Here is a 255,838-nt window from a genome sequence, read left to right as displayed (position 1 = left end):
AGGTCAGCATCTTCGCTCTCCCCATTTTACAGATGGAGGAACTAAGGCTCCGAGACCGCTGGGTGGTGCCCGGGGTCGCACGTCTGGTGGCGGCGCATCAGGGACCCCAGCGTCCTTTTTGAGCACGTCCTCTCCACCTGGCAGAGGTTCTTGTATCTCGTTCACCCTCCCCAGACCCTCTGGGAGGCAGGTCTCATCCATCTCATTTTCCCCCTGGGGCCCCTGGGTGGTTGGGTGGAACCAAGACTCAAACCCAGGTCCACGCTGCCCCCTGGGGTCAGCATGCTGAAGCGCAGACACGATGGAACCCGGCACGCGGCACTGGTGCACGTGCACGCACGCATGCACGCACACACGCAACCTCACAGGCACACACGGGCACACGCTGATGCACACACAGGCACACACACTCACCGACCCCTCACAGACACGCTGCTGGTCACTCGCACTCTGGGGCCTCTGCCCCCACCCCCGCCCCGCCCGCCGAGCGCCAGGGCTCTGCATCCCCGGGCACGCTCCCGAGCCCTCCCGGGGTTGCTGGATCCACGTCCAGCCAGCACCAGGGTGACTAACGGTTTCCCTTGGGAGGGACCCTACAGCCAGCTGACGCAAACACCCCAGCGCCTCCTCTTAGCTCAACGGGACAGTGCCTGGGAGGCGGGCTGCCACCCCCAGCTCTGGGACCTTTAGCAGGTGTGTGACCTGGGCGGGCCACACGTCCACCCTCACCCCACCCTCTACCTCCAGAAGCCGACTGGGGCTCCCCCACCCTGAAGGACTCCAGCGAGCCCCCAGACTCCAGACCCGCAGGGAGCTGTGACCACTGCTTGGTCCACTGGTGGTCTGGGGATTTCGGAGGGAGACATCAGGGGTCAAGGAAGGCTCCAGGGCCCCTGAAGACCCTAGGAATTGCAGGGGGTGGCTGGTGATAAAGAATCAAGCACAGGCAGGAGGTGCTTCTGAAGGCCTCGTCAAGTGCCAAGCGCGGAGCCACTGTCAGTTCTGGAGAACTGGTCAGTCTGGGCCTCCTGGCGGGGCCTTAGATGCCCTCGGGACCCACCTCATGGGGTCGCAGCCAGGCCTGGACGGCAGAACCCAGAGTATCTAAGAAGCCTCTAACCAGCAGCACAGTGGGTGACCGGAAGAGCATCCCAGGCTCAGAAGAGGCCATGCCTGGGGTCCACGCTCTGCCGTCACCGTGTTGAAGGTTTAATCGTGTTATCTTACAATTCGTGTTCTCGGAGCGACACTGGATCGGGTGATGGGGTGATGGAGAGACAGAGCTTCAGCTGGGGGACCTCCTACCCCCTGCACCTCTCAGGACTGCCCTCTGCCCTCTGGGGAGCCAGGATCAGACGGAGTCTCCGGTGGGGTCCCAGGCACTCACTCCACGAGCTCCCCATGCCCAAAGGAGCACGACATTAACAGCAAATAAAAACACTCCTATTGTTCGGGAGAGGCCCTTGGAGGAATGAGCAAGTTTTGTCCTGCTTGGTGAACAAGGGGCTCCCCGTTTTGCACAGGTCACCCAGCGGCCCTCGGAATTTCTGCCTCCCAGTTCTGATGATGCCCGGGGCTCCCTGGAGAGTCACTGAAAGAAATGGCTCGGAGCCCCCATCTTGGTTCCCGCTGTCCCCTCTCTGGAGCCCTTCTTTCACACCCATCTGGACGTGCTTGGCCCTCCAGATGATTTTCTGAGGACACCTCCTCCAGGAAGCCCACCAGGTGGCCCAGCACTTTGATCTGGCTTCTCGCACTGAACGGGATCTTCCCTGGGCTGTGGCTGTGACCCCACAGAGCGGGGGCTCCTCCTGGTTCACACTGTATCTTAGCACCTGCCAGGGCCCAGCATCTCTAGCCAGGTGCTCAGTGCATGGAAGGGTGGATTTGTCTGGCAGTCCTTCGGGGTGACGGTGAGGTGTCCCCGCCACTCTCTGTGTGACCCTGGCTAGAGATGCTGTGGACACCTGTTTTTTCAGAAGGAGATTATCTTTCCACCAGAGCTTTCTGGATGTCTGAAGAGCTTGCAGACAGGAAATTGGGCACATTTCTGAGGCGAAGCGAGGGGAAGCGTAGGAAAACAAGGCGGAAGGGGAGAGCCCACTTGGGGAAGGGACGGGACGGGGTGGGGGAGGGGTGCAGTGGGCCGTGGGATGACCAGTTTGGGAAGTCCCAGTGGTTGACAGTCACACCTGGAGCTGGGCCCTGTCCCGTACAGCCAAGTGTCTGAAACAGAGCTCAGAAAGACGGGGACCAGAGCCAGGGCCCCTGTGAAGTGGGTCCTCAACCCTGGCACCCAGAGGCCGGCCAGCACGGCCTGGAGGGTGACGACCTCTACCCTGTCCCCTGATGTCCTGCTGCCCACCCAGAGCCTGGGGCAACCCTGGGCACCTTCTGACAGCAGAGCTCTTGTACCCAACAGGGACTGGGCCACTGAGGGACCATGTGGCCAGTTTGGAGGTGGTTGGCCAGGACTGGAAGAGGACCAGGCTCCAGAGGGAGGCCCAGCAGCCAGTCCCTCCCCGTGAGCTCCCCGGGCTGGCCATCAGGGAGGACCCACCCCCACAGACCACTGGAGGTCAGCAGGCCAGACCACAAAACAGAGTTCTCCCCCTCCCTCTTTCTCAGCACTGGCATTTTCTATTAGGCCAAGTCTTGAGGTTCAAGTGGGGGGACTTGTGGTGTTTAGAAAGAGGCTCCTTTGTCCCCAAATCTGGAGCAAGATTTGGAGCAAGGCCCTGGGAGGCCCTGTCAGGGCTGGGAAGTAAGCCTGCTGCAGGAGCTCCAGGGACAGACCACCGCCGGGCAAGGGACAGTGGGGCTGGAGGGAGCTGCGTCCTTGAGCTCCTGAATTTCACAGCCTTCCTAGGCGCGCAGGCCTAGCCCGGCTGTGCGGGGATCACCTCCTGCGGGACAGCCCCTCAGCTGCCACAGGGCCTGTCCCTATGCCTTCCGTGACACTATGAGACAGAGACGGGGTGCTCCATTTTGCCGATGAGGAGACTGAGGCTCACCGGACAGAGGGTACACCAAGGCCCCAGAGCTAGGAAGGGGCGGGGCCCTCGCCCGGCTCACCTGGCTGGTGTTCAGGGGCCCAGAGGCAGCTGGAGCTGCTCATTTTCAGTCATTAGCTGAGGACAACAGGAATGTTGTCGCAACCCCAGTTGCAGAGGCCCCGGATGGTACTCCAGCCTGGGGACCCCAAGGGAGGAATCAGGAGCATCAATACCCAGACCCCCTCCCACCAGGGGCAGGAGGGCCTCAGTGGGTCCCTACACAGAGAGCCAAGGGCTGCTGTGCTGTGATCTGGAGCTGCGGGTCGGGTGTTCAAAACGTGGAGGATGCAAATGCAGCAGCTGGCCCTGCTCTGCTGGGCCGGCTGAGCAGACAGACAGCTGTCCGGGAGGTGGGAGCCGTGTGGCATTCCGGGCATTTCAGCACCTCTATAAAACCGGCCTGCTCCATGCCGAGGGGCCCGAGGGAGGGGAGGGTGGGCGGGTCGGCTCCCACTCCCTGTTCCCCAGGCTGTGGCTGCCCCGCCAGCGGCCCCCACCCTGCCCGGGACAGGCCCTGCCAGGTCCCATGGGGACCAGCGCCACCTACTGGGGAGAGGAGGGATGCTCCTGGGGGCCTTGGCTAGGAGCACACGCCAGGGGCCAGTCTCCCCTCCTCTCCTGGCCTCAGTCTCCTCCTCTGTAAAATGGGGAGAGAGAGACGTCCACCCCCACCCCCGCCCCCCACCTCCAGCTGCTGACACGGCCCAAAGGGACAAAGTAGGAAGAGGGCTCGGCACGTGCCGGCCCTGAATGAACGTCTGTGTGTGTAAATGGTTTTCAAGACACACACAGGGGTTCGGATGGAGAGCCCTCCCGCACCAGGGGTCAGGAGAGGCCCAGGTCTACAATATTAACGCGGAGGCAAGCCCGGCAAGGGCATCCTGGCAGAAGGAGGGCGCGCCGCCTGTGGCATCCGCTTTGGCCCAAGCACCAGCAGGTGAGGGTGGTGGGGGGTGTACCGGAGGCCAGCCAGTCGGCGGGCGGGACCACCGGAGCCCGGAAGACGGGGAGGCCAGAGCACGTCTCTGCTGTCTCCCAGCCCAGCCCGATCCGGCTCCCCCCTACCCTGTGCCTGGGGGCACAACACCCCCAAAGCAACCGGCCTGCTTCTTCCACTCTGCCCCACCCAGCTCCCCAGGCCAATCGCTTCCCTGGCCCCAGTGAGAACCGAGGGTCCTTTCAGTCCTGTTCAGAGCTGGACACCTTCCCCCCGAGCCAGCTGGCCTGTCTCCAGGCGGCCGGGTCTCCGACGGGAGCCACACACAGGCTGCACCCCGACCCCCATTCTATGCTCCGCCCCCCTCAAAGGGCTGCTCAAGTCCCAGCCTTTCTGCAGGGGGGTCCTTGGGCCACCCCCGCCCCCAGGCTGGCCACCTGTCTCCCTGCTTTGCGGCAGCCCCTCTCGGCCCCCTTGGTCCTTAATCGTTACAGCACATGTGCGGCTCCTCTCCTGCTTCCTCCATCACCTCCTCCTTCTCTTTTTCCCCTCCCCAAGCTTGCAGCCCCGGCCCTGGAGTTTACAGCTGCAACACACACACACACACACACACACACACACACACACACAGACACACACACACACAGACACACACAGTCATGCACAAAACCAACTGTGGAATGTGTTCCTGCTTCTGAGTGGGGCTTACGGCTCCGGAGAGTTCTCTCCTCGCACCTGGCCTCTAATCCATCTCCTCACCACACGATTTCTACTCCTCCTGGAAGCTGGGGCTGGGGGCTGGCTCTGGGCAGAAGCGGGGTGTGGAGAGGCAGGCCGGGATGATCAGGGCTCCCATGACCAGCTTGCAGGGGGTCGCCTGCCTCTCACCCAGAGCTGCACACACGGCACGATCTGGTTTTCCCATTTGGAGAGGGAACGGGGCTCCGAAGTGCCAGACTGAAATGCCCTGCGGCCCCGCCTCCCTGGCCTTTCATTCATTCTTTTCACAGAGTCATTCATTCAGCCAGTGTCTGCTGACCACCCACTACGTGCCAGGCCTGGCCCCAGGCTTGGGTGGTGAGCTGGCCAGTTGAGCAGTGGGCACACACCCCAAGCAGCCCCGCACCAACCGCACGGCACAGAGGGCTGGAGTCCTGGACAGGAACGAGTGGCGTGCTGGGGGCCAGCACAGAGCACCCCAGCTTGCCTGAGCCGGGTGGGGACCCGTCCCCACAGATGTCAGAGGAGGGGGAAGTGTGTGTGCAGGGGAGGGGGGGGCCGGGAGGAGGGTCGGGGTCCGAGTGTACCGTGGAGGCTGGGGTGTGCTGTGGGGGACAGGGCTGGGCGGGGGTGGTCCCACGATCCCCCAGAGAACTTGGACTTCACGCTGAGGGCTGCGGGTGCCTTGGAAGGCGCTTGAGCAGAAGAATGACGTGACCACATGTACTGAATAGGACTTTTCATGGCAAACGGCAGAAATGGCCCCCAGCCAACGTATGATAAAATAAAAGACTTCTGGAAAGGTGTGAGGGAGCTCCCAGATGGAAGGAAAGGTGGGTCAAGCGGGCCCAGGGGGCGTGGGACAAGCCGGCAGCCTCTCCTTGAGGCGCTGACATGCATGGGCACCTCCTGGCCTCGCCCCCGCTGTTCCCATACTCCAGATTCCAATTCCCAGGAGAACAAAATCCGGCGTAGCCACCCAGCGACCACAGGAACAAGCCACTGGACACAACGTGGGTGAATCTCAGGGACATTCCGGAGCAGTGAAAGAAGCCAGCCCGAAAGAGTGCACACCGCATGAGTCCATTTATACAGGCAAAGTCAAGTGTGTGGCAGAAACCAGAACAGTGGCTGCCTCTGCTGGGGACTCGAGGGCTGTCCTGGAGTCACGGGGACGCAGGGGTGGTCACACACAGCACATGTCAAAACTCATCAAACTGTACATTATAAACCTGTGCATTTTGTTGTAGGCGACACCATTATATCATGATGAAAAATAAAACGGAATAAAAGCTGTTCTTTTGCTGGCAACAGATAAACAAAAGAATTAATCAGTCAAGCAATTAATCAAGCAGTCCCTCCAGGGAGAGAGAATTGGCCCGGGTAGCTCACACACTCCCATGTTCCTTGGCCAGAGGATAATGGGGCGGTGTAGGGGGGACCCTGCTGGGCAGTTCCCCCAGGCCTCTTCAACAAAGGAAGGTTATTTCCCGAAGGCCAAGGAATGCTGAGAGGGTTAGCATCAGCCTTGCGCTGGGGACACTGGTAGAGATCCTCCCGTTCTATGTACTTCAGGTTTGAAACTATGTAACCAAATAGAAAAGAATGTTAGTTTCATTTGTTTAGTTACCAGGGAAGCCTGTTTGGGGCAAGAGCAGGGGAGTCAGACATGCCTGTGGGCTGGTAAATTGTGAAACTTATCTACAGGGTCCTTTTAGTGATTAGAATCGGCTGAACCTGGGGTTCTCTAACCTCTTGCCCCCTGTGGACGCGTGACTCAAGCAGCAGAGTCTGCTCTTTTCTTATTCTGGACTCCTGAGCACCTCGGGGAGGGGCCGGGGGCCAGGATGGAAAGTGGCTGGACATCGGCGATTGTGCTCATGGGGACTCTTCTCCGAAGTTTCTGCCTCAGAGAAAAGAAGTACCGTCTCCTTGAATCAACAACTCTGACCTATCCAAAAAAAAAAAAAAATCAGAGACAAGTGCTGATCACATGGTACATCAGCTGTTGAACCCTCTCCATGTGCTACTGGACATGTGTGCGCACACCCCTGCCTCTCTTCAGGGCATTTAAACCACAGCTGCCACCGGAGCCCCTGGTGGAAGGAGCGGGCCTTCTCCCTTTCGCTTCTCTGCCCTGGAGACCCGGGAGGCCGGCACCTACCTCTCCCCACCAGCCCATGGGGACTCTGGTGGCCAAACTGCTCCTGCCCACGCTCAGCAGCCTGGCCTTCCTCCCCACGGTCAGCGTTGCTGCCAAAAGGCAGTTCCACATGGAGGCCATGGTCTACCTCTTCACCATGTTCTTCGTGGCGGTAAGTCCGGGAGCCTGGGGATAGGACCCACCCAGGGCCCCCTCCCAGAGACGGAAGACAGGGGCTGTCTTTCCACCACTTTGCCGTATTGGGTGATGAAGAAAAGCGATGATGGGGAGATGAAAGAAAGAGCCCAGAGTCCAGGAGAGAGGGCTCTGGGCCCCCCTTCACCTTCTTGGACCTCAGTTTCCCCAACTGTGGCAGGAAGTCACTCTGGGATTGGTGTGAGTGAGGCCAAGCCCACAGTGGGTCAGGCACAAGCCCCTCCAGGGTCCCCCTTTTCTTGCCAACCACCCAAGGCTTCTCCTGGCTCCAGCTCCCCCTCTTCACCCCCGCGCCCCCGCCCCCACTCTCCCTGGTACTCCAGGCCCAGGAGGGGGCTAGCAGGGCTCAGGGACCGTGTAGGGCCAGGGGAATCTGGTTCCAGGATTCTGCAGCTGGCCTCGGTTCAGGAGGGCCTGCTCACGTCGGCTTGTCTCTCCTTCTTGGGGCCTACGTCTCTCTCTGAGTCCTTCTTTCTCTTTCTATTTATATGTCTGGCTGTCTGTCTCTCTCCCTCTCTCTCTCTCTGCCCCTCCCCCATCTCCCTGTGGGTCTCTTTCCCTCTGTGTTTCTCATATTGGCTCGCTCTGTGTCTGGTTCTCTCTTGATTTCTGGAGCCATATCCCCACAGAATTTACTCTCTTTCTAAATTTCTTGGTGTCCCTCCCTAGCTTTGCTGCCCTCATGTGTCTCTCTGGCCCTATCCATCCATCCTCTAGCTTCTGTCTGTCTGTCTGTCTGTCTACTTATCTATGTACTATCTCTCTAATCAGTCATCTATACATGTATCTAATCAATCACCTCTCTACCTGCCTGATCAACCATCCATCCATCCATCCCCCCACCCATCCATCCATCATCTCTCTACATCTTAGTGCCTTCCTGCCTCCCTGTCTGTGAGCCTCTGAGGCTCCTTCCACCCACCCTCACCGCTGGACCCCCAGAGGGGCCCCCCTCTCTTTTCCCCCATCATCTTCCATCAGACCCAGCCTTGATTTAAACCCAACTCCCTGATGAAGCATGCTCGGGGGAGGTGAGGGTTCCCAGATTCTGTGTGGCAGTGCCAGCCCTGCGTGGCCCCCCCAACCCCGGGCAGCCCCCCTCCCCAGGCAGCAGGGCCTCCTGGCTCATTCAAGGAATCTTGTCGAAAGCCATTTCATTTGCTCCTCGCGGGACCCCAGCTTGGGTGAGGGCCAGGAGGTCTGCCCGGCAGATGAGAAACCAGAGCCAGGCAGACAGGGGGCTTCTCTGTGGGTACAAGGGCCCAGAGCCGGGGAGAGGAGCCGGGGTCTTGTCCTCCAGGCCTATGTTCGACCCCACCCCCGAAACCACAGTCACCGCCAGGCCACCCCTCCCCACCGGGGCTGAGCTGACCCCACAGCTGCCTCTGCGGCTGGCCTCAGAGGCCCACCCAGCCCTGCCCCGCCCAGCCAGAGTGGCAGGGACAGCTGCGTCTGGTGACAAGTGTCCCCGGTCTAAAGACACACTCAGGCCCCTTCTCCCAGAGCCCCCAGCGGCACCATCGCCACTTCTGCCTCCTGTGTGGAGTCTTCTGTGTTCCCACCGGGACCGTCCTGTGACAGCTGCTGGACCCGGGCTGTGTGTTGTGTCACGTGGAGTCCCCTGGCCCACTCCACGGAACAGGGGCTCTCGTCCCCATTTGACAGGAGCCCTCCACCCCAGCCCTAGGGGCAGTCAGCCGCTTGTCAGAGCTCATGGCCGGGACCTGCCAGGCTGGCCTCTGGAAGCCATGCCCTCTCCTGCCAGGCGCCCAGCCACCTGCCACCCATGCCCCCGACCAGCACCGCGCAGAGCCAGGTCTGCTCGGTCGGAAGAGGGAGGGAGGCCTCGCAGGCACAGGGGCCGAGGGCCCACTGCTGCTTCGCCCTGCTCCTTGGCAGGTGGTTCCCCCCTGAGTCTCACCTGCCCCACCTCTCCAGCAGGGGTGAACCGAGGGCCTGGGGGGAAAGGCCCCTCCTGGGCCAGCTCTCCTTCAAACCGCTCCAAAGCCTCCCCGACACTGCGTTCATAGGCAAACGCTTGGCCGATGGTGAGCCAGCTCTAGGCTGGGACGAGGCGGGTGACAGGGCACAGCCCGCGTCCAGAATCTCACAGTGATTAAGCCTTTAATCGTACATCGTGGTCTGTGCTACGTAAGAGAGACAGTGGGTTCAGAGATAGCAGGGCTCAGCTGGGCGTGGGGGAGAAGTAGTCCTGGAAGGAGCAGGAGGGCAGGAGAAGAGAATCCCTGTCACTCACAGGGCCTGGCTGCCTGCCAGAGCCCTGGGGAACAAGTGTCCTTCTCCCTCCTCTATCCTGGAGATGTGAGCACCTTGATCGTGCCCCACCTGAAGCTTCACTTTGCCGAGCTAAACAGTCATATCCACTGCCTGATTCCTTTCCTCCAACCTGTTCTTTGCCAGTGGCACTTCAAAGGGTGCAGCATCCAAAGCTCAACTCAGCTCTCCAGCGGGGTCTGACCAGACAGAGAGGAGCAGTACCATCTCCTCCCCTGTTCTGGACACTACATCTCTGTTAGTGCCTCCTAGGTGCACCTTAGCTTTAGTTCACGTGAAGTTGCAGCCAAGTGGAAGCTCTAAATCGACCTCAACTTGCTCAACTCACCAGATGACCCAGGGCTCTCACCCCCCCACACCCGTAGCATCCCTGGCACCTCCAGATGTGGGTTGCTCTCCTGCACGCCTCTCCATCCAGCTGAGCTGGGCTAACCAAGAGTCGACTGTGCTGGTCTCCAAGCTTGTTTATGCCCTTGAGCTTGTCAAAGTAATTATATCATGTCATTAAATATTACTTAAAATGATGAAATGTGTAAGCGAAAGGAGACGGTTGTCCAGAAATAAGTTGACAGCTTTGAAAATACAGACATTTTGCTTTAAAATTACTATTAAATTAGGTATCTGGCAGACAGCTCTAGGAGTGTGGGGGAGGAAGGGGGCAAAGAGGAGGCTGCATTCAGCACCTGCCCAGTGAGGGGGGCGCGGGGGTGTCTCTGCGATCTGTTCTCACTTTAGAGAAACAAACTGAGGGCTGCAGGCAGGTGATTCTCAAAGCGGGCTCCCTTCTGGCGGCATCCCGAGATCAGCCCAAGATCCTCTTAAAGAAGCAAGTCTCTGACCCCCAACGCCGACCTGCTGACGGGGCAACTCACAGGGCAGGCTCAGCACCTGAGTCTTCGCAAGCCCCCCAGGGCTTCAGATGCCCGGGGGTCAGAGGGGTAAATTGTGGGAGAGAAGGCCCCACTGGCCTGTGCAGGGCAGACCGGTACCCAAGGAAAAAGGCTCTGGTCTCAGCAGACCTGGGTGTTGAGGGATATGTAGATCACATGGGAGGGTCCTCACCGCGGCGGGCTTCATCCGCAAGACCCTATGGGGGAGTAGTCCGCTGCGCCCCCGTGTTTCAGATGGGGAAAAGAGCCATGGGGCCATTCAGTGACTTGCCCGAGGTCCCAGCTCACGGGGCCGTGGCTCAGGGCCCAGGTCTGGCCCCAGGGCTCCAGAGCTCTCCTCTCCCTGCTGACCGACCATCTGTGGGTCTCCCGGCAGCTCTACCACGCCTGCAATGGGCCCGGCCTGTCGGTTCTCTGTTTCCTGCGCCACGACATCCTGGAGTACTTCAGCGTCTACGGGACGGCCCTGAGCATGTGGGTGTCGCTGATGGGTGAGTGGCCGCCCCCGGTAGCCCAGCCCTGCGCCCAGGACCCGGGTCCCCCGCCACCCACCATGCACTCAGCCAGCCGAGCCCGCTGACGGCCTCCCCGCCCCCTCTCATCTCTGAGAGCCCCCTTCCTCACCCTGAGGTTCAGAGTGGTGCTCAGTCTGTGAAAAAGTAGGCGCAGCACTTAAGTGCCTTGACTCCCATTTTCCGTAACCTTTTAAAATTGCACATTTAGTAAAGGCTTGTTTTGACAGACTGAGCAGAGGCGTACAGAGGAAAAAAGGAAGCGCCCGGCCCACTCCTTTTCCCCCGGAGAACCGCCGCTCGCGGTTCAGAGTTTGCGCACCCAAGACTGTTCCTGAGGCTCACACCCAATTTTTAGCTCGGGTTTTTATGAAGATGGGATCATTCAAAGCCACATGGTTCTGTGACTGTTTTTCACTTACTGTGGACTCGTGGCGAAGTCAGGACGCACGGTCCCCATGAGACGGGGGGACTCCCTGCTACGGGCGCAGGCCTGTGAAGGACCCAGATCTTTCTCATATCTCAGCTGTGGTCTTTGTGTCTTCGTCCTAGTGGTCCCATGGGAGAGACTCCTTCCCGGACACCCGCACATTGATCTCTGTGTTAGAGCAGCTTCCTGCCAGCCTCACCCAGGCTGCTCTGTCCACGGGAAAGCAGCAGCTGGCTTGTCCTTTAAAACCAGCTGCAATTCAGACCTTGGGGGGCCCAGGCTGGGCCACGGGGTCTCCCTGGCTGAGGGGACACCACACCCGGACCCCGAAGGGAGGGCCCGTGGGGGAGCAGCGGCCAGGAGGGGCACGGGAGGCCCCTCACCTCACCCGGCTCTCTCCCTGGCAGCACTGGCTGACTTCGATGAGCCCAAGCGGTCCACTTTAGTGATGTTTGGCGTCCTGACCATCGCTGTGCGGATCTACCATGACCGCTGGGGCTACGGGGTGTACTCGGGCCCCATCGGCACAGCCGTGCTCATCATCGCGGCCAAGTGGGTGCGTACTGTGCGAGCCGACTGTCAGGGGCACCCTCCCCTGACGGTGACTCCTCCACCTTGGGGTCTCCATCTACCTCCCGCTGCGTGGGTTGGCAGGCTGGACACAGGGCCTCAGCTAACACGTAGAAAATGACCGTCGGGTGCCCCAGCCATGCAAACCGGGTTTGTTTTACGTCTGTACTCACTAGCTCTGGACCTGACCCCAGTTACTTAACCTCTCTGCCTCAGTTTCCATATCTGTAAAGTGGGTGTTACAGTCCAGTACCTACCTCATAGGGTTGGTTCTCAGATTAATTGGGATAATGCATCGTAAGGACTGGCACAGAACCTGGTTTCTAATGTGCTGAACTATTTATTCTGGTCATTATTATTATTATTGAAGAGAATGGCTGGTTTAGAGATGCAACATCAATCGGAAGTGGCCTGGGTTAATCTGGGAAGACGTCCTGGAGGGGCTGAGGCTTGAGCCTGGTTCAGATGAAGAGGGAGGCTGTGTTGTGAGGTCGACCGGAAGATGGAACTGCTCGTGGGCATGGAAGCAGCCTGAGTCAGGCTGATGGCCCTTCGCTGGGCACCCAGGGGCCTGGCACCTCAAGGCCTTCTACACGTGGTCCCCAGGCCTCCCCGCACCCTCTGTCATAACAAGGCCCTCCTGGCTGCAAGGACTGAAACCCACTCAGACTAGCCCAAGTGAAAGAGGGATGCTCGGGCAGGGTGCACCCAGGCCTACTTGCTGGGCCCCCCAGGGCAGGGAAGGAACTGAGCCTTGCAGGGACCAGAACAAAGCCCTGGGAAGCAGGAGGGCAGTTCTCAGGGGAAAGAGGTCGGGCTGGGCAGCTGGTGCAGAAGGTGCAGACTGGGGAGGGAACATAAAGTTCTGGTGGTGAGCTTTCCAAACTCGCCCCACTCCTCTCTCCGCCCAGAGAGCGGAGGATTTAGCTTGCCAGTTGGTTGGTGAAGAAACCAAGGCTCAGAGGTCAGCAATTTAACAAGAAGTCACGGCAGGACAAGCGTGAGGCCAGGTCCTGACTCCAAGCAGAAGGGAAGGAGCCTCTTTCTCACCACATCTTGGGGAAGCCAAGCTGGCCCCGCGCTGACCCAGGAGGCCCCTCGGAGAGGGGCGGAAGTGTGCTGGGGTCTGACTTGTCTGGACCAGGAAGGACCACGTTAATTAACATTCTGGAATGCGTAAACACAGAGCGCTCTCGGTGCTGATAATTCGCTCCCTCCCTGGCAGGAAGTGGGATAAAGGCTCCGAGTTGTGCCCTGGAAGGCCGATCCTCCAGCAGACCTTGGCCAGGGCTGAATCTGGGCTGGATTCTAATTAGCCAGAAGAGCGGTCACTCGCCAGTGTCCCCACGAAGCACCACGGGAACCGAGAGGGCTTCCTGGCTCCCTGCATCTGGGGCTCAAATTGTGTTTTCTAGACCATTAAATGTGGAGTTTATTTTGGCTTTTCAAGGGCAGTTGCTTCCTGGAATGAGGGCTGATTTTTCTCCCGGAGGCTTGTCCCTTCTTGAGCAACTCTCAGGGACAGGAAGTGGAGAGAGATGGGTGAAGGGGCTGCGGAGCGGGGCCCGGGTGCCACCTGGGGCAGGGTTGGCTGGAGGACAGCTTCCGGGCCTCAGCCGGCTGCCCCCAGAGTCACGCTCCCTTAGCTGCACCCACACACCACCACGACATTGCAGGTCCTGATTCCTCATCAGCAATGGAAAATTTCAGAAAACTGAAACAGCAGGCATCGTTTCAGAACTCATTTGGTGACGAAACCTGCCCTGACCCGGCATGAAGCTACTCATGGTCTCTGTGTGATCCGCTGGTGGTGGTGGGGGGGGTGCGATTATGGGGAGCAGCCCTACCTGCCGGGGCATCCACCATCTACGATGTGTGCAACCGTTTACCTTGCTGAAATCCAAAACATCCTGTGCGCTGAAAGGCCTTGGCCCCAAAGGTTTGGATTTTCAGGATGTGGACCCGCACTTACTTCATCTTTTTAGTGTATGTGAACCCACGTATTTAAACTCCTACTTGAGCCTTACTCTAGGTATCAGCATCTGAGGAATGGCAGGTTTCACACGCTGGTCGGGTGTGTCTAATAAATGCTACGATGAGTCTGTCGACTCTGAAAGTGACTGGAGGTCTCGCAGGGATGGCCACACTCATCTCCCACCCACCACGGCCATGCTGGCGGGCAGGTTCCACACCGCCAACCCTTTGCTGTAGATAACCACGTGTCTGGTCCCCTCGGGTTCTCCTCTGGCTGGAAAGGGTGGCCTTCTTTCACCCCAAGAGGCAGACGGGGCTGGGGGTCCCTGTGGGGTCAAAATGCCCAGGGCATCCACAGCCCATCACCCAGGTGGGGTCTCCCTTGGGTCCTGCAGCCGTTGGGCCAGATGCATCCAGGCCTCTCCCTGAGCCCCATCTCCCACCTGAGGATGCCCAGGGTGCAAGTGCCCAAGGCTGCAAACTGAGAGCGTTCCCCTGGCCCCTCTCCCCACAGCTGCAGCAGATGAAGGAGACGAGGCGCCTGTATCCTGACAAGAGCGTGTACACCCAGCAGATAGGCCCCGGCCTCTGCTTTGGGGCGCTGGCCCTCATGCTGCGCTTCTTCTTTGAGGTACCTGGCGGGGGACTGGGAAGCAGCCCACCCACAAGGGCTCCGGTCAGCAGGTCAGCACCAGCCTGCAGTGGCCGGGTGCTGAACGGGGACACGCCCCTCCTGGGGGCTCCAGCAGCACCCCACTCCGGGGCATCCCTCCAGTCACGGTCTGGTCCTACCCTGGCACCCCTGGCATCGCAGGGTTGTGTCGGGGGGGCAGTACAGAGGACTTGCATCTGATGAGGTGCACAGCCCGGAAGGGGCCTGGGCCAGGAGGCACGCCTGGAGGAAGGAGGGAGAGGGGAGACGGGGAGAAGGGATGTGCTGGGGGAGGGGGGAGGGAGGAGCCCCAGCCGCATCATGAAAGGCCCAGTGAATTGGCACAGACCTTCGGTGATCTAGGGCTTTGGTGGAGGGAAAGACCACCACGGGCTGGACAGTGAGGGGAGGCTTCTTGGAGGAGAGGACTTGGCCAGACTCCCGAGGACAAGCCAGGGGGTCGGGGAGGAGCCCCTGTTACTGGCAGGTGCCATGTCATGCCAGGCCCGCAGCCGAGGCACAGAGCCGAGGACCCAGGGCAGGGCAGGGGCCGTTGGAGGGAAGATGGGCTTCAGGGTGAGGGCTGAGGCCGCAGGCTGGTCCTCCTTCTCCCCTGCAGGACTGGGATTACACCTACGTCCACAGCTTCTACCACTGTGCCCTGGCCATGGCCTTCGTCCTGCTGCTGCCCAAGGTCAACAAGAAGGCTGGAAGCGCGGGGCCCCCCGCCAAGCTGCACTGCTCCACCCTCTGCTGTGCTTGTATCTAACTGTGCATCCCCGGCTCCAGGCCCCTGCCCTGCCCCATCCCAGGCCTGGCGAGAGTCCTCCGTCCTTCCCGACCTGGAGAAACGCCCCTCCTCAGATCCTGAGAGGTCTCCAGGGCTGTGGGAAGCACCCCGCTGAGGCTTCTTGAGAATCCACTTACTAGGTTTCTACTGGGTTCTAAGCACCATGCTGGAAAGAAAAGAACTTTCTCCCTTCTCCTAGGCCAAGGTCCTGACGAGTGGGTATGTCTGCAGAACCCTGGAGCCAGCGTCTCCCCCAGCCCCTTCCCTCTTCGCCCAGTCCCAGCCACAAAAGGGCTCTGCCGCCACCCCAGTCCCGTGTGCTCCCCACGCCACCTGTCTTCCCTTGGAAACAGGTATTCCCACTCCTGACCTCTGCCCTCAGGCTCAGTGCGCCAGGGCCAGCGGGGCCACTCTGTCCCCGCCCCAGGCCTGCCTGCCCCTTGGCGTCCCTCCAGCCGGGTCCCTGAATCAAGCCATTTCCATGTACTGAATGCGCAAGCTCTTCACACTCGTCATTTCAGCTAATGCTCAAAACAAGTCGGGGATGATGGCATATTCGAGGCCCAGAGCCAGACCCCAGCCCCCTGCCCCTGCTCTGACACCACACCAGTCACTTTGCTCTGGAGCTACCCAAGCAAGAGGTGGGAGCGCCCTCAGGGCCTTTGAGCTCCGGCCCAGCGTGGGAAGGTGGGCCTGGGTGCCAGGACCTTGAGCGGAGGCCAGCGGGCCCCCCGGGCTGGCCTCACGGGGCAGGGCTCGCCTTCCGCCGAGGGCAGAGGTCAGCCTGCTCCCAGCCGGGGCCTGTCTGCACCGGCCCAGGGGTGCGGGCGGGAGCAGGCCTCCCAGACATCACCTCACAGGCACTAGCCTCCTGCTTGCAGAGCGATCCGGGCACATCTGTCAGGCAGGAAGTTCCCTACACCTGTCTGGGGCCTCTTCGTGTTTCCAGACGGTGCAGTTACCCACATCCGCACCCACCGCGTGGGACGGCCCAGGATTTGTCCTGAAGTCACCTCCTCCACACGTTGGGGCCCGGAAGGGAGCTGGCTCCAGCACCGAGGGCTGGGGACAAGGCGGACCCGTTGACCGGGGCGGCGTCTGTCAGCCTCCTTGAGTGCCCAGCTGTCCCATGTCTTAGGGCCCTGGACACTGGCAGCCTCGCCCCGGCTCAGCCCCTTTCTGTCCCCACAGCCTGTTAATGACAGAGCAGCCCACCAGCAATCAGGGTCCTCAACAAGCCATGGGGCGGGCGGGGGGCGGGAGCTGAGACTTCACAGCTTCAGGGCCATCACCCAGACCTGTCCCCACGGGAGGGCACGGGGCACCGAGGGGCCTCTCCACCAAGCAGCTCTGTGCCCGGCGAAGGGGGTGCAAGTGCTGCCTCGATTGGCTTCTGGTCTTCTTGTTGGGGTGTGAGCACACACATGCTCACACAGACGCACATGTACACGCCACGCACACATACACATGAAGAGACCTGGGCCCTGTACCAGGGACTTCCCCTCTGGTCCCGTCTCCCATACCCACAAGAGGAGACTCCTGTCTCAGCACCAGGTGGTAAGGCAAGGGGCAGACTCTGGGGCCACGGTGGGATGGTGGGAGCCAGGGGGCATTACTCCAGAAACGGCATCTGCGAGGTGGCTGGTCTCCTCCCACCACCTCCCTCCCCCAACCCCACCACCACCACCTCCCTCCCCCACCCCACCCCCTCCCACCACCTCCCTCCCCCAACCACCCCACCACCACCACCACCACCTCCCTCCCCCAACCCTCTCCCACCACCTCCCTCCCCCAACCCCCTCCTCACCCACCACCTCCCTCTTGCCCCCCTCCCATCCCCCGCAGCGAGTACCCCACCTCCAGCTCTGCGGCACATGGAAAGTTGGAGGCCGCAGATGCTCCCGAGCAGGGAGAGGCAAGGGGCCCGCCAAGCCGTAAGGGCTGCACCAACAGGCTGCTCACTGTGGCCGCGCTGATTTATGCGGCTGTCTGGGAGCCTGGCCAAGTCTGTAAGTCATGGACAATTAGGAGGCGCACTGCAGCCCTCAGCCCTGTCTGCCTCTCGGGCTCCGGGCCCGACTGCACCCCTCCTGAACAGGGTGGGCCCCCACGGAGACCCCTTGGCGGGTCCAGGTACAGGTCCTGAGCCCACTTTGCAGATGAGGACACTGAAGGCCAGGGGTGTTGGCAGCTGGCCTTCATCCCTTGGACACTGACCACTGAGTTGGTGGCCATGCCCAGGGTCTTGCCAGTCACCCCAGAGGCATCTTCCTCTGGCTCAAAGGCCCACTTGGCATCTTGGGGGCTCTGCCCAAGGGCAAGGAGGGGAGTGCCCAGGAAAGGGAACGGAAAGGGAGGCAGCCACCCCGAAAGGTCACCCCGACACCTCAAGACTAACAAGGGCCAAGGGTCACGGTCTTCAGACTCAAACACCTCCGAATCCCAGTGTCATCAAGCCCTGGGGTCTTCCTGTCCCTGGAAGCTGAGACTCAGGCACCTGGTGCCGGGAAGCACCTCTGAGGCCATCCTGGGCTCCAGACAGGACTGCCCTCCCCACCGAGCCCTGATGGGGGAAGGACCAGGGGCCCCTGAGTCCCGAGATCTCTGCGGCTGAGACCCTGAAAACGTAGTCCTAGATGTTACTGGAAGCCTACAGCAGTGCTGTGCAACAGAGCTTGCTTTAATAGTGGAGAGGCTTACGCGTCCTGTACGGCGGTCGCCTGACACACAGGCTGGTGAGCACTTGAAATGTGGCTGGCGGAGCTGAGTCTTTAAATGTCAGTTGAGTTTAATGAACTGAAATGTAAATAGCCACATGTGGAGGGTTGTAGATGAAATACAGGATGCCTGGTTATATTTGAATTTCAGATAAACAATAGATCATTATTTTGCCTCAGTACGTCTTAAATTTGGGATATACTTAAGGAGACATACTAAAATATGACTCACTATTCCTCAGAAGTTCAAATGTAACCCAGCGTCTGGTATTTCATGGGGCATCTAGCCCCTGTGGCTAGCAGCTGCCCATGGGGCAGCACATCTACAGAACACAAAAGGATGGGCAGCTCCCTGGACACGCGGGTCTGGGCATCCTGGGTGAAACCAAGCGACACAGGCAGAGGGGCTGCAGCGCCCAGCTGAGGCTGTGGCCTCGGCGTGGTTGGTGGGGGACGGGGGCGGGGGGCGCGCTGGAGCCCTGCAATAGCCTCCCTGGGCCTGGGCCTGGCTTCCAGACCCTGCAGGGCAAGAAGAAGAAGCAGCTGATGCCCTGGTCCGAGCACACACGAGCCCCAGGCGCAGGCACACGCCCCCTCCCGGCGCCCACACACTCCGAGCCCCAAGGGGGAGGGGGGGCCCACACCTCCAGCAGCCCCGGTGGAGAAGTATTATAAACATTTACAACAAGTAGACAAAACAGTCTATTGTAGCGACCCCTCCGCCTCCCCTAGGAGCTGGGGTGGGTGAGGTTGGCATGGCGGGGGGAGCGCTTGGGCCCCCGCCAGGACGTCCTCTGTTTGCACAAGCGGAGGTGTTTTCATCTGAGGGCAGTCTGCGTGCTGTGGCCTTTGTCGTGTCTGCTACTGAAATTTCCTCTCTCTGTTATTCTCTTCCCCAGTAAGACCATCTGAAACCCAAAACTTTTATTGCCCCTTTAAAAAAGGCTTTACAGCTCCCCATCTGCCTCATCCTGGTCCGCTCTCGGAGCCGCTGTGATTGTAATTAGGGAGGCACGCTGGGCGCTGGGCACCGTGGTAGGAATTCGTCCTGGTCTCAGCCGCAGGGTCTTGGCGGGAGGAGCGGCAGGGAGGAGGGCCAGGTATGTGGGCAAGCCCGATTCTGCAGAGTCAGCTGGAAGCCCCGGGGTTGGCTGCTTCGCTGGCGAGCAGAGCAAGCTGAGCACCCTGGTTAGCAGCGACCCAGGGCACGTGCCACCTGGGGACCTGGCTGCTGTCCCGCCCACCTCCCCGAGGCTCTGTGCCCTGGGGCCTGGCCCTTCCCATCTCTGCACCCGGATCCCCCACCTTTGACTGGGAGCGGCTGCCTCTCCCCGCCAGGCACTCAGGCCCGTTAGGGTGAATTAAGTCAGAGGCTGGCTGGACTGGAAAGATCCTGGGAAAGTGAAAAAGGCAGAAGCAGGAGGCAAGAGGCGGGGCCGGGAGGAGTGGAGGCGGGGCCGGGAGGAGTTGGGGGTGTCAGGGCCTGGGCTGTAGTTCTCCCGCTCCGGCCCCAGGCAAGTTCGCTGCGTTCTCCCAACTCCTCTATGCGTCAGTTTGTCCGTTTGTAGTAGAGCCACTTCACATGGGTTTTGCCAAGATTAAATGAGATAATTGAATACAGAACACTAGCAGAGTATTTTTTCTTTTAAAGATTTGATTTTATTTTTGGTTGCGTTGCGTCTTCGTTGCCTAGAGAAAGCCCGTGCGCGCGGGCTTTCTCTAGTTGCCGTGAGCGAGGGATACTCTTCGTTGCGGTGCGTGGGCTTCTTGCAGGGCTTCTCTTGTTGCAGAGCACGGGCTCTAGGCACACAGACTCAGTAGTTGTGGCTCGTTGACTTAGTTGCTCAGCGGCATGTGGGATCTTCCCGGACCAGGGCTCGAACCCGTGTCCCCTGCATTAGCAGGCGGATTATTATCCACTGCACCACCAGGGAAGTCCCTAGCAGAGTATTTTTTAAATGGCCTTTTTTTTTTTTTTTTTTTTGTGGTACGCGGGCCTTTCACTGCTGTGGCCTCTCCCGTTGCAGAGCACAGGCTCCGGACGCGCAGGCTCAGTGGCCATGGCTCACGGGCCCAGCTGCTCCGCGGCATGTGGGATCTTCCCGGACCGGGGCACGAACCTGTATCCCCTGCATCGGCAGGCGGACTCTCAGCCACTGTGCCACCAGGGAAGCCCTAAATGGCATTTTTTTTAATGGCATCAGTGTTACTTTCATTATCAGTGGTCATGGGCAAGCAAGGGAGTCTCTAGAATGTAGTAGAGGGACCCTTACCCTCAGGGGACATTCACCCTCAAACACCCCCATTTGAGAGGAAACAAAATGCTTCCAACCAAGTGCTTATTATGGGTGAAGGAATTAAGCAAGGCAGGCTGCCTGGAAGAGGCAGGTTTGAGACTGAAACTAGAAAAGCCAAGTGGACGGAACTGTGTGAGCCTGCAAACACGTGGCTGTCTGTCCTCGCCTGTGAGGCATGCTCTGAGTCTGACCGTCCCCTGTGTACTGACCATCTCCCTGAGCTCCTGCACCTTTCCCGACAGCAGCAAGAAAACCACCGCTGACCCGATGGAGAGATGATGCCAACGGCTGGGCTGTCCCTGCTTCCACTGCTGGCATGAGTGCCTCTAAAACGGCTGAAATGCATCTCAGGGGGCTCCAAGGAGCTCCGGTTCTCTAAGTCTCAGTGCAGAAAGAATTCAGTGACAGGCAAAGTGATAGATAAGAAGTGATTTATTAGAATAGGACACTTGTGAGGCTTACAAGTGGGCAGGCAAGAGGGTGCTACCCCCGAGAATTTAGTGGGCTACTGTTTTATAATCAAAGGAAAAATGGGGAGCGGGAGAGGACCACCTGCTTCCTCACTGTTGAGTAGACGTCAAGCTTCCATGATCACCTCCTCTTCCATGTCAGGCAGAGAAGTTTTCTTGTCCCTACGTGGTCAAGCCGGGACTGTCATGGCGCAATGGAAATGAGCAAAAAGGCAGGAACACATACTAAAAATGGTAAATCATCTCAGGTTTCAGTATAATGTCACCCTTTCCTTATACTTTTGTTTTTCGTGTGGGCAGAGGAGCGTGTCCTAGGAATCAGTAACTTACTGACCTCACTGCACAGGATGTGGGTCTCATTCCACCACTGTTTTATTGTTTTGGAGTTTGTCTCATGCTTCTATTGCATGGTTTTGTTACTAAGCAAGTCTGCTTGGCTTTGTGGTTAAGCAAACCTGCTTTCTTGAGTGATCATTAACTTACAGGGGTCTCCTGAACTTTTCTTCTTTACGTAAAATCCCCTAGTGGGATTACCTATTTAATCACCTGCTTTGTCCCTTTACCATGTCTCTCGCACCAGGACAAGAGAGACGATTTGGCCTGGTGACTTCAAGGTCCAGAGGTGGAGGAAGAAGCCGGCTGCCCTGGGCCCAGGTTAAATGTCACCTCCTTCCTGGCTGGTCACCAAGCAGGCTTCTCAGCCCCTCAGATTCACCTGGGACCAGCCAGACCTTCCAGCTCCCACAGTCTAGCGGGGGCCACAGAGACAGGGATGAGGAGTGAGGGATGGAGGTCAGGAAAGTCTCTGCAAAGGGGGTACCATTCACTGACCTGAAGGAGAAAGGGGCGGCAGTCCAGGGGGAGGGTGAAAGGTCAAACAGGGTCCATCTGGGAACTGCAGGGCCCAAGTGCCCGTGGACGGCTTCGGGCGGGGCTAAGTGGCAAGTGGGTGGGCTGGGTGCCCACGGTCCAGAAGGCTGTCGCTGCTGTGGGAGAATTTGGGGAGGGGGCCGCCTCACCATTGGGTCCCACTGCTGTGAGAAGGTGGGCAAAGTTTGGGAAGCAGACCAGAGGAGGCAGCGTGGGTCCTGGCGAGGGCGGAGGAAGGGAGTATGGGGGACAGGGTGGCCCTGAACAAGGGCCGGCGCCCCTGGCTGCCCTCAGGCTGCAGGAGGTGTGTCTGCATGCTCAGGGGCTGGAGGGGGCTGCCCTCATCTGGGAGGGTTGTCAAGGTAAGTTGTCCAAAGCTTTCGAACAGCCCACTGGTTCTGTAAAGTTGCGTAGAGTCGAGGTCACCCCCAGTGTCCTCCGTCCCTTGTACCCCTGCATCCTTTGTGGGGTGGAGACAGAGAGGTGAGGCACCCAGAGGGCAGCGGGCACCACACACGCCGACATCCTGGCCAGAGGGGCCAGGAGGCGTCTGAGACCTCCGGAAGTCTGGGAGCTCCGTGCTGGCCAGAGCACTCCGTTGGCACCCAGCTCCCCGCGCTTGCCTAACAAATGTAGGTCAGGGCTTCCCTGGTGGCGCAGTGGTTGAGAGTCCGCCTGCCGATGCAGGGGACACGGGTTCGTGCCCCGGTCCGGGAGGATCCCACATGCCGCGGAGCAGCTGGGCCTGTGAGCAATGGCCGCTGAGCCTGCGCGTCCGGAGCCTGTGCTCCGCAACGGGAGAGGCCACAACAGTGAGAGGTCCGCGTACCGCAAAAAAAAAAAAAAAATGTAGGTCAGAGCAATAAATGGGTGGGTTTTTCTGTGTCTGCCTTGGCACGGGCAGGCTCACGGCTCCTGGAAGAGCCCACACGTGATAAATGGCTAGCCTGTGACCTCCGAGGCTTTAGCTTGACCCCTTGCGGACCTGTCCCCCATGAGCAGGATGATGGAGCCCAGGGGCCAGGAAAGGGGCTGGCTCTGCAGTGCCCACTCCCCAGGGGCCATGTGACCTTGGGTGACCTTCAGCTCCCAGCACCTCTAGAGGCAGGGACCCCTGCTTATCCTGCTGGGGCCACCCAATGGGATGCTGGAGGAAACGGCACCTCCCTCACGGGACCCCACTGCAGACCACCCATCTTGGCTCAGGAAGGCCTGCAGAGGCGCACAGGACCTTCCATCCACCAGCAAACAGGCGCCATACTGTCGAGCACCACCCACCCACGTGCACTGTGGAGAAGCAGAGGATGACAGCTCCATCCAGCCCTCAAGGGAGCCCCTTTAGCCAGGGAGACTGAGGTCCCCAGCCAGCAGATGGCTGTGACCACCCCAGGGCCAGACTGAGCGGGCCGCAGGGAAGGAAAAAGCTAGCGCGTATCTGGAACTGTGCCTCTAGCCTAACTACCCGCTTCTCTCCATTCAGGGAAGCTGGGCCCCTGGTGCCTTCACTGGGGTTGTTTTCCTAAAAGCTCGGCTAACAGGGCTGCTGGCCTAGAGCCCCAGCCGGAGGCAGGCTAGCGGGTAGCCGTGGCCACATCTGGAAGAGGTGTGGCAGAGCCTTGGGCCCCCCACACCGAAGCCACCAGCCTCAAAGCAACAACTGATAAGCTCCCGCCACCGGCTGCGGCTCCGGGAAGCTGCCGGCCTCACACCGACAGCCCTGACTGCCAGGGGTGGGCGAAGAGGGGCAGAGGGCACGGGGGCACTCTCTGGCCTCAGGCCTCTAGCCGGTTCCAGACATCACCTCGCAGCAGGGCCCAAAAGGTGAACTCAGAGGCCGCCAAGGGCTGGCTTATCTCCCCCGCAAACGCCCGCTCTTCTACAATGGGCTCCGAGATGCCCACGTCCTATGGACGGTCGTCATCACCCCCGCACTGGGCTCCACAGCCTGGACGGGGCTCGCACACCTGTGATCACCTCCTCGTCCTTATGCCTCCTGGCCATCACCGTGCACAGACTGGAAGACGGAGGATGGATGAGTGTGGGTGTATCTGAGATCTCGCACTGATAGATTTGAGACGTGACCCCGTCTGGTGTGGGGTTTCCCAGTCCTGCCTGCTGCCCACTGCACTTCACGGCCCCCCTTGTCCTGCTTCCTGATGGCACGGAAACTTCACTGCAGACCAGCTGAGCCACTGGGTGCTGCATCCTGCTGTGAGAGCTCGGGGAACTTGGCTGTTGGGTTCATGGCCCCAGTTGCGCACGGGTGACTCCCCCGCTGGCTGGGGGTTCTGGGCCGTCTCCCTCATGTCTGGTGCAGGACTGATTATGCAGGCGGCACCCGTCAGACAGTGCGTGAGCCAGAGAGGAAGCACGAAGGAGAGTAGGCAGAGGGAACAAAAGGCCAAGCACTGGCTCTCACCGCGCCTTCCGGAAACTTCCACGTGCTGCTGTGCATATATTGACTCTTGGGCCGCTCAACCCTCTGAGACAAGCTCTGTGCTCGCCCTTGTTTTGATTTCCACAATGATGTGTTCTTGCTTAGTTGCAGATAAGGGGATTCTCAAGCTATTTTACCGTTGTTATTATTACAGATTTCTGACTGGTCCTGAGTTCAGCCAATGCTTCAAAGTGGGCTACAGTCACTTTATGGCCCAGTGTGTGGTCAGTTGCCCTGTGGGAGCCTGCAAAGCATATTTGCTGGTCACATTCTAGAGGAGTCCATCAGATCCAGCGTGCTGGTTGTTTTATTTAAATCTTCTATATCCTTACTAAGTAGTAGCTGTCAATTATTGAGAGAGGGGTAATAAAGCTCCTGTTCTGGAAAGGACAGCCTTTAAAACAAATGATGCTGGAACAAATGAATGTCCACAGCAAAAAAAGGAACCTCAACCCTTATCTCACACCCTATCCCAAAAATTAACCCCCAAAACCAGAAAGCTTCTAGCAGAAAACATAAGAGAAAATCTTTGTGACCTTGGGTGAGGCAGAGATTTCTAAGATATGACACCAAACATGTGATCCATCCGAAGGAAAAAAAACAATAAATTAGACTTCATCAAAATTAAAAACTTCTGCCCTTCAAAAGACATCATTAAGAAAATTAGAAAGACAAGAAACAGACTGGGAGGAAATATTTGCAGAACGTATACATGATAAAGGACTTGCATCCAGAATATATAAATAAAATTTCAAAGCTCAATGATAAGAAGATAGACAGCTCAAGAAAAAATGGGCAAAAGATTTCAACAGACACTTCACCAAAGATTTATGAATGGCCGATAAGCACATGAAAAGATGCTCAACCTCATTAGCCATCAGGGAAATGCAAAGCAAACCACACGAGATACCACTTCACACCATCTAGCATGGCTGTAATCATAGTGACAACATTTCTTTTTCCTTTTTTAATTTATTTTTAGCTGCGCTGGGTCTTCGTTGCTGCGCACGGGCTTTCTCTAGCTGGTGAGCGGGGGCTACTCTTCGTCGCGGTGCGCAGGCTTCTCATTGCGGTGGCTTCTCTTGTAGCGTGGAGCACGGGTTCTAGGAGCGCGGGCTTCAGTAGCTGTGGCACGCGGGCTCAGTAGTTGTGACTCGCGAGCTCTAGAGCGCAGGCTCAGTAGTTGCGGCGCACGGGCTTAGTTGCTCCGCGGCATGTGGGATCTTCCCAGACCAGGGCTCGAACCCGTGTCCCCTGCATTGGCAGGCGGATTGTCAACCACTGCGCCACCAGGGAAGCCCATAACGACAACATTTCAGACAGATAGAATCCTCCAATTTCTAGAAGAGGTAAAACTAGAGAAACGGAAACAGATTGGTGGCTGCCTAAGACTGGGGGTGAGGAAGAAAGACTTGGCTACAAATGGGCACAGGAGAATTTAGAGAAGGAGCTTAAAACTAGATTGTAGTGAGGGTTACATACCAATGTACATTTACAAAAACTGACTGAATTTAATACTGGTAGATTTATGGTGTGTAAATTATATATCTGAACCTGTTTTTCAAAAAAATCTCCCACCCCAATGGTGGATTTGTTAGTTCTCCTTGTAGTTCTGCCAAGTTTTGCATTATAATATATCTTGAGGTTTTGTTATTAGGTACATTCAAGGGAAGAACAGTTATATCTTCCCAATAAATCGATTTTTGTTTATTATTAAGCAAAGAATGAACTACTATTTCTAGTAGTTCTTTTTGACGATAGTCTTTCCAGGGCTCTCTGGCTTAGTATTTGCATAAATGTTTCCTTTCTATCGTTTTGTATCTTTATGTTTAGATATATTTCTTATAAATATCAGCTGGAGTTTGTCCTTTTTATCTGGCCCGAAATCGTTGTCTTTCACTATAACTTTTAACTATTCTATTAGGTTCTATGTATTGTAGTTACCGATATAGTTGGACTGATTTCTACCATCTTCTTTTGTCTTTTTTTTTTTTTGTCTTTTTTTTTTTTTTTTCCTCATCTACAGGGTGGGTAGAGTAACAACCCTGGTTTGTCCAAAGGACTTAACAACCCACTCATCAAGCCCTGGCATCAGGTTCAAACAGTGTTAGCTATTATTAATTATTATTTAATCTTTATAAACACCCCGGGGAAGTAGGGAACATCCCCCTGCAGAAAAGGAAATTGAGGCCCAGAGTGGCGAAGCCATTTGCCCAAGGTCACAGAGCAAGCCAACCACAGGAGGCAGGATTTGAACCTAGGGTTTTATCTGCTTAAATGTCCAGAGCTGGTGCTGGGATTTTTTTTCAGGGGGACAACCCCTGAGATCTTGGGGAGACTTTTTTTAGAGCCCAAGGGAAAAATAACTGAATCTTTACCAGGGCTCCCCACCTCCAGTTGTCCCTTCTCCTAAGGGGAGCCACCCAGAAACCCCAAGGCTTTCCTTCCATACACTGAACCTAATACCACCGCCCCCAACACCAGGGACCGTGACCCAAGTCATTCCTTGGGAGCCTTTTCTCCTCTCCTCAGGCCTTCTTACCACCTTCTCAAAGTAGCCTCCTTTGAGGAGGAGTGGTCGAGACCCCCACGGCTTCTTCCTTGGACCATCAAGAACTGTCCGCCTCCCCCAGGCCCCAAGCTCTGGCGGTGGTAGAGCCGTCATTCTAACCCACAGCATCCCCTCCCTAACCTTCACCTGCCTGCTCCTTCCGGGCTCGGGTCCCATTTTCTGAGACCCTCCCAGCCCCCACCCTCACCATCTCCTGCGCTCGCATAAATAGCCCTCCCCCCACCCCAAGCACCGACCCCAGCCCGGGCCAGCTTCCCCCACAGCTGGCCTGTCGCCCCCAAACACCTTGATACCCCCAGACGCCTCCCCTATCCCATAATACCTCACGCTCTCCAGACGCCCCCTGCACCGGCCTGGCCTACCGTCGACCTCCCACCCAAGTTCCCAACGCCCTACGCCTGTTTGACGCCACCAGTCTGGGGCTCCCGACCCCCTGCAACCCTCGGGCGCCCCCGGCCCTGCACGTCTCTGCCGGCAGCGCCTCCACCCGCTGCCCTTGACCTTCCGTGGCCCCCACCCCCAGCTGCCCTCACCAGGCCGCGCCCTCTCTGGCACTCAGACCCTCCGCGCCCCCCGGCTCGCTTCCCCCCGCGGCCCTTCACTCCGCCTAGCAGCCGCAGCCCCCGCCGCGCCGGTCCCCGGCTAGCCCAGGTCCGGGCAGCGCTCCGGGCCGGCGCTACCCCGCCGGCGCCCCGGGACACGTGCCTCCGGCTCCGGGACCCGGCCTGGGGTCCTGCGCCCCCCTCCCCGCCCCCAGCCGCGGCCGCCGCGCCTCGGGAACCAGGCTCTCTTCTTTTGTCTTTTTATGTGTTGTTTTCTCTCCTTTCTTGCCTTCTTTTGGATTCTTGAGTTTTCTCATTCTATGTTCCTCTCCATTGGTTTAGAATTTACACACTCTATTTCTATTCTTTTAGTAGTTGCTTATCAAAGTCGATCCTAAATTAATACTTTTTCTTTCTTTTTTAGAACGTTTTCATTCCACTTACCTCCCCCCACACCTTTAAGGCCAGTATTACCTTGTGTTTTCACACTGTCTTCATCTAAATCCAACATGCCATTTTTACCATCCACATTTCTTTTTCTTTTTCTTTAAACTTATTTGGTTGCACCAGGTCTTGGTTGCAGCAGGCATGCTCCTTAGCTGCAGCAGGTGTGTTCCTTAGTTGCGGCCGATGGGCTTCCTAGTTGCGGCTCACCAGCTCCTTAGTTGTGGCACGAGGACTCTAAGTTGCAACATGCATGTGGGATCTAGTTCCCTGACCAGGGATTGAACCCGGGCCCCCTGCATTGGGAGAGCAGAATCTTAACCACTCTGCCACCAGGGAGGTCCCCATCCACATTTATTTCGATTTGCCCACATGTATAACAATGTCTTTGATTTCCATCCTTTCTAACATTCCTGCCATCTACCTGGGGTTACTTTCCTTCTGCCTCAAATATGTCCTTTAAAACTTCCTCAAGTGCAAATTGTGGAACATTTTATTGATTCTTATTTGCCTATCACTGTCTTTATTTTGCCACTTTTCACTGGATGTTGACTTCTAGGTTGGGAGCCTTTTGCTCTTGGCATTTTGACCACATCACTTCTCTATTTTCGAGCTCCCATTGTTGCTACTGAGAAGTAGGCTCTCAGCGTAAGCGTCCCTGAAGGTGATCTGTGTTTCCTCTCTGACTCTTTCTCGGGTCTTCTTTTGGCCTTTGGTGTTCTGCATTTTCACTCTGCAGTGAAGAGGTGTGGATCCCTTGTTCTTATCTTGCTTGAGATTCCTTGGGCTCCTTATATTGGGGGGGGCGGGGCTGTCTCTCATTAGATCTGGCACAGTTTCAGCCTTAATCCTCTTTAAATACTGCCTCTGTCCCTATTCTCTCTCTCTCTTCCTTTTCTGGAGCTCCAGTTAGCAAGATGCTTACCTTCTCACTCCAACCTCTATGTTTTTTTCACATTTCCCAGGTGCAATTTTCCTAATTTCTTTGACCTTGTCCTTCAGGTTACTAATTCCTCTTCAGCTGTGTCTAAGCCGTTGTTAAACCATCCTTTGGTTTTTAATTTCAAGTATTATGTATTTTTTTTGCTTCTAGGAGTCGGCTTGCTCTTTCCTAATGTATTCAAGTCCCTTTGGTTTCTTCTATAAAACACACTCACTTCGTTTTCTGGCTCTGATAGTTCTAATACCCGAATTCTTGCCCATCTGACTCTACTGTCCATTGTTTCTGTCTGCTCTCACTCATGGTGACTTATTTTCTTGGGTATGTAGTGAATCTTCACTCTGAACTGCTCATTGGCTGTGGGCCTTTGTGAAATGTTTCTAAAGCTTGAGACGAAGGTAGGTTCCTTTAGAGAGTGCTGGCAGTCTGAGAAGGCTTTAAAGGAAAATCCCTTGTTTGAGGTTTGGGGACAATTGAGGGAATATGGATTCAGGCTGCACATGCACCTGAGGGCCGGATGGTGGTTATGAATTCTTAGAGACCTGTTCCTCCTCTCCTCAGCACCAAGGCTTGCGGTAGAAGGGCCGAAGCCGTACTTAGAGGGCAGGTGGGTCTTCTAGTTTACCTGGACGCTGAGGTTGAGCCCTTGGGAACCCTGGATGCGTGGAGGTCATCTTCTATTGGGTCCCCAACATGCTCCCTGTCTGCTCTGTCCTCTGTCCCTTAGAACAAAGGAAGCCACACAAACAAACAAAAACAAAAACCATGATGCTCTGGTTTACCTATGAGGATAGAAGGACCTCAATTCTCCAAATTCAAAATGAGAAGACAGTCTGTTCTTTGGCTATCATAACCAGCAAACAGCTGCAAAACCAGCTGCAAACCTATCCCAGCCTACTGGTGACCACCAGCTTCAGTCAGCCAGTCAGCGGTGGCCACACCTCTCGCTGAGGACCACCCAGTTCCTAAACGCTTCCTCTGAGAGTCCTCCTGGCCTGACGCCACACTTAACTTCCGTGCCAGGCCCGCAGTTAGCTTCGATTTGGGGTTTCTGGCCTCAAAACTGTGGCTCTCCCCAGCTTAGTAAACAATACATTCAGCTTTTTTGGTGTCAGATGGTGTGCAGTGAACTCACGCCTTCACACCTCGAAGCAAAGCCAGCTTTAGTGTATGATGCTGCTCTCTGGGTCCCCACTTTCCCCATCCTGGCTTGAGGATTCCACACCTCCTAGCCAGTTCAAGGTAGCATTCTAGGAGAAGTCCCTGGCCATCCAGTGGTTAGGACTCTGCACTTTCACTGCTGAGGGCGCAGGTTCGATCCCTGGTCGGGGAACTAAGATTCCCACAAGCCTCAGGGCGCAGCCAAAAAAAAAGAAAAGACAGCATTCAAGATGAACATCTTTTATTCTACCCAGAATGTGTAGCTGCTTTCAGTGGGAGAGTTTGTACAGGCTCTTGACTGGCCATATTGGTAGGGACAGAAATCTTTTACAGATGGGGAAACTGAGGCTCTGGGGTGCTCATAACTCACTAAAGGTCACACAGCTACTAAGTAACGGACTCTAACCTCAGAACCCGGACAGCCTGCCTGCTGGGTCTATGCCCTTAACCTCTGTGCTTCTCAACAAATGAGTCAGTAATTGGTGAATCTCTTCATTCATTCATCAAATATTCATTGAGCTTTTCCTCTATTCGCCGGGCACCGTCTGAGGCACTAAAGACACAGCAGTAAATGAGACGGGTGACATTGCTTCACTCAGAGAGCTTACGTTCCAGTGGGAGCCGGCCCGGGAGCGAGTGGAGGCTGTTTGCAGAACCTCCTTCGCAGAGGCCAACAGCCATGGTCAGAGGCTCTGCATCTCCAAGGACACCTCGGCCCACACTGGCCATTCAGGCTGGGTCTCAAGGCTGGGACCCCTCCTCTAAAGTGCCCAAGCCTCTAAGAGGCAGCTGCAGCGGTGACGTCACAGACCCATGGGAACCCCAAGGCCCAGGCAAGCTCTGTGACTTCCCAAGATTTGGGGCTGAGCTGGTCTTGAACACAAGCTCGTATTTTTCCCCCGTTCGGTGAAGGTGAATGTTCCAACGAGGACTCAGGTGGGAGATTCTGGGCCGAGTACCTCTGGGTCCAGGGAGGGCAGAGGTCACAGTGGCAGGCCGGCCTCCCTCTGCTGGTGACCCCGGTGGTTCCGATGGGGGATTTACCAGCTGTTCCTTCAGAAGCTGGGGCCAACCCCAATTTATAAGCTTGAGCACCTTTGCCTACAAACAAAAGGCACCCCATGGACTGGGCTGTAGACAAAACTTCTCAGCCCCAATGTCCCTGGGAGAGCTCAGGGCGTCAGCACTTGTCCACAACTCAGTAAGCCAAGTAGGTCTTGGCCTCTGTCCTGTTGTCCCCCAGGGTCTTGGGTCCCCAAAAGGGTTCCAACACCTGTGTCCCTTGGTCAGCCGAGCCACTGGGGAGGGGGTGGAAGATGTCGCTCAGGGAACAGCTGGGCACAGCTGCATCCTGAGGACACTGTCCCAGCCTCGCCTGGAACACAAGGTCAGACGCCATTCATTCCCAGCATGGGCTCCACTCCAGAAGGCGAGGCCAAGGGACAGCGTGTCCTGGGGGCTGGCTGGCCCCCGTCCCAGCCTGACAAAGCAGCGGTGGGAGGACAGAGCCCCGAACTGGAGGAATGTGCAAGCTTCCTCTCTGGAGCCCCCGCCCCAAGCTGGGTGCTGTCTGTGGGGTAGGGCGGCGTGCTGGCCCCAGAGTGGCCAGGGGGCAGCGACAGGGGGCTCCAAGCTTCTAGAACCCTGTGCTGTGGTTCCCATCTACCTGCTCAGGAGCCACCACTGGGATCTGAGGACTTGGTAAAGCCTGTCCCGGGATCCTGCACATGGGCCACTGTAGGCTAAGACTTGCCTCAGCTGAGAAGCGCTGCTTTCCTAGTCCCCGCCCAGCAAGATGCGGGGACGAAGTCACCATCCACCCCCAGCTTGAGTTCCCGCTTCAAAACCTCCCGTGGCACCGTGGCACCGTGCCACCCGCCGCGTCTAACTGCAGCCTCCAGTGGGGGCGGGTGTTGGGGGAGTGGATGGGCGTGGAGGCGGGGGGAGGGGGTGGGCGTGGGTGTTGGGGCGTGAGTGGGGTATGCAGGAGGTGAGTGGGCGGGCGGGGGGAGGGGGGGACGTGGGCGTGGAGGGGCCGGGCGCTCACAGGCTTCCCGGCACCTGGACACCTCCGCACTTTCCTCTGCTCCCTGCCTGTTAAAACCCTGCTCATCCTCCAGCACCAGACGAAAACCCTGGCCTCCCAACCTGCCCCTTCCACGACCCCCTCCCTGCGTTCACCGCTCATTGCTGAGGGGCGACTTGCATCCACGTGTGTGTCTCCCCCCCGCGCCCCTCCCCCCCGACCCCATCCCACCGACTCGGAGCCCCGAGAGCAGCTGCACCCCATCAGCCTGTGATGGATGAGGAGCTTTCTGGTGTTTTTATTCATTTTTATTCTACTTTTTTACCACATAAGCAACACACAGGTAGGCAACAATTCTAGGTTTGTTCAAAGCAACCCTTTAACTCTTAAAAAATGACCCGTCACTCGGCCACGTTGTAGAAAAGTTCAAACATGCAGGTGAACAAAACGACCGCCCAAAGCACCTGCGATCACTGACGGGGCTGCTGTGCCAGGTGTGCTCAGATGTGAGCTCACTGAATCCCCAGGCGGCCCTAACGGGGAGGGCCCACGACAGAAGTGCGAGGTCAAGGGCGCCAATGCGACGGGCAGGCCTGGGCCTCAGAGCCCGTGGGAGCGCCGCCTTCCCTCTCTCCTGTGTCACCACCCCCCCCATCTCTCTCAAACACCTTCTAGGTCGGGTGCTGGGTCCTCTCTCACATCTGTCACGTCGCAGGGTGGACGGGAGCTCGGGAGCGTGCCCTGTGGGGATGGCCCGGCCCCAGGAACCCTTCCCGGAGGCCAGGCCGGCTGCCCCACCCCCAGCCTGCTGGCCTCGGAGGATTTCAGCTCCCGACAGAGGGGAGGCCAAGCCTGCTGCAGCTCAGCCTCCTGCAGGCCAGGGGCCGGTTCCAGGTCGTCGAGGCTGCAGTCCAGGCCGGCCAGCTTCGGGGGACGATGGGGGGGCCCTGGCGGTGAGAGTCCTGCCCCGACCTCATGCCAAGACCTTAGGGCAGGGGGCCCCAATCACCAGAAACCCCCTCTGCCCTCCCTAGGAGGGGCGTAGGCGAGCTGAAGCACAAGGCACTCAGGACACACGGGAGGAAGCTCTGGGGCCTGGGATTCTCAGGTGTCGACAGCCTCCCTCACTTCTACAGGGCTGCCAGGGACGGGGTGCCTTCCCACCGTTAAGGGGGTCCCCAGCCGTCATCTGGGAGCTGCCCAGAGAAAGACCTGGGGCTGGCTCTACCCAGAGCTGGGGGTCCTTCACGTGCCAAGTGCATCTGGGGCGAGTCTGTACTGAAAACCACCACCCAGGCTTTCAGGGGCCAGGCCCCGTGCTTGGAGCTCCCGACTCAGAGGCACTGTGTCTGGACTTTTGGGAAACAAGGAAGGGAAGAGCCAAGCCTGGAGGGGGCGTCCGGGGAGGGGCCCAATTCTGAGCAACGGCCGAGGGCCCAACAGGCGCTCCGCTTTCATCCTGACAAATGAAACATCTACGGAAGAGGGAAAGCCCAGGCAGCCGAGGGCGCCCTTGCCGTCCCAAAGTCCCAGGGTGCAGCGCGGGGCTCTGTGGATGCGGGCAGCAGCTCGATGGGCTTCCACGGGCTCCAGCCTCACCCTCAGATGGAGCGCAGAGCCCGGCAGCCACGGGGGCCCAGGCTCAGGGTCCCCAGCCGTGGGGTTTTGGGGCTGCACGCACACGCACACCAGCCCTTGCACTGGGGAACTTCTCACTTGGCAAGTCCCGTCCAGCAGACAGTACAAGTGTCACAAGATTGTTGCCTCAGGAGAGTCCAGGCGAAGGGGGACCTGTGTGCTCAGGACCCAGAGAAAGCCAGGGCGGCGTCCTTGAACTGAGGATGCACTGGACCCAGAAGAGCATCATGTCCACAGGCAATGAGGGAGTCATGGGGCAACAGAGGATGTGCCCAGACCACCAGGGAACTGCAGCTCATCTGAGTCTCCTGCCTTGCTGGGTGGGGCCAGACCTCCATCCAGGAGGGGCGGGGCAGCACTCAAGCCTGTAGGCCGCCCGCCTGGTGGACGCAGGGAAGGCCTAGGAAGGCCCAGGCCTGGCCAGGATCCTGGGCCGTTCAGCCCACTCTCAGCCCCACCCACAGCCGCTGCCCCTGGGGACTGTTCCAGAGAGAGGGGGGTCCGACCCGGACAGCCAGCGGCCCCTTCCCCCTACGCTGCTCCCAGAATGTCCAAACCCTCCACTGCATCCAGACCTGCCAGCCAGTCCCTTTAAGGACCGCAGGGCCCTGGTCTCCATCCTTCGGGCCCGAGAACGCAAATCCTGCTCCGTTCCCGCGAGAATGAGCCAGGCAGGCTTCTGAGATGAGCCCTTTCCTTGGGCAGCTAATCTGTGAGCTCTGGAACCTCAGTTTTTCCACCACAGACAGCCCCTGAGACCCTGGCCTCTACTGGCCTCCTGGGTCACGGAGTTTCTCTGGGCTGCACTCCCCAGACAGACATTCTGCGTATTCTGAGACGAAGCAAAGGTCGGGGACGGCTGAGGACAGGCACCCCATCTGCTTCTTCCCCTGAAATTGCAACCATAATTCCAAACACATGGGGCCAATCCAGGGCTACAGACAGCTGGAAGCCAGGCCCAGTCCGGGGAGACACGGGGACATAAGAGGCACACACGGCACACACGTGGCATCTACGAGGGTCGTCCCACACCCAGGCCAGCCCCAAGTGTCCAAGGCTGCCCCCTCCCCACAGGCTGACTGCAGCCCCCAGCCACCCAGTACCAAGCCACTTCCCACCCTGGGGCCTCGGAACCACCGTCCCCCTCCCCAGAGCCCCCCCACACTGGTCGGTCCCACCAGGTGCCCCCCGTCAGCACCAGGAAGCCTGCGTGGTCCCCACTCCAGGCTGGGCCCGGAGCCCTTTCCTGTGTGCCCTCCCGCCGAGTTTCTGTCTCACCCCACTAGACCCGGAGCCCCTCGGGGCAGGGCCGGTCCGATCCCACTGCCCGGCCAGGAGCTGGGCACCGAGCAGCATTTGAGGACAGTGTAGACCTGTAACAAAGCTCAGGGGACCAGGCCAGCCTGTCCAACAGGACGGGGGGGCACTTTGTTAAAGCATGCACACACACATACACACATGCATACATATACGTGCATGTGTGTCCACACACCTGTGCACGTAGAATGGGCTCGGCCTCCTGGCCTCCCTCCCGGGGCAGCGAGCGTTCTGCACCCTGAGAAGAAGGGTTGGTGGGAAAACGGGGTCGGGCACCGTCTCCACGCAGGGCAGGGAGCCCTCACCCCCCGGGGGGGTGCCATCCGAGGCGCGCAAAGAACCCAGGTCCCGAGAGGTCGGGTGCTCACACCCCCAGACACGGCTCAACTCCCAGCCCGAGTTCTTCTCCCTGGAGACTCCCATCTCCACGCTCCCTTCTGGAAACCCCTGTGGTGGACGCTGAGGCTGGCAGAGAGGACGGGGTTCCCCCCCGCCCCCCAGGCAGTGGCCCCCACCCCTGTCTCCTCCCAGACCAGGATTAGGAGCCCCCCAGGGCTGGGGCTGCGGCCCCGACCGACCGCCTTCCAGCCGATCTCTGCTTGTGGCCGGTGGACATTCCCGAGGGCGGGGGAGGAAGCGGAGGGCGGCCTGGGCCCTGGACAAAGCCCACCAGGCAGAGTCCAGCCTGCCCGGCAGGCACGGCCCAAGGTCTTTCCCCGGATGGCGTGGTGCTCCCGGCAGAGGCGCTGGAGTCGAAGGGCCAGGGTGCAGACCCCAGGGCCGCGCAACAGGGACACTTGAAAGGAGATGGCCAGGCCTGGTCTGTCCTCCTGGCCTGTTGTCAGTGGCTCTGAGCACAGCCCCGGGAGGAGGGGGAGACCCCTGGGCGCAGACCCTGCCTGTTCCTCTTGCCCCCCAGCCCCCAGCCCTGCCCACCCCAGAACGGGGTGAGCCCACGGCCCACAGACAGGGGGCAGAGTCCCCCCTCAGCCACCTCCCAGGACAGGGACGTTGCCGGGTCTCAGAACAGCTCTGAGCCTCGGAAGAGAGGAATCCCCCCCGCGCCGCAAGGAGAGGGGTGAGTCTCAGTGTCTGCACGCAGATTGTGCTCCAGAAGCACCATCAGATAACAGCTGTAATAAACAGCCCTCACTGGCCCCCATCCTCCCCCGACTCGCCAGGAACCCCAAAGGTCTAGTCCTGGGGGGCCAGGCCCCTGCTGGGCTCCCAAGCACCCCCTCCTCACCCCCACCCCAAAGCGCCCTCGGGTCTCCCAGCAGAACATTTTTGACATATTCTAAGCTGTCAGCAAAACAAGATGAAAATTCAGTAATTGCTTTTGGCAGGGAGTCCACGGGCCAGCACAGGGGCCAGAAATAACCGAGGAGAGGTTTCCTGGGCCACCTGCAGCCCGGGGGCCCCTGTGTGGGCTCTGAGCCGGGGGCCGAGTGGTCCTGGCCTGACCCTGCCGCCACCGCTGCCTGCCGGCCCAGACAGTGGGGACGGGGGTGGAGGGATGCTGGAGGGACGCGGGGGAGCAGCCAGGACAGAGCCAGGCTGTCGCTTACACGCTGCAAACCGGGAACTTCCGGAACAAGTTCCCGGTTTTCGGTCCAGCCATCTGAAGAAATGTAATGTCATACTTGAGCAAGAGAAGCAGCTGCTGTGCTGCTTAGCAGCCCACAAATAGTTGGCTGAGTCCCGGGAGAGGGTGTTGGCTAAGGCGGTTAAAAGGCAGAAACGCCAGGCTGGCCGGGCGGAGCTCACCCCCAGCCCCACCCCGTGCAGGCCCGGCCAGTCCCGGCAGCAGGGGAGGGGTGTGAACCCAGAGTGGTTAGAACCAGGGTCACTGCGCATCTGGCCGGGGCGGGGGGACCTGGGTCTGACCCTTCCCAGCACAGAGGCCAGAGCGGGGAGGAACCCACTTCACCCCGTCAGATCAGACCCCAGTCCACATCACGGGACCTAAGGAGGGGCTGACGGCTGGCACGGGGACTGACTGGTCAGCCTCACCCTGCCCTTTTTCTGTTGCCTTTGTGTGCCCCAAGCAGGACCCACCTGTACATGTGGCGTGCATGGCCAAGACCCCGAGAAGGTCCCCAGAAGTGCCCGCTGGGGGGAGTCTGGCCAGGTCTTTGGTGAGAAGGAGACCAGAGGGGTTCAGCCAGGGCTGGGATCTCGGCACTGGCTGCCCCACATCCTAAAGAAGGCCGGCTATGCCCTCCCTCTGCCCACCTGTCCCCTGCTGTCTGTGCCGGTCCCGTCTCCTTGGGAGGGGGAGGGGGCTTCCACCCGTCACCTCCTTCCCGTCTCTTTATCCATCACCTTGCGGAGGACACAGGGCAGGAGCAGGCCCCATGGTGCCAAAGCTGCACTTGGTCTCGGACGAGGGCCCTGGAGGTGCCCGCCTCCCACTGGGAAGTTAGGCCAGGCTGTCCTTGTCTTCTTGTCCTTCTCCTCCCAAGAGGCACCTGAATGCCTCTGAGGACTATTCCCCGGTGGCCCTCTCAGGGCAGAGGGAGGAGGATGCCTAGCTCTGAAGCGCACCCACGAGCCCCCCCGTTCAGTCTCCAGGCCCCTTAATCCCCAGGGGAGGGGGGGTTGATGGCCTGTATCAGTTAGGAGTGCATGAGGCCGCAACACACAGAAATCCAGCTCTCACAACAAGGCGTCCAGGCTCCCGCTTCACCCCTGCCCACCATCCTAGCCTGGGCTCCCACCTCCCGGGTGCAAGAGGGCTGCTGCATCACCAGGCAACATGACTGAATTCCAGGCAGGAAGAAGGGGGTAGGACCCCAAACCTCGCTAATCAGGAAGGTGGCCCTCCCTGGACACTCCTGTCTACACCCTTGGCCAGAACGGACTCACATGGGCACCCAGCTGCAGGGCGTCTGGAGGACCCGTGTGTTTAGGTAAGCACGTTGCCACCCCAAACACAGTCGGGGCCCTTTTAGGAAGGAACCAGAAAGGCGTAGAGGTGGCAGTGTGGCCCCCCCACCCCCCGCAGACTGATGAGGAAATGGCTCAGGCCGTGGGACTCTCCCAAGGCCACACAGCTGGACAGACCCGGAAAGGGAGGAAACAACGGGAAAACCTCTTTCCCCAAGGAGAAGCCTCCCTGCCCCCGGGGCCACTTGAACCCTGCCTTGTAAACACCCACGAGCCCATGCCCAGGCTGGGAGGAAAGAGGCCAGTTTCACTCCATCCTCAGGCTCCTATAGGGAGGCCACATGGATTAAACACACGTGCACACATGTGCACGCACACACACCTGCATGTATACACACACGTACATGCACGCATGCAAATACAGATGTTCACAGTGTACGTGGAGTCGCACGCACACACAGGCACACGGGGGCACACACATACACACAGGCGCGTGTACGGAGACACCCACACGTGCATGTGTGTTATGTGCACGTACACATGCGGTGCACGTGTCTGTAGCACGGGGGCACACGTGTGCATGCAGACGTGCATGTACACATACACACCAACACGTATACACACTCGCACACGAGCTGCCGGCTCCCAGCCACTCCCTGCCAAGGGGCTCAAGGAGGAGGCTGCCAGCCCCACGCCAGGACTCTCTCTGGCTTGCCCACCCCAGGCCCAGCCCATCCTGTCACCCTTGGCGACGTCCAGCCCACCAAAAGCCCAGACTTTCCTAACCTCAGGCATCTGGCTGCCCCGGCACCCCTGGAAGAGGGGGGAGACGGGGCAGGAAAAACCCCAAATGGAACCACAGTGTTCATAAAACAGGTCACTGAATTACACAGAACAATATTTCCCTCGCCGGTGCAATTCCTTCCTGGACCAGCTTCACACAGATGCCCGTGCTGGCCTCAGGCGCTACAGAGGGGGCTCGGCAGCCTGGGAGAACCACAGGGGCTGGGCCGGATGCAGTGAGGGGCTGCTGGAACCGCGACGGAAGCCACACGCATTTTCTTGGGCGCTGGACAGAGACTCAAACAAGGGGCCGCACACGTCTGCCCTCACCCCGTGTCGGGCAGCGGGCAAGGCTGAGGGCTCGGGCGAGGTCCAGAGGGGCTTCTCCTCCCTTCCCTGCTCCCCGGAGGACAGAGGATACCCCCTCGGGAGGGCTCTTGATAAGTATTTGTTCAGTGAGAGACAGGAGGATCCTGGGGCCTCCAGCCCTGACCTGAAGGTCTCCACGACCCTCCCAGCCTCAGAAATGCACATCTTCCTTTGTCAAGGTCCAAGAAGGGGCCACTGTGGGGCAGGAAGGCACCGGTGACCCTGGGCAGACCACCCCCGCCCCGCCCCCCGCCTTTGCTCACAGTTTTCCCCCACCCCCTCTGCCTTCTGCCTGATGCTTTTTGGGTAAGGAGATTATAGATATGGAAATAGAGGGAAAGAAGATAAACAGCAAATGGTAAAAGAAGTTTTCTCCAGGTAATCAGATTTGTGCTTATCCACAATCTCAAAATTTAAAAAAATAAAACAAACACCTTCACTTCCTCTGCCCTGATGGGAACGCCAAAGGCATGGTGTAGTTCTGACTTCAGCCACCAGGTAGCGGCCAAGACCAGCGCATCCCGTCTCTGAGTGGCCTCAGCCCTGGGGAGGGTGCGGGGCTTCCTCCAAGGGTTTTCTGAGTCCCAGGAGGAGGGAGAGGGACGGACACAAAGGGAGACTGTGTGCTGCGGAGGTGACCACAGAACGCCTACCTACTGGTGGGCCCCCCCAACGATGCCCCGAGGTAGGTAGTGCCATCCTCATTTGACGACTGGGAAACCGAAGTTTGGAATGGAGAAGGGCCTTGTCCACCATCACGTGGCCCAGCGTGGGCAGAGCCTGGGCTGGAGCTCTCGTCCCGACGCGTTCTGACTCATTCCACCAATACCCAGGGGGCACCCGGCTTTATTTGCAACACTCAGGATGGCGGTACAAGGATGGGGACCCAGCCACACCCTGCAGCCAGCCAGGACGGAATGGCTTTGAGGCCCATCTGCCTGAGCACTCTCGGCTGCCCCAGGTCCTTAGCCCACCTTCTGTGGCCGTCCCCAGATGTGAGGCTCCAGCAGTGGCGTTCTGCTGCAGAGTCCAGGGCCCATCGAGGTTCCTGCCCTCCAGTGGGGGGGAGCTGGGGGCCTCCTGGGGTCCCACTGGGGCTGCCACGGGCAAGGGCTGAGCGGCTGGCCACAGGATTTGGCCCAGGGTGCGGCTGGGGGGGCCAGTGCCACTCCCGACCCAGGGATACCCACACCCCCTGCTGGGGAGCCCACATTAGCAAAAGCCTCGGAGGGGCCTGTCCCATACCAGCCAGGCCGAGAGCAGGAGGAACAACAGAATCAGAGCTGCAGCCAGGGTCAGGGAGGGCACCAGGTCCGAGTCCTCGGGGCCAGGGATGGCATCAGCCGCGGCATGGTGGGGGGTGGCAGGAGCACCGGACAGCTGGGTGTCAGAGACCTTCTCACCGGGGGGCCCTGGCTGGCCCATCTGTGAGAAGGAAGTGAGGGACAGGACTCCGTCTGGGAAGGGCCCCACCACCCACCCACTGCCTGTCCCATCCCTCTCCCTTAGGAAGCCCCCCAGACACAGCAGGAGCCAGGGGCCAAGAGGTGCCCCATAGGTGACCCTGGGCAGTGACTCCCTGAGCCTTGGTTTTTTCCTCTGTGAAATGGGGATGCCGAAGACCACCCTGGGAGGATAAGGACCAGTTGAGACAGCCCCTGGGCCGCTGGCGTTCCCTCCAACCTCCTCACCTTCTCCCTTGAGATGATGGGGGCTGGAAGTCAGGTTCAGCCCCACTGCCCTCCTCGGAGACCTTTTCCCCTGTGCCAGGGCGTCTGGAATGCAGCTAGGCTAGTTTCCAGGGCAGTTGGAAGCCAGCAGACTCGTCTGGAGGGACCAGAACTGCAGGAGGATTTGTATCAAGGCTACCAGCTGCTCTCTGCCCACACGGCAGCGAAGGAAGTAGGCACCAGGTTACATCCATCTTACAGATGAGAAAAATGAGGCTCAGTAAAGGAAGTGGCTCCCAAGAAGCCCCAGAGTTTGGCAGAGAGGGTCCTGGCAGCCTGAGACCCTATCCTCAGGCTCCTCTTCCGTACAGGGACAGAGTTTGGACTAGGTCACTTGAGCTGCAATGGCCTAGATCAGCCAGCAAGGTCCAGGAGACGTGGAGTGGTCTCTGTCCAGCCCCTTCCCAACCCCAACCCAGGCAGTCCTGCAGGACATTTACCTTCCAGCCATGGGGGCTCCCGTGTCCTGGGAGAGGGCTGCCCCGGAGCTGCCAGATTCCCCAGGGACAGACACCAGTGAGTGGCGGCCTGAATGGATCAACTAGGGGCCCTTTCCTCTAAAGAAACCACCCCCTCTGGGGCTTCCCCCAGGGAGTGGCTGGAGCCTCGAGGCGGGGAAGTGAGGGCCCCAGCCCCAGCGTGGGTGTGTCCAGGGCTTTCCCAGGCCCAGCAGAAACAGGTGCCTCAACTCCCAGACCAGCGCTTCCTGCTGTCGCTAAGTTGAGACTTGCGCATGGGGCCTGGGGGAGGCTAAGGAAGAAGGGCAGGCTCTAAATTCAAGCCAGCAAGGGGTTTCCTGGCACTGGATGTGTGCCCATGCTGTGCCAGGCGCAGGGTGGGCGGGAGAGGGGGGATAGTCCCACCCCACCCCCAGAGGCCAGGTTCCAGAGCAGCCCATCTAGAGTGGGCAGGAGAGAAGATAGGAGGGTTCAGAGGCCTGAGGACCACAGAAATGATCTTTGTTGAAGGAAATTATCCCTTAAGGGCAAAGATGTTCATCACATTGCTAATTTTAAAAGCAAAAAGGTGTGAAATAACCTTAATGCCCATGACAGAAGACTCAAGAGCAAATCCAGGGTTGTCCACTCAAGAACCTTAAAAAGCCGGTAAGACAGGATTTTAAACAAGGAGAGTCATACCAGCTTTATTCTTTTAGCCCAAAACTGAAAATAGCCTGTCCAGGAGGGAGAACTTTCCCCTTACCCTTCTTGGTTATTTTGGCTGGTCTAACAGTTAAATTGACACAAGACAGATTCACAGAAGGAAAAAAAACAAATTGAACTTCTTACATACAGAGGTCTCATAGATATGGAACCCAAAGAAATGACCAAAGCAGGCAGCTTTTATGCTTTTAAGGCAAAGAAACAACAAATTTGTGGAGAACTGACAAGACAAAGAAACTTAGGCTTGGGTACTCATTAGGGAAGAAACTAGGCAGAGTTTGTTACACAGCCGTCTTGCCCGGAATTCCCCATCTCTGGTGATAAGGATGCCTCTCTACCTCCTGGTGCAGGAAGGGTATATTCCACATGGGAGATTTATTTCCTGCTTTCAGGGGGACAGAGAGGAGGGTCAGAGTACTCTTCTTGCATCCACCGTTTCTCAAGTAACTTTAATTCAGCATAATCAATCTGCCACTTCGGCATATTTGGGGGTGGCTTGCCCCGAGCTTCGTGAAACCCAACCACCCATCAAAGGATGGAACTTCACACACACACAGCAACAAAAAGAGAACAAAGCACTAGAAAACACAGCACGGATGAACCTCATAGATGTACTGAGTAAAAGAAGCCAGAAAAAAGCACTTAATATATGGTTCTCTTTCTATGAAGCTCTAGGAAAGATTAATCTACAGTCACAGAAAGATGATTAGTGGTTTCTCAGGGATGGGGGAGGAGTATTGACTGGGAAGGGGCACCAGTATCCTTCTTGGAGGATGGAAATGTTCTATATCTTGACTGGGGGGTCACTGGATGACACAGTTGTCAACACTCATCAATTTACACATTAAAATGGGTTCATTTTACTGTGTGTAGATTGTCCCTCAATAAAGCTGACTTTAAAGGAAAAAAAGTTGGAAAAAAAAAAAAAGAGCCAGAAACAAGAGCAGGAAAATCTAATCCACAACGACAGAAATCAGAGTGACGGGACCTCAGGAGGGTGGGCATGACTGGCAAGGAATACTTGGGACTTTCTGGAGGTGATCAGAAGCTTCTTTCTTGATCTGAGCTGTGATTCCTGGGTGCACACAGAATTTTATTCATTGAGCTGCACCTTTAAGATGTTACTGAGCTCAGGTCTGGCTGCTCGAAGCTTGAAAGCCAATAGTCAAGAAACAAGTGTTGGTAGGAAAGGAAAGGTTGCTTCATACAGGAGGCCAGCAGCCTGGGGGAGAAGGCGGACTTGTGTCCAAAAGCCAACTCCCCCTGCCAATCAGAGCCTTTAAAGGGGAGTTTCAGGGGTGTACAGGCAAAGGGAAGGGTCTACATGCAGGAACAGCACAGTCAGCTCCGACAATCATCTTGAAATTGGTCTTGCGGTGGTCTCATCAGTGTCATCTTGTTTTAAGGACAGTTTAATCTTCAGTTCCAGGGTTGGTTTGTGCCCATTTCTTTGAGGCCAATTCTTGGAACTGAGATGGAGCAGCTGATGTCATGGCTACAGTGTGGTCATCATAGAGTTAACTCTTTCTACCTAGTGGGGGTTTCAGTATTGGCAGAACAGCTCAAAGGGTGTGAGTCAGAATATTATCCATAGCCTTTGAGGAGGAACTAGAGGTCCTTGACTTTGTTTAATGACTAAACTTTATAATTTTGTCCTGTTTGCTTTTCTTTGCTTCTGCATTTTTTCACTTCTCTGATTAAATTTATTCTATGGATAAAGTTTTCCTATAGACAAAAGGCAGGCGGAGGACATGGAGGGGGCAGTCTGTCCTGGGAAGACCCCATGGGATCCTGCTCAGTTTTTTTTGTTTTTGTTTTTGTTTTGCGGTACGCGGGCCTCTCACTGCTGTGGCCTCTCTCGTTGCGGAGCACAGGCTCCAGACACGCAGGTTCAGCGGCCATGGCTCACGGGCCCAGCTGCTCCGCGGCATGTGGGATCTTCCCGGACTGGGGCACGAACCCGTGTCCCCTGCATCGGCAGGCGGACTCTCAACCACTGGGCCACCAGGGAAGCCCCTGCTCAGTTCTGATGTGTTACATCTCAATTTTCAAAATATGGTCATGAAGGCTATGCAACATTACAGCAAGAGTCACCACTTGTTGGGTGCGCCTGAGTCCAAAGACTATGCCCTTGACGGCAAGAAAATGCTTAAAACACAGTGTGAGGTGGTCACACAATCAGATACACACTCAGCGGGCAAATACACAAAACAGACACATGGGGAAAAGAGAGGAAGGAAAGACACTAAGATTCCAGCAGGGTGAGGCTGTTGGCAATGGATGTGGCTTTCCCACATCTCTGTTTTCTCTATTCCAATATACATGGTTATATTTTGATGATTATAAAAGAGAACTATAACAACTTTTAAAAACACTTTGCTATTTTGATAGCTAAAATTTGGAAATAACCCAAATGTTCAACAACAAAGAATCGGTTGTAAAATATATGTGGCACATCCATTCAGCAGCATAGGGTGTGATTCAGCCTCCTCCATCTGAAAAAGTCCAAAGGGAGAGCTGGAACTAGTAATTCAGTTTTGTTTTGTTTTGTTTTTTTTGCGGTACGCGGGCCTCTCACTGTTGTGGCCTCTCCCATTGCGGAGCACAGGCTCCGGACACGCAGGCTCAGCGGCCATGGCTCACGGGCCCAGCAGCTCCACAGCATGTGGGATCTTCCCGGACCGGGGCACGAACCCGTGTCCCCTGCATCGGCAGGCGGACTCTCAACCCCTGCGCCACACGGGAAGCCCCAGTTTTGTTGTTTTTGTTGTGTGGTGTGTGGGTGTGGTTTGCGTGTGTGGTTTGCGTTTTTGTTTGGTTGGGTTTTTTGTTGGTGGCGGTGGTGGTTTTTTTGTTTTAAGAATGGGCTTCCAAGGCTTCCCTGGTGGCGCAGTGGTTAAGAATCTGCCTGCCAATGCAGGGGACACGGATTCGAGCCCTGGTCCGGGAAGATCCCACATGCCGCAGAGCAACTAGGCCCGTGAGCCACAACTACTGAGCTTGAGCGTCTGGATACTGTGCTCCACAACGGGAGAGGCCGTGACAGTGAGAGGCCTGCGCACCGCGATGAAGAGTGGCCCCCGCTTGCCGCAACTAGAGAAAGCCCTCGCACAGGAAAAAAAAAAAAAAAAAAAAGAACGGGCTTCCAGGGAATTTTCGGGTTCTGCTTTTCTTATTTTTAAATGCTATCTTATTACCTGGATGATTCGCTACAAGCCCAAGTCACTTCTGCAATCAGAAATGGGGAAAATATGTCTCGTCCACTGGAGTCGCCACCCCCTCTTCCCTCTGCCTTCACTCCACACACCCTCGGCTGCGGCTGTCCCAGATACTCGCGAACCTGATTTCACCGCGTCAAGGGGACAGCGGTGACTCCGAGACGCGATGTGGCAGGGAGAGAGGCCTTCGAGCGCAAGGCGGAGCACACAACCTTCCTCTCCACAAGTGTTCTCTGTGTGACCTTTGCGCGTCACGGCCCCTCTCTGGGCTTCAGCTTCCTCCTGCCTATAGCAACTGGGCCCCAGGGGTGGGACGCAGTCTGCGCCCCGGGGATGGTACCCAGCTTGGACCCAGACGCGGACACAGACGAATGGGGAAGGGCTCTGCCTCCAGGCCCTGCACGACTTTCAAGCGGCTCCCTCCGTGCGGGTTCCCGTCCCCTAAGCGAGCCCCGGGGCCTCCAGGGGCGCACGAGGGGCCTGCCGCGTCCAGGGAAAACCCTCCCGCCCCGTCGGGGCTCCTCCGCCCTACACCCGAGTCGGTGCCAGGGTAAAGCCCGGCCGCCCCACCCCAGCGCCGCACCCCGCATCCTCAGCATCCGCACCACTCGTGGCCGCCTCATTGGCCGGCGCCCGCTCTGCAGGGCCGCCCCGCAGCCAATCGCGGTCGTGGGGGCGGAGCTGCGGGCTCAGCCGGATGCTCCCAGCAGCTGCGGCCGGACGCGCCTCTGGCCGGAGCTGCCCCGGACCCTCGGCGGCGCACCCTGACAGGAGAAGCCGGCCATGCAGGAGCCGCTGCTGGGAGCCGAGGGCCCGGACTATGACACCTTCGCCGAGAAGCCGCCCCCGTCACCAGGGGAGAGGACGCGGGTCGGGTGAGAGCCTCTAGGCATAGGGTCTGCGGGTGGAGGCTAGGGATGGCCCCGGTACCCTCTAGTGGGCAGCTGGCTCCCATCTTGGGCCTCCACTGACTGTCGGTGAGTGGCCACCAAGGGGCCATCTGGTTCCCTCCTGCCCCAGACACACTAGTCCTATTTAAGGAGCCGGTCCTCCTGAGTACAGGGCCCAGCCCCCAACTGGCAGAGACAGGGCGACTGAGAGCCAGAGGGGGCGAGCGGTTCGCCTGAAGTCACACAGCAAGCCTTGAATGGCAAAGCTGGGGGCAGACACCAAGCCTCCTCTTGTGGGAATAGTGCTGTGCACCTGCGTCTCAGCCACAGCAGTGGGCTGCAAGGGCTGTCCTCATGCCCTGGGGGCTTCCCAAGGGAGCTGGTGCTCAGGCCTGGGAGGTGCCAGTCCGACCAGCTCTTGACCCAGCCGTCCCCAGCACTGCCCTCTGAGCGGGTAGCCACCGTGCTCAGGATAGGCAGCAGTTAGGCGAGGAGGGACTCCGAGATTCTGACTGCCCTGCACCCCCCGTGCACCAGGGCCCTGCAGAACAGGAGGGTGTTCCTAGCTACCTTCGCTGCTGTGCTGGGCAATTTCAGCTTCGGGTATGCCCTGGTCTACACGTCCCCTGTCATCCCAGCCCTGGAGCGCTCCTTGGATCCAAAGCTGAGTCTGACCAAAACCCAGGCATCCTGGTTCGGGGTAAGAGCCACGCTCTGAGCTGGAGAGGGGCAGGGCAGCGGGGGGCAGGGACGCACTGAGCTCCGTCCCAAGCTAGGAACCCCCCGAAGGTCAGCCTTGAGACCCCCTCCAGGGCCCTGGTCTGCCCCCTCCCCCACCCACTTCAGGCTGGGGTGGGGGGTGGAGGGGTGGGGTGAGGCCAGATAATGGCTCTGAAATAAAAGGAGGAAGTGAAAGCTGATGGAGAAGGCGTGGGAAGGAGCAGGTGGGGAGGTGTCCCTTAAGGTCTCCACCCAGTGGGGCTGAGGGCTCCCCAGATCCCCCCACCCAGAGCCGGGCTGTCACAGCAGAGAGGACACCTCCCTGGACGAGGGGTGGCAGGAGAATCAGCTACTAATGGAAAAAGCACCGCTGGGGCACGAGGGTCCCAGGATAGCTGGTGGGCATGTAAGTAGGAAGAGCACAGGCCCCGAGAGTCCCAAGATTCTAGAATGGCAATCTTAGTGGCCTCAGATTTACAACCACGGCACGTTAGCTAAGATAATAATACCCAACGCAGACTGCGCACCTAGTGTGTGCTGGGCCTATGCTAGGCACTTGCCATGAGAGCCGGTTTACTCCAGGGCCAACCCTATGAGGTGGGTGCTACCGCTGTCCCCATAATGCAGCTGAAGAAACTGAGGCTCAGACAGGCTGAGCACCGTGCCCAGGTCACTGACCGGATCCAACCTGGTACACTCGACAGGGAATCCGAGAACCCCCAAATCTTAAAATCCCAAGGGCTTCAAGTCACAGAGTTCTCCTGCCTGCTCTATCACAGTGCTAGACATTTAAACATCAGGCTGGACAGAACCACCGCAGACAGCTGTTGTGGCATCCCTAACAAAACAGCTGTCCACGTGCTGCTTGTACCCCTCTGGAGACAGGAGGCTCACTACCATCCAGGGCCCTAGTCCGGCAGCCCAGGCTCCTGGGACAGCCTGGGAAAGCAGCTGTCTCTAGGCTCTGACGGGGCCCTGCACCCTTTCCCTGCAGTCCGTGTTCACCTTGGGTGCGGCGGCCGGGGGCCTCAGTGCCATGGTGCTCAACGACCTCCTGGGCCGGAAGCTCAGCATCATGTTCTCGGCTGTACCCTCGGCCGCCGGCTATGCGCTCATGGCAGGTGCCCACGGCCTCTGGATGTTGCTCTTGGGGAGGACGCTGACGGGCTTCGCTGGGGGACTCACAGCTGCCTGCATCCCGGTAAGGCCAGGACTGCCCACCCCGGTCCTCTCACTGCCTCAGTATTTGCACTGACCACCATCAGCTGAGGTCTCCTGGCCTCGGATCCCCCTGGTCAACAGGGATAGGTTTGCCACGGAGCCTCAGCTCAGCCCCACCAGGGCAGCCAATCTGGGGGGAATCTGACACCAGTCCCAAGCCGCCCCCAACTCTGGACTCCCCCAACTTCCCGTCCTGAGTCCTGACACACCCATTGCTTAATCAGAGAAAATCCACATTGAGCAACGCAACGGGAAAGGGAAGGGAAGTCCCTGCCCTGCACCCTTCCTGGGACCCCCCTCGTCTTACCCACCATTCCACACACCCCCTCGGGGGCTGGGCAAGCCCGGCACGGGACGAAGGCCCCTGGAAGGAGCAGAGGCCAGAGTCTGGTGCCCTCGGGCCTCCCAATTCCCAGCCTCACGTCCCCCCGTCAGAGCTGAGTGCTTCTGCCCACTTGACAGGGCACCTGAGGCCCGAGGGAGGTCATGCCGTGAGTCATGATGAGGACGAGAACCCCACCAGAAGCCCCCACTCCCTGCTCCCCACGGCTCACCGGGCCACCCCTGCTACCTCAGCCGGGCCCAGGCCCCTGTGTTCTCAGCAGAGGCCGGGGGTGGGGATGTGTCTTGCAGGTGTACGTGTCTGAGATTGCTCCCGCAGGCGTCCGTGGGGCCCTGGGCGCCACACCCCAGCTCATGGCCGTGTTTGGATCACTGTCCCTCTATGCCCTTGGCAAGTATCATCCAAATGCGCACTAGGCACCTCCCCCGTGTGCAGGCTGGGGGGTGGTGGGGTGCTGCTGAGCAGCCGGGGTGGAAAGGGATGAACGTGCCCCCAAACGAATTCCACGCTGGGAGGCCAAAGGCATAGCTACCATCATGCTGTGTGCCTCCAGGCAGTTCCCTGCGCCTCTCTGGTCATGAGGTCCCACCCCTAACTGGGCAGTGAGGGCTTCTCTTGGGCTGGCAGTCTTTAAACTGTCTTTTAACAGCAGGATGTTTTCTGTCAAATAGTCTTAGGTGGGAGGACCATAGAGAAGAGTGATCAGAGTGCAGCCAGCTGAGGTGGGGTGGGGGTTTGGTGGTAGAGGCCCCAGGACCTGGCTGCTCAGGCTACTCCTCCATCACCTTGCCGTGGCCCTTGAGGCCCTCCAAGGACCTGGGCCCTGTGCCAGGGACCAGGCAGTCCCTGTGGCCCCTCTTGATTTAGACCACAGAGGCCTGGAGCAACCAGGGTAGGCTTCCTGTAGGAGGTGGCCCTGGGACTCACACCTGAGGGCAAATGAGGCTGCTCAGAGGCCCCGGTGGGAGGGGTTCTGTGTCCAGCCCAGCCCCAGCTCCTCACCCACTCCTTGTGCCCAGGCCTGCTGCTGCCGTGGCGCTGGCTGGCCGTGGCCGGGGAGGGGCCTGTGCTTGTCATGATCCTGCTGCTCAGCTTCATGCCCAACTCACCTCGCTTCCTGCTCTCGAGGGGCAGGGACTCGGAGGCGCTGCAGGCACTGGCCTGGCTGCGAGGGGCTGACGCTGACATCCGCTGGGAGTTCGAGCAGATCCAGGACAACGTCCGGAGACAGGTGTGGGAGGGGTGGGCGCCCGCAGCACTGTGGGGCTGTGGCCATTCACTAGGCTGTCACGAGCCTCAGTTGCTTTTCCTAGAGAACAGGGATAAGAGCAGTTCCCACCTCTAGGAACAAAGGGTGGGGAGGTGGGATGTCGTGGCCCCTGGCCCAGGGCGCATGCGCCGTGCGGTGGATGCCTGGGGGCCCGGCGATACTGACAAGCAGGGGTCTGCCTTGGCCCACCTACTGATCCAAGAGCCTGGGTCCACGCAGGGGTGTCCGGGCCTGTCCCCAGAGCCAGGGTTGCCTCAGTGCTGGGGATCTTTCCTGGAGGAGGGAAGAGGGGAGCCTCCTACCCAGCTCCATGCAGCCCAGGGCGGGTTGGTGCCAGCCGGAGGGGCGGGCACAGCCCCCTCAGCGTCAGCCTCGCGTCTCCAGAGCAGCCACCTGTCGTGGGCCGAGGCCCGGGACCCCCACATGTACCGCCCCATCGTCATCGCCTTGCTGATGCGCTTCCTGCAGCAACTGACGGGCATCACGCCCATCCTCGTCTACCTGCAGTCCATCTTCGACAGCACTGCCGTCCTGCTGGTAAGAGCCCGGCCCCACACCACCCGCTCTGCCCCCAGATCCGGGGAGGGCATCCCTGCGGAGGATCTGCTCTGTGCCGGGGTCTGGGATGCACGCACACGCGCAGACACCAGCATCTCTTAACTGTTTCTGGGCCAACCACCTGTTCTCAGAGGAATGTTTGTAAACAAAGCTTGCATGTTTTAAAATAAGATAGGCAGAATTACAAGGGAAACCAGTTTTGTAGAAGCATAGGCCCCCTGGGAGCCACAGATCCCGGGTTCAGAGCATCTGCCACCTGCTGAGGATGTCACCTCCCCTCCAAACCTCAGCTTCCTCCTATGCGAAGCCAGCATGGCTTCATCCACCCTTCCTGGGGCTCAGAGGGAGATGAGATCTGAAGATGAGCGACAGCACGGTTCCACAAGTTGCTGTTATGCCTGGATCCGGTGCCAGCCCTGGGCTTAGTGGTGGGCACAGCAGTTGTGCCCCTGCCTGCAAGGGCCCCATGGGCCGGGCTGGGCGACCAGCGAAACAGCCTGGCACAAAGCAGCTGAGCCTGGGGCCTGACCCTGCAGAGCCTCGGCGGGGGCGGGGGCCGGGTGGAGGAACAGCAGGCTGGGGTCCCTCAGCCCCGGGGGCTTCCTCCTTGCAGCCCCCTGAGGACGACGCCGCCATCGTGGGAGCCGTGCGGCTCCTGTCCGTGCTGATCGCCGCCCTCACCATGGACCTGGCCGGACGCAAGGCTCTGCTCTTTGTCTCAGGTGAGCACAGGCTGCTCACATACACTCATTGACTCCTTCAGCAGCTGCCACGTGTCTTGTCAGCCCTCGCGGTGGGAGCGCCAGGGAGCCTGGGTCAGACCTGCCCTGGTGGCCTGCGTCTCCCCAGCATCTCCCCAGCAACCGGCGAGGGCCCAGGCATCCAGAAAGGTCTGCTGGGGCTCATGGGAGCAAACGAGCCCACGATGACACACACGCTGGGTGTGACGGGAGCCCAAAGGCGGTCTGGGTGGGAGCTGGCTGCCCTGCAGGAGGAAGCCTCCAGTCACAGGCGGCCTGAAGGGGACTGGGCCACACGGGGTACAGCGCACTGAGGGGTGCTGGCTGAGAGGGTCCCGGCCCCCCGAGGGCCACCTGTCTGTCCACAGCGGCCAGCATGTTTGCTGCCAACCTGACACTAGGGCTGTACGTCCATTTCGGTCCAAAGCCTCTGACCCCCAACGGCACCATGGGCCTGGAGAGTGTGCCCCTGGGAGGCACAGAGCAGCCCCTGGCCACGCCCACCAACTACCTCACCCTGGTGCCCCTGCTGGCCACCATGCTCTTCATCATGGGTAGGTGTGGCCGTGCTCTACGGGGTCTGGGGACGGGGCTGTCTTGGGTGTGAGTTGCGGGGACGCGCTGGTGTTGTGGGCTGTCACTGCTGTCCTGGAGGCCGGGGAGCCGTCTCTCAGCAGCTCCAGGGAGACACGAGAGGCCTTCTTCCCCGCCACACCCCCGCCCCCCCACCCCCGCCCGACAAATGGGCTCTGAGCCCGCCCCTCCCCGCTTCCGGCAGGCTACGCCATGGGCTGGGGGCCCATCACCTGGCTCCTCATGTCCGAGATCCTGCCGCTGCGAGCGCGCGGCGTGGCCTCGGGGCTCTGCGTGCTGGTCAGCTGGCTCACCGCCTTTGCCCTAACCAAGTCCTTCCTGCTGGTGGTGGTGAGTGCTCCGCCGCCGGGGGCCGGGGGCCTCTCTGGCCGGTGACAGGGCTGTGCTGAGGCTTCTCCGCGTGTCCCCTCGGCCTTAGCACACACCCCCTTCACGCCGAGGCCACGGGCCGTCAAGTGACGACGTTCATTTCAGCAAACAGACTCGGCTCAGGGAACTGTGGGGAGAAGTCAGGTGATTGACCTCCCAGGCCAAGGTGGGACCCAAGTCCAGAGAGCCACACCCGCCTGCCCTGCCTGTCACCCTCCGGGGTATCTGGGCCTTCTGTCTGGGTGGGCATTTTGGGTCTCTCCGCCAAATGCTTCCCCATCTTGGCTTCACCCAGCCTCTCAGTTCAAACCCCCAGCAGGCCCTGAAGCCAACCACAACCTCCAAGTTCCAGCTCCCAACTCCCAAGTGGGAGAATCTGGTGGGGACAGCTTGGATGGGGCCTAGCCTGGTGCAGTCAGTGGGTCAGGGCAGGGTTGGGGGCGCCCAGAGCAGGTCAGCCAGCTGTGGTGGCAGGCCTGCTGCAAGTGGGCCTGTGGGACAGCTGAAAATGAGAGGTGGGCACTGGGACCAAGGAGAGAGGCCGGTGTCTGGGGCAGGGTGGGCTCTGGCTGGGAGAAGTCAGTCCTGGGCCCAGCACAGAGGAAGGCTGTCTGCACCCCTCAAGGACTCGAATGCCCTGCTGAGGCACTTGGATTTCACGCTGGAGACAGTGGGGAACCCAGGGGTGGTCCAAGCAGGGGAACGAGATGAAGGCCTGCCCCCCAGGCTGGCTGATGCTCGCAGGGCCAAGAAGCTGGTGCTGGGGTGGAAGGACCTTTGGGGTTTCCCCTGTGACCCGGAGCCCTTCTTCTCCCCCAGAATGCCTTCGGCCTGCAGGTGCCTTTCTTCTTCTTTGCTGCCGTGTGCTCCGTGAACCTGGCCTTCACCGGCTGCTGTGTGCCCGAGACCAAGGGCCGGTCTCTGGAGCAGATCGAGTCCTTCTTCCGCAGCGGGAGGAGGTCCTTCCTACGCTAGGGCGGGGCCTCCGCCGCTGAGGGCCAAACCACTGGGTGGTGGAGCGTGTCGGGGCCCCAAACCTGCACCCCGCGTCCAGGAGGCGGTGTCAGCCCGCCGCCAGCCAGGGCACAGGAGGACCGGCCAGAGGCCTCACGGCACAGCACACGCACCGGCTCTGGGCAGGCAGCACCCTGTCCAGCCTCGGCCCTGGCTCAGGTGGCCCCAGTGTCACCCACTCATCGGCCAGACCCACCGACGGAGGGGGCAGCCACATGGCCCCGGGGCCAAGGCCTTGTTGGGCGACCTCGGGCCTGGTGCTCGCTCACGCGTAGAGGGCCACGCCGAGGACACACAGGGCTGCCTGCGGTGCAGCGGCTCCGCACAGGGACGTCGGCCCTCCTCCTGCTCTGATCACCTGGCGGCCATTGAGCCTCTTGGCTTTGGGGACCAAGACAGGAAACTGGGCCTGTGAGGCCTATGGACACCACAGGGACCGTCCTGGACCCCCAGAGGCCAGGACCCAGTGTGGACACTCCCTCCTACACCCACCCGCCTTCTGGGAACAGGAAACGCTCGAGTTCAAGCCGCGTTCACCCTATTTATACAAATAAATCGGGCCACGGCCCAGGAGAGGAAGGAGTGGGGTTTACTCCAGGTGGGGGAGCCCCCCCAGCAGCCAGGCTGGACCCAAATTCTCAGCCGAGGTCGCCAGGGCGTGCTGCCCCAGGCCACCTCTCTATGGCCACCCCAAGCTGCCCACAGCCAGGCAGAAGGAAGAGGCGACGGCCGTGGGGTTCCAGCCCCTCCTAGCTGTGTGAGCTCAGCCCAGCCACCGTCCTTGTCTGAGATGCTGGGAGCAGGCCGGCACAGGGCCAGCAGCATAGGGGACCTCGATACCGTGGCAGTTGCTCCCGGGGCTGGCCCCTGCTCAGCCGGCATCCCTACCGCTTATTTAGTGCCCCGGAGGGAGACGGTAACAGGCGGACCGCGCGAGCGACCATACAAACCGCTACCAGGCTTTATTGCTCAAAATGCAAGCCAAACACAGAGTAAACAAGGACCACGAGAGGACAGAGGCCAGGGCTGCAGAGGTGGGAGAGGGCCCTGGCGGCCCCGCCCTTCCGCCACCCAGCAAGGTGGGACCCCCCCCCCACCGCCCCCCGACTGGCAGGCAGGATCGCAGCTCCAGGGCTGCTCGGCTACACTTGTTTGGAGCCTCGGCAAGTGACCTGCCCACTCTGGCCTGTGACCGAGGGGCTGGAGGGCCCACCCAACTTCCTCACAGGGCAGAAGCACGAGCTTCCTCAACACACAGCCAGCCCTTCTCCTCCTGCAGCAAGAAGACCCCCATCAGCAAGGCCCCGGAGGCAGGGGTAGGAGGGACCCCAGAGTCCCGCTTCCTGGGTACGAATGAGCCAAGAGGGGCGCAGGGCCCTGGCTCCTCCTGGGAGGTAGACAGGTCTCATTCACAGCACACGCAGGAGAGACACACACACACCCACACACCCTGCCGGCCCGGAGAGACCTACGGCCCACAGCCCTTTGAACCCAGCGCTGGCCTGAGGAAATTGGTCCCAGAGGACCCCTGAAGGCACGTGTCGGGCTCCCTGGAGAGCTGTTGGGGGACCCTGCTGTGCCCGGGACAGTGCCTGCCCTCCCAGCCTCAAACACTAACAAACCCCAGAGGTGAAAAGTCCCTCTGGGAAGCAAAGACCGGGGCGCAGCCCTGGGGCTGGTTCCACAGAGCAGGAGAGGGCCCCTGAGCTCTGGGCGCCCAGAGCAAGCCCAGCCTGGGGTCCTGGGAGGGGCAGGAGCTGAGCCCCAGGCCACCCGGGCGGGCCAGGCCTGTCACACACGCCAATGGCTGAAACCAGTCCCAACAACCAGAGCGGCCAGTGGACAGGGCAGAAGGAAGGGACGGCACACGGAGGGAGGCTGGGGAGACGACGTGCACGTCCAAACAGGCCCCGCTCCCTGGTGGCCTGGCACCCAGCGCAGTGGGGACAGCTCACGGTGGGAGCAGGGGCGGCTCTAGCCCTGCCCAGCTCTCAAAAGGCAGGAAGCTCCCCGAGGACAGGGGAGGGGGTGGGGTCGGCAGGTCCACACCAGAGAGGTGGACGGGCAGCCCCGTGGGGCAGGGGAGAGCCTGCCCTCTGCACGTCCTTAGCACCGGGGCCTGGGGGATGGGGAGAACCTAGGGGCTGGCCAGGCCCATGGGAAGTGTCCTGGTTCTGTGCTAGTCCAAGGTTCCCGGAAACCGGGGGAGGGAGCACACCCCTATAGCAGTTGGGTCACCACCCGGGCTGCCGTCACGGGTCGGGAGCACTGTGGGCTCCCATGGAGAACAGAGTGGCAGGGGGTACGGGCAGCAGGACACCGCTCCACCTTGATGACAGGAGGACAGAGGCAGCCCAGGTGGCTCAGCTTACGGGATGCTCTCCTGCCTGGAGGGCGGAGAGGAGGCCACTGTGGCCAATGCCCAGGCCTGGGTTGATGTACCTCCCACCCCGAGACGGGACCAAAGTCTCCAAAAGCAGCTCTTCGCGGGCCTTCAGCAGGTCTCGGGGGTCCTGCCAGCTGTGTAAGTCTGGAAACCCACCCAGGGGCCTGTTGCCGGCAGGCCACGCGAGCTGGGAAGAGTAGGGTCAGGCGGGCTGTCTGCAGAGCTCTGCAGGCTCCGCGCGGCCTCACACCCCGAGGCCTGGATCACCCCGAGGCCCCCGCTGCCTGCCGCCACTTCCCATCCCCTCGGCGCTGGCCAAGGCCCTCAGAGCCCTCACCCCGGCCCCTCGGCACCTGGATTGGGGCGATGCCTATCTGGGGGAGGGGCAGACAGAGGAGGACTCCAGGTGCGGGGACAGGTGAGAGGGACCGAGGGAGCTGGACACAGGCTCCTCGTCCAGGCTGACCCTCAGGGTCAGTGCGCCTCGGGGACGTGCTCACACAGACCAGAGGGCCGACGGGGCGGGGGGCGGGAGGGTCCCCCGACCCCATCACAGCTCCCCCTCCAGGGTGTCCGTGAGCTTCTCCTCGTCCGCCTGCTGCTTCTGCTGCTGGATCCTGGCGTAGGAGATCGCGTCGCCCCTGGGGAGAGAGCCAGTCAGCGCCACACAGGGGACGGACCCCAGACACACAGCCCTCCCAGCCTCCGCCCCATTCCGACCTGCGACCCAGGTGTGGCCTGCAGACAGAGTCTAACGGGCCCTCCAGTTTCCCCAGGCAGAGACCCTATTGCTAGGATGGCGAAGACACGTCTTGTCACCTCTAAGAGTGGCACAGGCTGCCTGGGATGCTGGGCTGAGGATCCGGATTCTCAGTCTGGGCTCCGCGAGAGAGGGTGAATGCTGGCCGCGGAGCCAGGTGCGGGCCCCGCTGGGAAGAGGCTCTCAGTCGCCATGCTCTGCCACCCCTGCTACAGGCTGTGACGAGGCACGACGGGGCCACCAGGGAGTCCCATGAGTTCTCCTGCTCTCACCCCCTAGGGCTCGGACACCCTGGAGACACGGATGGGGGTCACGGACAGCCTCTGTGCCTCCGTTTCCACAACAGAATAACAGGGGCCACTCCCAACCCTCTCCTCCCTGCGAGACTTCAGGAGGCAGGAAGTGAAGATCCCCCACCCCCGGGGGCTGGGACCAGCAGACGCACTTCTTGCCCAGAGCAGACAGTCCGTACAGCACTCCGGTGGCGAAGGCGATGGCGTTGCCCAGCAGTGTGGTCAGGGTCAGGCTGATGACGATAGGAACGACGGCCATCCTAGAGGAGAAGCAGAGGTCAAAGGGCACTCCCACCCCACGGCCACGACACCACTTCCAGCTTCCCAGGTTCACCCAGCCCCCTTCCCAGACAGCCAGGTACAGGAAGGGTCCCCAGAAATCAGCTGGAGCACAGGTGCACAGCCGGGCTTCGTAAAGTCCTCAAACACCCGTGAGTGAACTTGTCTGTAAAATTCTGTGCATTTTCTGGGGAGAGAACCCAAAGCTTTCATCAGATTTTTGAAAGGATCTGTGATCCAAATACGGTTAAACAGCATCAAAATGGCCCAAACCCCTGTGCATAAAAACAGGCAGACCAGAAAATCCAGTGTGAGTTTAGTCCCTTAGCGGCTTTGTGACTGGGGGCAAGTTACTCAACTGAGGCTCAGCCTCTCTACGGTAAGGTGGGGATCAAACCTCAGAGGTTTTGAGGCTGAATGAGACGAGGCATGTTAAGGACTTAACACGATGCCTGGAATAGCATAAGCACTAAATAAATGTTGGCTCTTATCAGCGCAGTGAAACCAGCCGTATCTCAACAAGGAAGATCCCAAAGGTTAAAGTGCACAGGACACGAGGCTTCCTTATTGCAAGGTGCATGCCAAGAATGGCTAACTGGCTGGTGAGGCAGCTCTGTCTGGTCCAGGTTGGCACCACCCGGAGACAGGTGTCCACTCTGGCTTAAGTATCCATGGGGCCAATGCCTGGTCCTGGTTGGGATTTCCAGACCGGTGGCAGTGATTTGGGTTAACACACACACCCTGTACACAGGGAAGACAAGACTCTTCTTAGACTCTTCTCGGACTCAACCAAATGAATTCTACCTGAATTTCCATTCTGGCGGGACGTGTGATCATGAGATTTTACTGAAGTTATCAACTTTCTAAGTAAAAAAATAATAATAGAAATTGCAAAGGAAAAGAAAAGACCATGGGGAAAAATCTTCTGTCAAAACAAAACTAAAGGCAAACAACAGGCTAGAAATACATTTGCAAGAAATATAACAAAAAATTAAGAAATCTTTAATATAGAAACACATGTAACTTACTAAGTAAAATGTTACCATGTCAAAAGGTGAAAAGGAAACTAGACCATTAACTACCAAAAATGAAAATGCAATTAGTAAAAAACACACAGAAAAAGATTTTACCTTAGATAACAGACAGAAATGTGAAAAGGGCACACGGCCCTGGGCCGGGGGAAAGAAAGAAGAAACTCAGGTACTCTCTTTGGAAAGCACTTTAGCCACATATTGAAATCTTTTAAATGATTGTAATCTTTGACCTAATAACTCCACACCTGGAAATAGATCCTAAGGAAATCATCATCAACACAGAAATTTTTAGCACCGAGATGTTCATCACAGCCTGATTTGCACTACAGGTTACAAATGAAGAAAAGCATGATACATTCAGCGGAATAAATATTCCTATCGTTAAAATTTATCTTATGGGGACTTCCCTGGTGGCACAGTGGTTAAGAATCCGCCTACGAATGCAGGGGACGTGGGTTCGACCCCTGGTTCGATCCCTGGTTCAATCCCTGGAAGATCCCACATGCTGCAGAGCAACTAAGCCCATGTGCCACAACGACTGAGCCCGCACGCCTAGAGCCCGTGCTCCGGAACAAGGGAAGCCACCGCCGCAATGAGAAGCCCGCGCACCACAACCAAGAGTAGCCCCTGCTCGCCACAACTAGAGAAAGCCCACGTGCAGCAACGAAGACCCAACGCAGCCAAACATTAATTAATATTAATTAATTAATTTTTTAAAAAGTCATCTTATGAAGCCTTTGTGGTAATACTGAAAATAGTTCTACCATGATTTTAAGGGGGAAAAAAACAGGATACAAATGTACTTGTAATGGTTAAAACTGTGAGAAAACAGGTTTTAGAAAATGCCTGAAGACAGAGTGAAACGACACATCAAAATGTTAACGAGTAGTGGGGCTTTGGGTAACAACTTTTTATTTCCACATTATTTTTAATGAATATATCTTACTGTTAGCATTTTTAAATAATTTAAAAAAAATAGAAACGCCAGCAAAGGAGGTGCCAACACATGGTATTTCGTATTCCTCTGTGCTTTAGACACAGTGGGAAGCGGCTCTAGAGCTGAGCTCGTATCCTGTGCTCTGACACAACGACTGGCCTCCAGGAATGGAAGAAACCCTTGAAATAAAAACCTCCATATTTACTTCTAAAGATAATCTAGACAACCACTACCGCTGCTGTTGCCAAAAGCTGCTGAGGGCCTCCCAGACACCAGGCACTGTTCCGGAAGCTGCATTAAACACCTCCACAAATTAGTTCAACCTCATGGCTCAGATGGGAGGTACGACATACTGAACTTGTTGTTAGATGTGGGAAAATAAGAGAAAAGCATGTTTGGAAGGCGCTATTTTTTGTTCTACAACTTGCTTCTTTCCCCTTTCATGTCAGGACATCTAGATCGGCCGCACTCCTGAAAGGCTGCACAGAGGCACATACGGATCTACCAGAATCTGCTCTACAACTCCCGACTAATGGGCCCACAGTCCAGGCATTTCTCGCGTTCTCTATACACGTACTGCTGCAAGGCGTACGTATCTCACGTCTGAATACTGTGTGGCTGGACCTGTAGGCCCGACGCAGAGCCCTGGACGCTGGGTCACGTCGCGTAGCAGGTCCCTCACGGGACTCTGCACAAACGCCATCCCTGGTTAAACCTCTACCGAGAGTACACTAAGCAGCCGTCCGCCCAGCCCGGCCAACACTGTCACCTGCGGAAGCAGGGTCTGGGGGAGCCGAGTCAGGCCCGGCCCGCGGCCCCTCACCCGCAGTAGAAGACGGCCTTCTGCCAGGAGCGCAGCTGGTCCACCTTGGCCGCCACCGTGTTCGCAAACTCGATGAACTGGCAGCAGAAGGGCGCCTCACACAGCAGTAGGACGAACGCGTTCATGCTGCAGAGAGACGAGCAGGCTGGCGCCCAGGCCGGCGGGTCCCAGCGCCCCGCGATGCCGCCCCTCCGCCCGCTCCCGGCTGCTCCCCACACCCTGGGCTCCGGGAGGAGCCGGAGCAGGGCAGCCAGCCCACTGCCGCGGCCCGCCCTCGGGATGCCCTCACCGGAGGAGGGAACTCGGCGAGCCCTGAGCGCAGCACGTGTCTGGGCTGGGGACGGCTGAGCCCCAGGTGGCACGCCAAGGGTGTCTGCTCCTGCCTTTGGGCTCTCCGTGTCCGGGTCACAGTCACCGTGACCAGACACTGGGCCCTCACAGCGGGCCGGGCCCTTCCATCCGCCCCCACCTTGGAGGGAAAGCACCCTCGCTATCCCCGTTGGCCCCCAAGAACCCCCTGAGCCCCAGAGCAGGAATTCACACAACTAATACCACCCCAGGTCTCCCACACACCACTGGTGCCCAGTAACCCTCACAGCCCGGTCCACCCAATTCAACTCACTCGTGTTCCACCTGGGAGGTGCCCCAAAATCCACACGCCCCAACACCCCCCGGCAGGACGGTCACACGGCTACTCACATCATCCACACGCCGGCCGCAATGTTCAGAGGGTGGATGGTGATGCAGTTGAAGAGGCCGGAGATGGCGCAAGCTTGAAAGCGAGAGACACGGGCAGGAATCAGCAGGGAGGAAGGCACAGAGCCTGCGGGCAGGCCACCTGGGGAGATGGCTCGTGAAAGCACGAGACCCCTTCCAACCCCAGCACCTGGCTCTTCTCACAGCACCCAGACGTCTCCCCACCGCCACCAGAGACAAGGCCAACACAGCAACTCCATGAACAGGTGAGGACGCAGCCTCAGACAGGCGAAGCGGCTTGCCCAGACCTCACGGCCAGGGTGCGGCCGGACCCCAGAGCTGGCTCGCTCTCGGGGCTCAGCGAGGCGGCGTAGACACCCCGCCCTCTCTCTGTTCTGGGGTTGGAGAAGCCCGCCCTCTGAACCCCAGCTGTCCCAAAACCCATCCCGCAAGGTGCGTAGCATGAAAAAGAGAACGTCTCTCAAGGGCTCAGGCCAGGGCAGGCGGCACCATGCCCAGGGCAGGCCGCGAGAGAAGTCCTCTGGATCTGGGTTGGGACAGGGCTGCCCCTCTTGGAAGAGAAATCAGGACCAGGTCGACCTGGATCACAACTCCAGCTCTGACTGACCCAGCAGCCCAGTGACTTTGGGTATGTTCTTTTCACCTTTCCAGGCCTGTTTTCTCTCCTGCACACAGGACAGCCCCACAGCCCAGCCCACCCACCCTGATATACCAAGGGTGTGCAGCGGGGAGGGTGCATCCTCTCCTACCCCGAAGATCGGTTTCTCTGACGCCCCAGATGCGGAGCCTCGCTCACGCCTCCCGAGAGCATTCCACTGAGGGGTCTGCACAATCGCCTCCCTCCTCTCTCACAGCCCCCAGCCCACTCCACCAAGGACTCCGGGAGTCTGCCGGGCAGTGCCTGGCTGCTGGGCAGCAAGCTGGGCCTTCTGAGGCAGCAATGAGCAATCAGTTCATTAAATTTGCAGCAGCTCCCTCTGCACCTGAGCCCTGACAAGGACCTGGAATTCTCCTATTTTCCCATGTAACCCTATGCAGACAGCAGACGATGGAAGAGGAAACCAGATGGAGTGAACCCAAACTGCAACGGAACTGCCCTGTATGTCCCCTGCCAAGGTCTCCTCCAGCGACAGATGTACTTCCCGCCTACTAAAGGCGGCACCTGTCCTGGGACAGGTCACACACACATTCGGGCAGCAAGGCTCCCCAGGGCCACAGACATAAGCGCCCATGATACAGTACTGCTCCAGCCTGACGTCAGCCGTGCCTGGTCTCACCTGACAGCGCCCCGTACTTCCTGCCGCAGTCAGCATGTCACCTCTACCCCACTATCTACCAACAGCCAACCTTGGGGTAGGACCAGGTTTCAACCCAGACAGACGGGCTCCAGCCAGGAGTCCTTTAACAATCAAGGGCTGTAAGATGTCCCCTCGGGGTGTCCAGCACTCTTGCCAAGTGAGGGAGGTGTCCTGTGCCAGCCTATCTCCTCCCAAGCTTTGGCCTCCAGCTGATGATCAGGACCCTGAGGAAACGCCTCTCCCGAGACCCCCCACAGCAGAGGAAGGTGACGCTACCCAACAGCCACCAGCCGCAAACACGAGGCTTAGCTGAATTCCAGTTTCATCTCTAAAACTCCTCCGTGCTTTGCATTCTACTCTGTATTATATACTATTGGGGATTCATATAACAAGCACTTGCCCCAAATCTGCAGGTGAAACTGACATTTCAGAGCGACGTCACAGGTTTCTCCTGAAGCGTCATCTGTAGCCCCAACACCATGAACTCCTGGGGTGGCCCAAGAATCCCACTTTGAAAAGCGCAGAACTGGATGCAACGCCAGGGCTAACGAGGGAGTTGGCAGGGCAGCTGACCCCAAGATGGAGGGAGGAGGGTGACAGCCCGCAGGCCACGCTCAGGCCCCTTCCCTTCTCCCCCCCACCCCGCCCCATCACTTTCACTCCCACAGCAGCCTCACTCTGATCTGCCAGGGAAACAGCCACCCAGACTCCAGATGATCATCTAAGACCTGACCAGTCTCTCCTACGAAGTCAAAAACATGCTCCCTCTGAAGAGGGACTCAGAGGCCTTTTTGTGACTGGAAGGGAGGGCCTGTCCCATTATCACCCCTGAAGTTTCTTCCAGCCTCCATCCACCTGGGAGGGCCACGAGACTGGAAGGTGAGCCTAAGAAGGTGCTCCTTCGACATATCTGGTCAGGGTCTGCTTGCCTCTGGAACACCTGCCATATGATCCTCATTTTACTGCTGTAGCAGATCTGCCTTCCTACGTATGTTCTTTGGGGGACTGTGCTAAAACAGCCCAGCTTTCCAGGAAACCTGAGGTCGGGGTGTGCGTGTCCGCCATGCGGGGTGGGGAGTAGAAGTAGGGGAGATGAGAGACGGTGGAGGCAGCGTTGACAGCAGGAGGGAGAGCTGACATCAGGGGAAGCGCACTGCCTCCAAGTGGACAGTGAGGACCCAGAGGAGAGGCCACCTCCCTCAGCTCACTGCCGGGCCCTCCCGTGGGGACCGCCTGTCCCTCAGGAAATCTGGCCAGCACCCGCCCCATTTATAAACAACCTTCGCCCAAAGGTTAAGGCGCCTGCCGCCCGCACCCACATCCGAGTCAACAGGTGAGGCGGCCTCCGGACCAGACTGAGCTCCAAGAGCCGCGCGTGGCCCGGAGACCCCGGCCCCAAGCCGGCCTCTTCCCGGGAGAAGGGGGGCCGCGGGGGGACGCCACGGGGGCGGGGCCGAGCGCGCATGCGCAGCGTGCGGCAGCGCCGGCCCCTCCCCCGGGCCGGGTACTCACAGACGGCCCCTAACACCCCCGACAGGCGACACAGCCAGCGGTACCACCACGTCATGCCCTCCTCCTGCGCGGGCGGCGCCGAGCTCACGGACGCCACAGCCGCTCCACCCGCACCGTTCATGGTGCCGCCGTCCGGCGCTCCCGCAGCCCTCACAAAGGGCTCCGGAGCCGGCCGCGTCGTCCCGGCGCGCTGCCTTGTGGGAGAGGCGGCCGCTTATTAGCATAGGGGGCGGGGCTCTCTGGGGCGGGCGAGGGGCGCCCCAGAGGCTCGCGCTCATTAGCATAGAGGTGGGGCCGTGGGTAGGTGCGCCCGAGCGGGCCCGTGTTCATTAGCATAGGGGGCGGGGCCCGAAGGGACCTGGATGAGGAGGGCCCTAAGGGCTTGCGCTTATTAGCATAGGGGGCGGGTCCTGGCGCCGCAGGGCTCCCAGGCGGTCAAACATTCCCACCCAGACTAGTATAGGGGCGGGGCTTCGATGAGAATTATCAGGTGCGCCAGCCTCAGGGCCCCATCGGGACTCCCAACTCCCTCGCCTCTCCTCCCTGGGTAGGAAGACGACCGCTAGGGGTGGCCAGCGGGTTGCTCAGATCTGGTGTGGATCTGGAGCCCGACCGCGGCCAGGGAATCCCTGCCGTGTGGGGAGGTGGGTTTTCAAGCCATATTTGGACAGGTTATGTAAAGAAAACGCCACTCAGACCTCACGTTCCGTTTATTGGTACCCGAGGGGCTGGGAGCTGCTTTTCCGGAGAGTCTCCCCTCCCACCCTCTAACGTTTTGCACGTTGGAGGAAGCCCTAAAGGCGATACTTAAGATTGGAGGGAATTCGAATTGGAAAGCCAGGCACCTAACGGGTGCTCATAAATGTCAGGTTCCTTCTTTTCCCTTCCCGGACCGGGAGGAGGCATGCCACTGTGCCCGCTGGTCAACTGAGGGATGTGCTTGGAGATGCGGGGGGCATCGTCAGGCTAATGAGCTCTAGCCTGGAGGGTCCAGTACTGGCCCCGAAGGCTGGTGTGCGCCTCCAGGAAGCCCTGGCTAAACTCCATCTCTGCCTGGCTGCCCTCTGACTCCCAGTAGAGCGTCTGTTGCCCACGAAATGTCGTTGTCCTCAGGCTGTGGATATCCCGGATCTGGGAGGAAAGGGGCAGCCCCAAGGGACCGACCACAAATGATAATTAGCTAGCATTCACGAGCCCTTAATATACAAGGTATCATACACCCGGGGTCACATTTAATCCTCACACAACAGCCGTATCAGGAAGACACCATTATTCTACCTAGGAAACTGAGGCTCAGAGAAGTTGTGCTCCTTCCCCAGGGACACACAGCCAGGATGCCAGAGCTGAGCCCAGATTAGTTTGATTACAGAGGCCAGGCTGCCTCCTCCAGGGAGCTGATACCTTACAGGTGCCAGTTCTCCCAGAACACATGAAAAGCTCATCGGGGAGGGCTCGGCCCACTCTTCTGGTAAAATTATATCAGGGTCTAAAATCATGCTTCGGTCCTGGGTGAACTGGCAGTCTACATTAGAAAAGGTCTCTTCTATTTCATTCTTGTAGGGAACTCAATAAGCATTTGTTGGTGAATAAGTGGAGGAAACTTTTCTCCCATTCTCTCACTAATGATTTTGAGGGTTTTGATCAGAAGTAAACTCAGTGGGTCCTATAGCCCAGCAACCCCCAGTCCCTGTCTCCAGAGATGGATGTCCAGAATTAGAGCAGAAGTCATCCTGGTAGCCTCACCAAGATGTAGCTGGAATCAGTTTCCTCGGTTCTGGTGCCCATGTCCATGGCCAGGGCATGGATGGCGATCCGGGCCTGTGGAGCCACGTTGATGAAGATTCGGCAGCCCCCCATGTTCCTCCCATCCGGACTCAATGATGGACTCACGATTTCCCCCCGGGGTCCAAAGAGCTGCATGTCACATCCTGCAGGGGGAGAGCAGGCGTACAGACTGGGTGTGGACCACCTCCGGAACATAGGAGTCCCCCAGAGTGACCACTCTTGCCAGAGGCCAGGGCATCAGGGCAGCCGGGGAGCAGTGGGGGATCAGTGTGGCACTGCGGTCAAGATCGGGGCTCCAGGCAGAAGTCTCCACTGAACCCCATCTCTACCACTTCCCGGCTGTGTGACCCTAGGTGAAGGCTTTAAACGCTCTGCGCTTCAGTTCCTTCGTCCGTAAAGCGAAGGGAACAACAGCACACCCTGGGCAGGGCAGTCTTTAAGAGGAATCAGCAAAGTCACACGTGCAAAAGTGCTTCAGGCTGCACCCGCCCCAACCGGGGCAGCCCCTCCTGCCTGCGCCTCTGGGCCTCCCTCAAAGCAGGTGCCTGCATGTGGGGAGGCTGGGAAGTGAGGAGTGATGACCAGGTAGGAGCTGGTGCCTGTGCGCTGCGCACTGAGGGCAGAGGAAGAAGCCCCCCAGGGTCGCACTTGTCACCTGCGGCCTGGGGGGACCCCTGGGGAAGCCACCTTCAGCAAGCTTGGGCTGTGGAAGAGGGCAAGCCCCCTTAAGCAACCTAGACGGCTCTCCGTGGGTACGGATGGGGCCACGGGCTAGCAGGGCTCTCGGGGACGCCATCCTCCACACGAGGTGTGCACGTGCACCCACGCCCTGCTGAGTGGAGGATGAGCCAGGAGGACAGTGCACTCAACAGGACTGGGGAAGGAGGCTCGCAGAAGGACCTTAAAGGATCCTGAAGGACCTGAGTGCCGGGGCCGGGGTGTGGGGCCCGTGATGGCCTGAGGGAGGGAGTGAGGATGTCCGCCCATCTCGCGCAGGGCCCCAGAGAGGAAGGAACACCATGCACCTCCTGGGACCTCGTCCTGACCGCACACACAGGGATGGGGGTGTCGGGGGGTGTCCGGGAAGGCGCTGTTTTTCATTCTCAGTCAGCTCAGCTCCCCGTCTGCCTTGCCCGCTGGCCCGTCGGGACTGGTCCCGTTGGCAGCAGCACCCAGCCAGCCAGCCTCTGGGGAGGCGGGTAGGCTCCATGTCCTCGCCATACCTCGGTGGGAGGCTCCCGGGGCAGGCTGGCTCGAATACCGAAGCAGCACTCCGCCTCGCAGCTGCACAAGACGCTGCCTCACCACCAGCGTGTTGGCTTTGGAGATGAAAGTCATGCCGGGCAGCTTCCTGCACATCTTCCTCCACGTGAGCCTGCCCCAAAGCAGCAGCATCTCCCCTGGGAAGTGGCAGTGAGGTGAGGACCCAGCACCCCGAGTCCAGGTTGGCAGCCCAGTGGCCTGGGGTAGACTGAGCCGAGTTCAGGTCCTGACTCTCCCACTTACTGGTGATGCGACTCTAAGGAACTGGACGTGTGATAATCGCTCCTAGCCTCAGTTTCCTCATCTGTGACATGGGGACAACCACACCCCAGTGATGAGCTGGCTGCGGTGGTTACATATGGGGATGCACCTGGAGAATCCCCTCGGGAATGGGGCACCCTGGAGTCGCACTCGCTGGCACCTAACAGATCCTGTCACTGGCCACAGCTGCTCACGCGGCCCTAGACATACCAGCAGTGCAGTTGAGGGAGCTGTCGAGGACTCGGAGGGTCACCACCTCGCCCAGGGGCCGCCCGATGGCCACTGCACAGTCCGCCCGCGCTGGGCCTCGCATGTCGATGGTTCCTGTGGGCTCAAGGTGCTGCCGGCCACAGGCGCCTGGAAAGGGGGCGGGAGCTTCCAGGTGGGGTATCCCCAGCAGGGCAGGGCCGGGGGCTTTCCGTGCTGGGGAAGGAGACGGGAGCTGGGGCGGCTGGTGTCCTCCTAGGCCCCGCCGGAAGCTTTCTCAGGCAAGGAGGGGGCTGCGTGGGCCAGAGCATCGCCACCCAAGGCAGACAGCCACCACTGATGTGCCAGCAAGAGGGAGGCAGTGTGTACAGTGGGTCACGCGGGCGGGGATTCTGACTCTGTGAAACCTTCAGGTTACGTTCCCTTGATGATAATAAAAGTGAGCTGGCACTTTACCAGTGAGGAAGAGGGCCCCCCTGAACCCGGCCTCCAAGCCCATCCCTTCAGCCCGACCGCACTCATCCCAGCGCCCCGGGCGCTGCAGCCACAGGACCACCCCCAGGAAGTCCCCACAAGGAGCACGGCCTGGCCCTCCCAGGTGAACATGCCTTTGCCCACCCCTCTTGCAGCCAGTCAGCCGCCCAGACAGAAAGGGGGAAGGAACATAACTGGACTCTGCTGGGCTTTCCTGGGGCCCGGGCGGGAGTCCTTGCGGCCGGGGAGCTGGGGAGAGGAGGCGGGCCTGGGGCTGGGGCCACTCCGGGGAAGCAGTGGCAGCTGTGGTCTGGCCAGGAGCAGTGGATTCCTCGTGGGGCACTGGGCTGGGTGTCCCCTGCCCTGCACAGGGCCCAGCCCAGCAGCCCCGCACGGTCACCGGCTTGGGCAAATGCTGGCAGAAGTCGGCTGGCACGGGCACCCGGGCCTGGGGTCCAAGGCAGGCGTCGTGCCGGCGCTGGATGCCATCCCCACACGAGACGGAGCACTGCCAGGAAAGAGAGGAAGGAGTTGGGACTGACCCTGCTGGAGGGTGACAAGGACAGCGGTGACCACAGGCCAGGCAGGATCTGATATAATCTTTGCACAACACGGGAGGCGGGCATGGGTGTCCATGCTCCAGCTGAGGAGACTGCGGCTCAGAGAAGTCACCTTGCAAGGATCACATAGGGAGGAGGGGCAGGGGTTCAAGCCCAGGTCTCTCCCTGTCGCCCTCGAGGTCTCTCTGCCCTGCAGCCCCTAGAGCGGGGAGCAGGCAGTGTGGCTTCGTCCTTCCGCCCTCCGTCACTTATCGCAGCCCGGTGTCCCCCCTCTCCTCCCACCCCGCACTGCCCCATCCAAGTGATCAGCTCCCCCGATCCAGATGCCCAGGGTCCTCCTGACTCAGGCAGCTGTGGCTGTCTGCTTTGCCTCTTCTCCCTCCGCACCGTAAGCGAGCCCCTCTGCCGGGGACCTGGCCCTGTTTGCCTTTGTCTCTCCAGTGCCTTGCGAGGTACTGGGCACGGGGCGGCATTTGCTCACCTGTGGGTAGTTATCAGCCCTTCATCTTCTGGAGTCTCCAGACCTCAGGGCCTCTTAAGGCTTACCTGTCCCCCACGTCTCTAGGCCTTGCTATGTCTTCCATCCCTAGGTGCCCCGGCTGCCCTCTCCCCAAGAGACCCAGCTCTCCCCCTGCTTTCAGGGGATCACAATGAATCAAAGCCCCCAAAGGTCCCCATGCGTGAGGATCCTCGGCCCGTGCACTCGCCAGCCCCAGCTGCAGCACTTACCTGCATCCAGGCGCTGACGTGCCACCGGTAGGTGCAGTCGGCGATGATGCAGGGGATGCTGGCCTGCGGCCGCACCAGACCTACACAGGCCGCCCCGTCCACCTCTGTGTCCTGGCCTTGGTCCAGCTGCACACAGGCCACCAAGCGCGTGGCAGTGCCGAGACCACAGCTGGCTGAACATGGGCCAAGGGACATGACCTTCCATCTGCAGGAAGAGAAGACCCCAGAGAGAGGCTAGGTTTCCCTGAAGATGGCGCTGCCCCGGTGGACTCCATGGATGGCCAGCCAGGACAGGTTCCAAGGCCACTGGGATCCAGCAGTACAGCCCCTGAACCCCTCCTGGCTGGTCACAGGGCTGAGTGGCAAGGGAAAGGCTCTGTGGGAAAGAGAGCTCTTTTCCCTTAACAAGGTGCCCCCTTTCTTCCCCTGTATCACAGGACACCCGTGGACACCCAGCTGCTTGCTAGTCCAAGTAGCAGGGACGGGGGAGCAGTGGCCCAGGATGAAGGAGAACAGATCTCCACATCAGTCAGTCCTGCCCATGTTAACTTATCATGTTTCAACAAATGATAACAACCGACAGTTTTCAGAGCCGGGACAGAAGCCAGGCAGGCCGCACTGGGGCCTGGAGTCCTGGTCCCCGCACCATGCTGCCCTCCCGGCCCCGTGATGCCCCCTCTCAAAAACATGCCTCTGTGGGCCTGGCGCTGTTCTACACGCCGGGATACGGCCGTGAACCAGACCAAGTCGCCCCCCCCCCACCCCGCCCACCGTGGAGCATATATGGGTCTCTGCCTCGTGACATTTGGGGCCATATGGGTCTTTCTCGTGCAGGCCATCTGCACAGTGTAGGACATTTAGCAGTACCCCTGGCCTCCACCAACTAGATGCCAGCGGCAGCGCTCCCCACCCCTGCCACCCCCAGTTGTGACAATTAGAATGTCACAGGGGGGACTTCCCTGGCGGTCCAGTGGTTAAGACCGCACACTTCCAATGTAGGGGATACGGGTTCGAGCCCTGGTTGGGGAACTAAGATCTCACAGGCCGTGGGGCACAGCCAAAAAAAAACCCCAAAAAAACCCAAGTCACAGGAAGGACTCCCCACCTCTCTGTTATGGCACTCTGAGCAGAGCCTGGGAAGGGATATCCAGAGCAGACACATTCAGGCAGCGGGAAAGGAGGTGCAAATGCCCTGAGTCAGAAGCACTCCCTGGAATGTTCCAGAACATCAAGGAGGCCAGGGTGGCCACAGTGACATGCCAGGGGTAACCAGAGCTCCTGTGCGTGTGAAATTCCCATTTTAAAAAATCCCAGACCATTTCAAATATGATGTGGGAAAATAAACGGGGTGCACATTTAAGCATAGGCAAGGAAATCGAGCGACACAGGTATGGATGGTAAGTGGACCATAAAGCTACAGCGATGAAAACCATTTGACTTGGGGGTGGGAATGGGTGGGGGAAATAGAACAACAGAGCCTGGTAGAAGCCTTGACACAGATCCAACCCACACGAGAATTTAAGATGTGATGAAGGGGGCACCTGGGGGGATGCAGCAAATGCTGTTGCTAGTCAGTGATTTGGAAAAATAGAGTTTGCTCCCCGACTTTGTGACTGACCCCAGATAAATCACAGATGAGTTAAAGGTTTTAATGTAAATAAAGTCTTATCTGTAGTGGTGTATTTCTTTAAAACCAAGGATACATATGAAGGAAACATGGAGATATGCTGGCATCTATTAAATCTGGTGGTGGGACAGGGGTGACTGTTACATTCTTTTCTGGATGTTTCTGTATGATACAGAAGAGCACGGCATTATTTAAAATGCAAAATTACAAAGAAGAAACCACGGGAGAACTGTGAACAAGGCAGGTGAATATTTGCCCTGCCCTCTCCGGCTCCAGCCTGTCTCCGGACCCTACTGGTGTGAGCTGTCTGTCCCCGCAGCTTTGGCGATGCTGTGCCCCAGCTGGACCACCCTCAGGCTCCACTCAGATGCTGCCTCTTCCACTGGGAAGCGCCCCTGCCCTCCCCACCCCGTCACCCCCATTAGAACCGACAGTACTGCCTGAGTTTGCTAGAGTGTCTCCTCTGACACCCACTGCAGCCTGTCGGGTGGTCCTGTTTCCTGTGCCCCCGAGCTGCCCTTTAACCCCCAAGGGCCTGGCCCGGCGTCGGCACCGGCCAGGAGTTCAGGCTGCCTACTGCACACCCTGGGGCTGCTGACCTGGGCGGGCAGGGCTCCGGGCTGCAGGCCTGCTGCTGCTCTGGGCGAGGCAGCCCCTGGCACTGGGTGTCCGGCAGGATCTCCTCGGCCTTGTCCTCCCCGTGGGCCCGGGCGCAGTACAGGATCCTCTGCGCGACTCCGCCCCCACAGGTCACGCTGCAGGCTGCCAGCTGGTACCGCCACCTGGAGCAAACCGGAGTCAGGGGGGACCCCGAGGAGTAGGGGGCTTCCCCTCACTTCCCCAGACTGGAAAGGGCCTGGAAAGGTTCTCTCTCCGGGGGTCACTTTTACGTCTCCACTGAGAGGCTCAGCACGGTGGACAGAGAATATTCAGAAGACCCCATTTTACAGAAGGGGAAGCTGACGTCGAAGCTAGAGAAAGCCCGCGCGCAGCCACGCAGACCCAACGCAGCCAAAAATAAATAAATAATTTTTTTTAAAAAAAAAGAAGGGGAAGCTGAGGGCGGACGTGTCCAAAAAGCAGTGGGGGGAGGGGCAGGGCACCCAAGGGGCCCTGCCGAGATGTCTGTCTCCAGTGGGAGTCCTAGCCCCACCATCACCTGGACCCCGCCCCTGCCGGCACTCCCAACCTTCCTTCCCACTGTGTTTGCCACGTCGCACCGACACCATCCAGCATGAACTATATGTCTCCCCCATCAATCTTATTTATCATCTGTCTCTCCCTTGCCCCCAGCGTCTACTCCAGGAGGGCAGGGATGCCTGTCTGTCTTGTTCACTGCTGTGTCCCCTTGTGCCAGAACAGCACCTGGACATACTTAGTAGATGCTCAGTAAAGAGCAAGTGATGAAAAAATGACGCATCAACCACATGCGCCCTCAGCGTCCCAGATCCTGTGTGATGCACGTCACACACTTTAAAAGCCCCACAGTCTTCCGGGCACCAATATGATCCACTCCTGCAGGTGACGACGCCAAGGGTCACGAGCTTAACGGGAGGTGATGACGCCACCTCCAAGAATGCCCGCCTAGGACCACCTGTCTCCTTGGGAAGGGGCCCACCTGGCAGGGCAGGGCTCCAGGCTGCAGTCCTGGAGGGGCCTGGGCCGGGGCATCGGCCAGCACTTGGAATGAGGCAGGGAGACAAAGCGGCCTTGGTCCATCCTCACACAGCGAACAGCCAGAGGCACCTGCCCCCCTCCACAGGTCACGGGGCACGGTGCCAAGGCTCGGGTCTCCCACCTGCAGGAAGGAAAGGCCAGTGCTCCGTAGGAAGCCACAGCCAGGGTAAGACTCCTTCCTCCCTGGGGGACCCAGACTGCTGCCCCTCTGCATAGTCTCCCTCCCCCGGACTCACCAAGCCGGGCACGGGGCAGCCTGGCAGACCTCCTGCCGGCTCCCAGGCTTGCTTGCCAGGTCACACAGCTCTTCCCGGACGGGTGTCCTGAGGGCAGAGTCCATACACACGAAACGCAGCTCCATCAGGCCTGCTGGGAGGAAGGAGGGACCCCGCACCCCAAGAAGGGGGCTCAGCAAGGACCATGGGTGCCCCACTCTCTGAAGAGCTCTAGCAGACGAGGCCCACGTGCATCTGAGTCTCAGCTCTGCCACTTAGCAGCTGTGTGACCTTGGACAAGTGACTTAACCTCTCTGAGCCTCAGGTTTTTCATCTAATGGTGCCTGACTTGGAGAGCTATTTATAAAGATTTTTCAAGGGGAGCTATACAGTGCCTGGTGCATAGTAGGTGCTCAAAAGTGGTAACTGCTCTTATAAATTGAGGGGCGTTATAACAGTTGCTATATGAAAATCTCTTACTGTGTTTATCACCAAGATGTTATTAGGACCGTGTCCTTGCATCTCTCTGCAAAAGTATCCGCAAAAGAAATATCTGGCCTCAATTCTAAACATGCTGGAGTTTACCTGAGCAAGTGATTAGGGTTTTAGTTTGCTTGCTTGCTTATATATGTATGTATGTATGTATGTATGTATGACACACAGCTTGTGGGATTTTAGTTCCCTGACCAGGGATTGAATCCGGGCCATGGCAGTGAAAGTGCTGAGTCCTAAACCCTGGACCGCCAGGGAATTCCCAGGGTTTTAGTTTAAAACACTGTGTATCTTAAAATTAATTTTGTTTCTCTGGGTTGGCCTCCAGGAAGCTCAGAGCTAAGTTTGGGGCCCATCTTAGACCTTAAGAATATGCTCTTCGGTGCCAATATGGCCAGGTTTTATCATCATTTCCTACCTTCCAGCCAGTCAGTGAGCATATTCATGTGGCTGTCCGTACTTGGCCCCAATCTCCTTGCTTATAATGTCACGTTCTTGTGTAGCTGGATTTTTTGTAAGCCGCCTCAAATGCTTTTTTTAGAATTAGCTGACCCTCAGGGGCATTGGGGTCCTCACCTTGACCACAGGAGACGGAGCACGGCCCCGCCAAGGGAGTCCACACGTGTGCAGCATGAGCCTCTGGCCTGGCACTGCCCGCTGGGGATGCAGCCTTCTCTCCTGGAGACTGGGTATCTGGCTGCAGAGGGCAAGCAGCAAGCTGGTGGGTCTGGGCTTCCCATCTCCACACCTCTGGGCACCTGGCCCTCCACTCCCACCTACCCCAGTCTCTTCAGGAGAGAACAGAAGTGGTTACCAGCAACCCAAAGGCCTCCCCTGCCCACTGCTCCTTTCCCGGGAAGCCTGCTCCCTGGCCTCCAGGGGATGCCCTCACCACACGCCCCACCTTGGCCTCTGCGTCAGCATCAGTAGTCAGTGTGGGGCACAACCGCGCTGGGGCTCTGGAGCCAGATTTGCAGGCACACTTGGCCCTGCAGTCCCCACAGCCAGGGGCGGGGCACGGGGATAGGACTGGCTGACACCCTTGTCTGAAAGTAACACAACCCAGCCCGAGCCCGTGGATGCAGGCAGGAGCGTGGCAGCGTCTCTGCGTAGCAGACAACTGACAGTGTTCCATCAGGGTCGGGATTCCTCAGCCTGCTTGCCAGCGAGAAAGGGGCTTCCCAGCAGCTCTGAGATCTGTTTCTAGGGTTGTCCTCTGCCCAGGGCCGCCCGAGGACAGCAGCCCTACACAGGGCAGTCTTCTAGCTCCGGCAGGAGGCCAGTGGTAAACAGTGCTCCCCATTCCCCAGTGCCCAGGATACTCACATGGCCCCAGCCCGGAGGACACGCCACGTCGATACAGGGCTCACGGGCAGGCGGCTTCTCATCTGCAGAGCAGGGCCGAGCAGTTGCTGGCGCCCCCACGCCATCTGCCCCCTGCACACACGTCGTGTTCTGCGCGGCCAGGTCTGTTCCACAGGCCGACGGGCACGCGTCTGGCATCTCCCTGAGGACGCGGCACAAGACAGCCATCAGGCCCTGCCTCTGCTCCCGGGGCAGAGAGGCAGTGAACCTGCTCCCCCATATCCAAGAGCCCAAAGGGGGATCCCCGCCAAAAGGCAGAAGCCAGGGGCCTTTCCCTGCAGCCTGGATGAACGGCTGCTGGCCCTCCACTCGGCACCCAGGGTGCAGTGACACCGGCCCTGACCCTCCTCCTTCCAGAGGCAAAGGTGGGCCTCCAACCAGACACCCTAGCAGGTGCTGGGAAACAGGTGCCAGATGCAGTCGATCACCAGTTCAGGGACAGCAAATGCATCTCCTGTGGCAGCCCTGAGAGGTGGCAGCTGCTTGGAGTGCTGTGTTGAGGAGGATTCTGAGGCACGATTGGCCCCCAGGAGGAAAGAGTGGTGACTGCTACGTCTGCCACAGATGCGGGGCGTGTGGGGGAAGCCGCCCAGAGCCACGTGTGCACCACGAGTGACCTAGGCCACCTCCCGCCCCACTGGACAAAGCTGGGGCCCAGAGAGGGAGGGGACTTGCCCGGGTCACCCAGGCAGTTAGTGGCAAATCAGAATGATAAGCCTCTACCAGCTGGGACACTGTGGAAATGACAATAGCAATGACAAAGTGACATCTGCTGCTTTACATCCGTGGTCTTGCTTGATCCTCGCAGCCCCCCGTGAGCAGAGACTTGGAAGTTCAGAGGCAGAAATGGCCAGTCCAGGGCCTCCAGGATAGGAGGTAATTCCAAGGTCAGCACTCACCCAGGGCGGTGGGACCTGGCCAGAGGCCTCAGGAAAAGGGGACACTCAGAAGGGGCAGGGCTCAGCACAGGGATAAGCCCTGCCAGGGAGACTCTGCCTGGGTCTGCCTGGATCCTGCTTACCTCTGGGGGCAGGGCTGGGAATTGCAGGTCTCCACGGCTGCTGGCTGCTGGGCCAGCGCTCTGCACCGGGAGTGGGGTACCGTCCTCAGGAGGCCGCCCTGGGCCTCCACGCAGCGCACCACCCGCTCCTGCAGGCCCCCTCCGCAGGAGGCACTGCATGGGCCGAAGTCTCCGGCCGCCCAGCTGAGGAGAGGAAGAGAGCATCGGGCCCCTGGCCGGGTCCCCAGGCTGGCTCAGGGGCGGGGGCGGGAGGCCGGCAGGTCTGTCTAGGCGAGTCACTTCCCGGGCCTGGCCTGGGCCCACTGTCCCTTCAGGTACCTGGACACCGCGCAGGTACAGGCAGCCCAGCCCTCCAGCTCTCCAGGTGTCCCCAAGCTGCACCTGAGCCCGTGGACCGCCCGTGGGCGGCTGCCCCAGCCCTGCCCCCAACAGGGACGGCTCTGTCCCTAACCCTGTGCTCCTGCCAAGGGGTGGGCCCCTCCCTGAGCCTCCCAGGCGGGGCGGTCACCCCCCTGGAGCGGTGAGTGCCTGAGCCCCAGGCACACTCACGACGGGGGACAGGGCATGGGGGCACACGACTCGGACCACGCCGCCGGCTGCCGGCTCCCTGCGCACCGGGCAGCCTCCGTCCACTCGTTCGTGGCCTGGTCCCGACAGCTGTGGGTCACCCAGCGCAGCCCTGTGGGGGAGAGGGGGGCTAGACCACCTCCGTGCGGGGAGCAAACCAGGCTTTCAGGCAAGCCCTGCCCCGGGCCTCACCTGCCCCACAGCTCACCGAGCAGGCCCCCCGCACGGGAGCCCATGCCCAGGCCGGCCGGCGCTCGGGCTGGAAGTAGGTGAAGGTGATGTCTGGGCGGGCGAGGCTGCCGTACTCCTCCCCATAGCGCCTGTAAACCTGCAGAGACACACGGAGAGCCGGGGCCTGTCCTGCAGGCGGTCTGAGGGCCACTGTCACGGCCACCTCCTCCGGGAAGCCTTCGATTTTTCATTCCTCCATCCCTATACTCTTCCCCTGAGCAAGCCATCACCTACGTTGACCCCACGCCACGCTTCGAGGACGGCCCGTTGACCAGGACACTGCCCCAGGCTCACAGTGGGGTGGGGGAGGGTGGGCTGGTGGTAGGTGCGGGGATAGAGGTTCGCACAGGGGATTATAGGAGCACGGAGAAGGCGCCGAGGTGGACCAGGGTGGGCACCTGGGGGGAGGCGTGGAGGCGGGTGAAGGGGTGTTCCAGCAGAGGGAAGCCCAGCCCCGGCCTGGGGTGAGACCAGCACAGCTCAGGCTTCTGCAGCAGGAGATGAGGCCCAGGGGTGGGCAGGAAGGGGCTGGATCAGGGGCCCTGTAGCTGTCTGGCAGCTTGGGCTCGAGCCTGAGGACACAGAGACTTAAGGAAGAGTGTCCAGCAGGGAGCCTGGGTCTGTTCGTACTTCAGGAGGGTCACTGGGTCCTGTGAGGGGCCAGTCTGGTGGGCAGAGGCCAGGAGGACGCCCCCAAGGTTCCAGCAGCTACTCCCACGACACCTTATCTGGCCACCCGTCACAGTCCTCTGCTAACATGCGGGTTCTTGGCACACACACACCCCCAGCAGGTCCTGGTTGAGTGTCTCTGAGAGCAGCCCCGGAATCTGTATTTTTTTTATCCTCCCCGCAAAGGATGACAACAGAGCTGCTTGACAGCCAGCCCATGGCACAACGTTCCCAGGGGCGGGGACGTGGGTGACCTGGGCCACGTGCAGAGGTGGGGAAGGGGTTGACTGTTCACTGGGGGGCTCGCTCTGGCCTGGCCTGGACTTCTGGGGGAGCCCCTGCTGCCTCCCCAGCCGTGGGAGCAGAGGGCGGGGCTGCTAGACCAAAGTGAGGGGCCGTCGAGACTTGGGCTCCCCCACAAAGCTTGTCAAGGGCTATTTCAACGTCCACCACTTCCTGTCCACCCTCCAGCACCTTCCTCAGCAAAACACATGCGGCACCACTTGGAGACGAGGTTACGGCGCGCAGGACACATCCAAGCACAGCCGAGGCTCCCAATTCCCTGTGTCCCAAAGAAACAGCAAGAACCAACATCCCCCCAGAGCTGCCCCTGGGCCAGGGCCTGCCGCCCACACTGCCCGCCCGTGACCCCAGGAGGTGGGACTGCCATCTGGTCCCCACTCTGCAGATGAAAATCTGGGGAGCCCAGCATCCCTGCCAGAGGAGAGTGAAGTGTGGGAGGGGGATATTCAGGTTCCGGTTCTGGCCCTCACAGTGCCCGCTCCTTTGCCCCGGAACTTCTGGGTGTCTCATTCCCGCTGTTAGGATGGGGCATCCCAGGCCTTGGGCACTTTGAGATGCGAGTCAGCCTGGCCACCTTCCGTGTGCATGTGTGGGGCACCAGACAGTCTGCCAAGTGCTTGCTGTGCATCGTTTTGAAGAAAAAACAAATGCATCTTCACGTCACGTAGGTCTGCTTAGTCTCATTTTGCAGACGGGGAAACTGAGGCTCAGAAAATTAAGTCTTTTGTCCAAGTTTCTGCAGAGCCAGGATTTGAACTCTGGGCTGAGTCCCTAGCCTGGGCTCTTGACGCCTGGGTCACCCTGCTTCCAGCTCTCAGGCTGCCTCTGCTCCTCCTGCATTAGATGCCCCCGCGGTGGGTCTCTAATCTGGGCACTGGCCCAACCAGCCTACCCCACGGTCTCGTGCCCCCCACCCTCCTTCATCCGGGTCTGATGTAGCCCGACCCCAACTCCGCCCTACACAGACCCCCAGCAGCTCCCCAGACCCCCAGGAGGAAGCCTGAACTCCTCACACGGCCAGCAAGGCCCCTCCAGGTCTGCCTAGCCCTCTAGCCTCCTCGCTTGGAGGGTCCCCTTCCTCCCTCCCTCCTAAGCACCCCTCCTGGGCACGCACTGCTTGCTCAAGACACTCCCCTCCCTGCTCGGCCTACAGCGTCAGCTCATCTCAGACCTCGGCAGCAACCTTCCTGTCCCGGGAAGCCCCCGACCCCTGCACAGGGCTCTCCCTCTGACCCACTCTCAGCACTCCAGAACTCCCGTGGGCTCTGAGCACAGGGACCTCAGGCCCCCCAGCGGCCACTGAGAGAATGAAGAGGTGTGCGTCTGAGCTGACGGACCAGCGGACACCAGGGGGAGGACCCCGGTCACCTGGATCTCCATGTCGTCCTGGGTGGGGCCCTGGATGCGGATCTCCTCCAGGCGGGGCAGCCGGTCCTCAGTCAGGGTCACTTTGTATTGGACGTGGCTATCCTCCAGGAGGGAGGGGTAGGTGGTGCTGGGAGAGATGCTCCCATTCCCGGCCACGACATAGCGCCCACGGATCCTCACTGCTGTTGGGGGAGGGGCCGTCAGCACCACAGAGACCACCCCCACCCCACCGTGGGAGCCGGCACCACCCCCCCTCACAGACAGGTCCTGTTTAAGGAAAGGTGACAACTGGGCCGACGGGGCATGTCTTCCACAGCCACACCTGCCACTCCCGCCCCAGGATCCCCAGCCTTCCCGGGGAGCAGGTCCTCCTGGTATCCCACGCTCTGAACAGGGTGTCTGACCACGGGAGGCTCCCCACGTGGCAACTCTGCACCTCTTCCTGGAACCTGGTGAGCGCCGTGGACCTGCTCCCTCACTAAGTACACTCACACCCCACTCTACAGGGGTCAAGGACCCCAGGGAGAGCACCCGACACCGGATTCAAAGGTCAGGCCAGGGCGCCCCCTGGAAATAAAGACCCACAGCGGCGTTAAGTAAAGAGGTTGGCCTTGCCCAAAGACAGGTCTGACCTGCACCCTGTGTCTGACCTGATCCGGAGCGTCTTTGTTTAGGGTAGGAGCTGGCCACACCAGAAAGACCAAACACATGACTTAGGGCGGTGGCCTTGAGTCACCAAGCCTCAGCCAACCTGAAGACTGAGATGGTCCAGGGGGCGATCAATCCATCCCCCAATTGCATCTGCATAATGAAGCCCCATAGCACCTGGACCCTGAGCTCAGGAGAGCTCGCAGAGCAGGCAGTACACCGTGTGTGTGGTCACTTTTGAGCTGGACACGGAGCCCTCCCTGACGCTGCCCTAGGCGTCTCCTCCTCTGGCTGATTTTACTTTGCATCCTTCCCCTGTAATAAGCTGTAACGGTGAGCGTAACAGCTCTCAGAGTTCTGGGGGTTCTCTCAGCGAATCATCCAACGGACGGCAGCTTGGGGAGCACCCGAACTTGCAGCTGGCATCAGAAGGGACGGCACCTTGGGACCGTGCCCTTGACCTTCACGGTCTGGCTAACTCCTGTGGGCGTCCTCTGGCCAACTCACCCAGGTGCGTGAAGAGAGGCCTGCGGTTGATGATGTATATGCTGGTCAGGTTGGGGGTAACGGTCAGGAACGTGACATACTCTAGGAGGAAGCGGTGGGGGGGAAATGGGTGGTCTCAGGTCACTTAGGTCACAGTCAAAGGGAGATTTCAGCGCCAGAGGGAGGTGGGCCTCAACTCCTCCACTGACTCTGCAAAAGACCTGACCCGTTCTATAAATAGATCAAAGTCAAGGGTTTTCCAAGCGTAAGGTCCCTCCTGCTAAGAGTCCTTGAGCAGGAGAGGAGAGGACCGCCCACCACAGATTTCCCAATGTCCGTATTTTTTCTGCACCACAGGTGAACTGAGCAACCGTTATTGAGGCGCCACAAGCCCAGCAGCGGCCTCATCACCAAAATCTGAGCCTCATGGGGAGGCTGGCAGAGAGGAACGTGGAGGCTGAGGCCGCTAAGAGGGCCCAGGGCTGAGCCAGAGTGCGGGCCCTGCCACCTAGGCAGCCGGCACCCAGGCTCTGGGCTGTGGGGTTTCTTGGAGGCTGGGGGGAACCCGGCCCTTCACCCCCAGGGAGGCCCCTACCTCTGGCTCTTCCGGCCGTGAAAGAGCCGTTCTGCGGACGGCACGTGCTGTTGTCCCCGCCACACACCTGGCACACATCTCGCACCTGCCCGGAGGCCATCCTGCCGTCACAGCCAAATGTCTGAGCAAAGGAGAGTGGCAGGTGAGACCCGGGTGACGTCATGGGACGGTGCTGGCCCACTGACACCCACAGCTCGGAGGTTCACACAACCAAATGGGGCATTTCTGCAGCTTCTGACATCTGTGCAGGAAGCAAGCTGAAATGACTTGTCCAGGGTCACAGCAAGGCTCTTGACTCCAAGCTCGGCCCTGTATCCCAGCATCACCCAGGGCAGACTCTACTGCAGCTTCATGGGGGCAGCACCCCCCAGACCTGACCCCTCGAAGGCCCCTTAGCATCTCGGTTTCTGAAGGGAGAGGCCTCGGGGCCACAGTGGATGGAGGGCACCTCCACTGCCCGGGCACGCCTACCTTGCAGCTGCCCGACACGCACAGGCTCAGGGTCCCATCCTCCTGAGGGCTGCCTGGCACACACCGTGTCCCATCCAGGAAACTGTCCCCACGCCTCACAATGAAGCTCTCCCCAACAGCCCGGCACAGATATCTACACAGAGCGTCCCCTGGGAAAGCAGAAGGACAAGAAACCCGGATGGGAGGGTGGCAGGGAGCAGGGAGGGCAGTGACCCTGTGAAACATGATCCAAGAGGGCCCTCAGCGACCCCCAAGCGTCATCCCGCTTCACTCTTTGCATTTGGGACAAGGTTTCTATTTCCCACCTGTCCTGCCTCCTGCGGCAGTAATCACATCGCGATGTAACAAATGTTACAGAATTACGAGCCAGGGAGCACGCCCGGTGCTCCCCCTGTGTCATCGCACTGACTCCTGCCAGCAATTCTGGCAGCGAGCTACGCCTCTTATCTCCATTTTGCACACGGGGAAACTGAGACTCAGAGATGAGAAGTCGTGGCCTGACCTGCTAGCCAGGGTAGGAGGCATCATGTGTCTCATGCAGGGCCGAAGCCTGTCCTCAACAGCATCAGAGCGATGGTGGGTCTCCCCCAACGACTCTCCCTGCCCTGGGGTCTCAGGCCTGGCTCGCCCCGGCACCCCCCGGGACCCACCTCGACTGTACTGCTCAGCCGTGCCCCAGCGGTAGAAGGAGGTGCTGCCCAGGGAGAGGCGCAGGGGCTCCCCGTTGGTCTGTGCGCACTGCTCCGACATGAACTCCAGCTGGGTCTTCTCGCAGGCCTGGTGGAAGGAGGCAGAGGACGGGCACGGGAGGGGCCAGGGCCCAGGGCCCGGGGCAGGGGGGTCAGGCAGGGAACCCTCGCCCCGGGAGACAGCAAGGCCCCCGGCAGTGCGAGGGCCAAGACGTGGGTTGGAGCCCAGCTCCTGGCTGCACCTCAGTTCCCTGCTCTGTAAAGTGGGGATGTCAAGCCTTCCTCCGCTGATGGGGGCCTACCACCCAGCAACGCAAAGGAAAGCCAGGCAAACAGCACTGCGGGTGGGAGGCCTCAGCTTCAGAAAACGGGGCTGAGTATGTGTATGCGCTATGTCTGCACCTCCAGAGGCAGGTAACTGGAAAAGTCACAGGAGTCAAGAGAAAAGGGCTTCCGCACAAGAACCTCCGCGGGTGGGCGTCCTGGCCTTTTTTGCACTGGAGTCAGAGGAAAAGAATCCGAGTGGCCCTGCCGAGCAGGTGCGGGGACCACGGCCTGGCCCTCCCCCACCACCGGGCAAGGACTCCTTCCTCCTGGTCTGGGGAGGCCTCGGAGTCTGCCTGGAGAAGGCGGGGGCGGGGGGGAGGGAGGGAGGGTCTCACCACGTGCAGATTTTAAGTCAAGGCCAGAGGAATCACTCCACCCCTTCACACCCACTCTGACGGCCATGTGGGAAACACAGGTAAGTGCTGGAGAGGATGTGGAGAAATGGGAACCCTCGCACTTTGCTGGTGGGGAGGCCAAATGGTTCAGCTGCTGTGGGAAATGGCTCAGAGGTTCCTCAAGGACTTGAACGTAGAATTACCACGGGATCTGGCAATTCCGCTTTGAGGCGTACACCCGAAAGAGTGAAGAGCTGGCACTCAAAAAAGTCCACGTACACACATATTCAGAGCAGCACTATTCCCAACAACCAAAGATGGAAACAGCCCCAATGTGCGGACAAGTGGACAATGGATGAACAGATGAGAGAAATGTGGTCCATCCATGCAGTGGAATACTATTCAGCCATAAAAAGGAGTGAAGCTCTGGGTGGGAGGGAGGTCCAAGAGGGAGGGGATATATGTACACGTACAGTTGATTCACTTTGCTGTACAGCAGAAACTAACACAACATTGTAAAGCAACCATACCCCAACAAAAAAATAAGAAAATATAAGAAGAAAAGAATAGGGACTTCCCTGGTGGTGCAGTGGTTAAGAATCCACCTGCCAGTGCAGGGGACACGGGTTCGAGCCCTGGTCCGGGAAGATCCCACATGCCGTGGAGCAACTAAGCCCGTGCACCATGACTACTGAGTCTGTGCTCTAGAGCCTTCGAGCCACAACTACTGAAGCCCACGTGCCACAACTACTGAAGCCCGTGTGCCTAGAGCCCGTGCTCTGCAACAAGAGAAGCCACCGCAATGAGAAGCCCATGCACCGTGGCGAAGAGTAGCCCCCGCTCGCCGTCACTAGAGAAAGCCCGCGCGTAGCAACAAAGACCCAACGCAACCAAAAATAAATAAATAAAATAAATAAATTTATAAAAAATAAATAAAAAAGAAGAATAAACCATAAAAAAAAGAAAAGAAAAAGGAGTGAAGTTCTGATACGTGGTACACGGCTGAACCTTGAAAACAACACGGTGAGTGAAAGAAGCCAGACGCAAAAAGTTACATATTGTATGATTCCAATTATGTGAAATGTCCAGCGCAGGTAAATCCACAGAGATAGAAAGTAGACTGGTGGTTGGCAGGGGCTGGGGAGAGGGGGTATGGGAGTGACTGCTTAATGGGCCTGGGGTTTTACTTTGGGGTGATGGAAATGGTTTGGAACTAGATGGAGGTGGTGGTTGCATGATATTGTGAATGTACTACATGCTACTGAACTACACAATTTCAAATGGTTGATTTTATGCTAGGTGAAATTCACCTGAACTTATAACTAAAAGAATCGCCCATGCTCTCGTGGTAGTGGACTTGGCTGCCAGGGAGGAGCGTTGTTCTCAGTGCAGAAACGGGCAGCCCTGCAGGGCAGTGGCATCCAGGGAGGGAGGGGGACACTTCAGGGTGAATGCACAGTGGTCCCAAGGCAGGTATTAATAGTACCACCTTCACTCTCAAAACGCCCTATGTGAACCACAAATTACAGCCGCCCTGGCCCTTGGGCTCCTCCGGACCCAGTGCTGCCAACGGCACCCCCTCACCCTGCCTGGGGAAGCAGGCCTACCTGGCTGTTGCACATCTTGGCCTGGAGGTCAGCACCTACGCACGCATGCCCCCCAAAGGCAGGTCTGAAAATGCCCACGAGACATGGGTGAGAGGTGAGGTGACCCCCAGCCCCCCACCAGGGCATGTGGAGCAGCCACCTCCCTGACCCACAAAACAGTGCCCTCCATGCGGCACCTGGGGTTGTTGCACTGCCGTCTCCTGGTGACCACACCTCCTCCGCAGGAGCGGGAGCAAGGACTGGCCGGACCCCAGCTAGACCAGTGCCCATGCACCGCCCCCACAGGGGCCAGCTCTGCCAGGGAGCGGCAGTGCCCCTTGGAGCACCACTGCAAGAGAAGGATGGAACCACGTTCTACACCCAGGGCATCCCACACTCACAGGTGCCCACACCCAGGGCATCCCACACCCACAGGACCCCACACCCAGGGCATCCCACACCCACAGGACCCCACACCCAGGGCATCCCACACCAACAGGTGCCCACACCCAGGGCATCCCACACCCACAGGTACACCCCACACACACACACGCACACACACGCTCACACGCTCCTTCAGTCCCCGCTCTGACCTTCCCCACGCCACACTCTGTCCCATCCAGGACAGGAACAAGGAGGCGGCTACAGCTGCTCTGGTCCAGGGGGTCTGTGTGGCAGGAGAGAGCCTGGCACATGTCCTAAGAGGGGAGACAGATGGCCAGCTGAGGGGCCACCAGGGCCTGCGGGGTCAGTGTCCAGCCATCACTGTCCCTCCCAGACCACAGGACACGGTGACACAGCCAGCTCCCTGGGCAGTGGTGGGTGGAGAGGACTCCTCCACCAGGAACAGGGACAGTGACCAGGGCCCACAAAAATGTTCTCATCTCTTTTAAAATCAGAAGATGATCTTTTAGATCAGAGAGAATATGCTAATATATAACATTAATACTGTATTTATAACAACACACGTAAAATTCTATATTTCATGAAAACACTAAAATATAATTCCTAATGTTTTACAAGGGGGAGGGGGCTCACCAAGGCGAAAGTGCCTGCAAGTCCTGTGCGCTCCTGGGAAGGGGGTCTGCCTTTGGGGTGCCTGCCCCCTTCAGCCCCCCTCCCACCCCGGCTGTAGGGTTCAGCTCGGAGGTCACTGCCTCTGGGAAGCCCTCCAGCTCCCGTTGGGTGGGAAGCCCTCGGTAACTGCCTAGGTAGGATCAAGGTCCACGGGCTCGGGGGCCCTATCAGGACCGGCTCTACCTAAATTGTGGGGTGGGGCCTCGTCAAGAGGAAAATGTGGGCACCCTTGTTCAAAAATTGAGAATTTCGGGCGGCACCTGACAGTCTGGGCCAGTGGGGTGTCACAGTGCGCAGGGGGCAGGAGCTGGCAGAGGGAGGCCCAGATGCGGTCGGGCGGGGGGGCGGGCGCTTCACCCACTGCTGGACTCACTAGGTGTTCCCTGCGGAAGGTGCAGGCGACCGCCGTCGGGCCGAAGGCGACGCGGCACTGCTCGTCGGCGCCGTAGTACAGGCCGGGGTGCGCCTGGGAAGGGCGCCCCGAGGGCTGGGCCTGCGGCCCCGGCGGGTCCCACACGCAGCGCGCCCGTCCTGCGCTGCGACAAGGCCGCGGCTCAGGCCCGGGGCGGACACCAGGTGGGCGCGGGAAGCGGGGGCGTTTAAAGCGGCGGGTTCGGGCGGGCGAGGATGGGAGTTCTCAGCCCTCGTGCCCCACCAAGAGCTGACGCTGGGCTAGGACACGGCTCGAGCCTAGGGGAGGGGAGGGGATGGAGGGGCAGATGCAGGGGGCGGGGAGGTTGGAGAAGTGGGTCTGCGAAGGGATGGAAGTGGACAGCGGAGAACTGAGCGGCGGGCACAGGAGCGGGACGCGATGGAAAGGAGGGAGGTGGCGCGTGGGCCGGATGGGCGTGGCCAGGGGGATGGGCTGGCGGGGGCGGGGCGGGGGCAGAGATGGAGGGGTGGACGCCCGGAGGAGGGGAGGGCTGGAGGGGTGGGCAGAGGCGGGATGTAGGAGTGCCTCCTGAGAGCCCGTGGAGAGGTGGGCACAGGGTTGAGGGCAGATGGACGGGTGGGTCTGGGGACCGGAAGGAGGGGGGCTCGCGAAGCGGAGATGGGGGCGTAGGGAGGGGCGGTGCTGGGGGGTGCAGCTACCTGAGCAGGCTCAGCAGCTGCCGGCGGCTGCAGGGGGACCACGCCGGGCCCCCGCGGGCGGGCGCGGCGCCGTCGGAAGCCATCACGTGGCCGCTGGGCCCGCAGCCGCTGCCCGGCGCGCCATCGTGCTCCAGGCCGAAGCTGCGGAGGCGGCGGCGCTGAGGCCGGCGGTGGCCAGGGTCCCCCCACCCCCGCAGGGGTCGCCCCGGCCCCGCCACCAGCTAACCCGGCGGTGGGCCGCGTCTCGCCGGCGCCCAGCCTCAGTTTCCCGCCCGAGGGAGCGCTGGGCCGGCCCGGTGGCTCCCGCCTCTTTTGGCTAATACATATAAAAAGGCTTGAAAAATGTGCAGGCCAAACTCATCCACGGTGTCTTGAGCGTGGGAGGCCATGGCTCGAGGGCATTTGGGGCCCTGCTGCTGACGGCTTTCTTGACCTGGGGGTGGCTCGGTGTGTAAAAGCACCGACTGAATGTGTCCTGGTGAAGTGAAAAGGTGGGACCTCTGGCCAACGTTTCTGCTCCCAGTGGAAGGCAATGGTTTTCAATTCCTTTTTTTCCTCCAAACAAGGTGGATGGCGGAATTGTGATGGGGGGTGGGTCAGATGGGTGAGAGGTCAGACGGAGGTGCAGAGCTGAGAGCGAAGGTGCGCAGCCGTGGGCTGCCGTGGGGATAGGAGCCCCAGCCTTGTCCGTGGAGGGGGGTGTGGGAACCCCTCAGCACTCTCGGGGAGGGGGGGGGGCCGAAAGGCCTGCGGGTGGGAGGGGGGCTGGTGGGCAAGGAAGTTAGACACCCACCTTTCACTTTAGGAGTCTCTACTCTGAATTTTTACAGCAAGCAGGTATATACTTTCATAATTAAAAGGCTAAAAATCAAAAAGGAAAGAAACCCTCCACTCCGGGTGAATAATACATAGGAGCACAGATTTGCCCGCAGAATGTATAGCAGTCGTATCAGGAAAAGTCTGGAAACAACCTAAATATCTAACACGAGGGGATGAATTAAGTAAATTATGGTGTGTACAAAAAACCCAATATATGTTGTAAGAGAATGTTTGGGAGAAATGTTTGGGATATATTTTTACATAAAAAAAGCAGTTAACCAATATACAGCATAATCCCAAATTTACAAATAAAATATTGTGTGTGTGTGTGTGTGTATAGAAAAGATGGATGTTTTCTCTGAGTGGTGGGATTTGGGATCATTTTTGCAGCCTGCTTTTTGTTTACCTAATTTCCTACAAAAATTAGTTTTTAGCTCCTAAGTTTGTTTGGCTTGTATTTTGAAAAAAAAAAATTTTCTTTTAATCCTTCGGTAATGAAGAAATATCAGATTTTCCCAGCCCTTGCCCCCGCCCACCCTCCCTAGTCCATTGGGGTCAAGAGTACAGGCTCCTCCAGCTGGCTCTTCTAGGGACCACTGCCAGCCATGCCCTCCCCTCCTGGGGGCCCAGGTCACGTCCTTGTCCGGAGCTTGGGGACAGGGGTTGGGGCCTCTTACCTGTGCCCAATCTCATGGGCGATGGTGACCCCCAGATCGAAGCCGGTATCCTCAGTGATAAGGCAGCTCCAGGAGGGGGAGCAGACGCCACCCAGCTGGGTGACCCCCCGAACCTGCCGGTTCCCATCAGGCAATTCCAGGTCAAACCTCAGGAAGAGAGAACAGATAGCTGGGCAGTGCTGAGGTCCCTGCCCACCGCCGGGCTCCCTTTGCAGAGAGTGGGAGCAGCTCCTCGGCAGGCTGGCAGCCAGTGGGGAGCTCGGCTACCTGGTGATGTAGAGGACCAGGTCAGCATGGCTGGGATCCGCGTCATCCTCAGGGTTGACCGTCCTGCTCCACTCACAGACGCTCAGCAGTGATGCGGTGATGTTGGCTGTGATATTCGGAGCGTCCTGAGGGACAAGTAACAGAGCACACGTTTAGGGGATCCACCCCAAGCAGGGCGCGGACCACTGCTGCCATCTCAGTCCTCGTAACAACCCTCTTACTGTCCCATGTTACAGATGAGGAGACTGAGGCTCAGCAGTGCCGCGTGCCAGGGCAGAGCTGGAATTCAGGTCCGGGCCCGGCTGGCGGGAAGCCCTGCCATCACCCCCACTGCTCTGTGCGCATCCGCAGGCAGAAACCGGTTTCCCAGTGACTGGGCGTCCAGCTCAGCGCCTACCTCAGGCTGCGTCAGGATGACCATCTTCACCAGGTGCACTCGGAACTGAGCTCCCAGGGATGGGTCCCTAAGCAGCTCTGACCCCTGTGAAAGGGCAGGCGGGAGAGGTGACATGTGTGCATGGGCGCTGCTGACTTCCAGGGGCCTGGGGCGGGGGGCGGGGGTTGCCTGGAGAGGATGCTTCATCAGCAGGGAGGGCACCCGAAATGCTAGTCCTTGGGCCTGGGAGCCAGCCATAGAGATAGTCAGAAGGAAGGTCAGCCAACACAGAGAAAGCCCGAAACAACGGGATGTGAGTAACTGCCATTAGTCTAGAACGTTCCTTTCAAACACTGCTTCTCTCGGACTGGATTTACCTTGTCCTTTCTCATCTCTGTCCACCTGCCTGAAACACCTCTCTCACCTCCACTCGCTTAAACTGCTCATGTCCATGAGGCAGCCCGAGGGCCCCCTCCCCCTCCATGAGCCCTTTCCTGGGCACCCCAATGAGAAGGCTCCCCCCACCAGGCTCCCAGCTCTCCCAGTACATCTGCCAAGATGCTGACTGTGGTCGACTTGCACTGCGGTTGCTTGCAGCAGCTTGTCCTCTAAAGGAGACGTGGCATCCAGGAGAGAGGACGTGGCGCCACCGGCCTCAGCTGACCTGAGTCTGAACCCAGGCCCTGCCCCTTCCTACCTGTACGCTCAGGATCCCGTTTACTAACCTCAGGACCCCAGTTTCCTCATCTGTAAAATGGAGAGAAAGCCTTCCATGGTCGTTGGCAGACTTAGGAACAGTGTGGCTGGCATGAGGTGGGTGCCCAGTCATGCCACTGGCCATTACCACGACTGGCACCATCTGGGCAGGGGCCAGTCTGCAATCTACCACCTGACCATCCTTGGCCCTTACAAAACACGTTGAATGACCACAGGGAGTGTGGTTCGATTACCAAATTTCAGCATATTCGAGGTGGGGGGGACCCCCAAGGCTTGAAAACAGTAGCTTTCAAGTGACCTAGAGGGAATATTTTCCACCTCTGGAGTCGGTAGGTGGAAACCCAAGCAGGTTGTCCTGGACTTGAGCCAGCTTTTCCAGGTGTCAGGGCTGCATGGGTGTGGCCTCTGGGACCCAGACTCCCTCCAGGGTGCGAGGCCCAGAGAACACATGGGAAAGGAGAGGTGTCGGAGGGCCTGGGGCTCTGAGACTGGGGGATCTTTTCCTTCTGTCCAGAATAGCTGGGCATACCTGAGGCCGGGGACAAGATGGTACTAAGGACCCCACGCTCTAGGATGGCTGCCTGCCCTCCGGGGCCAACTTACCAGGGGACTTACCAGGGGGGCAATGCCGGCCCTGCCGCTGCCGGCGGTGATATTAATCTCCTGACGTTATGGAAACTTACCTGGCCGCCTTAGAACACGTGTGTTTGTGTGTGTTTCACATGTGAATGCGCCCGTGGTTGGGCACAGGCCGTCAGACTGAACGTGTCATCAGGTGCTGCAGTCACCTGTTTCTGTGCTGCCTATTTTTCTCCGAGGTAATGGTTAGTGGGAGCCATGCTTCCTGCCCCACCATTACCCCTAGAAGCCAAGTGAAGGGGAGGCCTGCGGACATGGGGGTACCCACAAGAAGGGCCCTGGGAGAGCCTGGTGTGGGGCAGCCAGGCTGGCTGCCGGGGCAGTGCTGGCCGACATGCCCACGGATCAAAGGGACGTTGTGGGAGAGGCCAGGGTTGAGGGTCCCCGGGCGAAGGGACCCAAGTAGCAAGAGGCTGGGCGTTGCACTCCCCAGTGGGGTAAGGGAGAAAGAACAGATCATGCCTCTCCCCACCCCAGGGCCCTGAGCCCCAAGTGTGACCCCAGCCTCAGGTTCATACTGAGCTCAGCCCCCCAGACGAGACGGCTCACTGACGCTGTGCACAAGCCCCGGGTGCAGGGCGCTGTGTCCAGAGGCTCCCGAGGACGGGCTGGTTGTGGTCTCTGAGGACAGCCACCGCCCCCCCGGACTCCTGCGCCTTGCCTGGGTCAGCGCCGCCCACAGAGCCCGCGCCCACACGAGCACTCACCATGTTGAGGTTGGTGAGCACGTAGCGCTCCGTGTCCTCCCGGTGAGCCCGGTGCATGTCGGGGCCCACGGCCACCAGCAGCTCCAGGTGCAGGAGGCTCCTGGCAGCCCGTCTCCGGAGGCGAGGGGCAGGAGGACGGCCTGGCGGGGCAGGGGGCAGGGCCGACAGCCAGGGTCCTAGAGAGCAGGTGAGATGTGGCTTTGACCTCGCGGCCCCCACGGCCCCCACGGCCAGGCCCCTCCATCACCCTGCTCTCCTGGGCTTGAAGATGCGCCGCTTACTGTGGGGATGAGGGCGTGGATGGGCCCGACCCTCACTTTCTCACAGGGCATGTGGGGAGCCAGAGAGGGCCTGTCTCCTGGCACAGGGAGACTGAGGGAGCGGTTCCTCTTTTGTGTTTTTTAATCACTAATTGGCTAAGCATTTGGTTTATTTATTTGTTTATATATTTATTGAGGCATAGTTGATTTACAGTGTTGTGTTAGGTTCAGGTATACAGCAAAGTAATTCAGTTATACATATACGTATACGTCTATTCTTTTTCAGATTCTTTTCCCTTATAGGTTATTACAAAATCTTTTTTTTTTTTTTTTTCTAGATCCCCGCCCGGGGATCGAACCCGCACTCCGTGCATTGGGAGCGCGCCATCTTAACCACTGGACTGCCAGGGAATTCCAAGGTTATTACAAAATCTTGAGTATAGCTCCCCGTGCTATACAGTAGGACCTTGTTGGTTATCTATTTGATATACAGGAGGGTGTGTCTGTTAATCCCAAACTCCTAATTTCTCCTCCCCCCTCCCCCTTTGGTAACCATAAGCTAGTTTTCTATGTTGAGTGAGCAGTTCTGGCCTGACCCTCCTGGAGCTGGCCTCTCAGCACCCACGGTTTCACGCCCTTAGACACCCCCCAACTCATCTGGGACATCTTGGTCCTCCCAGCTCTTCGGGAGGAAACACTCTCGGAGGGTGAGAGGTCCCGAGGTCTCGCATGTCACTCATGTTGTGACCGTTAGAACTGACAGCTCGGCCAGCTTACAGGAGAGAGGCGGCCGGGGCTTGGGAGGATGGCCGTCTCAGGTGGAGACGTTTCATTCCACCCCTCGGGCCCAGATCCCATTGCTGTCTGGGCATTCGGGGCAGCGCAAGGCCAGGAGACAGCTACCGTGTGGCTTTTATGTCCTTCTGGTCACCCCAAAGCCCCACGCTGGGCGCACACTGGAGTAGGGGGTCACCCAAAGAAGGCAAGAAAAGCCCAGGACCACACCCCGCTTGCAGCCGGGCGCAGCCTGGGGAAGGCGTGAGCGGGCGTGGTGGCAGCAGAGCCGGCCCCATCCTGCCCACGCCCTGGAGCCGTCCTGGAGGCCTGCGGCAGCCACTCCCCATCTTTGGGCCTCTGGGTTCCCATCTGTAGCATGGGACCTATCAGGAACCGCTGACCTCGACCCGCCCGAGGCTCCAAGGTGCACGTCTGTGAACACGCTTTGTAAACTGTGAACGGCTGTTCAGAGGCGGGAGGTCTACCTGCCCACCAAGCAGACGGCCTGGGGCCACGGCTGGTGGCCACGTGTTCTCCTGGCCTGCCCCGTGAGCTGGGCACTCCGCTGCATGCTAACAAAGGTGGCTGGTGGAGCTGGGCCCAGGCATCAGGAGAGCTGGTCCCTCCCACAGAGCTGTCCTTGACGCAGCTCCACCCTCCCTCTCCCAGGAGCTGTACCTGGAACCCTGGGTGCCCTGGGGGTGGGCCTGTGGATCAGACGGGGCTGGGTACCATGCCAGGGAGGGAGGCACCAGCTCCCAGTGCCGCCTCCTCAACGGCTGGATATAGAACCTGTCTGCACCCACCAGAATATCGCCCTCCTGGAGGAGGGAGAGCCGCTTGGTGCACACAGCCCCATCCCCCATGCAGGGCCATCACAGCACCAGGCATGGACTCGCCCCCTCCAAGGGCTCCTGCCCAAGTCCAAGGTCCGAGAGCCCATTTGTGTGGAACAGCAGGGAAGCCACGCCCTCTGGGGGCTGCGCTCGCTGCCTACCATCTGCTGCCAGGCCCCCAGCCACACTTCCAGTCCCTGTCATGCACAAGGCCTCCGGGCCCCAGTCTGCAGGGCCTGGTAAAGATCCCGGCGGGGCCCCACGTGTGCAAGAACGGAGGGGGTCTTGAGGGACTAGCTAGGCCTGCGCTAATGAACAGCACTGCCTGTCACCAGATGGGCCCTGAGTGGCATCTGTTCCAACCCAGGCTGGGCCTCCTGACCCTGGAATGGGGCGGGGAGGCGGGTGGTTATGATATAAACGGCTCTGGCTCATTCAGTGACTCATCGTGACAACTCGTGACAATCCCCAAAGATACCCAAGAGGCGAGTGCTGCTGCCTTCGCCATTTCTTTCTTTCTTAATCTTTCTTCTTCTTATTATTTTTTTTGGCCTCGCAGCTTGTGGGATCTTAGTTCCCCGACTGGGGATCGAACCCGGGCCCCCGTAGTGAGAGCGCCGAGTCCTAACCACTGGACCACCTGGGAAGTCCCATCAGTGATGACACTGACGTCCAGGGAGTGCCTGGCCCAAGGTCGCCTATACTAAGGTGCAGAGCTGGAGTCTGAGCTCAGAGGTCTGACTGCCGCCTGCTAGCTGGGTGGCCTTGGGAAACTCAGCTGGCTTTTCCGAGCCTCCGAGGAACAGGCCCCCATGGTGTCAGAGTCTGGCTAAGGTCTAAGTGGTGTTGCGCTCATGTTTGGCTGTGCAGCGGGGGCTCAGAGGCATCTCTGCCCCACTGGGGTCCCCATGGCACAACCTCCCCCTGCTGCCGGCCTGGGCACCCACTCACCACACAGCCCAAGCAGAACGTGAGCCTGGACGCTGCGCCTGGGGGCAGCGGGGCAAGGCCTCCCGCAAGGCAGGAGTGGGGGGCCCCCAGCAGCCGGAGGGAGGCATTGACCACACGCTCGCTGGTGAAGGAGGTGGCGAGGAGGCCCAGAAGAGCCATCCCAGGGCTGCCAGGGAGCAGCGCGGGGCCCTGAAGGGCAGCCCCCCGTGCCCGTCCTCGGCCTCATGCTGGGGCTCACAGACGCAGGTGAGTGGGACCACGTCGAATCGGGGCGCTGCGGGAGATAGGAGGCCCCTCACTCCCCCCTGCTCGGCCCTCCAGCACAGCTCCCCCTGCCCGCAGCGCGACCCCAGCCATCGCTCAGCGTGCATCTGGCCCCGACCACAGAGAAGGCAGGCACAAGTGCGACACCCCTAATTCTCTCCGCTCTGACCACTAGCCTACCCTGCCTCTGGTCCCCACCTGCCTTTGGATCACCAATGGCCCTACTCGGAAAGGGGGCTGGCACCATGGAGGAGTCCACATACACGGCCCACGAGCGACAGGAAAAGGCTTTGGCTGGCGCTTGACCCAGCGCCCTTCTTGTGTCTCACAGAAAAGATAAATGTTTACATCCTGGCCAGAAACTGCAAGAGTTCCTGACAGTCAGTCGGCCCAAAAGGAGGCCCAGGGGTGGAAAAGACCAGCTAATTAGTGCCCGTTCCCTTGAGATATTGAGCAGAATCCCAGGGTCACAACCCCAGCCCGGCCCAGGACACCCAGACCAGTTTTTATCGACTTGGCAGGAAGTAACGGAACTGATTAACGGGGCGACAGCAGCAGCTCTGACCTCTCAGCTGAGCCACTGAAAAGCCGAGGTCCCTGACCCAAGGGGGAGAGGCCCCCTGCAGGCTCTGAGAAACTCCCCTTGCAAGGAAGACGCCAGCGCAAGTACCTTCAGAGGCAGCGTCAGGGCCAAAGTAAGCGGTCACTTCCTCTGGCTCCAAAGCCTGAAGAAACTGCTGTGGGAGAAAGGATAAGTGAGGGGAGACAAGGGAGAAGGAGGTGTGGGAAAGGAGCGGGGCGGGGTGGGGGAGGAGGGGGCCCCGGATGGAGAGGGGGCAAGCCACTCACACCGGCCTAGCCGGGTTCGCCCCTCATCAGGTGGGTGGACAGTACCGAGGCCAACTCCCTCTGCAGTGAGCCCACTTCAGCCCCTGAACCCCAAGTTCGGATTTCCTCCCACTTGGCCCAAGGGCCGTCGGGCAGCCCTTTCTCCCCCAGGGACCCGCCCTCAGCACCCAGCGGAGCCCAGATTCCCAGCTCTTGGGGCTCCCCCAGCACCACAGCCCTCGGATCCACCCACCTGCCGGAAATCAGGGAGTCCCCAGCAGCCCAGGAGGACGAGGGGTACAGAGATGAGAATTGCCCGCACACATCTCCCCTGGAGGCGAAGCTCACTCATCCTCCCAGGAAGGGAGAGCGCTGTGGTGACTGCAATCTGGCCGGTGTGGAATGCAACAGACCCGCTGGGCTGGATGATGAGGCTGTGTTTACTCTGGGCGCTTCCTCCCAGGGTAGGGGCCGAGGGGCTGGGCGGCCCGCAGGCTCCTCCCGCCGCGGCCTGGCCTTGCGCTGGGCTGGGCTTTGGCTCAGAGCACAGCCACCGGTCCTGCGCCTGGGAGCACAGAGCGGGGGTGGGATTCATCTCCCATCTGTGTGACTGTGGCTCCCGGCTGGCTGAGGCACCATCACACCTGCTTCCTAGGGACACCCTGCTTTCCATGACCTGTCCCCGCTCTCCTGTCCTCATTCCCTCCCTCTCAGCTATTGCCTGCTCAGTGCCTGCACCCGACGGCCGCCCACAGAACCGGGACGGTGGCACCAGCTCTCTGCCTGCCTCCCCAGCCGTCCCCACAGTGCTCACAGACCTTTAGCCACCGCCCCCCCACCCTCGAGCCTGCTTTCCGTTCTTCAAATACGCCCAGTGCTTTGCTGCTCTAGTTTCAGCTCAAATGTCACCTCCCTCGTGGCACCATCTAAGTGGCCCCCCCAGGGAAAGGTGTCACATTTAGAAAATAAAAATCAGGACAGCAGTGAAACTTGAATTTCAGGTAAACAATGGATTTTTTTTTTTTTGGTGTTAAGTATGCCCCCCAAATTGCAGCTAATATATGGGACATTTTTATACTCAAAATTATTCTTTATCTGAAATTCCTATTTCTCTGGGCGTCCTGCATTTTGCTGGGTAGCCTTACTCCTCCTCAAGTCCGGACCACTGTATCTCACTTCATCATCTTCGTTGCAGTTACTACTATCCAAAATTGTTGATTCATCATTTGTATTTCCCTGAAGGCCCCCACGCACGTACAGAGCCTGGGATGGAAGCTTTGGGGAAGTGGAGGCCTCACCTGTGTCGCTGATCAGGTATTGCCAGAGCCAAGGCATGGTGTGCAAGTGACTTGTTATCATTGTCCCACAGAATAATACAGTACAACACCTGTTACGATGCTTATTATTGTTATCGGATGCTGCTGAACTACGGCCCCGGGGAAGCAGGCTGTGCGACCTGGGGTGCTCCCTCCCGTCCCTGGGCCTCAGTTTCCCCGCCGCGTAGGGAAGATGGGCCGGCCTCGGACCCCGGGGCGGGAGACAGCTGCCCGGCGTCCCCGTGCGTCCACTCCGCACCCGCCGCTCCCAGGCCCCGCCGTCCAGCGCCCCCTGGCGGCCGCCTGCCCCGCCCTCCGCCGGCTGGGCCTCGGTGTTACACCGACGGCGGCCCCCCCAGTTCCCTTCCGGCGCTCACGTTTCTCGGCCCCAGGCCGGCCCTCGGGGAGATCCCGGGCTTACCCCAACCCAATCCTGGGCCTCTGACCGCGGACGCTGCTCGCCGGGGTGGTAGCCCTTTTCCTTGGGAGCCAAAGAGCCCCGCCCTGCTCCCGGCCGCGCGGAACCAGAGGCGAAGGCCCGGTTTCCAGCCGGTCGGGGAGAGAAGGGCACTTCCTGGGATCGGCGCTCACGTGTGGAGACCCGCGCGGGGCGGCTTCCGGGGTCCCGCGCGCTGCTGTCCCCGCGGCCGGCGAATTGGGGTCCGGCGGGACCTGTGCTCGGCGGGCAGAGCTCGGCTCCGGGGCCGCGGCGCCGCCGTGCATGGCCGCGGGGGCCGGGACGGTGCCGGGATGGCGAAAGCGAGGGTGCTGGTCCCCGAGCGCGCCCCGGGCGACCCCGCGCCTGAGCCCGGGCTCGTCAAGAAGCCGAATCGGAAGAAAAACAGGAAGAAAAGATTTTGGAAGAACAAAGCGCGAGAAACAGGCAGAAAGCCGGGAAACGGCCCCAGCGTGGTCGTGGTGCGACCTCCAAAGGCACCAGAGGACTTTTCCCAAAACTGGAAGGCGCTGCAGGAGGAGGTAAGGCCGCGGGGGCCCCGCGGATGGAAAAACGGAGACGGGCTTGTGGGGCCCAAGGGAGCGCAGATTGGCGTGAACGCTGTGGACAGAGCGGTCCACAGAGAGGTGGCCTGTTGAGGGCGGCAGCGAGCTCGCAGGCCAGTGAATGGCAGGGACTTGATGTAAACGATTCTGGCAACATCCTGGACCTTTAATAGGTGAGAGTTGACAGCAACTGTCGCCGGCTACTGAGCTCTTAAAACGTACAGACGCTGCCGGCTGAGTTACATGTGTTCTTATTTAACCAACTCTGAGATAGAGTCCTTAATCGTCTCCATTTTACAGACGAGGAAATGGGCCGGAAAGGTTACGTAAGGTGTCCAGGTTTGCAGCCGGTTCAGCAGATCCAGGAGTCAGACGCCCAAGCCCCTGCTCGTAATGCCGTGTTGTACCTACTGCCTTTCTCGGAATCAGTGGCCCAAACTTACTTACAGATTACAGGTTACTGTCTCCTAAATGCTGTTTGCTGTGCTTCACTCATAAATTCTCTCCATTTCCGTTGGAGTTGGCTGCTGTTCTTACCGCTGTTTTCTAGATGAGGCAGAGAGTTTAAGGAACTTGGCCCAAGGTCGCACAGCTAACTAGCAGATGGCAGACTGGGGTGCAGATTCACACCGTGGGGCGTGAGTTTGTGCTCTATGCTACGCTGACCTTCAAAGTCTCTTCTAGTTCCTGAAATCTGTTACGGAGGGAGCCTCAGAGTGAGAGCGAGAACATAAGAGCTTCTGAGTTTCTTAACACAGCCGGGCATCTTAGGGCAGAGTCCAGAGCATTCTCCTGTCTTGACACACAGGCCGATGAAATTTTCCCTCCGGCAACCCCCGGGTGCTCTGACTTCTTGAGCTGTAACTTTATCTCTTTCTCTCAAGAAAGTAAAGCAAAACTAAGCAAGCAGAGCGATATTTATCATGGAAAAAACCTTGTGTTTTCTCCAGTTCATACAAGAAAGTACATTCATCTTTAAACATTATGGGAACAGGTAAGTAGAAACCTGCCTAACGACTCAGCTGGTTGCCATGTAGCAGGGTCTTAACCGTGTTGAGAATGGCCACACCGGGGACTTGCACACAAGAGGAGGTTGGGCTGGGAGACCTCAGCCCTCCGTGTAGGAGAGCAGGGGTGCAGCTGCCAGCCCTTTTTCAGCCACTTTTCGTTGGACACACCCTTCTCTTCCTGAGACCCTCACAGCAGTAGCAAACCAAGAAATCTGATCAAGGAAGTGGCTGCCATGCACCAGCTTGTTGGCCTGAGCTGTGAAGGAATTAATTCTAAATGTGGAAACAGGTTGCTTTTACACACACACACACACACGTACAAGCTTTCTTAATCCTTTGTGCATGTGTTCCAAATTAAAACGTGTTGCGTATTTTATCTTGGGTTCCATTAGTTGCTGAAACAAAAATCACAGGCCCCGGAAGAGGCTCTTGTTCTCTCTCAGACGGATTCCAAAAAGCAGCCCCAAAGTGTCCAACAAAACAGGAAAGTGATCTCAGATAAAGCAAAGAGAGATGAGATGGGGACAGAAAACACAGACCCCAAGGCCACAGGGGCCTCTGTGCCCTCAGGATGTCTGATGAACAGGAAGATCCAGGCACAGTGCAGTGAGAAAGGAGCAAAGAAACGGACCAATGATGACATTTCCCCGAAACGAGAAGTCAGACATAAGAAGTGGAAAGCTGGGGAGGTGACCGCCACCTTGCCCCCGGCCCCGCCCACCGAGTAAGTACCCCCGGGCTGGCACGGCTGTGATGAACTGTCTTGGCTTAGTCAGCCTCCTGGCCGAGAGCCAGGTCGCAGCGACTAAGGCCTGTCTCCTTAAGGAGGCCGAGGCTGCTGGCCCCTCCGTCACCTTACCCTGGTGCTGTCGGTTTCCTTGTTGACTATTTGTCTCCCCTGGAATGTGGGCACGAGGGAGACAGAGCCCGTTTCATAGCTGCTTTGTCTCTGGGGCCTAGAACAGGGCTTGGCACATGGGAGGCCCCAAGGAAGGGTTTGTGGAATGAATGAACGCCAAAGCCACAGGGACCTGAGTGTGAAACCGATTCCCACGTCTTGCTAGCTGGGTGGTGTGGGGCAAGTTCCTGACGTGCCCGGAGCCTCAGTGTGCTCACCCGCGGTGGGTCTGTGAGGTGCAGCGTGCTGACCCAGTGCCTGGTGGTTACCCAACAAACCCTGTGGTGTCACCCACCCGGGGAGGACCAGAAGTCAGTGGCTGCCTCTGACTGGCTCAGCCAGGAGTGGCGTGTTTGTAAGTCAGTCTGGCTGTGTGTTGCCTGGGGTTGAGGACACCATCGCTGAAGGTTTCAGGAAAGAGCAGTTTGAGTGCCTGCCGCGAGTCACTTCCCCAGGCACGCTCTCTGGAAACAGAGCAGTCATGACAGGTTCCTCTGTCTCGAGGGGGGGCAGACGATGCACTGAAATTATTTCAGTAATTCTTTCAGTGTGGCTGGGATACATCCAACGAGGGAGAAGCCTGTGGGGGCAGATGGCCAGAGGGGCGCGTCCAGTCAGTGAGCTCAGGAGGCTGTCTCTAAAGAAATGACGTGGACGCTGATCCCGAAAGACACAGTCACGAGCCACTGCTATCCATCCCTGCCCGGCTGCAGTCCATGTCTGCAGGGCTCGGCCCGGGGACGTGGTGGTGGGGCTCTTTGTCTATGTTCTGCACTCATCGTGTTTCTCTGAGGTTCTTAAATGTTTTATAACTGACCCGTTAGTTTTGTGATTGAGAAGAAAATGTTAGCAGCCAGTACACCTGACTGGGGGTGGGGGGCGTATTTCTGTTTTATATTCTTTTTGTTGCTCTGTAGTTCCTAAGTTTCAGCTAATGAGTGTTTTTTGGTTTTTTTTTTCATTTATTTTCTGGCTGCGCCCGGTCTCGCTTGCAGCACGTGAGATCTTTCGTTGCAGCATGCGGACTCTTAGTTGCAGCATGCATGTGGGATCTAGTTCCCCGACCAGGGATCGAACCCAGGGCCCCTGCATTGGGAGTGCGGAGTCTTACCCACTGGACCACCAGGGAGGTCCCTAATGAGTAATTAAAAAGGAAAGTGCCAAGATGATCACAAAAGCCGGAGCAGTGGGCTGACGGCCAGGCGCTTGGGGCCGGACTGCCCTAAGAGCAGACCCTGCTCACCTGCCCGTGCTTAGCTTGTTCTCCCCTCTGCCTTTTAGAGAAGACATCTGGTTTGACGACGTCGACCCAGCGGACATCGAAGCAGCCATCGGCCCGGAGGCAGCCAGGATAGCAATGAAGCGGCTGGGTCAGAGCGGGAGCAGCATCACGCTGGTGAAGGAGCGGGCCTTCGGCGGGTACGCGGGGCAGGGCCGCGGGGCGCGCTCCGACTCGGGGGGCGGGGGCGGGGGTCCTCAGGAAGGGCCCACTTCCCTCTCCTCCCATTGAGTTGGGCAGGCGCCTCTCGGGGTCCGGCTGAGAGCCGTGCTCGTCACATTACTGAGCGGTGGTGCCAGTTCCTGGGTCCTGCGAGTGGATTAAACTGGAGCCTTGATTCCCCTCCAGCCTCACTAAAGCCTTAGCTGTGGACTGTGAGATGGTGGGCGTGGGCCCCAAGGGGGAAGAGAGCATCGTGGCCCGTGTGTCCCTGGTGAACCAGTACGGGAAGTGTGTTTATGACAAGTACGTGAAGCCAACCCAGCCGGTGACTGACTACAGGACGGCGGTCAGCGGGATCCGGCCCGACGACCTGGCGCAGGGTGGGTCGCTTCAGCGCGGGCCCGAGGGCGGGGGCGGCTGGAGCGCCTTCCGTGTCTCCCTGCGGCCCTTTCTGCTGCAGGCGCGGGCACAGCGAGAGCCCGGCGGTCTTCCTCCCTCCCGGGCGGGTGGGCTCAGGGCTCCCGTGCCCGCTGGCGTCGGCCTCGCTGCCTGTTGGCCCCCAGCCCTGAAGACCAGGACGGTGTTCCTGGACGGAGAGAGGCCGCTGTGGGGTGGGGGGTGGGGTGGGGAGGCCGTGAGCAGCAGGGGGCCTGGTCTGGCGCAGGTTCCCTCGGGGGGGCCTCGGTGCTGGGCATAGGCTGGGGCGGGGCGCGGGGGGGCCTCGGCGCTGGGCATAGGCTGGGGCGGGGCGCGGGGGTGCCTCGGCGCTGGGCATAGGCTGGGGCGGGGCGCAGGGGGGGCCTCGGCGCTGGGCATAGGCTGGGGCGGGGCGCAGGGTGGGCCTCGGCGCTGGGCATAGGCTGGGGCGGGGCGCGGGGTGGAGGAGTGAGCCTGTCCTTTGTGCTCTTGGTCAGGGAGGTGGCTGTACAAGGCAACGAGCCGTGGCCCAGCTCGGGACACAGCCTGGATGCTGAGCCCGTAGGGTTTGCCGACGGACAGGCTGTCGGGGGAGGGCAGAGAGGCACCCGGGGGGCCCCAGATTTGGGGCCTGGGGAGGTCCTGGGAGCAGGGGCTTGAGGCGGCGGCTCTGTCGTCCTCTGGCTGCGTGCACTCTGCTCTCCGCACCTCTCAGGTTCCCTGGAGCACAGCCCCCGAGGTGGCCTGGCCGCTCGTCAGCCCCAGGGCCTGACCACATCTCCATCCGGGCTCTGCCAGTCCTGCTAGGGTCGCGGGTGGGCAGAGGCGCGGGGCCCAAGCGCGGTTGCTGCAGCCCTTCCCTTTGGGCGTGAGGGGACGGGGTGGCCCCGAGGGGTCGGCTCCGAAAAAGCAAGCAGAGCTGCCTCCGGAGCCCAGGGTCTAGAGCCGGGCTTCTCACCGTCTGTGGGGAGGGCCACCCCCGCCTCGTTTTTGTCTCCAGTTGGAAAGACATCAAACACATGCCCTGGCTTCTTACTGTTAGATTCAGCTGTCAGAATTACCCTGGCAGGGGGCTGTGAGTGTGCTCCCCCAACTTCTTCCCTGTTGGGGTGCTGGGACGGCCCCTCGGCCTTGGCATCACCCTCCTGAGCAGAGTGACCTGCCTGCCAGTCCTCGCAGGTCTAACCTGGTGGGGGGGGCCTCTCACTCAGCACAGTAGTGATGGACATGTCACTAAAAACCACTTCTTTGTTTTGTTTCCAGGAGAAGAATTTGAAGTCGTTCAGAAGGAGGTGGCAGACCTGCTGAAGGGCCGGATTCTAGTCGGACACGCGCTGCACAACGACCTGAAGGTGCCGGCTCCAGGCGCCTCTTACATAACGCGGTGTCCCAGGTGGTCGCGCTCTCTCCGTGACTTGGGTGATGCGCTCACCGTGTCAGCTTGGGGGAGCGGGTCCCTGCACACCCTCGTAGGCAGAGCCGGGCGCTGTCTCTGCCACCCTCACCCGCCCGATGGGCCACCACCCGTCTCAGGGCAGAGCCCCTCCTGTCGGGGAGCATCCCCGGCGCCCATTCCTCGGAGCCACTGGGCAGTCCCCGTGTCACAGGCTGGCCCGTGGCGGCCAGCACAGGGGCCGCAGGCAGGCTCGGAGGGTCCCCTTCCTGTGCCCCAGAGGGTGGGGCTCAGCCTCTGCCCCTTAGGGTCTCTGCTGTGGGCAGAGCTGACCCACCTGTTGGGACGAGAAGCTCGGGGCAGGCACTTGTGGGAGACTGTCCTTCCTGGGCCTGCAGCTTTTCAAACGGTGTTTCCTGGAAGCTTGGCAGCGTCCGATGTTTCAGGGACCCATAGAAGTTGGTCTTAAGTGTTTTTTAAAGGTAAATTTTGAGGGAATTTCCTGGCGGTCTAGTGTTTCGGACTTGGTGCTTTCACTGCCAGGGCCTGGGCTCAATCCCCGGTCGGGAGCTAAGATCCCACAAGCCGCACAGTGCGGCCGGAAAAGAAAGAAAGTAAAGCTTGAACTGTTAAAAACCAACAAGTCCTCTGCCCACGGAGACGCGTTTTGTCATAAACGTTCTCACTTCAAGAGGCCCCGGTATCTCGTGCTCCCTCCCCATCCCTTGTAACCTGCGCAGACTCGCGTTTCAGCCGCTTGCTGGCTCCTTGGTGACTGAGTCTCCAGCTTCCCCGGTTTCAAGGCTGTTTTCATGCCCATGGTCCTTCTATCACTTTCCCACGGTGATTTTCCCTCAGAAGTTCAGGCTCGCGTCAGTGCGTGTCTTATCTGTGTGTGCACGTATGTTGTGTGTTGGAGTTTGGCAGAAGGGGTCTCCCGCTGCAGATGAACAACAGAATGCCCGTCCTGTTTTCTCCTCCAGGCGCTGTTTCTTGGTCACCCGAAGAAGAAGATCCGGGACACTCAGAAGTACAAACCTTTCCGGAGCCAAGTGAAGGTACTTGGAAGCGCGCGGCTCTGTACAGTGTAGTTCAGTTTCTCGGTTCACGTGATTGTCGGCTCTGGTCCCTGAAGGCTGGCTTACTGATGAAAGGTGTTGGGTTTCGTTTGGTTTTTCCTTTTAACCTTTAAAACTAAAAGGAATCTTAGAAGAAACAGAGTTCTGCCAAATGCCAACTTTAGAGTTAGTGTTGCTGAGGGCAGGTGAGTTCCACTCTCTGATCTCTGTGATTAGACCCCCGACTGCGGGCAAGAAGCCGCCGTCGTGTCTATTCCAGAGGCAGGGCTGCCCTTGAAGTGAGCAGGGCGGCCTGAGGCCAGAAGGCAGAGATGGCAGAGTCCTTTCCTGGTCCTCCTCTATGGGCTGACCGGGTGTCACCAGCCCGCAGGGCCGCGGGCACTTCCGGTGGGAGGGACACTGAAGGCCACTTGGGTCGGGGCTCAGCGGGCAACTCCCCTGCCCAGGCGGGGCCTACAGAGGCCTCACCCGAGCGTGGCTGTGCGCTGCCCTCTCCCCTGGCAGAGTGGACGGCCGTCTCTGAAGCTGCTTGCGGAGAGAGTCCTGGGGATCCGCGTGCAGCAGGCGGAGCACTGCTCGGTGAGTGTGTCCTGGGTGACAGGCCTCGGGACTGGGGGCTGGGCCTGGCCTCGTGTGCGAGGCTCAGTGTCACCTGAAGACAAACACAGTGGGCCTTGGGCGGCTTCTATTTTAGGAGGCTCCTGGCCCGTGATAAATGACATGTCCCAGCAGGCCTGCAAAGTGTCGGTTAAATTCTAAATGGTTACATTTAACTAGTACGTCACACCAAAAAGCTACTAGCGTACTGTAGTCGGAGACAAAGGCCCCCGTCTGGACCGAAGGCCCTCCAGGAGTGCGCGGGAGCCCGCTCGCCCGCAGAGCCCGGCCGTTGGGCTCTTGTGCCCCAGCATCAAGCTCAGGGCCTGCCGTCCCCCCACCCCGTGTCCTTCCTAATTCTGTGGTGTCTGGAGCACCCACGAGGCAGCACGCTCATCCCTTCGCTTTAGGTCCCTCCCTCCCGTGAACTGGGGCGCGGAAGCATGCTGAGGGCCGTGGTGCTGGACCACTGCTCTCGTCAGTTTTCTCCTTCACTCGTCCGTGTCTGATGCCAGGACTCGGGAACTGTGGGATGGACTGGCATGTGTGTGGCCATGCTTGTCACCCGGCGGGACAGTCATGGTGACGCTCCATGTCCCCCAGATTCAAGATGCGCAGGCAGCTATGAGGCTGTACGTCCTGGTGAAGAAGGAGTGGGAGAGCATTGCCCGAGACAGGCGGCCCCCGGCCTCCAGCGCCCCCGGTGACGACGCCTAGCAGGAGCCCCGTCCTGTGCCACGCTCGCAGGCAGCTGGGACCAAGTCACCGGACAGATGGAGTCCCCCCCAGAGCAGTGACCCTGTGGAAAGGTTTCAGAATCATGGCAGCAGGGGCACGTGGCGTGCTTGCTGCTGGGCAGCACGTCTCCTGTCTGGTTGTGGCGTCTGAGACTCATCCCCGCACGTGGGACGGGAGGAGGGGCTGTCCCTGGGGGTTCCCCGGGTCCCAGGACCAGAAGCGCCTAGTTGTCCCCAGGTCTGCGGCGCCTTCCTCTGAGGAGGCCCCTTACCCTCGTAGCCTCGGCCAACGGAAAGGAAAGAACTCCGCGGACTCGGGCCTGGACCACGCGGCTGTGGGCAGCCCGGCGGCAGCCTCGTTGCGGGGTTTTCAGCGGTTCCTTTCTCACCCGCCACACACAAGTTTAAAGTGCAGGTCGGGGCCCATGGCCAGCGAGGGGAGCTCGGGCTGCCCAGCACGGTGGCAACAGTTCTCCCCAGAGGTGGGCGCCTGCCCGACTAGGATGGACGTTCTGACCACGGGCGGCCTGCGGGCCTCTCCCCCCAGCCCGGGCGCGGGGGGCCTTCTAAGCACAGGAGCAGCCAGTTGCAGTGAGTGGAGCGTGTGACGCACCAGGCTGTACCGAGCCCCTGCCAGCCGTACAAAAAGTCCAAACCCACAGAGGATGTTGTGTGACATAAACACAGGTTTTTACTTGAGCTGGAGCTTGTGAAGGCTCAGTGTCTGAGGGGACTACTGTGTCCCCCTGCTGGTCCTGGATGACACCTCTCCCTGACCCCCACCCCTAAGGAGACACCCTGTGGCACTGGGTGCCCCGTCAGGTACAGCCTGGGGAGGGAGGGGCGGCTGCCTGGCGCAGGCTTACTGCCCACCTTCGGAGCTGGGCCGCGAGGCCTCTTCCAGCTTCTGAAGCACACTTTGTGCGTAAGAAACCAGCTCCTGCAAGAACAGTAGGTCAGCTGTTTGCGTGGACGGTCTCTGCGTCCACGAGTAATTTCTGTTAATCTGCTTTTCTTTGAAGCGGTCTCACTGCTGCTCGTCTTCAGGGTTTACTTTGGCCCAGTCATGGACACGGGTGATACGGGGAGAGCCTCTTAAGACCACACACGCGGCAGTCCCAGTCGCCTCCACGCAAACCGCTGGCCCGGCCCCTGGACTCTGTGCCACCCGGGTCTGGCTGAGGCAGTCCCCCGACACTCACCAGGCTGGAGGTGAAGCGCCCGTGGATCTCCTCGACCAGGGGCTGGATGCCGCTGGACACCAGCTCCGAGAGGATCTCCTCTGCGGGCAGAGCAGAGGGTCCTGAGGCCAGGCCCCCACCTCCCGAGGCTTAGCGTGAACTGCTGGGACTTGGGAGCGGGCGTCACCCGTGCCAGCATGGACCCTGGCGCGGAGGGTTCCTGCCCCTCCCCCATCGGTTACAGCTGCGAGCAGAGCGCCTCTTGAATGCTGGCTTCCAGGGAGGGCGTGACGAGGGCAGGGGGGTCCTCACTGTAGGAGGCGAGGTGGGCCAGCAGCATGCAGATGCTCTCCGCCACCTCCGGGTCGTCCTGGTGGAGCTGGTACGTCTCCTGGATGAGGGTGAGGCCGCTGCTGCCCTCCTCGGGCATCACCACCTGCAGGGCCGCCAGCTCTGGCGTGGGCAAGAGGGTGGGTGCCAGTAGTACTGAATGTGTGGGGCTGTTGGCAGCCCAGGGCACCTGGGGCAGCAAAAGCCTCAGCTGGCGGGACACCACGCTGTCCTGCAGCGTGGGCACCGCCAAGGTCAGGCTTTTCCTGGCTCTGCATCTGCGGGTGTCCTCTGGTGGGGTGTGCACCCGCCTCTCTCTCCATCCCGGCAGCCCCCAAGGCCAGTGTGCTTGTAGAGAGGGTGCTGGGGACGTTCCAGGGCACCTCCCCGCACCATGAGGAGGCCCGTCAGTGCGGGGTTAGGCCTGGCTCCTGAGGGGCTGGGGGCCCGTGAGAGCAGTGACCCATGATGTCACATAGTTGTCAGATCCTCCCGGAGTCCAGGGGGAAGCTGACCCTCCAGGGAGTGGACTTAACCGTCAACAGCCAGCAGGAGGCAAAGCCGAGATTCTCGGCTTGGGTCCCGCACGCTCGCTGGGTTCTGACGACCCCACTCCTTGTTCACTGAGCCACGTGCCTGTTGCTCTCGGGGCTTCAGCACCCCACCCCGTTTGATGGGATCCCAGCGGGAGTGGGGGGCAGGCCCGGAGACCCCGCCTGCTCGGGAGGTTCTCTCCAGGAGTGAAGGTCACCCCACTCCCTGCTTCAGGCCGAGTAGCAGGCAGAGGCCCGCCAGCCTGCACACCCAGCGGGTGCCGGACCTCACAGGGGCCAAACCACCCCACACGGCCAGCAACCTCTGCCAGGCTCCAGGCCCCGAGTGTCCGTGAGGGCTTGTGGTGCCAAGTCGGGTGCAGAGCGTGGACCGGGGGCTGAGGAACAGCTGGGGTTTGCGTGAAGGTGGAGTTCAGAGCCCTGACTCGGGCTGTCTTCAGAGCCACACCTGGAGGGGAGCCTGTGCACACGCCAGGCCTGTGGGTGGTAGGGAAGGTGGTCACAGTGCAGAGTTGCACAGAACAGTGGGAAGTGAGGGTACAGAAAACCTGCGTGGCGACGTCTGGGTGATGGGACCGTAGGTGTTTCCCCTCCCTGTTTTGAGCGTGTGCCTGCTTTTGGTTTCTGGGCTGCCAGCAGGCATTGCTAGGGGAGTCTGCCTCCGCCTCCTAGTGGCAGCCCCGGCCGTCCCCAGGCTCACCAGACACCTTCGTGAGGCTGGCCAGCCCCCGGCAGGCGTTGTTCACCAGCAGGGCTCGGTCCTGGCACGCCTGGATGCTTTGCAGGAGCAGGACCACCACCTCTTCCAACTGCTGCTCCCCTATGCAGCCTGCGGGGGGTCACACATGCCTCGTCTTGAGGGCCCAGGGCCACCTCTCTGGCCCCGGGACCCCAGGCTGCTCACCCAGCAAGGACAGCAGCCACAGGACTGCACAGCCGGCTTCAGCCATCTCTGCGTCCGTAGGGTAGGTGGCCAGCACCTCAGCAATGAGGGCCGGGGCTTTCTCCAAGGGGGCCTTGTTCGCAATGACAGCTGGAACAGGATGGGGTGGAGGAGGGGACACCTACTCTTTGGTGGTGCAGAAGCTGGGGGAGAGGGGCAGCCCCAGCCTGCTAGCCAGTCTGTAGGGTAGGAATCGGCAGGGCCCCCAAGGGAGGTTTGGGGAACCTTGCGTGCCGGGTGTGGGCAGGGCTCTCCACGGTTGGGAGCCCTCTTTTCCTTGGGGAAAATGACCTCCCAGGTGCTGGAGGGCCAAGTGGGGCCTGGAGGGGGAGTGGCACGGCCTGGGAGCACCCCCTTTCTGAATCAGAAATAAGGATAGTTTGCCCAGTGCTAAGGCCAGCTTGTGAAACCAGGGACTGCCCAGGAAATCCCACGATGTGTGTGAGCTGGAGGGTTCCATGGGCCGGGCACAAGGGGGTCCGAATATGAACCCATCCCTCCCCAGGATAGCACTTCCTGCCCCTGCCGGTGCAGCTTCTCCCGTCCACTCCCCCCCCTTCTCTTCCTCTCCTCCCAGCTCTCTGGTGGTTAGGGTGCAGCGGAGGGAGGGGGCCCAGCCTCGGGCCCGCTCACCATCCACCAGCAGGGCCCAGAGCAGCCTCAGGCCGTTGATGCAGACGTCCCTGTTCCTGGGGAAGGTGTCCAGGTGCTCCAGGATGCGCTCACACAGCCCGGCCCTCCGCAGCTCATCTGTGGCCAGTCCTGTAGGTGGGCCCCGGAATTAGGACCACAGAGAACACCTCCTCGAGGAAGCCCTCCCTGGGGGCCACCCCCCTTCTCTGTGGTCCTAGGGCACTGCAATCCCATGCATCCCACACCAGTGGGTGCCTACTTGGCCAGTTTCATGCCCAGCATGAGACCCAGAAGCAAGGATATAGTCCATCCCCTGGGCCACCGTTCCAGCACCTCCCATCCCATTACTGGGCTGGGACCGGCCTCCGAAGCTTTCCTTCCAAGCTGGGACCACGACTGTGTTCTCTCAGGGTGATGACCTGGCATTGTTCGCCAGGTGGTCCCGATTTACACCTGCTGTCCCAACATGGCTACTCATGGCAGCCCTTTGCACTTCTCGGCGCGGGGTCAATGTGGTAAATTGTCTGGTGAGTGTAGGGTGGGCCGGGGGCCACGGGGCTCCAGGTGAGGCCCCAGCTTCCCTTTGGAGAGAACGACGCCCACCCGGTTAGTGGCTGGAGGAGGGGAACATGTGTAAAGCCCTCGGTGGTGACCCTCTCCCCGCACCGTCTCTCGACCGCTCGCTGGTGGCCTCTCTGGAGCAGGGCTGAGTGGGGCCGGTGGGGCAGCAAGGGCTGGAACCTGAAACGCGTCGGCGTGAAGCCCATGGTGGCGCCTGGCCGCTGCCCATGCATGTTGACAGAGGGACACGTGACTGTGAACGTGGAAGCTGGGGACGGAGCAGCTGTCCCCTCGGGGCATCCCTGCGCCGCCCGCCTGAGCCCTGCACCCACCCTGGCTGGCGACGACGGTGAGCAGGCGGTACACCGTGACCAGGAGCTGCTGCTCCTCGGGTTGGCTCTGCTGCACGCTCAGCAGCGCGGGGGCGATGGCGCTGTCGCTCAGCACCGTGGCCGCCGGGTCCTGCCCCAGTGTTGCTCAGGCCAACAGAAGAGGCCGGTGAACCCTGAGCTGGGGGCCACGGTGGGAACACAGCAGGCGGGGGCGGGGGTGGGGTCTCCGGGGAGGAAGCCGAGGTCGGGGCGCAGCGCAGGTCCCCCTGAGTGCTTATTGCATGAAGGAGCCAAGGACCGGAGGGCTGGGGGCCCTGCCAGGACTGTGAGCACGTGCCAGAGTAGACGTTTATCACGTGCAGTGTAAAACATTACATGGAAATTCAGCCTAAATATTAAAGTGAGAAAGGCAGTGAAGTATTTCCAGTTTAAAAATCGGAGGCCAGGCCCTCAGGATCTCAGCTCCAGCCTCTCCCATCCCTCCTTAGCTGCCCTCCTGGGAGCCCACGCCTGGGACCCCATCCCACCTGCCTGGGCTCACACCACAGGACCCCTATGACCAGCTCCTCGTTTCATGCCTAGAGATCAGCCAGAAGAGGGAGCAGCTGGTCCAGGGCCACAGAGGCAGGCCTTGGGCGGTGCCCCAGACTCCTGGCTGCGCCCTGTCATCCTGGGGTGGGGTTGGGTACCCAGAGGGCCAGACGCCAGGGCGATGACTGGCGTGGGAGGGCGGGGGCAGGAGAAGTCAGCTGTGCCCAGAGCCCACCTTGGCCCCGGGTGCGGAGCAGCTGGGAGCAGGCACACGGCTGTGCGTCAAGGACCCTGTCGTGCTGCTTCACGATGCCGACCAACGCCTCCGCCAGCTCCGCCGGCCACGGCACACCTGGCAGCGTGGGGGGCAGAGTGAGATGGCATAGGAGCAGGTGGCGGGAGGGGGTGTGGACCAGACCCTGATGGGAGTCTGCAGAGCATCACACGTGGGCCCCTGGGTGGACGCGCAGGCGGGTGACCAGACGTGGTCAGTCAGGGTGTGTGGAGTGCTTGCCATGCGTCTGCCATAGGGATCTTCTTCCAGCAGCTCTACAAGATCGATCCTCATTTGACAGATGAGAAAACAGGGTCAGGGAGATGAGAGCCCTTGCTTTGAACCTAGCCTATCTGACTCCAGAGCCCTTGGCCGTTACTGCCCTGAGAGGGGACATCTGTGGGTCCCTTAGACCTTCCTCTGGGCCAGGGCATGTGCTGGCGAGGCGGGGAGGCAGTGGTGGGCAGCCGAGGGTCCACACAGCTGCGCCCCTTCCTAACTGCTGCTTCACCTCTCTCAGCCTGTGTCCTCCTGGTAAGAATGACAAGGACAGGGCCTCCCTGGTGGCGCAGTGGTTGAGAGTCCGCCTGCCGATGCAGGGGATACGGGTTCGTGCCCCGGTCTGGGAGGATCCCATATGCCGCGGAGCGGCTGGGCCCGTGAGCCACGGCCGCTGGGCCGGCGCGTCCGGAGCCTGTGCTCCGCAACGGGAGAGGCCACAACAGTGAGAGGCCCGCATACCGCAAAAAGAAAAAAAAAAAAAAAAAAGAATGACAAGGACAAAAGTGCTGGCACCAGGGAAGCCAAGCCATGGCTACCCCGTCTCCAGGCGAGGCTGTCTGAGGCAGGCGTGGCTCTGGGGTGACAGCCGAGGCCAGTCTTGGGAAGGGGCCCGGCAGCCTCTCTCACTCTCTCTGGGAGGGCAGAATCTCTTCCCATGGACTCTGTCCTGGCCATAGCCTTGCTCCAGACGGGGTCACGGGGAAGGAGAGGGAGGGGAAGGGAAATGGCCAAGGTGAGGTCTCTGCTACCTCATTAGAGGGCTGGCACTGGGCCTTTATGACCTCTGCTGTCCCGGCCACTGGGACAACCGTCTATGGAAGGATGGATGGGTGGACGGATGGAGAGACAGGTGGATGGATGGATGGATGAGTGCATGATGTAATATTCAGGCTGGTGAGACAGATTGAGGGCAGAGATTTTACGAACCCATGTTTTGGCAAAATTTAAAATATTAATACTCCTTGATGGAGGAAGTTGGGGGAAGAGGTGTTCTCATGCACTCTTGAGAGGTGAGAAAGTTGGTGCATCGACAGAGGGCAACTTGCAGAACCTATGAAAACGTGAAGTATTCACAGCCTGCACAGCTAGGAATTTATCCTGCAGAAACACACACAGCACACACACATACGCCCCGGGGTGGGCTGTATAACATTGCTTATGATACCAGGAAATCGGCAACCACTCAAATAGCCAACCAGAGGAATGGTGGCAGAGACGGGGTGTCTAGTAAGCATCCATGAAAAGCATGTGAGGGGAGGCCCCGGGAAGTGGTTCGGATGCCAAGTCCACCCCCCTGCCCACTTGTCTGCTCAGTGAAAGTGGCGGCACAGGAGGAAGTCCAGGCTCCTGTTCCAAGCAGGTGGTAAAGCCGTGGATGTTCATGGGAATGTAAGCAGGCGTCAGAAAGTACCAGCCAGGGAAGCTGGAGCGGCTGGGGCCCCCCGGGGGAAGGCGAGAGGGTGGCGGCTCTACCTTGCTGATCTTCAGACATCCTCAGGAGCCTCTTCATGGCCCTCTGCTGGGCTTCGGGGTGGCTGGAGAAGTTCTGCATGACCTCTGCAGGGGACAGGGCAGCACGGGGAGGCGCCTTGGCTCAGGGACCCGCCTGAGGGCTGGGGCACCAGGGGCGCATCCGTGAGCACCACTGCACAGACCCACGTGACCCAGCGCGAGGTGGTGCCCTTATCATCCTCACCTTCCCGGCCGAGCCACCTGTCCAAAGTCGAACCTGGATCTGCCTCAGAGCCCGCCCAGCGGGTGCTCCCCCTCCACACCTCCCTCGGGTAACTCCCTCCAGGTACTCGGGGCAATGGCCTTCAGCTGGACCCAGCTGTCTGCCTCCAAAGCCCACGGCCACGAGACAGGGAGACTGAGCAGCTGGGGCCTCATGGGTCCCCTTTTCCAGAAAGGGAGGCAGAGGTGACAGCCCCTTATCGCAGGGAGCCCGCGCAGGGAGCCACTGTCAGGGAAGAGGGAGTAGCCCACCCACACCAGGGACACAGAGGGATGGGAGGGCGGAGCCACCCCCGAACTTGGAGATGACCTCCAGATCCATTCTCTACCCAAGACCGTGGGTGTAGCCCCCAGCCTGGGGCAAGCAGAGGAGTCTATCGTGTGCACCTTTGCGGGGGTGGGGGGGTGACCAGCCTGCACTGCGCCTGGAGCCTCAGGCCTGCACATGTCATATTGCACACGGAGCCCCTGGGCCACTTCACCTCCCTGCAGGGCCATGCCTGCTGGTCCACGGTGGCTGCTGTGCCGGCCCCAATGTGAGCACCATTCCGGGCACGTAGCAACCACACAGGAGGTGCTGCTGATTGGGGAAGACACTCCAGGCACCGGGCCGCTGCATGCTGGGTGAGCAAGCAAAAAGCAGGGAGTCTGTGGTGGGGTGCGTGGCAGTGAGGGGGCTGTTCGGTGACGTGGAGGACTGTGTAGCCGGAACGGGGGAGGCAGGTGGGGGCCTGGCCACAGAGATGAACTCTGCTCTAGGTAAGCTTGGGGATATCTGAGCGGGGTGGTACCCTGAGCAAAGCAGTGCTTGGGATGGATGAGGGGCAAGCCCACCGGCCATGTGTGAGGAGTGGTCCAGGGGACTGGGCGTGGGTCACTGCCCCCCCAGCTAAAGACAGTGGGGTGCCGGGGCCACAGCGGCCTCTGGCGCCGCCCCCTCGGGGCCCCATCATCACCTAAGATGCTGGCAACGTTGCTTTCTAGCAGCATGTCGATGATGAACTCGGGCACCACCTGCCGGTGCAGCACCAGGGCACTGCTGGAGGGCCTGAAGTCGCCGCTCACAAACGGGAAGTGAATCACGTCCCTGGGGAGGGGCAGAGAGCCGCCAACTGGCCCTGCGCCTGCTCTGCGTCCAGCAGCTGCTGGGCCTCCACCTGCTTTGGGCACCCGCTTGGGAGCACGTCTCCCAGCATCACAGTGCGTCCAGCGGGCACCGCAGCAATTCCCCCTCCAGGAGGGGCCAAGGGAGGACAGTGCTGGGCCCTGGCACTTGCACTCGCGTGGGCCCCTTCCTCCATAACATAGACCAAAAAATCACAATTTCTGGCTGTGTTGGTATAAGGGTGAACATAAGCCAGGATGGATCATTTTGTTCTTCTGACTTTAAAATACATTAGAGTTGAAACATTTTCCTGGGCCCTGGGCCCTGGGCCATGCCTCCCACACCTGATGGGGAAGCTGGCCCTGTTTGTCTTGCGCTCAGAGATGTGGCCACAGTTTGGGACAGCCCAAACTGGAGGAGCCACTATCCATGGATGCAGCGCTTTGTGGTGTTAAAACCCCAAGTGCATGCGCAGACTGACAGTGAAATGCCACCCCAGGGCCTGAGCTCACCTGATGGTTATTCGCTCCGATGGGTCAGCCTGGAGCATCAGAGGCAAAAGGGAACTGAAGATTTTCGCATCGGGGACCCTCCTCTCCTCCATGGTCCTCAGGACACCCCTCAGGCCGTCGGGGGAACTCCGGATGGACTTCCGCAGAAGCATGGCTTCCGTGCTCTAGGAGGAGGGAGAGGACCACTTGTGCACCTCCTCAGCTAAAGGAAGATGGCCTGACCTCGGGCAGAGGGGAGGCGACGTGGCCGCCGCCGTCAGGAACGCACAGAGGCCACCTGCACCCCCGAGTTCTTGTACGAAGAAGAAATGGAGGTTCAGAGAAAAGCAAGTGGCCATCTCACTGGCTGGAGGGAGTAGGGGAACAGCCCTCCGTCCATGGCCGGACTCCCACTGTGGGCCGGTTAGTGCACCCAAACTCAGCTGTTCTTATCCATAAGGGGGCGTTGCTTGGGCGGGTTGAATGTTACCATCACCGTCATCACCACCACATGGGGGCCCAGCAGGCCCAAATGCGGGGTCCTCCGGCAGCTGGGGCAGCGGGGGGGCCTCCCACACAGCCCCACAGGCACTCAGCGTGGGCAGGAGGATGCCAATGGGAAGAATGCACCCTTTTCAGGGCCGGGGGTGGGCAGAGCCTGGCTCCCTGGGGCTGTGGGAAGTGGGGTTCAGGTGTGGTGGGGAGGGGTGGACGGAAGGCCCCTCACATCCAGGAAGGAGCAGCTGGCCATGTCAAGAATGATGCAGCCCAGGGACCAGATGTCAGATTTCTGGCTGAAGGAGAAGTTGAGGGCTTCAGGGGCCATCCAGGACTTGTGAAAGGGGTCTGTGGGCAGGAGTGAAGTGGGGGATGTTTGAGACCCGTGCTCCCTGGGGAAGCAAGCAGCTTGAAAAATGAGCCCTCCATCACCCTTCCCCGGGGAGGGAGAGACGTGCTATCTGAGGCGGAAAAGGAAGAGGCCCCCTGGTCAGTAAGATCCTGGCCCTTGATCTTCAGCCAGTGAGGCTGCCCATCTCGGCAGGGGCCCACCAGGCTGGCCGTGTGCGCATCTGTGTCCCACTGCAGCTGCAGAAATAGTCGGAAGGGGCATGTGCCACAAAGGCTATGGAGGGCTGCACCCTCCATAAACGTCTTGCCCCTCCCAACATTTAGTCGGGACCTTGAGGCAATGTTCCAGTTGCCCTGCCCTAGTTTCTAAACCTGAACCCCTGGGACTTCCCTGGCTGTCCAGGGGTAAAGACTCTGCACTTCCACTGCCGGGGGCACAGGTTCAATACCTGGTCGGGGAACTAAAATCCCGCGTGCTGCGCGGCCAATAAATACATACATACATACGTACATAAACAAACAAACCTGAACTCCAGACAGGAGCCAAAAGAGCAGGGTCCCCGGCCCAGCTCTATCAGTGCCTGACAGGCCTCAGGCAGCCCCTCCCTTTCCGGACCTCCATTCCCCAAAGAGCAAAGGGGTGGGCTCCAAGGACCCCTGCCATCTACACCTCCAGTAGATCCACCCATCCACTCAGCTGCCCACCCACCTGTCTACCCACACCCACCTATCCATCCTTCCACCCACCTATCCGTCTGTTCATCTATCTGCATGTCCATCTATCCACTTGTCCATCCACCCACCCACTCATCTATCCATCCATCCATCTATCCATCCACGCACCCACCCACCCACCCGTCCATCCATCCACCAAGGACAGCGTGCCACTGGTCCCTGCCAGCCCGGGACTCTGGAGTTCTCCACTGGAGAGTTGCTCTCTCCACCCCTGATAGCCGTTATAGGGTTGAAGCCCAGCTCTCTTTGCCCTGTTGTCTTTTTAAAGGAAGGAAAACTCCTCCCTCCTGACTGCTCACCTTTACCACCTCCTGGGTTACTTTGAGACTCAGTAAAGTAATCCAGCCGGAGCCAATGCCTGCCGTCCACCAGCCCTCCCTCTGTGCATGTCAGTTTCCTTCCTTCTGAGGGCTTCCTTCCCCCTTCTTGAAGGTTAACATTTTCTGAGTGTCTTTTGGACCCTGCATGCCCCCCCACCCCACAATGGTACTTCTGCTCAGTTACAGTCCAGGCAAGGGGGTCTCTGGAGTCCACATAAGCCCAAGGGGGTCTGTGGGGACCTTCTGAGCAAGGAGAGCTTTGCTGTTGCCTTGTTCCAACACTTAGAGTGGCCACTGCCCTTGGACTCCAGGGGCGACCCACTCGGTTAAATGGGCCCTCCCCCAGTGCTCCCGCGCCACCACTGTCCCCTGGCTGGGAGGACGCCAGCCACCTTCCTCTGCACGGACGTTCCACTTGGCCACGTCGGTCATGAGTGCGTTGCAGCTCAGGTCCTGCAGTTTGCAGTGGTCGCTGCTGACCAGGGCGATGTTGGAGGGCTTGAGGTTCCTGAAACCGAGAGGCGCGCCCTTCCACCCACTGCCTGGCAGGGCCACGACTGTCTGTGAACCCTCTGCTCCCGCCACACCCAGGGCCAATGCAGCAGCCCACACCCCTCCTCCTCTCTCCTCAGTAAATGCCCTGTTGAGCCACTTTTTAAATATCGTTTCCTGTAAGCATAAATATACTGTTATTTCAAATGGGAAAAACAAGCCAACTACAGGTAAGGAAACACCCGGTCCTCCCGTGGTCCCTCCGCTAACGTCCTTCCAGATCTCAGCTGCGTTTGTCTGGGGACTGGCTTTCCATAAGGTCCAGTGACATTAACACGGAATCTCGAGCATTTCCCTCCTACATTTGGTTCACACGGTTTTCTCTCCGCCTTTAAATGTGGCACTGATCCTTCAGATCACGATTCCGGAGAATGAAACCGGCAGGTCAAAGCTCAGCCTGGGAGTGCCCAGAGGCCCTCGGGTGGCCTAATCTCTTCCTCAGTGCTGTTATCTGGTTCTTCCCTTGCACTTTAGAACCAACTGCCCCGTCTGTGCATGGGGAGGGTCGTGGAGGGGGTGACGTTCTCTTTAAGCCAGGGAGGTGCTCTGGGAAGGGGAGGGGCCTATCCTTGTCCCAGCTGCACCTCTCTCCCTTGGGCCCCCGCCTGGGCGCTGCCACCAGGAGGTGCCACCCCCAGGAGGTGCCTTTCCTCCTCAAGCAGCCTGGCCACCCGGTCACCTGTGGATAATGTCCAGCTGGTGCAGGTACTCCAGCGCATTCAACACCTGGCCCAGCATGTTCTGCATCCACTGGGGAAAGATCGAGAGATGCCAGGACTGGGGGCCCTGAAAGCTCCCAGGCGGGCCTCCCAGCTGCTCTTCTTAGGCAGGTCAGTGGCCACTCAGAGCAGCCAACAGGGTCGCGGCCAGTTCCCGCCCTGCGTCTTGAGGTGGGCCTGAAGTGAGCGGCCAACAGCTCAGAGCCAGTGCAGGCGCTTCTGCTGCAGGCTGCTTCAAGGCCCTCTGGACAGAAATGCCCTGTTAGGCGGCAACGCCCTGGTCTCCAGACCCCCAACTCCTGTCTCCAGGAGACCCGGGGGCCCTGGGGCTCTAGCCCCGCCCGGGCCCCACCCCATGGGTACCAGAGATGCTGAAGTCTGCAGCTGCTACTTGGGGTTTGCCTCTCCAGGGCATTAGAATGGAAAGAGCCCTGAGAGAGAACATTCTGAAAGCAGTTTGTGTCAGAAACAAGATCCACCTGGTTTCCAGGGCAGTGATTTTCAAACCGTGTTCCTAGGAACCCTGGATTCCACCTGGGGTGTCAAGAGAGGGGCTGAGCAGGCAGGACCCCGGGGCTCCTGCCACGCCACCTTCCACTGACCCCCAGACCCCTGACTAGAGTAGCTCTGCTTTCCTTACTGGGGGTTCTGAGAACATTTTTGTGCTTGACAGGGTTCTACTACAAAGAGAAAGTTTGAAACCCACTCAGAGGCTGTCTCTGAGGCCCACTTTGGAGCTGCGTGCCCCTCGGAACCCCCCAGCAGGGTCGCAGTGCCTGGTGGCCCAGCAGAACAGAGGTGTGTTCAGAGCAAAAGCAGGCAAAATTTATTTGGGGTGGGCCATAGGCCTAAATGTGAAAGCAAAATGGATCCAGCTCCGAGGGCAACAAAGGAAAATATCGTCATGACCTTGGGATGGGGAAGGCTTCTCTAAAGTCTCAGAAGGCACCAACCACAGACGAAACACTGATGAATCAGAGTTCATTACAATTAAGAAAGTGAACTGGCAAGCCACAGACTGGGAGAGGACATCTGGACACTGTGTCCATAATATATAAAGAGCTCCTACGAATCAACAAGAAAAGATGGACAACCCTAATGTTTAAATGGGCAAGAGACCTGAACAGGCACAAAAGAAGATATCCAAATGGCCAAAAAGTGCTCACAATGACTAGTCAATTGCAACTAAAATGTAACTTTTTTTGTGTGTGTGTGGTACACGGGCCTCTCACTGTTGTGGCCTCTCCTGTCGCGGAGCACAGGCTCCGGACGTGCAGGCTCAGCGGCCATGGCTCACAGGCCCAGCTGCTCCGCGGCATGTGGGAACTTCCCAGACCGGGGCACGAACCCATGTCCCCTGCATCGGCAGGCGGACTCTCAACCACTGCACCACTGGGGAAGCCCTAAAATGTAATTTTTAATTAAAATTAAGAAGACTGACACAGTGAAATGTGGGCCAGGATGCAGAGCTGGAAGACTCACAACTTGGGATAAGAGTCAACACCAAGTCAACCAACCATCCTGGAAAACTGGGACATTGGGCAAAGCAGCACACACAACCATTCTGTGACCCAGCAACTCCACGGTCACGCAGAAAATGAATGCTTAGGTCCATCAAAACACATGCCCAGCAGTGTTCATGGCAGCCCTTCTTCATAATAGCCCCAAACTGGAAGCGACCCAGATGCTCACAGCCCTGGACCAGATACACTGATGGTGATGTGGCCATCTGACAGACTGGCCCCTGGCCATGGAGAGGGATGATCTCCTGACACACTCACAGGTGGGTAAATCTCAAAGCACTGGGATGAACGCGAGAAACCGGACACAAGCAAACAACACGCTGTATGAGCCCATTTATGAGAACTTCAGGGACAGGCAGAAGGATCTCTGGAGGCAGAAGTCGAACCCTGGGTACTGGCTGGGACTGTCTGAAGGTCCAGGAACGCTCTGACCTCATGTGAGGGAGGGGACGGGAGTGTCTGCCTATGCAAAACTCACCAAGGTGTACACTTAAGATCTGTGCACATTACGGTATGCAAATACCTTCATTCATAACCGTCAGAAGGAATGAGACCAGACTCCATGGGTGCCTGCCCCTCTGCCCCCCGCTGTGGGGCCTGTGGCATCACAGGGTCCAGGCAGCCCCCAGGCCTGGTGCCCCAGAGAGTCTGTCTTACCTGGGAGTCAATGACTCTCTTTGCCGCCCTCTTCTTCTCAATGACATTCTGGAAGCTTCCCTCGTGGAACTCCATCACCAGGCAAAGGAACAGAGAGGAGATCTGCAGAGGACACAGCCCCTTAGCCAGGTGCCGAGTTCTGACCCCCAGAGGCCAGGCCTGGGGGCTTCCAGGCCGTCACCCGCTCCAGGTCTTTCCTCCCAGCCAGGCCACCACCAGCAGTGACTATGGGAGAATGCCCCCTTCTTGGGGGTGGGGTGGGGACAGCCCCTCCTGAGCAGCTCCCGCCTCCACCTCCTCTCTCCTCCCCCCACCCCCCCTACCCCCCATCTACACTAAGCCACATGGACTTTTTCTAAAGGGGCGCAGGGTCTCCTGGCCACCGCACACGTAGACCACCGTGCCTGGGGCACCGGGCCCTTCGTCCCTTAGGGCTCAGCTGAGATCCACTCTTCCCTCTGAGGGGCCTGCACCCGATGGGACCCCAGCAGCCCCTGTCAGCCCTCTCAGAGCACCCCGCCTACCCTCCCGCAGTGACACGTCCTCTTGGCTTATTTGTGTCCCCCTTGAGAGCATGAGGGGGTGCTCAGAAAATACTTGGGGGGACAGGTGGTGAGGGTCCCTCCCCACGGCTTTCCTCAGGGCCCAGCTAAAGGGGAGGGTGCCCCTCCACTCCTCCCGGCCCCTCCCTCAGTTTTCAGCCCAAATGGGGGTCTGACAGTGGGGTCACACCTGGCCCCCTTCCCCTCCAGCCCCCCGCATCCCCCAGCTCAGCCCCATGTGGAGCTTCTGGCTCCTTGAAGATGAGAAGTCAGCTCGCCCATGGGACCAAGCACGGGGCTCGGGGCGACCAGACCCAGACTAGAATCCTGCTCGGTTGTCGCCAGCTGGTTTCTCCCAGCCTCCACTTCTTCCGGAAAGTGGGACAGTGACCCTCCTATGCAGAGGCTGTGGGGCGCACGTGAGACAATGCCCAGAGAGCCCCCGGCGTGGCCCCGTGAGTGCTGCGGCCATTGGCGCTCGAGGGGCACGGCAGGGGGTGCTCTGTGCCCGCCCCGAGTGCCTGCTGAGCCCATGGGGTCGGCTCTGACCCACCTCACTCTTCCACACGATGAAGAGCTCCTGGTAGGTGGAGACGTGGGCGTGCTGAAGCTTCAGCAGCGGCATCAGCTGCGGGGCGAGGCCAGAGAAAGTGGAGGTGTTAGGGAAACACTGCTTCTAGAGGTGCTTCTCTGTCACACGTCCCAACAAGAACCACACGCTTCCAGCTCTGAGCGCGGGCCCAGGGAGGGTGGGCAGCCGGAGGTTAGGCGCCAGACAGCCCAGGGTAGGTCCTGTCTCTGGCACGTGATGGCTGTGCTGTGTGACTGAGGAGAGGATCTTCAACCTCTCTGAGCCTCCTAGCCTCATCTGGAAACGGCAGTAACGGTGGTATCTGCCTCACAGGGGTGTCAGGAGGACTAGGTAAGCCGATGCAGGCAGAGTGCCTGGCGCGTTGGAAACAAGCACAGTCTGGGTTGGCTGATGAAGGGGGTGTGGCCAACGGGAGGCCGGCCGCTGCTGCTGTGCCCAGGCCACCTGGCCTCCTGGTTGTGTACACTAGAGGTCCCAGGGCCCCTGCCCTCAGCTCAAAGTGCTTTGCAAAAGAACACAATTAGGCAGCAGAAACGGCTCCCTTCGCGACTCAGGCCAGACGGACAGCTGCTTATGATGGCAGGTTGGGTGTGAAAGGAGGTCGCCTAGTGGGGTGGAGAGGGGGCTGTGATGCTGGGGGGCACATTCTTTCTTTCATGAATGTGGCCTGGGTCCATCACCATGTGTCAGACACACTGTGGACAGAAGAGCTATTTGCTGGCAAAGCTCAAAAGCTGGTGATTCCAGAAAAAAGACAAACAAGTGACCGTTAGATAGGAAGGGAGATATTCAACCTCATGTGAAATTCAAGAAAAGCAGAGAAACATGACACAGAGCCTTTGCCGGCAAATCGAAGTATATACAGCTGTTTTTGCTATTATTATAAATCAGGACGTTACTGTCAGTTCTGACTGGCAGATTTAAGGAACGTAGAAGAGTTTATATTTTCTTTGTTAACCAATTCTCTATTTTCCAAATATTCTATTGTAACTGATACTTTTACAATTGAAGAAAAAAATGTTTTACAAGATGGCTATTGGTAGATCAGCCTAGGGACCTAGCCAACATTTAAAGGTTATCATCTTCTCTGAGAACATATATGCTAAGTGGTCAGCACCTGGATTTAGGAATGAGTGTTTGGTACACAGCCTCCCTTCATGACCTGGGGGCCTCTGACTTCACAGCACGGGGCAAGAACTGGTTCTGACCCTCCAAGCCTCCACCAGGCTTCCACCCATCATGCCCCAGTGGGGTGCAGAACAGTCTCTGTGTGTCCTGCATCATGTCCTGTAGAGAGGGAACCACCCAGAGAGTTACCTCCTCCAGGGCCTCGTTGGCCTGATGCTCATCAATGCACTCCGCCTGCAGGGCCACAAGAGCACTAGGTTGGTAAACGTGCAGTAAATGCCCACGTCATCATCATGACCACCACCACCATCATAATCACCACCATCATCACCATCATTATCCACCAGGGCTGCCAGGCGCCTATATTCATGCCCATCACACGCCACCAGATGGGGCCTGGAGATGTTCCTAAGGAAGGGATCCAAAAATCCTCTGAGCCATGAGACCACCTTTGCCCCTATTGCAAGGATACGTTTAGGATCACATAACATGAACTCCAGGGAATCGTCAGAGGATCCATTTTCAGACCATCTTGAAAGCAGGGGAGAAAACAGTGTGTTGCCCCCAGAGCCAAAGAGCTCTGCTCTGGTTCGCAAAGTATCAGCCCCATCACTGTATTCCTCATCCGTATTGGGAGGCTTGTCCCTGTCACTGCATGTGGGTGGTGGGGAACGCGTGGAGAGGGAGAGAGGGTGGTGGTCAGGGCAGCACCGAACTTTGAGTCTGCAACATACTTGGTGGCTAAGACTGTGGGTTCATACTGTCACCACATCTTACCAGATCCTTACCCAGAACTTTTGCTCATAAGATTTACAAATGAAAAACTCTTGTAACTGGGGTGATTATAGATGAAAATGCAGTTAGTGGGTAATTCCCCAATCCACGTAAAGACCCCAGATGCAGCGGCACCATGCATCCCTTCCTTCTGTTCCAGGGGCTCGTGCTGAAGTCATTTTGGCCAAAAACATACTGAAAGTCTTCAAATTACCACCTCTTTTGACCTAGAAATCCCACCCCTAGGAATTTATCCCAAGGAAATCATGGATCCTCAAAAAAATTAACTATAAGGTTGTTTATCAGAGTTGCTTACACAGAGTGAAAAATCGAGAACAAGCTAAGCCCTTATCACCCTGAGTGGATGGGTTGGGTCAGTCGTGGCACATCAAGCAGGGGGGTCCATACGGCCACCAGAGCCAGGGAAAGAGGAAGATGTGTCAGCAGTACCAACAACCTTTGCCATACACTGAGTGGGGAAAAGCACATTATCAAGTTCAGCACCATTATTTTTTAAAATATTTATTTATTTATTTGGATCTTAGTTGCGGCACGTAGGATCTTCATTGCCGCATGCGGGATCTTTAGTTGCAGCATCCATGTGGGGTCTAGTTCCCTGACCAGGGATTAAACCTGGGGCCCCTGCACTGGGAGCGTGGAGTCTTACCCACTGGGCCACCAGGGAAGTCCCAGCACCATTCTTGTAAAAAACCAAGAATTTTACACATGCTTACCAAAAAACCCTGAAAGGATATACAACCCCCATCCTTCATTTTGTTTAGAAAGATTGACTGACTTTTAAAAAAGCTCCTTGGAGGCTTCCCTGGTGGCTCAGTGCTTGAGAGTCCGCCTGCCAATGCAGGGGACACGGGTTCGTGCCCCGGTCTGGGAAGATCCCACATGCCGCAGAGCGGCTGGGCCCGTGAGCCATGGCTGCTAAGCCTGCGCGTCCGGAGCCTGTGCTCCACAATGGGAGAGGCCACAGCAGTGAGAGGCCCGTGTACTGCAAAAAAAAAAAAAAAAAAAAAAGCTCCTTGGGATTGACATATACACTAATATGTATAAAATGGATAACTAATAACCTGCTGTATAAAAAATAAATAAAATAAAATTCAAAACAAAGACTAAAGCTCCTTGATGGGGAAAGCAGTCATTCATCCTGCCCCATGGGCCCGTGAGACGACCGGGCAACCCCACAGACTGCAACGGAGCAGGAGGCCGGGTAGGACTTCCATCCCCGCTGCCTCGGGGCTGAGCTGCTGCGCAGACAGGAGGCCTGGCAGGCTGGAAGGGCGCCCGCAGCGGCCACCAACAAAGCTCTTCCCTAGACCCTCCATTCATCTGGACTACCTGGTCTTGGACACGCTAAGGGCTGTCCTCCTGCAGGTGTGCACTCCACCCGGCCATGCCAGCCCTCGTGAGGAGGTGAAGGAAGGGCCCGGGGTCAGCGTTCTGTCCTTAATCTTGTGTGACCTTGGGCAAGTCCCTGGCCACCCCCTCCAGCCTCCCTATCCTTGGCTGTAAAGCAGGGTCATCAGTCCCGCTTTGCTGAGGTGGCGGGAGATGAAAGATGATGCTGATGCCGGGCACGATGTCCACGTAAATGGTGGGCATGGTTGCTGGTGGAGTGAACGTGAGCATTTCTTCTCCATCAAGGGGAGAGAGGTGAGTTGGCGGGGAAGCCCGCAGAGCCACGTGTCACCCCCCCATCCCCGTCTATCCGCCCCCCCAGCCCACTGGATATTCCTTCGTGACTGCTGGCAGAGGGGAACCCGCTGTCACATCGCCTTTCTCTAACATGGGGATAATTGGTGTGTGTTTGGGGAGCCAGCCACACTGGGTGCCACACGCATGGCCTCTTACCTGCTTTATCACGTGCTTTACTTTGGTTTTTGTCTCCTCCACCAGAAGGTTCACCCCCAAGGCCCCAGGATTCAGCCAGTCCAAAATCTACCAGCAAAAGAGAAGCTTTCAGGAAAGCGTACACATCTTTTCACTGTCCAAAGCGTGCCCACCTCCAGTGTCTTTTCCGGTCCTTCTAACTAACTTCCCTCGTGGGCTGGCAAACAAGGAAATGGCCCAGAAGGCTGAGGAGGCCTCTGAAGGCAGAACCCGAGCCCATCTCTTTGAGGTCGACTCTGGAGCTCTGTCCACCACCCCACACCCCTTCTCCAGTCTGTGGTGAGGACCTGCAAGGCATCCAAGAGCCAGCACCTCCCTGGGGCAGAGGGTTTCTTCACTCTCTCCAGCCCCCTAGGATCCCAGCTTCCAGCATCCACCTCCAAACTGGGCATTCAAACAAGAAAGTAACTGGTCCATAATTGGGGCAATCATAGTCACAGCCATGTGTGTGCTTGGCACGTGCCAAGCACTTTACAGCCACCCACGCAGTCGGCGCTGTTGCTATCTCCTTGTTTACACTGGAGGAAACTGAGGCACAGGGAGCAGGGTCCTTGCCTGAGGCTACAACACTAATAACTGAGAGGGCTGGGAGTCGACTGGAACTCTGGGGTCTGACTCCAGAGCTGGCGCATCGAGCCAGACCTGCAGAGAGATGGCCGCCATGCCAGAACTCTGAGCAAGGAGGCTGAGGGATAGGTGAGGGTGGATGATGGGATTACAGTCATCAGAGGATGGGGGGAAGGGGGCAGGATGCCGAGGAGGGCACACAGGGGGTGGAGCCCCGCGTCTAAGGATTCTCAGAGTTCAGAAAAGTTTCAGGATTCTGTAATCCAGCCCCTGTGGCAGCCTGAATCCTGCTCAGGGCATAACAGAGGTATTGTACTGAGCAGCTTACGCTGGTGTAAGAATGCACACTTAAGCATTCTTAGGGGGCAAATTAAACAATAAAATGCACCCCTGTCTTCGGATCAGGTCTTTTTTTTTTTTTCCCCCTGAAAAAGTAACTACTTTTAAAATTCTCTGGTCACCCAGAAGCTCACCTGCTTTACCACTGGCTGACACCCCATAGTCTCCCACACAAAGGGAATTCTCACAAAGTGAGAAAAATCTAACTGACCAATTATTGTCAAATTAATGAATTTTTTACAGAGACTGACTCTAACAGTTAAAAAAATTGACATCTTATGCATTTAGTTCAACATTCATTTGCAGCTTTCCTTTTGTGAATTTTTCACGTCCTAAACATTTTCACAGGCTCTGGAAAAGACCCAAGTTCCCCCAGCTAGGGACTACTGATGGGGTGTTTTAGGAGTTCGGGGGCGTCTGATTATGAATTCTGAACGTTCTAGGGTGTCCTGTCTCTATGGGCCGAAGCACATGGACCCACGGGTGAAAAGGATGAAGGTATCCTCCATCCTCCCACATTCAGACTAGAGAGACCTTAATTTCATCCACCATTTTAGAAAGGGGGAAACCCAGGCCCAGAAGGGCAAAGGGCACCACGGAGGTCACGTCTGGAGGTACCGGAGGTCACCCTATGAGCTAGAGGCAGACACTGGCCGCAACACGGGCCCCTTGTCTCCCTGGGGTCGGACCTGGCCGCTAGCCCCTCGTGACGGTTAAACCGGTAGGGGGCCGGGGGTGGCGGCAGGAGATCCAGGTCCTGGGCTCGCCCCTGACCGTCGGCCCCTCGTCGCCCCCGCCTCCCCACCAGCGGACAACTCGGCACCTGGTACTTTTCCATTGTGTCTTGCGGGGAGACTCCCGGCCTGCCTGTCCCACCACTGGGCGCTGGGGCGCACCGCTAGCCCGAGCCGAGTCGGACCCTGAACTGAGCATGCTCAGTCTGGACCGCGTCCGGTGAGCGCCCATCCCCCAACCTGGGGGCGCCCTTCAGCCCCGGGTGCTGGCCTGATCCGGGGACCCTCCCTGCCCGAACAGTGTCACAGTGTCCGCTGGGGCGCCCGCGCGTCTCCAGCAGGCCGGCCCTCAGGGGGAGCGGGCGGAGCCTCGAGCGGGGAGGGCGGGGCCTCGAGTGCGGCGGGCGGGGCCTGAGCGCGGCGGGCTGTGCGCTGCCTCTTTAAGGCGCGGCCGGGGCGGGCCCCGCGGCGCGGCCCCTTTAAGGCTTGGCCTACGTGGCAGCCGCTGGAGCCGCGTACGAGAAGCGAGGCCGGCCGCCGGCACTTCCTGTGGAGGCCGCAGCGGGCGCGGGCGCCGACGGGCCGAGCGCCGAGGGAGCGAGCGAGCGAGCTAGCCGAGCCTCCCGCCGCCGCCGCCATGGGCCAGAACGACCTGATGGGCACGGCCGAGGACTTCGCAGACCAGGTGCGGCCTGCGGGCTCGGCCGGCCCCTCCCCCGGGCCTCCCGCGCGGAGCCTCCTCCCCCGGCCCCCCTCGGCCCCCTCTCCTGGATTCCTCCCGGGGCCCCCGCCCGGCCCGCCTGCAGCCCCTGGGCCCGGCCCCGAGACCGAGGCCGCCCCCAGAGCCGGCCCCCAGCCCGCAGGGCCGCCCCGAGGCCTGGACCGTGCCCTCACTCCCGATCCCACCCGAGGGATCGCGCCCCCTCCCCCAACCAGGGCCCTCCCTCCTGGGCTCGCCGCCCGTCCCGGCCGGGGGCACCCCCAAACCCGGCCTCGGGCCCAGCCTGCTCTTGCGCCGCCCCCCAACCCGGGCTCTGGGTGTGTTCCCGGGCCCCTGCTTCGGCGCCCAGCTCGGTGGGCCCGTCCTCCCCAGCCCGGCCCGGGCCCTCCTAGAAGCCGAGGGGCGTCAGCGGCTGCCTCCCCGGCTCCTGAGAAGGGGCCCGAGGCCCCGGGGTGCGTGGGGCGCGTCCTCTGCATTCTACACTGTTGGGTGGTCCCTGCACGCTTTTCCTTTTACTGGGCGCTCTTCGGGGGCGGGCTGGGGAGCTGATCCTGAACGGGGGTTGGTCAGGCTGGAGGCCTGGGGTCCTCCCAGAGGAAAGGGGGCGCCCTGGTATGCACCCCACTGCAGAAAGCCACAGATGTGTTGGGTTCCTGGGGTCCCTTTGACCCTTCCCTGCGTTTTCCTTCCCTGTTTGGACTCTGCCCTGAGACTGAAATGAATGGATATCTATCTGTCTGTACACAAACCTGGGAGGAGGGGAAGCCTACCTTCCTGATTATCCCCTTCCAGGGGTGTACAGGTGGCCCTCCGAGCTACAGGAAAGCCCTTGAAACAGGCCTTGGAGTCACCATTAAAGGTGTTCAAAAACTAGATGGACAGAACCAGATCCTGGAAAGGGGAAAGGACACAGCTTCCACCCTCTCTTTCTACCAGGCTTGGTCCAGAGAACATGGTGGTGATTATTCAGTCGTGTACCTTTTACTTCTAAAAGTATCCCGTTATGTCTGCAGACGAACAGCCCCATCTCTGCAGGAAGATCCACGTCTGGCCCAACTGTCATTCTTTCTTTGGTTCACTTAATGTGTGTGTGGCTTTGCCAGAGTTAAGAGTAGTGAGGTTAAATTTTTTATTTTTATGGGGGTGGTATTCATCACACTCTGAGGCTGGGCTTGGAAGGGAGGGGTGTGTGTGTGTGTGCGCTTTCTGATCAGTTATCGGTGAACAAGATTTCCTGTTGTTTCCCTTGAGGGATGATACCTCTCTTGTGTGGTCTCCCAGTCGGGTTCTCCTATGCGCTACTTTCCTGTGAGCTGATATTTTAAAAACCATTTTGGGGATAAAACATAGCAACTTGAAGAAACAGTTTTTCCTAAGGTCATGATTTTGTGTTTACAGACACAATCCAAAAATTGTATCCCTCTCAAAAACAATTCATGTCGAAAGCTCTCAGGAACCAAGTAGGCTTGCTTAGTTTGTGGGTTTTCATTGCCGTAACCTTAGTGACCCAGTTTTGTTTCCCCAAGTAGCAACTACCTAAGGAGATGGCTCCTTTTAGCCAAGGGAGTCATGAGAGCCTCGTACACGCACTCTGCAGTCTGGAAAAACCCTGGTTTTGCAAGTGAATTTCATAACCGAATCTAGATAAAATGTCTCCAGTCAAGTTGCTGCCAACTGTCAAATGATAAACCCTCCTGCTGCCAAAACAAAAACAAAAACAAAAACACCCCACCAGACCCTTTTTACGTAATCCTTCTTTTTCTCCATTTTGTTTGCCTTCAATGAAAGAAGCAGAATCTTGGAACCAAAACGGCCCTTGAGGGGCACACAGGGTTGGCCTGCACCAGTTTACTATGGGAAGGGAGGCCAGGCCTGCTGAGGCTCCTGGACTGGCCTGGGGCCATGGCTTTGGGAGAAACCCAGTCTCTGACCTCGAGGCTAGTACCACACCCGACGTGCTTCTAAAGCCTGGTGTTCCTCTCCTGGTACAAATGAAGGGAAACGCACAAAGCACTAGCACCATAAGAGGGCACGCTGCCTAAAAAACGGAGAAACAGCGTGGACCGAGGCTGCGTCTGTCAGGCAGCGCAGGCTCCTGCTGTCCGTTTTTCAGCACCAGAGCCCACCTTGATGGTGACAGCTGTCAGCGGACCCCTCTGTGGCCCTCTGTGCGGGACTCAGGAGGGCGGGGCTCAGCGCGCCGTCACAAGCAAAGTTAGGAGCCTCTTCTGGCGGCAGGCTTGGTGCGAGAGGAGGATACGGACGGATAGTGGGGTGCAGAGCCTAAGCAATGGCTTCCTATGGGCGGCGCTGTTGTTTTTACATTTACCCACATAGTACTGAAACGATAAAGGTGCTGTGAGTCCGGCTGTTAAGATGAAAATGATCTAATTTGAAGGGACTGGGGAAGTGTCATCAAAGTCACTGATCACATAATAGGACGTATCTGTCTTTTCTAACCTTGTCTTCAGAAAACAAAAGCAAAAATGAAGTGACAGGATTTGGCCAGAAAGTCTGGGCTGCCGTGAACAGGACCTCAGAAGGGCCGAGTGTCCTCTGAGAGTTATGACAATAATCCCGAACCTTCGATGCACCCGCACTGGGCCAGGTCCTCCGTATATACTACTTCTGCCGCCCCTGGATCCCGGAGCTTGGCCATAGCGTTTCCATCTTTAGGTGCGGAGAGGGAGGTCTGTGTGGTCTTGTGCAGCACGTGGTGGGTCAGTATGTTGAGTCCACGCGTGGCTTGGCCGTCCTGCGACCTTCCCTTCAGGTCTGCAGAGGCGCGAGCGCAGGGTGAGCGGTCTGGTTACTTCCCACTGGCAGGCTCTGCCCGAGCTGCCTCTTTGGCATCAAGCTCCTTGCCCTGGGTGGCCAGGGACAGTGTCCTCCTGCTGGAGAAGTGCTGAGAGTGCTTTCTGCGGGAGCTGGGCATTCGGAAGCCATCTGAGACTGGTCTGAAGGAGCCAGAGGCTAATGAACTCGGCAAACCAAAATTATGCACGTGCCCTGCAGCTGGAGCTCGCTGCCAGTCTGCAGACTGTAACTTGCAAGCACATTTGCACCAGTAAGTAGGAGTATTAGCACTTAATGGGTTCTGCCTGGTGGTTCATCACCAAGGTGACAGATAAGCTGCATGAGGCCTTGCTCTCCAGTGTGGCCTTTGGTATTTTTTTTAAATAAATTTATTTATTTACTTACTTATTTTCGGCTGCATTGGGTCTTTGTTGCTGCGCGTGGGCTTTCTCTAGTTGCAGCGAGCAGGGAGGGGCTACTCTTCGTTGCGGTGCGCGGGCTTCTCATTGCAGTGCAGTGGCTTCTCTTGTTGTGGAGCACGGGCTCTAGGTGCGCGGGCTTCAGTAGTTGTGGCTCGCGGGCTCTAGAGCACAGGCTCAGTAGTTGGGGCGCACGGGCTCGGTGTTTCTGCGGCATGTGGGATCCTCCTGGACCAGGGATGGAAGCTGTGTCCCCTGCATTGGCAGGCGGATTCTTAACCATTGCGCCACCAGGGAGGTCCCTGGCCTTTGGTATTTTTTACCTGTCTTCTGGCAGGACAGAGCCAGTCCTGGAAGCTCGCACCCCCAGGAGCTCCCCTTGGCCTCTGGTCAATTGCTGGAGAGCTAGGATGGCCTTGGCAGGACACTGAACCGGGCACACATAGCCCCCCGGTCTCAGGGCTCTGGATTAACAGTACGTGGATGACCATCAGTGTGGTAGGGTTCTGGTGACAGTGGTGGGTGGCTTCGGAGTGTTTTCCTCTTGTTCCTTTGCTCTATCACCCCCTCCCCAGCAAGGGCTTCCTGCCTTATGCCAAACAGGAGTGGGGAGAGGGCAGAGAGGAGCCAGCTGACTCACTCGTCCTCGCTCGCCCATCTGAGACAGGAGGTTCAGGAAAGCCACCCCGCCTCTTCTGGGCAGTGGGGTGGAGGCGTGCGGGCGGGGGCTGTGGTTGGTGAGGCTTCTCCCGGAAGGTCAGGTGCAGCCTGGAGTCGCCTTCCTATTGGTAGGCGCTTTGTCCCACGTGGGTGTTTAGTAAAGAAAGCCAGGCCGTCTCCCCAGCTCAGGGCCGGCTGACATCTCCTCCTCGAGGTGCTGCGTGGCCCTACAGAGCGCTGCTCAGGGAGACTTACTGGGGGTCCGGGGGTCTCGGCGGACGCACACGTGTGAGTCACTGAGCTCCAGAACCGGCCCTGACTCAGCCTGATGTGCGGGAAGTCACCTGGCCGCTGGTTCTAATCTTCTGGGATGTGCAGGCTTGAGCTGGCCCTTGAGAAGGGCAGTCCCCGTCCTCGGTGATGGAGGAAGTCTGACTGCCTCGTTCCTCCGCCTCCAAGTTCCCATGAAACAAGACTTGCAGGCCGCTGTCCTCGGGTCCCTTTTGTCCTGAATACTAAGAGAAAGTAGGTTTTCCCGTGCTTTGTGGGACATGATCGCCGTATTCCCAGAGTTATGTCCCAGGTCAGGTGTAGCTACCCCAGTGGAGAGAATGGGTGACCGGCCCGTGGGTGCGCGGGCAGCAGGCAGCCCCCAGCCTTCGGGCCCTTTGTGTGAGCGGGAGGCCAGCTTGGCACACGCACCGGCCAGGTGGCTTCTGGGTGCCTGCTTCGGGGGCTCTTCTGCTGTGCCGAGGGGACACTGTCTAAAGCAGCGTGATGTGGGTTCAGGGGCCACACGTTGAGACCAAGATGTGTGTAGGCAATAAGATTAAAATTGGGTCTGGTCTCATGTTATGTCACACCTAGTTTTTTTCTTTCCTGTTCAGTGCAAACAGGTGCTCGTTAGCGGGTGGCTGGTTAAGAGAGGCTCCGGATCGGCCTGACTTACTAAATCGTCAGCCCTAAACCTAGGCCACGTATGACTTTGAAAATCAGATTCGTGCTTAGCTCAGAGCACAGATGCCTGAACTTCTGCCGTGCTTTCCCAAAGCAGAGAGACGTCTGTCTCCTTGGTGTGTCTGCACGCGGAGGGAGGAGTGAATTACACGTCTGAAGGGAACCTTCTCTGGGCCGCTCTTTAATCCTCTCGACCCAGACACTCAAATTAAGACGCGTCACGGAGGCTTTAAACACTGCCTCCGTCCCGTCTCGTGGGCTGTGGCGCAGTGGGCGCGCTCCCCCAGGGGCACAGGGCCGCACGGAGGCGAGTTGGGCTCTGCCCGGGAGTCCGAGTCTGCACGGCCGTCCGGTGGGGCTCTGCCGGCCTCGCCGTGGCTTCTCCCCGGTTTCCACATCGAGCTGAGGCCTGTGTTGTCGCCCGGGCTTCTGGGCTGGGCCTTGACACGAGGGCCAGGGCATCAGAGCTGAGGGGGTGCTCTTTGTCTCTCGATGGGCTGGGTGATTACACCGTCGCTGGGCATTTCGAAATCATTCGGGCCGTGAGGCAGAAACGGGAGGGCCTGTGGTGTCAGCTGTCCCCACAGCCCCTGATCTGATGTGTTTCTTCTCTGCGTGGACCCCAGAATTCATATAGGAGTATCTGGGACCTCATTTTTTTTTTTTTAAACAGGGTCCTTTCCCTTTCCTTTTCTCCTCTGCTCATTAAAGTTGGAAAGAATCTTCGCCACCATGGACCCAGCTGTCCTCCCCCCAAAGTAACTCAGTCCACAGTCCACAGTGTGCTGGCTGGTGGGTATCAGAGCCAGGATGAGAACCCTGAGCCCCAGTCTCCGCCCGTGCTTCTGTGCCCGCATCTGCGTGCTTGACTGTCTGCGCGTCTGTCTCTCCCTCACTGTGGCTGTGGCACCGCTTCCGTGGGGGGTCGGGCTGAGCAGACGCGACCCCTCGGGGCTCAAGCTCCAGGACTGGAAGAGAGTGGACACCTGGCTTGTCACCTCTCTCTCCTCCACTCCCATGCCAGCCAGGCCAGGCTGCTGTGGCCCAGATCCCTGGAGGAGGAGAGGCTTCTCTGTGCCGACCGAGCCAGAGCTGTGAACTAAAGGCTGGGCTAAGCAGCCCGAGGCTCGTTAACCCCGTTGGACAGCTTTAGCGCTTCCTAGGACTTGTAAGCAGCTCTTCAAAACACCAAAAACGAAGAAACGCTCTAATATACACCTTTGTTTATTCCGCCGACAGGTTTAATCGGCCTAAGAGGGGCTGTGACATTCATCCAACTGTCCCTTTGAGGAGTCAGACTCAGCGATGCCCTTTAGACTCTGGCTCCTGACATGTCACTCATGTGGGTGGGTCCCCGATCTTTCTCCCGAGTTCCTGCTGTGTTATCGTGTGTCATAGGATTTCTTTCCCTTTGTACCTCAGCTTCGAATGCTTGGTAAGAGAAAGTGCGTGCGGTTCACCGAATGACATTTGTACCTCAGTCTCGCCTTGCCTGTTTGTGTCCTAATCACCCACCGTAAGTGGCGCGGCTGGCAGGGGGCAGGCGGCTGTGTCTGGAGGTGTCGGGCTGTCGCGGTCGGAGCGGGGTCACTCACGGCAGCTAGTGGGCAGAGAGGGCAGGGAGGCTGCTCGCAGCCCTCGGCGCCGGACACCCCACGACGGAGAGCGAGCTGGCGCGGAGGCAGTGGTGCCGCAGCGGAGACACCCTCGACGGGTCACCTCCGAGGGCCGGTTCAGTCTGTCGCTGGGCGAGCCTGCCTGGCCCACACCCTGTGTCCTGTGGCAGGCCCACGCGTGACGACTGTAGTTGCCACACACACATCAGCTGAGATGGCGGAGGAGGTCGGGGACGGGCCCAGGGCATCACCTTCGGGCTCCTTCGTCTCCGGGACGGAGGCCTGGGTGGTCCCGCGCCGGGACACGCCGGGCGGTGCTGGGAGCGGGCGCCGGGCCCCTGACCCTCAGCTTTCCGCGGCCCCGCAGTTCCTGCGAGTCACCAAGCAGTACCTGCCACACGTGGCGCGCCTCTGCCTGATCAGCACCTTCCTGGAGGACGGCATCCGCATGTGGTTCCAGTGGAGCGAGCAGCGGGACTACATCGACACCACCTGGAGCTGCGGCTACCTGCTGGCGTCCTCCTTCGTGTTCCTCAACCTGCTCGGACAGCTGAGTGAGTGGCGCCGGCACTCAGGGGCCTGTGCATCCGCAGCTCCTCGCGCCAGGCCGGCAGCCTGGGCCTGGCAGCTGGGCCTGCCGGCGCGCGGGGTGGGGTGCTCTGTGTTTGGTCCTGGCTGCGTTGCTTTGAGGCCCTGTGATCAGTGCCCAGAGCAGGAGGTGCTGGAGATGGGGGCACCTGGGTGGGCCAGCGAGGAGCTGAGGCACCCCAACCCAGGGTGTCTGGAAAGGATCAACAGGTAAACAGAGAAGGGGGATCATCAGACACCAGTGCAGCTGCGTCGGCCTCGGGTCTGCCTTCCGCCCCTGCTGGCCGTCTTCCGGCGGCAGCGCTCCCTCTCTCACACATTAGGGGGCAAGGACGGGACTTGCACTTGCCAGCCTGTCCTGAAGCTCCACTGTTGAGCTTCTTTCTGATGGACAGTGACTCTGTAAGCAAGGGGCCCACTTTCCGGACCAGTGTTTTTGATGAGTAAAGGCCAGTGGACACGTGTGTGTGGCCCGTGCCTACCATGAATCCTCCCAGAAGATGCTTTTTGTTTGAGGGCGGGCGGTTGGGCTGCCGCTGCGCCAGGGGGCCAGGTGAGGTGGCCACAGCCCCCTGACCCTCGCCCTTCTCCCTTCCAGCCGGCTGCATCCTGGTGCTGAGCAGGAACCTCGTGCAGTACGCCTGCTTCGGGCTCTTTGGCATCATCGCGCTGCAGGTAAACGGCACGTGGCTGGGGTCTCATTCTCGCTCTGGTTAGAGCAGAGCTTCTGGCAAAAAGGCATTTGTGAGGACTCAGGCTCACTCCCCTCTCAGCCCTCTGTGTGTCTGCCTGGAGCTCCTTTTCTCGTCTGAGAAATTGCTGGATTTTCCTCCATGCAAGCCGTGGAAACTCAGGAGAGCCGGACAGCCGAGCACCCTGGGAAGGGGCCGAACTCCGGGCATCCACCTTTTGCCACTTTCCTGAGTTCCCTGTGACAAGGGGACAAGTCAACGGGGTCGGCTGCAGCCAGGACACTGTCTTGTTAGCATCTTACTTCATAAAGAAGAAGCTACTCACGTGAGATGTGTCACACGCATCTACTCCAGACCAGTGTCTCGGAGCTGCCATGTTCTCCAGAACGTCCTGGGCCCCGCTCTGAGGAAGCAGGGGCTTGTTAGATCCGGGGCCACCACTGCACCCTGAGAGACGCCAAGCTCGGGGCTGTCGGTGTCCTGAAAGGGTTTTGTGCCTCTTGTATTTAGATTCTCACCTATACTGGAAGAAATGTCTGATGCTGTTAATTCTGTAGAAATACAGATCTGTCTGAAAATGCTGAGACTCAAGTTTCTCTCTCTTCTCTGTTCTCCTTAGACGATTGCCTACAGCATTTTATGGGACTTGAAGTTTCTGATGAGGTAGGTGCCTTCTGGTTGGTGACTTAGTGCACTTTCCTCATGTTTCTAAACTCAGTAACTGTTGGTTGAAGTAAGTTTCTTTGGGTCCAAACCATGCTTCTCAGAATCTGTAGCGGACGTCGGTGAAGCCTTTTCCTTCCCTACCCAGAGCCCCCAGAACAGAGGTGAGAACGAGGTCATCCCTCCCGACCCCGTATCTCATGAGGGCGATGAGGGTCCAAGTGAAGCACTGGCTCCCAGGGACCCAGCTGGTCAGCAGGAGTGCCCAGGCCAGGCCATCCTGAGGGTGGCGCGGATGCATCCATGTCTCCGGTCGTGTGGGGCTTCCCCGTCCGTGGGTGTCACCGGAGTCCCTGCTCCTGCCGGGGTCTCCCGATCTGGTCCGCCGGGCGCTCACAGAGCCTGATGAGCCTGAGCGACTAGCGTGGCGTGTCCGTTCCTCAGGAACCTGGCCCTGGGAGGAGGCTTGTTGCTTCTCCTGGCGGAGTCCCGTTCCGAAGGGAAGAGCATGTTCGCGGGCGTGCCCACCGTGCGCGAGAGCTCCCCCAAACAGTACATGCAGCTTGGAGGCCGCGTCCTGCTGGTCCTGATGTTCATGACCCTCCTTCACTTTGACGCCAGCTTCTTCTCGGTAAGTGTTCCTGGTCGGGTCCCTGTCCTTCTAGAAGGGGCGCTGCCCCCTCTCTGCCCGGCTTGTGCACTAAGCATAGCTGAGGGGCCGTTGGGATGATCCTGTTAAAGGAAACAGAACGCTGTCAAGCTCTTGTGCACCAAGAAGCTGCCTTTCCAGCAAATTAAGGCCCGGATCTCCCTGACCTCGCTGAAGGGTCCGTCCAGGCTCTCAGTGAAGGCTCCTGGCACAGGCTCCTGTTTCTCTTTCCTTCCTCACACTCCTGCCTTTATCGTGTCCTTTTTGTTGGGGCTGCAGAGTCGAAGGCTTTGTCCTTGTCTCCCAGTAGCTTACAGAGCTGGGGGGCCCTGGCCGGGCGGGGTCCCCAGGAGGGGCTCCTGGTGCTGGGGAGGGGGGAGCGTTTGGTTCTAAGCAGCGCCGGGGACTGTGGTTGTGACTGACAGGTCCACCGGGCTCCAACTGGAGCAGGTCCCGGTAAATCCCAGCCTGTTCATCGGAGACCTCCTACCCTTCCCCAGACCTTTCTCAATTCAAAGTGTTGCTTGCGCTGCTGCCCCCATCGCAGGAGACATGATTTTCTTCCCTGCTTGTCATGCCGGCTCTCGGCACGCCCTGAGTCACTCCAGCCTGGCCCACAGGCTGCAGTGGCACGGGCAGCTGGAAGCTGCCTGTTTATTTCCATTGCTTACCTTCCAACCTGTGCAGATCCTCCAGAACATCGTGGGCACGGCTCTGATGATTCTGGTGGCCGTCGGCTTTAAAACCAAGCTGGCCGCCTTGACTCTCGTCGTGTGGCTCTTTGCCATCAACGTGTATTTCAACGCCTTCTGGACCATTCCCGTCTACAAGCCCATGCACGACTTCCTCAAGTACGACTTTTTCCAGACCATGTCGGTGATCGGAGGCTTGCTCCTGGTGGTGGCCCTGGGCCCCGGGGGCGTGTCCATGGACGAGAAGAAGAAAGAGTGGTAACAGACCCCTCCCCGCCTGGCTGGGACCCGTGGCTGTCGAGGACTGGTTCAGGGTGGATTCGACATAACTGCCAGCATTTCTGTATCCTCTTCCCTCCCCTCCCTTGGTAAAGGCACAGATGTTTTGAGAACTTTACTTGCGGACACCTGATAATTGATGGCTAAATCTGCTCTGGACCCTCAACCTGGTATCTGACCATGCAGAGCTGGCCGGCCCGTGGTCAGCGCCTCCCTCCCCAAGGCAGGCCGCGGCTTCTTGGAGTGAGCAGCTTGCTTGGCTGTGGCCTCTCAGTCCTGTTTTTTGGTTTCTTTTTTGGGGTGGGGGACCTTCAAGCTGTACTGTGAGCAGATACATTTGTGTATCATTCAAAGCAGTCTCCCTCTTATTTTTTTTAAAGTTTACGTTTTTAGCTAAAACTACTCGATGATTTGGGGTGGCCCAGCCCAACATCAACACACTGGTTCAAACTCGCACCAGTGCCTTCTCCGTTGTTTCTGCCCTGCGTTGTGATACTTCATAGGGACAGCGAGAGCATATAGAGAAACCCCAGACCCAAAGCATAAGGCAGCGTTAGAGGCAGCCAAGGCTGCCGTCTACAGTGAAAGGCGTTCATCAGGGGCTTGACTTGGATTGGTGCAGTTTTTATGGGGCGACGCCCTGGGAGCGGTAGTGACTCAAGGTGCGGACAGTGGCCCACAGGGAGGCTGCCCGGAGCCCGCAGGGACCCGCCCCCTTGTGTGCCCAGCTCGGTGGGGGGCAGCTGCCACTGCAGGGCCCGGCTGGAGCAGGGCACTCAGACCAGTTACCTCACGCTGAGCTGCCCCAGGGCCACAGCCAGAGCCGGGCCAGCACTGCCCGCTCATCTCCCCCGCGGGGCTCCCCAGGCCGTGCGGCCACCGCCCCCCCATTTTCACGAGGCTGCGGCTTGCTCAGATTGTCTATTTGCTATGCTGAATGGAGCCCAAATTACTTTTTACGATTTGTGATGCCTTACCGATTGGATCTCGAGCCTGTATTTCAAGTTTCCTAACATTGCCTTATACTGTTTCTCTCTTCCTGGGGCTGTGAGTGCTTCTTGCTGTTCTCCGCTCGTCCACCTCCTAGCGATGCCTCTGTGCCTCCCACGGGGAGTCAGGGTCACACCAACATGGTGAGGCTGGCCGAACTCAACGAGGCCCTCCTTGGAGGCCTCTCGCAAGGCTTGCCTTGGAGCCGATCTCACCTTCTCCGGTTTGCTCAGCTAGGGGTGCAAGCCTGAGGGCCTCCCCAGGGCTGCTGGGGCCAGTCCTGAACCCAGATCCACGTCTACCTTCCAGGCCAGAGCCAGGGTGAGGTGGGGAGCAACCCCACCCCGCCCCAGCGAAGCCCCTGGTCAGCTTCCCAGGGCAGCGGGGAGGCCGGCTCTCACCCACTAGTGCGCTTAGCACCTTCCCAGCACCCACCTGTGTCCCCGCCACTGCAGAGGCTCAACCCAAGACGCTCCCAATCCCTCCCCCAGTGGCCCTACTCCCTGAGTATTTATAAGTTCAGAGGGCTTTTCTACTTCTGTCAGTGGGATGCTCCCACACCAAAGGGGTGTCCTGACTCAGTGTTGCAACCTGGGCAGGGTGGCGTCTTGATCCACACCCCGCTGTTACCCCAGCACGTTGGCCCTGGTGAATGGCGCTCTTGGCCAGGTCGCAGTTGCTCCGTGACACTGTTTTTGTCAGGGTACGGGTCGTCTTCGGCCCCCTGCTAGGAAGACCTTCCTGGTTTGTAAAAACTGAGATTGACCCTGGTGGCCAGGTGGCGTCGTGGCCACCAGTCCCGCCTCCCCTGTCCCTGCGTGGGCTAGTGCTCGGCCTGGGGGGGTCGATGCCTACTCGGGCAGAAGAGGAAAACAGGATCTACCAATTGGTATTGGCGCAACGATTTCTGAAAAATTTTTTGCTTTATGGGGGAGACAGTTATGAATCTCATTTTATGCTGTATTTTATATCTTAGTTCTGTTTGAAAACATTTTGATTTTTGGAGACACGTCAAAATAAATAGTGGCATTTGTTGTATGCAGTGTGATCCTCTGGTGTCGTCCAGCCAGGTGGGGACTGGCCAGGGCTCTCCTCGGGTGCCCCCTCCGGGGTCCCTGCTGCTTCCTGGGGGTGAGGGTGAGACCCTGACATCCGCGGGTCAGACCCCCCGGCCCGGCCTTCTGGGGCAGCAAACGAGGAGTGGATGGACACCCCACCGGTTGGGAGGACGCGGCGGGCACCTCGAAGAGGAACATGGGGCGGACGCCGGGAGGCTTCTCGAGAGGCTCTCAGGATGGGTTTTCTCCAGCAACTTTCCATTAACCTGACTGTTTGAAAGAGCTGAAGCTCTTAGGTTTGCGGTGATGACTCTTGGACTTCTTTTTCAACGAGCCGGACTGCTTCTGCGGCACAAACAGAGAATTCTGATCAGTGGAGGCGTTCTGATCTGACACAGGGGTGCTGTAAGCCCGGCCCCCCCAATCCCGGCCCGCAGAGAGGAAGAGGCTTTAGTGGAAACTCTTGGGCAGCAAACCAGGAAGCAGCCCCCCCCCCCCCCATTAGAGCAGCCTCGGCGCTTATCTTATGTATCCTTAGCTTGAGATTTCGGTTGTAAGAAAGGGTTTTTTTTTGAAGAAGCTGAAACCATGGCTAGAAGAAGCCGCTGCCACGTGGGCAGCCCTGGGGGTGGCACCCCACCTTCCCGCGCTTGAGGACCCGCTCCCGGCCCACGCCCACGGCCTCGCTGTCTCCAGGGCCCATCTCTCTGCGGCGTCTTGGCTTCTCATCCTCGTCCCCTGTCAGAAAGTCGTCAGTGCTGTCCCCGTGCTCGGTCCCTCCCAGGTCCTTTTTGGTGAACAGCTCGGCTGGAAGGAGTACAGGTTTGGGCTGTTTTCGGTCGAGTTCACCACCTGTGCCGGGGGTCAGCCGAGCCCAGGGCCAGAGGACACACAGCGGGAGGGAGCTGCTCACGGCTGACGGAAACGGAGCGGACGGTCGAGACCCGAATCCAGAGGATGGGGAGGGAGAGGGGGCGCGTCTCAGCTTACGTGGGTACAGGTCTGTCATGCTGTCGTCACTGTCACTTGGGGCGGCGCCGTCATCGCTGGACGCGGGTTCCCAGAAGGCTCCTCTGGGGCAGGGTGGCCCGCCACTGTCCTGCTGGTGTCCCCTCCTCCCACTCCTGTGCCGGCGGCAGGCGGGCACGAACTCCACGCGCTGCTTCTGACACTCCTCGTCTGGGAGACAGATGCGCACGCTGCCCGGTTCCCGCCTCGTCTCCCCACCGCCCTCCAGGATAAGAGCTGAGCTCTGCCAGGGCCCCCAGGACCCTCCCCCCGCAGGTAAAATCGGCAGAGGAAGGCGAGCGCCATCAGCTGGGTTCCTACCGGGAGAGCAGGGGGGCGCGTGGGGATGTGGGCCCGGGGCAGGAGGGTGGTGAAGGCCTCCCTCTTCTCCCCGACTAGGACGCGCCTGGAGCATCTGTTCTCTGGCTCCAGCCGACCACGGCTGGGAGGGTGCTGAGCGGGCACAGGAAGCCAGGCCAGCCTGTCCCCCGAGACTGAAGTCCCTTCAGGCACAGCGGCCAGGACGCCCGCTGGATGGCGGGGCTCAGTGGAAGTTGGTGCCTGGCCCTTGCCGACCCTTGGCTCAGAGCAGAGGGCGGGGACGAGGCCTCCACGGAGAAGCCTCGCTGGAGCCACACCGTCCCCTCCTGCACCGAGGACTCGGGGCAGCCGGCTGTTGGAGCTCGCCCTCCACCGGCTCTCACCGTTCCCCAACTCCGGCCATCGTCACTCACGGGGTGGACAAGCCCTGCTGGGCCCCGGCTCTCTCGTCACCGCCCAGCTGCGGGGCCCCATCCTCGGCTTCCCCTCTGCCGGCCCCTCCACGGCCGCACAGCAGCCCCGTCACCAGCAGAGCGGAGCGCACGCGTGGCCAGGCACCCCCGCCACGCGCTCTGCCGCCAGAGCGGCCCCGGCGCCTCCCCGGCCCGTCTCAGCGCCTCGGCCCGGCGTCGGAACCGCTCCCTACTCGTGGGGAGACGCAGCCCCTTCCTGCCCTCGCCGAGCAGCTGAGCGCGGCTGCGGGAAAGCAAGGTGCCCAGGAGCCCCGTGTCCCGCCTCCCCAGGCCCCTCAGCGCCGCGCTCGCAGCCTCATCTCTTCACTGGGGAGCAAGGCCTTCGGGCTCGTCCTCCTCACCTTCCCTCCTGTCACCGGGCCCGCCGCTCGGGCCTGGCTCTGTCCCCACCTCGCCACCTCCGCTGCCTCCGTCAGATCTCAGGTCACTCTTCGTCCTCACCTGCCCTTTGGGGCCGTCTGACGAGGCTACCGCTTCGTCCCTGAGACTCCTCTCTGCCTCAGACACGACCGCACAGGGCTCCTCCGAGCTCAGGCCCGGCCCTGTCACCCGGCTCCACGGGATGCAGACGCCGTGTCTGTCGCTGATCTGCATCATCTGAGGGCTGGTCCGTGTTCGCAACAGCCACCCTCCCTGATCCACCTCCACTTGTAACGTTCGAAGGAACCTGTGCTCTTCCCCAGAAAGCCGTTCTTCAGACTCCACGCTCCCACCCTCGTGACGTCATCAGCCCCCGTTGTCACACCAGGACCTTGGGAAGCACAGCCGGTTTCCCCCTCTCCCTCACCGCCCCCGTCCACTGATTCTATCCACATCCTTCCATCTGCCCTGCCAGCACCTGGTGACCCCAGCCACCGGCATCTTCACCTGCGTGACTGCACAGCAACCGGGTGGCCCCTCCCCTCCCCTCCCCTCTCCCCTGGCAGCAACATGTGATCCCGAGACACAAACACATCAGGCCAGTCCCTGCTTTAACCCTTCCAGGGCATGCCCACTCCACGGCTGCCGAGACCCTCTGTGGTCTCGTCCCCACCCGCCTTTCTAACCCTGCCGTGCCTGGTGGCACAATGGCCGTCCTCCAGACACCCCCCCAGCCAAGCGGAGCACTCTCCCCACCTCCCCCCGCCCCCCGCAGTCCCTCAAGTCTCAGTCTAAAGAGAAACCCTCGAGAACCTCCTGCATAAGGCAGGTCCACCTGCCTCGCTTGGCACTGTCTTCTTCACAGCACGTAACCTGCACCACTTCGGAGTCTGCCTCTGGCTCTGCACCGTCTCTACCGTCGTCCCTCTCCTCACTGTGCTGGGACCCGACCCACTGCATCCACCAAGTACCACCCAAGGATGCCCGGGCTGCTGCTTCTGCGTTCTAGGGGCGCTGGTCCTGGGGGAGGGCAGGCAAGCACCCAGACACCCGTGTCCCGCCTCGGCTACTTACATTTCTGCAGCGCCCTCTGGTACCGCCGGCCCTGGGTGTGCCTCAGCACGTGCTCCGGGGACTTGTTGATGTGCCGCAGGGTGAGTTTGCAGAACAGCTGGTGCCTAAGGGGACAGTTCACAAGCAAAGATCCAGACCCATGGTTCTCCACCCTGGCCTCCCCCAGACAGACTGACAGGGGAGGTCTACCACGTGGCTTGGGCATCAGGATTCTTAAAAGCTCCCAAGCAACTGCAGTCCGCAGCCGGGTTGGAGAAGCACTCATCCAGGTGGACTGTGGCCTCTCACCGTCTACCTGGAAAACAGGCCTCACCAGCCTCGCCGGACGCTGCTTCAGCACGAGGGAGGCACGTCGGCGAAAGCCTGGCAAAGTGCTGGACAGTGGGAGCGTCTGCCACTCCCCTCTTCGTTTTGACTACTATTGTCAACCGTGCGCTCTCAGCTAAATCAAAGCTCTCCTTTAAACTAAAGATAGGGAAACGACCGCGTTCAGAACCTCAGGTGACAAAGCACAAGCGCTCCAATCCTCTTGAAGCAGACAGGCCCAGGTGACAGACCTCACGTTTACAAAAAAGCAAACATGCACGGGGGACGGGCCTCACTTGAGATCCCAGGTGACTCACAGCTCCAGGACGCCCACCTGGATCTCAGGTCTCCTATCTCACGGGAGGGTGGGCGCTGCAGAACAGGCCGCGTCTTTGAGGAGCGCTCACCCAACGGGGAGGGGTAGGGGCTTTGGAGTCTACTCAGCTCCAGCCAGACTCAGCACTAGGAACTGTCCCACCCTAGGCCTCCCCGGCAGAGCCGGGCCCGCCCCGGCCCGGTCCGGCCACGTACGGGTTTTTGGTGCTGGGCACGATGTGCGGCTCGAACTCGGCGTAGTCGAAGGCCGGGGAGGCACGGACCAGCCGCCGGTACTTCTTGCCGCGGGTGTAGACCTGGAGCTCCGGCAGGCGGCAGGGCAGCTCGTGGCCCGTCAGAGCGCACCTCACCTGCGGGCGGGAAGGCGGGGCGGTCAGGGGGTCCGGGCGGTCGGGGGTCCCGGGGCCCGTCGAGGGGTGGGGTCCTGTGCCCCCCGCCCACCTTGCGGGCGCCGGGCTCCAGCCGCAGGCTCGGATGCTCCCGCAGGAAGGCGCGTACGTCGGCCGGCGGCTCGCTCATGGCTCGGCGCGCGCGGAGCTGGAGGCCGAACGTCGCTCGAATCACGTGGGCCGGGGGCGGGGCCGGGAGGCGCCCCGGAAGCAGACGCCTCCAGATCCCGGAAGCGCGCGCCGGGGCGGGGCGATGGCGGCGGCGCAGAGGCTGGGGCTGCGAGCGGCGGGGCTGGGGTCGCTGCTGCGGGCGGCGGGCGCGGGATCGGTGAGCGGAGCGGGGCGGCCGGGCTGGGGGCGCGTGCCCGGACTGGACGAGCTCAGCCGGCCCCTCGCGTCTCCGCAGGCCCCGGCCCGCGCCGTCCGGAGGAGCGTCCTTGGGGTCATCTCGCGCCCAGGTGAGGACTCGTCCAGGGGTACCCTCGGCACCTGGGAAAGCCGCCCCGTCCGTCCGTGCCTCCGCTTTGCCGGGGCGCGTGGCGTCTCGATAAGCCCTGGAACTGCCGCCCGAGCCTCTGAGTCGGGCCCTGGGTGCGCGCGGGCTCTGGCGGGCGCTGTGGTCCGCGCTGCCGCCCGACACGCTCGGCCCGAGACGGGCCATAACCGCCCCACGGCTCCTCGGGCTGATGCGGGGCCAACCCAGGACGGAAACTGTGTGGGCTCCTAAAGGAAAGCCTAGCTAATCACCACCGTTTGCATGTTGCCTCCAAGGCACAGCAAAGGGTATTTGTCTGTAGAGTGCTGTGCACGGTGTAAAGGCACGTTGCAAGCCAGCTCAAGGCCTGCTTTTTTACCATCCTCAAGACCCGTAATGCTTTCCGTTGATGGGACTCACCCTCTGAGAGCTTAAATGTACTTCGTGTGTTCGTTTTGCCAGCTTTAAATTTATGAACGATGAAAAAGAACAGCTGTTCTGAGAGTTGTGTAAACCACTCTCCTGAGTGTATCACGTTCTGTCTGCAGAGCACAGTAGCCCGTCCCCGTGCACCTTCATGACAGGATACATCTCAGCATATTCTTGCACAAAAGGCGTGAGGTGGTTCCATGAATTACCCAGGGTCATGGTTGGTGGCAGAGCCAGGACTAAGCCCTGGATCTCATTCAGTGGGTGAATGTCCACTGAGTGGGTGTCATGCGCTGGGCACTGGGTTAGGAGCTGGGCTGGACGCAGGTGCTGCTGGTGGGCTCCCGCCTGCACGTGGTGGCCTGGGCCGTCTTCCTGTATCACGTTCTCTCCGGTAGTCATGGCAGCTTCAAGGAATTGGCTGCTCCAGTTCTTTGTTCCAGGGCTTCCGGCCCCATGCCCCTGTTGTGACTTCTACTAGGGTTGGTCTGGAGGCCCAGCAGGTGTGGCAGCTCTTCAGCCGAAGCAACTGCCACAAAAACGGAAGACGACTCCTTCCTCCAGTGGTTTCTGCTTCTCATACCTGTGACTGCCTTTGGCCTGGGGACATGGCAGGTAAAGCCTGACTTTTCGCGCTCCTGGCTCTGAGCCCTCGACTCTGCTGCCCCCTGCTCGGGCTTATGCCCTGTGTCCATAGGTCCAGCGCCGGAAGTGGAAGCTACAGCTGATCGCAGAACTAGAGTCTAGAGTTATGGCCGAGCCCATCCCGCTGCCCACAGAGTGAGTGTGTGTGGCCGCCCACCCGGGGCTGGGCTCAGTTGAGGTCAGCAGTGGGGCCTGGCTGCTGCTTGCCTTCCTGACCCTGATGGGAGCCCTCAAAATCAGTGGTCCTGCTAGGCTTCCTGTTGACACCCGACGGCCCTTGTGAAGCTGCCTGACATACGTACATAGAAAGATCTTTGAACCTGGGTTTCGTGCTTTTTCCAGGCCCGGTGTAGCTGAGGGATCCCCCCCACAGTGCTGATGGCCTTCTGCAGCAGTAATTCTTAGCTGGAGGGGAGGGCATGCGCATGTCAAGTCTGGACATGAGAATGGTACTGTGAGAAAATGCGCAGGCATTCTACTGCCTTCTCTCCTCATTTAAAAGCACTGTCCTAAGAATTCCCTGGTGGTCCAGTGGTTAGAACCCCACTCTTCCACCGCACGGGGCCCTGGTTCCATCCCTGGTCAGGGAACTAAGATCCCACAAGCTGTGTGGCACAGCCAAAAAAAAGGCACTGTCCTAAGAGTGCCAGCTAAAATCACAAAGCTTTCCAGACAAAGGAGCAAACAAGTGGGTCACATTTGGCTTGCAGATGACGGTTTTGGCCCACGTATTTTATCATGTTCACACAGGAGGCCACAGCTTTAAGCTTTCTTGAAAACGTGGACTGTTGGGCAGCACAGATCCACGTTCCCATGCGGCATCAAAGGGATCAGCTTCCCCCTTTGGAGGGCGCATCACACAGACCCCACCGTGGCGGTGTGTCCCCTTCTACATTGCTTCTTAGGCCACAGTGGGCTTCGTGGTTTGCAGACCCTTGAGAGGGTTCGTCTTCCTGCCAAACCGGGCTTGGTCTCCGCTCTTCCCCTCCCTTGTAGCCCGATGGAACTGAAGAACCTGGAGTACCGGCCAGTGAAGGTCAGGGGGCACTTTGACCACTCTAAAGAGCTGTACATGATGCCGCGGACCATGGTGGACCCGGCCCGGGAGGCCCGGGAGGCCGGCCGGCTCTCGTCGGCGGCTGAGAGCGGTGCCTACGTGGTCACTCCCTTCCGCTGCACTGCCCTGGGGTGAGTGGGACGCGGGGGAACTGACCAGCCTGGCAGATGCGGCCCTTCCCATCTCCTTCCTTCTCAGCCCCCAGCCCTGGGGAATCCAAGAAACCCAGATAAGCTTGACTCCTTGGGAGTTTGAAATGTGTAGTTCTGACATTAAGCCAATTTACTTATTACTGAACAATGCCTGCCTGTTGAGCTCTGAAGGAAGGAGAGGTGAATGAAACAGGCCTCTTTGGAGAAACCGTCGATGAGTGGCCCACACGTTTAGCGCTTAGGGTGCAGCCCGAGGGGCCGGCAGAGGAACTCAAGAGAAAGGAACCCCCAGTGCTGCAGGGAGGGAGTCGACTTGAGGAAGGCTTCCCGGGGGCTCTCTGGGTCAAATAGTGAGTGAGGAGATGGGCAGGGGAAGGAGATGACATGTACACGATGGGGGCTCTGCAAGACTGGTAAGCAGAGCAGCTTCCCAATGGTAACATACAAATGAAACCCCAGGTCCCTTGTCCCCGGCCCCCAGCTTTCTGGTTTTAGGTCTGGGATGGGACCCGATGCTGCTGCTCGGGGACTCCCCTGGTTAGGATGGGAGATTGGGGGCAGACACGTAAGGCAGTAGTTGGAGGCGGCGGGGCGGTGTTGGTCACTGGCTGCATTTGCAGCAGGTGAAGCACAAAGCAAGAAGAGGCTGCTGCTGCTGGTGACAGTGGCGGTGGCGCGGAGGCCACGAACCTACAGGACTCACGGGGTCGGAGCCCCCCCCCCCCACTAGCTCTACTAACTCTTAAACCCTTACCCGTGCTGTCGTCCAGGAGGGAGGTGCCAGAATGACCATTAGTGACCACCTTTATTCAAAAACCGTCCCCTGAAACGGCGTGCTCTTCACTACTCTAGTGTCACCATCCTGGTAAATAGAGGGTTTGTGCCCAGGAAGAAAGTGAATCCAGATACGCGGCGCAAAGGCCAGGTAAGGGGCGTGAACCCGTCCCCCTGTAGGAGCCAATCCAGGCTCCATGCAGGGCCCCACAGAGCATCTCACACCTTCCCGGACAGGTTGAGGGAGAAGTGGACCTAGTTGGGATGGTGAGGCTGTCAGAGACCAGGAAGCCCTTTGTTCCCGAGAATAATCCCGAGAGGAACCACTGGTATTACCGGGACCTGGAGGCCATGGCCAGGCTCACAGGCGCAGAGCCCATCTTCATAGATGCCGACTTCGGTACGTTGTAACCAGCCCGCCCCCGAAGGCCCTGTCCTACTTTCCTCTTGACCCTGGACACCTCCCCGTCCCTTCCGCCCCAGCGCGTTGGTGGAGCCGGAGTGCGCTTGACATGCGCTAAGAGGAGGGCAACGCGAGGGGGTGGGCTGATTGGCCACTAGGTGCCCAACAGCTGGTAGCACAGGCCACGGTGAGGACACAGCCCGCCGTCCCTGCAGAGAGCACAGTCCCTGGAGGACCCATTGGAGGGCAGACCAGAGTCACCCTGAGGAACGAGCACGTGCAATACATCATCACCTGGTGAGCCCGGGCTCCGGCCACGCCTGCTCGCCCCTCCCTCCCTTCAGCCCCCAGAGGGCTCACTTTCTTTCAACCCAAGGTACGGACTCTGCGCGGCCACCTCGTACCTGTGGTTTAAGAAATTCCTGAGCCGGACTCCTGGTGTGTGACAAGGTTGGCGGATGTAGCCCTGTCCCTGTACAGGTGAAGCCACTTCAAGAGATGCGTCTTTAGGCTGATAAGGTGTTATCGGTATAAATAAACCTCTGCACCTTCCTTCTACCCAAATGAACTAGTCAATCTAAGATCGGGGCTTGGTTCAGAGCATTCAAGGTATTCAGGTACTGCTTGGCCTTTTCAAAACTGGACCCACACACAAGTGCTGCCCTATGAGGGGTAAGGACGCAGGGTTTACTTGCCACTGTCCCAAACTTTTAGCCCAAAATGCCCAACACTGGCTGAAGAAGAGGATTTTTTAATTATTATTATTATTTTTATGTACAGAAAAATCAATAGTGTACACTTAGCCCAGTTTGGTGGCCAGTTCTTTGGCCTTTGCCTTTTCCAGCTTGGCGATGCGAGCCACTGATTTGGGACCCAGGATGTTGCCTCCCCAGTGACGGCGTATCTGTAACAAGAAGACAGGCGGTCAGCTTGGCGGGTCATTTCACGCACTTCTATTGGGTTGTTCCAAGTTGATGGGCAAATACAACTGCTCAGAAAGGGCCGAGCGCCAGGCAGTTTCTGACTAAAGACGCAGCTTATCAAAAGACAGTGTTCTGTGGGAGTGCGCTACCTACCTCATCATATCTGTCGTTGTAATTGGTCCTGATGGCTTCCACCAGCTTAGCCAGAGCACCTTTGTCTTCCCTAACAAGGCAGAGGGAAAAATGTGGGTCACTGGCCTCTCAGTTACCCTTCCAGAAAGCAGCAGCAACTTCCTTTTTAGCTCCAACACAAACCTTCTGCCTCAGATGACAACATGACAACATGGTTTATTCAGGTGAAGAAATTCATAACCATCATCGGCAAAGGTTCAGAAAAAAGTTTTGTGTTTTTTTTTTTGCGGTACGCGGGCCTCTCACTGTTGTGGCCTCTCCCGTTGCGGAGCACAGGCTCCGGACGCGCAGGCTCAGCGGCCATGGCTCATGGGCCCAGCCGCTCCGCGGCATGTGGGATCCTCCCGGACCGGGGCACGAACCCGTGTCCCCTGCATCAGCAGGCGGACTCTCAACCACTGCGCCACCAGGGAAGCCCGAAAAAAGTATTCTTTTAAGGTTGGTCTTTAAGATCCCGAGAAATTAAGCAAACTTTGGGGTGGGGGTGGGGGGTGGGGAAGGTTGTCCCCTAGTGATTTCTGGGAATTCTGGGCTACACTGCACACTTACGAGTTGACTTGTGTGAAGGCCACCGTGGTGCAGGTCTTCCTGTGGACCAGACGCCCCAGCCTGGCCTTGCCCTTGATGATGCAGTAGGGAACCCCCATCTTACGGCACAGGGCGGGCAGGAAGACCACCAGCTGGAAGAGAGCATTAGCTCTAGAGAGTATCTCGAGCAAAAGCAGTAACTTAAAAGCTAACGTGGTGGCAACTGCTCAGGGTTAAAAAGCTCCTGCACTTGTACTTCAAGGTTTAATTCAGTGAGAGTGTCACATCATTGCAATAGCCACGAGGTGGATCCCGTGTCAGGACTTCCTTGGACGGAAAGCTGACAGTCCTCACCACCCTGCCACGGCCTCTGCCAGGCCGAGTATTTAGCTTTGAGCTATCTTCCCGGTACAAACAAGGACCCAACCAACCTAAGTCCAGCAGTCAGTGCTTGAGAACAAGTCACACATACCTCAATGGGATCCACGTCATGTGCGATTACCACCAGCTGAGCCTTCTTGTTCTCCACCAAGGTGGTGACAGTATTAACCCCTAGAACATACAATCAGTCTGCATGGCAGAGGGGTGGGGCTGCTGGGCACGAAAGCACTTGTACCGGGGGCCCCGCTATGACTCAGGGTTAAAAAGCTCGGATTTTACTCTTCACAGTGATTCCAGGGGAAGAAATTCATGCATCATCGCCAAGAGCCTGCCCCACCACTCACCCTCTTCAAGGAGGGGCCCACTCACCCGCTCGGAGGACAGGTGGCCTCTTGGTGGGGACATCCCCCTTGCCCGCAGCTTTCTTCTCCGCTCGGGCCAGCAACCTCTGCTTCTTCTCTTGCTTTGTCTCTGGTCTGTACTTGTGGGCCAGCTTAAGCAGCTGAGTAGCTGGAAAAAGACCGCCAGTTCAGGTCCACGGTTTAAAAGATTACATCACTTAACCCTAACGAATGCCAGGTCCCCGTCCTGAATACAACTGCCGTTCAAGAGATCTCAGACCCTATACGTCATCTCTTCAGTATGTCGCGTTCTGGACACTAGACAAGGAATCCTAAGTTGTAATAAACTAACGTACTGAAAACACCCACTGCCCCTTTACAGGCCTGGGCTCTACCAGTGTCCAAGTACAGGTGGCAACCATGCGCAAGAAATCCCTTCCCCGTGTGGCTTCTCTGCCACGGCACCTCACCTGTTTGGCGGTCCAGGGCCTGGGTGAACTGGTTAATGGCGGGAGGCACTTTCAGCCGCTTATAGAGGATGGCCCTTTGCCGCTGCAGGCGGATGTAGCGGGGCCATTTGACGAAGCGAGTGAGGTCCCTTTTGGGCTGGATGTCCTGTCCTGAGAAGTAAAGGGCAACGCTGTGAGGCTCCAACTCCTTGTCCAGTTCGTGTTTAGGGCCACTCAGGAGGGCGCAGGTGCGTCAGCGATCTCGGTGCTTTAACGTGGCGTCCCCGCCTCTCAGGCAGCCAACGTTCTTCTGCATCACCTGCACACACACACCTCGCATCACGGGGGACGCTAGCGACACCCCTCCTCGCTCAACAAGCAGCCAAGGCGTAGGTCAGGGCCGCAGTCCCATCGCCTCTGCTCTGGCCGAGCGCGCTTCGTGACGGCCAAGCTGACTCCCGAAGGCCGGTATCGGGGCTGCACACGGCCACACGCTCAGACAGCGCGGCCACGAAGGATGCGCAGTCACTGCCCCCGCGCACACGGAGAGATGAGGGACCGAGCCGGGTTACAGCTAGAAAGCGGCAGAAACGCGAGAACCCCAAGCCAAGCAGCCCGACTCCAAACGCACTGCATTCTAACAAGGCCAAGACACAGCCTTCTGCTCAGTCGACTGCTTTGCCTCGTTGGGGGACACCTTTTAAGCAGCCGCTTCCGACCTTCCCCGTCTCTCACTCACCAATGCCGAAATTCTTGGGCCTTTTCTCGAACAAGGGGTTGACCACCTTCTTGGCCTCCTGCTTCTTCACCACAGCAGGGGCCGGCGCCACCTTCTTGCCCTTGGCCTTCTTTCCCTTCGGCTGGGCCAGAAAAAAAAGAAAAAAAAACACCCAGTTCAACCGCCGCCTCCCCAACAGTCTCTCTGAAGAGAGGTGGGTCCCGAGCCGGCCCCAAGCATCCCCGTGAGCAAGTCGGGCCCCAGCCGCGGGCGCCGCGAGCCCGGCGACCGCTCCCCGCTCGTGCATCAGCGATCTTGGTGGTTAGGGACGTCCTCACCATCACTCAGATAGCAAATATTCTTTCACATCATCTGCACGAGCCTCGACAGCCCCGCGGCCCCTTTCGGAGGCCGGCGGGCTCCCAACAGCAGAGGCAGACATACTGAGAACCCCCTGCCCAAGACCCCAGGCGGCCCCCGGGACGGAAGAGGCCCCGGGGCGCTGCAGCGCCTCGGCCCCGTCAGCCTCGAGCCCCGCATGGCGGCGCTGCGCTCCCCAGATCCTCCTCCTCCCCCGGCCCGGCTGCCGAAGAGTCTATGCGGCCCCAGTGCCTCTAGGCGAGGCCCCGCGGGGCTCCTCTCGCGCTGGGCGGTGGGGGGATCCCTGCGCGGTCACGCCTCGAGAAGGATGGCAGCGGATAGAGCCCGGAGCCGAAAGCCAGCATCGCGGGGACCAAGGGCACTCACCATCTTGAACGGTTGGCGGAGAAAGAAAGAAAAAGGAATTGTGGGTAATATGTATGCGACCTCAGAGATCGCGAGAACTGAAGCCTGCGCGGGATTTCGGATTTAAAGCGACAGAACTTTCTCCCGCCCGGCGGGCTGTGCCTAGAGCCGGACGACGGGTCTGAGCTGCTGGAAAGGGGTGTGGAGAGGCGCCGGGGAGCCGGGACTTCTCCGGAGGGGCGCGCGCTCGTCCCCAGCCCGCCCTGGCCAGGTACCCTCCGGTCCCCGGCTCTGCGAACCACGTGTGGGCGTTGGGGCGGCGTGGCGGCGGTGGCGGCGATCTTCTCGTGCGATTGACTCCAAAGTGGCTTAAAAACCGCGAGTTCGGTCGGGGGACCACCTGGACCGGAGCACGCGCAGCCCGGAGGCACCTGGCGCGGGGCGGGAGGGTGGTCCCAGCAGAGACACCGGAGCGCAGGAGCCCAGAGGTCTCGTGGGGCGGCCCCCGGGGGTCCCGGCGTGGAGACGAGGGCGGCGGATTGGGGGTGAAGGCCAAGTGCGTTTGGAGGAGGTAGGGGTAGGATCCGAGCGGCTCCTCGGGTGAGGAGTAGGGCAGAAGTGCTGGCGGGGAAGCGGCTGGCCAGGGCAGGTGGGGGACGTGCGTGGGCCGGGCCTCTGAGAAGGCTGCGCCGGAGCCCATCAGGGTGTCGTCGGGGTTCCGGGGAAGGGGCGCGGGCCGGAGGAGACGCCGCAGTGCACTGTGTGCGGATGCTTGGACGAGTGTGTTTGGCAGAAAGGGAATCCCCGGAGAGCTGCGGGTCCTGCCGAGGCGGGGGCCTGGAGGGTGGGAGGCTGGGGTTCGCTCGCTCACACCAGACTCTGGGTCCCAGGTGCCCCCTGCCGTGCCTGAGGCCCCGCCATGGCCCAGCAGAGAGCCCTGCCGCAAAGCAAGGAGACGCTGTTGCAGTCTTACAACAAGCGGCTCAAGGATGACGTCAAGTCCATCATGGACAACTTCACCGAGATCATCAAGACCGCCAAGGTGGGTGGGGGCCGCCGGTCTGCTGCCCCTTCTGAGACCAAGGGAAGTAGCAGGGTCTAGAGATTGTGGACAGTGGTGCGCGGAGCCAGGGTGTCCGCTTTCAACAGCACCCACTCAACATGGCTGCTCCGGGCCAGGTGATGGCGATACACCAGGGAACACTTGTCCCCGTGGGGAAAACATCTGGGAGAGCCACAAGGGGATTGACAATAACAAACAGGTCAACAGGTAAATAAACTGGCCAATTACAGGTCCTGGTGAGGCAGTTGTAGGGGACTCCAGTCACATTGCCAGGATCCAATGTCCAGCATCACTTACTAGCAGCAAGGGCTTGGATGGGGTCTTGACTTCTCAATGCCTCAGTTTCCCCTGCATCGTAGGGTCCTTGTGATGACTGGAGGAGTTTATCTGTGTGAAGCGGTTGCCGTGGGCACTACCGCGAGCGCACGCGGTCAGAGAGAGAAGCTGGGGAAGGCCTCCCAGGTGGGTAGAGTGGTCAGTGTCTGGTTCCGGTCAGGCAAGCCCGCTGACCGGATTGGGGCAGGATCTCTGCATGACCGCTGCAGACCTGTAAGGCTTGTTTGAGCATTGAGAGTGACGATGAAAGCTAGAGTTTATTTAGTGCTCACCACGTGTCAGGCCGAGCCGAGAGGGCCCTTTGTGTCCCGTCCCATTTAATCTTCACAAGAACTCTACGGGGCAGGTACCATTGTTCTCCTCTCCCTCTTCAGAGGGGGAAACTGAGGCTCAGAAGGCTTACCAACCTGCCCAAAGTCATTCTGCTAGTAACTGGCAGGGCTGGGATTTGATCCCGGGAAGTCTGGCTCCTAACCGCTTAGGGTGCCCTGACCCCTGCCCGGACCCTGGCCTGATGGGTGGGTTGGGACAGTTAGCAGCCTAACAGGCTACAGGCGGGGCAGGACTCCTGGCTCTGCCATTTACTGCCTGAGACACCTTGAGTGTGCTCAGGTCTGTCCCGGCCTCAGGTTTACCCACCTGTAAACCAGGGATGGCGGTCCAGGCTTCTGTGAGTTTCCTAAGATGACGGTCAAGTGCTTAATACAGCGCCTGGCACCCAGGAAGTACTCGGTAAATGGTCACTTGAAAAAATACATTGTCGTTTTATTGATCCATTTAGCAGGTCAGTGAGCGCCTGAGCTAGGGATGCAGCCTGTGCTGAACAGGACTCCATTCCCCAAAAAAGACAGGATCAACACCTCCCCACACCTGGCACAGCGGCTGGTGTACTTAGGTACCCACTGGTCCTGGTGAAGGTGCCTGTCATCTCCTTAGAATAGAGCTAGAGGGGGTGACGGTGCACGCGGCCTGAGGTCTGGTTGGCAGCGCCCGGTGCGCAGAGGGCACGATAGGCCACCGGGTGTGGTGAGTGCGGTCATGCCGCCACTGCCAGGTGCCTGAGGGCCGGGGCGCCTGCCCATTCTAGGCTTTCTTGTTTGCCCTCCAGATTGAGGACGAGACGCAGGTGTCGAGGGCCACTCAGGGTGAGCAGGATAATTACGAGATGCACGTGCGAGCCGCCAACATCGTGAGTCACCAGGTGGAGGGGACAGCCCGGGTTCCAGGAACCTTGTGGTCCCCACTGGGGTTCCCTGGGTGGGGGGCAAACCACTTCTCAGGAGACTCCGCTCGAGAGGAGGGCTGTCCACGGCAGCCGCGTAAGGGGCTGGCAGGTAGCCGGCCACGGCCATCCTGTGGAGTGCTGGGCGGTGGTTAGAAAGAGGTCACCCCTTCCTCGCTGAAGATTCTTTATAAGTACATGAAGCAAATGGCCAGATGAAACGGGACGTGCATTTTGATCCCTTTCGATGTCACAGAACGAGCAGGGCAACCAAGGATCTCCATAGGTCTGTGCCCCCGGATGAAAAGGCGCAGGACGAGGTCCTAAAGGAATCCCCCCCCAGCTGGCAGATGTGCTGCTGCCGAGGAAGGCAGGGCAGGAGGTTGAATGGGATGGTAGTTTGATCTGGGGTCCGAGGTTTTGAGAAGCAGAACGTGTGCTTGAATAACACGTGAGATTGGCGATCAAAGCAGCAGGAGCAGAAGGCAGAGGCCAGGGGCGTGTGGGGCCTGGGAGGCGGACGGCACCTGCCTTGGTGCCAGGGACCCTGCCCCCCCCACCCCCCCGTAGCTTACGCTCGAGTTCCCTCATTTCTCACAGTGACCCTGTGTTCGTGCCGTGGCCCCACTTTGCAGGTGAGGCAGCTGAGGCCACTGCTTACCCAGCGTCAGGCACGCGGAGGCAGGCTGTCCCTCACTGTGCTGCTCCGTCCCCATCATCGCAGGTCCGAGCTGGCGAGTCCCTGATGAAGCTGGTGTCCGACCTCAAGCAGTTCCTCATCCTCAACGACTTCCCGTCGGTGAATGAGGCCATCGACCAGCGCAACCAGCAGCTGCGAGCTCTGCAGGAGGAGTGTGACCGGAAGCTCACCACCCTGCGGGACGAGGTCTCCATAGACCTCTACGAGCTGGAGGAGGAGTGTTACTCGTCCAGGTACAAATAGGGCTGGACCCCGCGCGGAGCGGACCTGTGGACCTGGGCCCGGCCAGCAGGGGTGGCCCAGCCCCACCTGGCAGCCCGAAGGTCCTGTTTTTCCAAATCCTTCCCGGTCTTGGCAACAGAGCCCTTTGCCTGGGTTTCAGAGGAGACCTCATGGTCAGAGCGTTTGATCTACAGACAACCTACGCCGTCTACCGGGGCCTGGGCATCAGGATGAAAATCACAGAACCTCAAGGGTTGGGAGGACCAAGCCAGCATTTCTGTCTGGGGGCTTGTCTGTCCCTCTTAGCTGTCTAAGCAATACCTAAACATTCCAGCCAAGGTGGGGCTAGCTCTCTTGGCCACCCATGGCTCATGTCCAGGACTCCAGTGCTTGCCCAGGGATGCAGTTCCATATGGGTGTCACTGAATACCCACCGTGTGTGTCAGGGGTGGGGGCTTCTGGGAAGGAGGAGAAAACCCAAGCAGAGGATGGCCTTGAAAGCCAGGCCTGGGAACTTGGACCACTGAGCCCCCATTCAGCTCAGCCTTGTTCACAGACCACAGCCCTCCTAAATGCCAGGCCCATGCTGAGCCCCAGGGATACAGCAGGAGCAAGACCTGTCACCCCAGCCCTCGTGTGGCCACTTAGAATCCTGAGACCTGAGGCAGTTTGAGCTGGAGGGGCCCTGAGAAATCAGAGTCCAGGTGTAATTTACATTTGGGGAAACTGAGGCTGGAGAGACCCCACATCTCCGTCCCCATTAGCTTGGAAAGATCGAGACTCGGTCCAGCAGACATGGAGTCCACACCCCCTCTCGCCCTTGCCTGACAAATGTGTCCTTCCTGTCATGGATTTTCAGTGCTCCTTTCTGTCCCGTGGCGGCCATGCTGGGGCCACAGACGCCCAGAGCCAGTGTTCTGGGGCTTGGTTTCACTGCGCTGGACTCAGTGCCACCCCTCATGGTCCCCGCCCATCTTGGCCTTTGTGGGAAGGGACGGAGTGTCACTGCCCAGAGGGAGTGGTCTAGCCTCTTCCAGAGGGTCCTGGGGCCTTCTCTAGTCCCTGATACCCACGGCCCAGCAGACATGCGGCGGGTGCCTCCTACATACCAGGCCTTCAGAGAGGGGTCCCAAGAGAGGGGTCCCTGGGGGGTTTCAGACCCTGCTGGGGACCTTGCTCACAGCCCTGCTTGTCCCCTGTGTCCCTGTGTTTGTCCCCCTGCTGCCCCCAAGGGCCAGGCCCCTGGACTGAGCAGCTGCAGGCCAGCAATGCAGCCCTGCCTCTTGAGGCTGAGGGCCAGAGGGGCAGGGCTGCAGGGGAAGCCAGGGGGCCTGAGAGCCAGGCTCCTCGTGTCCTGGCTCTGGGCCCGGCAGTCTCTGGTTCACCCAGAGGGGTTTCTGGTCCGGCCTGGGGTCCCTTCCCGCTGTTCCCGGCGCCTCGAGAGGCTGAGTTCCTCTCTCGTCTGTAAATGCCTGTAAGTGGCTGGGGCTCGGCTGAGGCTGGGCCCGCGGGCTGTCAGCCCCTCCCTGCTCGGCCCCCAGCCCGGGCCACCAGCGCTCAGCCCGTGCCCCGTCCTCCGTGTGCGCCCCGGCTGCCTGCACCCCCATCTCCACGCTCGCTCCCTTGCTTTCTGCTCACGATTTGCTCTTTCTCGGCCTCTTGCCCTCCACTCTCCCTGAGACTCCGCTCTGTGTCCAGGATGGTTTCTGAGACTGAACGCTGAGGGCAGGAGCAAGGGCGGGAGCAAGAGGCAGGGCGGGATTCGGGAGAGAGACAGCGAGACAAGTGTGGGGACGGGACACGCTCCAGTCGCCCCCTTGACCACCTTCGCGGGCCGTGCCCTTCACCTGCGTCCTCGCCCTGACAGGCCGGCCCTGCTGCCCCCATAGTAGAGACGGGAGGCTGAGTCCAAGGGGCCGGGGGCCTGTCTGAGGTCACACACACCACCACGGCCTCTGCTCCTAACGGCCGCCCCATTCAGGCTGAGTCCCAGCCAGGGCCGGACCCAGAAGGACGACAGGCTCTCTGCCCTCAGGGGCCTTGCAAAGTGTCGGGACCGAGGAGGCCATGGCGAGCTCTGGATGCTGGTTCCTGCAGCTGGTGGGAGCGTGTGGCTAGGCTGGCAGCTCCCTGCGGGAGGAAGGCAGCTGGAGCCAGGACAGGAGGTGGCGGCAGGGACTAGGAATGCCACTTGGCAGGAGGGACACCGGTTGGTCAGTGGAAGGGACCAGCCGAGGTCACGGCCTGCTGGTGGCTGGTCCCAGAAGGCTCCCTTTCGGATTCTCCGGAGGACCCGGAAGCAGGGGCAGCTGCCCGCGCCTTGCCCTCAGCCAGGCCGCTTGACGGAGGGGCCAGCACCGAGGAGAGGAGGGGAAGGCAGGCCTGGGGTGTGGTCTGTGTTTCCTTAACTCTGCTTCTGTCTCGCTTTCCCTCCCTGGCTTCCCTCACTTCCTGCTCCTGTCTCTCCCCGGGTTTCTGGTGGTGGAAAAGCTCAAGTCTTTGCGAAGCTAATGATCTGCCTCTGTGTGAAGCTTACTGGAGGCTGGACCTCGACACAGACTCCGCTGACGGCCTCTCAGTCCCTCTGCCGGCGTCCCCGGAGCCCAGTGCTGGCCCCCTGCAGGCTGCAGTCCCTGCCCACTCCCACGCCAGTGGCCCCGGCCCCACGGAGCACGCCTGAGCCTCCCAGGGCTCCTCTCCCCAGGCCCCTAGACCTTAGGAATGAAATCCAGTGCTCCCCTCTGGGCCCACCACAGCCTCAACTCCCTTCAGCCTTGGGGCCCACTTGGGGAGCCGCCGTGGCCTCTTTGGAACCGCGTCAGCCCAGGGACAGCCCACCTAGGAGTGTTGGGGGAAAGCAGTACCCCCAGCCATGCCGGGGTGGCCCATCCTTTCTCTTGTCGTCACCTCTTATTTGCTACCTTCCTGGCTGGCTGGCTGGCAGGAAGTTTCCAGGATAGTTTGTCCCGTTGAGGACCTAACGGCGGGGCAGGGAGGATGCCCAGCCTTTGGAGACCTGACCTGAGTGTGGTGTTTACAGTGGGGGATGCAAGTGCTCAGAGTGGCCAGTACTAGCCAAGGCCAGGCCCCCATGAAGAGCTCTGTCCGCTACCTTGCCCTGCGCTAGCTGACTGCCCCTGCAGGGCTGTGGGGAAAGGGGGCTGCCCACTCTTGCAGAAGTCAGGTAGGGTCCTTCCTAATTCCGCTGCTGCACACATTTTGGTTATTTTTGTAGTGAGACTGTTGAATAAAACCAGCTCCACCCTTTTGCTTTGGTTGGTTCCTTTTCTTGCTCAGCCCCAATCAGTTTTGGACCACCCTCGGTCTCCGTGGCCGTCGGCAAACAGCCCCTGGGCTCTGCCTGGACAACACTGGGCTCCAGGTCAGCCTTCTCCCCACGGGGGCTCTGGGCAAGCAGGGGCTTTGTCAGCTTGGAGTCATGGCTGCATTTCCATTGCCTAGAAAGAGCTGTCTAGGACCTAGAAGGGCCCTAATGTTTGGTGAATGCGTGAAAAGCTGCCATTACTGCACAGCACGTGGCCTAGGCGGCGTGCCTCTGGTTGCACCCCGAGTCGGTGCTCGTTATTGGCATCTCGTGGTGGGGGGCGACCACAGGCTTGGAAGGGGTTGTAGTGCTGTGCTCATGGTCATGGAGCTGGGAAGTGAAGTGGGAGGTCCCGGACTCAACCCAGGTGGAACGCTAGGCCCAGTGCCTGGAGCCAGGCTCACCTGAGAAGCGGGGGGCGGGTGTCACCCCAGAAGAGCCGGGACATCAATCCCAAGCCCTGTCACCGGCGTACTTTATCTCCTTCCCAGAGGGAGATCACCGTCCCAGTGTACGGAGGACATGACAGCCCACGACCCGCCACGTCACTCTGAATTTATTACCAGTCACCACTGAAACATAAACTTGATGAGGACACTGCTGTGTGTTTTCTTCGCCGCTTGTACCCCGGGGCCTTGGAACCTGCCCGGCGCGCAGTCCTTTCTGAACGAACGCGGTCTCGCCAGCTTCCACTTGGGGTCTGAGCTCCCAGAGGACTGAGTTACTGCCGATCTGTTCCTGTAGCCCCTACGGTACCAAGGACCTACTGTGCGCCGGGCGCGGTCCCCGCCCCATAATGCTCTGCGCCCCGCCCCCCGCACCTCTTCCGGTGGAGCCACCTGGTTAATCGATCGTCGCGCGTTGGCTGCTCGGCGCTCGGCCGGTCGCGCCTGCCCACGTGCTGGTTCTCGGCGAGCGCAGCGGAAGGGGAGAGGGTCGCGCCAGCCGGGGTCAGTGTATGTGTCTGGGGCTACCGGTGCCAGCGCGGGGCGTTGCACCCCGGCTCTCCTCCCCGCGAGTAGGACCCCGGAGCGAGCCCTGCCCGACCCCCGAACCTCCAGCCATGGCTTCTCTGCTCGCGAAGGACGCCTACCTGCAGAGTCTGGCCAAGAAGATCTGCTCCCAGCCCAGCCCCGAGCCACAGAAGCGCAAGTCGGGTAAAGCTCAGCCCCCGGCCGGGACTGGGAGGGCTTCAGAAGGGGGCGCCCCCCAACCCCCCAGCGTCCCCACTCCCCTCCGCGGCGGAGGTCAGTGTGTGCCCCACACCGCACCTGAGTAGCCTTCAGGTGGAGTAGACACGTAGATGCGTGAAACAAGCGTGTGAAATACTAGAGGGAAGTATTGTAAGGGATGCATGCTTAAAGGCAACGCCATTTTCCTTGCTCGTTGGGGGCATCCGTCTGGGAGTCTGAGGGATTCAGCTGTGCGCCCTCCGGGCTGGAAGCTCGGCCGGGGTTTGGAGGAGGTGACCCCGTGGAATGGTTGCTCTGCCGTGGGGCATCGTGAACAGGCTTAGTCAGCTCTCCACGCTGGGTGGGAAGACAGGTATGAGTGATGATGAAAAAATTACTTTTTCAGACAAGGGCCCCCTCAGGAGGCAGATACACAAGTAGGTGAAACAGACAATAACTGGCCTGTCCTGGCGCAGAGGAGGGGAGAGTGGAAACGTCTGCCATGGACCTACCAGAGGGAAAACGACCTTTTCTTTTTATACAAGGAAAATATGTTCATCGTAGAAAAATGAAGTCAAGTGAATTTTTTCATCACTCAGTTACTAGTTAGATTTGTGTCTTTCTAAAACTTTCTGAGTATTTCTCACTGAAACAATTTGGCTCCTACTTTGTGTACTCAATTCTCACTTTCCTTTTAGAATGTAAGCATTTTCTGCCCCCCCCCCCACACGTGGGATCTTAGGTCCCCGACCACGGATTGAACCCAGGCCCTCGGCATTGAGAGCGCGGAGTGCTTAACCAATGGACCGTCAGAGATATTCCCTCTCAATCTGTTAAAGTGAAAGCCTATGCCATTATTTTTTGTTGCGTACGTCATAGTTTTGTGGCAGTGTCATCACTGTCATTGTAGATGGATATTTAGGTTTTCCTAGTTTTTCACTCAAAAAAGGATGTTATGATGAACATCCTGAGGCCACATCTTTCTGCATACCCAGAATGAGTTCTCACAAGCAGACTGCTGGGTCAGCGTGTGGATGTTTTTCAGGGTTTTGATGAGTGTGGCTAGTCTGCTTTCTAGGAAGTTTGTGGTTCTGAGCTCAACAGATGAGGGTCTCTGTATCCCCCATCCTGACTGGCTTTTGGCATTCTTCTAGGACCAAAGCCTTTGCAAGACCTGCCTACCTGTTGAATGGGTCACAGGGATTGGGGTGGCAGCCTTTTCTGATTTTGTGTTTCAGCTGGCAAAACTCAAGTCTCAGAAGCTGCTGGGCCCCCCAAAAAGAAGAGGAAGAGAGCACAGAAGAAACCCCGGGAGCGGAAGGAGAAGGCTGCAGAACCCAAGGCCCAGGCCCCTGCGGAGAAGTCTCAAGCCAGGACGCCAGTGGCAGCCAAGGAGAAGGAGGACGAGGCCTCCAGCTCCACTGGGGCCCCTGCGGGTGAGGAGGGTGGGCAGGGTCGACTGGGATCTGGGACAGATACAAAAGTGGTCCTCTCTGATCGTACCGGCATGATCAGATAGTGTGAGACTTCCCAAAGAACGCGTTTTCAGAGGACAGATCATGGGGCTCCTGTGGGTGGATGGGAATCTCAGGAAGTGCACAGTAGTTCCAGGCCACATAGTAACTGGGATGGCGAGGGGCAAGACCATGTCCCACTGAGGTCCTAGAGCAGCTTGACTTGAAGAGCTTTACTGCCCTCACGTCTCTGAAGTAGTGTTGTGACAGCTGCCTTTGGGTCTGGGGGTCACTGCAGAAGTTAGAAGAAGTGGGAGATGGGTTTGGGCCGCACTTCATGAGGATGTCCTGTCCTGGAGGCCAATCCAGCTTGAAGAGGTAGGGTAGAATTTACTGGAACTGACCTGCAGATCCACGAGTGGTCACTGGAGGGGGCCAGTGTATGGAGACTCAGGCTTCGAAGCTGGGCCCTTGGGGAGGGCACAGGAAGGTCGGGGGGTGGGGGAGTCTCCTTTTGGTCCTCTTGACTGCTTCTTTGCAGATGGCCTGGCCAGTGAGCCTGGCTCTTTATTTGCCTTGGACGTTCTGCGGCAGCGCCTGCATGAGAAGATCCGGGAGGCGCGGGGCCAGGTAGGTGGAGGAGACCTCTGGGTCCTGTGGCAGTTTCTGCACCTGCCTGGTGCTTGCTGAGGTCGGCCCCAGCTCTGCCAGCTGTTATGGGGCTGACAGGGCAGGTGTGGGGGGGGCTCAGCCCCTGTTCCCGCCCCTGCAGCGGGTGCTGCCAGGGCCTCGGCAGCTCTGTTCGGCAAGAGGTCAGGTGTAGTTCTTGTCATCTTGGGGAGCTCGGTCCCCAGGGTCCCCCTCCTGCTGGCCATGCTGAGCTTCTGGCTCTTCTGTCCTGCGGCCTTGGAGAGAGGCTCAGCCTCTTCCCTCAGGGAAAGCTGCCTTTGCTAACACACCCACACTGAGTGGCAATTCCTGCACGTTTGTCCGTCTAAATGCACGACGGCCCTGTGAGGTAAGCCAGGGCCTGAGATGAGGTGACCAGCCCGAGGTGACAGCCATGGGACGCTCCAGGGCCTCAGCCAGCCTCAGCGCGGATGGCGTCGCCACCCCCACCCCCGTTTTCCTGGCGCCCTCCCCCAAGCCTCCTGCTGTGTGGGGACAGGCCCGAGGGCCCTGCCTTCCTGCCGTGGTCCAGAGCGCTCTTGTCTGCCCCGCAGGGGTCGGAATCGTGCAGTGGTCCGCACAGGTGCAGTGTTCTGAGCCAACGCCAAGATCTGGGTGGTGGCCTTGGCTAAGCCTCCTATCCTTGTCTCTGAAATGATGGAGGACCACGTGTCCCTTATTGGGTCATTGGGGAGACTTAGAGGCACCATGTTTGGGAAGTGCCCTAGTATGGTAGATGCCTGTGATCCGGAAGGCATGGTTCTCGTGGGGTCCCCTTGTCCTTGTTTTGGGTGCACTTTGGGTGCCAGGTCCCCTCCGGGTGGAACGCTGCACGTGGCGGGCCCTTTTTCCTGCCCTGATTCCATGTGCCAGGCCGGGGGCCCCGCAGTTGGGAGGACCTCATGAGTGAGCGCCTGCTTGCGCCGCAGGGCAGCGCCAAGGAGTTGTCCCCCGCCGCTTCGGAGAAGAGACGCCGGAGGAAGCAGGAGCGCGACCGGAAGAAGAGGAAGCGCAGGGAAATGAGAGCGAAGGAGAAGGCGGCCGAGGCCCTCGAGGGGGCGCAGGCCGCCGAGCCGCCTCCCGAGGCGCCGCACGAGGAGGCGCAGGCCCGGCCGGGGCTGCTGTTCAATAAGGTGAGACCCGCGCGGCCGGCGGGCGGGCCCCGGGCGCGCGGGCAGCGGCACTCGGCTCACATCGCCCTCTTCCCCGGAGGTGGAGGTGAGTGAGGAGGAGCCAGGCAGCAAGGCCCAGCGCAGGAAGGAGAAGAGGCAGAGGCTGAAGGGGAACCTGACGCCGCTGACGGGCAGGAACTACCGGCAGCTGCTGGAGCGCCTGCAGGCGCGGCAGACCCGGCTGGAGGAGCTGCGGGACCAGGACGCGGGCCAGGCCCGGGAGCTCGAGGCCAAGATGCAGTGGACCAACCTGCTGTACAAGGCCGAGGGCGTGAAGATCCGCGACGACGAGCGCCTGCTGCAGGAGGCCCTGAAGCGCAAGGAGAAGCGGCGGGCGCAGCGGCAGCGCGCGTGGGAGAAGCGCACGGCGCACGTGCTGGGGAAGATGCAGCAGCGGCAGGACAGGCGGCGGCAGAACCTGCGCAGGAAGAAGGCGGCCCGGGCCGAGCGGCGCCTGGAGAAGGCCCGCAGGAAGGGCCGCATCCTGCCCCAGGACCTGGAGCGGGCCGGCCTGGCCTGAGGGTCCCGGCGGAGAGCGGACGCCGCCGTGTGCTTGAGAGCCTTCGGATCTGGGGGAGGGGCGACCCACATCCGGGCTCCAGGCTCCTCTTGTGAGGCCGGAACGCTCCCTGAAAGTTGCGGGGTGGGGGGCGAGGGAGCGGCGAGGAGGGAGGGGGCGTCTTGGGGGGGCTTCCCTGGCGCCCTCTTCCTCCCCCGTGTTCACAGGAGCGGGAACTGCTGTGTCTGCCCCAAACTCACTTGGGAAGGACAAAACCCAGCCAGCTCCTGTGGCCTGCGTTGGAGTGGAGTTGACGGGCTCAGTAACTGGGAGACGGCGGGCCGTCCTCAGGCTGCCTGGAATTGAGTTATTCGAAGTTAATTTCTAAGGTGGGTGAAACCTAGAATTTAAGGTAACATGCACATTAAAAATCCTAAGGTCACCACTAAAAGAAACAGTGACCTAGCAGGAAGAACAGGGGAGTGGGGTGGACAGTTATCGATCCAGGGGGAGGCAGGAGAGAAAGAGTAAAACCTAGAACCGAGCGAGGCCAATGGAGGGTGCACAGTCAGAGGCACAGTTGAGTCCAAGCCCGCAGGCAGCCAGGATGAATGCACGGGACAAAAGTCAATGAATTTTATGGTATGTGGATTATATTTCAGTAAAACTGTTAATAAAATTCTTTTGACTAAACTCCAGTTAAGAAACAGATGGTAACCCAAAGGAAGCTGGTGTGGTTGTATTATAAGATGAAGACTTGAAGGTAAAAGGCACTACTAGGTAAAAAAGTCGCCACGTAATGAAAGGGGTGCAGATTACCTGGAAGGCAGAACAGTCCTGCACCAGGAACAGCTTCACATCTGCCAGCAGAAACGGACCCACTACACGGAGAAATCCGTTCACAAGCCAAAGTGGGAGGTTTTTAACATCTCCGGTAGGAATTGGTACACCAGGCAGACAAAATCAGATGCATAGGGAAGGTTTCAACGAGAGCGTTTGTGAGCTTGATCTGACGGACACACGCGGAACAGTGTATCTAAAAACAGTGTGTACTGGGACCTCCCTGGTAGTCCGGTGGTTAGGACTCTGTGCTTCCAATGCAGGGGGTGTGGGTTTGATCCCTGGTCAGGGAACTAAGATCCCACATGCCTCGGGATGCAGCAAAAAAGTTTAAAAAAACAACAAAAAACAGTATGTACCTCAAGCACACGTGGAATAGTGTTGAAAACTGACCACCTCCTAGTCCATAAAGCAAGTCATATTTCAAAGCATCGGCATCATATCTGGCCGTAGAAAAATTTAAAAACTTCAGAGGTAATTGTTAAAGTTTCCTGTTTGGAAGTTTAAAAACACACTTCTAAATTACCTGTGAGCCAAAGAGTAATGATCCCCAGTGGATGTTAGAGAAGGTTTAGGACTGAAAGGTGATGAAAGTGCTGTGCGTTAACGTTTGTGGGCCACAGCTAAGGCAGTGCCAGAAGCACGTTATAGCCTTACAAGTGTGCTTACGTGTATCTGTTCTTGGTCGTACATCTTGGGAAGGGATTGCATCGTGCAGCACAACTTCCTGCCATCTTGCTTGACCAAGCACCTCATTCCAGGATCCTGTTGTCCCACTCTCTCTGCACCCAGCAGGGACTCCCGAGTTATTGTCCGTGTGTTGCAGTCAGTTGGGAGAGCATGAACCCCCTGTGGAAATCGCAGGAGCATCTCAGAAGGCCGGTGGACGTGCCTCATCGGGTGCCCCCCTCTTCCCCTGAAGCCTGCAAGTCCAGGAAGCTCGCCCCTCCGACCTGGACCGCTGCTGTGTCCCCGGTTTCATGTAGCTGGTGTGCAGGGCGAGCAGGTGGTGCGTTTTGGTGGCAGGTGGCATCAGGAACACCCCATTTCTAGAAGCAGCACGGGACAATAGGAGATACAGGGCAGAAAGGGTGACGAGATACAGAGAATTCTTCACCTGGTGGGAGACAGAGCCTATATCCAAGTTTAAACATTGAAAATGCTCCAGCCTCCCTGGGCTTGTCCACTCATGTCCCTCCCTGGCCCAGGGCTGGGAGCTGAGGATGCACAGAAGCAAGGACACGCTGCCCATGATTTTGGTGGCAACCGAAGCATCTCATGGCCAGAGGCAATAGTGGACGATGGACTATGGACAACAGGGCAGAAGAGGTTGAGAACATTACAGAATGAGTCTAGGAGGCCCAATGCACACCTCTTGGGTGTCGTGCGCCTCAAGTGCAGAAGATGAAATGCGGAGTCATGGGAGGAAACTTCCAAGGGCCTGACGTCAAAATTTTCAGACCCAAATGGCAAGAGTCTCCAAGTCAGAAGGTCCCCCTCCTGTTGCATATAGTGAATCGGATGGAAATAGCCGTAACCAGGACACGTGCTCAGGAACCAGGGTTCACCAGGAACTGGGGTTCCAGCAGTCCTGCAAGGCCAGGGTAGTCTTGTGCCACTGGCCCCTTTGGGTGAGGCTGGGAAGCAGGCTCCCAGTCACCCTTTCCTTCTACTTAGGGGCTCCAGAAGTTGAACTAACACATGGTTAGAAATTCAGTGAGGGACTACATGCAGCTGAATAGCTCAAGTGAAGCCTCTGTTCACCAGACCTGTGTCGGAGTGCAGAGGGCAGAGAGAGAGCTGTCTCCAGACCCCACGTGGGTTGGCCCACCCAGTTCATTGCACTAGCCTGACAACTGTGGGAACCTCGCGTACGTGGCCTGTGGAAGTAAGATGCTCCCTGCCGCCCTCAGGTCCCAGGATCTGCACTGGCCCAAGAGCATGGTTCTACCTCTGCATCTCCCGTGGCATTCCATCCAGCCTTCAGGGAAGGGCCACCACGGTGCTTCTCTACTCTGCTCACAGTGCTTTTCCTAGTACCTCCGCAAAGGATGAGTCTTCCGTACCCTCCCCAGACCATCTGTCGGGTGGATGCGCGGGTAACATTGTTAAGACCTTCCAACAAGCCTGCCTCGCTCCAGGTAGACAGTAGCCTAGAGGAAAGAGAGTTCTTACCTCTGTGTCATTCCAAGGGATTTCTGGAAGGTTCACTTACCTCAGCATGGGCCACTGTAGGTTCCAGGTTTTGGTCAAGCAGCAAAGGAAATGATCGGATCCTTTCCAGCTCCTTAGCTAGCCCACTGAGTCCTGCTTATGGGTGGAGCCCCCTCTGCAACTGCACCCCGCCTTTCTTGGCCAAGCACTTCTAGAATCAACTCCCACATACTTCCCTGATTTTTTTCCAATGTAAAACAGCAGATACTTGTTCATTGAGTCAAAGCTTCTGAGTTGGACTTTGTAACTGGCCACTTGGGACTTGCTGAGACCCGACTGTACTTACCACTCTAGAGACAAGGTGAGATGGGGGTGAGTTTGAGGAGACTGGCTTCTCCTTGGAGGTAACTTCCTCAGATAAGAGTCTTCAAGTGAGGCACAGCCTTATCAGCCAAGGGCGGAGGGACTGCTTTCTCAAAGTAAGCCTTGGTGAGGTTGGGTATTCAGGGTACCTGAGGCATCCAACGTTGCCCAAATACCCCCATTTCAATTCTGAGGACTGAGCAGTACTCCAGCTTTTCCATGAGAGATGTGGTATGGTTGTGAATTCACCTGTTGGTAGGATTTGCTGATGGGCTAGCTAAAACTTGGGTTTTCGGGTAACTCAATCTTGCAGCTGAAGACCATATGAGAGGTTTTTCGACAGAGTAACAGAAAGTCCCTGATTCTCAGTCCATGTCTTAAGCTAAACATTGAGGACTTTGAGCCTATCCCTGTCCTGTTGGCTACCCAGCACTGTTAAAGGAGCCGCCACACCCTGCAGTCTTGGAGTCTCTCAAGCCTTTCTCATTTTTCAAGGTGGTGGTCAGCTAGTCTCTCAAAGTCTTGCCTTCAAAAGATATTTGTCTCAGGTGATCACATCTTCAGATAAGTTGTTTTGCAGCTGTGTGCCAATATATCCAGGGTCCCATCCCCTGGTACTAACCAAATTTCTACTACCCTCAGGTAAACTCCAGCCAGGTAACAAATCCCAGATTTTCCCTAAGTCACTCATGAGAGGTCATGTTATGTTGCATTAAGAAAAGTACTTTTTAACAAATAAGACCAGTAGTTTAAAGCCAGACTGATCACTGGATATGTCTTAGCAACTAGGAATAGAGGAAAACTTCCTCAACTGGATAAAGAACATTTACCCAAAAAGTACAGATACCATCATACTTAACAGTGAAAAACTCAGAAGTTTACCTGCTATGATCAGGAACAAGGCAAGAATGTCCCTTCTCATCACTGCTTTTCAGTGTCATAATACAGAAGTCCTAGCACATGCAATAGGACAAGAAAAAGAAAATACATGCAGATCGGGAAGGAAGAAATCAAGCTGTCTTTGCAAATGACGTGATCGTCTATGTATACATCCAGAAGAATTGACAGAAAAACCTGAAACGATTGTATCAACGTTGCAGGATACAATGTAAATATTGTAAAAACAAATAGCTTTCTTATCTAACAAGTGTTCCTATGAACAAGTGGACTTTGAAATTAAAAATACATTACCATTGGGACTTCCCTGGCTGTCCAGTGGTTAAGACTCTGCTTCCAATGCAGGGAGCATGGTTTCAATCCCTGGTTGGGGAACTAAGATTCCCACATGCCACACGGCCAACAAAGCAAAACAAAACAAAAAAATACATTGCCATTTACACTATGTGAAAATTAACAGTTTCCCAGTGCATGTAAAAGTTATGTTTATGCTATACTGTAGTCAATTATTAAATGTGCAATAGCATTATGTCTAAAAAATGTACAACCTTAATTAAAAAATACTTTATTGCTAAAAAATGCTAACCATCATCTGAGACTTCAGCGAGTTGTAGTAAAATCAAAAGTCACTGATCAGAAACCATAAAAAATATAACTGAAAATTTTTAAAATATTGTGAGAATTACCAAAATGTGACACAGAGACATGAAGTAAGCAAATGCTGTTGGGGAAATGGTGCCAATAGACGTGCTTGATGCAGGGTTGCCACCAACCTTCAATTTGTAAAAAATGCAGTATCTGTGAAGTTCAGTAAAGGGAAGTGCAGTAAGAGGAGGTGTGCCTGTAAAGGGAAGCCTCACTAACATGGAGTTGGGAGGCCAGAATAGGGAGCTGTCATGCACATATCACTCAACATCAGCACAGATGCCAACAGGAAGAGATGTACCTTGCATCTTGGGCGGGAAGTGACACCACTACTGCCAGCAGGAGGAAGGGAGAATTTCTCCTTGCCTGGCAATAGCTCAGTGTCGGACTGTCATAACTCAGCTACTGAAAGGCCACTGTACTTCAAACCCCAGTTTACTCCATTGGACTTTTTATTTATAGTAGCCCTTTCCAACTTCCCCTTCTCTATAAAAGTTTCTTCTCGGGCTTCCCTGGTGGCGCAGTGGTTGAGAGTCCGCCTGCCGATGCAGGGGACATGGGTTTGTGCCCCAGTTTGGGAAGATCCCACATGCCGTGGAGCGGCTGGGCCCGTGAGCCATGGCCACTGAGCCTGCGCATCTGGAGCCTGCACGTCCGGAGCCTGTGCTCCGCAACCGGAGAGGCCACAACAGTGAGAGGCCCACGTACCGGTAAAAAAAAAAAAAAAAGTTTCTTCTCCTTTGCTTTACCAGACTTGCATGTGGTTCACCATAGTTACATGTCCTGAATTACAATTCTTTGCTGCTCCTGAATAAGCCCTTTTTGTTGGTAAAAATAACTGGCTGTCTTATTGCTTTAGGTTAGCAGCACCCCCCAAATGAAGTAATTAGGTAGAAGTCTAACAAACTATATATTTGACCTATATATCAAAACTCTGATGAAAGTTACCAAAGAAGAACTAAATAAATAGAGATTCTATGTTCATGGATCAGAAGACTCAGTGTTGTCAAGATGTCAGTCCTTCCCAACTTGATCTACAGACTCGGTGCATTCCCAGCAAGTTAGTTTCTGGACATTGACAGACTGATTCTAAAGTTTATGTGGAGAGGCAAAGGACCCAGAATAGCCGCTCAATTTTAAAAGAGAAGGACACAGTTGGAGGACTGACACCACCCAACTTCAAGACTATCGTGAGGCTGCAGTATTCAAGACAGCATGGAATTGGTGAAAGAATAGACAAATAGGTCAGTATAATAGAGGGCAAAGAAATACACCCGCAAAAATACAGTCAACGAGTCTTTGAAAAAGGAGCAAAAGAAAGACAATGGCACAGAGATAGTCTTCTCAACAAATGGTGCAGGAGAAACTGGACATCCACTTGCAAAAAAAGAACCTAGATGCACAGACCTTACATCTTACACAAGAATTAACTCAAAATGGATCATAGATCTAAACATAAAATTCAAAACTATAAAACTAGAAAGTAACAGTAGACAAGCTAAATGATCTTGGGTATGGTGATGACTTTTTAGGTACAACATCAAAGGCATGATACATGAAAGAAGTAATTGATAAGCTAGACTTCATTAAAAATTTCTGCTCTGTGGAAGACAATGCCAAGGGAAGCCATAGACTGGGAGAAAATATTTGCAAAAGATACATCTGATAAAGGACTGTTATCCAGAATATACAAAAAAACAAAACAAAACAAAACCCTCTTAAAACTCAGCAATCACAAAATGAACAACCTGATTCAAAATGGGCAAAAGACATAACAGCTCACCAGAGAAGAGATTCAGATGACAGATAAGCATATAAAAAGATGCTCAACATCATATGTCATTAGGGAAATGCAAATTAAAAACAACAACTGGATATCACTAACACACCTATTAGAATGACCAGAATGCAGAACGCTGACAACATCAAATGCTGGTGAGGATGTGGAGCAACACAAACTTTCATTCATCGCTGGTGGGAATGCAAAATGGTGCAGCCACTTTGGAAGACAGTTTGGCAGTTTTTTACAAAACAAAACATACTCTTACCATATGACCCAGCAATCATACTCCTTAGTATTTACCCAAATGAAGTGAAAATGTATATCCATACAAAATCCTACACAGGGATGTTTATAACAGCTTTATGTATAATTGCCAGAACTTAGCAACTAAGATGACCTTCAGTAGGTGAATGGATAAATAACTGTTGGATCATTCACACAATGGAATATTATTCAGCACTAAAAGGAAATGAGCTATCAAGTTAAAAAAAAGACGGGGGAACCCTAAGTACATAATCGTAAGTGAAAGAAGCCAATCTGAAAAGGCTACAGACTGAATGATTCCAACTATTTATGACATTCTGGAAAAGGCAAAACTATGCAGACAGTAGAAAGATCGGTGGTTGCCAGGGATGAAGGGGAGATGGAGGGATGAACAGGCAGAGCACAGAGGATGTTTAGAGCAGTGAAACAATTCTATAATGGTGGCTACATGTCATTATACATCTGTCAAAACCCATAGAAGGTACGGCACCAAGAGTGAGCCCTGATGTAAACTGTGGACTTTGGGTGATAATGATGTGTCCGTGTAGGTTCGTTGATCATATTCTACGGTTCAGGATGCCAGCAGCGGGCGAGGTTTTGTGTGTGGAGCCAGGAGGTTCTATGGGAGCTCTGTACTTTCCACTCCGTTTTTCTATGAACCGGAAACTGCTCTTAAAAAAAGTAAAGTTTATTAGTTGAAAAAACAGGTTGATCATTGAAACGGAATGCTTTTCTCTGTCACTTCTGGTCTCATGTCACTGCCCAAAACAAGTCACACGGCTGCCCCTCACTTCCGGCAGGCACCGAAATGCAATTCTACCCAGTGCCTGGAAAGAGAGAGCCAGGATGTTCATAAGAGCCCCAGCACCTCCTGAGCAAATGTTGCCACGACTCTTGGTACAAATTTCTGTATCAATCAGAGCTCTTAGTTGCAATCAACTCTGTTGATTTAAGCAGAAAGTGGATTTATTAAAAAGATATTAGGGCACATCCAACTTGAAGATGTCAGTCTAAAGTTGGCATTTCCTCTGTTCTCCTTTCAGAAAATACCAAAAGCCAAATAGAAAACAAACAAACAAACAAACAAAAACCTCTTAGAGGTATCTAAAGAGGCATTTAGTATCCTGGACCATACAATAGGTGGACAGGGTGTGAAAAATAGTAGAGATGGATCAGGGGAGCAAAATGAAGTGAGGAGGGGACGTACTTGGCTCCAGGTCTCTGGAAGCATTGGTGAGTCCCCTTCAAGGTGCAAACACAAAATTCTGCTCTGGCAATGAGGATGTAATGGGTGATATGGTAGTCGGAGCCTGTGTGGAGGTTTGCTTCGGAGAAGCAGAGGGTGGGATGCTGGGTGAAGACGCACAAAGATAAGGTATATTTGCAGGACTGTGTGTTGGGGGCTGGGATTAGAGAGATATTGCACTGGGAACAATCCTGCAGCTTCCTTTTCTCTCTGACTCAGGGATGTAAAGGCTGAAGGAACTTACACATTAGGAAAACACTTGTTACCCTTAATTATGATCTTGTTCCCTCCCACAATGACACTAGAGCAAATATCTATGCCAGGAAATACCTTATTTATGCATGAGTTTCAAAATGGGAATTAGCATAGAACCTATGTAACGATACTACAAGATTAAAAAGGGGAAAAGAACAGGTGAAACTCATGGCAGATGAAGAACCCATGCCAAAAAATTTATGCCATAGAACAGATGAAATTTTTTTCAAATATTTCTCCATGAATTAAAAAAAATGAAGCAATCTCCTTGGTAAAACAAAACACAAAGCAGAAAAACATGAGCTTATGGAGGAAACAGTGAACAGAAGGATTTAAAACTGAAAGTTAAACTCAGAAAGTGGGAAAAAAGAAATCATCACAGAAATTAAATAAAATTATAAGTAGCATATGAAAAGAATAAGCACTCCTAAAAACACGTCAAGGGACATAGAAAAAAAGCCATGATTAAGAGATCAAAAGCTTTACAGACAAACAGAAGCTAAGAGTTTAGCACCACCCAGCCAGCTTTACAAGCAGAAACTAACACACCATTGTAAAGCAATTATACTTTAAAGATGTTAAAAAAAGCTAACACACCATTGTAAAGCAATTATACTTTAAAGATGTTTAAAAAAAATGTTAAAGGAACTTCTCTAAGTGAAGAAGAAGGGGCCACAACCAAAGCTCATTGGTAAAAGCAAACATACATTAAAGGTAGTAAATCAACCATGTACAGAGCTAGTAGGAAGTAGTAAAATAATCTATATCCAAAATAAGTAGTTGAGGGATACACAAAACAAAAAGATGTGAAATATAAAGTCAAAAACCAAATGCTGGGGGGTGGGTGTAGTAAAAATGCAGGGCTACGCCTAGAGCCCGTGCTCGGCAACAAGAGAAGCCGCCGCAATGAGAAGCATGCGCAACCGCAACAAAGAGTAGCCCCCACTCGCTGCAACTAGAGAAAAGTCCGCGCGCAGCAGCGAAGACCCAACACAGACAAAAATAAATAAATAAATAAATAAAATTTATTTTTTAAAAAATGCAGGGCTGTTGTAAAAATGCATTTGAACTTAAGAGATCAGCAACTTAATCATATATGTATGTATAGATATGGGAGGAATGTAGTAAATAGCTATGGAATGTCTTTGTATGGTGACACACTGTGACTAAACGTGTCGTGGTGACCGTTTTTGAAATATATAGAAATACCAAATCACTGTTGCTTAACAGGAACTCACAGTGTTGGAGGTCAATTATACTTCAAAAACAAACAAGCTCATGGAAAAAGCGATTAGATTTCAGGTTACCAGAGGCAGGGGGTGGGGGAAGGGAGAACTGGATGAAGGTGGTCAAAAGGTACAAACTTCCAGTTGTAAGATAAATACTAGGGATGTAATGTACAACACAATAAATATAATTAACACAGCTGTATGTTATATCTGAAAAGCTGTTAAGAGTAAATCCTAACAGTTCTCATCACAAGGAAAATGTTTTTTCTACTTCTTTAATTTTGTGTCTCTATGAGATGACAGCTGTTCACCAGACTTACTGTGATAATTACTTCATGATGTATGTAAGTCAAATCGTTATGCTGTACACCTTAAACGTGTACAGTGCTGTATGTCAATTATATCTCTGAAAAACTGGGAGAAAGAAAAAACACCCATAAATAGATGCATAAAGAACGGTATAGATGCAAGTTATTAAAATATGGAGGCAAATTCTAGAAAAATCAGGAACAACATGGAAGTGGTCTCTAGGGGTGGGACTTGGGGATCCAGAAGGTTTGGAGCGGGCTTCCCTGGTGGTGCAGTGGTTGAGAGTCTGCCTGCCGATGCAGGGGATGTGGGTTCGAGCCCCAGTCCGGGAAGATCCCACATGCCGCGGAGCGGCTGGGCCCGTGAGCCGTGGCCGCTGAGCCTGCGCGTCCGGAGCCTGTGCTCCGCAACGGGAGAGGCCACAGCAGCGAGAGGCCCACGTACCAAAAAAAAACACAAAAAACTTTGGAGCAGAATCTATTCCTTCTTATTAACATTGTGAAGCTGCTACAAGCACTTCCCTTATTTTAACAAAATCAAACAGGTAACTGGGTGCAGGGGGGAACTGCAGGCATACGGGCTGTCCGGGAGCTTGGCCAGCCAGGTGAGGAGAGGAGCGAGGCTGAGGCGGGGGATGGGAGGCAAGAGGGAGGGCCGCAGGAGCAGAAGCCTGGGGTCACCGGCCGGAGGGGAGCCTCCCGGCCGTGCTTGTGGAGCAGGCACGGCGGGGAGTCGAGGAGAGCCCAGGGTGCACCAGGAAAGGGGCTCATCCTGGGCGCCAACGGAGTGGCACAGATGACGGGAACTGGGGTAGGAGAGCCGGGACAGGGGCAGGGCTGTGATCAGGCCTTGAGGCTCCCTTGAGGGTGGACGCCTGCGCTGCTGCTGAAGCTACGTGGCCCGTCCGGCTGGGTGTTTCTCAGGGTGGGGACAGAGAATGTGGACATCTGGGGACAGGCAACCAGCTAATGGCAGGGGGAGGGGATCAAGAACACTGAGCTGGATGGCGGCTGCAGTGCTGGGGACAGAGGGCAGGAGGGGGACCTTGTCCTCTGTTCTTCACCGGGTCTCCCTGATGCCTCCAACGGGGCCCGCCACGCACAGGTCCCCAGCCAGAGCCACTGAGTAAACGAAACTTTATGCAACAGGTCTTGTTGGGGACACGATGGCAGAATACCTCATCCCCGCCCGTGGGCCTCGCATTCTATAGGGGACGCGAAGCACCGTTGAGCGGTGTGGTCCGGGCTTCCTTGGGGCAGTGCTCAGTGCACGCAGGCCAGGGGTGGCAGGAAGACCCCCAGGGGAGTGGTGCCTGGAAAACCAGCTGGAGGTGAGGGGCATGGAGGCAGATGCGAGGGTGGGAGAGAGATGAAGGCCACAGGGAGTTTGCTTTGGTGGGCCTCACAGCCGCAGGGGAGGTAAGGTCGGCGGGGTGGGAGGGCCTTGCGGGGGGACTCTGTCTGAGGGCCATGTGTGTTCAAAGGGCTCTCCCTCCTAAAGTGACCTGGCGGCGCAGGTGCTGCTTGGCTGAGCGGGGCGGGGAGGGGCGAGGCGAACGCTGGTTATTCAGCTGAGGAGGAAATGGTCCTGCGTGTCCGGGATCAAGCGTGGGCCAGGGGCCAAAGTCTTCTGTGACACTGGCAACTGTCTGATAAATCAGGAAGTAAGGGTGGCTGGAACACGGGCTGGGGAAGACTGGATTGACTAGAGTGGCGCCGGGCAAGGGTATGGCCAGGACATCAGGCAGCACAGCCACAGAGCCATTGGGGCAGGGGGCCTGCAGGCCGGGGGCAGAGGCAGAGAAGACCGGAGGGGTCCCCCCTTTTCCCCTTTGGTAAGTCAGTGGCGGAAGAAAGTTTGAGGAAAGAACTAGAGCTGTAACGTGGCCGTAACCTAGTGGATGGGCTCCTTGCCAGCTGGGCTGGGCAACGTCATGCATATTCTTCCTTAATTAACGTTGGATCAGGCTCTGCCCCACCTGTGTGCCTAGCATTTGGAACCTAGGCCCAGTTTGAGGCGTTACCATGAATGCGCTCCATTCTCTCCTCTCCTGGCCACATGGTGACCATTGTCCCTTCAGCCACATAGTGCCACGTGGCGGTCCTCGGCCCTGACCTCAGGCCGGGCCTCCGGGGGTCCCCGCTCTGTTCCCCAGGCCTCGATCTCAGTGTCCAGCCCCACCGGTACTCATGCAGGTGCCCCCAGCAGACGGCCGGCCACCCCAGGCTTGGCGTGCACTGGAGACCCCCCCTCTGTCTCATCCCCAGACCCATCAAAGCCCAAGCTTCCCCTGGCAAGAAGAACCCAATCTCAGGAACTGGGAGACGCGGTTGCTCGACAAGAAAATATCCTTTACTTATTCATTCTGAGCCAGTAGCAGAAAATACAACACAGCTGAGTTTTAAAACATATTAAGAGGAAATTCATACAACGCAAAATTAATCATTTTAAAGTGTGCAATTCAGCAGCATCTAGTCCATTCACAATGTTATGCAGCCATCATCTGAATTTTGCTTCAGAATATTCTCATCTCCCCCTATAAAGGTGCGGTACCCAGTAAGCAGTTACTCCCCATTCCCTCCTCCCACTCCTGCCCCCTCCCCTCACCCCACCCCAGCGCCACCACAACCACCAATCTGTGTTCATCTCTACAGATTTCCCTCTTCTGGATACTTCATATAAGTGGAATTATGTCACAGTGGCCTTCGTGTCTCATTTCTTTCACTGATCACGTTGTTTTTGAGATTCATCCACGATGCAGCACGTATCAGTACTTCATTCTTTTTTGTGGCTGAATAACATTCCGTTGTATGGACAGACCACATTGTGTTCATCCAGTCATCTGTTGATGGACACTGGGGCTATTTCTACCTTTTGGCTATTGTGAACAGTGCTGCTATGAATATCTGCGTACAGGTACTTGTTTTTGTATCTGTTTTCAATTCCTTTGGGTCTATACCTAGGAGTGGAATTGCTGGGTCATATGGTAATTCTATGTTTACATTTTTGGGGAACTGCCACACTGTTTTCCACAGCAACTGCACCATTTTACATTCCCACTGACAAAGTATGAGGGTTCCAGTTTTTCCACATACTCACAACACTGGTTATTTTCCATTTTTTGGATTATAGCAATTTCAGTGGGTGTGAAGTGTTGTCTCATTGTGACTTTGATGTGTATGTATATCCTCGATGGCTAGTGGGGTTGAGCATATTTTCATGTGCTTATTGGTTATGTGTGTATATATTTTTTTGGAGAAATGTCCATTTTGAAATTGGGTGTTGTTTGTTGAGTTCTGGGACTTCTTTATATATTCTGGACGCTGGACTCTTATCAGATATGTGATTTACAAATATTTTCCCCCATCCTGTAGGTGGTCTTTTTACTCTCTTGACAGTGTCCTCTGATGCACAAAAGTTTAAAATTCAGATGAAGCCCAACGTACCTTTTTCCTTTTGTTGCTTATGCTTTTGCAGTCATATCTAAGAGTCCATCACTGAATCCAAGGTCAAAAAACCTCTATGTTTTCCCCTGAGTTTTATTTAATTAATTACTTTATTTATTTATTATCTTTGTCTGCATTGGGTCTTCACTACTGCGCATGGGCTTTCTCTAGTTGCGGCGATGGGGGGTTACTCTTCGTTGCGGTGCACGGGCTTCTCTTTGCGGTGGCTTCTCTTGTTGCGGAGCACAGGCTCTAGGCACATGGGCTTCAGTAGCTGTGGCTCGCGGGGTCTAGAGCGCAGGCTCAGTAGTTGTGAAGCACGGGCTTAGTTGCTCCGCGGCATGTGCGATCTTCCCACACCAGGGCTCAAACCCGTGTCCCCTGCATTGGCAGGCGGATTCTTAATCACTGCGCCACCAGGGAAGTCCCTCCGCTGAGTTTTATAGTTTAAGCTCTTATATTTAGGTTCACAAAAGTTAACTCAAAATGGAGTTAATTTTTTGTATATGGTGTGAGATAGGGGTGACCGTTGATTTCTCATTCAGCTTCTTAAACAATTTTTATTGAAATATAGTTGATTTACAATGTTGCATTAATTCAGGTGTACAGCAAAGATTCAGTATAGATATATATGTATTTTAGATTCTTTTCCATTATAGGTTAGTACAAGATATTGAGTATATTTCCCTGTGCTCTACAGTAGAACCTTGTTAGTTATCTATTTTATATATAGTAGTGTCTATACGTTAATCTCCAACTCCTCATTTTTCCCTCCACCACCCTTTCCCCTTTGGTAACCATAAATTTGTCTTCTATGTCTGTGAGTCTGTTTCTGTTTTGTAAATAAGTTCATTTGTATCAGTTTTTTAGATTCCACATACAAGCCAGATCATATGATGTTTGTCTTTCTCTGCCTGACTTAACCTCACTTCGTATGATCATCTCTAGGTCCATCCATGTTGCTGCAAATGGCATTATTTTGGTTTTTTTTTTTATGGCTGAGTAACAGTTCCTTCATCTTCTCCTGCTGCCATGTGACCCTGACAAGTGGCCTCTGTGGGCCCCACTCTGCTCCCCCCGCTCCCAGCTTGGCACAGGCTAGGACATGCCCTTGGGACGCTTCGTGGTAGGACCCCTTCTTCCATCCCCAGTGGCTGGCACCCAGGGATGGAGGTTGGAGAGGAGAAGAGAGCATCCAGTTTGCAGGATGACGGCGTGAGCCACTGGTCGGAACCTCTGGCTTCTCCTCGTCCAGCCTGGTCCCCTCATTCCTGTCCCTCCACCAGGCGGGAACCTGCACAGGAAGCATGGGCTGGGGGGAGAGGGGCAGAGAGAGGGCTGTCTTCTCCCCCTGAGCTGTGCCATGTTGAATTCTTGGCTGGGGCCCACGGGCCTGATGTTCCCACACCCCAGACGGGCCTCCCCTGAAGACACAGGTGACAACCTCCCAGGAGCAGCCTCTACTGAGAATTTCATTGACACTCCTCTTTATCCCTGTGTGTTGGAATTCTCCGGGACCAGGAACATTCCACCAGAGAAAATGATGAGACCCAGAGAGTGTCCAGGGCCTCTGGCTGTTTGGCCATTGGGCAGATGATATGCCAGGTGTTGTGAGAAAAGCAGTCCCCAGGGTGGAGAGATGGCCAAGGAGAGGTGGGGTGTGGAGCGAGGACGAGCTTAGCTGGAGAGGTGAGCAGGGGCCAAATCCCACCCCCCAACACACACACCCGGGCTTGAGGACCAGAGCAGGGGGGCAGGGCTTGGCCCTGAGGGCAGGGGAAGCCACTAACCGGGCCCCTCTGTGATCTGAGGCGGGGGCAAGATGCCGCCCCCGGGGCTGTTGGGGGCAGCTGGCTTTAGACATCCAGCCGACAAGTCTGGCTTTGGTTGTGGAAATCACCTGGCTGGCAGCGCTGGGCAGATCTGGGCAAACAGGAAATCTGCTGAGGCTCCTCCCCAACCCCTGACCCCGCCCCAAACAAATGGACAGGTGGCAGTGGCCCTGGGGAAGGAGCTGGACTTTCTTCCCCAGGTTAACCTTGCTCTGAGTCTGAGCTCTGAACTGTGTCTACCTTCTGGTAGGCTGACTTCTGCCTGCCATCCTCCATCTCTGCCTCCAGGCTTCTGACCTGCAGTCGGTCCCAGGAGCCATGGACCCCAGAGGTGAGTGGGGAGGGCCAAGGGCTCCAGGAATGGAGCTGCGGGCCCCGCTCTAGGCATCTGACCGTCTGGCCCAGCTTTCCCAGCTGCACTAGAGCCAGAGGTCCAGAGCCAGCCTTGGCGAGGACAGCAGGAGCAGAGAAGGTCTGGGGAGCTGCGCTTGCATGTGTCGGGGCTGGTCTTGGGTAGGGACGCTGCTGGCTCCCAGGGAGGTAGGACGGATGGGACGTGGCCAGGGTGGAGGAGGGTGGAGGGCAGACCCTTGGTGGAGCTGTCCTGATTTGACCTGCCAAGCTCCTGCCCGGGTCTCCTGCAGGTCGGAGCACCTCCACCTGCCCCCTCTCCCCGGCCCTCTCTTTCCTCTACTTGTCTGGGCCCCAGAGAAGAGAGCCGGCAGTCAGTGAAGGATTTCCTCCTGCTGTAAAGACTGCCTGGTCCAAGTCCCTCCCAGGAGCTTGGACTCAGCCGGTGCCTGTGTGGGAGGTAGGAACCCAGGGCGCCTGGCGGGGGTTGAGGGGAGGTGGAGGTGTTGATGGAGAGAGAGGCAGGGAGGGAAGGAGGAAAGGGCCCAGGGGAGAAGAGCCTCCATAGGTCCAGGCTGGGTCCTGGATGTCATGAACCCAGCCCTGATCTGACCCAGCATCCCCTTGTGAGGCTGCGGGTCGAAAGGCAGAGGGGAGGGGACGAGAGAGGGAGGAAGAGGAAGCGGCAGAGCAGTGCTAGGCTCCCCAGAGGGTGGTCTGTGCCTCCGGGGTTGAGGGATGGAGGCTCTGCCTGGCGCCCCCCGCGCCGCCCCTCCTTTTGCTGCTGCCTGACAACCACTCAGGTCTTACTTGTTAGAACCCACCCAACCCCCGACCAGCCCCCGGAGTCTCTCTTTACTTGACCAGTGGAGAAGGGTAGGGGAGTGACCGGGGGGCTCTGGGCTTTCCAGACACCTAGGAAGGCTCCTGTGCCTCTGCTCAGCATCCCCCCACCCCCCCAAGCAGGAGGAGGTGGCCCTGGTGAGAAGCTGGGAGAGTCCCGGGAGGCCACAAACACCGCCACGGGTTCCTCGCTCCTTCTGTTCCCTCCTGGCTCCAAAGACAGGGACCGGCTGGAGTGGGGGGTGCGTGCCAGCACCTGCAAGGAGGTGGCGGAGAGGGATGGGACTTCTGCCATCCTTCAGGGGGTCAGGGCTCAGCCCGGGCAGGACCCAGGCCCCCGCCTGCTAACGGGAGCCCCTGCGTGCGTGGAGGAGCGCACATCTCCCTGGAGGAGGAAACCAGAGGACACGGCCACCTCTTTTTGTGACATCTAACGCTTTCACTGATGGGAAGCAGCCAGACTGACCTGGCCAGGGCTGGGCGTCGGGCAGGGCTCCCGGAAGAAATCGCGTTCCCAAACAGGCTGGAATGCATGGGTATTCCTGGTTCATGTCTGTACTGGTTCCCTAAAGCCATGTGTTCTCAGAGTCTACTCTTCATGACCAAAGCAGAGAGGCCCTTGTGAGGGTGGTGGGTGGTAGGAAGGGCTACCAGTGCCCAGAGCCAGCTGGACCCCATGGCCCTCCCTGGCACCATTTTCGACATCCTGCCCAGGTGTCACCCAGACCACCCCTGGGGCCTGGCGGTCCAGGTTCCAGTCTCTCTGGATCCTCGGACAGCAGGTGTTTTCCACGGTCTCTTCCAGCATCCTACCTCCCCCTCCTCTGTCTGGTCCGTCCAGCACACCCCGCTGCTCCCTCCCTTCCTGGACTCACTTCCCGGTCCAGAGCCACACGCCCTGCCCGGGATCAGAGGAGAGCTCCTCACACTCTGCAACAGAAACTGTGAGCTTCAGGTTCACCTGGGCCAGCCCGCTCTGCTTCAGAGATGGGTGAAGAGTGGGGGGCTCAGAAAGTCAGCTGGAAAGTGCCAGAACCCAGACCAGTCCCCAGCCCTGAACTACCGAGCAGCTGTGCTGCACAAGGTGTGGACTGAGAAGCTTCCATCCACATCTGTGCATTGAGCTTCTACTGTGTACCAGACACCGTCTAGAGAGGGGGCACGAGAAGTGTCAGAACACACGTCCCCGGTGCCACTGGGCAAGGTGGACACCACGCAGGATGTTGGGGGAAACTTACGAGCAGAGAAATGGTCGAGCTGGCACATGATAGCCCAGCTCTCAGCACCCGGCAGGGTAGATCGGGGAAGGCGGGCTATGAACACCAGCCATCCTGCATGCCAGATATGCAGACAAAGGGGGTCCCCGAGGTCAGGAATCGGCTTTGCTGAACAGGGGCCGACTTCTGCCCATTCTTCCATCAGCTACCTCAGGCCGCTGAACCCCACCAGGGGCAGGAGATGAGCATCCAAGCCCAACCCATTTGTCTGCCCACTTTTTTTTTAAAGAATTATTGTGGTAAAATATATAACAAGAAACTTACCATTTAAGCCATTTTTAAGTGTACATTTCAGTGGCATTAAGTACACTGTGCAACCGTCACCACCATCCATCTCCAGAACTCTTTCAACTCCCCAAATGGAAACCTGAACTCCCCTCCACCCCCGCTCCAGCCCCTGACTCCCCCCCATCTACTTTCTGTCCCTGAGGATTTGACTATTCTAGGTCCCTCAGACAAGTGGAATTCTACAGGATTTGACCTTTTGTGACTGGCTTACTTCACCTGGCAAAATGTCCTTGAAGTCCATCCGTGTTGTAGCTCAGGACAAGCCTTTTTAAGGCTGACTCCTTTATCTATCTGTCTATCTATCTATCTATCTATCTATCTAACTAGCTAGCTAGCTATTTATTTATTTTTGGCTGCGTTAGTCTTTGTTGCTGCGTGCGGGCTTTTCTCTAGTTCCGGCGAGCAGGGGCTACTCTTTGCCGCAGTCCATGGGCTTCTCATTGGGTGGCTTCTCTTGTTGCAGAGCACAGGCTCTAGGCATGTGGGCTTCAGTAGTTGTGGCATGTGGGCTCAGTAGTTGCGGCTCACAGACTCTAGAGTGCAGGCTCAGTAGTTGTGGTGCACGGGCTTAGTTGCTCCGCAGCATGTGGGATCTTTCCAGACCAGGGCTCCAACCCATGTCCCCTGCGTTGGCAGGTGGATTCTTAACCACTGTGCCACCAGGGAAGTCCAAGGCTGACTCCTATCCCATTGTGTGGATGCCACACGTTTTCTTTATCCACCATCCATCGATGGACATTGGGTTGCTTCCTCTTTTTGGCTCTTGTGAATAAATACTGCTGTGAACACGGGTGTCCAAATATCTTTTTGAGTCTCTGCTTTTACCTCTTTTGGTTATACACCCGTGAGTGGAATTGCTGGATCATATGGGAATTCTATGTTTAGTTTTTTGAAGAATTGCCGTACATTTTTCCACACGACAACATGCACCAGGGATACATTTTGAAGGTGGAGCTGACACAGCGTGATAGTGAATTGGATTCAGGGTGGGAGAGAAAGGAAGTATTAAAGATGCCTTGGAGACTTTTTTTTTTTTTTTGGCGATGCTGCACTGCTTGCGGGATCTTAGTTCCCCAACCAGGGATCGAACCCAGGCCCCAGCAGTGAAAACACCAAGTCTTAACCACTGGACCACCAGGGAATTCCCAGCCTCAGAGCTTTTGATGCATGGTGATGCCCTATCATGAGACAGGAGGAGTGCCCCCCTTTGGTGGTGTGGTGATGGAGACCTACAGTCCTGTTTGGCCATGATAATGTTGCTGTGCCTTCAGTGGGGATGGCCGTGAATCGTCCGGTTTCCTAGTCCACAGGTCCACAGAGAGGTGAAGGCTGCAGAAATGACTGGATGGTCAGCAGTGTAAACATGATATTTAATGCTCTGGTACAAGGTAGGAACCCCTGGGCGGTGAGTGTGGGTAAAGAAGGGAGCCCAGGACCGCGCCTGGAGTCTCCAACATTTGTGCTACAGGAAGAGAAAGAGCAAAGGCAGCCGGGCAGGTGTGGCCCGGGAAATAGACCAAAGAGAGCAGAGTCCCACTGTGGCTGACGGGTTAATTCAGACAAGGAAGGAAACACTGGGCTGAGGCTGCTGAGATCACTGGAGCCTTTGTCGAGGGAAGTTTCAGTGAGGCAGTCAGGGTGAAAGGCTGACTAGTGAGGGTAAAGGACGGAAGAAGGGTTGGAAGGCTCAGGTGTACAGGACTTTCCTTTCCAGGCTTTTCTCTAAAGGGAAGCTCGTGAGAATGGGGAGGGGAGCTGGAGGTGGAGACGTCACAAGAAACATATGAGCGATGTACAGATGTCACCCTCTGCTGCACCCCTGCTCTGATCACAGCTATTTCTTCCTGTTCACCTGCTCCTGCAGGCACCTTATTGCCAGGGCACAGCCAACACCCCATTGCTCACCCGATGAGTGAAAACTGGAGTCTTGTACAACCCTTATTTGCACTGCTCTTCCTATCGTGAGATTGAATTTCATTGCTGCTCGGGCTTTCTCTAGTTGCGGCGAGCGGGGGCTACTCTTCGTTGCGGTGCTCGAGCTTCTCATCGTGGTGGCTCCTCTTGTTGCGGAGCACGGGCTCTAGGCGCGGGGGCTTCAGTAGTTGTAGCACGTGGGCTCAGTAGTTGTGGCTCACGGGCTCTAGAGCGCGGACTCAGTAGTTGTGGCGCACGGGCTTAGCTGCTCCACGGCATGTGGGATCTTCCCGGACCAGGGATCGAACCTGTGTCCCCTGCATCGGCAGGCGGATTCTTAACCACTGCGCCACCAGGGAAGTCCAGGTTGAATGCTTTTTAACATCAGTTGTCATCTCATATACTTTGCCCTTAAAAAATTCAACAGTTGCTCTTATTTATTAAATTGTAGGAGGTATTATTAAGGGAATTAGGGCTTTTTGTGATATGAGTTGCAAGCATTTTTTCCCCCTGAATTTGTTTCTTTTGATTTTGTTTGTGGTTCTTTTTAACCACGCATAACACTTTCATCTTCATTGGCTCATATTTATTTGTCTCCATTTAGGGCTATTTTTTTTTTTTAAAGAAGATGTTGGGGGTAGGAGTTTATTAATTAATTAATTTGTTTTTGCTGTGTTGGGTCTTCATTTCTGTGCGAGGGCTTTCTCTAGTTGTGGCGAGCGGGAGCCACTCTTTATCATGGTGCACGGGCCTCTCACTATCACGGCCTCTCTTGTTGCGGAGCACAGGCTCCAGACGGGCAGGCTCAGTAGTTGTGGCTCACGGGTGTAGTTGCTCCGCGGCATGTGGGATCCTCCCAGAGCAGAGCTCGAACCTGTGTCCCCTGAATTAGCAGGCAGATTCTCAACCACTGCACCACCAGGGAAGCCCTAGGGCTATTTTTTTTAAAAAAATCTTTTGTCAAACTTAGAAAGGCTTTTCCCCTCTCCAAGATTTAAAAAGTAACATGTTATGCTGGTTTATTTATATGTTTATTCAATGTTATTATTTTGAATAGGTAGTACATTTACATGGTTCAAAAATAAAAATTATACTTCGAGGTCTACACTGAGGAGTGTCACTTCTACCTGGTCTCTGCCGACACTGTTCCCAGCTCCCTTCTCTTTATAGGTAACCGTTTTTATTCATTTCTTGTGCCGCCTTTTAGTTTTTTTTTTTTAATGTAAATGTAAGTGAATATGGTTATATGTCTTTTCACCCTCCTTTCTTACACAGTAGGTAGAATATTATTTGTACAGTTCTGTACTTTGCTTGAAACATGACCCATATATTCCAACTGCAACCCCACCACTTTTTTTAACGGTTGCATAGTAACCCTTATTGGACGCACCACAGTTAGTCACCCCGCCCCCACTGATGAACACTTGGGTTGTTTGCAGTCTTTTGCTCTTACATACAAAGCGTATCAGTCATTCTACATGTGTGTAGCTTTCTCTGCCGTGTACATTCTCAGAAGTGGGTTTGCTGGGTTAGGTGCTAAGTGAGTCTGCCTCTGGGTAGATACTGTCTGATCTTCCTTTATGTGGGGTGCTACCCTTTTCTACTTCCTACAGCGGTGTTTCTCACCCACCCCACTCCACACACGCAATTATGGCACTGTAAGGAGAAAACTTAACTTGCATTTAAATTGTCCCTAAAGGGACTTCCCTGGTGGCGCAGTGGTTAAGAATCTGCCTGCCAATGCAGGGGGCACGGGTTTGAACCCTGGCCCGGGAAGATCCCACATGCCGCAGAGCAACTAAGCCCGTGCGCCACAACTACTGAGCCTGCAAACCACAACTACTGAAGCCCGTGCACCTAGAGCCCGTGCTCCGCAACAAGAGAAGCCACCGCGATGAGAAGCCCGCTCACCGCAACGAAGAGTAGCCCCCGCTCGCTGCAACTAGAGAAAGCCCACAGACAGCAACGAAGACCCAACACAGCCAAAAATAAATAAATAAATATATTTAAAAAAGGAAAGAAAGAAAGCTCTACACCAAGGTGTGAGCAGGCGCGGTTGTCTGCACAGTCCTGCCTGGAGAGCATCCAATCATGTTTGGTATTTTCATCATCCGATGGTGAGAAATGGTATCTCGCTGTGGCTTTTTTGTTTCTTTGTATTTAAAACGGCTTCAGGAATAACTGACATATAATAAACTACACATATTTAAAGTGTGCTGTCGGATAAATTTTAACATTTGTGTACATCCATGAAGCCATCACCACGATCAAGATAATGAACAAATATGCCACACCCAAAGTTTCCTCTTGCCCTTCGGCAACCTGTCCCACCTTCCCCACCCTTACCATGCAAGGCAACCCCTTGTCCTTTTGTCCCTCTAGACTAGTTTGCATTTTCTAGAATTTAATATAAAGGGAATTGTACAGTAACGACTCCTTTTCATCTGGCCTCTTATTATTTCGCAACTCCTCCATGCAAATCTATGTATCCAGTTCATTCTTTCTGCTATTGTGTGGACACACCTCAATTTGTTTATCTATTAATCTGATGATTTGGGTTGTTTGAATTCTTAGCTATGGCAAATAAAGCTGCTGTACCAGTCCTGTACCAGTCTTTGTACAGACATGATTTCATTTCTCTGGGTCATCTGGTAGGAAATGCCAGACTGTCTTGCAGAGTGGTTGCATAATTCTACGTTCCCACTACAAGCATATGGGAGTTCCACTGTTCCGTGTCCTTACCATCATTTGGTATGAGTCATCTTTTTAATTCTAATAGATATATAATGGTATCTTACTGTGATTTTGTTTTATTTTTTAAATGAAGTTTTCTTTTTAAAATCTTTTAAAATTAAAATTAAAATTTTTATTTATTTATCTTTTGGCTGGCTGTGCCACACGGCTTGTGGGATCTTAGTTCCCCAACCAGGGACTGAATCCTCGCCCTTGGCAGTGAAAGCATGGAGTCCTAACCAATGGACCGGCAGGGAATTTCCTCTTACTGTGATTTTAATATACATTTTCCTAATGACTAATGAAGAACATTTTTCATGAACTGTTTTTCGCCATCTCTACATCTTCTTTAAGGAAGTGAAGGGTGTTCAGATCATATATATATGTATATATATCATATATATATGTATATATATCATATATATGTGTGTATGTATACATATGTTTGTTTTCATATAATTGGGTTTTAGATACAGCTCCTTTACCAGATATGTGATTTGGAAATTATTTTTTCCAGACCTGACTTGTCTTTTTATTCTCTTAACTGTGTCATTCACAGAGCAGAAGTTATTCATTTTGATCAAGTCCAGCTTATGAATTTTTTCTTTTATGGATATGGCTTTTGGTTTTGTATCTAAGAAATCTTTGCCTAATCCAAGGCCATAAAAGTTGTATTCTGTTTCCTTCTAAATGTTTTATAGTTTTAGCTGCTGTATTTTTGTCTATGACCCATTTCATTTAATTTTTGTACAGGGAACGAAGTTCGTTATTTTGTGTACACATTGCCAATTTTTCCAGCAGATTTGTTGAAAAGACCACTTTCTCCACTGAATTGCCCTTGCATTGTCAGAAATGAATTGACCATGTGTATGTGTCTGTTCTGGACTGTATTCTGCTCCATTGATTGGTTTACCTTAATGAAGGTCACCTGGTCTTGATTATGCTAACTTTCTAATAGGACAGAACTTAAAATTATGTAGTCCTTTGAATTTATTTATATTTTTCAAAGTTATTTCGACTGCTGTAAGTCCTTTGCATTCCCATACAGACCTTAGAATTCAGCTAGTCAATTTCTCCAAAACCTTGCTGGGAGTTTGATTGGAATTATTAATATATTGAATCTATAAGTTAATTTGGGGAGGTTTGATATCTTAACAATATTAAGTCTCCTGATCCATGATCACGGTAGTTCTCACCATTTAAAAAGACTTCCTTAGTGTCTCTCAGCAATGTTTTGTAGTTTTCCCTGCCCATGTTTTGCACATTTTTTGGTCAGAATTTTCTGACAAAGTATTTCATATTTTTTATACTATTGTGAATGGGTTGTTTTATTAATTTCCATTTCTGATTGTTGGTTGTTAGTATAGAAAATAACAATTGATTTTTGTATATTGACCTTGTATCCTGTGGTTTTGCTAAACTCACCAAATCACTTATTAGTTCTAGTAGCTTTTTTATAGATTCCATCAGATTTGCTACATAGATGAACATGTAGTATGGGGATAAAGACAGATCTGCTTTTTCCTCTCCAATCTGGATGCACTTCTTTTTCTTTCTTTTTTTTAAAGCAGCTTTATAGGGGTAAAGTGGACATATAATAAACTGCACATTTATTTAAAGTGAAGAATTTAGTAACTTTTGATATGTATACACCTGCAAAACCATCACTACAGTCACAAAAATTAATATAGCTATTATTACCCACAAAGAGTCCTGTGCTCCTGTGCAATCCCTCCCTGCCACGCTTCCCTACCCACCTCCATCCCCAGGCAACCACTGTTCTGTTTTCTAGCACTATAGATTAATTTGCATTTTCTAGAATTATATAGAAATGGAATCCTCCATTAAATACTTGCTTTTATCTGGATTATTTCCACCCAGCTTAATTTGTTTTAAACTATGACTATAAGCTTAATTGATGTAATTCTCTCTCAGACACACACGACGGGACAGAACAGACTCTCAAGTATGACCAAAACTTCTTATGCACTTAAAAATCTTGTCCATTTATTAAATCAAACACAAATTGGACATATCAAATTCCCTTAAACATTTAAAATGCAGGACACACAGAATTTATACAAAATGATACAATGTTACCAAATTCATTGTAAACTTGTATAAGCACGTGTTTTTGTTTTGTTTTGTTTTTAATTTTTACTTTTTTATTGACATATAGTCAATTTACAGTGTTGTGTTAGTTTCAGGTGTACAACAAAGTGATTCAGTTATACATATATATATTCTTTTTCAGATTATTTTCCCTTATAGGTTATTATATAATATTGAGTATAGTTCTCTGTGCTATACAGTCGGTCCTTGTTAGTAATCTATTTTATATATAGTAGTGTGTATACGTTAATCCCAAACTCCTAATTTATCCCTCTCCCACCCCTTTCCCCTATGTCTGTTTGTGTGTCTATTTCTGTTCATTTGTATAATTTTTTTTTAAGATTCCACATATAAGTGATATCATGTGATATTTGTCTTTTTCTGTTTGCCTTACTTCGCTTAGTATGATAATCTCCAGGTCCATCCATGTTGGTGCAAATGGCATTATTTCATTCTTTTATGGCTGAGTGATATTCCATTGTATATAAGTACCACATCTTTATCCATTCATCTGTCGATGGACATTTAGGTTGCTTCCATATCTTGGCTATGATAGATAGAAGCACATGTTTTTGGATACATCCCTGAGTTTATACATCCCTGGGTTTTCACATTTTCATACCCAGTCAGAGGAAACTGAGGTATATACCCTTACCAAATGAAATTCTTTGGTAAATGTTTCTGGGCTGCACCCAGATGTACATAGTTTTCTTAGTCCAACACTTGGGAGCCCCTCGTATTTGTGATCAACGAGATTCTGGCTGCTGGAACATCAGACTTGGGCCTCCGAGACCCAGCGGAGCAGTGGCTATGGCATGGGGGGTTCTTTATCAAGGGTGGAGCTTGTTAAACCCACAGCCTTCAGCTAAGATTTTACTAACGCATATGATACAGCTTCCTTCAAACGTGCATGTTCCCTGGAAGTGTAGCATCCCTGCAGTGGTCTCCCAGGCCTTACTGTTTTTGCTGCGTGTAACTGGGGTGAGCTCCTACAGCATCAGGGCTGCGGGTGTTTATGGGGGTTGGAATCCCCTCGGCAAGCTTTGTCTGCTGGTCCACCCTGCTGGTCCATTCACGGCCACAGTCCATCTCAGCCGCTCCTTGGGGGGGTACGAGTGGTCCTGGCCCCCCGGGGGCCTGCCAACAAGCAGAGGCACCCAGACAGGTGCCCAGGGGCTGCAGGGCGAGGCTCAAAGGGATTATGCTTCCAGGAGAGGTAATCACCCACCTTCCCTGTGAGCACACAAGAGGGAGAGGGCTTCTGGCTGGAGCCGACAGGAGGCCGTTCCTGGCCAGTGCCCAATTCTGGTCTCAACAAGGTGATTTGGGGACCAGGTAAACTAACCCCAAGTGACCTAGGCTTCCTCTCCACAGAATTCTGGGGAAAGAGCACCAAGTTCTGGCTGGGCCCGATCCTGCTCTTTGCTGTATTTCTGGGCTTCTATAGGTAAGGAGGATGGTAACAGCCCTGGGACCCTGCGGCAGGTGGGGATTTATGACTTACGTGACTTAACCTACTTACAACTTACTTACGTTAACTGAATGAGACCGGCTAGGTTTTCTCCCCTGTAACAATGATCCCAGAGAAGCCGTGAACGACATTGTCATTCCCATCTTGCAGATACTCCTTGCCTCATGTCACAACACTTGACAGGGGCAGGGCTGAGATGCAGGTTCCCAGTCAGCGCTTGGCTCTGCTCTGGGGTGATTACCAGGTGGTTTTTGTTTGTTTGTTTGTTTGTTTTCTTTTTTTGGCTTGCGGGATCTTAGCTCCCTGACCAGGGATAGAACCCACACCCTCAGCAATGAAAGCGGCGTCCTAACCACCGGACCGCCAGGGAATTCCCACCAGGTGTTAATATAACTTTAGGTGACAGGTTCACCTGGGGGTGAGTGTAAACATGACTGCGGTTTGGAGGGCTTCAAAAGGCAGCGATTTATAGCCTTTAGAAATGCCGATTACGTCATCATATGGGATTCACATCATACTTTAAATACATTTATTGGGAACAGATGACGTTTTCACTGCATTTTATTACTCTTGTTTATGTTTTAAAAGAAACTTGGTAGCTGTAGACATTCCCTTAAAAGAATCTAGTCGATACTTTTTCAGTTCTTATTCCACAAGAGGGTGAAATTGCCCCTAGACTCAGCTTTGCGATGGGTGCTGTATGTTTATATAATACTGCAGAGCGCAGACGCATACTTATTTACTTGTTAGCTGTAGAGCTATACACATTTTCACTGATGACTTTTGCAAAGAAATTTGTTAGAAAGAGCTTCCATTTATTGGGTGTTTATTCTGTGCTAGGCACAGCTCAGGGAGCAGAGGGAGCCGGAAAGGCTGCAGCTCCCTCTCTGCTCTGACTTAACTAGGGAGCTGCTGATTGTGTGAGCCTCAGCGCCCCTCCGGTCCTTCTGCATTTGGCTTTTCGTGCTCTGTGTGGCAGGGCTGTTGTAAAACAGAAAGGAGGCCTGGCTCTCGACTTTAGAGTGTATGCAGATCACTCAGAGAACCTGTTAAAAACAGAGATTTCTACACACACACACACACACACACACACACACACACGCACACCCCTCCCAGCTGCTCAGGGCTGGACTCAGGGAGTCTGGAATTGCATCTAAAAATAACTCCTGGGCTTCCCTGGTGGCGCAGTGGTTGAGAGTCCGCCTGCCGATGCAGGGGACACGGGTTCGTGCCCCGGTCCGGGAAGATCCCACATGCTGCAGAGCGGCTGGGCCCGTGAGCCATGGCCGCTGAGCCTGCGCGTCCGGAGCCTGTGCTCCGCAATGGGAGAGGCCACAACAGTGAGAGGCCCGCGTACCGCAAAAATAAATAAATAAATAAAATAAACAAAGAGGCACTCAGTTCCCGGCTGATTCCGAGTTCCTCTCTCTACCACGTTTTCTCAAACCCTAAAAAAGAACAGAGACAGAATCCTCACTGTGGTTGGAAAGGATACGTTTACAGGATGAGGGTTGGGGATGAATAGTGACCGGTGTTGATTCCCTGTGGCCCACCCGTGATGGGGTGCCCCCGACCCCATTAGCACCCAGACAGGTAAAGTCTCATTCTCCTCCCAGAACTAATTCCTCTGGGGTCACCAATCTCTGGCTGACTGAGAACAGATAAGGTGAGAGCTCCTAACCAGTGCCGGTCATGAGCCCACAGGGCAGGACCTCAGAGCCAAATCCGGTCCAGCTCCCTCCTCTATTCAGCGCTTGGGGGCCCAGCAAATGCTTGCTGGACAGAAGGGTGGACGAATGGGCTAAGCTGACGGGACTGCTCTCTCGGCAGCCCTGAGATCCACCACCTGCAGGGCCAACAGGGGCGTCTGCCATTAGGTAATGACTTTCACCTCCTTTCACCCACAAACGTTGGCATTCCTGAGCCTCGCCCAGCAGCGAACCTTTGCTTGGTCTTCAGGATGGGGACAGGCGCCACCAAGCTTCTTCGGTGGTGGGGGTCAGGATTGGTGCGGGAAGGCGGGACTGGGGGAGAGGTGGCGGCTGGGGAGGGGGCGGGGCTGGGGAGAGGGAGGGGCTGGCAGAGGGGGTGGGGGTGGGGGTGGGGCGGGGCGGGGCGGGGCTGGCAGGGAGGGCAGGGCTGGTGGAAGTGGATGCTAACCTATCCTTTGCCTGGTTAGCCCCCTCTCCTCTTGAGGGGGCACTTTCTTAGCAAGATGCTACTTTTGAAGGAATGACTGAGAACCTTTCCTCTCTGCAGCCAGCTTACACACAGAGTGGTTCTGAAGCACGTGCAGCTGGAGCAAAAGGAGTCCAGGTAGGGCGGGAGCTGGGCTCCCAGGGGTGAAGGGGGGCATTGCCAGAGCTTCCTTTGGGATTCCAGGGCCAACCTGGGCAGCCATGGCTCCTGTCCTTCGCCCCAGAGTGGGGCTCTCCCCAGGCCGCTTTGTCACCATCGGCCGTGGAATCCCTTTGGGCAGAGCTGAGCTCCAAACTGCCAGACAGGGTCAGCGTGTCCGAGGTTTCTTTGCCCTGCTTCCCGCCCCTGGTCCTCTCACCTGGCCACACGGCCCAAGCTTTGCAGTCACAGGGAGCTTTCCTTAGTAGGGGCTGTGGCGTGATGGCCCTCGGGGGGTCCTGGCCGGTCTGGCACGCAGTGCTGCTCCCAGCACCCTGTCCCCAGCTCTAAGCACTCTGTTTTCCTCCCTCAGTGAAGGTGACCGTCACCTGGACACCTGCAGGATACCTGAAGTACCCAGGTATCGGAGATCTCATCTTTGGGTTGTTTCTGTGCCTAGTTCCAAGCAAGTCACCATGTGTCTCCCTCCTCCATACTCCTCCCTCACCCCCCCCCCACAGAGCCTGATTTGTGAGATTTGTCAGGGGGGACGGCGTGGATGGGGTGGGTGCGGGCCAGCCCTGGGCTTCCCACCCCTGAACAAAGCAGGACACGAAGACCTTAGTCGTAATGAGTTAGACCGCAGAAAGGACTTACAGGGCACAAGGAGAGAAGAAAGAGACACGGGTGGGTCTCTAACCTGAGCCGTGTCATAGAACAGTTAGGGAAGACCCTCCTTTCCTCTCCTCATATCTCAGCCCCATCAGATGTCCCTGGGGAAGTGCGTGGCCTCCCCAGGGCCGAGTAGGCACAGCTGGATGAAGGAAGGAAGGGAGGAAGGAAGTCCCTGTGGCTGAGTGCCACCTCCTGGCAGGGCTGGCACACTGAACCGGGAGGAGGCCCCTTGCGGCCATGGGCATCTATGATGCATTGTCTCACATGCGCGTCTTGTCCGCAGGTTGGTTTACCCCAAGGCCCAGCTCCTCAAGCCCACGTAAGTAGGCGAGTTCCTGCCATGGCTGCAGCCAGTGGGTTCCCTGCCACCACGTACCTCATGTTTTCTTTTCACTTGCCCCTCTCCCTGGTTCAGTTTTTTCTTTCGCCTCTTTCCTTTTCTTTCTTTCCGTGCTATAGGAGGCTGGGTTGGTTTTTAATGGGTTTGGTACAGGTTGAAGGAGCAATGGAAGATGCCTCTAATTCTTGGTCATTAGGAGCTGTGTGGAGGTCCATACCAGGCACAGAACCTTCTCTTGTTTCTTCTTGGGGAAGGATGGCAGGGGTCTGGACTGGGTTATCCCTGAGGTCTTTCCATGGGTGTAAATATCTGAGGAACGATGGTTCCAAACTCACCTCCACACGCAAGCGCCTGTCCCCAAATCCAAGCCTCCTTAGCCCGTGCCTGTACCTCCTGCTTCCACTGCCAGAGACAGATTGCTGGCAACCCTCTTCTGAGGCACTAGACCCCAGAGTTTCGGGGTAGGAAGTCTCCCAGAGACCACTTTGATCGGCCCACGTTTTATAAGCAGGGAAACTGAGGCTCAGAGAAGTGAAGGAAGTTGCCTGAGGCCCTACGGCTGGTGAGGGGCAGGTCGGGACGCAAGCTGGGTGGTTTCTGTCATGTCATGCCACATCCCTGCCAGGAGAGCTGAAAATGCTCGCTGTCATTTCTGAAACCCACGCCCACCCCTCCTTGAGTTTCTAGAGCTGCCAGCCACGCGTGGCCGCGGACACTAGAAGCAGGACTGCTCTAGAATGAGATGTGCTGTCGGTGTGAAGTGCACAGTGGACTTCAAACACTTAGTACTCGAAAAATGTACTAGGAGTTTGGGATTAACATGTACACACTACTATATATAAAATAGGTAAACAACAAGGACCCAGTGTACAGCACAGGGAACTATACTCAATATCTTGTAATAACCTATATGGGAAAAGAACCTGAAAAAGAATACATACATGTGTAACTGAATCACTTTGCTGTACACTCGAAACTAACACAACATTGTCAATTAACTATACTTCAATAAAAATATCAGTTACTTATTGAAATGATAATATTTTGGATATATTGGGTTAAAAGAAGTATTGATATATCAAATTACCTGTCATTTTACCTGGTTCCTTTTACTTTTCTGTGGCTCCTAGACCACTTCTAGTTACATATGTTTCTGTGGGCCAGCACGGATCGGGAGGGACAAGTTGGCGCGAGCTTTTTTGGTGGGTCCTGGTGGTGTGATGAACGAGTGAATGAACACTCGTGAAATAAGAGTAGGGGGAGAGGTGAGGGGTGTCTGTGCGGCTGGAAGATGGAGGAGGGGCAGAGAACACAGGGCCCCTGGGAGGGGCGGGGCCTTGAAACTCAGCTTCATCCCTGAAAGAGAACTCGAGATTTCTCTACTCACAGCAAGCATGTGGGTTTTCCCCACCAAGTGATTCTGACACTCCCCGCAGTTAGCACAGACCCCCACAGGGGGAGGGCTCAGCCTCAGGGCCCCTACTTCATACACCCGTCACAAGGCCAGGTTGTAACCCGTGCTTCCCACTGACGGGCTGTAAATCATTTCTCACCACCCGCTCCTTGGGTTTGATGATTTGCTGGAATGCTCCCAGAGCTCAAGAAAACAGTTTACTTCCTAGATTCTTGTCTTGTTATAAAGGGTGCAGGTCAGGGACAGTCAGATGAAAGGTACCTAGGGCCAGGAATGGGGAAGGGGGCGATGCCCTCCATGCCCTCCCCGGGAGCATCTCCCTCCCAGCACCTCTATGTGCTCACCAACCCGGAAGCCCTCCGGACCCCACAGTTTAGGGGCTTTTATGGAGGCTTCATCACGCTGGCATGATTGAGAATTAACTCAGTCTCCAGCCACTCTCCCTCCCCTGGAGGATGGGAGACGAGGCTGAAAGCCCCAAGGTTCTAATCCTGGCTTGGTCTTTCTGGTGACCAGCCCCCGTCCTGAACTACCCACAAGCCCACCCAGAGGCACCTCATTAGAATAAAAGATGCCTCCTACGACCCCGGAAATCCCAAGGGTCTTACTAGCTCTGTGTCAGGTAAGGGGAGGGGAGGGAGTGGCAAATATATATTTCTTACGATGGCAAAGTACCCATGTGCTGGGAGAGGGCTTAGTGCTTGCCCTCACTTGAGACTCTTCTCCTGGAAACAGGGTTGGGAGGCCTCATAGAAGGAGTGTCCTATGGGATCCAGCACATGGCTGGTACTCAGGAGATACTCTAAGTTAGGGCAGTGAAGGGATGAGAGTGTTGGGTCTCGGGTGCTGAGCTTATGGTGCCAAGAGCCCCGGGTTGGGAGTCTGGAGTCCTGTCTGCTCCTAGCTCTGTGGCTCACAGACTGTACAGCTTTGGGCAAATCCTCCTCTGTGGCCCACATCCCCATGCCCTGCCCTCACACACTGTGACTCATCTCCCCAGGAGAGTGGACGTGCTGGTCATGACTCCCTGGTTTGCACCCATCATCTGGGATGGGACCTTTGACTCTGCCATCTTGGATGCACAGTTCAGAAACATCACCGTTGGGCTGACCGTGTTTGCCATCAAAAAGTAAGTGAGGGATGCTCGCCCAGGGTAAACCAGGAAACCGGCCTGAGCTGCAGCGGGGCACTCCTCTCTCGGTGTCTCTCTTTTCCAGGACAAGGTGCTCAGCTCACAGGGTGGGTGGGGGTGTGGAGGCACGTGTGACTTTGGGTGTAGGTGAACTTGGTGGGACCTTCAGGGCATCACTGGGCAGACCGCTGCTCAAAATAGCAGCCCCACACCTGAGAGTCATCTGTTCCAGAGGTCACTGCGTCAGCCTTTCAGAGATGGGCAGCTGACGTTCACCACTTCCACGTACCAGCCGTTGTGCCAGGGGCTTAACCGCACCACAGCTCATACACGTGTGCTCCATTGCCCCAATCTATTACCCGGGGAGGCCAACTGTTTGCAAATATTTTCTCCCATCCTGTAGGTTGCCTTCTCATTTTGTTGATTTTGTTGTTGTTGTGCAGAAGCTTTTCAGTTTGCTGTAGTCTCACTTGTTTATTTCTTGTTGCTTGTGCTTTGGCGGCATATCCAATAAATCATTGCAAAGATCAATGTGCAGGAGGCTTCCCCCTGTTTTCTACTAGGAATTTTATGATTTCAGGTCTTACATGTATGTCTTCAATCCTTTTCAAGTTAGTTTTTCTGAGCAGTGTAAGATAGGGGTCTATTGTCATTCTTTTGCACATGAATATTCTATTTTCCCAGCACCATTTATTGAAAAGACTGTCTTTTCTCCATTGAGTATTCTTAGCTCCCTTGTCAAATATTAACTTGACTGTATATGCACGAATTTATTCCTGGGCTCTCAGTTCTGTTCCATTGGTCTCTGTGTCTATTTTTTTGCCAGTACCATTACTGTTTTGATTAACTGTGGTTTTGTAATATAATCTGGATGTGTGATGCCTCCAGCTTTGTTCTTTCTTTTCAGAATTACTTTGGCTATTCAGGGTCTCTTGTGTCCAAATACATTTTAGGATTTTTTTTTCTTTCTCTCTTTCTATTTCTGTTAAAAATACCATTGAAATCTTTATAGGGATTTCATTGAATCTATAAATGACTTTTGGGAGTATGGACATTTTAGCAATATTAAATCTTCCAATCCACGAACACAGGATATCTTTCCATTTATTTGTGTCTTCTTCAGTTCCTTTCATCAGTGCCTTATAGTTTTCAGTATATGAATCTTTCACCTCTTTGGTTAGGTTAATTCCTAAGTATTTTATTGTTTTTCATGCAATTGTAAGTGGGATTATTTTCTTAACTTTTTTGGATAGTTTGTTGTTAGTGTATAGAAATGCTATTGATTTTTTTAATTAAGATTTTTTATTAATTCTTGTAGTCATTGCTTTTTAAAAAATATTTATTTATTTATTTTTGGCTGCATTGGGTCTTTGTTGCGGTGCACGGGCTTCTCATTGCAGTATCTTTCCTTGTTGCGGAGCACGGGCTCTAGGTGCACCGGCTTCAGTGGTTGCAGCATGCGGGCTCAGTATTTGTGGCGTGTGGGCTCTAGAGCTCAGGCTCAGTAGTTGTGGCACATGGACTTTGTTGCTCCATGGCATGTGGGATCTTCCCAGACCAGGGATCAAACCCATGTCCCCTGCATTGGCAGGCAGATTCTTAACCACTGCACCACCAGGGAATTCCCTGCTATTGATTTTTGTATGTTGATTCTGTATCCTGCAACTTTACTGAATCTGTTGATTAGATATAAATTTTATGGTGTAGTCTTTAGGATTTTCTATATATAAAATCATGTCATCTACAAACAGACAATTTTATTTCTTCCTTTCATTTGCCTTTTATTTCTTTTTCTTGCCTGATTACTCTGGCTAGGAGACTTTCAGTACTATGTTGAACAGGAGTCATAAAAGTGGGCACCTTTGGGAATTCCCTGGCAGTCCAGTGGTTAGGACTTGGCCCTTTCACTGCCGGGGCATGGGTTCAATCCCTGGTCGGGGAACTAAGATCCTGCAAGCTGTGCGGTGCAACCAGAAAAGAGAGAAAAAAAAAATGTGGGCACCCTTGTCCTGTTCCCGATCTTAGAAGAAAAGCTTTCAACCCTTAACTGTTGAGTATGATATTAGTTGTGGGCTTGTTATACATGGCTTTAATATGTTGAGGTACATTCTTTCTATACCCAATTTGTTGAGAGTTTTTTTTTATCATGAATGGATGTTGAATTTTGTCAAATGTTTTTTCTGCATCTATTGAGATGATTTTATTATTTTTATCCTTCATTCTGTGAATGTGCTGTATCACATTTATTGATTTGTGTATGTTGAGCCATCCTTGCATCCCAAGGATAATCCCACTTGGTCATGGTGTGTCATCCTTTTAATGTGCTTTCGAATTTGGTTTGCTTGTATTTTGTTGAGAATTTTTGCATCTGAATTCACCAAAGATATTGGCCTGTAGTTTTCTTTTCTTGTAGTGTCCTTATTTGGTTTTAATATCAAGATAATGCTGGCCTAGTAAAATGAGTTTGGGAGTGATCCCTTTTCTTCAGTGTTTTGAAAGACTTTGAGAAATATTGGCATTAATTCTTCTTTAAACATTTGGTAAAATTCACCAGTGAAACCATCTGGTCCTGGGCTTTTCTTTTATGGGAGATTTCTGAGTCAATCTCCTTACTCATTTTTGGTCTGTTCAGACTTTCTGTTTCTTCATGATTCAGTCTGAGTAGGTTATGTGTTTCTAGGCACTTATCCACTTCTTCTAGGTTGTCTAATTTGTTGATGTATGGTAGTTCATAGCAGTTTCTTATAATCCTTTGTATTTCTGTGCTATCAGTTGTAATGTTTCCTCTTTCATTTATAATTTTATTTATTTATGTCCTCTCTCTTTTTTCTTGGTTAGTCTAGCTAAAAGTTTGTCTATTTTGTTTATCTTTTCAAAGAACCAATCCTTACTTTCTTTTTTATTGTTTTCCTGTTCTCAATTTCATTTATTTCTGATCTAATGTTTATTTTATTTTTTTCCTTTTTTTTTGAATTTTATCTTATTTATTTATTTTTTATACAGCAGGTTCTTATTAGTTCTCTATTTTATACATATTAGTGTATATATGTCAACCCCAATCTCCCAGTTCATCCCACCCCCACCCCCCTTCCCCGCTCTCCCCCCTTGGTGTCCATACATTTGTTCTCTACATCTGTGTCTCTATTTCTGCCTTGCAAACCAGTTCATCTGCACCATTTTTCTAGATTCCACATATATGCATCAATATACGATATTTGTTTTTCTCTTTCTGACTTACTTCACTCTGCATGATGGTCTCTAGGTCCATCCACATCTCCACAAATGACCCAAGTTTGTTCCCTTTTATGGCTGAGTAATATTCCACTGTATATATGTACCACATCTTCTTTATCCATTCGTCTGTTGATGGGCATTTAGGTTGCTTCCATGACCTGGCTATTGTAAATAGTGCTGCAATGAACACTGGGGTGCATGTGTCTTTTTTTTTTTTTTTTTTTTTTTGCTGTACGCGGGCCTCTCACTGTTGTGGCCTCTCCCATTTCGGAGCACAGGCTCCGTCCGGATGCGCAGGCTCAGTGGCCATGGCTCACGGGCCCAGCCGCTTCGCGGCATGTGGGATCTTCCCGGACCAGGGCACGAACCCGTGTCCCCTGCATTGGCAGGCGGACTCTCAACCACTGTGCCACCAGGGAAGCCCCCCATGTGTCTTTTTGAGTTATGGTTTTCTCTGGGTATATGCCCAGTAGTGGGATTGCTGGGTCATAAAGTAATTCTATTTTTAGTTTTTTAAGGAACCTCCATACTGTTCTCCAAAGTGGCTGTATCAATTTACATTCCCTCTAACGTTTATTATATCTTTCCTTCTGCTAACTTTAGGCTTAGTTTGTTCTTCTTTTTCTTTTTCCTTGAGGTTTAAAGTTAGGTTGTTTATTTGAGATGTTTCCCTTTTTTTAAAAAAAATTCATTTTTCACTATAAACTTCCCTCTTAGAACTGTTTTTGCTGCATTACATAAGTTTTGGTATGTTGTGATTTTATTTTCTCAAGATATTTTTTCATTTCCCTTTTGATTTCTTCTTTGATCCATTGGTTGTTCAGGAGCATGTAGTTTAATTTTCATGTATTTGTGAAATTTCCAGCTTTCCTCTGTTACTGATTTCTAGTTTCATACTATGTGGTCAGAAAAGATGCTTGATATGATTTCCATATTTTAAGTTTGCTAAGACTTTTTTTTTGTGGCCTAACATATGATCCATTCTAGAAAATGTTCCATATGCACTTGAGAAGAATGTGTATTCTGCTGTAGTTGGATGGAATATTCTGAATATGTATGTTAGGTACATTTGGATCTATAGTGCTTTTCAGATCTGCTGTTTCCTTAAGAGCCTCTGTCTGGATGATCTATCCAATTGTGAAAGTGAGATGTTAAAGTCCCCAACTAATATTGTATTGCTGCTCATTTCTCTTTCTAATTCTGTTAGTATGTGCTCTATATGTTTAGGTGCTCCAGTATTAGGTGTGTAAGTACTTACAATTGTTATATCTTCTTGATGGATTGACCCTTTTATCATTATATAATGACATTGTTTGTCTCTTTTGATCATTTTTTAGCTTGAAGTCTATTTTTCTGATACAAGTATAGCTACCCCTTCTCTCTTTTGGTTACCATGTGTTTGAAATATCTTCTTTCCATCCCTTCACTATCAATCTATGTGTGTCTTTAAAACTAAAATGAGTCTCTGTCTTATAGGCAGCATATTGTTGGATCTTGTTTTTTTATTTTTAAGTTTTAAATCCATTCAGCCATTCTATGTCTTTAGACTGGAAAATTTAATCCTTTTCTGTTTAAAATAGTTTAAAACAATTATTGATAGGTAAGGACTTACTTTTGCCATTTTGTTCATTGTTTTCTAACTGTTTTGCTGATCCTTTGTTCCTTACCTTTTATCTTGCTCTCTTCTTTTGTGACTCAATGAATTTTTGTGGTGGTGGCTTTGACTCTTTTATCATATATTTTATGTATCTACTACAGGTTTTTCTTTTGTCATTATTATGAGACTTACATAAAATATATTTATAACAACCTATTTTAAGCTGATAATGACTTAACTTTGATAGCATACGTAAATCTTATATTTTTACTTCTCCCTTCTCACATTTTAGGTTATTGATGTTACCGTTTACATATTTTATATTGTGTATATATTAAAATGCATTGTAGTTATGTTTTTTAAATACGTTTGTTTTTCAACTTTTCAACTAGAATTATAAGTGAATTACACACCAGAATCTGACTTTATATATTTACTATTATCAGTGAATTTTACACATATATGAATATGTTTTTATGATATCAACTGACATCCTTTTCTTTCTGCTTGAAGCGTGGAATGCCCTTTACCATTTCTTTTAAGGCAGGTCTAGTGGTGATAAACTCCCTCAGCTTTTGTTTGTTTGGGAAGGTATTTATCTCTCCTTCATTCCTGAAGGAGAGTTTTGCTGGGTGTAGTGTTCTTGGTTGACGGCCTTTTCTTTCCATTTTTAAAATAATTCATCCCACTTTCTCCCGGCCTGCAAAGTTTCTTAAGCAATCTACCTGTAGTCTTTTGGGGGTTCCCTGGTATGTGATGACTCACTTTTCTCTTGCTGCTTTCAAAATCCTCTCTTCATCTTTGACTTTTTACAATTTGATTATAGTGTGTCTCAGTGTAGTCCTTTTCAGGTTCAACCTTTTTGGTGTCCTTTGGGGCTCATGAATCTGGATGTCCAGGTCTCTTGTTTGGGAAGTTTTCAACCATTATTACTTTAAATATATTTTCTGTCCCTTATTCTTTCTCTTCTTCTGGGATTCCCATAAGGAATATATTATTTCTTTTTATGGTATATCATAAGTCCCATAGGCTTCACAATAAATATATTATTTTACTTGCTTTATCACTAATCTATTTATCTGTCCATTCTTTTGTCCATCCATCTGTCCATTTTGATATACGTGAAAGTAAATTTCAGACATCAGCACCACTGCCCCCTAATACTTCTCTGTGCATATCATTAATTAGAGTTCAATATGTGTTTACAGTTTTTCTTTTTTCTAGGTAAAATGTACATATGATGAAGTGCACACATTTTAATTGTTTTTTAATTGTTTTTTAATTGTAAGGCAGTGAACAAAATAGTTAAAGGTCCTGCTCTCGTGGAGATATATTCTAGTGGAAAAAGACAAAAGAATAAGTGAAACACAAATACAAAATATGTCAGATGATGATATGAGCTTTAAAAATAATTAAGTTTGGGCAAGGGGATAGAGAGCGATTTGTTTTCATATTTATTTGCTCTTTTTTATTGTTATAATTTGCACATAGTCAAATGTACATGTTCAAGTGAACAGGCTGCTGGAGTTTTACATTTGGATGCATCCATGTAAGTACCAGCTGGAAGAGGTATAAGGCATGTCCAGTTCTGGGCATTAGTCAGAGGATGGAATGCTACTATAGGGGTGAGCATTGCAGGGAATGGATTCCAGGCAGAAAAAAATGCAAAGGCCTGGAGGAGTATGCATGGCATGTGTCAGGAATATCTAGGAGCTGGCCTGCCCAGGACAGAGGATGGAGGCCAGAGGAGAAGTAGACAAGGTCAGAGCAGATCTTGTAGGGCCTGATAGACCACTATAGGATCTTTTTTTTAAGTTTATTTTTTAAAATTAATTAATTAATTAATTAATTTTTGGCTGAGTTGGGTCTTCATTGCTGTGCATGGGCTTCTCATTGCAGTGGCTTCTCTTGTTGCGCAGCATGGGCTCTAGGCGCGCGGGCTTCAGTAGTTGTGGCGTGCGGGCTTCAGTAGTTGTGGCTCGCAAGCTCTAGAGTGCAGGCTCAGTAGTTGCAGCACACGGGCTTAGTTGCTCTGCAGCATGTGGGGTCTTCCTAGACTAAGGATCGAACCCCTTTTCCCCTGCATTAGCAGGCGGATTCTTAACCACCAGGGAAGTCCCACTGTAGGATCTTGAATTGCTTTGTTTTTTTGTTAAAACAAGAAGCCGTTTATTTTATGCATAGTAGTTTGTACCTTTTAGTCCCCTACCTCAGTCTTGTCCCTCCTCCACTAGTATCCCCACTGGTAACCACTAGTTTGTTCTTTATATCTATGAGTCTGTTTCTGTTTTGTTATATTCATTTGTTTTATTTATATTGTACACCACAGGGAATATAGCCAATATTTTATAATAACTTTAAATGGAATATAATCTATGAAAATTTTGAATGACTATGATGTACACCTGAAACTAATATAGTATTGTAAATCAACTATACCTGAATTAAAAAAAAAAAGACAAGAAGCCATTGGAGGGTCCTGAGCTGGGAGATACCCATCATTTGGATACTATCTATCATTTGAATTTTTGCCAAACTTGTGGATTAATAAAATATTTTATGGTTGAGAGTATTTGCTCAACACCAAGCAATCGGAATCCCTCCTTTTATATCCGGTCAGGGTACATTGTCTTTAGCTCGTAGAATGCCTATGGTTTTTACTTTTATTTAATTAATTAATTAATTTATTTATTTATTGCAGCACGCGGGCCTCTCACTGCTGTGGCCTCTCCCGTTGCAGAGCACAGGCTCTGGACGCGCAGGCTCAGTGGCCATGGCTCACGGGCCCAGCCGCTCCGCGGCATGTGGGATCTTCCCGGACTGGGGCACGAACCCGTGTCCCCTGCATCGGCAGGCGGACTCTCAACCACTGTGCCACCTGGGAAGCCCCTATTTTTTTGATTTCTAATGGTGGTAAAATGCACATAACATAAAATTTACCATCTAACCTATTTTTAAGTATACAGTTCAGTAGTGTTACGTAGTCAAGTTGTTGTGCAACCATCATCACTGTCCCTCTCCAGAACTGTTCCCATCTTGCAAAACTGAGACTTTACGCCTATTAAACACTAACTCCCCATTCCCCCTCCCCCAATCTCTGGCAACCACCATTCTATTTCTGGGTCTGTGAATTTGCCTATTCTAGGTACCTCATACAAGTAAAATCATATAGTACTTGACTTTTTGTGGTTGGCTTATTTCACTTAGCATAATGTCCTCAAGGTATGGCTAAAGTTTTACAAACTGTTTTTGTCTAAAAATCTATTATTTTGCTGCTGTGTGATTCTGTTAACGCCCACCCTCTCTTTCCTGGGGGGGCTTGTTGGTTTTAGATACGTGGTCTTCCTGAAGCTCTTCCTGGAGACGGCCGAGAAGTACTTCATGGTGGGACACAAGGTCAACTACTACGTCTTCACTGACCGGCCGGCGGATGTGCCCCAGATCCCCCTCCAGGAAGGGAGGCAGGTGGTGGTCCTCGAGGTCCGAAACTACAAACGCTGGCAGGACATATCCATGCACCGGATGGAGATGATCAGCAACTTCTCCCAGCAGCGCTTCCTCCACGAGGTCCATTACCTGGTGTGCTTGGACGTGGACATGAAGTTCAGCGACCACGTGGGCGTGGAGATCCTGGCACCGCTCTTCGGGACCCTCCATCCTGGTTTCTACGCAGGTGATCGCCAGTCCTTCACCTATGAACGCCGGCCCTTGTCTCAGGCCTACATTCCGAGAGATGAGGGTGATTTTTACTATGCAGGAGGCTTTTTTGGGGGGTCGGTCCCTGAGGTTTACCGGCTCACCATGGCCTGTCACCAGGCGATGATGGCCGACCAGGCCAACGGCATCGAGGCCGTGTGGCACGATGAGAGCCACCTGAACAGGTACCTGCTGTACCACAAGCCCAGCAAGGTGCTGTCCCCCGAGTACCTGTGGGATGAGCGGCTGCTGCGGAGACCACCTTTACTCAGGAAACTTCGATACGTGGCTGTGCCCAAGAACCACGCAGAGATTCGGAACCAATGAGAACATACTTCCCAAGAGCCCACGTTATCAGGCTGTAGTGCATGTCAGTGGTTCTGCTGTCTTGATAAGGGATTGGCCAAAGATTTGATGACGTGGATGAGGCCATCTCTTTGTTTCCTCCTCTGGAGGGTCTTCCATCACCCATTAAACAAACCCAGCTCTGGGTTTTCATTCCCTCCTAATCCTGCATTCTCTTTAAATGTGACTGATCCTTCAAGGTCTCTACAAGGTCACCTTCTTAGGAAGCTTTCTTTGGTTCTCTCTTCTTCCTGTGGTTGAAGTGAATTGCTCTTCCCTCTGCATTTCCATAAAGTACTAAGTGTATTCTTTGGCTATGTCTGCCATTCTGCCTACATTACCCATTGGCCTTGCCCATTACATGTGAGCTCCTGACGGCAGAGGCCAAGTACATACCTCAGTGTCTAATGCCCAGAGACTCTCAAAACTATTCACACTTAAATTTAAGGAACTCTTTTTTTTTTTTTTTAGCTGTGCAGCCCAGCTTGTGGGATCTTAGTTCACTGACCAGGGATTGAACCTGGGATCTCGACAGTGAAAGCGCTGAGTCCTAACCACTGGACCACCAGGGAATTCCCTAAGTTTAAGGAACTCTTAAAAGCCTATTTTACCATGTCGTGAGATAGCAGGAGAGGCCCGGCCTGAGAGTACTTCCTAGGTTTGGTTTACTTGTGTTGGTAGCTTGTTGCTTTGGATTGTTTGTCTTTTTCTTATTGATTTGTGGGTGTCTCTTACATATTTTGGATGCTAGTACCTTTATCAGACACATATTAAAAATAGCTTCTTCCAGTTTTTATGTTGCCATTTCAACTCTTTTAATGTAAGTAAATTTAAGAAATCATCCCCTGCTTTGAAATCATGAAGATAGCCTCCTATGTTATCCTCCAAAAGCCTTATGTTTTTGCCTCACACTTAGGTCTCTAATCTACTGAAATTGACTTGTGTGTGGTTTTAATGTAAGGGCCCATTTTAACTTTTCTTCCTCTGGATAACCATTATCTGAGCACCATTTATTGAAAATGTGCTTGAAAACTTATTGAAAAATTCTTTCCCCTAGTGATTTGCAATATCATCAGTCACATAGTATCAAGTGTCCCTATGTGCCTAGGTTTATTTTGGGGTTCTCTAGTCTGTGTTCCATTGGTCTGTTTGTCTATCCTTATGGCAATAACACATCATCTTAGTTACTCTAGGTTTATAAATAAATCTTCGTATCTGGTTGGGTAAGTCTTCCCACATGGTTTCTCAAGAGTATCTTGACTGCTCTTGGCCTGTTGCATTTCCATCTAACTTTTAAACTCTTTTGTGAAATTGCACAAAGGAGCCTTCTGTTTTTTTGTTTTTTAAAGACTTAAAGACTTAAGTCTTTAAGACTTAACCACTTAAAGACTTAAAGATGTAAAAGACTTAAAGATTTAAAAATCTTCAAAGACTTAAATATTTTTAAAATCTGTTTTTCTCAACATTTTATTTTGAAAAATTTAAAGCATACAAAAAATTTAAAGGAATTGCACAGTGAATATTCACATACCTATCGCGTAGATTCTACCACTAATATTCTGCTCTGTGTTATGACTGAACCACTCACGTACCATTCACCTGCCTATTCATGCCTCCATTCATCCAACTCAGGGAAACACGTCTCCTGTTTCTTCCTCCGTCTACTCATTCTTCATTGTCTCCTAGACATTGTGATGATTCATTGTGGCGACATATTCTGTTAGATTCTTTAGGAAAAGTTTAATTCTTTTGTTTTAGGAGGCAAATTAGGTGGCTTCAAATTTCAAGCTCTCTCTCGTCTGTGGTGGGCCGCAGCTCAAGTCTCTGTTATTCTTTTAGGGTCAGCTTGGTGGCTTGAAGTCTACCCCACACGTGAGTAGTTTACAGATCAGCCAAAGACTTGGTCTGAGTTTATACACAGGATTCAGGGCTCCTTCTCTCTGGCTGTCTCATTTCTGGTATTTCCCCCTGCAGTTTCCAGCTTCTGTGATTACCCCAAGCTTGTCCCCTTGTTCTTCAAACCAGTAAGAAGTGAATCTTTTTCTTTACTGAGTTTTAGCTGTTGCTGATGGGCATGTGGCCTCGGGCTAACAACTGTACGTAAAAGGAATCTCTCCTAGTGCTGACCTCTTCTTCCAAGTGAAGACTCCCTTCCAAATCTTCACCTTTTGTCACTTTCTAGAGGCTTCAGGTAGTTTTGTGAAAAAATGTATACTTTGGCCAAAGTTTACAGTTGTCATATGCAAGAGGGTGAGTCTTCTATAAGCTACTTGTCCACTACTGAAAGCAGAACCTCCTAATTTTCTTTGATATACAGCGCCCATGGTTAGTAAGTTCATTTCTAGGCATTTAATGGTTTTTATGGCTATTGTGAATGTATGTTTTATTCCTATTACCAGGGGTCAGTCAACTTTTTCTGCAAAGGGCCAAATAGTGAATGTTTTAGGGTTTATGGGTCATGCAGTCCCTGTCATAACTATTTAACTCTGCCACTATAGTGCGAAAGCAGCCGTTAAGTAGTACATGAACAAATGAGTGCAGCTGTGTTCAAATAAAAATTTATTTCTAAAAACAGGCAGTGGGATAGATTTGGCCCACAGGCCATAGTTTGCTGGTCACTGCTATCACACTTGCTAATTAGTTATTGCTGGCATATAGTTTATGAGAAAGCTACTTATTATTATCCAGTGTCTATATCATGCATCTGGTTATATTATTAAAATCTTTTGTAAGTCTTAGCTGGCTTTTTTCTAATTGATTCTCTTGAAATTTCTAACCACTGATAATCACATCAGTGGTTAATAATAATAAAAGTAATAATACTTTTATTTATTTCTTCCTAAGAGTCCTGTTGACTTTCTCTTTTCATTCCCCTCTGACACCTCTCCGGCTCTCAGGGTCATGGTAAACAGGGAGACCAGGCCACACCGTCTGGATGTAGGTGATCCCAGACCAGCTAATTTAGGGCACCTGGTGAGTGAGCTGCTTCTTGTTCCCTGTTCTTGGTTCCCTCCATTCGGCAATGCTGACAAGTTGGTAGAAATGTGTCCACAGGTCATCTGTTCCCCAGAATGTTCCGGTATGAATGTTTGGATTTATGCAGCCCCCGAACCACTCCTCCTTGGATTCCATGCACATTTCTGCACAGGACATCCACCCAGGTGGTCCGTACCCTCTCTGGGCGGTCCCACGGTGTTGCCTCCTTCAAGACCTCCTTAGGCAGAAGCATCTCCTGTGGGGTGACTATGTCGTCATATCGTGGGGAAGGGGCTTGGGGTCCTGGGCCACCCCTCAAGCTTTTGTGTCCAGTGTGCACACATCACCACTCATTTCTGACCAGCCTGGTTTTATTTCCTCTTTGACCCAAAGGTATTTAGAAGAGTAATTTTTTCCCCATTTTTGGGGTATGGTTAGTTTGGTTTCTTTGTTGTACAATCCTTTACTTGCTCATTTCTGGATTTATTATTTTTTAGTCCAAGGATATGACCTGTGCTTGTTTGGCATCATTAACCCTAACCCTAACCCTCATGCTAGTTGGTTTCCTTTCAGGTGTGTACACACAACAGTGTGCCTCTGAAATCAAAATTATGCAAAGAGCCATATGTTTACTTTTGGTGACATCTTATGCTAGCCAGTTGGTAATACACAGATTTATCTATTTATTCATCGTCCTTGACCTGTTGATTCAGGTGTGCGTCTGTGTATAAGCCTAATTTTATTCACACGAAGTCTACTTACCTCTAAGTTACCATTATACTTGCTATTATTCTTTATTTTACTCCCCACAAGTCTTTATTTTTCTTCTGCTCCTCCTTTTTTCCTTTTCCCAGTTCTTGCAGGATCTCCAGAGCAATGCTGAACAGTGACTGTTAGAAGGAAGACTCCCCATCCTTCAAGTGCCCCTCTCTGCTTTGTTGTTGCTTAAACAACAGCAGTGCGTCGTCTCATAATCTTGGAGGCCGGAAGTCTGAGATCAAGGTGGGCTGGTTCCCTCTGAGGCCGTCAAGAAGGTTCTGTTCCATCCCTCTCCCCTTGCTTCTGGTGCTTTGCTGGCGATCTTTGGGGTTCCTCGGATGGTAGATGTTCACCTCCACCTTTGCCTTCATCCTCATATGATGTCCTCCCTGTGTGCCTGTCTGTCGCTTCTCAAGCATGGAAGAAGTCACGGAATAGAGCACCCAAGATTCTTTTTTCAAAAATAGCTTGATGAAAAAATCATCTCTTGAGATTTAAAAAAAAATCCGAGCTTCACCCTTTCCTTCCTTTTCAGTGTAGTTTCTTTTTCCCTCTTTCTTTCCATTATTCTCATACCTTGAAGCACAGTGTCCTGAGGGTCTCCCATTCTCTGATGTGGAAAATGTACATTTCCTTGGTCTTAAATAAAACTGTGATTCAACATAAGCTCCCCAGACTGCTTTCGTGACCAGACTGTCACCCGCAAGACTTTGCCATGGGGAAATTCTGGTACTTCCCTGCTGGGGGGCAGGGGGGAAGCATCCTTCTCATATTTCTTACTTTAACTGGGATGTTACTGGTGATTCACCATAGGAACCAGTGTTTGTTGTTGCTTCACGATAATTTTTTGTTAAATTTAGTATTCCTTCTAGTCTTGCTTAATGAGAACTGTAGGGTTTTTTTCCTCAGCTCAGTAATGGATTTTGAGTTTTGGCAAGTTGTTTTGTAATCTACTGTGATAATCACATAATTTCTCTCATATTATTATTATTATTTTATTTATTTATTTTTTTGCGTTACGCAGGCCTCTCACTGCTGTGGCCTCTCCCTTTGCGGAGCACAGGCTCTGGACGCGCAGGCTCAGCGGCCATGGCTCACGGGCCCAGCCGCTCCACGGCATGTAGGATCCTCCCGGACCGGGGCACGAACCCATGTCCCCTGCATCGGCAGGCGGACTCTCAACCACTACGCCACCAGGGAAGCCCTCTCATATTATTAATATAATATAATTATATAATATATAATATAGTTATTAATTACTGAGTTGCAGTAATTATTTCTGAGTTTAATTATCCTCACAAACCTGAAGTAAATCCTACTTGGTTGTGGTATATTATTTTAGCATACTGATTTATTATTTATGTCATATTCACCAGTAAGATTGATCTATGGTTTCTTTTTTGAATCTCCTCAGTAGAGTTTGGCATTGTGGTCTAGATAGTCTAGTAGATTGAATTTAGAACTCTTCATTACTTTTTATGCTCTGGGATATTTGAATAATCTTGGACTTTGTATTTGCTTATAAACCCTGTGAATCTAGTATAAGGTATGACAGTAAATATTTGATGAGGTTTTCTATTTCCTTCTATGTTACATAGAGTTCCTTCTATTGTCATTTATTCAAGTTTTCCACTTCTTGAGTCAATTTTGATCTCTTGGATAACCTTCCATTTCATATTGATTTTCAAATTTATTGACAAGAAGAACAGCATTGCAGTTTTAAAATAATGTTACATCTCTATATAGAAAATCATATCTTCTTATTTCTTGCTGTTAATTTGTGCTTTCTCTCTGCTTTTTTCTGATCTTTTTATACAAGGCCAGAGATTATCTGTTTTATTTTATTTTATTTTATTATTTTTTAAAATGTTTGCTTTTCTTTTTTTAATTAATTAATTTATTTTTGCTGCGTTGGCTCTTTGTTTCTGTGCGAGGGCTTTCTCCAGTTGCGGCAAGTGGGGGCCACTCTTCATCGCGGTGCGCGGGCCTCTCACTATCGCGACCTCTCCCGTTGCGGAGTACAGGCTCCAGACGCGCAGGCACAGTAGCTGTGGCGCACGGGCCTAGCTGCTCCGCGGCATGTGGGATCTTCCCAGACCAGGGCTCGAACCCGTGTCCCCTGCATTAGCAGGCAGATTCTCAACCACTGCGCCACCAGGGAAGCCCTATTTTATTTTTTTTAAAGAAGCATCTGGCCTGCTGTTTTTTACTTTTTAAATGGTAGTTTCAACTTTTATGCTTATTTGTTCCTTTAATTTAACTTTAATTTTATTTTTTTCTAACATTCTTGAATAAGGTACTTGGTTAACAGAGTCACTTATTTCGAATGCTATTTGTTTCTAAGAAAAGCATATGGCTTCAACTTTCCCTTTGAGTAGAGCATAAATTGTGTCCCTTGGACCTTTATAGCCAGGGTCTACATTGTCACTCATTTTGAAATAGTCTGCTTTCATCTTCTCTTTAAGTCAGAGTTATTTAAAAGTCTTTTAAAAATTTATAAGTTGAGGTAGTGAGTTTTGTTTCTCGTTGTTATTCTTTAGTCATTTGTTTCTAGATATGTAGTTTTGTAGTAAGAATGAAGTGAGCAGCACAATTTCAACTCTGGGAAATTTGTTGACCTTCTTTTCTGGCGTACTGATGCATCATTCAAACACTTTTCATGGGCAGTGAAAAACTAGAGTGGTTTTGCCTGCGCATGGACATGGCACACCACTCTGTGGTGATTTGTATCCGACAGTGGCTGCCCCTGAGGGAGGTGGCAGTAATTGTCTGGAAAATGGGCAGAAGGGAAGTTTGGGGGCTGATAGAAATGTTTTTCATCCTGTTATAGGTGATTAAAGGGTGTGTTGCAATTGCCAAACATATTTGATGTGTTGATTGTATGTAAATTATATCACAATTAAAAGGACCAGAACTATCCCTGTTTGCCAGTTACAGCATTCCAAATATTTGGATTGCATCAGTTTCCTTGGGCTGCCATAACAAAGTGCTACAAAGACAGAAATTTGTTTCTCTCACAGTTCTGAAGGCTAAAGCCTGAAGTCAAGGTGTCAGCAGGGCCATGCAAACACAGACACTCGTAGGTCACTTACGCAGCGTGTGAACTGGGAACTCAGATCCCCGATCTCATCTCTTCTTCTCCACTTTGTCCAGCGTGGCTAGGAGCCACCAGCCAACCTCATTATACTTGTTAAGTTTGACAGAAATGCCCCATAGGGTCAAAGGCACGATCACCCAGAACTTTGCCTCATACAGATTTGATTGAGTTGAGGCCCCAGTGCTGCTGTTTTGCACATTTTGCTCGCCCATCACCCCTTGGACTATCAGAGTTTCTTCACTACTGGAAACAGAATCATCAGAGCACTTCCATCTAATCAGATTCAGGAACCATTAACTGAAACCCCAGAGCCAGTCAGTAAACTTGTCCTTTAGATTCTCTTCCTTTAGAGCCACTGTAAGTACAAAGTGTGCATTCATCTGGGTTCTCTGGACAAACAGAGCCCGTAGGATGGGCATATTTATAGACAGAGATTCATGTTAAGGAATTAGGTCATGTGATTTTGGAGGCTGGCAGGTCTAAAAGCTGCTGGTGGGCCGGCAGGCTGGAGACCGAGAAGAGTCTGAAGGCAGCTTGAGTCTGAAGGCATTCTGGAAGCTGAATTCCCTATTCGTAGGAGGACCTCAGGCTGCTTTCTTAAAGGCCTTCAACGGATTGGATGTGGTCCACCCACACTATGGAGGGTGGTCCTCACCGATGAAGCTTGGCACGTGGTAGGGGCGAGGTAATATGCTGAGTGAGGGAAGGAGGGGGTGAATGAAACCACAGAGGCAGGAGTCCACACAAGATGAGCCTTTATTTAGGGTGGGGTCAGAGGGGGTCACAGCACAAGCCCTGCGTGGTGCTGAGCTTCCTTCACCTGCACTGTGCTGTCCTCCTGGATCCTCATCAAATAATGCTGCCTATTCCTGGGGGCAGGGCTGCAGGAGGGGCACCTGAGGAGGGACTTCTGTACCCTGCGCCTTCAAGGACCACTGTGAGCCTGGCAGGGGGCTCTTAACACATTCCAGGTACCGGGCAAGAGACCCACACATCATCTCTCAGGTAATTCTCCCAACAACTCATCAGGCAGGCCCAGTGATTTCCCCATTTCACAGATGGGGAAACTGAGGCTCAGAGCCTTGCCTGGATCACCAGCTAGAAAGAGGCTGAGCTGTGGTTAGAATCCCGTCTCCCTGACTTGGATCATTCCTGACCCCCGTCCCACACTGTGGCCTCCTGGAGCTCAGGGGTCCTGGCTTCCCTGGGGGCCACACCCTCCTGGCCTTGAGCTTCCTGTGAGTTTGGGGGTCAGAGCCACCCCCCTGTCTGGGGCTGGGCTTGGTGGCTGGGGAAGGACCCGTCCTGGGCACTTGGGGTCTCCCAGTACCTGGACTGTTCTCTTTCCCTGCAGGACCAGGCTCCTCTCTGGGCACCAGGACCGAAGGTTCAGGGAACTTCAGAGCCCAAAGGTCCCTCCTGCAGCATCTGGACTTAGCCTCCGTGTCAGGCGGGCCCCGTGGGGCCCAATAGGCACTGGGTTCAAATCCTGGCTCTGCCACTCTGTAGGGCACAGAAGGGTCAAGTCTCTGTAAGCCTCAGTTTCCTCATCAGTGAAATGGGGACAATAACCCCTCCTCCCCCGTGGAGCTGTCAGGAGGATTTAGTGAGATACCCCACAGGGAGAACCACGGCCCTGTTAAGAGCTCAGTCACCGTGAGCTCTTCCTGCCGATGTCACCTCACTGAGGGCCCCTGCTGCCATCAGCCCTGGGCCTCTGCCCACCCCATCCCCGAGGTGCACGCCTGACTCCACTGACCCTCCAGACAGCCCTTCTCCACCTGCAGTCTGGGTGGGCGTTTCTAGGTTGGGGTCCGCAGCCCAAGGCTGCCGCCGTCAAGCCCATGCTGGCACTGGGATTGGACTGGAGCCACAGTTCATGGCCTGTGCCCGAGGCAGGGACTGTCCTGTGTGTTCACACCTGCACTCTGGCGGGCTCTGACGTGTGTCTTCTGTTCCTTGGGCCAAATGCGGGGGCACCCAAAGATGAGGCTCCCTCCATCCCGAGGCGGCCAGACTGGGCTGCCCTGTCCTCCCTGGCAGGCACTCCCCACCCCATCTCTCCGCTCATCAGATGGCATCTTGGCTTCCACGGGCACCAGTGGGCACAGGGTGGTTTGGGTGGTGGTGATCAATGGTGTTTTCTGGAGGAGAGTCTTGCCTCGGATGATGACTTTGGTGGGTGATTCCTGGCCACTTCCCGCAAACATGCAGTCGTGTAAAATTCTCACAGACTTGGATCCATCATTCACCATCCATCTACCATCCCTGGTGAAAAAACTTAGCAATTATTTTTTAAATATACATTTATTTATTTATTTATTTATTTTTGGCGGCGTTGGGTCTTGGTTGCTGCGCGTGGGCTTTCCCTAGTTGCGGCGAGCGTGGGCTCCTCTTCGTTGCGGTGTGCGGGCTTCTCAATGCGGTGGCTTCTCTTGTTGCGGAGCACGGGCTCTCGGCGCGCGGGCTTCAGTAGTTGTGGCGCACGGGCTTAGTTGCTCCGCAGCATGTGGGATCTTCCCGGACCAGGGCTCAAACCCGTGTCCCCTGCATTAGCAGGCGGATTCCTAACCACTGCGCCACGAGGGAAGTCCAGCAATTATTCTTTTTAAATTACCATGGCTTTAAACGAATCAGCATAAACCCCCTCCAGTACACTGAACTGTAGCCTTCTTCAAATTCTCTCTTCCGTATTTCCATGCTGTTTGAATCCGTGTGGACAACAGACCTGGGTTCTGGGTGGGAAGGGATTATTGCCACATCGAGAGTCATCCAGATTTGGGTCCTGGGCAAGTTGCTTCCATGTGGGGGCCTCAGTTTCCTCATCTGTACAATGGGACAACAGCAGCATCTTTCTCATAGATGAGAAGCAGTTCCAAAAACCTGGCATGGTGCCAGGCACATAGCTGCAGCTCAGAAATGGGGGTTCTTATCATCACCAGTGCAATCATCTGAGCTTCATAATTTCCAGCTGAGACCAACCCTCCCAACGGCCCCAGGGCCTTCTTTCAGCCAGGGAGGGATCAAGGATCCTGGTCCATTCCTCTTCCTGTGCTGTTGAGCTCGTAGGATGTACAGGGCCTCTCCAAGTGCGAAGTCATTGAACTTGTCTTCATGCCACCAGGTAAGGTCGGCTGCTATTCCCATTTCATAGGTGAGGAAACTGAAGCTCGAGTGGTAATGCCCTTCCAAGATCACCAAGGCAGAGCCCCCCCACCAGAAGCTGAATGTGCTGGATGTGTGGGCTGGAGGCTGGCACATGGTCAGCGGAGGGGTAACTGCTGGAGGACCCTAGGGTGTCCTCTGGGTGCTGTGGCCTGCTCCATTGCCCCCTGCCTGATGCTCTGACCTTCCGGCACCTTCCGTGAGTCCCCCGTTGTGCATTGTGAAGGTCTCTTCTGCTCCCACAAGCTCAAAAGTGTCCTGCGGTTCAACTGAGAACTTCACCTGGGTGGAGCACATTCAAGGTGCTCCCTGGGGCGCTGAGCTGCCCCGGCTGTGCTTTCCTGACTGAGAAGAAGGGGCTCCATGTCAGGAGGGACAGCGAACAGGCAGGAGATTCTGGGCGCCCCCCTCCTCGGTCCTGGACGGCACGTCAAGCTGCTCGGCTCGGGTGAGTTACGGGAGCTGGGGGGCGGGGTGGGCGGGGCGGGGGCGGGCCAGTAGGCGGATGGGGGCGGAGCGATGTCTGCTGTGCGCGGGGAGCCTCCAGCTGGGCGTGGCCAGAACAAGGAATGGGCGGCGATGGGGTAAGGCCAGGGCAGAACCTTCCAGCCGGACGGGTCACTCCCAAGTACCCTCAACACCAACATTCCCAGCGCTTCCTCCCCACCCCCCATGAGGTCTCAGCCCCAGGGTCCGTGACTGCACCCGTCCCCTCCACAGCCAAACAAGGCACAAAGACACCGAGGTCTGCACTCGAGAAAGGGTTTATTCAGGTATTCAGAGGCACCAAGCAGGAGAGAGGAGTCTCAAATCCGCCTCCCCGAAGGCGGGGGACTCGAAATAGTACGCGATGAAGAAGCTGGGTGGCCGCAGGCGTGGGGAGCCTGGGGGAAGGTGATTGGTTCTGCAAAGCTTCCTCACGGGGACTGATGTTCCAAAAAATGGCAGCATTTGCAGGATCTAAGGGTGCAATTTTGGGCCCTGTGATGTCAAAAGGTCACAGTTCAGACACTCACGCATGCCCAGTTGGAGGGTTGCTTCCTGACAGAGCTGCCTACAACCTCTTCTCCCCCCGGCCCTCACCTCCCCAGTGTGTGCACTTCCCATCAAGCTGGGCAGCGTGTGAGTGTGTGTGTGTGCACGTGCGCGCCTGTGTCAGGTGTGGGGAGGCCCAGAGGAAAGGACCCTACGTGGGAGGGGGTAGACAGGGTCCCCCCAAGGTCATAGGGGCTCTAAATCCCAAAGCAAACTCCCTGGCTTGGGGGGCGGTAACCCTCCCGGCTCCTCTGGACTCCGCCCACCTCCTGTGTCCCGGCCAGTCCCGCCTCACCGGGCCTTAGCTTCCCAGCTATCCTGTGAGCGGCTGTCACGGAACTGCGTTAGTCTAGCTCAGCGTGGACGCGGTCGGGGCTCTCCATCCTGGGTGGGTGTGGAGGGCACTGACTCCGAGGCGCGTGGGCCGCCCTCCTGCTGCCGGGCAGCCAGGTCTCGGATCCGCAGCTGGGCGCGCACACCCGCCCCGCCGCCAGCACTTACACGTGACCCCGCCCCAGGGCGCATGCCCAGCACCAGCGGCTCTCCACGCAGCGGGTCCGGCGTGTCCCCAGCCCCTCCAGCTGCTCTGTGAACCCCACGTCTTCTGAGCCTTGGGATCACCCCCACCCCACCCAGGCAGGCCGTAGGGGGCTGGCCCCGTGGGTTGCCGTCTCGGGATAGGAGAGTCACCGAACATACCCCAACCCTCTTTCCTGAACGAACATACCCCAACCCTCTTTCCTGAACGCCAGACTCCCTCCCAGGGTTCAGCTCGGTGCGTCACTGGGTCAGGGGGACCGGGAGACAGCAGTGGACACCTGCTCCGGAGAGAAAGGACAGGCCACTCCACCCCTCTTCCTCTGTGCCTGTCCCCTTGTCTTCCTGGCAGGACCCTGGGACGTGAAGTCCAGCCTGTCCCTCCCTGGCTGCAGCCCTGGCTGGTATAAGAGGGACTGGAGGGGGCCCACCACCCCGATGGGCGAGTGTTGGGGGCACTTACTGTTACTAGGGAGCCCTCTGGGCTCTCAGTGATTTCACCCCACTTTGTAGGGGAGAAGCGGCCCCAGCAGTCAAGGTCACTCAGGTCTAAGTGACCAGTCCAGCCGTGAACGGGGCGGGACTCAGAATCACTGCTCTTCACAGCGCCGAGCCCCACGCTAGACTTCAGACGCCTTGTCCTGTGTTGGGCTCCACAGCCAGGGGACCTCCTGAGTCCAAGCACTTGGGGTGCCTTCATCTCCCTGCTTTAGTCCCCAACACCCCCTCCTATGGTCAGAGCCACTCACCCCATTGTCAGTGGAGGAAACTGAGGCCCTGAGAGTCACCACACAAGCTTGCCTGTCGCAGGGCTGTGACGTGGCCCCGCTGTGGGTTGAACCCTGGTCAATCTGACCCCAAAAGCTGTGGTTGCACAGAAGCCCAAGGTTGTGGCCTCTGAGCCCAGACTTGGAGGTGAGTCCCTCTTGGATGGGGGGCTTCAGGGAGGGGCGCTGCAGGCAGGGGCTCTGAGGGGGGAGGGCTTGGTGGGGTCCCTGGGGGATAAAGGCTGTAGGGAGGCTGGAATGGGGGTGAGGGGTGCACGCTGGGGAGGGCGTCTGGACCAGACCACACAGGGCTCTGAGTGCCAGGCTAGGAGTTGGGGTCACCACTAGTTAGGAGGAATCTGGGGACATGACGTCGGCTGTCCTATCAGCCACAGCAGCCTGGATTTGGAGGGACCGTAGTGGCCTTGTTATTCACGCCCCCTCAAGCATGGGTCTCTGATAACCCACCAGCATGAGGAGGCTGCCTCAGTTTCCTCCTTGCGCAGTGAGGGCTGCGGGGGTCGTCTGCCTCCTCCCAGGGCTGGGCACGCTCCCTGGAGGGTCCAGAGACAGCTGCTGGTCAAAGTAGCCGTCTAGGTGACGTCTGTTTCCAGAGAGCGTGAGTGAGGGGACCAAGGGGACGCCCGCCCACCCAGCTCAGCGTGGAGCTCTCGTACGGTGTCGCTGTTCTCATGTCCAGGCTGACGGGGATGATGCAGCGCCGCCCACCTGCTGGACGGAGCGTGACAGTGAGCGGCTGTGTCGCAGAGCCTGGGACGTGTTACTCATGTGTGACCCAGGCTGCCACTGGCCTGGCGGACGCTGAAGATGAGGCGCTGCTGGAGGCCGAGCTGATGCCCGAGGCCTCTGGGGATGATGAGGATGCCGACTCCCAGCACCTGGGGAATGGCAGGGTCAGCAGATGCCCTGCACTGTGCAGGGCACCCCGTGCCAGCATCCAGCTCTGGGGGCTTCAGCCCCCTTTTGTGGTGTGGAGTGGGGAGCACTGGTCCTGGGAAGGAAGAGACTGGGAAAGGCTATTGGGGAGAAGGGTAGTTACCTTGTTTTCCTGGACATCTGGGGACTCTGGGTCACAGCTTATGGTGTGTTTTTTTAAATTTTATTTATGTTTTTATACAGCAGGTTCTTATTAGTTCTCTATTTTATGCATATTAGTGTATACATGTCAATCCCAATCTCCCAATTCATCCCACCACCACCCTCCACCCCACTTTCCCCCCTTGGTGTCCATACGTGTGTTCTCTGCATCTGTGTCTCTACTTCTGCCTTGCAAATCAGTTCATCTATACCATTTTTCTAGATTCCACATATATGCGATAATATACGATATTTGTTTTTCTCTTTCTGACTTCCTTCACTCTGTATGACAGTCTCTAGGTCCATCCATGTCTCTACAAATGTGGGTCACAGCTCATGTTGATGTGGCCCACTGCAGAGTTGGAAGAGCTGGTCACGTGCACGCTGAGCACAAGGGCAGTGTCCCCACTGGTGAGGCCAGTGCCCTGCCTGAGCTGGTCACAGGACTTGGAGTGGGAGCTGTCCCTGGTCCTGAACTCTGCGCAGTGGACCTAGTGACTGGATGGAAGGGCCGGCTTTGCAGTGGTCACACCCACTGGGTGAGTGGTGCTCTGGGGTGCCTGTTGGTACAGATGGCAGTGACCTGCCCCTGGGAAGGTGTGGAGGACGTGCCCAGAGAGCAGCGCCTGGGTGGAGGACAAGGCTCCGTGCCCACGGGTAGCTCTCCTTGGAAGGTCAGCTAGTCCCTTGGATCCAAGGAAGCAGAGGCACCTGAGACTACAAGTGGTCTCTGGGAGGTCAGGTCAGCCTGTTGACTTGTGTCATGGGCAGCAGGAGAAGTTCCTGGTGGCACTGTTCCTGGGGTGACCTGGGCTGGCAGGTTAGGCAGACAGTGCCCAGCTAGCCTTTGTCACTCCATTCTGTAGGTGCTTAGCTACCCAGCTAGCCAGACCCTGGGAGGGCACCCTGTGAGAGGCCAGTGCTAGGGACCAAAGAGAGGGTGCCCTTGGCAATCTCGAGTCCCTTCTGCTTCATGTGGGGAGGACTGAGGTGGTTCTATGAGAGACCGCACCCCCTTGGTGAAGGTGGGTCTTCACCTCTGGTGGGGCGGGGCAGAGGGAAGGCCAGCTGTGCTCTGCTGGGAGCTACGTGCCAGGGAGAGGGAAATGCACAGAGACAAGGAGCAGAGTCCTGGTTGTCAGAAGGTGGGGGGTGACTGCTTCACGGGTGCAGGGTCCCTGTTGGGGTGCCGAAACCTTCTCGGACTAGATAGCAGTGAGGGTGCACAGCATAGAGGATGCAGTTCACGCCTCTGACTCGTACACCGTGAAGTGATGAACGGTTAGAGTTTATTGGATCCAAATTTAAACACATTACATATAAGAGTCATAGACACAGAAGAGAGAAAAAGTGCTGCCCTCACAGGGGAGGCGAAGAGCAGCTCCGGGGTGGAGCCGGCTGGCGCGCACGCTGGCTCCACCCCTGGAGCTGGTGCCTGGGCCGAGCTGGGGCTGGACGGGCGCTGCCTCAGGCAGTAGTGATCGAGCTGATAGAGCATCGGCTCTGGTTCTGGGGCTGACTGCAACTCTGCCAGATTTGGCGCAAGAGCTGGTGATGGGAATGGCTTTAGCTCTGGAGCTGGGCCAAATGTTGGAGCCGGAGGGCGCTCTAGCTCTGGAGCTGGGCCAGCTAAGCTCTCTAGCTGGTGTCAGGTCCTGCTCTAGCTCCACAGGAGGTGAGACATCCCCTGGTGGTGCCAGCTCTCCTTCTGGAGCTGGCGCAGAAGCTGACGGTAGCTCCAGAGCTGCTGCTGGAACAGATAATGAGGTTGGTTCCTGCTGTGAGCGCTGCTGAAGGTGGCACCAGATCTAATGGTGAGATGCCTCTCGTTCGAGATCTGCCTTCAGTTTTGTATCTGCTTCTGCAGCTGGATCTAGCTCTTCAGATGTAATAGACTTGGTGCTGGAGCCAGTTCTCGATCTCAGGATGGTGCTGAAGCAGTTCACCGACCTGACTGCCTTTCCATGGACCTTCCCAATGAAAGAAAAATCCCACAGTAGGTAATACTAGAGTTGGCTTCAGATTTGTCTGTAGTGTTGGGCCTGATGCTAACTCAGGCAGTCGTGTGAGAACTGTGATGGAGGTAGCTCAGCTCTGGAGTGGAAGCCAGGGGTGCTCTAACCCTGGACTGGTCCAATTGTGGAGCTGGAAGGGGCTCTTGCTCTGCAGCTGGTTCCAGAGCTAGTTCTAGCTCCACGCTCCTGCAAGATACTGTGCTAGAGATGGACTAGCTTTATAGCCCCCACTTACTGGCTGCAGGTGAGATGCTGTTCCACCTGTTAGGCTGTGACCTCCGAGGGATGGTGTCTGGGGTTCACCATTGTATTCCAGGTGCCCACACACAGTGGGAGCAGCACACAGCTGCTGAATGAATGAATGAATGAATCCAAGAGTGTGTGTTCCAGGTCTCTCATCTGTAAATAACAGCACTCACCTCATAGGGCTGTTGGGAGGATCAGATGACTCATTACCATGTTAAGAGTCTACTATGCACCAGGCACTGATGGAGGGCTGAGTGTACAGCAATGAACAAGCACAGTCCCTGCTCGCACAGAGCTGACCGCAGCAGGGGTTAGATGAGGAAATCGGGTCACAGGCACGAGCCCCAGCTCAGCTGGGAGCAGCAGGTCCTGCGGGCATCCCTATCCAGCAGCTCAGCACCAAGCTAGGTGGGGACTGTGGTGCAGGGGATGTGGGATCCATGGTCTGAGCATCTGTGCTGCACATTTTCCCAATGTAGCCATTCCTTTCACTGTCCCCAGTTTTGCCCTCCAGAAAACTCGTGTAGGATATTTGTTCCTAAGGTTCCTCTATGAAGTTGGTCTTGATCCTCTGAGACACACAAGGAAGAACTCCCCACCATATGTCTTCCTGCTGAAATCCCGGAGAGCAGGGTTTGAGTTCTTTAGGGGAACTAGACAATGTTCTGTCAGGGGACTGGTTAGGGTCCCCCTTCTGGTCAGTGGATGAGCTGGGCCAGAAATCCTGGGCTCTGACCCCCAGTAGCCACAGAGACCAGGGCATTAATGACACACAGGTCAAGGCACTTCTCAAGGTGCTTGAGAATGGAGCCTGAAGTCTGAGGGACTGTCCAGTGAGGGTCAGCCCTGCCAGCAATCAGGACCAGGGGAGATCTTTCCAGATCAGTCCTCAAAGATCTTCCTCCCTTCACTCTTCTTCCTTATTTTCTTCCTCAATTACATTGTATTTTATCGTGTGGATGGTCATCATTCGTTTATCCCGTCCCCGACTGGAGGGAACTGAGATGTTTCCAATCTTTTGCTCTTATGAGGCAGGTGCAGTGAATAACATGTACACATGTCAAGGGTAGAGGTGTTTCTACAGGATGAATTCCCTGAACTGGAATTGCTGAGTCAGAGGGTAAATATATTGGTAATTTTGACAGATATGGCCAAACTGCCTCCATTGGAAAGAAACTTGTATTCCCATCAACAGCGAATAAAAGTTCCTATTTCTACACAGCCCTTTCTAACTTACGGATTTGATCATTTTTGTCATATTATGAAAAAGACAGGGCATGTTTTCACCTGTTTTAAGACCATACTTTTTTTTTGCGAAGTGTCTGCTTTTGCACATTTTTTTCTGTATGACTGCTTCTTTTTCTTAATTTCTAAGAGCTCTTTATATAAGGGGATCGAGCCACTTTGCCTGTGACATGAGGTACAAAGATTTGTTCCAACTTTTTTTAAAATTTATTTTTTTTTTGGCTGCGTTGGATCTTTGTTGCTACACGCGGGCTTCCTCTAGTTGCAGCGAGCGGGGGCTACTCTTCGTTGCAGCGCGTGGGCTTCTCACTGCAATGGCTTCTCTTGTTGCAGAGCACGGGCTCTAGCACATGGGCTTCAGTAGTTGAGGCTCGTGGGCTCTAGAGCACAGGCTCAATAGTTGTGACTCATGGGCTTACTTGCTCCGCGGCATGTGAGATCTTCCCGGACCAGGGCTCGAACCCATGTCACCTGCATTGGCAGGCGGATTCTTAACCACTGCGCCACCTGGGAAGTCCCTGTTCCAACTTCTTGTTTCTAATTTATGTCTTTTCCTCTCGTGTATTGTTAAGATGCCAGTTCTTTCCCATTTATCTATTGATCCAACACAACCATATAAAGTGCCTCAGCAGATATCTCCCTGGGGAAAGTGATGTGCTAATAGAATGTAAAAACCAGAGGGGACCAGCTCTAAGATGAATTATTTGAGAGAAACTCTTTTACAGCTACGTGTGCCATGGAAAGCTGCCTACCAGACTTTATCTTGGACATTGAACATTTCTATTCAGCTTTAGCACAGATATGCATTCAGCAAATATAGTGCCAATTGGTAAACTTTAATCTTAAATCTCAATAATATCCATAAATTCTATAACTTACTTTAAAAAAATCCATTTCTGTCCCAGTTCTCAGTGTTTCCTAAGCAAACCTCAGTGTCCTGGTCTGGTAAATTACAGTGACTATATCACAAGAGTCACTCAAGACCTGTCCCCTCTCCGAGGCATTCCTCACACCTGTAGCCACTGTGAGAATCAAAGCATAAAATATTTCCTCTATGCCATTCCTCTTCCACCTCTAAAACAGTCACCTTATGACAAGACAAACATTTTATTTATTTATTTATTTATTATTATTATTTTTTGGCGTATAATTGCTTCCAAGACAAACATTTTAAATTTGAGTGTTTCTCCTTTGTCTAGGAAGGTCAAGGCATTAAATTAAAGGTGTGCGCTTGTGCCCATGCTGCTGGCTGGACCGATATGCATTCCTTCTTCTTGTGACCAGCATCCACCATCTTTTCCTTCCAAGGATGTCCTCCCCAGTTTACCCTGGGGTAGGTTTTAAGGGGTTTGCTCGGGGTTGGGGGCCTTACAGCCCTTAGTACATGCGGCACAGTTGTTCCTGGCCTGGTAGATCCACCATCCTTGCCATATCTGGGTCTGATGCCTGCTGTGCCTCTTCAGATTGTGTTTTTCATTTTCGTATGTCCTGTAGTGTTTCTTGCTGGCTGGACGTGATGCACTGGGTAAAAGGAACTGCTGTGACGGGCCTTTAGTGCCTGCTGTGTGCTGAGGGGTCAGGAGAGGAGCAGACTTCTCGAGTCTGTGAGCAGGTCCCCCTCTTTCAGGGACCCTTTGCCTCCAGACGATGAGCTTTCCTGTGCTCCTCAGGTAGGACAGGATGGCTAGCGCTGGCTGTTTCCCTTCTCCCACGAGGAAGCCCGAGGGGTTGTTGTTGGGTGTTTCCCTTCCTCCACTGGGAAGGCAGGAGCTGCTGGAGGTGGGTGTTTCCCTCCCCCAGTCAGGAAGGCTCCCACTAAGCCCCAGTCAGCGAGGCTCTCGTTAAATAGTTTGTCCCGAGGGCAGACCTTGTTAGGAAGAATGGAATGCTGGGGTGTTTTTCAAAATTGTTCCTCCTTCCCTTCCTCCCCAAACCACAATAAAGGCTCCCACTTGGATTTCTCCTCTCTCTGCCCATCTCGCCTCAGTGCTCCCCCGTGGGGCCCTGTATGGCATTGGAGCCTCCCGTGTTGAGGGGACTCTGTAATAAGATCATCTTCCTTCATGACATTCTTATGTCTGTGTGGATTGCTACATCTGATAAAACAAATCCTAGGTATTGTCAAAACACCATGTGATTTACTTTGACTAATGAAATATTAACAAACTTTCTTTAAAGCAGAGGCTTTAAAATGTACGTGCACTGGACCTCGGTCATTCTTGTTACTGGAAACTCTGAGACCATCATGTGAAGAGCCCCGAGCTAGCTTCCTGCAGAATGAGGGGCCGCATGGATAGAGAGGCACTGCCCTCCCATCTGAGCCCAAATCTCAGCTGACTTGCTGGTTGAAACAGCTTCATGCATGAGCCAAGCTGAGAGCAGCAGAAGAACCAACCAATCAGCCAACCCACTGCTTTAACAACTGGGAGTTGTTTTGGAATTGTTTGTTACACAGCAAAAGCTAACTGATACAAGACCAAATTGATTTAAGAATACACATGCAGGGCTTCCCTGGTGGCGCAGTGGTTGAGAGTCCGCCTGCCGATGCAGGGGACATGGGTTCGTGCCCCGGTCTGGGACGATCCCACATGCCACAGAGCAGCTAGGCCCGTGAGCCATGGCTGCTGAGCCTGTGTGTCTGGAGCCTGTGCTCTGCAACGGGAGAGGCCACACAGTGAGAGGCCCGCGTACCACACACACACACAAAAAGAATACACATGCAAAAATTAAACAAAATAGCAAATCACACCCAAATTTTAAAATATACATCATAAAATGAATCCAGTAATGTGATGTTATTTTTCCCTAAATGTTACCATCATTCAAGTCACATTCTGAAACCTGACATTTTCACTCAACAAAAAGTGTAGAGGGTCATGTTTGTACATGTAGATTTATTCCATTCTTCTTTTAAAAAACTAACACATGGTATTTCAAGGTATGGATACATTCGTTTATTTAATTGCCCCCCTAATGTGACATTATTTACAGTTTTGTGCTGTTACAAATAATCTCTATCTCACTGAGCAATATGGAATGTTTTTCTCATTTCTAATACATGTTGATAAATATGTTCTCTCAGTTCTCCATTAATCTACTGATTTGACTGTAATAGATATAAATGTAGATTATGCAAATAGAATACATAAAATACATTTTTACAAGTAGAATATGTAAAAAGACCACAGAAAGGCAGGCATGTGGGTGCTCTCTGCTCCTCCCACAGCTCCAGCATCAGCTCAGGAATTAGAGGTGGCTCCAACTCCAGTTCCTGTCCATTCACAGGAGACAGGGGCAGGTGCAGAATCAGTGCAGAAGTAAAGGCAGCTCCAGAGCCTGAGGAATGTCCCCCTGCAGCTGAAGTGCCACCTCCACCAGCAGCTCCAGAGCTGCAGCCAACGCCAACGTCAGTTGCACCAGCAGCTGTGGAGTGAGGACCAGCATCTGGAGCAGCTCCTGCAGGAGAGCAGGAGACACGGCTCCCAGCACCCCCGCAGGGACACCAGGAGACACGGCTCCCAGCACCCCCGCAGGGAGACCAGGAGACACGGCTCCCAGCACCCCCGCAGGGAGACCAGGAGACAGCTCCCAGCACCCCCGCAGGGAGACCAGGAGACACGGCTCCCAGCACCCCCGCAGGGAGACCAGGAGACACGGCTCCCAGCACCCCCGCAGGGAGACCAGGAGACACGGCTCCCAGCACCCCCGCAGGGAGACCAGGAGACACGGCTCCCAGCACCCCCGCAGGGAGCCCAGGAGACAGCTCCCAGCACCCCTGCAGGGAGACCAGGAGACAGCTCCCAACACCCCTGCAGGGAGACCAGGAGACACAGCTCCCAGCACCCCTGCAGGGAGACCAGGAGACACAGCTCCCAGCACCCCTGCAGGGAGACCAGGAGACAGCTCCCAACACCCCTGCAGGGAGACCAGGAGACAGCTCCCAACACCCCTGCAGGGAGACCAGGAGACACAGCTCCCAGCACCCCTGCAGGGAGACCAGGAGACACAGCTCCCAGCACCCCTGCAGGGAGACCAGGAGACAGCTCCCAACACCCCCGCAGGGAGACCAGGAGACAGCTCCCAGCACCCCCGCAGGGAGACCAGGAGACACAGCTCCCAGCACCCCCGCAGGGAGACCAGGAGACAGCTCCCAGCACCCCCGCAGGGAGACCAGGAGACAGCTCCCAGCACCCCCGCAGGGAGACCAGGAGACACAGCTCCCAGCACCCCCGCAGGGAGACCAGGAGACAGCTCCCAGCACCCCCGCAGGGAGACCAGGAGACAGCTCCCAGCACCCCCACAGGGAGACCAGGAGAAAGCTCCCAGCACCCCCGCAGGGAGACCAGGAGAAAGCTCCCAGCACCCCTGCAGGGAGACCGGGAGAAAGCTCCCAGCACCCCCGCAGGGAGACCAGGAGAAAGCTCCCAGCACCCCCGCAGGGAGACCAGGAGAAAGCTCCCAGCACCCCTGCAGGGAGACCGGGAGACAGCTCCCAGCACCCCTGCAGGGAGACCAGGAGACACAGCTCCCAGCACCCCCGCAGGGAGACCAGGAGACAGCTCCCAGCACCCCTGCAGGGAGACCAGGAGACACAGCTCCCAGCACCCCCGCAGGGAGAAGCGTCACCTGCTCCTCATGGAAGCCTGAAGCCAGCACAGGCACCACCACTCCTGAGGGAGAGCCAGCACCTGCTCCTGCTCCTGCTCCTGCTCCTGCTCCTGCTCCTGCTCCTGCTCCTGCTCCTGCAGGCAACCAGAGCAGATGAGGACTCACCGTCCTTGTGGGGGGATCCCACTCCAGACCCACCCTTCAGGCCAGTTTTCAAGCCACACCTTCAGCTTGCTGCCCCACTAGGACTTTCCTTCCCCTCCCCTGCTATTGCGTCTGGTTATTTTTTAATTTAATTTTTTATTATTATTATTATTTTTTAAATGTTCAGCTCACAGCCCACGGTCGTAGTAACTAGAGGTCACTCCATTCTTTTCTTTCTTTTTTTTTTTTAAAGATGATGTTGGGGGTAGGAGTTTTTTTTTCCTTTTATTAATTAATTTATTTATTTTTGCTGTGTTGGGTCTTCGTTTCTGTGCGAGGGCTTTCTCTAGTTGTGGCGAGCGGGAGCCACTCTTTATCACGGTGCACGGGCCTCTCACTATCGCGGCCTCTCTTGTTGCAGAGCACAGGCTCCAGACGCGCAGGCTCAGTAGTCGTGGCTCACGGGCCTAGTTGCTCCGCGGCATGTGGGATCCTCCCAGACCAGGGCTCGAACCCGTGTCCCCTGCATCGGCAGGCAGATTCTCAACCACTGCGCCACCAGGGAAGCCCCTAATTTTATTTTTTGTTTTAGATTTTTACGGCATCTTATATTTCAGGTTTTAAATTAAATACAATTTAAGGCTTTGATCATTTTAAATGTTACAGTTCGTGAGCGTTAAGTACACTCACTATGCTGTGCAACCATCACCACTGTTTAGTTGCAGAATATTTCATTCTCCTAAAGGAAACCCTGACCGAAAGCACTCACTCCCCATTCCTCCCTCCCCCAGCCCAATGCAACCCCTAATCTGCATTCCTTCTCTGTTCTTTTACTATTATGGACTTTATTAAGTAAATGGAACCACAGACTAGGTACCTTTTTGTGTCTGCACACATATTTTGAGAGGTTGTAGTTAATTTTTGTATTCTGTGTGTTAAACAGCATTTTTGTTGTATGAAAGGGAAATCGCTGATGGATTAAAGATTAGATGTATAAAATGAAGCCCTTTAGTAAATACATGCATAATGTCAGGGTAGAGACCCTGTTCTAAGTGTGACACCAAAGCCAGAAAACAGACAGGAAATGCTTGGCTCTTCCTGTGGCCAAAATAGAAACAAGAAAATGTAGAAAGCTGGAAAAACAAACCACAAACTGGAACAGCATTCCTCAAAACCCAAAGCCAGAAAAAAGTTAACCTCCCTGTGGTCCAAAAAACGCTCAGAAATCAATTTTTTGTTTTATTTATTTATTTACTTACTTATTTTGGCTGCGTTGGGTTTTCGTTGCTGCACGCAGGCTTTCCCTAGTTGTGGCGAGCAGGGGCTACTCTTCCTTGTGGAGCACGGGCTCTAGGCACATGGGCCTCAGTAGTTGTGGGACACGGGCTCAGTAGTTGTGGCTCCCGGGCCCTAGAGCACAGGCTCAGGAGTTGTGGCACACAGGCTTAGTTGCTCCATGGAATGTGGGATCTTGCCGGACCAGGGCTTGAACCCGTGTCCCCTGCATTGGCAGGCGGATTCTTAACCACTGCTCCACCAGGAAAGCCCCAATCAATGTTTTTTAAAGCGACAAAGAACAAACACATGCAATTCCAACGAGAGGAGACACATGGTCAGTATATGTCAGAGATGCTTGACCTCCCAATGAGGACACACGCAAATGTGTGTCACAGCCATTTGTACCAATGGGTTCCCCCAGAGCACCCTCTCTCCTAGTGAGTGTGACCACTGCAAAGCTGGCCCCGCCCTCCAGCCACCAGGCCCCAACACAGACTCCAGGACCAGGGACAGCTCCCCTTCCAGGTGCTGTGACGAGCTCAGGTGGGGCCCTGACCTCAGCAGTGGGGACACCAGCCTGAAGTGGGGAGATGAGCTTTACCCAGAGTCCCCTGATGACCAGGAAGGAAGGTGCCTTCCCAGTGCTCCCTGACAGCCCTTCCCAGCCCTTCCCTTCTTGGGGCCAGTGCTCCCCACTCCACACCCTCTAAAAGGCCAAGAAACCCAGGAGCTGGACGCTGGCTCGGGGAGCTCTGCAGGGTCAGAGTCTGCAGATCGCGCCACACCCCACAGGCAAGGAAGTTGACCTCCCCGAGATCCCCAAAGATCTCTGGCATTGGCTCGACCTCCAGCAGCACCTCGTCTTCAGCATCCAGCAAGCCCGTGGAGCCTCGGGCACACGAGGGCTGTGCCTCAGTATCTGCAGCATAGACCCTCACTGTCTCGCTCCATCCAGCAGGTGGACGATGCTACATCCCACATGTCAGCCTGGACGTGAGAACAGTGACACGTACAAGAGCTCCATGCTGAGCTGGGTGGGCAGGCGTCCTCTTGGTCCCCTCACTCACACCCTCTGGGTACAGAACTCTCCTGAACGGCTACTTGGACAAGAGGCCATCTGTGGACCCTCCAGGCAGCGTGCCCAGCCCTGAGAGGAGGCAGATGACCCCCACAGCCCCACTGTGCACAGGAGGAAACTGAGGCAGCCTCCTCATCCCTGGTCACCTCGGGCTCAGTGAGGGTGAAGAACAATGATTCTGAGTCCCCCATTCACGGCTGGACTTGGTCACTCAGAGCTGAGTGACCTTGAGTGCTGGGGCCGCTGCTCCCCTACAAAGTGGGGTGAAATCATTGAGTGCCCAGAAGGCTTCCTAATAACTGTAAGTGCCCCCAACACTCGCCCATCGGGGTGGTGGGCCCCCTCCAGCCCCTCCTACTCCAGCCAGGACCGCAGCCAGGGACAGGCTGGTCCTTGTGTCCTGAGGTCCTCTGCTGCCTCCAGTTCCCTCTGCCCTGTTTATGGGCCGAGCTGGACCCTGGGATGGAATCTGGAGACCAGGAGAGCGGGTGGGGGTATATTCAGTAACCCTCGTGTCCCCAGATGTCCAACCACCTAGCCTCGTGTCCCGAAGCCCACCTATCTGGATGTGGTGGTCCAAGGGCTGAGGACATGGGGGTCATAGAGCAGCTGGTAGGGTTTGGGACACGGGCACCCGCCACGTGGGAAGCCATTGGTGTTGCACCTGCGCGCTGTGGGGCCGGGTCACGTGCTTGCGCGGTCTGGGGGCCTGTGTGCGCGCCCCGCAGGGAACGTGAGGTCAGACCGCCCCGCAGGAGGGAGGCATCTGTGCCCTCAAGTTCATCCTCACCCCAATCATCCAGGGCGGAGAGCCTGGACCACCACCTGGCTGGGCTGGACTGATGCCATTTCATACCCAACCCCTCATATTATCAAAACGCAAGTCCGTGTGCCTGACGCACAGCGAGGCCAAACAATACCAAAACGCCAGAATTTGGAACAGAGAAAGGTTTACTGCAGGGCCCTGCAAGGAGATGGGTGGCTCATGCCTTAAAAACCCCAAACTCCCTGAAAGCTGTCAGCAAAGCCCTTTAATAGGAAAGGTGAGGGAGCGGCCTGGTTAGTTGCTGCAGACTTCTTGGTGTCAGATCCTTTGTTCCTGAGGTCAGGTCAAAGTCAGGCAATGATGTTCCTATAAATCTCCACCAAACAAACGTTACTCTCCGAAAAGGGAAGGTCCCAAGGCACAACTTTCACTCTTTGAGGTCCAGGCCTGGCTAAGAGAAGGGGGTCCCTGCGGGGTGGGAGGACACCCTGCCCCAGGGCGTTCGTCCAGCACCCAGTCTGGGTCCTCCCGCCACTGCCCAGGCCTGGCTGAAGAGGCAGATCTCAGTTGGCGGCTCCCTCAGGGCCAGGTCCCCAGACCCTGCCCAGCTGTCACCGCTGAGGGAGCCAGGCACCCAGGACCCAACTGGCCCTCAGGCTCCTCAGACTGCCTAAACGGTGGAGGCCAGGTCCCCCAGCCTGTGTCCCATAAAACTGCCACCGCCATTAGGTCGCAGAGGCAGGGAGGCGGGAGAAGGTCACTCACTGCCGCCTCAGGGCCTGGGCCCCCCCAGTGGGCGACCTTGGCGAGGGCTCTGGAGCCCTGCAGGACACACCCCCAGCCTGTTCCCTGGGCCCCCCAGCTCACCCGCCAGCCCAGCGCCGGGTGAGCTGGAGGGCCCCGGGGAGAAGGCCGGGATCTGTTTCTTACCTCACTCTCCACCTGACGACCACCACTCCACCGACCATTGGCTCAACGCCCCGCTAAGGGTCGCTCCTGGACAGTTGCTCGCTTGGGGGCGGGGCCCACTGCGGCGCTAACCAATGGCTGAGCAGGACCTCTAACCACGCTTTAACCGGCGTTAATGGTCTCCCGGTAACCGTTGCCTGGTAACGGGGTGGGTAACTGTGCACAGCGGTGGCGGAGTGCTAAGGGCTGCGCACTGCAGCGCTCTATTACACTCATGGGACAGTGTGGGAAACTGAGGCCGGGAGAGGCAGGACTGGCCCGGGGCCCAGGAGGTGGGCAGAGTCCACACGAGCCGGGAGGCTTCCCGCCTCCCCGGCCAGCCTCAATCTCCCATGGGGTTTGCACTGGGCTGAGAGACCCTCAGATCCCGGAGGACCCCTGCCCACCCCTCCCACGTGGGGCCCATTCCTCTGGGCCTCCCCACAAGAGCGCGCGCACACACACACACACGCACACACACACACACACACTGACTGCCCTGCCGGGGGTCAGAAGGGGAGTACACACAGGGGAGGTGAGGGGGTGAGAAGGAGGTTGGGGGCAGCTCTGCCATGGGGCAAGGGTATCCAGTATCCTAGCAACATGCCCAGGCCTATAGCATGGGGAGGGGAGAGATGTCAGGGCAGGGGGTCCCCAGGGTGCCCAGGGGGCTGCCTGGCCTCGCCACCCCTGGAGCTGCCTGGAGAAGACAGGGTCTGGGGCCCTGTGTCCACTACTGTGGGCACCGCAAAGTACGATGAGACCCCCTTCCCTATTTGGGAGGGGCTGCAGGAGAGGAGGCCTCAGCTTACTTCTCTGCAAAGTGGGTGCACAGACGGGGTGATCCCTAAGGTCCCATAAGCTTGCAGAAGAGTCTGCTGGCCTTGGTTCTCCATCCCTGACCCACTGTGCTCTGAGTCCTTGGAAAATGCTTTCTACCCCCTGAGGTCCTTCTGAGCAGGGTGCATCCGGGGACTTGGGGGACTGGGGACCTGGGGGTGCAGAAGGTGGCAGAGACTGGACCACTCATCGGGGACCCGGGACAAGACCCTTCTTGTTGGCGCCTGGGGTTCCTCATTTGGAAGTGGGTTGAGTCACTGCCCTGGTTGGGATGAGGAGGCCTCCGGGGTGAACTGGACACCAGGACAGTGGAGGGAAGGAGGGGAGCAAGAGAGCCTCTGAGGTCCCTCTCATCCCCCAGGAGCCGGCAGGTCCTGCTCCTTTGGCCCCTCGGCCCTGGGGGAACCACTGCCTTGAGGACCCCCAACAGGTTCTGTGGTTAGTTTTCTGGTCTCCTGCCTGAGGCTGCAGTTCCAGGGATGACCACCGGGGGGCGGGCTGTGCGCACTCTACTGGATGGAGGAACTGGAGCAGGGAAGGGACACCCGGGGTCATTCTGGGCGTCCCCCTGCCGCGGATCCAACAGGCACCTTTTATTGTTAGCCTCCAGGCCTACAGTGGGAGCTGCTCAGAGGCAGGAGGGGGCTCTGAGACCCTCTATAGATCATTCAGCTACTGTCCCCCCTGCACTCACCCTGAGCAGGGGCCCTGTTAGGCCTGGGGGCAGTGCTGACATGACAGGTGGCCCCTGCCCTGCAGGAGCTCACAGCCTGGAGGGGCAGATGGACAAGAGCAGGAAAGCGAATCCACGTGAGAGAGAAGAGCAAGTGCTCTAGGGAAATGAGTCAGGGCCCTGGAAGGAGGGCCAGGAGCCCCTGGGGGTCTAAAAGGCTCCCTGGTGACATTGATGCTGGGACCAGAAAGACAAGAGCAGCCAGCCCTGCACACTCAGTGAGCAGTGAGCTGGGGGGGGAGCTCAAAGGTGCAGAGACTCAGAGGCAGAAGAGAATTTGGCCGGAGAGCAGGCGAGACAGGAGCCAGTGTGGCTGGAGAGAGCTGGGAGGAGGGGAGGGGAGGTGGGGGGATGCGGGCGGCAGGGCCAGACCCGGGCCGGAAGGACGTCCTGGTGTCTGTGCCACGCGACAGCTTACAAGGACAGACACTGACCCTCTCAGTGTCTGTGACCAGGAGGCAGGCTCACCTCAGCGGGGAGCCTCTGCCCCGAGGTCCCCCAGGAGGCTGGGCTGTGGTCTCAGCTGAGGCTCAGTCAGGGTGGGGTCTGTCTCTGAGATCATTCTCGGGTTATTGGCGGGAATCAGTCTGCACGGGGGCTCGGGTCTCTCCTGGCTGTGGGCCGGGACCCCGTGTCGGGTCTTTGTGCTGCACCCTCTTAGGGCAGCTCGTCAATACCTGATCTTGCTTCTCTAGAACATTGGACCAGAGACAGAGAGACAGAGACAGCGAGAGAGAATGAACACAGGAGGGCGCGAACCAGGCAGAAAGTCACAGACTTTTCATAAACCAGTCTTGGAAACAACCGCCCATCCCTTTTGCCCAATTCTATTCGTTTGAACCCGGTCCCAAAGCCCATCCACCCTCAGTGGGGGGATGACACAGGCATGTGTGGCAGAGGCAGGGACGCTGGGAGCCGTCGTGGGGCGGCCCACCCACAGGCCGAGGTGAGATGCCTGGACCTGAGTTTAAAGATGACAGGAGGACCTGGGAAGTTGTTGCTAGTGGGGGATGATGTCAGAGTGCCATTACTTTCACCCCCCTGCGGGGTGCTGAGAAAGAGACAGGAGGGGAAGCGACTGTCCCTAGACCCCCGGGCAGACCCAGGCCTGTGTGAGCTGTATTCTGTGCTACACCAGCCCTTTCTGTGGTCCTCCCACTGCTAAGTCTGTGCATGAGCTCTGTGTGATCGCAGCCCACGGGTTTTACAGGCATTGTAGGTGTTCATAGGTGTCTACGCCTGATGACTTTTCTAGGAAGTAGATGTTAGAATGACCCCACTACGCAGGTGGGGAGACTGGTGAGGCCCTGAGAGGCACACAGCCTGTCCAGGGTCACATCACTGGTGACAAGGGGGAGCCGGGTCTGAACCCAGCTGTGTCCCCAGAGCTGGGGTCCTGGCGGCACCCAGGCCTCCTTGTTGGTGTCACCGTGCAGGGACATAGCATGGGGTGGGGGTGAGCAGTCAGCAGTCCAGAAGGGCCCTTGGGGAGCTCATGTCTGAGCAGGAAGCCCGAGTATGGGGACCCCAGGAAGTGACCTCACTTCCCTGACGACAGAGCCCAACAGAACTTGGAACCTGGTCACCAGGCACCACGTTCTAGAGAAGCCCCTGCCCAGCTCGCTTGGCCAGAGCCCCGGAATGAGCAACGTGTCCTCCTACTGCGTCCTGATGTCCTGAGGCCGTGGTCACAGACGCGTCTGGCCGTTTGCCTGGAGGCACCCTTAGGTGACAGAGGTAGGCCCAGGGCAGTGCAGTCCCGACCAGGCCGCCTCTGGGGTCCCACCTGGGGAGCTCTGTGTCCCTCCCCACTGTGTGCATGGAAGGGAGGGTTCGTGTCAAGTTGGCCTGCCCCGATGAGGGGCCAGAAGCCTGGTGGGCCAGTCGGGTTAACCCCCCAGGTCAAGGTGACTGGGCGGGATGTGCGGAGCTGGGGCGGCGCCCTTCCGCCCGAGGTTTATCCCCAGTCCTGGAGGTGGGTCTCGCTTCATCCCGGGTAGAGGTCTGTGCAGACACAGGTCGGTGCCTGATCTGGGAGCAGAGGGTCCAGTGGGCAGAAGAAGCATCAGCATCGGGCGGGCAGGACTCTTGAGTCCTCAGGGCCACTGCCGGTCACTGTCTTTTCGGGCTCCCCTCGGGAGATCAGTGAGAAGCTGGTGGACAGGGACACCCCCTCCGTCTCCCTGAGTGAGGGGCATCCACGTGGCCCACGAGGGCAGCACAGGCTGGGGTGAGTGCCGACACGAAGGGGTCTCCCGAACGAGGACCCCAGACGGCCTGGGAAGGTCACCTGCACTTGCTCCTGTGGAGACCCAGAGCCAGCCCTGGACCCGCCAGCCCTGCAGGGAGAACCGGCTCTGGCTCCGCCCTCAATGCCGGCTCTGACCCACCCTTTCTACCTGCTCCCCCCCAGACCTAGAACTTTCCTTCCCCTCCCCTGTTATTTCTGTTCTGTTTTTGCTTTTTTTTTTTTTTTTTTTTTTTGCTGTACGCGGGCCTCTCACTGCTGCGGCCTCTCCCGTCGCAGAGCACAGGCTCCGGACACACAGGCTCCGCGGCCATGGCTCGCGGGCCCAGCCGCTCCGCGGCATGCGGGATCCTCCGGGACCGGGGCACGAACCCGTGTCCCCTGCATTGGCAGGCGGACTCTCAACCACTGCGCCACCAGGGAAGCCCTGTTTTTGCTTTTTTAAGTTTTACTTTTTCATTGTACATTATTTGTGATGTCTTCTATTTTAGGCCTTCATATAATGGCATTTCATTTTTTACATTTTCTATTGTACACTTCATGAGCATGGAGTACGTTCCCAGTCACGTGCGTCCTTCCCCAGTCTCGGGCCAGACTGATTCACTCGCGGAAGGAAAACCTGACCCAAAGCGCTCACTCCCTGGCCACTCTCACCTTTTGAGAAGGACCACATGTTGTCTACGGAACGTGTATCTCCCAGGGCCTCTCGCTTTCTGAAATGGCCCATGCTCTGTCTGTGGAGTGTGTATCTCCCTAAAGAAAGCTACTTCTTACCTAAGAGATTCAGCATCCCTGGTGACTCTGCCTGTCTGTGGGGTCCCTCGGGTGGGCTGGGACAGGGAGGGGGTGTGGAAGCCAGGGCAGGAAGGATCAGAGGACCCAGAGATGTCCTGAGTCTCCGAGGTACGTGTCTCAGTCCAATGGGCATGAGGGCCCGGGGAGAGGGGGGTCTGGGTGGCTCGGCCTGATGTCCCCTGGGGGTTTCCACAGGTCTGACGCCCGCAGAGCTCAGGTTTTGTGTGGTCGTGTGGTTGAGGGGAGGGGGTGTGAGGATGACACGGTCAGCTCCAGCCTCCAGGTGGGGACACGTGTGCAGGTGGGGATCGCCCGGCCCCCTGGCTCCCCACGGGCTGGAGGCCGAGGTAGGAGTGACAGGGAGGCTGTAGTCAAGGGCATGGGCAGGAGGCCAGGCTGGCCCAGGCCCACCAAGATGGGGACAGCAGGACACTGGGCCCCCCTGGCATGCGGCTCCGCTCCCGCCCGCCCTCCAGGCCTGGCTGGACACAGGCGCTGCCCCTGGGAGGGGACCCCACTTCAGGTGTGACCTTGCTGGCATATTCAGATGCCAACACTGCAGTTTCCCCAAAGCACCCTGGGGCCTGGCAATGTGCTGCCTGACAACCAGCCGACGGTGTCAGGGTCTCCTTTCTCATGGTGGGAGGGTGACCCCAGCCTGGGTTCCCTGGAGACAGGGGATGAGGGGGTCCCTTCAGCGCAACTCCCCGAGTGCAGGCCCACAGTCCCTAGTGGGGCAGCCGGTGTCCCCAGGCCCCTCCTGGACACGGCAGGCCCCGCAAGCAGATGCTGGGTCCCAGGGATTCTGTGTGCTCCTTCCTGACAAGGAAACACCAGGCAGGGGGTCCCCCCACCATGCACGCCCCTCACCAGACTGAGGGGGCCTGGGGTTCAGGCCATCACAGGTCTTGGTGGTATACGTCCCACTCTCTGTAATGACAGCTCTTCTGGTCCCACTGTCCCTGCAATGGTGTGAAGTCGTCACTGGGAGCCCAGCAGGGGTCCTGTTGAAAGCTGCCTAGTCCACAGGCCCCTGTCCTGGGATCAGGGCCCTGCACCATCTGTCTACTTGGTGCTGAACTGCCCTTAAGTGGTGGGTCCCCTCTGACCTAGCTGCCCCCGAGGGGCTGCGCAGAGAAGGAGCTGCAGGCTGACCAGGGCCAGGGCTCAGAGTCCTTAATGGTTGGGGGCTAAGACTGAGGCTGGGCGTGCTAGGACCTGACAGGTGACAGTCGTACTCAGATCAGCCTGGCAGGCCCTCCTCTACCTGGAGAAAACTGGGCAGAGCTGGGGGTCTCTGTGCCCAGCTCTGGGCTGCTATGGAGCCTACATTAGGGGGTCTGTCTTCCTGGCAAGAAACATCAGGGGCCCCGTGTGAAGACACGCTCCTCTGTCTGGGAATCCAAGCCCAGGGCTGCCCCAGCGTCATCCACTCCTCAGCAGCCCTGGCCCTGCCTGGAGGGTGTCTAGGGTGGGCCGGGGGCTGCAGGGAGGCCTGGACCCTGGAGGGTCCTAGTGTCCCACAGAGGATGGTCAAGGGCAAGATGAGCCAGGAACCAGCGGGATCTGAACAGAATCCTGCAAACCTCACTTCCCACGGGACGGATCCAGGAGGACCTCAGACCTTCTCCCAGAGGCAGCTGGTATCGTGGGGGCTTGTGTCCCACCACCTACCAGTGTGCTTTGTCCCTACCCGGCCCTGGTTCTGGGGCGGAGGAGGAAGAGTGGCCCTAAAATAAAACCAGCCCCACAGGCTGGACTGACCCTCACGGCCCCCCTACCACTCCCCCCGAGACCACGGTGGGGGGAGACACAGACCTTCCTGCTCACGCCCGGGTGGGGTGGCCGACGTGTATCCGCTCACGGTCGCCCGCACGGCAGCACCTCGTCTGCACAAGCAGCCGCCCGACCCTCACGTCTAGTTCGAAGGTGTCGGGGAGAATCATGGTGAGTCTGGATCTCGCTGCTCTCCTCCCAGGGGACCTGGCTTGGCGTCCACGCACTTCCAAGGCCCTGCCGTCCCCTCAGCAGACGGAGATGACCCGGGGCCGAGGGGCTGGCCCTGCAGGGCCCGCCCACCTCCGCCCACTTCTCCTCCTGGGGTCAGCCTCAGAGGGTCCCGGCCCATGGCTGGGCGGCTGCCCAGGCCACGCGGCCAGCAGAGGACACGGGTCTCTGCACCGTCGCTCCACGTGAAGCTCAGACACGCCAGGAGACGCCGCCCCCCTTCTGAGAGGCACAGCCCCGCCTGGCCCCTCCACCATCTCATTCCAGAGAAATTTCATCAACCTGAAAATGTCCTCACCTGATCAGCAGTCACATCCCTTTGTCCTCCTGTCTGAGCGACGCAGTCCAAGGACAGTGGGGGGCCAGTTCTGCCCCAGACCTCTGGGAGCCGGAGTCGCGGGGGTAACGTTTTCTGTATAAGCATCTGGGCCAGTCAGCGTTCTGACTGCAAATACCAGGTGCGACTCCAGCAAATTGAAGCAGAAACAGTCAGGGAGACGGCTCTGCAGCTCACACGATCCGCAGGAACGTGGACAGTCGGACCGGAGGGTGTGCGGGATAAGGCTGGGGTGAACTTCAGGCAAAAAGAGTAAACCTGGAGCTGAGAAGCGATACATTAATAACCAGCCCAGGGGGCTCAGCACAAGGATCCAGGACTCCCGGGTCCCACCTAGCCTTGCAGACCCCAGGCAAATAAATACCAGTGGACACTTCAGATATCACTTTCCTGATATTTTGAACCACCAACACTGTGTGTGTGCACACCGACACACACACTCACACACACACACACTCACACAGCCCACTGTGGTGCCCACAGGCGGGCAGCTCCTCATCTGTGGCTGAATTACCCCTTCTGAAAAGCTCACCTGGAGACTGGAGAACAGCTCCTGCCTTCGGTCCTGCGAGGCCTGGACCAGCTCCTCCCAGAGTCGCCCCCGGCCTTTCCTGAGCACACCAGCCCTGCCCCTCGTGGGTGGACAGCCAGATGCCCTCTTGAAGGAGCCGAAGTGGTGCCGCTCAAACCACCTGTTTCACAGACCAGCACTGCTCTTGTTCTAATCCGTGCTGCTTCCCCTCTGGAGGCTCTGGGAGCACCGTCCTCTCATTTTCCAGCCTCTAGAGGCTACAGCCTCCCTCGGCTCGCGGCCCCTGCGGCCGTCCACCTTCAAGGCCGGCAGCGTCCAGTGGGGCCTCGTCACGTTGGGAAAAACACAAGTCAAAAATTTCCAGAACTATCAATGACCACAGATCGAGAGAAAAGTATTGAAAAGGATCGTAAGGGATTGATTATGCTGTTCGACTCTAATAATCTAATGTGCTTAAACCCCCAAATGGATGATTACCAAGGCAAATACAAGTCCCCCAAACAGATGAGAGAAACTAGAGGGAAAGGAGACAAATCCCTCACCAAGACAGACAGACAGATGCACAGGTGGGTGCAGAGCTCTCACGTCATCCCCCGCCACCAGCGTGCTGGGAGTCTCTGGCTCCTTTTGGGGGTGAGCAGCTCCAGGGGTGGCATGGGGGCCACAGAACCCTCACAGCCTCCTACAACACTGGGAAAAAGTCTCCATCTGAGCCTGATGAGGGCAGCATGGTAAAGAAAGCCATAGTGTGAATAATTTGTGCCTGCATAGCACGGAGGAGAGGTTCTGTGTGCCTTAGAGGCAGCTGCTCATTTCATATACCTCATGTGCTCACCGAGGTCTAGGGCGCCCCGCCGGCCCAAGGCGGGGCTGGGTCGGGGTCGGCAGCCAGCCCAGCGCCCGTGCACCTCCCACCCCACCTCCTGCCTCTATGGCCAGGACACCCTGTGCATCCACACGAAACTCTAAATGGCATTGTTGTTACCGAAAGTGGGGTCCGGCTACTCACTGCTCTAAAGCCGATAAAGAGGCCAGACTGGCAGAAAGGAAAGTTTGCTCTATTTTGGAGGCCAGCAGCGGGGGACGGGGGAGGGCAGACTTGGGTCCAAAAGCCGACTCCCCACCACTGACCAGCAGTGGGCGAGAGCTTTTATAGACGGAGGGAGAGGGCTATGCGCAGAAACAGCACAGTCAGCTCTGACACTCATCTTGAAACTGGTCCTGCGGTGGTCTGACCAGCGTCGTCTGGATTGTTTGAAGTACAGTTAGTCTTCAGTTCCAGGGTCGGTTTGTTCCCATTTCCGTGAGGCCAGTTCTAGCCTGCTACCAGCACCCACCCTGGGGTCTCCCCCCGTGACAGTGTCTCTGCTAATTCATGCTTTGATCTTGCATGGAATATTTTCTAGAGAAAAAAAGAGCTGCAAAGAAATCTCAACTTCAGCCCAGTAGAAACGTTCTGTGTATTGTGAAGCCCTGTTATTTGTTGCGTCATACTTGTCTTACTGGATTCTTTTGATAAATTTACTCTTTTAAAAGACTGTGTATACTGTTGTTATTGGATTTTTACATATTTGAGAGACCTCTGCATTTTCTTTTCTGTGAAGAATTAAGTCATACCCTTTGTCTATTGAATTCTTGGTGTTACTCCATTGATTTTTAGGAGTTCTTTATATGTTGGGTTTTTTTTTTTTTTTTTTTTTTTTTTTAGTATGTGGGCCTCTCACTGCTGTGGCCTCTCCCATTGCGGAGCACAGGTTCCGGACACGCAGGCTCAGCGGCCATGGCTCACGGGCCCAGCTGCTCCGCAGCATGCGGGATCTTCCCGGACCGGGGCACGAACCCGTGTCCCCTGCATTGGCAGGAGGACTCTCAACCACTGTGCCACCAGGGAAGCCCTATGTTAAGGAAATTAGATATTATTTGTGCTATCAGTTAAAAATAATTTTTCTCAGTTTATTATTTCTCGTACTCGGTTTGTGGTATCATTTTAGTGTACTTTCTTTATGTAGTTAAATTTACCAATGTTTTCTTTTATGGCTTCTGAGTGTTATTGCAGTCTTTGATCATTTTTAGGAAGGTTTCTCAGATTCTGAAATTAAAAATAATTTCTTCCTAGAATTTTCCTTGTTTCCTCTTTTGCTCCATCAGGAATTCATTTATTTGGATCCATGATTTAACACTCAAACGATATTTTCCAAATGTCCAACCAGTTTTCCCAAGACAGTTTACTTAACTACTGAGTGTTCTCACATTCCTAATTCTCATGTATATTTGGATCTGTTTATAGACTTTTTATTCTACCTACTGGTCTGTCTATTTATGTGCCAGAACCATAATATTTTAATTATCTCATCTTTAACATCTGGTTGAGTTAGTTCATCCTAATTTGTCTTCTTTTATCAGAATTTTACTAGTTATTCTTTTTTTAATTTCATATTTATTTATTCATAAATTTATTTATTTATTATTTTATTTGTGGCTATGTTGGGTCTTCATTGCTGCGCATGGGCTCTCTCTAGTTGTGGTGAGCAGGGGCTGCTCTTCATTGTGGTGCACGGGCTCTAGGCACACAGGCTTCAGCAGTTGTGGCACGTGGGCTCAGTAGTTGTGGCTCATGGGCTCTAGAGCTCAGGCTCAGTAGTTATGGCGCACGGGCTTTGTGCTCTGTGGTATGTGGGATCTTCCCGGACCAGGGCTCAAACCCGTGTCCCCTGCCTTGGCAGGTGGATTCTTAACCACTGTGCCACCAGGGAAGTCCCTACTCGTTATTCTTATTTATATCTTCAATTTTATAATCAAATGGTCCGGTAAGAAATATGGTTGATATTTTAATGGAATTGCATTTATAGCTTGACTTAGGGAGAATTGACATCTTTATGGAATGCTCTATCCATAATTATATCTTTCCTTTGTTTATGTCTTTTGTTGAGTCCTCAGGAGTGTAAATTTTTTTTCATAATGAGTTTTTGTAATAATTATTAAATTTATTATTAAAAATAATTTTGAAATTGATCAGTCTAGATAGTCTCAATAGAAACCATCTTATAATTTTTCTCATAATCTATTACTATGATTACTTTTATCAATAGATTTACAAATATGAAAACTTACAACCCTAGAATGAATATCTGTGTATCACGCTTTAAAAGTGTTGTTGGGCTCTGTTTGATAATATTTTAGTTAGGATTTTTACATTGATACTAAAAAATGAGATTGGTCCATAACTTTCTTGTCAGGGTTTGAAAACAAAGTCCTAACTTCATAAAAATGATGGGAAGTTTCCTCAATTTTCTAGCTTTCAAACTAACTGTTCCTTAAAGTTGTGCTAGATTTTCACTGTAAAACTGCCCAGAAGTGGTGTTTTTGGGGGGAGAAAATAACTCTTTAATAATTTATTTTTTCTAGTTTTTCTACGAAATTAGTCCATTAACATAACTCTTTCACTGTCAGGTTGAGTAATTTATATTTTCCTAGAAAATTACCTATTTCATGGAAATTTTCATTTTTTCCCATGGGGTTAAGTAAACCTTTTTCTTTCTAATGGTTTTTTAGTTCCTTCTCCTTTTGTGGTTATTTTCACAATAGCATTTATTATTTTGTGTATTTTTCCTTTTTTAATTAGGTTACCTAATGGTATATCTATTTTATCGATAGCTTTGAAGAATTACCACTTAATCAAGTATATCTTTCTTCTATTTTCTAATTCAGTAATTTCTGTTTTTTTTTTTTTTTTTTTTTTTTTTTTTTTTTTTTTTGCGTTACGTGGGCCTCTCACTGTTGTGGCCTCTCCCGTTGCGGAGCACAGGCTGCTGACGCGCAGGCTCAGCGGCCATGGCCCACAGGCCCAGCCGCTCCGCGGCATGTGGGATCCTCCCGGGCCGGGGCACGAACCCGCGTCCCCTGCATCGGCAGGCGGACTCTCAACCACTGCGCCACCAGGGAAGCCCTAATTTCTGTTTTTATATTTGCAACTTCTTCCTTATTCTCTCATGTTTATTTTGTGTTTTCCCCCTAATTTTTCAGTGGTATGGCTAATTAATTCCTTTCCGTTCTTTTTGTTTATTAAAATTATTTTTAGGACAGTAGGTTCTCCTGCTTTGCCTGGTTCCCCAAGATTCTGATATGCTATGTTTTCCTTTTGATTTCCTAATATTCTTCAATTTTCTCTTTAACTCAAGAGTTGCACTGCAACTCTTCACCTTCTTGCAGTAAAAAGGAACCATAGAGTAGTCTAGCTCATAAAGAGGGGATCTTCTGATTTTGATCACCCTAAAACATGAGTTGCAGCATCAGAAAGTGTCCCTTTGCCTGGATCATCCTCTGTGTGTCAAGTCCATCTGGTGGGGGAGGGAAGCTGGGGGGACAACATGGACGTGTGTTCAGGACTCCGAGTCCCACTTTGACTCTGTGTGTAAATATATATCGCACCACCTCAAAGCCATAATTACCACCTGCAGCCCGGAGAACTAGGGCTCACCTCTTTCTTGCATTACTCGGTTGATTATGAGACTTAGCTGCCTCTCTGCCTTCACTTGGGGTTGTTAGCAAGTCCCAGATGGAGCTAAAAACCGAGCCAGAGAGACACAAGGACCCATTGTGAGGAACTGCCTGAGGGGTCTGCAGAACCTGGCAGGCACAGGGCTCACCCTGGGCTCAGGTGGATGGCCCCACACCAGGACTAGGAGGGCCCTGGAAGGAGGAAGTGACGTTCTGTTCCAGAGCCAGCTTCTGGCTGACCTGGCTCAAGGCCAACCTTGGCCACTAACAACGGGTGTATTTAGGTCATGTACTTGGTACTATGTATCTCATTCCTGTCACCTGTGTGAGAGGCAAAAGTGACAATGGTCATGAAAGCACCTTGGAAAGTCAGAGGGATCATGAGAATGAGAAGCTAAATGGCCCATCCAATATGAGTTAAGGAAGCCATTCATCCATGTAACCCCCCATGCATCCATACATCCATCCATCTACCAATCCATCCGTCTCCCACCCATCCATCCATCCATCCATCCATCCATGCTTCCACCCATCCACCCACTCATGCATCCATCCATCCGTCCATCCATCAAAACACTCATGCATCCATCCACCCACCCATCCACCCATCCATCCATCCGTCCATCCATGCTTCCACCCATCCACCCACCCATCCACCCACCCATCCACCCACCCATCCATCCGCCTATCCACCCACCCTTCCATCCCTTCATCCATCCAGACTGCGCATTGTTTTAATCCACCAGTAGGAACCTCCCAGGGCTGCCCCTCCCCACTCACATAAGCCTTCGGCAGCCTCACTTGCCTCAGTCTCTGCTTCTTGCCTCTTGGGGTTGACTCTCACTCGGGGGGCAGTGTACACCCTGCTCCAGCAATCCTGAAGCAGGCCTTGCCCAAAGATGGGGCTTCAGACTCCTAGAGGTCCCAGTCATAGCAGAAGAGATGGAAGCAGGGCTGGATCCTGGACAGGCTCGGGGGGTGAAGGAGGCAGCTGCCCATGCTTGGGACACCTAGAGCCGGCCTGAGGGGGTGGCACTGGGAAGGGGAACAAGGGCCATGGGGGTTGTACCAGAGCCATGTGGGCACCCCGGCCCTTCCCACAGATGATGACACGGGAGCAAGACGGTGGCGGGGGTCCTTGTGCCGCCCCCTCATGGAGCACACGGCAGCCCAGGGCGTGCACACTCAGATGGTTGTGTGAACTGGGTGCACACACATGGGGACAGCTTGTGTGGTGATATAAGCCCCCGGTGTGGGGCAGAGGGCCACCCCCTGGCGCATGTCCCTGGTCATGGCTGGCATGGGGCTCTCCAGACCCCGGCCGACCCACAGGCCTGCCCTCCAGGACACAGCTGTCCTCAGTGCTGGCTCTGACCTGTCCTTGTCCAAGAGCCCGACCCAGGAAGTGTTCCTGATGCTGGCGGCCAGCCTGGACCCACACCCTAGACCCTTCCCGCCTGGGGCCAACCAGGAACCGTCCAGGCCCAGGGACACAGGGCACCTTCCTGCTTGGCCTTGGATGGAAGTCAGTGACATTGTCACAGAAAGGGCACCTCATGCTGTCCTGGAAGATAATGTCTTCATGGCCCCAAGGATGAGTCACAGGGCATTCGGGGAACCGCACGGCCTCCTCCTATATAAGGCCCCAAGCCCGCTGCCTTGGACTTCCCTTCTCTCCAGAGCTCAGAAGTGCAACCACGGCTGCAGCCATGAAGAGTCTCCTGCTCGCCCTGGGCTTGGCCCTCGTGTGTGGCGCCCAGGCTGTCTACATCCCCAACAAGGTGGAGGGTCTGAACATAAGAGAGGTATGGTGGGCCCCGGGGGCTGGGGTCAGGGGCTGAGAGGGCGCAGGAAACCCTGGACCGCAGAAGTCTGACACAGGTCAAAATGAGGCCGTAGCACTGGGGGACCACTTCATCCCCCAGATGTTGGAGGGACTTGTCTCTCTCCAGCCACTTGGTTCCCAGACGCTCCTGTTTCCCTCTCCCTCCCGGGGTGGAGTCGTCCTCGAAGTTGCCACACCTGGATGGGGGCTGACTTAGGACTGCGCTGGGGGTTGGGTAGAGACGGGGGTTGTTCCAAATATGCAAGAACTCCGCACTCAGGTGTCATCACAGAGCTGGTGATCCCCAGGTGCACCTGGAACCCTAGCGCATCATGCTTCCTGAGAAACCTGGGCACATAGGAGGCTCGGTGTGGCCCAGTTGAGGCGGGACTGAGGGCCCACTGTGGGGCTAGGGTCCCCTTCCTGGATTGCAGCTCAAGACCCCTCCCCAGGTGGCGGGGACGTGGCACTCCGTGGCCATGGCGGCCAGCGACATCTCCCTCCTGGACGCCGAGAGTGGCCCCCTGAGAGTGAACGTGGAGGAGCTGAGGCCCACCCCCCAGGGCGACCTGGAGATCACCCTGCAGAAATGGTGGGTGTGCCCCACCCCCTGTGACATGGCACCACCCCTTCCCCGGGGCTGCGGGCCAGCGGGGGCAGCTCCAGGACTGGTGGGTGGTGGGCAGGGCTCCAGGTGGGCCCCGGCTGCACTGTGGGCGGGGCCAGAGCCCCAGGGACGGGGAAACAGGGCTTGGAGGTTCTTGGTCCCCTTGGAGCCCCGCCCAGGGGCTATGGGGCAAGAGGTGGCTACACAGAGTGGCCCTGGGGTCAGTGTGGGGAGAAGCCTGTGTGGAGACCACTGGGCAGCTGCAGGCTTGGGTCCTCAGGGCCTGGGCAGTTTCCACCATGAGCCCTACCTGCCCCCAGAGCTGGGGAGCCGGGGCGTCGGGGAATTCTGGGCCATGATGAGACCAGTATTCTTGGAAACACTGTGTCCAAAGCCCCATGCAGACAGGGTCAGTTTTGAGCTGCCACATGCCTTCGGCCACCAGCCAGCTCACCTGTGGGGTTCCTGGCTGACTCTGTCTGCCCCATTGTCAACTTCCTGAGTCACCTGCTTGGGTCCAAGGAGGGCCACTCCCACTCAGGCCAACACCTGGTGACGGTGCTTTGGGCGGCCCGGGTGTCCTCCTGCCCTGAGGACACTTCCCGGAGCCCAGCTCCTGTCCTTCTGCAGGGTTTGTGAATGACCCCCACCACCATCTGGCTTTTCAGGGAAAACCAAAAGTGTGTAGAGAAGACCATCCTGGCTCAGAAGACCGAGGATCCTGCTGTATTCAAGGTCGAAGGTGAGTGCCCCCAGGCCAGGCCCCATGCTCCCTTGGGGTAACCCCAGCACATGCGGGGCCCCGCCTGATGCTCTGAGACGCTCACCATCCCGCCATCCGGGCAGCAGGAGTCAGGCTTGAGTGTGTGGCCTCGTCCTGTGCACCAGGCCCTGCTCCTCCCGCCCTGCGGAAGGTGCTCTCAGGGTGACGAGGCCTGGGATCCCCGTGCTTTCCTGCCCCTTGTGCACCCCCTGCTTGGTGTAGATGCAAGGAAGGGGGTATGTGTCCTGTGCACCCGGGGGTGGGTTAAGGCGGGCACACGTTTCTCGGGCAGACACGTGGCAACTTCCCTGTTCACGGACTGGCCTGCGGCTCCTTAAAAATAACCAAGCAAACCAGACCTGTGGGCAGGCGCACTGTGCATTTGCCTCTCCAACCTGGAACCTGCTTCTGGAATATTCCAGGCCTCACCCCACTCACCCCAGCCCTGGCAGCCTCCCTGGGACACATCCCTGGGCCCCCAGATCCAGCCCCACTCCCAGGGCCCACCAGCCCCGTCTCCAATCCACAATCTGTTGTTTGTCACGTCCTCTTTCTGAGAGGCAGTGGGTGGGGCGGGGACAGTCTCATCCCCACAGGCTGCCCTGCCACGTCTGGGCCCAGCAGCGGATGGGGGCGGGGAGCCATCTAGCCCCACGCCCGAGGTTCCCATTCCTCACCTGCAGGGCCTCAGGTCTACCTGGGAAATTGGCAGGACTCTCCAAAGAGCCTTCCCTCCATCGTCATTATGTGGCTCCAAATCCAGCCAGGACAAGGACCCCGAGGGTGCGGGGTCTGCACATGCTCCCCCTGAAGGACAGAGGCATTGCTACCTTCTTCCTCTTGAAATATTGTCCCTTCTTTCTTCCACTCGTTGGGGTCCACGTATAACCCCAGACTCCAGTGGGGCTCCAATCCTGGCATCTTTTTGACCGCTCACAGACCTGGGCGCCTGCCCTATCGAGGGGGGCTACCTGGGATTTGGTGCCTGGGGGTGTGGATGAATAAGTGACTGACTTAATGCCGCGTCCAGGACGTAGGGGAGCAGAGTTTGGCCAGGAGGGCAGTGGCCTGCAGGATGGCTTCACTGTAGCATCAGCATTTAAGAGCTGTTTCCAGTCTCAGCCTGAGCGCGGAACGGGCTGGTCTCACCCAGACGGTGCGGCTCGGAGAGTCCCCACTGGGGGTCCACAAAACTTGTTGTGCTGCCAGCGGTGGGCTTCTGGCACCCAGCAGGGAGGGCGTCCCCTCGGTGTCCGGGAGGGGATATTCCTAGCCCAGTGGCTGCCATGGGAAAGAACGCTCCCAGGTGATGATCCAGGTGCCCCGACGGACATGGTTGAGGGACTCAGACAAGATTTCAGGCTCCATGTCGGCCCCTTTTCCAGGTCACGGGGAAAGAAAGATTTCCGTGCTGGACACAGACTACACCAACTACATGATCTTCTGCATGGAGGCCCCCACGCCCACCGATGAGCATGGCACGATGTGCCAGTGTCTGTGTATGTGGCTGATCCCATGGGGCGTGTGCGGAGGGGCCGCTCCTCGATAGACACGTGGCCTTTGGTCAAGCTGTGAATAAGGGACGCTCAAGACTCCCCCGCACCTTCCTGGCCCCTGGTGGGAGGAAGGGGAGAGGGGCTGCCTCGCTGGCCCCTACAGGTCATGCTAGCAAAGGTCCCAGCCGTGGCACCCGACACTGGCGGTCAGATGTGGGGTGACGTGCAGGGCAGGAGATGCTTGGGACGAGGTCCGGGACAGGCCAGCGGGACTGATGCAGAAGGCTCGGGGGTTTCTCCCTGAGTGGAGGGGCCTCACCTACCAGCTGGTCCAAGTGGCTAATGTTAATCAGCAATCTTATAGAAGGAGATTTTTAATGACTTCAGAGCACTTTCAGTTATGCAAGCAGCTTTAAAAGGAGATTTTATGACCAAAGTAAATATACAGGCGATGCTGCTGTTGCTCCCAAGGTGGCCATGGTGGGCAGTGGAGGCTCCTGGTCATAAGTCAGCCATCCCAGGGGGACTGGGGGAGACCAGGATAGGGGGGAGGGGGGTGCCTTTCCTCTGTGACCGTGCAGACCCCCAGCGCTGCCCTGGGAGGAAGAGGAGGGGAATGGGTTGAGAGGGGAGGGCAGGGGCCCTGGAGAGCAGGGGCACTGAGCCCTGCAGACCACCCTGGGAAGCAGGGCTAGACCAAGCTCTACAGACCCCAGTGCATCAGTGCCTCCTTCCTGCGCTTGCTCCTGGTGGGGGGGTCTCAGGGTCCCCGAGCTCTCGGGGGGCGGGGAGCGGGGGTGCCCCCAGGGACTGACCCCTCTCCCACAGCCAGGACTCTGAAAGTGGGCGACGATGTCGTGGAGAAATTCGACAGAGTCCTGGAGTCTCTGCCCGAGCACATGCGGATCTTCCTGGACCTGAGTCAGAGGAAGGGTGAACTTAGCCCTGCCCACGGTGAGAATCAGGGAAGCGTCTTCCCCCCTTACTGGCCCCCCAATTCTCCCCAAGGCTTCCGGGAGGAAGCGGGTGGAGGTGCAGCGCCCCCGAGGTGGGCCCCCTCCCCACCCCCTGCCAGGCCCCTCTGTCCCTGGGGCGTCCAGTCCCGTCCTGACCCTCCTGCACGGCTCTCCCTCCCCCACAGAGCACTGCCGCATCTAGGTGAGCTCCTGCCAGCGCCCTGGGGGTAACGTAACCCCCCTGCCCCACATCCTGGGCACGTGCACAGGGTGGGGTCTTGGTGGGGCCCGGGCTCCCCCATCAGGCCCTGGGGTCCCCCTGAGGGAATGGCTGGAAGCTGGGGTCTCTCCTGGCGACTGCAGAGCCACTGGCCGCGTGCCCACTCTCGAGGGGTGGCCTTTGGGGATTTTGTTTCCTGTGTCCTGGCCTCACTCGCATGCTGACCTCCCCCTGCTCCCTCTGGGCAGGGCTGAGGGCCAAGGTGGAGGCCCCGGAAGCGGGCACCGGTGACAGACACTCCACCTGAGGGGGGAGGCGGGGGTCCCTCTCCCGAGGAAGGGCCGTCCTGCACCCCCAGGCCCAGCCCGGAGTGGGGGGCTGGCGAGGGTCCAGCAGGTTCCCCAGGAATCACAGGAGAGCCCCATGTCCATTTCAGGGCCCGGGAGCCTTGGCCTCTCTGGGGACAGATGATGTCACCCCCGCCTCCCCCATCAGCAGGGTCAGGAGGGACCAGGACCAAGGTCACCCCTCTTGGGACCCAGGCCCCTCCGGGCCCCACCTGGGGTCTCCTGCTTGGGGGCGTTCCTCCTTCAGCAATAAAGGCATAAACCAATGCTCACTCCTGTCTGAGTCTTTCCTGGCCGATGTGCGTGGGCTGGGGACCCGGGCGGCTCAGGAGGTGACAGCCGGGATGGGAAAGGTGTTGTCTCCTCCAGGCCCAGCCCTGAGCCCAGCGGGGCGCCTCGTCTGTGTCAGGGGTATTGGACCCAATTTCCCTTTACTATTCATCCCACCTCTATCATCGTAGGGCTGCGGAAACCCTGTTTGCTGGTAGGGCAGCTCACCCTGAAAAATCATATGTTTTCATTTAAATTTCTTGAAAAAGAAATGTCTTGGCACCTCCTGCCCTCCCTGGAGGTGGGGGTGTGTCAGAGCTCCAGGGTGGGAGGGGGCCACAGGCTGCTCTGTGGGTGGGCGGACCCACAGGGACCAGCCTCAAAGAGCAAGGCCACCCTCCCTCCGCCGTTAGAGCTCAGGGTCACCCCCCTACGGGAGCTGTGGCAGGGCTGACCTCCCCCTGCCAAGAGAGAAATGGGGGCAACAAAGTTCAGGCATTTTGGCTTCCTAAGGCCTTGCACGGTGCTGACTTGGCTGCACAGCCACGGGACCCCCAGTCCCTACACCAGCTCAGTGGCAAAGCTGAACCGGGCCCCTGGCCATTCGGCTCCATGCTCCAGCTCTAAGCCGACACCGAACCCCTCCGATGGGAAAGCTCCCAGGTCTGGCTCCACAGACAAAAATGATGGACAGGACGGCAGGGCAGGACCTGGCCACAGGGTGGTGGGAAAGACGTGAGCTCGTTTCCGGGACTGCCGAGGGCAGCGGTCATCCTGGCTGTGCGCTGGTCAAGAGCACAGGCTGCAGGCCAGCTTGCCTGACGCCCCGCTGTCACCTCTCTGCATCTGTTCCCTCCCTGTGAAATGAGAGTGCAGAAGGAGCGACCCCAGGGAGGCGTGGGTGAGGATGGAAGGAGAAAACAATTCTCCTGCACCCAGAGCAGTGTCCACACGCGGGAAGTGCGCCGCGACCACCGGGTGCCAGCATGGCTCCCCCGCCACCCCAGTCCCGCCACCTGACCACCACCCACCAGGGCCTCAGCCTCCTCGGACGTCAGGGCCAGCCCGAGACGGTGTGACAGCCCCCTGGTGGGTTCTTCCTGCCACTAACATAGTCAATTGAAAGCAAGCAAAGCCAACTCTGGCCGAGTTTAATAGAAAGTCTTCCCCAAAAGACCGTGGGCAGCTGGACTTCCAATCTGGACAAGGTGGTGTGAACCCATCTCTCCCTGCTCCTGCCTGCTAAGCACAATTATACAGCCTGGAAATAACACAAACTACAGCAAAAGCAGAAATCTGAAAAGTGGCAAAAGGAAGGCCGACTGGTTAGGGGCCCTGGGGCCGGGGGAGGGCACAGCGCAAGGTGTCTTATGTCCCCGCGACTCAGACAAGTAAGGTGACCCAGCCTGGGGTTTCCTGACCCAGCCCGGAAGGCAGCCAAGGTGGGACTTTCCCGCCTGGATCAAACAGGAGTCCCTCTGACGACACCAGGCGAGCCCAGCACCTGCGGCAAGGGAGCTCAACCGAGGCCCCTCCAACAATAATCAGCTAAGGGATGCACTCCCTTCCCCACAGGAAGGCAGGCCTGAGATGGCCCTTCCCACTGGGAAACGCTGGCGGCCAGGCCTGAAGAAACCCTCCTCCCTTCAGGCAGCTCCAGCAGGGACAGTGGGGGCCCAGGTAGCACCAGGCACCCCTTTGTGGGGGTCAAAATGGCACCACAAAGGCTTTGAACATTAAACTGGAACCACAGTCCACAAGAATAGGCCAGGAGAGTAGGAGGGAGACTGCTTACTATGACTGAAAAAAACTACGTCAAGTAACACCCAGGGCCTCCTGTCATAACAGGTACAATGTCAAGGATACAATCAAAAGTCACCTGTCGGGCTTCCCTGGTGGCGCAGTGGTTGGGAGTCCGCCTGCTGATGTGGGGGACGCAGATTCGTGCCCCGGTCTGGGAAGATCCCACATACCGTGGAGCGGCTGGGCCCGTGAGCCATGGCCACTGAGCCTGCGTGTCTGGAGCCTGTGCTCCGCAGCGGGAGAGGCCACAACAGTGAGAGGCCCGCGTACGGCAAAAAAAAAAAAAAAAAAAAAATCACCTGTCATACGAAACACCAGGAAAATCACAATCTGGGTGAGAAAAGACAATGCAATGACACCAAAAGCAAGACGAATCAGTTGTTGAAATTATCTGGCAGGGATTTTAAAGCAGCCTTTGCAAAAATGCTTCAACAAGTGATTCCGAATACACTCGAAACAAGTGAAAACATAGAAAATCTCACCAAAAACTGAAACCTACCATTAAAGAAATTAAAAGTTTAATTTCTGGATGGGCTCAGAAGTGGAGTGGAGACCACAAATTCAAAACCATAGGCAGGTTGAGAGTAAAAGGATGCAAAAAGATGTATCATGCTAACATTAATGAAAAGAAAGCAGGAGTGGCTATTTTAATAACCAATAAAGCATAGTTCCAAGCAAAGAAAATTACTACAAAGAGAGGCATTACAGGGAGATAAAAGTATCAACCCACCAGGCACACAAGACAACCCTAAGTGTGTACACACCGAACATCATAGCTTCTCAGCACAAGAAGCAAAGCTGGTAGAACTGGGAGGGGAGAGAAACAACTACAGCTAGAGGTGGGGGCATGAACATCCCCTCTGAGCAACCCATAGAGGGTATAGAGCAAAAGAAAAACATCAGCCAGGACGTAGACAACCCCAGCAGCACAGTCAACCAACAGGGTTTAACTGGTTTGTATACAACACTCCACCCAACATCAGAACACACTTTTTCCCTTGACCATGGAACAGTCGCCAAGACAGCCCATATCCTAGACCCTGCAGATTAAGGGCTCTGTCCTACAAGACCGCCCCCAACCCTGACTTCAGACGCCAGTCCAAGTTGTTACCAGCACTTCTGACCCCCCTACTCCGGGCTATAGGTGGGAGGTTCCAATGACCCCCTCCTTGTGTTTGATTAATTTGCTAGAGCAGCTCACAAAACTCAGGGAAACATTCTACTTAGTTGCGGGTGTGTTATAAAGGTTATAAATAAGGAAGAACCAGATGGAAGAGATGCGTAGGGCAAGGTATGGGGGAAGGGTAGGGAACATCCGTGCTCCCCGGGTGCACCCCTCTCCCCGCATCCCCACGTATTCACCAACCTGGAAGCTCTCTAAACCCTGTCCTTTGGGGGTTTTATGGAGCTTCCATCAAACAGAAACGATTGATTAAAGCATTGACCATTGGAGATTGAACTCTCTCTCCAAAGGTCAGGGGTGGGGCTGAAAGTTCCAACTCTTTAAGCACGAGGTTGGTTCCCTTGGCAACCAGCCCATCTTTTAGGGGCTTTCCATGTCATCTCACTCACATAAACTCCGGTGTGGTTGAAGCAGCTTGTTAGGGTTATCAGGACACCAGTATCACTCTTAGCACTTAGAAAACTCCAAGGGTTTTAGGAGCTCTGTGCCAGAAAGAGGGAAGAAGCCAAATATAAATTTCTTTTCATAAATCACAACATCACACTTGCCCTCTGCAGTTTTCTCATTTCCTGCCTCTGCCTGTTAAATTTCCTGCTGGTCTTTGCTTACCCAACCAGCCCCACCATCTCAGTGCTCTGGGTTTTCCCTATCCATCTCCTACACAGCTTGTTACCTTCAGTGACAAATCTTAACAACAAGACCAGAAAAAATAAAACGAGTCATTTCCAACTGATACAACAGTGTCTCAGAAGAAAGTCAGAAAGACTCATAGGGATAGGGAGTTATCCAGAACCCAACAATGTCTGGCATCCAATCAGAATCACCAGGTATGCAAAGAATCAAGAAAATAGAACCCATAAGGAGGACAAAGACCAACCAATTTAAACCAGCCCAGACTAACGTAGAGTTAGAATATCCAGGCAGGGACTTCCTTCGTGGTCCAGTGGGTAAGACTCCGCACTCCCAATGCAGGGGGCCCAGGTTCAATCCCTGTTTGAGGAACTAGATCCCGCATGAAGGACACAACTAAGAAGCCTTCATGCCGCAGCGAAGACCTCGTCGAGTGCCACATCTAAGACCCGGCACAGCCTAAATAAATAAATGAAATAAAATATTTTAAAAATATATCCAGGCAGCAACATTAAACCTTTAGGGCTTCCCTGGTGGCGCAGTGGTTGGGAGTCCGCATGCCGATGCAGGGGACGCGGGTTCGTGTCCCGGTCCGGGAAGATCGCACGTGCCGCGGAGCGGCTGGGCCCGTGAGCCATGGCCGCTGAGCCTGCGCGTCCGGAGCCTGTGCTCCGCAACGGGAGAGGCCACAACAGTGAGAGGCCCGCGGACTGCAAAACAAAAACAAAAACCTTTAACACAACTATATTCCATACATACAAAGAATGAAGTGGGAGACGTGGAAGATGAGCAAAAGAGTCAAAGCCAGATTCTAGAAATGGAAACTACAATCCGAGATGAAAAAGGAAAAACAATACTGGGTGGCAGTGACAGCAGATTGGACAACACAGAAAACGCATTAGTGAGCTTAAAGACACGGGAGTAAATCTATTCCAAGTGAAACACAGAGAGGGAAGACAGACAAGGAAAATAGAGCAACAGTGAGCTGGGGACAAAGATACGCGTAGCTGGAACCTTGAAGGACGCGGAGGACAGGAAAATTATTTGGAGAAATAGTGGCCCCAATTCTCAAAATTAGATGAAAACTACAAGTATACAGAGTAAAGAAGCCCAACTAATATCAACCATAAAAAGCAGGAAGAAAACTACTCCAGGGCACAAATAACAAATTAATTAAAACCAGTAACAGAGAAAAAAATTTTTGTATAAAAAGGAACAAAGATGGCAGCACTTTTAAGAATGATTTTTGCTGGAAATTTTGGTTTTATATATTTCATTAGGTTAAAGAAAGTCCCTTCTGTTTCTATTTAGATAAAAGGTTTTGTTTTGGCTTGTTTTTAACCAGGAATTGCTGTTAAACTCTAACCAGTGTGTTTTCTGCATTGAGGTGACCAAATAGTTTTTCTTTAACCGATTGAGGTTGTAAATTGCATCAGTATGTTTTATAATGTCAGATGACCCTTACATTGCAGGGGAAAAAACAATTAGTCACGATGGATTGTTGTCCAGCACTGGATTTGATTTTCTACCTATGTTCCAGGGTATATTTTCCACTTATGTTATAGGTTAAGCTTTCTTGTCTTGTCCTGTCTTTTTTTTTTTTAACACCAACTGGTCAAACTCATATGAGATGTATTTATCTCCCAAGTAATAGAGCTCAAGTCAAACATATTAGAAATAGTGCCATATGGATGTCAATTTAAAATAGTGCTATGTTCTTTAGTACTAGCCTTTGGTTGTTTCCACAGAAGGGATTGGCTCAGGAGCTATTAAACTAAAGGTATTCCCACTGCTATAAAAATGCTCCATAATTATTAAAATAATCATAATTTTAATAACTGTGTTAATTTTAAACAATTTTGCTCTGGTAAATGGCTTAGAAAATAGTTGTCTTCCAGAATTTAACACACTATTCAACCAGACATCTTCTTAGCAGCACACAAGACTTTCTGTGAAGTGGGGGGTATTTGTAAATACTGGTCACACAAAGTTGATTCACAACAACATTTCTTGCTCCGTGGCACCAATTTTTTCCTCAAGCGTGTCTTCTGAGCTTCATGTTACCCTTCGCTGAATTTTCCAAGGAAAAGGAGGAGAATCTGGTATAAGAAATGTGTGTTTCCCCAAAGAGACACTGAATAGACCTTTCATCGGGACTGTCTCACCTGAAATACCCTTCCTGCTGTTGGCCACTGCTGAGTCATAATCCCAAGGGGAAGTGTCTCTAGGGATAGAGGCAAAGGCCCTGCAAGGGAGACCGAGAGGTTTTGGCCTTGGGCTCACCTCTGTTTCCAGTTGCGGTAGAAAGTCAGAGAGACTTCCTGAAAGAGTATTTTGTAATCTTTAAAAATCTTTGTTATTAGTGTGACCAAACCAAACTCAGGTCCGAGTGTCCACGTGCAGTAAAGCCGATCTCCTGACACTGGTGTGTGATGAAGGAAGGGGTGGTGTTTATTGCAGGCGCCAAGCAAGGAGTCCAGGTAGCCAGTGCTTAAAAGGCCAGAGCTCCCCGAAGTCTTTCAGGGAAAGATTTTTAAAGACAGGGTGAGGGAGGGGGACTGTGGGGTGTGTGATCAGCTGGTGGACATTCTTCTGATTGGTTGGTGGTGAGGTAATCAGGAGTCAACATCATCAACCTTCTGGTTCCAACTGGTCTGGGGTCTATGTGCTTTGGGGCAGCGTACAGTTAACTTCTTCCACCTGGTGGAGGTTTCAGTACCTGCAACACAGCTCAAAGGACATGGCTCAGAATATTATCTATAGCCCTTGAGGAGGAACTAAAGGTCCTTGGCTTTGTTTAATGGCTAAACTATTATTATAATTTTGACTTGTTTGACTGTTTTCCTTTCTTTCTGTAGTTTCTCACTTCTCTGATTAAATGTACTCTTTGGAACCCTGGGAAGGCCTAGGAGGCTAAAGTTTTTCTACAAACAAGAGGCAAGTGGAGGACATGGGGGGTGTGGGGGGAGTCTGTTCCAGGAAGGCCCCATAGGGTCCTGTTTGGTTACATTAGGACATTGGGGGTTTTTGACCCTTCCCCACAGGACATTGTTGATAGTACTTTTCCTGATGCTATTTGAACTACAGCCCTGTAAACAAACCTTCATCTAAACTCCATCGTGCTTCCTCTTTATTCACTCACTCATGTGCCTATTCATTCCACAAACACAGACCCTGCTGGGAGACACATGAGCTCACGACTCTGACCTAGATCAACTCTATCTCATCCCCCTCTTTTTGTTATTTCTCTCAGCAGCCCCTCCACGCTTTTAAGAAGTTAGGAGATAAGAGAACTGATGACTCTCTAAGTCTCTCAATCTAGTCCCAACTTGTTAGATCCAACCACAAACTGTATGCAACAAGCCACTTAAGTTTGGGTGACCTTCAAGAGGCCATTCTGAGGATTAGCACAGTCGCCCAGGAAAGTCTTTTTTTTTTTTTTTATGCTTCCACTAAGTGAGCCTCAGAACAGAGTCATCTCTAAGTACTCAGGTGTGGCAGCCAGGGTACCACACCTGTCTCATCTGTTCCCTCTTAGCCATTTCTTCTGCCACACTCAAGGCCAGGCTCTCACCTGTCCCTTAGATGCTCAGACTTTAACATGCACAGAACCACCTGGGGACCTGTCATGAATAAAGATCTTGAGCCCCACCAGGATGAACCAAATCTCAGTCTCAGGGGTGGGCCCAGTAATGGCTTGTTAACTCCAAACTATCCTCACGCACACTAGTGCTTGAAACAGACCCAGAGAGACAACAGCAGTGACCACTTAATTCCCGATTGTGTTTTTAACATGTCATCTAGTGTGTCTTAAATATCTTTACTAAAACAATCTTCTCAAAAATCTTCAATGGCTCCTAATTATCTAGTAAAACGTTTATCTGACTTTCCGGGATTTCCAAAAATGTAAACCTAGCTAAAATGTTAACTTATTCACTCCTAATCTACACAAAACTTATACAGGATAATTTCATGTTTCTTAAATATTGTTTACATTTTTCCATCTCTAGCTTTGCTCATTTTGTTCCCTCTTGTTAAATGCTTATCAGTCCTTCAAGTCTGTCTCAAATTTCCCTCTTCCTTAAGAGGAGTGTACTGCCTATGTTTTCTTCTAGGAGTTTTAGTTTCAGGTTTTACATTTACGTTTTTAATCCATTTTGAGTTTATTTTTGTACACGGTGTTACAAAGTAGTCCAGTTTGATTCTTTTGCATGTAGTGGTCCAGTTTTTCTAACACCATTTATTGAAGAGGCTGTCTTTTCCCCATTATATGTTCTTACCTCTTTGGTTGTAGATTAATTGACCATATTAGTTGGGTTTATTTCTGGGCTCTCTGTTCTGTTCCATTTACCCCTGTGTCTGTTTTTGTGCAAGTACCATACAGTTTTGATGACTGTAGCTTTGTACTATAGTCTGAAGTCATAGAGCATGATACCTCCAGTTCTGTTCTTCTTTCTCAAGATTGTGTTTGGCTATTCGGGTCTTTTGTGTCTCCATACAATTGTTAGAATTATTTGTTCTAGTTCTGTGAAAAATGCCATTAGTATTTTGATAGGGATTGCATTAAATCTGTAACTTGCCTTGGGCTGTACGGTCATTTTAACAATATTAATTCTTCCAATCCATGAGCATGGTATATCTTTCTCTCTGTGTCATCTTCAATTTCTTTCATCAGTGTCTTAGAGTTTTCTGAGTACACGTCTTTTACCTCCTTGGTTAGATTTATTCCTAGGCATTTTATTATTTCTGATGCAATTGTAAATGGGATTGTTTCCATAATTCCTCTTTCTGATAGCTCATTGTTAGTGTATAGAAAAGCAACAGATTTCTGTGTATTAATTTTGTATCCTGCCACTTTACTGAATTCATTTATTAGCTTTTTGGTGTCATCCTAAGGATTTTCTCTATATAGTATCATGTCAACTGCAAACAGTGACAGTTTTACTCTTCCTTTCCAATTCGGATTTCTTTTATTTCTTTTTCTTGTCTGAGGGCTGTGGCTAGGACTCCCAGTACTATGTTGAATAAAAGTGGTGACAGTGGACATCCTTGTCTTGTTTCTGATCTTAGAGGAAATGCTTTCAGCTTTTCGTCATTGGGAATGATGTTGGCTGTGGGCTTGCCCTATGTGGCCTTTATTATGTTGAGGTTTGTTCCCTCTATACACACTTTGTTGAGAGTTTTTAGCATAAAAGTATGTTGAGTTTTGTTGACAGCTTTTTCTGCATCTATTGAGATGATCATATGGTTTTTATTCTTCCGTTTGTTAATGTGGTGTATCACATTGATTGATTTGCAGATATATTTGCATCCCTGGAATAAATCCCACTTGATCATGGTGTATGATCTTTTTAATGTACTGTTGAATTCACCTTGCTAATATTTTGTTGAGGATTTTTACGTCTATGTCCATCAGTGACGTTGACCTATAATTTTCTTTTTTTGTAGTGTTTTTGCCTGGTTTTGGTATCAGGGTGATGCTGGCCTCATGGAATGAGTTCAGAAGTGTTTCCTCCTCTTCAATTTTTTGGAATAGTTTGAGAGGAATAGGTGTTAACTCTTCTTTAAATGTTTGGTAGAATTCACCTGTGAAGCCATCTGGTCCTGGACTTCTGTTTGTGGGAGTTTTTTAAATTACTGATTTAATTTCATTACTGGTAATTTGTCTGTTCCTATTTTCTATTTCTTCCTGGTTCAGTCTTGGGAGACTGTACATTTCAAGGAATTTGTCCATTTCTTGTAGGCTGTCCATTTTTTTTTTACATCTTTATTGGCGTATAATTGCTTAACAATGGTGTGTTAGTTTCTGCTTTATAACAAAATGAATCAGTTATACATATACATATGTTCTCATATCCCCTCCCTCTTGAGTCTCCCTCCCACCCTCCCTATCCCACCCAGGCTGTCCATTTTATTGGACATGCGTGCAGGGCACCTGGTGCTGGCCACCACGGTCGTGAGCAGCGAAACTCAGACTGGCTTCCCGGTGCCAAGGTTGAGGCCCCGAGCGGCATGGCGTCCTCAGCTGTGTGAAAGCCCACCGACCCCACCCGGCCCCACGATTTCATTCTGAGAGAAGTGATTTCCTGCTTCTGCAGTTACAGGCCCGACTTCCTGACATGCTTCTAAAGAGCAAGGGGTTTCGGTGGGAGGGGGAGCGACTGAGAGCTGGGGGGTGCCCAGGTCTCCTCCCAGGTCCCACTTTCTGGGGCAACACGTGACCTGGGGGAAGCTGAGCCCTTAGATCTCAGTCTCCCTCCCACAATAGACAGTGCCAACTGCCCAAGGCCAGTGGGTGCTTTTTTTTTCCTTTTCTCTCTCTCTCTTTTTTTTTTTTCCAATTTTATTTTTTG

The 255,838-nt window shown here is 55.8% G+C and overlaps 14 protein-coding genes across 29 annotated transcripts; 9 read left to right on the top strand and 5 right to left on the bottom strand.

Moving 5' to 3' along the window:
* Positions 1 to 6,893: 6,893 nt before the first annotated feature.
* Positions 6,894 to 15,164, top strand: MYMK (myomaker, myoblast fusion factor; the record flags this gene model as incomplete). Its single annotated transcript, XM_082614151.1, has 5 exons — positions 6,894 to 7,028; positions 10,634 to 10,748; positions 11,607 to 11,755; positions 14,258 to 14,374; positions 15,015 to 15,164. The coding sequence occupies 5 exons, from the start codon at positions 6,894 to 6,896 to the stop codon at positions 15,162 to 15,164; spliced, it is 666 nt and encodes a 221-aa protein (XP_082470277.1).
* Positions 15,165 to 45,476: 30,312 nt separating this feature from the next.
* Positions 45,477 to 53,066, top strand: SLC2A6 (solute carrier family 2 member 6). 4 transcript variants are annotated; one of them, XM_082609757.1, is made up of 10 exons: positions 45,477 to 45,643; positions 46,196 to 46,358; positions 47,373 to 47,579; positions 48,233 to 48,332; positions 49,077 to 49,173; positions 49,602 to 49,749; positions 50,384 to 50,492; positions 50,879 to 51,064; positions 51,289 to 51,434; positions 52,293 to 53,066. In XM_082609757.1, exons 1-10 carry the CDS (start codon positions 45,552 to 45,554, stop codon positions 52,446 to 52,448), a joined length of 1,404 nt encoding a protein of 467 aa, XP_082465883.1. In that variant the 5' UTR covers positions 45,477 to 45,551; the 3' UTR covers positions 52,449 to 53,066. The 4 variants fall into 4 exon arrangements, with proteins under 4 accessions (XP_082465883.1, XP_082465884.1, XP_082465882.1 ...); XM_082609758.1 differs by having other exon boundaries at positions 48,962 to 49,173; positions 49,720 to 49,749; XM_082609756.1 differs by having other exon boundaries at positions 48,962 to 49,173; positions 49,597 to 49,749.
* Positions 53,067 to 53,425: 359 nt separating this feature from the next.
* On the bottom strand, positions 53,426 to 62,719 carry CACFD1 (calcium channel flower domain containing 1). Its single transcript, XM_082611058.1, has 5 exons — positions 62,527 to 62,719; positions 59,699 to 59,771; positions 59,000 to 59,125; positions 56,079 to 56,186; positions 53,426 to 55,514 (listed from the first exon to the last, which is right to left on the bottom strand). Exons 1-5 carry the CDS (start codon positions 62,645 to 62,647, stop codon positions 55,424 to 55,426), a joined length of 519 nt encoding a protein of 172 aa, XP_082467184.1. The 5' UTR covers positions 62,648 to 62,719; the 3' UTR covers positions 53,426 to 55,423.
* Positions 62,720 to 63,230: 511 nt separating this feature from the next.
* On the bottom strand, positions 63,231 to 93,464 carry ADAMTS13 (ADAM metallopeptidase with thrombospondin type 1 motif 13; the record flags this gene model as incomplete). 7 transcript variants are annotated; one of them, XM_082623936.1, is made up of 30 exons in its annotated part: positions 63,231 to 63,657; positions 64,270 to 64,454; positions 65,535 to 65,711; positions 66,046 to 66,192; positions 66,712 to 67,024; positions 67,806 to 68,010; positions 70,032 to 70,214; positions 71,051 to 71,230; positions 71,346 to 71,475; positions 72,393 to 72,513; positions 73,143 to 73,323; positions 74,203 to 74,385; positions 74,752 to 74,881; positions 74,962 to 75,097; positions 77,341 to 77,522; positions 78,496 to 78,576; positions 79,070 to 79,190; positions 79,541 to 79,689; positions 80,191 to 80,317; positions 82,499 to 82,562; positions 82,675 to 82,826; positions 83,071 to 83,175; positions 83,928 to 84,090; positions 84,647 to 84,787; positions 86,143 to 86,289; positions 86,410 to 86,534; positions 86,807 to 86,890; positions 88,849 to 89,024; positions 92,607 to 92,673; positions 93,018 to 93,464. In XM_082623936.1, 30 exons carry the CDS (start codon positions 93,462 to 93,464, stop codon positions 63,493 to 63,495), a joined length of 4,767 nt encoding a protein of 1,588 aa, XP_082480062.1. In that variant the 3' UTR covers positions 63,231 to 63,492. The 7 variants fall into 7 exon arrangements, with proteins under 7 accessions (XP_082480062.1, XP_082480064.1, XP_082480063.1 ...); XM_082623938.1 differs by having other exon boundaries at positions 77,341 to 77,519; XM_082623937.1 differs by having other exon boundaries at positions 92,607 to 92,670.
* A 214-nt stretch (positions 93,465 to 93,678) lies between these two features.
* On the top strand, positions 93,679 to 103,425 carry REXO4 (REX4 homolog, 3'-5' exonuclease). Its single transcript, XM_082623999.1, has 10 exons — positions 93,679 to 93,765; positions 94,007 to 95,058; positions 96,485 to 96,816; positions 98,272 to 98,409; positions 98,618 to 98,811; positions 100,112 to 100,200; positions 101,225 to 101,299; positions 101,825 to 101,899; positions 102,521 to 103,258; positions 103,292 to 103,425. Exons 2-9 carry the CDS (start codon positions 94,180 to 94,182, stop codon positions 102,632 to 102,634), a joined length of 1,896 nt encoding a protein of 631 aa, XP_082480125.1. The 5' UTR covers positions 93,679 to 93,765; positions 94,007 to 94,179; the 3' UTR covers positions 102,635 to 103,258; positions 103,292 to 103,425.
* A 91-nt stretch (positions 103,426 to 103,516) lies between these two features.
* Positions 103,517 to 123,879, bottom strand: STKLD1 (serine/threonine kinase like domain containing 1; the record flags this gene model as incomplete). The annotated part of the gene is made up of 21 exons (XM_082617164.1): positions 123,628 to 123,879; positions 121,860 to 121,946; positions 119,412 to 119,456; positions 118,056 to 118,130; positions 116,961 to 117,062; positions 114,741 to 114,811; positions 113,902 to 114,017; positions 112,333 to 112,451; positions 111,627 to 111,790; positions 110,966 to 111,300; positions 109,472 to 109,832; positions 108,166 to 108,173; positions 107,955 to 108,071; positions 107,189 to 107,332; positions 106,962 to 107,124; positions 106,296 to 106,444; positions 105,624 to 105,752; positions 105,420 to 105,548; positions 104,148 to 104,288; positions 103,857 to 103,936; positions 103,517 to 103,594 (listed from the first exon to the last, which is right to left on the bottom strand). The coding sequence occupies exons 1-21, from the start codon at positions 123,640 to 123,642 to the stop codon at positions 103,517 to 103,519; spliced, it is 2,628 nt and encodes an 875-aa protein (XP_082473290.1). The 5' UTR covers positions 123,643 to 123,879.
* Positions 123,880 to 124,039: 160 nt separating this feature from the next.
* On the top strand, positions 124,040 to 136,298 carry SURF4 (surfeit 4). The gene is made up of 6 exons (XM_082622658.1): positions 124,040 to 124,223; positions 131,075 to 131,261; positions 131,894 to 131,970; positions 132,607 to 132,650; positions 133,095 to 133,281; positions 133,987 to 136,298. The coding sequence occupies exons 1-6, from the start codon at positions 124,176 to 124,178 to the stop codon at positions 134,251 to 134,253; spliced, it is 810 nt and encodes a 269-aa protein (XP_082478784.1). The 5' UTR covers positions 124,040 to 124,175; the 3' UTR covers positions 134,254 to 136,298.
* Positions 136,299 to 136,448: 150 nt separating this feature from the next.
* On the bottom strand, positions 136,449 to 140,729 carry SURF2 (surfeit 2). Of its 2 annotated transcripts, XM_082622666.1 has the most exons (6): positions 140,638 to 140,729; positions 140,392 to 140,546; positions 139,555 to 139,658; positions 137,309 to 137,497; positions 136,959 to 137,125; positions 136,449 to 136,663 (listed from the first exon to the last, which is right to left on the bottom strand). In XM_082622666.1, the coding sequence occupies exons 1-6, from the start codon at positions 140,713 to 140,715 to the stop codon at positions 136,580 to 136,582; spliced, it is 777 nt and encodes a 258-aa protein (XP_082478792.1). In that variant the 5' UTR covers positions 140,716 to 140,729; the 3' UTR covers positions 136,449 to 136,579. The 2 variants fall into 2 exon arrangements, with proteins under 2 accessions (XP_082478792.1, XP_082478793.1); XM_082622667.1 differs by lacking the exon at positions 137,309 to 137,497.
* Positions 140,671 to 145,063, top strand: SURF1 (SURF1 cytochrome c oxidase assembly factor; the record flags this gene model as incomplete). Of its 2 annotated transcripts, XM_082622643.1 has the most annotated exons (9): positions 140,671 to 140,913; positions 140,992 to 141,043; positions 141,971 to 142,104; positions 142,187 to 142,269; positions 143,131 to 143,322; positions 144,196 to 144,268; positions 144,355 to 144,517; positions 144,736 to 144,817; positions 144,897 to 145,063. In XM_082622643.1, the coding sequence occupies 9 exons, from the start codon at positions 140,671 to 140,673 to the stop codon at positions 144,964 to 144,966; spliced, it is 1,092 nt and encodes a 363-aa protein (XP_082478769.1). In that variant the 3' UTR covers positions 144,967 to 145,063. The 2 variants fall into 2 exon arrangements, with proteins under 2 accessions (XP_082478769.1, XP_082478768.1); XM_082622642.1 differs by having other exon boundaries at positions 140,671 to 141,043.
* Positions 145,064 to 145,255: 192 nt separating this feature from the next.
* On the bottom strand, positions 145,256 to 148,849 carry RPL7A (ribosomal protein L7a). The gene is made up of 8 exons (XM_082621230.1): positions 148,800 to 148,849; positions 148,074 to 148,194; positions 147,356 to 147,505; positions 146,914 to 147,054; positions 146,636 to 146,715; positions 146,185 to 146,315; positions 145,597 to 145,666; positions 145,256 to 145,424 (listed from the first exon to the last, which is right to left on the bottom strand). Exons 1-8 carry the CDS (start codon positions 148,800 to 148,802, stop codon positions 145,320 to 145,322), a joined length of 801 nt encoding a protein of 266 aa, XP_082477356.1. The 5' UTR covers positions 148,803 to 148,849; the 3' UTR covers positions 145,256 to 145,319.
* An 82-nt stretch (positions 148,850 to 148,931) lies between these two features.
* MED22 (mediator complex subunit 22) lies at positions 148,932 to 156,237 on the top strand. 5 transcript variants are annotated; one of them, XM_082621242.1, is made up of 5 exons: positions 148,932 to 149,049; positions 149,669 to 149,820; positions 151,286 to 151,366; positions 152,124 to 152,332; positions 156,138 to 156,237. In XM_082621242.1, the coding sequence occupies exons 2-5, from the start codon at positions 149,698 to 149,700 to the stop codon at positions 156,220 to 156,222; spliced, it is 498 nt and encodes a 165-aa protein (XP_082477368.1). In that variant the 5' UTR covers positions 148,932 to 149,049; positions 149,669 to 149,697; the 3' UTR covers positions 156,223 to 156,237. The 5 variants fall into 5 exon arrangements, 4 of the variants coding, with proteins under 4 accessions (XP_082477368.1, XP_082477366.1, XP_082477365.1 ...); XM_082621240.1 differs by lacking the exon at positions 156,138 to 156,237 and adding an exon at positions 154,812 to 155,588 and having other exon boundaries at positions 148,933 to 149,080; XM_082621239.1 differs by lacking the exon at positions 156,138 to 156,237 and adding an exon at positions 154,812 to 155,588 and having other exon boundaries at positions 148,935 to 149,049.
* A 267-nt stretch (positions 156,238 to 156,504) lies between these two features.
* SURF6 (surfeit 6) lies at positions 156,505 to 161,305 on the top strand. The gene is made up of 5 exons (XM_082620817.1): positions 156,505 to 156,803; positions 158,057 to 158,254; positions 158,814 to 158,902; positions 159,871 to 160,074; positions 160,154 to 161,305. Exons 1-5 carry the CDS (start codon positions 156,605 to 156,607, stop codon positions 160,631 to 160,633), a joined length of 1,170 nt encoding a protein of 389 aa, XP_082476943.1. The 5' UTR covers positions 156,505 to 156,604; the 3' UTR covers positions 160,634 to 161,305.
* A 10,457-nt stretch (positions 161,306 to 171,762) lies between these two features.
* ABO (ABO, alpha 1-3-N-acetylgalactosaminyltransferase and alpha 1-3-galactosyltransferase) lies at positions 171,763 to 201,616 on the top strand (the record flags this gene model as incomplete). Its single annotated transcript, XM_082617150.1, has 8 exons — positions 171,763 to 171,787; positions 171,829 to 171,927; positions 186,768 to 186,840; positions 189,124 to 189,180; positions 189,575 to 189,622; positions 190,160 to 190,195; positions 192,631 to 192,759; positions 200,926 to 201,616. The coding sequence occupies 8 exons, from the start codon at positions 171,763 to 171,765 to the stop codon at positions 201,614 to 201,616; spliced, it is 1,158 nt and encodes a 385-aa protein (XP_082473276.1).
* A 39,478-nt stretch (positions 201,617 to 241,094) lies between these two features.
* On the top strand, positions 241,095 to 245,559 carry LOC309801991 (beta-lactoglobulin-2-like; the record flags this gene model as incomplete). Its single annotated transcript, XM_082617139.1, has 8 exons — positions 241,095 to 241,190; positions 241,645 to 241,802; positions 242,486 to 242,559; positions 243,966 to 244,079; positions 244,905 to 245,030; positions 245,085 to 245,124; positions 245,218 to 245,234; positions 245,501 to 245,559. 8 exons carry the CDS (start codon positions 241,095 to 241,097, stop codon positions 245,557 to 245,559), a joined length of 684 nt encoding a protein of 227 aa, XP_082473265.1.
* Positions 245,560 to 255,838: the final 10,279 nt, after the last annotated feature.

The sequence above is a fragment of the Mesoplodon mirus genome, assembly GCF_964341445.2.
Source record: "Mesoplodon mirus genome assembly, chromosome: 1".
Lineage (NCBI taxonomy): Eukaryota > Metazoa > Chordata > Mammalia > Artiodactyla > Ziphiidae > Mesoplodon > Mesoplodon mirus.
Note: the sequence above shows the minus strand (reverse complement) of the source record. Positions and strands in the feature narration are given on the sequence as shown.

Bases quoted from the DNA above. Each gene is read 5' to 3' on its own strand.
- SLC2A6 (XM_082609756.1), top strand. From the start codon at position 45,552: ATGCAGGAGCCGCTGCTGGGAGCCGAGGGCCCGGACTATGACACCTTC. The intron at 49,750-50,383 runs GTAAGAGCCCGG...TCCTCCTTGCAG, and splicing joins ACAGCACTGCCGTCCTGCTG to CCCCCTGAGGACGACGCCGC. The intron at 51,435-52,292 runs GTGAGTGCTCCG...CTTCTCCCCCAG, and splicing joins AGTCCTTCCTGCTGGTGGTG to AATGCCTTCGGCCTGCAGGT.
- CACFD1 (XM_082611058.1), bottom strand. From the start codon at position 62,647: ATGAACGGTGCGGGTGGAGCGGCTGTGGCGTCCGTGAGCTCGGCGCCG. The intron at 59,772-62,526 runs GTGAGTACCCGG...CTCGCTTTCAAG, and splicing joins GGGGGTGTTAGGGGCCGTCT to CTTGCGCCATCTCCGGCCTC. The intron at 59,126-59,698 runs GTGAGTAGCCGT...GTCTCTCTGCAG, and splicing joins GCGGCCGGCGTGTGGATGAT to CATGAACGCGTTCGTCCTAC.
- REXO4 (XM_082623999.1), top strand. From the start codon at position 94,180: ATGCTGCTGAACTACGGCCCCGGGGAAGCAGGCTGTGCGACCTGGGGT. The intron at 95,059-96,484 runs GTAAGGCCGCGG...GGGTTCCATTAG, and splicing joins GGAAGGCGCTGCAGGAGGAG to TTGCTGAAACAAAAATCACA. The intron at 100,201-101,224 runs GTGCCGGCTCCA...TTTCTCCTCCAG, and splicing joins CGCTGCACAACGACCTGAAG to GCGCTGTTTCTTGGTCACCC.
- SURF4 (XM_082622658.1), top strand. From the start codon at position 124,176: ATGGGCCAGAACGACCTGATGGGCACGGCCGAGGACTTCGCAGACCAG. The intron at 131,971-132,606 runs GTAAACGGCACG...TGTTCTCCTTAG, and splicing joins TTGGCATCATCGCGCTGCAG to ACGATTGCCTACAGCATTTT. The intron at 132,651-133,094 runs GTAGGTGCCTTC...TCCGTTCCTCAG, and splicing joins GACTTGAAGTTTCTGATGAG to GAACCTGGCCCTGGGAGGAG.
- SURF2 (XM_082622666.1), bottom strand. From the start codon at position 140,715: ATGAGCGAGCCGCCGGCCGACGTACGCGCCTTCCTGCGGGAGCATCCG. The intron at 139,659-140,391 runs GTACGTGGCCGG...CTGTCCCCTTAG, and splicing joins GTGCCCAGCACCAAAAACCC to GCACCAGCTGTTCTGCAAAC. The intron at 137,498-139,554 runs GTAAGTAGCCGA...TCTGTCTCCCAG, and splicing joins CCAGAGGGCGCTGCAGAAAT to ACGAGGAGTGTCAGAAGCAG.
- RPL7A (XM_082621230.1), bottom strand. The intron at 147,506-148,073 runs GTGAGTGAGAGA...TTTACTTCTCAG, and splicing joins GCCCAAGAATTTCGGCATTG to GACAGGACATCCAGCCCAAA. The intron at 145,425-145,596 runs GTAGGTAGCGCA...TTCTTGTTACAG, and splicing joins ACAACGACAGATATGATGAG to ATACGCCGTCACTGGGGAGG.
- MED22 (XM_082621240.1), top strand. From the start codon at position 149,698: ATGGCCCAGCAGAGAGCCCTGCCGCAAAGCAAGGAGACGCTGTTGCAG. The intron at 149,821-151,285 runs GTGGGTGGGGGC...TTTGCCCTCCAG, and splicing joins AGATCATCAAGACCGCCAAG to ATTGAGGACGAGACGCAGGT. The intron at 151,367-152,123 runs GTGAGTCACCAG...CCATCATCGCAG, and splicing joins ACGTGCGAGCCGCCAACATC to GTCCGAGCTGGCGAGTCCCT.
- SURF6 (XM_082620817.1), top strand. From the start codon at position 156,605: ATGTGTCTGGGGCTACCGGTGCCAGCGCGGGGCGTTGCACCCCGGCTC. The intron at 156,804-158,056 runs GTAAAGCTCAGC...TTTGTGTTTCAG, and splicing joins GCCACAGAAGCGCAAGTCGG to CTGGCAAAACTCAAGTCTCA. The intron at 158,903-159,870 runs GTAGGTGGAGGA...CTTGCGCCGCAG, and splicing joins TCCGGGAGGCGCGGGGCCAG to GGCAGCGCCAAGGAGTTGTC.